Here is a 269,689-nt window from a genome sequence, read left to right as displayed (position 1 = left end):
TGGTGCTCAGGTAGTTAAGATAATGTGGGACTGAGACTGGGTAAAAGGGGATCATACAACTAGTGGGATTGGGACTGGGTAAAAGGGGAAAGTTTATATTCAGAAAGAAGCATTAGAAGAAGATTTACAAGGAGAAACCATGGAAAGAGAGAGAGAGAGACAGACAGACAAAGAGAGATTAAAGAGAGTGTCTGTCTTGGTCTCTGGTAAGTTTCTTAATTTTTATTCCCTGGTCCCATGAGGCCTAGCTGTATTTAATATAGATATAATGCCCCTGAATCATTTCAATACCACCTACTCTCTCTTTATTTTAATTATCTTGAATGAGTTTCCAAGAGTTTTCACCAAGAACTATTATTAGAGCAAAGATCATCAACACCTCTTTGTTTCCCCTACAGAGAAGTGACATTCTCGCGGTCGCTCTGCCAATCAGTAGCAGAACAGAACAGAGATTAGAGATCAGTTTGACTGTCTCTCAGATGCCCGTTTGGTCTGATAAACAAAAGTAACCCCTTATAATCCCTCACGACATTAGGGTTATTGGCTCTAACTTGAGCAAAAGAGGCTAAATTAACCACTCTCCAAGCAGGAAACCATTCTACCATCTGTCAAAGTCAGGTAGGCCAAGCTCTCCAAGTTATCAGATTTCTAAAGCATATTGTACCAGTTTTACATTTTCTAAATCAGTAGTACCTTGAAAATTATTTTGCCCATAAACCACTTACCAAGTTCATTACCTTTTCAGATGGCTTCCCAATGCCTCCACTGCATTCTGCTGTTGAATTAGTCTCATCTGGCAAGTTCCTAGAACACTTTCCACGCCTTTCCACTTTTTGGTCAAATCTTGCCCTCTTTTAACAGTTTAACTTGTTAAAGCAATAAAAGATATCCATGAAAATTTTATTTAAAAGCAAACCTTTTTGTTCGATCTTTGGCAGCCAGTCTTCATGGCCAGGTTAGCCTGGTCTCTGTTAATGAGGTCACATTTTCAAGTCACTTTCACCATAGAAAAATGCTGTTGATGACAGGGGTACAGGGGTGGGTATGCCCATAGGCAGTTTTGAAGGTCAGTTATGCTTTGAAAAAGTGATGCCTTGTGACTGCCCCTAGATGGAACTGTCTGTGACAAGTGAGAAATAGATGCCTGCCTCAGATTTTGCTGCTAAATGCCCTAAGCCTCTTTGCTTCCAAGCAGAATTCTTGGAAAACAGAAGAGACACTTAAACAAAAATTGGAGCCTAGACGCTTTCATGAAGAAGTATGAAGATTAATGTTCCCTTATTTCTTTTAACTGAACATTTATTTTGACTATTTTAATTTCACTAAACAAAAGCCTTAACGTCTATACTATTCGAGTTTCTCAAGCAATTCAACTAACAATGAGCAAGGAAGGTGATAAAGAAAAAGTCTAGGCTGGGTGCAGTGGATCACGCCTGTAATCCTAGCACTTTGGGAGGCCGAGGCGGGCAGATCATGAGGTCAGGAGATTGAGACCATCCTGGCCAACATAGTGAAATCCCATCTCTACTAACAATACAGAAATTAGCTGGGAGTGGTGGTACGTGCCTGTAATCCCAGCTACTTGGGAGGCTGAGGCAGGAGAATTGCTTGAACCAGGGAGTCGGAGGTTGCAGTGAGCTGACTTCGCACCACTGCACTCCAGCCTGGGCAACAGAGCGAGCGAGACTCCATCTCAAAAAAAAAAAAAAAAAGGAAAGAAAAGAAAAGAAAAAGTCCAGTCCAGATACAGAAAATGTCAGAGTTGGAATAGACATTACAAATGCTCTCATTTGCCCAGGATGAAAGTTCACTCCTCCTCTCTGTGCAGATTCTTTTCAGCTTAGATGCCAGCAGCTTGGCAGGCACAGACACTTAGAGTCCAGGGAACAAAGGAGGAACCTACTCGCCTGCACAGTCATATTAGCCAAATTACTAATAGTGATCAGTCAGGAAATGGTCATCACACATGAAAAACCACTCTGCCCTCCTACAATGGCACCGTACCCAGTCCAATCTCCATTTTATATATGAGGAAATTGAGGCCCATAGAAGTGAAACGTTTGTCCAGATTTACACATCTGTATAATGCCATAATATTTACAATATGATCTGATTCCTACTGTGGGTGGTTTTTTTTCTCTGGAATAAAATTCATTTTATGTCACATTTACATATCTATAACCATAATAATGGACATTCTTAAAGTTGATATCAAAGAACTATAAGACACTAGAGAAATGATAGGATAGAGTTGACCCCAAAACACTCTGCTTCTCAAAATAGACTCCTCTCCTATATCTCTGTAATAATTTTCCCAACTAACTATCCTTTTGGGTTAGCAAACTACTCCTTTAAGTGTAAAATGTTCTATTAGGAAGTTAACAGCCATTCATTCTTTAATGTAAATAATTCCAACAGGATGACACATATTGCTTGCTTCTTAAAATCTTTCTGAAGACAGCCCAGAAACAAAGCGTGTTCTGATTGAGAAGACTGGTTTGATTGAGGAAGAGAGAGGTCTGTCTATCGTAGTGTTACTTTATGAAAATTGGTAATTCATATACATTATATACATCCCCATTCTCTGACACCACCAGGTCATAAATAAAGATTTATGCACACATAAGTCTTTTATCCTAAATATTACTCTAGCAACGATCATGTATTTGCTTTATTCTTTACTGAGATTCGACGAACTGGCAGAGTTCTCATACTAAATTTCCCAACTACCCATTGCAAATTGTCATCTGCAATTTATTCCACTTTGTTAAGCATTGTCCATCACTTAAGAATTCTCCCTTAAATGAAAATCCTTATAAAAAGGTAACATTAATTTTATATATCTAATTTTATATATAATCTTATATATATAATTTTATATATAATATATAATTATATATATAAAATCTAATTTTATATATAATCTTTAACTGCTTTTTGTGACAAGGGAGGAAATAAGTTAGAGCATTTATCTGATTATATTATTCTTCTGTTTCAAACCTTTCAATAGTTTTCCATGCTTTACAGCCTCCTGTAGTCTTCAGACACAGAGGACAGAGAAAGACTTGTCTAGTCTATAAATCCCTGTGGGTACTCTTCACTATCCATTGATTGAATAACACCTCACGTATCTATATGTTATTATTATTGTTGTTATTATTATTAAGACAGAGTCTCACTGTGTCACCCAGGGTGTAGTACAGTGGTGCAATCTTGGCTCACAGCAACCTCTGCCTCCCAGGTTCAAGTGATTCTCCTGCCTCAGTCTCCCAAGTAGCTGGAACTATAGGCATGCACCACCACATCTGACTAATTTTTGTATTTTTAGTAGAGATGGGTTTCATCATGTTGGCTAAGCTGGTCTTGAACTCCTGATCTCAGGTGATCCTCTCACCTTGGCCTCCCAAAGTGCTGGGATTACAGGCGTGAGCCACCATGCCCAGCCCATATATTATTTTAAACTCACTCAGGTTCAATTGTTGATAGTAAAATACAAATTCACTTTAGAAACTTCTGAATTTCTGTCAGCTTGCATTTTGAATATTTTAAGTGAACAGATAATGATATTATAGCCAATCATATATGGATGCCCTCAAAAACCACTCTTAGTCTTAAAATGTTGTTATAATTCTAAAATTTTGATTACCATTGCTGTGGAGAATGGTGTCTTGAATCCTCAGCCTGAGAGATAAAGTTCTCTAAACCAGCCAGTTGTCAGCAACTTCTTGCAGCTCTCCAAATGCACCAAGCTTTCTCACGCTGTAGGCTATACACAGGCCAGTACTATTCACTATATTCCCTCTATTTCACCTAGCCAACACCTACATATTTTTTAAGACTTAGCACACAGATGTCATTTTCCCCAGGAAGACTTCCTTCACACCCATCAGACCCCAACTAGCCAAAATGGGTGATATTCCTCTAGTTTGGCATACCTTCACTAAAGATATGTCTCTATGAATTAGATAAGATAAATGTTTGAGATGGTTAGAGAATTCTCTTTGAAGTGTGTATTGAAAGAGTCAATGTCTAGTATTTTAACTTCTGAAAAAAAAATCTGGACATGTAAACTTTCAGTAACCCATCTCCTCCTAAGTTCCTAGGAAGATAAGCCAAGAAAAGAAATTAAAATTACTATGTCTTTTAACTGCCCTCAGGAAACAACATCCCTCCCACATCCCAGTGTTATCCAATGTGATGAATACCAAGTCAGAGAGGAGGGAAGGCTGGTACCAAGACACACAGGAAGCTGTTGGGACCATTGATAACCCCAAACCACTCCAGGCAGATAGTTACCTACTCTGTCTCCTTCAAAGTAGCTGTGTATCAAATTTCCTTGACTCTGTGGCTTTGCTCCTTTTCTGGATAAGTAGATTAGATACCTATTGGATTCTTTATCCCTGCACATCCCCAGCCAATTTGCTAACCATTAAAAAAATAGAGAAAATAAATGAGCTATTTATTATTACTTTATAGCAGGTAGCTATTGTGACTTTCCATTTTAATATCATTCTGTTGCACTTAAGGGGGTGAGCAGTTATAGGGGGATCATCTTACTCCTTTGAAACTGCACTTTATTTCTCTAAAAAGGTTTAATGATATTTAGGAATTGTGTCTCTCATTTTGCCACATTTTCCCAGTCCAGTCTTTCTAGAATGACTAAATATAGGTAGAGGAAACAAAATAACATGTATTTTTAGCTTGTGTGAAGGGCCTTGTGTTTTATTAATTAGCAGCCTGTAGGCTTGTGAAGTGTTTGCTTGTGAAGATAAAGGCAATTGAAATCCAAATGAATGAATTTACTCAGAACCTACTTCCTCAAGATAGGCAACAGACTTAAAAGAGATTCCAAAGATATAGATGGCATATTTTAGTAAAAACTAAATCAGTGACTCTTTGAACTGTAGGTACAGACATCAGAAAATGGTGTATATGCTATGCAACTTCAAATTATACTACAAGGCTACAGTAACCAAAACAGCATGGTACTGGTACAAAAACAGACACACAGACCAATGGAACAGAATAGAGAACTCAGAAATAAGACCACAGATTTACAATTATCTGATCTTCAAACCTGACAAGAACAAGCATTGGGGAAAGGATTCCCTATTTAATAAATGGTGCTGGGAGAACTGGCTAGCCATATGCAGAAAATTGAAAGTGGACCCCTTCCTTATGCCTTATACAAAAATTAACTCAAGATGAATTAAACACTTAAATGTAAAACCCCAAACTATAAAAACGTTAGAAGAAAATCTAGGCAATATAATTCAAGACATAGGCATGGACAAAGATTGCAATAACAAAATCACCAAAAGCAATTGTAACAAAAGCAAAAATTGACAAATGGGGTCTAATTAAACTAAAGAGTTTCTGCACAGCAAAACAAACTCTCATCAGAGCAAACAGGCAACCTACAGACTGGGAGAAGAATTTTGCAATCTATCCATCTGACAAAGTTCTAATATCCAGATTCTATAAGGAACTTAAACATATTGACAAGAAGAAAAACAATCAACCCCATTAGAAAGTAGGCAAATGACATGAACAGATACTTCTCAAAAGAAGACATTTGTGCAGCCAACAAACACATGAAAAAAAGCTCAACATCACTGATCATTAGATAAATACAAATCAAAACCACAATGAAATACCATCTCATGCTAGTCAGAATGATGATTATTAAAAAGTCAAGAAACAACAGATGCTGGTGACGTTATAGAGAAATAGGAATGCTTTTATGCTGTTGGTGGGAATGTAAATTAGTTCAACCATTGTGGAAGATGGTGTGGTGATTCCTTAAAGATCTAGAACCAGAAATACCTTTTGACCTAGCAATCCCATTACTAGGTATGCACCCAAAGGAATATAAATCATTCTATTACAAAGATGCTTGCACATATATGTTCATTGCAGTGCTATTCACAATAGCAAAGACATAGAATCAACCCAAATGCCCACTAATAATAGACTGGATAAAGAAAATGAGGTACATATACACCGTGGAATATGCAGCCTTAAAAAGGAATGAGATCATATCCTTTGCGGGGACATGGATAGAGCTGGAAGCCATTATCCTCAGCAAACCAAGGCAGGAACAGAAAACCAAACTCTGGGTGTTCTCACTTATAAATGGGAGCTGAACAATGAGAACACATGGACACAGGGAGGGGAACAACACACTGGGGGCCTGTCAGGGGTTGGGGTTGGGGGAAGGGAGTTCATTAGGAAAAATAACGAATGCATGCTGGGCTTGATACCTAGGTGATGGGTTAATAGGTTCAGCAAACCATCATGGGACACGTTTACCTATGTAACAAACCTGCACAACCTGCACATGTACCCCAGATCTTAAAATAAAACTAAAAAAAAATTTTTTTTTAAATGGCGTATAGGTAATATGAGGCTTTAAGGATGAAAGAATGGCTTTTCTAATTACCACCATCATCTCCCTCTAGTTGGATTAGTATTATGTGGCTCAGAGTCACAAAATTTTAGTTGTAGGGTAGATTCTTTCTCTATGTGATCTTGGGCAGCACAAGTAACTTAACTCCCGAACCTCTTTTTTTTCTTGCAAAAATGAAACTACCTAGATTTCTATAACACAGTGAGGTGATGAGGAGTAAATGAGATACAACAGATAAAAAGGTTTTATAACCTATAGAATAAGGCTATTTTCTCAGATCCTCGTCCAGGCCAATTTGCTTCCTTTTTTATCTTCCTGGTGTAAATCATTAGGACATGATCAGAGAAAGTAAGCAGCAGGTATCACCAGGAGAGACAGCAGTAATATGTCCTTATTTCCATGCCACCACCCCCTTCCCTCCGCCATTTCCTAAGTGTGAGCTAGAAAAAGACATAGAACCATGCCTTATTCCTGGTGTTCTTGTGCTCTGAAAGCCTAGAACATAACTTAGCCAGTTGACACATAATTATGGACAGTTAGCTGGTCTACCGGACATCTACTGCAGATGCTTTGGCCTCCTCAGTGCCACAGTCTACTCGATGACCTAATAATAACTACTATTTGTGTAACTTTTCCCTATGGTATTTCACTTGATCGTCATCACAACACTGTGATGTGGTTAAATTAGGTAGGATTCAAGTGTTCATCTCACATGTAAGAAGTCTGAAGCTCAGAAAATTTAAGGGACTTGGCAAAGTCACACGGATAGTACTGGCAGAGCTGAGCCTAGAGCATGGGTCTCCACCTCCAGCTCTGGAGTTCCTTCCTTATACCAGGTTCTGTAGCATGCTGCTAACAAACTCAGCATTATAGCATCTTTTCAGGGCTGGGAATAGAGACACAAAAAATCTTGGATGACATCTGTGTGCTCTGTATTGGAGATCTGTGGTATAAATGTGTGTGTATGTATACTATACATACAGTATCTCATTGTGGTTTTGATTTGCATTTCTCTAATATGCATATATTAGATAATATATATTTTATATATGATATATATATACACACACATATATACATATATATAATCTTTTAGAGTTATTCTCGCTGGGCACAGTTTCTCATTCCTGTAATCCCAGCATTCTGGGAGGCTGAGGTGGGAGGGATGCTTGAGGCCAGGAGTTTGAAACCAGCCTGGGAAACATAGCAAGACCCTATCTCTATAAAAAATAAAAATTAACTGGGTGTGGTGGTGTGTGCCTGTAGTCCTAGCTGTTCAAGAGGCTGAGGCAGGAGGACTACTTGAGCCCAGATGTTCAAGGCTGCAGTAAGCTATTATTGTACCACCGCATTCCAGTGTGGGTGACAGAGCAAAACTCCAGCTCTAAAAACAATAATAATAGTAATAACAATAATAAATCCTTCTCATTAGAGATTAACACTAACAGGTTCAAAGTTTATCTAAGTGGTCAAGAAAAAAGAGAAAGATATAGTAGCACATAAGTGAAGGACTGTCCTTTAGTCTGCCATTCAGGCTTGCATACAAAGCCTTTGCCTAGCTTTCTTTGTTTAAAAAAGGTGTTTGATCTCAGATTACAGCCAGCTGGACCATCTGTCACTCTTGTTTCCCCAAAGTCTGGAACTTTTTACTAACATTTGAGGTTATGCTTTAATGTCCACTTATGGAAGCCTAATATTGGCTCATTTTGTTCATGGTTGTCTCGCTTTAGTATTTAATGACTTCATACATCTGGATGTTTCCTTTACATTTCCAAGTCATTTCTACATTTTTTATTACATTGGCTTCCAAAGTCCAGTTTCTCTTCCTTCAGAGTCTTTGTAGCTACTCTGTCTCTGATGATCCACAATTCTATGTTTTTGATATGTTTATATCATTTATTCTTGGGCTTAATCTTTCCCATCTTTTTCTGAACTTCCTCTTTTTACTACTTGAGTCCTTTCTACTACTTATTTTTAATTTCTATGGTAGAAATTCCTTCTTACTTCAAATTTAATTTGCTTATATTCTTGTTGGATACTATGCCAGATATCTTGCACATGTGATTTTATGAGACTAGAATTTTTACTCCATTTTTCTTATGAGAAACTGTATTAGTCCATTTTTGCATTACTGTAAATTAATACCTGAGACTGAGTAATTTATAAAGAAAAGAGCTTTAATTGGCTCATGGTTCTGCAGGCTGTACAAGCATGGCACCAACATCTGCTCAGTTTCTGGTGAGAGCCTCAGGAAGCTTCCAACCATGGCTGAAGTTGAAGTATGAGCAGGCACATAACATGGCAAGATCAGGAGCAAGAAGAGGAGAAGGGAGGAAGTGCTACGCTCTTTAAACAACCAGCTATCGTGTGAACTAATGGAATAAGAACTCATTCATTACCATGAGGAGGGCAGCACACCATTCATGAAGTATTCCCTGACCCAAACACCACTCACCACACCTCACCTTCCACACTACGGATTACATTTCATCATGAGGTTTGGAGAAGACAGACATCCAAACCATATCATCCTGCCCTTGGCCCTCCAAATCTCACATCTGCCTCCCATTGCAAAATATAGTAATATCTTCCCAACAGTCCCCTAAAGTCTTAATTCAGGCCAACATCAAGTCCAAAGTCTCATCTGAAACTCAAGGCAAGCTCAAGCTCCTTCCACATATGAACCTGCAAAATAAAATCCAAGTTATTTACTTCCAAGATACAATGGTGGTACAGGCATTGAATATACATTCTCTTCCAAAAGAGAGAAATTCACCAAAAGAAGGTGTAGTAGGCCCCATACAAGTCTGGAACTCTGCAGGGTAGTCATTACATCTTTAAGCTCCAAAATCATTTCCTTTGACTCTATGTCCACATCCAGGGCACATTGGTGCAAGAAGTGGACACCCAAACACTTGGGTAGCTCTGCCCCTTTAGTTTTGCAGGGTGCAGGCCCCATATCTGCTCTCTCAGGTTGTAATTGAATGTCTAAGGCTTTTGTAGATTCCGGATGCAAGATGCTGATGGCTCTATCATTCTGAAGCGTTGTTGCCCACTTCCCACAGCTCAAATAGGGAGTGTTCTTGTGGGAACTCTATTTAGGGACTACCCCACAGGTCCTCTTAGTGCTGTCCTAGTAGAGTCTCTCCATGGGGACTCTGCTTCTGTGGCAGGGTTTCTGATACAGACTCTGAAATTTAGATGGAAGCTGCTAAGCCTCCTTCACTCTTGGCATTCTGCAAACCAGCAGATATAACACCATGCGAAAGATGCCAAGGCTTATGGTGGCTTTCAATCTGTAAAGCTGCAGCCCAAGCTGTATCAGTGCCCCTTTGACCCATAGTGGGAGCTGGAGTAGCCAGGATGAGGGAACAGCATCCTGTAGCTGAGCAGTGAAGTGGCCCCCTATGCCTGGCCGGCAAAACCATTCTTTTCTCCAAGGCTTCTAGGCCTGTGATGGGAGGGCATTTCCTGTAGACTTCTAAATTGGCTTCAAGGCCTTTTTTCCATTGTCTTGGATATTAGAAACGGCTCTCTTTTAGTCATGCTAATCTTTCTAGCAAGTGGGTGCTTTGAAACCAACTTTTATTTTCCTCCTGAAAATGCTTTTTCTTTCTCTTCCATGTGATCAGGCTTCAAATTTTCCAAAGTTTTATGGTCGGCTTCACTTTAAATATAAATCTTAACTTTAAGTTACTTCCTCACTCCCATATATGATTGTAGGCTGTTAGAAGCAGCCAGGTCACTTCTTGAATGATTTACTACTTATAAATTTCTTTTGCCAGATATCCTAGGTCATCACTCTTAAGTTTGAACTTCCACAAATCCCTAAGATGTGGACAGAATTCAGTTAAGTTCTTTGCTAGGGCATAACAAGGGAGACCTTTGCTCTGGTTACCAATAACTTCTTCATTGCTATCTGAGACCTCCTCAGCCTGTCCGTACTTCACTGTCCATACTTCTATCAGCATTTTGGTCACAATCATTGAAAAAGTCTCTAAGAAATCCCAAACTTTCCTTGGTTTTTCCGTCTTCTTCTGAGCCCTCCAAACTCTTCCAATTTCTGCCTGTTACCCAGTTCCACAGCTGCTTCCACATTTTTAGGTATCTTTATAGCAATGCCCCACTTCTCAGTACCAATTTTCTGTATTAGTCTGCTTTTTGCACTACTGTAAATACCTGAGATTGGGTAATTTATAAGGGAAAGAGGTTTAATTGGCTCACAGTTCTGCAGGCTACACAGCATGGCACCAACATCTGCTCAGTTTCTGATGAGAGCCTCAGGAAGCTTTCAATCATGGCAGAAGATGAAGCAGGAGCAGACACATAACACGGCAAAATCAGGAGAAAGAGAGAGAGAAGGGAGGAGATGCCAGGCTCTTTAAACAACCTTCTCTCACATGAACTAATAGAATGAGAACTCACTCATTACCCTAAGGAGGGCAACATGCCATTCATGAGATGTCTTTCCCCTGACCCAAACACCTCCCACCAGGTCTTATCCCCAATATCAATGATTAAATTTCAACATGAGAGTTGGAGGAGACAAACATCAAGACCTATATCAGGAACTAAACCTCAGAGAGAGTCAGTGATAATTCCATGTTCATGCAGCTAGAAAACAGCCAAACTGGATACATGGGAGCTATCAACACTGAGTTTATTGTTTTCCATTCTTTCCTCTCTTAATTTTATTACTCCTTTTTTTGATCTTCAAACAAGATTATTTTACACTGAAGAAGCCCTATATTTTCTCCTTTACTTATTTCAGAAACATGTAATTTTTATGAGCAGAGTACCTGTTCTTTTTTCCCTTCCTATCCACTTTTTGTTGATCTTCCTCATTTATTCACATTCCACTGAATCCTATCCAGCTCCAATTTCACTCTTATCAACCGCAGACTATATCCTATAGGAATCGAAGGGATTCACACATTCTTAGGCACAAGCAAGTAACAGGCTATGCTAATAGCAACTGGAGGTTACAGAGATTTTCCAAGACAGTTGCCATTTTAAATATCTTACTCTGTTTTTTTTCTAGAAATACACATGTCAGACTATGTATTCTAATTTTGAGTTTTGAAAATATATTTCTTCCAGCCCAGCTGTAACTCAACCCAGAGAGACCAAGTTCATACGACCCTAATAATGTTAACAAGTCAGCAGCTGTAGAAACATGCATTCCTAAGCTTCAAGAGACAAGCAGCTGAATTTTCTAGATCCTGAGGCATCAATGCAATAAGTCACATTATGCCTAAAATGTTTTATTTTAGAAAGTTGCAGTCTAGTAGGATAAACAAAAAGATTTTGATCTGATCATTATGGATATTACTGCTTAGGAAACCTTTGCTAACACTCAGCAAAGCCAGTAACTTCCTGCTTTTCAGCACCTTAAGACTTTGTTCTGAACTCAAGTATAGAATTCATCACAGTTGTTTAATATACATGCCTTTATTGAATGCCAACCATGTGCCAAGTCCTATGCAAGTTAGGAATACAAATATGAAGTAAATCCAATCCCTGATTACCAAGGAGCTTGGAATTTATTTGGAAAGATATATGTATAAACAGTTCCAACATAATGTGATAAGTGACATGCTAGAGCTCATGATTGTGGAATCCTCAAGGAGGGGGCCCCAAATGGCACTCCCTGTATAGTGCAGCACAGCAGACGAATTTGATTGTATATCCATACCACATTGTCACTACCATTTACCTCCTACTTGAATGAGTTAAACAGGTGCTGCACTGCACACAATCACTCTTACTCTCCTCATTCTTCATGCAATGCATTCTCCTTACCTGCATGAACTTTCTCCATCCTCTCCCAGATGAGCCATTCTTTAAAGGCTCAACTGAAGGGTCACTGATTAATGGAGATATTCTGACAATACCCTTCCAAATTAAGATTGATTCCTTTTATCTAGTGCATTATCTGTAAAATAATAACATATATTTTTCCATTTCAACGGTTGCCTTTTAATTTTGTTGACTGAGTCCTTTGCTGTGCAGGAACTTTTTAGTTTGATGTGGTCTCATTTGTTTATTTTTGCTTTTGTTGCCTGTGCTTTTGGTGTCACGTCCAATAAGTCATTGTCAAGACCAAAGTCCTGGAGCTTTTTTCTTAGTTTTCTTTTAGGAGTTTTACAATTTAAGTTCTTATATTTAAATCTTTAATTCATTGCAAGTAAAGTTTTGTTTATGGTATAAGGTAAAGGCCAATTTTATTCTATTACCTATGGATATCCAGTTTTTCTGACATCATTTATTGAAAATACTACCCTTTCTTTGTTATCTATCCTTGGTGCCTCCTTGCAGGTCACTGTGCAGGTTCTTGGAAAATAGGATTGTGGCTAAAAGGAACTCGAACCAAGTCGCAGGGCTGCCTCAGAGTCCACAGCTGGGACAAAGGTCTACAGGTCGGCCTCTGGGGGTACAAATGGGTGTGCCTTCTGTCAGTTCCTGGGAAGGCAAAAATGCCCCAAAACTGCAACTGAGAGGGGCCAGAGCCTGGTCACAGGCTGCTTCAGGATCTGTCACTAAGACTGAGGTTGGCAGGCCTGCTATACATAGTATAGGTGGGCATGACTTCCCCTGAGTACCTAGTCAGATGCTACTGGTGACAGGAGCAAAACCAAACAGAACTATAGCTGAGTCCACAGAGGGACAGGGGTATTTCTGGGTCTGTACCTGGGATCACAATCTGTTACTTGGGAGTAGATCTGCTTTCTCAGAATTACTGTCCTTGGTCTTGGGGTCCACAAGGGTTTTGCAACTTTCTAACCTGATCTCAATGTTCCAACAGTGGCACTTTGTTCATGGCCTGCTAAATTATTGCTGTGGGGGAATTTGAGCAGGGAGCCTCCTATTCTTCCATCTTGCTGATAGACCTTTTTTTTTATTTTCTGAAAATATTTTTACAAAATTAGTATTATTTCTTCCCTAAATGTTTGATAGAACATAATATTGAAGTCACCTGGGCCTGAAGATTTCTTGACAGATATGGGCTATTTGAGTTTTCTATTTCATCTTATGCCAGTTTTATTAAGTTTCGATTTTTAAGGACTTTTCCTCCTTCATCTAAGCTATTGATTTTGCTGACATAGGTATTATATGCTATATAAGATATTTCCTCTTTTATTTCTGATTAATAATTTGTGTTTTCTTTCTCTTTTTCTTGATTTGTCTAGTGAGATGTTTATTGCTTAAGAAAACATCTTAAGAACCAGCTTTTGGTTTCATTGATTTCTCTACTGTTCAATAAAGTTTACATTTTATATTTTTTCCTGCTTTCACTTTTATAGTTGCCCACATATTTATCATTTTCAGCATTCTTTATTCCTTTATTTAGGTATGAGTTGCCTAAATAACTGCCATTAGCATTTCTTGTAGTGTATATTTGCTAGTAATACGTCTGCCACTTTGGTCTTAAAACGTCTCATTTTGTCTTCTTTTTTGGTGTATATTTTCTTTGGAAAGAGAATTATACATTAGAAAATGCTTTTTTTGTTTTGTTTTACTTCTTGTTTGTTGTTGTTTTGGATTGTCTTGTAATTTGAATTATTTCTTATAAGAAGCCAGTAGTCAATCTTAGCTTTGTGCATCAATTGTCTTTTCTTTCTTTTTGTCATTAATTTATAGCTATTTTCCTGTCGTATTTGCCTGGCATTATGAGTGCCCCATTTTTGAGAGTCTGATTGATGTTGTCTTCTTTTAGACAGTGTTGAGATTTTACTGGTAAGCAGATAATTTGTTGGCAGATTGGCATTTTTGTGTGTGTGGAGGCTTGCTTTAGGCTTTGTTAGGATCAGGCAAATAATACCCCTTACTTCTGAGCTGTACTCAGCATTGTGGCCCTTCTGCAGTTTCAGCTATATATCCCACATGTTATACCAGGATTGTTTAAGTGTTCAAAACTCTAATAACCCTAGAACTGTGTGAACTCCACAATATCTGTTTGGCTCACACCCCGCCAGTGGTTTTCCTCTCAGTCTTGTGTAGTATCCCCTTGTGCATGCTCAGTTTTAAATTTGACTGGAGACTCAATGAGACTAATTTTCAGATTTCTGGAACTCTTTTTTTTGGCAATTCTTACTCTTGAGTACTACAATCTGTAATTTACAGCCTCTGTAGAAGTTTCGAACTCAGTTTTTTTCTTCTACTTGGAAAAACCATTGCATTCTATTTTGATTTCAGTTTCCTCAACTGTAGTTTAGAAAATGTTCTTCAGGGCCGGGCGCGGTGGCTCACGCCTGTAATTCCAGCACTTTGGGAGGCCGAGGCGGGCGGATCACGAGGTCAGGAGATCGAGACCTCGGTGAAACCCCGTCTCTACTAAAAATACAAAAAATTAGCCGGGCACGGTGGCCGGCGCCTGTAGTCCCAGCTACTCGTGATGCTGAGGCAGGAGAATGGTGTGAACCCGGGAAGCGGAGCTTGCAGTGAGCCGAGATGGCGCCACTGCCCTCCAGCCTGGGCGACAGAGGGAGAGTCCGCCTCAAAAAAAAAAAAAAAAAAAAAAGAAAAAGAAAAAGAAAAAGAAAAAAAAAAAAGAAAATGTTCTTCAGCAGAAAGCTGGGGTGAAAGAAGAGCTCAGTTTGTACGTTTCCATTCTCTCCATGATCACAGAACCACTGTCTGTGTCCAATGTCTGCAACTAGTTGCTTTATACATTTTCTCCAGTTTTATACTTGCTTAAGACAGGGAGGTAAATCTGATACCTGCTATTCCAGAATGGTGTAAATAGGAAGCCTCCGTTATTATTATTTAAAAACTTCTGGTTGAAGTTTTCTTAAACTTGCATACAATAAAGTTCATTTTTTGAGTTGCATTATTCCATAACCTTTGACAAATGCATAGACTTGTGTGTCTATCATCACAGTACTATACAGAACAGTTCTATCACCCGAACATTTCTCTTATGGGGCTTCTTTGCAATAAACTCTGTCCACCCTCTTCCAACATCTGACAACCATTGATCTGTTTTCCATCTGTATAATTTTGCCTTTTCCTGAATATCAAGCACATAGAAGCATCCAATATGTAGTCTTTTGGATCTTGCTCCTTTCCCTCTGCAAAATGAATTTACAATTTATCCATGTTACATGAATCTATAGTTCATTTATTTGTATAGTTTATAGTATCTCACTGTATGCATTGCTACACAGATTCTTTATCTATTTACCTATTAAAAATCATCTTAGTTGGTTCCAATTTTGACTATTATGAAAAAAATTGCTATAATACTCATATATAGATTTTTGTATGATTATAAGTTCTCAATTCACTTGGGTAAATACACAGTTAATGGATTCTTGGGTCATATGTAAGTGTATGTTTAACTTTATAAGAAACAAACTGTTTTCCAAAATTACTGTGCCATTTTGTATTTCTCACCAGCAGTAAATATGAGTTCCTGTTCTCCACATCCTTAAGAGCATTTGATATTGTAATTTTGGTTTCTTGCTTTTTAATGTAAGCCATTCTGATAAGTATGTAATAGTACCTTGTTGTTGTCTTTATTTGCAGTTTCCACATCTTTACATATGCTTATTTGCCATAAATATGTATTGAATAAACTCGACTTAGTTATCCTATATAAACCATATGCCACTAAAATGAAGTGTATTTTTTTCCAAGTGGACATGGATTATTTAGCACAAATGACCATAAACTGGCAGATGCATCAAGCCTCAAAACTTTTCAAGATATTAAAATCATGCAGTTATCAGAATTAAGTAATGATAACTAAAAAATTCTCAGATTTTAGGAAACTGAGCAATATACCTCTAAATAATCCATGAGTCAAATAAAACTAGAGAAAATTGGAGAATATTTTAGCTGAATAATTACAAAACTATGACGTAAAATTTGTGAGATGCAGCCAAGTCTACGTTTAAAGAATAATTTACAGCTTAAGATGCTTATACTAGAGCGAAACAGTATCTAAATATAACAATGGTATAAGCAGATATCTGAAAAAGAAAGCAATAGAAAAAAATATAAACTTAAAGATAGTAGTTGGAGTAAGTAAGGTGAAAATTAGAATAAAAAATAACTAGGTAGAATTTAAAAGTAAAATCAAATGAATCAAGAATGTTAAAAGTTTGTTATTCATAAAGGCTAATGAAACTGAACAAGAAAAACAGAGAAAACCGAAATTGGAAAGGGGTAATTAGGAATGAACAAGATCATAAAAAAGAACATAAGAGAATAAAATGACAATTCACTGGGAGAAAATATTTTCAAATTATATATCTGATAGAGGAGTGCATCCAGAATACATAAAGAACACTGAAAAACAGCAGTAAGAGAACAAATGGGAAAAATATTTAAACTTTGTTTTCACATATCTAGTTATAACATATTTATAATTCTGTAAATGCTGAAAGCTTTAATTGTTAAACATTCATACATGTACAAAACACATGGATACTGTTTTTAAACATAACTAACCAAAATATACCTACTGTGATTCTGTGATTTTTTAATCCTACTTTTCCTTTTAAAAACATGTTTAGAAAGTCGATGCACTCATTCTTTCACATGACATCTATTTGAAGGTTACTTTTTCATTTTCTCCCTAGTTCTCATTCCTCCAGGCTCAACTGGTCTCCATACAATATACAATTTTATTTTTAGATCATTTTCCATCCAGCTTTAACCTTCTTTTTTTTTTTTTTTTTTTTTTTTTTTTTTTGCAGCACGTTTTTGTGCTCTGGTCATCCACAGAAAATAGGAATAAGTGGTATCCATGGCCTAATTCTCCAGATGGGAATTATAGGGCTAAGTGTAGAAGTATTGATAGTTCCCCAATTTTGAATCCTATTTCTTTTAATTTTGCCTAGTTTGTCCTAAGAAAAACATTAGGCTGGGGTGGGGGGCAGTCAAATGTCACTTTGCTTCTACAAATTGTACCCCAGTTCTCCTGCACTATCAATTTTTACCTTCTGTCTGGATCATTTCCACCAGCATTCAAACATGATGCCATATCTCCCTTTTTTCAAAACAGCAACTCGAAAAAGTAAAACAATTATCCTCCTTTAGATATGATCTACTATATTGAAAGGGTTTTCAGTCTCCACAAACTTATTTTTATTCTCTCTTGAAACTGTTCTGGTCAAGCTTTCATCTTAATAATTCCACTAAAATCATTCTTGTCAGCATCACCCCCTAACTCCCACATTGCCAAATCTAACAGTGAACCCATAGATACTGCCTTATTCAAAGTCAGCAGCATCTGACAGTCAATCACTTTGTTAACTTGATTTAGGCTGTATTACCTTCTTTGTTTTCTACTGTCCACTTCTTAGTGTCCTTACTTTGATCTTTCTGACTTTCAAATGAAGAAGCACTCGAGGGCTCAGTTTTTGGACTTCTTCCTCCTCTTCCTTACTGAATTACATACAGTCATACAGTTTTAAATATAATCCATACATAGATAACACCAAAATATGTTATCTCCAACCTTCACTTATGTAATAGAATAAGGATCTCAAGCTTTAAAATACTTTAAAAATGTAAGTATCTATGGACCTGAACATTTTACCTTGTATCATGCATTTGTTGAACAAATAACTAGATTTACATTGCTTTAAGTTGAAAAATTTTGTCTTCTTTCTATCCACCAGCCTTTCAGTCTTTCAGAGATAGATTATTCATGTATAAGCAAATACATACATCTTCCCCTCCTCATTATACAAATGATAGCTTGCTAGTTTGTACATTTTTGTCCATAACTATATATCATCTTGGACATTACAGCATGTAAACATAGATCCTTCTCATCCATCTCTTTTTTACTGCATATTTTATTATATAGCTGTATCTTAATTTGCTTAATCAATTGTTTACTGATTAGCACTTAGATTGTCTCCATCTTTTGCTATTACAAACAATACCACAATGAATAACTTTATACACATGCTATTTCTCACCTATGCAGGTGTATCTCTAGGATAGATTCCAAAAGTGGAATTTCTAAGTCAAAGGAGAGAAGCAACTCTAATTGTGATCGATTTCTGACAAATTGTCCTTCATATGGATTTCAAAAATTTATATTCCCATTAGCAATGTATGAAATATCTTGTTTTCCCACACCCTTGCTAACATTGCCTATAATGTTGTATTAAACTGTTTTATCATCAATCTGATAAGTAAAAATATTATATCTTTCAGAAATTGTAATTAGCACTTTTCTTATTTTGAGTGAAGTTGGACATCTTTTCCTATGTTTAATTAATGCATGTACAGTATATTCTTTTCTGTGAACTTTTCATATTCATTCCATTAGATTGTTGGTAATTTTCTTATTGATTCATATAAACTCTTTATAGATGAGGAAAATTCATCCATTGTAATATGATCCAAACTTTTCTTTCATTCATCTTTTGTCTTTGAATTTGCTTGTGGCTTTTAGAAACATATTTAGGAATAGAAAATACAAACTATAGGCACCATTTAAAGAATAATACACAAATAATGTATCTCTGCATAGTTCCCTATATGCTAATCTTAAATGATGTATTACCCTCTCCAACTGTTATCCTAGATTTTGTTAATTACACTTTGGTTTTCTTTTTAAGTTATGTTCATATATCCTTATTTTATGTTCATGTATCCTTAAACAAAATATTGTTTAATTTTGTCTGTTGTTGAAATTTACATAAATGGAATTATATATATTTTGCCTGAGGCATGTGAAGACCGTGGATAGAGTGGGAGACAGTGTGTGGGTGAGCTGCCTACAGCCTGGTTGGGCATGTAGGTGAGTTATTAATTCTTGCCAGCCTTTAGGGTAAAAAATGCTATTTTATTATGGTTTAAATTTACATTCCCTGATTATTATTGAGTTTGAGCATTTTAAAAATACGCTTTCATTTATCTATACACTATTCTTGTTTCTCCTGTGGGATGCCTAGTCATGTCTTTTGTGCCTTTCTTTTTTGTCGCTTTCTTATAATTATAGAACTGCTTTTTTATTTTTTAAAACTTCATCATAAAATAAACATGAAATAGTGTTTATTATCAAAAACTTTTTTCAATTTTAATTTTAATTGACAAACAATTTATGGGATACAATATAATGTTTATTTTTTAAGAGATTCAAATGTTTTGTTTCTAAGCAGTTAAAATATACAGAGAAAGGCCAGGCGTGGTGGCTCACGCCTGTAATCCCAGCACTTTGGGAGGCTGAGGTGGGCGGATCACGAGGTCAGGAGTTTGAGACCAGCCTGACCAATATGGTGAAACCTTGTCTCTACTAAAAAGAAAATACAAAAATTAGCCGGGCGTTGTGGCACACACCTGTAGTCCCATCTACTTGAGAGGCTGAGGCAGAAGAATCGGTTGAACCTGGGAGGCGGAGGTTGCAGTGAGCTGAGATAATGCCATTGCACTCCAGCCTGGGTGTCAGAGCAAGACTCCATCTAAAAAAAAAAGAAAAAGAAAAAAAATTGTTTTCAAACACTAAACAAAACAGTAGGTCTTTTTCATAAATACCAAATGCCTTATGTTGAAGACAAATAAATGGGAATATTTGTCTGTTATCATTTAATCCATCCATAGATGGATATCATTTCTGGCATTCAAAAACATACAGTAATTGGCAAAGCAATGCAACTTTTAGAATATAATAGAAAAGATTATTTCAGTGTCCTAAGGGGAGAGAATAAATTTTCTTTTTTATCATTTTGAAATATCATTTTAATTTTTTTCATCTTTCATTTTAGATTCAGTTACCTGGGCATATTGTGTGATGCTGAGGTTTGGGATACAATTGATCCTGTCACTCAGGTACTGAGCAGAGTACCTGAAAGGTAGTTTTTCAACCCTTGCCTTTTTATTTCTTTTTGAGACAGTGTCACACTCTGTCACCCATGCTGGTGTGTATTGGTGCAATCATGGCTCACTGCAACATCCCAAGCTCAAGCAATCCTACCTCAGCCTCTCCAGTAGCTGGGACCATAGGTACATGCCACCACACTCAGCTAATTTTTGTATTTTTTGAAGAGATAGGGTTTTGCCATTATGCCCAGGTGGGTCTCAAACTCCTGAGCTCAAGCAACCTGCCTGCCTCAGCCTTCAAAGGGCTGGGATTACAGGCATGAGCTATCGTGCCTGGCCTAGAGTTTGCCTTTTGATAAATAGAATTTTTTTTTAAAAGATATTGTTTAATATGCCCATCTATTCCTTAATAGCCCTGTACTTTTTGTTTTTAATATCTTTCCTATCTAAAATTCATATTTTCTATTGTTTTCTCTTAATTACGTTTAAGTATTGCTTTCACATTTAAATATTTGAGGTATGTCAAGAATGGATTTTGTAAATGTTATGACTGGTTTCCGTTCCCATCCTCATTTTGACACTTGATTACCCCAGCACAATTTATTGATTAGTCTTTTTTTCCACTGAGATTAATTACCTAATCTGTTATTTATCATACTTTTGGTATGTGAGTAGGTCTGTTTCAGTACTCCTTTTGTCTATATTTCTCTCCTGTGCTAGTACCATATTATCTTAATTGTTTGAGTTTTATACTACATTTAATAAATTATAAGATGCATGTTTAGTTTACGTTTAGCCCATCTGATGATGGAATATCACTTGGCCAGAGGGCAGTCATAATGTAGATTTTTTTTTCCTAAGCAACTGAAAATTTAATTATACATGATCATACTGTAGTCACATTAAGTTATATGCATTATGACTTATACATGTGATGTCTGCAATTTCTACTTGAATTTCTTTAAAAAATTTGCACTATGATTTCTCATTGAAAGGAGGATTCATTTTGTATTCATAACATCTCCCAAACATAGCAGTTGGGCATAAAGTTGCAAAAAAAAATTCTTGTTGGGGAAATAACCATAGTTTTATATTTTTAAAGACAATATCAAATGCTTAATAGAACCTAATAAATTAAGATAATCATAAGTAGATGACACTATTTTATTTTTATTAAGATACATGCAACAATTTTTCTATCACAAAGTAATTAATCAAAAGACAGGAGAAATGGTCTAATCTCAAATAGATAAAAGAAATTTCAAAGCATTGAAAGGCTAGTGTGACTCATTCATGCATTATGCAGCCTATCATCAAGTCTATCATGCTTCATCTCATAGTGATAGTGTTTTTCTTTCTTAATGGTACATAAATAGTAATATATCTCACAAATTATGCCACCTTAGATTTGAGGAAATAAGATAATTAAAATCGATACTAGCAGAGCAAGTTCTGAGTCTCAGTTTTCTCCTAAGAAATGCATAGATTATTTTTTGTTTCACTTTTTCATACAGACTTTGGGAACAGTTTATCAAGTTTCACTAAGAAAACACCAAACAAAACCATTGATTTATTGAAATTGTATTGAATCACTGACTTGAGATTGAATTCCATTATTTTGATAATGCAAGTTTTTATCCATGAATATGACATATCTCTCCACTTTGGAATATCTTCCTTATTATATTTCAACAGATCATTATAATTGTCTTCATAAAGTCCACGTGCATTTGTTATGGGTTGAAATGCACCCCTCCAAAACATATGTTAAAGTCTTGAACCTCAGTATCAGTGAATGTGATCTTACTAGGAAATAGATTATCTGCACATATAATCACGTTAAAATGAAGTTACACTCAATTAGAGTACAACCTAATCCGATGTAAATGGTGTCCTTATAAGGAGGGGAGAGAGACATACAAAGAGAAAACAGCTATGTGAAGCACAGAAATTAGAGTTAAGCTGCCACAAGACAAGAAATGCCTAGGGCTACCAGAAGCCTAAAAAATCAAGAGAGATCCTTTCCTAAAGTTTAAGAAGAAGCATGGCTCTGCCAACACCTTGGTTTCAGACATCTAGCCTCCAGAACTGTGAGAAAATAAATTTCTATTGTGTTAAGCCACACAGTTTGTGATAATTTGCTACGGTAATTCTAGAAAACTAATATTTTGTTGCATTTTAACTATTTGTGTATAGCATACAGAAAATCCATTGAGTTTTGGTATTGATATATTTTTATTAGTTTAACAATTTGTATGTTCTTTTGAGTTTCTCTGTACAGATAATTATATCAACTAAAAAAATTGTAGATTTTGTTCTTTCCAATTCAAAATTAGAAAATATCTTATTTTTCTAATTTTATTGTGATGGCTAGGATTTTTAGTACAATGTTGAATTTAAGAAGTGCCCTTTTCTGATTTAAGACAATAGTTTTTAACAGTTCATATTTAGATATAACATTCACTGTAGTTTTTACGTAAATGTCACTTATCAGATAAAGAAAATGCTTTTCAGTTTTTAATTTGCCAGATTTCACTATAAACGAAGAGAATTATTCTTTTTTAATGTGATTAAGATACTGGTTTATTTTTAATTTTTATTTTTATTTTAAGTTCCAGGGTACATATGCAGGGTGTGCAGGTTTGTTACTTAGGTAAACGTGTGCCACGGTGCTTTGTTGCCCCTATCAACCCATCAGCTAGGCATTAAGCCCAACATGGCATTAACTGTTTTCCCTAATGCTCTCCCTCCCTCAACCCCACCCTCCAACAGGCCCCAGTGTGTGTTGTTCCCCTCCCTATGTCCATGTGTTCTCATTGTTCAGCTCCCACTTTTAAGTGAGAACTTGTGGTGTTTGGTTTTCTCTCCCTGCTGTTTCTCTCCCTGGTGTTTAGTTTGCTGAGGATAATAGCTTCCAGCTCCATCCATGTCCCTGCAAAGGACATGATCTTGTTCCTTTTAATGGAAGAGAATTCTTAATCAAATATGTTTCTATGCGTAACAGACACTTATATACTTCCCCCCTTTCATTGCGTAATGTGGTAAAAACATGCTGATTTTAGTGTTAAATCACTTCAAATTTCTAGAATAAATTTAAGTCATAATGTATTCCTCTATTTTCTTGTGAAGTGTATTGTGTAAATATGTATTTTTAAATTTTTGTTTCCATTTGCATGAGTGAGATCTGCCTTTAATTTTGATACTGGTATCAAAATTATGATAACCTTGTTAAATATGTTGAGAAAAATTCTTTCTTTTTCTGTTTTCCAGAAGAAATTATATGTAATGGAGGTTACCTGTTCCTTGAATATTTGGTAGAATTTATCAGTAAAAGCCATTTGAGACTGATTCAGTTTTGTTAGTGGTTATTGGATTCCTTGGGTTCTTAATTTTTCACAAGTTAGTCTCTTTTGTGTTTAACATTTTTTTAAAAACTTATTTGTATATGTTTTTACATATTACATGCTATTTTAAAATATCCTTCATTGTTTTTAATCTCTAGGATCCATAGTTATCACACACACATGCACACAACTTTTTCTAAATATTATTTGATTGTGAATTCTTCTGATAATTATCTGAAAGTTTGGTTTATTTTATTGGCTTCTTTTAAAAAAAATTTTGGCTTTACAAATCTTTTTTATGTAATTTTTCTTTATTTGGTTAGTTTCTGCTTATGTCTTTATGACTCCCTTCTTTATTTTTGTGGTCTATCTGGCTCTCCTTATTTTAATGTCTGAAGTTGGATGTTTAGCTCATTATTTTTTAGACTGTCTTGATGTTTACTGCATGCTATATAATAAATCTAAGTACTGCTTTAACTCTGTTATACAAGTTTTGATACATAGTGTTTTCATAATTATTTAATTCTAAGAAAATTTTGTTTTCTATTATAATTTTGCCTTTAATTATTTACAAGTATGTTTCTAAATCTTCAAATGTATTTTTCCAGTCATTCTTGGTTTTGATTCATAACCTACCTATATTGTTTAATTATAGGTATTCTTTATGAAAATAATTCATTGAAATTTGTTTGGGTTCATTTTATATCTCAGCACATGGTAAATTTTTGAAGATTTTTCAAGATAACTTCAAAAGAATGTACATTCTCCAGTTGTTGGTTTGCATGTTAAGTTTATAAATGCTCAAATGTATAGATTGTACCTTTTAAGTCATCTAAATTCTTACTGATGTATTGTTTGTGTGATCAATTAATTACTAAGAGAAGGAACAGTAGTCCATGACAGAGGAGTAACTTGTGTCATGCAAACCCTCCTAATGAGAACAACTATAATATGTGGAAGAAATAAAAAATAGCCATATGAGGTCATCAAAATGCACCCAAAACAGTCAGTAATTGAATGATAAGATCCTAGAGTGAAGAAAAATGTACTGAGATAAGTCCTACATTTATCTATTGCTTTTTTCCCCCAGAGAATTTGTTGACTCTTGGCATGGAGTGTAAATTCTGAAAAGAGAGTAGTAGAACCCTACAGTTTGCAGTGGTATCAGTGGGCTGAGGGACAAACATTGGGAGCAGCCAGGACTGAGGAGCCAATATCATTGAGAGGGAAGAAATGGTAGAGAAATTAGCCAAAATTCTGAATTCAGTTCCTCCTATGTCAGTGATAGATTCCTAAGCTGCACATGCCTGGTATGGAGGCTATGAAACCAAGCAGAATGCATCTTGCATTTGCTAAAGCAGAGATTTTGACAGTGTTGAGGGTTTAAAAATAACATTGCGTCATAGGAAGACTTTGTCTAAATTAAGATTATCTAATTTTCCAATTTTTTTTTTCCTCACAATCTTATAGTTTCATTTACCATTAAAACTGATTCATTTGGAACTTATTCCAGTGTAAAGTCCAAGATAGACTTTATTTTTTGCCATATGGCTATCCATTTGTCCTCGAACCACTTATTTAATAATCAACTTTTTTCTTCTGATTTGAGATGTTATCTTCATCACAGAGAAAATTGGCATCTTAAAATAAATATAGCCAAAATTAGAGTCAGACATTTTGTTCTCAAACTCACCCTCCTCTGTCCCTTCTCCAAAGTTTCCTGTTTCAATGAATGATACCACTAGTCATCCATTTGTTAAACCAAAACCTTAAACTCATCCTTTACTCCTCTTTTCTTTAAACCAATTGCCCATTCCTTCTACAAATTTTATTGTGTCACCTTCAAAAATATATACAGGATGTGACCACTTTTCACCACCTCCACAGTTATCGTCTTGTGTCCAAGCTATCAATATGTTCTTCTGGGCTCCTGAAATAGCCTCTTAACTGTCTCTTTGCTTCCATTCTTGCCTTCGCTTTCTTAATTCACTATATTCGATTCTTCACACTGCAGCCAACGTGATTTTTTTAAAAACCTAAATCAGTTAAGAGCCATATGATGGTTTCCCATAAGACTCAGGATAAAATCTAAAATGTTTACCATGATCTTATATGATCTAATGCTCATCTTCCAAACGCCTTCTCTACCACTCTTGCCCTAGTCATTTTTTATTATCCACCTCAACGTTCTTCAAACATTCAACACATTCTCTAGGACCTTGTGCTTGCTATTATTTTATTTAAAATGTTTGGATTTGGGGGGCTGGGTTTAGTGGTGCACACCTGTAGTTCCATCACTTTGGGAGGCAGGCGGATCACTTGAGGTCAGGAGTTCAAGCCCAGCCTGGCCAACATGGTGAACCCCTGTCTCTACTAAAAATACAAACAAATTAGCAAGGAGTGGTGGTGGGTGCCTGTAATCCCAGCTACTCAGGAGGCTGAGGTGAGAGAATCACTTGAACCCAAAAGGCAGAGGTTGCAGTGAGCCAAGACTGGTCTACTGCATTCCAGTCTGGGTGACAGAGCAACACTACATCTAAAAAAAAAAAAAATTAAAAAATAAAATAAAATAAAATAATAAAGTATTTGGATTTTTTTCTGCCAGATATACACAAGGCTCACATTCTTAGGTCAATTAAAGCTTTCATTCAAATGTCCCTTTCTCTGATCTTCTACTAATACCTACCTAAAATATTACATTGCCACTTTCTATTTTCTTACTCTGTTTATTTTTCTTTACACAATATTATATACACACATGTGCATGCATACACACACACATATGCATGTATATTTCCCATTTGATTAACTACACATTCACTTAACTAAACTGTTGGCTTTTTCCATATTTTTCAATCTGGTATCCAATAGTATTTTAAAATATATATTAAAATTCTGCTGGAATCTAAATATATTGCTTTGACATTCTCTGATATGCCAGTAAATCTACTCAAAAAAGAAGAATGAGACCCATTTGCAATACTTGTTTCCTATGAATCAATGCTTTTTTCCAGTAATAACTACTTCTTTCACTAAAATGTCTTACCAAGCCATCTGCATAATCAACTTCTTAAAATTTTTTAGAAGTTGTATTGAACTGATTAGTCTCTAGTACAGCTAAAACCTCTTTTTTCTTCATTAGTTTCTTTAAGAATATTCCATTTGAGTACCATTTTCATTCCATCAAATTTTCCAAAATTATTGGCTATCGTTCTGGTGTTTTTAGTACTCTGAAATAGAATTCCCTTGAACATGAAGACTTGAACTCATTTGAAAGCATAAAATTCATGCAGCAGAAGATTAGAATAAGAAGAATGATCCAGGCAGATATAAGCAGCACCCATAATCAATGGCCAAGTGAGAAGAGCTCTGTCATGTCATTGTCTATTTGTGTGTATCAGAGACAAAACCCCATAAACCCTTGAAAATATAAATAACCTTCTCATGTTTTGATTCCATGCTTACTATGAAATCTGATTATCACAAGCTTTAAAAACTATTCCTAGAGCTGGAAATAGAGTATCTCTTCAGGAAGAAACTATTATTGTTTGGAAAATAAGTTGATGAGGTTGAATTGGTAGGTGAGATCTTATAAGTATTGGTTCTCAAAAACAACAACAACAACAACAAGAAAACCAAAGAAATAAAGTTCTGTGCTCCAGAAATAAAGAGCAAATTATTTGAGGTTGGGAAGTATCTTTTTTTTTTTTTTTTTTTTCGAGACAGAGTCTCGCGCTGTCGCCCAGGCTGGAGTGCAGTGGCCGGATCTCAGCTCACTGCAAGCTCCGTCTCCCGGGTTTAGGCCATTCTCCTGCTTCAGCCTCCCGAGTAGTTGGGACTACAGGCGCCCGCCACCTCACTCGGCTAGTTTTTTTGTATTTTTTAGTAGAGACGGGGTTTCACCGTGTTAGCCAGGATGATCTCGATCTCCTGACCTCGTGATCCGCCCGTCTCGGCCTCCCAAAGTTCTGGGATTACAGGCTTGAGCCACCACTCCCGGCTGAGGTTGGGAAGTATCTTTATTGTCAATGTTCTGTGCTGTTTTTGAAGGTGGATGTATTAATGTGTGATATGGTTTGTCTGTTTCCCTATTCAAATCTCACCTTGAACCGTATCTCCCAGAATTCCCACGTGTTGCGGGAGGGACCAGGGGGGAGGTAATTTAATCATGGGGGCCGGTCTTTCCCGTGCTATTCTCATGATTGTAAGTCTCACAAGATCTAATGGGTTTATCAAGGGTTTCTACTTTTGCTTCTTTCTCATTTTCTCTTGCTGCTGCTATGTAAGAAGCGCCTTTTGCCTCCTGCCATGATTCTGAGGTCTCCCCAGCCATGTGAACTTTTTCTACCCAGTCTCATGTATGCCTTTGTCCATATCATGAAAATGGACTAATACAGTAAATTGGTAATAGGAGAGTGGGGCATTGCTGAAAAGATACTCAAAAATGTGGAAGTAATTTTAGAACAGGCAAAGGTTGGAACAGTTTGGAGGGTTCAGAAGAAGACAGGAAAATGTGGAAAAGTTTGAAACTTCCTAGAGACTTGTTGAATGACTTTGACCAAAAGCCTAATAGCAATATGGACAATAAGGTCCAGGCTGAGGTGGTCTCAGATGGAGATGAGGAAGTTTTGGAAAATGGAGCAAAGATGACTCATGTTATGTTTTAGATAAGACTGGTGGCATTTTGCCCCTGCCCTAGAGATTTGTGGAACTTTGAACTTGAGGAAGATGATTCTTCTGGCAGAAGAAATTTCTAAGGAGCAAAGCATTCAAAAGGTGACTTGGATGCTGTTAAAAGCTTCCATTTTTGAAACGGAAACAGCATGAAAGTTCAGAAAATTTGGAGCCTGATGATGCAGTAGAAAAGAAAAACCCATTTTTTGATGAGAAATTCAAGCTGGCTGCAGAAATTTGCATAAGCAGCAAGGAGCCTAATGTGAATCCCCAAGACCATGGGGGAAAATGTCTCTAGGCCATATCAGTGACCTTCATGGCAGCCCCTCCCGTCACAGACCTGGAGGCCCAGGAGGAAAAAGTGGTTTTGTGGACCAGGTCCAGGGTGCCCATGCTGTGTGCAGCCTAGGGACTTGGTGTCCTGTATCCTAGCTGCTCCAGCCGTGGCTGAAAGGGGCCAACATAGAGTTTGAGCTGTGGTCTCAGAGGGTGGAAGCCCCAAACCTTGGCATCTTCCATGTGTTGTTGAGCCTGCAGGCACACAGAAGTCAAGAATTGAGGTTTGGGAACCTCCGCCTAGATTTCAGAAGATGTATGGAAACACCTGGATACCTAGGCAGAAGTTTGCTGCAGGGGCGGGGCCCTCATGGAGAACCTCTGTTAGTCCAGTGCAGAAGGGAAATGTGGAGTCAGAACCCCCATACAGAGTCCCTACTGGGGCACTGCCTAGTGGAGCCGTGAGAAGAGGGCCACCGTCCTCCAGACCCTAGAATGAGAGATCCACCAACAGCTTGCACTATGCACCTGAAAAAGCTACAGACACTCAACACCAGCCCATGAAAGCAGTCAGGAGGGAGGCTGTATCCTGCAAAGACACAGCGGCAGTGCTGTCCAAGACCATGGGCATCCACCTCTTGCATCAGTGTGACCTGGATGTGAGACCTGGAATCAAAGAAAATCATTTTGTAGCTTTAAAATTTGACTGTCCTGCTGGATTTTGGACTTGCATGGGCCCTGTAACCCCTTTGTTTTGGCCAATTTCTCCCATTTGGAATGGCTGTAGTTACCCAATACCTGTATCCCTATTGTATCTAGGAAGTAGCTAGCTTGCTTTTGATATTACAAGCTCATAGGTGGAAGGGACTGGCCTTGTCTCAGCTGAGACTTTGGACTGTGGGCTTTTGGGTTAATGCTGAAATGAATTAAGATTTTGGGTGACTGTTGGGAAGGCATGATTGGTTTTAAAATGTGAGGACATGAGATTTGGAGGGTAAGGGGTGGAATTATATGGTTTGGCTCTGTCCCCACCCAAATCTCAACTTAAATTGTATCTCCCAGAATTCCCACATGTTGTGGGAGGGACCAAGGGGGAGGTAATCGAATCATGGGAGCTGTTCTTCCCTGCGCTATTCTCATAGTAGTGAATAAGTCTCACGAGATCTGATGGGTTTATCAGGAGTCTCCACTTTTCCTTCTTCCTCATTTTCTCTTGCTGCTGCCATGTAACAAGTGCCTTTCACCTCCCACTATGATTCTGAGGCCTCCCCGGCCATGTGGAACTGTAAGTCCAATTAAACCTATTTTTCTTCCTAGTCTCGGGTATGTCTTTGTCAGCAGCATAAACACAAACTAATACAATGTGTCACTTGTGTATAATTTAAAATTCATAAAAAATAGCATCAACAAAACAAAGAACTAAAATCTGGATACTGGGGAAATCAGGGAAGAGAGGTGAGTAGAGGAGAAAATATTATTGGGCATCTTGGTAGAGTGGCCAAAGTACTTTTAAGAACATGGTTACCTAACTTAGAATTACAAGTTTTATGTTTTCTTATGTTGAAAACCCTGTCAGCCTCCCAATACCTTCTGTAAAGTCTTATACACGAATCTTTGCCCTTTAGCCTTGTTCTGTGTGTGTATGATGGTAGAGGGGAATCTAAGAACAAGAGATTGTTTCCTATTCTGGATAGCTTGATCAGGGAGAAAGAAAGAGCTACAGGAATTCTAAGTAGGTAACCAGCGAAAGAATGAATCATGAGGCAGAACTGACTGTAAACTGTAAGCCCATTAGCACACATAAAAAAGTGGAGATGGAGATGGAGATAACTAAAGAGATTAGTGGAGATGATTTGAGCTGCTGAGTTTCATGATATTTTGATTTTTTTCCTTGTCTATGGGAGGATAATGCTCCAATCCAGTGAACATAAATACCTTGTTCCAATGAGCATTTTCATACATTAGTTGGCATGCTATTTATGAAGAGTGTAAGTCTCAGGTGAATTCTATTATTATGAGTCACCATTTTCGAATTGACCTGACTCAGATGGAATCAACCTAGGTGCCTGTCCGTGGTGAATTGGATGAAGAAAATGTGGTACACATACACCACAGACTACTACACAACCATAAAAAGTATAAAATTATGTTCTTTGTAGCAACATACAGGTGGAGGCCATTACCCTAAGCAAATTAACACAGAAACAGAAAACCAAATATCGCATGTTCTCACTTGTAAGTGGGAGCTAAACACTGAGTATACGTGGGCATAAAGTTGAGAACAATGGACATTGAGGACTACTAGTTGGGGGAGAGAGGAACGGGGGTCACACAGTATACCCACGTACCAAACCTGCACATGGATCCCCAAGTCTAAATAAAAGTTGAACTTTTTTAAGAAAAAGAACTAACTCAGATTATTGACCGGTCTTCTTTGAACCTATGAAGTGGAGGTTCATCTCCTAATTCATGTTAAATTTACCATGGGACTTTTTAGCATTCAGCTATTCTTTCCTGGAGAACCCTGTAACGTGCTTATATTATTCAACTTCTATACTGATAGCTTTCATTTGCTTCCCTTCTCTGTTTGTTGTTGTTGTTGTTGTTGTTATTGAGATGGAGTTAGACTCTTGTCACCCAGGCTGGAGTGCAATTGCACAATCTCTGCTCACTGCAACCTTCCTCCCGGGTTCAAATGATTCTCCTGCCTCAGCCTCCTGAGTAGCTGGGATTACAGGCACCTGTCACCATGCCCGGCTAAGTTTTGTATTTTTAGTAGAGAGGGGGTTTCACTGTGTTGGCCAGGCTGGTCTCAAACTCTGGACCTCAGTTGATCCGCTCACCTTGGCCTCCCAAAGTGCTGGGATTACAGACATGAGCTACTGCGCCTGTCCTTATCCCCTCTCTTTTGAGTCATTTTTCTATTTAAAAAATGTCTGGGACAGCAAATCATACCAACTTTTCTTTTGGATTCCATATAATCTTCTCTGTTCAAGCATAGGTCATAAATCTGACTGTGTCCATGCTTGCCCTCTTGCCTGGGACCTCAGTCAAGTTATTTAGTCTTTCTGAGCCTCAATTTTAATTTTTGTAAGGTGGAGATAATAATAACATCATTAAAACAGCAATAATTAAACAAGATACATACTTGCCAAAGTGCTTATTACCTTTCTAGCTACATAATAAGGGCTTAAATTAATCTCAGTTCATCTTATTATTTAAAGATTCTGCTGACTTTAATCACAAGTTCTTTCTTAACTTGAGGGTAGCATTTTTTTTCTCCGCAGTGGGATTGCTATCAAGGCCAAGTGAGAAATTACTAACTCTGTTGCTTCTGGCTGAATGACACTTCTCCGCTAATTTCTTCTCTGCTTTTGTAATTCTTGGCTCAAATGGCAGGTTGGTTCTCTACAAAAATTTCATAATCCATTAATTACATTAGTGGGGATTATAACTATTTTGGAGAGAAAAATTTAATCTTCTCTGTTTAGCATTTTGTAGAGGTTGAAGCTATGAAAACATTCACACTAGGCTATGAATGGCAGCAAGCCAGATGTGGAGATAGAAAATATAGCCACTGTTTTTTAATAGTATCTTACTGATTTCTAGGTGTTAGGCAGGGGTTAAGCTTGCTAAAATTATGTTGAATTCCCTAAAATAAATGCCACTGTATGCACTCTTTTAGAACTTAGTTATTATTTCCTAGAAAACTTTGTCATGTGTCTTATACTACTGAACTTTCACCTTGTTGGCACTCATGTTTTAGAACTTCTCATCTTTTTTGAATCATTTACGTTTTCAAAAATTTGAGTGATCTGACCATATCTACCTTTTTTTCACTCTTATACCATCTTTTCTCTTAAATATAGACCACAAACCTGATTATTACCAGGACTCTCCTTGCCCGCTTAAGCCCTGCCTAATATCCATAAATTGATAAAATGTGTTGTTAAGAATAATGTAGTTTTAAAATAAAGAGAGTGTAACTACAAAACTAACAATTAAAAGTAAGTGAAAATGTTAGGTGCAAAGTAACACTTCCCAAATGCTTAAATTCACTGTTCCAGTATAGAATTATACTATACAAGTCAGACTAATAGTGTAATTTCTGAATCTGTTTCCTCTTTTTCAAAAAAATGATTGGATAATATGATCTGATCCACTAACCTTCCAGAAAAAAGATTTACATCAATATGAGCTTTATTATTATCAACAATGTTCTGGCTCTTTTCAGATCTTTGATTCAGGTTTGTTGAAATAAAGCTCAGAACAGACAAAACAACTTGAAAAAAAGAAAACTGTCCTTCAGTGGAAATTGTCTTTATTGCATCTGCCAGAATACCAAGTGATGAGATAAATCAGGACTTAGCTTTTTATTAGGCAAGTCAGATTTCTCAGATCAATGTTTTGTTTGAATAAAGATAATTAGGAAATTTTTGCTCATCTTAAAGAAAATATGCAAATCTATTTTTTTTCTTTTTAGGGAACAGGAAGAAATTTAGCATAATTTCAGGCAGAGTGAATTAGGAATGTTAAGGTTTTTCAAAAGAAGTATTTCTTATAGAAAATGTGATCTCTCTAAAATTGTCTATCTCCAGCAAGAATCCTTGGTTGTCATCATCACCAAATGCCCACATATGTTTATAGTTTTCTAAGGGTTTTATGTTTCCTTGAATGTTTAAAATATTCTGTCTCTTTCAAAAAGTGTTTGAAAGGCATGCAACAAAGAATATAAATAACCAAACTTCCTTCCTTCCTTCCTTCCTTCCTTCCTTCCTTCCTTCCTTCCTTCCTTCCTTCCTTCCTTCCTCCCTTCCTTTTCTTCTTTTCAATCATCTGTCAACAAACATTTTTGCCAGCACTTAAAATAAATACGAATGATAATAATGAAAAGATGATGAGGAAACCAATATAAATGAGACATAATCATGTCTCGAGGAGCTCACAGCCTAGTGGGAGAGACAGGAAAGACTAAGTATAACAATAAAGATAAGAAAATGCTCTGAGAACAGAGAGCAGAGTTGACCAACACTACCCTGGGGAATCAAAGAAGGCTTTACAGAGAAGAAGGCACTGAAGCTAGGTCTTAATTATTGTTAAAAAAAAAAATCAAAAAGATTTTGTCAGGCAAAAAGAAGCAAGGTCAATCCAGAGAGAAGAAACATCACAAGCAGAAGAAGGGTTTCACATAAAGATCTGACAAGAGAGACAAGGCCAGGAGACAGCTGGTTCTGTTCTGTGTCAAAGATGCAATGCAGAGAAGTCTGTTGACTTTAGCAGAACAGCTGATAAATTACTTTTCTCACATGCTACAAATATTTGTCAAAGCTGTTCTCTTGTGAAGTGTCAGGATGTCAGTCCAGAGGATGACATCAACATTTTTCTTTAGTTTCTTACTTTTTTACTTTCTATACTTTTCTTTCCCTTTACACACCTCATATTCACTGGGTTATTAAAGACTGGTCTGTTCTAAGAAAAATAAATTGGTAGCCTGTGAAGATGAGTAAGATTTTTACAATTTTCTGGAGAGAGGAGAAGAATGCACAGGAAAAATAAGACTGCAGTGGTGCCTAAGAGTCCCACTTATATCATAGTATTAAACTACCTTTGTGGAGGAAGGAAAAGGGAACTCGGTTGTGCCAGGCTAGGAGGTGGACATTTTATATCTTACTTTTGAATTCCTGGCCTCAAGTGATCTTCTCACTTTGGCCTCCCAAAAAGCTGGGATTACAGGCATGAGCCATTGTGACCAACCCTATATCTTATTGTCAATCCCCATGAAATACGAAGGCCTTTCAGTGTTTTGAGAACCCCGATCTGGTTCATGGTTCTAACCTGCTAACACTCTAGCCTCATTGCCAACCATTCTTTCCATCACTTACTGGCCTTCCAGCTGGTCCTTAAATGTGAAAAGCATGCTTTCCATCTGCCTAGCACTCTTTTACTTCAGATATCCACGTCTCTTTTGCTCTGACATCCTTCAGGTCTCAACTCAAAGTAGCCTTCCCTGACCACACTACATGAAACAGGATCCACCTGCCCCACATTGTACTCCAGTCTCTTCCTCTAGCTTATTTTTCTTCTCAAAGTACTTATTGACAGAGTATGTATCGTTATTTCTATATTTCATTGTCTTTATCTTCCCACTGGAGTTTGAGCTCTATGAAAACAGGCATTAGTCTATTTGGTTCAAAAAAAGTTTTTTTAAAGAGTTGACATGTAGTTCCAATCAATGGTAGACTGGATTAAAAAATGTGGTGCATATATACCATGGAATATTTTGCAGCTAGAAAAGATAGTGAGATCATGTCCTTTGCAGCGACCTGGAAGGAGCTGGAGGTCATTATCCTAAGCAAACTAACGTAGAAACAGAAAACCAAAAACTGCATATTCACTTATAAGTAGAAGTTGAACATTGAGTACATAAGGAAACAAAGAAGGGAACAACAGACATGAGGACCTACTTGAGGGTAGAGTGTGGGAGAAGGGTGAGGATTGCAAAACTACCTATCATGTGCTATGCTTATTACCTGGGTAATGAAATAATCCATACACCAAGCCACCAGGACATGCAATTTACCTATATAACAAACCTGCATATGTACCCCTGAACCTAAAAGTTAAAAAAAGAGTTGACATTTAGTAAATAGTTAATAGATATTTTAATAATAAATCATTTATATTGATACTATTAACAACATTTTACGGATGAGAAGCCCGAACTTCAGACAAGGGTAATAATTTGCCTGGGGTTCCATGACTCACAAGGCATCTAGATCTGAATATATGATGTCCCCCAAAGCCATGAGTTTCCCACTAAACCAAAACTTATTCCCTAAAAGGATGCCTTCCATGAGACATATCTTTAGACGTAACTCATAAGCTTATTGCTTACAATATTAATCACGGTTCCTAATTGTAAAAACCCAATCCTCTATAGCTAGTTTAAGCAAAAATGGATTTATTAACAGTTACAGACCATTCACAGAATTATTGGCAGGGCTGAAGAAACAGACTCGGATTGAGCTTCCAGAAATGACTTTAACACCACACCAAAGAACTGGCCTGCCAAGGAGCTGCTGCTCTCTCCACTTTCAAGGAACTGCAGAATCAGGAAAGTAGTTGACATGGCTCCTGTCAACACCTCGGCCATGAACACAAAGCTGCTGAATCAGGGAAGTCACCACTAGAGGTGCCAGATCCAGAATTTTACCACCGTTGCCATGATCCTCGCCAGCAAAATAACCACGTCATATTCCGGCTCTCTTTCTATTTATCTCCCTTCTACACTAAAGATTCATACAATCGTATCCAATTGGTGAAGTTCAACTCACATTCAGAAATTTTGCTGCAGTGGATTATGAGGGATATAATTCTTTGGTTTCCCAGGCTAAGCAGGACTGGAAGGCAGCTTATAAGGGGTTCAGAACCTTGTTGGCAGAGCAAATCCACTGTCCTATGTTAGGCAATTGTTAGTGCACAATTTTATTCAATCTTCACAGAAACACTGTAAAGTAGGTACCATTTTGCTTACTGAATTGAAGAAGAGATGGAGAACTGAAGAAGAAGAACTCTGTATTAGTCAGGGTTCTCTTACAGGTACAGAACTAATAGGATGTATATATTATATACATAACACATATATATTCTATATGGGAGTATATTAAGTATTAACTTACATGATCACAAAGGTCTCACAATAGGCTGTCTGCAAGCTGAGGAGCAAGGAGAGCCAGTCCAAGTCCCAAAGCTGAAGAACTTAGATTCTGGTGTTTCAGGGCAGGAAGCATCCAGCACAGGAGAAAGATGTAGGCTAGGAGCCTAGGTCAATCTCTTCTTTTCACATTTTTTTCTGCCTGCTTTGTATCCATAAGCTGATTAGATTGTGCCCACCAAATTAAGGGTAGATCTGCCTTCCCCAGCCCACTGACTCAAATGTTAATCTCTTTTGGCAACACCCTCACAGGCACACCCAGAATTAATACTTCATATCCTTCAATCCAATCAAGTTGACACTCAGTGTTAACCATCACGAGTCAACCCCTTGTCAACCCGAACCCATACACATCTCCTGAGATCATACATAATCTTCAAATAAAGACAACAATGAGGTCATAATTATGCCTAACATAATACAACTATCCTTCGTACAACTGGAAATGCACCGATCCCCAACCCAAATATTATTACATGAAGTTAACATACTTAAATGCTGACATGAAGTCAATAAATCTCGTGTCACATGATAAAGGAAAGGGAAATAAAATGAAGATATTTTCTTAGTACAAATGTAAACATGCACAAACATGCTTTTAACAAAAGAAGGAGGAAATACTCATGACAGTTACGGTTCTTATTTCTGCAGCTGGTCACGTAGTCGTAGCTGGTATTGATGACTACCTTCTTCTACTACCCATTCTGTATTCCCTTTGTCTTCAGCAAGCACCTCAGCAGGTTGTGGTTTTTGTCTTGGCAGAGAAACCCAAACTTTCATTCCTGAAGGGTCTGGACCATTTGTAGTCCTGCCTGGATTGGGCTGTTGTAGTTTCCCATTATTGATCCTAATCACAGGGCATGGTAATACTAAGAAATGTCCTAATGGATCTCCTGTATTCCATGCATACTCTTCCTTACCTCCATTGTGGAGTAGTAGACTGATTTCATCTTGATAGTCCGGATCAATTGCCCCAGCCAACACTGTAACTCCCTTCTAAGCCTGCTGATTTAAAGGTAGGAGGAGTCCTGTGTCCAGGTGGCAATCTTAACTTCCAGTTTAATGGAATCATTCTTGTGTCTCCTGATAGTAGTGTTCCTTGCTCTGGAACTAAGACCTCTAGGCCAGCAGAACATAATGTCACAGGAACAGGAAGCAAACATTTCGCTAGTGGATCACTAGGGGTGATGGTGAGTGGTGCCACTTTCACTTCTGCCCCTTGATTCCTGGACCCATGAATCCTGGCTATGAGAGAAACAATACCATATATTGGATGCTGATTCAGAGAATACACAGCCTTGTGGAGAACTTTGCTCCAGCCCTGCAAAGTATTGTCACCTAGTTGGCATTGTAATTATGACTTCAAAAGATCATTCCATCATTCCATCAATTCAGCTGCTTCAGGATAATGGAGAACATGGTAAGACCGGTGAATTCCATAAGCATGAGCCCACTGTCCCACTCATTTAGCCGTAAAGTGAGGGCCTTGGTCAGAGGCAATGCTGTATGGAATACCATGACGGTGGATAAAGCATTTTATGAGTCTGCAGATGGTAGTCTTGGCAGAAGCATTGCATGCAGGATAGGCAAATCCATATCTGGAGTAAGTGTCTATTCCAGTGAGGACAAACCTCTGCCCTTTCCAATGATGGAAGAGGTCCAATATAATCAACCTGCCACCAGGTAGCTGGCTGATCACCCCAAAGAATGGTGTCATATCAAGGGCTCAGTGTTGGTCTTTGCTGCTGGCAAATTGGGCACTCAGCAGTGGCTGTAGCCAGGTCAGCCTTTGTGAGTGGAGGTCCATGTGCTAAGCCCATGCATAACCTCCATTCCTGCTACCATGGCCACTTTGTTCATGAGCCCATTGGGAGATGACAAGGGTGGCTGGGGAAGGAGGCTGAGTGGTGTCCACAGAACAGGTCATCCTATACACTTGATTATTAAAATCCTCCTTTGCTGAGGTAACCCATTGGTGAGCACTCACATGGGATACAAATATCTTTACAGTTTTTGACCACTCAGAGAGGTCCATCCACATGCCTCTTCTCCATATTTCTGTGTCACCAATTTTCCAATCATGCTTCTTCCAAGTCCCTGACCATCCAGCCAAACCATTGGCCAGAGCCCATGAATTCGTATATAATCACACATCTGGCCATTTCTCCTTCCATGCAAAGGGCACAACCAGGTGCACTACTCGAAGTTCTGCCCACTGGGGAGATTTCCCTTCACCCCTGTCCTTCAGGGAGGTCCTAGAAAGGGGCTGCAGTGCTACAGTTGTCTACTTTTGGGTGGTGCCTGCATATCGTGCAGAATCATCTGTGAACCAGCCCCTAGTCTTCTCTTCCTCTGTCAACTGATCATGGGGAACTCTCCATGAGGCCATCGGTGCAGGCTGGGGGAGAGAAGGCAGGAGTGGAGACCATGGGCATTTGAGCCACTTCCTCATGTAAGTTACTTGTTCCTTCAGGACCTGCTCGAGTCTGATCATGTATACTACTTCCATTTGGTGATGGAATACTGATGTGCACAACCCACTTTATGGCTAGATGGCCCAGAAAGCACCCAGTTCATGATAGGCAGTTCAGGTCACATGGTGACTTGATGACCCATAGTCAAATGTTCAGTTTCCACCAAAGCCCAGTAACAGGCCAAGAGCTGACTTTCAAAAGGAGAATAGTTATTTGCAGAAGATTGGAGGGCCTTGCTCCAAAATCCTAGGGCCCTCTGCTGTGATTCACCTGTGGAGGCCTGCCAAAAGCTCCAAACAGCATCCCTATCTGCCACTGACACCTCAAACACCATTGGATCTGCTGGGTCATATGGCCCAGGTGTCAGAGCAGCTTGCACAGCAGCCTGGACCCATTGCAGAGCCTTCTCTTGTTCTGGACCCCCCTTTTGGGTCATTTGATAAATGGGTCAGAGTAACACACCCAAATGAGGATTGTGTTGTCTCCAAAATCCAAATAGGCCCACTAGGCATTGTACCACTTTCCTGGTTGTAGGGGTGGCCAAATGCAGCAACTTTTTCCTTCACCTTAGAAGGACAAGCCCTACACCACTGGACCCCAAGAAATTTTACTGAGGTAGAAGGTCCCTGAATTTCCCATCCTCTGGCATGCAAATGTCTCACCGATAAATCCAGTGTGTTTGCTACTTCTTGTTCACTGGATCCAATTAGCATAATATCATCAATGTAATGGACCAGTGTGATATCTTGTGGAAGCAAAAAGTGATCAAGGTCTCTCCGAATAAGATTATGACACAAAGCCAGAGATGATACACCCTGAGGTAGGACAGCAAAGGTATGTTGCTGGCCTTGCCAGCTGAAGGCAAATTGCTTCTAGTGGGCCTTACAGACAGGAATGGAGAAAAAGGCATTTGCCAAGTCAATGACTGCATACGAGGTACCAGGAGATGTGTTAATTTGCTCAAGCAATGAAACCACACCTTGTATAGCAGCTGCAATTGGAGTCTCCACTTAGTTAAGCTCATGATAATCCACTGTCATTCTGCAAGATCCATCTTCTGCACAGGCCAAATGAGAGAGTTGAATGGGGATGTGGTGGGAATCACCGCCCCTGCATCTTTCAAGTCCTTGTTGGTGACACTGATATCCACAATCTCTGCAGGGATGAAATATTGTTTCTGACTTACTATTTTTCTAGAAAACTGTAGAAAATTTTTCTAGAAAATTTTCTAGTAATAGTAAATTTGGGTAGAGGCAGCACTAATGGCTTCCATTTGTCCTTTCCCACCATAGAAGCCTTCACCCTACCAGTCAGGGAGCCAATGTGGGGGTTCTACTAGCTGCTAAGTGTGTCTATGCCAATTATGCATTCCAGCACTGGGAAAATGAGGACAGGATGAGTCCGGGGATCCACTGGATCCACTGTACGTCAGATCCGAGCTAAAACTCCATTAATTACCTGACCTCCATAAGTCCCTACTTTAACTGGAGGACCACAATGACATTTTAGGTCCCCTGGAATCAACATCAGCTCAGAGCCAGTGTCCAGTAGTCCCTGAAATGTCTGATCATTTCCCTTTCCCCACTGCACAGTTACCCTGGTAAAAACCCGGACGTCTCCTTGGGGAAGGGTGTGAGAGAGATTCACTGCATAAATTGTCAGTGATGAAGTGAAATCCTTCCTCAGTGGGACCCAGCCTCCCCTTCATTCAAGGGATTCTGGGTCTGCAAACTGGCTTAAGTCTGGAAGCTGATTGGGGGGCCATGATTCTCTGTTTTTATAAATAAAATTTGTCTTTTGTCCATTCGACCTAGAACTTTTCTGTTTGTATAATTTAAGTAGGAATGCATGATTTCAGAATTGCTCTGGACTAGTGACTATGAGGGGCCTTCCATGCTTTCCCTTTCAAAATAGGAGCATATATTGCGGTTATTCTGTTTCCATCCCATTGTATAATCAGTGTGTGGAGGGCAGATTGTCTTGAAAGTTTTTAGGTCTGTAGAATATGAGCCTCATCCGAACGTGATGTAGACCAGAACGTGATTCTGGACTTTGATCTTGAGGCTGGGATTGAATGAGACTCTTGGGAATGCTCGTGGGGGACCCACATTTGTGTGTGGAAAGATATTAAAATATGCATGCAAGGTGGAATGTGATAATTTAGAATGCCTCACAGCAAATATTCACTCTCTTCTTCCTTCTACCATAGGTAAAAAGAACTTCCTAATATAGCTTCCCAGCATGGCTTTGATCATGTGACCTTTTGGCTAATGTGATGTCAGTAGAAGGGGTATTATTATAGGAAAGACTCGAAGGGTATTTGCACAGTGAGTGTTGCTATCTTGCACTTCTCCCTGAGAAGAACATAGCATGGATAGCCTGCTGGCCAAGGATAGAAGGTTTGTGGAGAAGAACTAGGCACAACATTGTAGCCTGAGGACGAGGCCAGCTTTGCCTGGCTTGGATCAGAGGACCCTCAGCAGTTCCCTAAGCATGAAAGTGAGATTAATTGTTTTAAGCCATTAAGTTTCAAGTTTTGGAGCAGTTTGTTGTGCAGCAAGAACTGATATAAAAATTTAATAAAAAATGATAGCATTCTGAAGAGCTGCCTCCAATGGTCAAGAAATAAGGAAACTAAAGTAGTAATCAGAAGGTTGCTTAGAGTAAATACAAGAAATCTAAATAAAGAGAGTTTAAGACTCTTATGAAATACCCACCTGCCAGAACACATTTCTGCAGGTGACAGTGTTATTAGCAATAGTGACCTCTGATTTTAAACATCAGAAATCAACTTTGGCAAACTCAAGAAGACTCAAAAAGAATGTACTGTAGTTGTATAGTATGTACTGTATTATATAGTTGACAAAATTAAAGGAATAACTGAGTTATCAGACTCTGAGAAGTTCAAAACTAGGGAACTGATTTAGCAGCATAAACTCAGAGACAGTTTTATTCTTAACATTTAGATCACCAGAGTCTGACAGCCTTGCTGATTTCATGAGATCAATCTCATGGAGAGAAGGAGGGGTCAGGCTATTAAGACTGATGGCATCACCAGGAACACATGAAGTGAAGGAAAGACAATTGATCATTAACCATTCTCTGGGCCAGGCGCAGGCTCACACCCGTAATCCCAGCCCTTTGGGAGGCTGAGGTGGGTAGATTGCTTAAGGTCAAAAGTTCGAGACCAACCTGGCCAACATAGTGAAACCCCATCTCTACCAAAAGAAAATACAAAAATTAGCTGGATATGTTGGCATGCGCCTGTAGTACCAGTCACTCGGGAGGCACGAAAACAAAAGAAAAAAAACAGTTCTCAGTTTTCTCACCTCTTGAATGGCCTAGATAATTTTTTATCCTCTTACTCTCAATATTTTCTATTAGCAAGTTACCCAAGGATCCCAATATTAAAATATTACGTCATGTTCCAATTTGCATCAAAGTTTTATTAAATCAGAAGATGCCTGATTTTCTTTTTAAGAAACTATTTCTAAACCATAATGACCTTAAGTACATTAATTCATTGATTATTGAATATTGTGAACACCTACTCTATAAATAAAATGTTTGAATTTTGTAATCAGACTTTGGAGTACCTTTACTTGGGGCCATCCAACACTCTCCCTTTCCTCACAGGCTTAACTATAGCACCTTACATAAGTAAATCACACAATGCTTTTTAAGGGCTTCACAGCCAATAGATAATTTAGTTCTCAGGATAGCCTGTTAAGTGTCAGCTTGTCTTCTTTGATTCTACTCTAGAAAAAAAATATTTTAAAAAAATCCTTGAAACTGGTTTCCTGCTAATTTCTGAATATTTTTCTTAATACATTGTTACCAGTCTCTGGAAAATATAGATTCTGTTGTCTATTTTTTTCTCTGGTTTTTTCAGGCTGCAGATAAAGGGTTCTTCATATTTCTGGGGAGGTGGGGCAGGCACAGATAAAAACATCACCCTTGAGCCTTTGCAACATTACTTTCACTTTAATTATTACTCTGTAGACATAAATTGCAAGAAGTTTCTGATCCTATTTAAAGAACTGAAGATAAAATTGAGAAATATTGCTAACAAGAAAGGATGATAATTTGGTCATGGCTAAATGACCCAGATAGCAGGTATTTTTGTATAAGCATGACTCATTGAAGATTAAACAAGGTCTACTTATCTTTAATCCATCACTGACCTCATCCCATTCTGAATTAAAACTGGTGAAGTATAAGCAATAAAAGAGATTTATTGAAATATAGTTCCAATTTCAGCTTATAAAGGTAGTAAATTCTCTTTCCTTCCTCCCTTTGTTTCTCTGGCTTTCATTTCATCTCAGATGCTAATAAACGGGGAGAAAGGGTCCCTTTTATTGCATCTTAAAGAGAAATCATCTTGGGAGATAGATATATCTGAGTCTTGTGGTAACAATACTGGCTTCATCATTGCCATATGATGAGAGATTTAAAAACTATCAGAGTGAATTCAGCAGCATTTTGCTGGGGAATGGGTTTCTTCCCAGTTTGGAGTCAGCAGTCTCTTGTTGAGAGAAAGAACTAATTAAAGGACAACGTGTCACATGCAAGAAACAATGTAACTGTCCAATGTGCCTAAAAATTATTTGGAATAGTCCATTTCCTGGAAGAAGCTAATCCAAGTACATCTGCTTGACTGGATCCATTGGGACTTCTTTTCTCCCAGTGATCTGTGAAGGGAAAATTCAGCTGACCAAAACACCTTTTCCAGTAAAACAGGCTATCCGACAACACCTCTTAATTGAACTGTGTCTAATGTGCATTTAGCTGACTGGGCAACAGTGCTTTCATTTGTGCACCAAATGGTTGCCAAGCACAATATGTTTCTGACTTAAATATGCTTTCTGATGTATTTTTGTTTTCCTATATTGGCTTTTAAAAATTTCGCCTTTCTTTTCCCTGAAACTCTATTGTTACAAATCAATCAGGGACTACATCAATCAACTTTTCTTTCCTTTCTCTCTCTCTCCCTTCCTCCCATCCGTCCTTCCTTTCTTCCTTCCTATATTTCTCTTTGTCTGACTCATTAAAAAAATTTTTTTGTATTAAGTTTTCTTTTATTCAATAAGCAAACATTTGTTGAATAGCTACTCCTATCCCCCGTTGGGTTTTCCAGAAAATAATATGACTCAGCTCCAAGAGCTTAGAGTCCTGCGGTGATGTGAAGAGGGAGATATGTCTCCGATGAGTTCTGGTGCTTGCATGGGAATCACCTTAAATAACATCACATCTTAAGTTTAACTGTTTGCACATCAATGTCACTACACCTGTAAACACTTGCTGAACACTAGTCTCTCTGCCTACCAACGTTCTAGAGCTATAGCATATACAGAAGAAATCTTCCACATGGGGTTTGCCTTCAAAGACCTATTTTTGTTTTTGAAAAAATAAACAGGAATTTAGGAAAGCATCACAGAATTGAAAGGGGAAAAGTTCCCTTGCCCCCCTCACAGGGCATGCAACAGGGCGAATGGCTCACTTCTTCAGTGCCCACTGCTCAGACCTCTAGGGGAGCATATAGATGGGCAGGTTGTGTAGCTCTGACCCCATGGCAGTGTCTAAGGGTGAATGTTTACAGTTGAAACCCCAGTGAGCATGTGTTACAGGGTGCTTTTTTAGTTTAGCCATCTGCTCAATTAGACCCCTGCCTTATCACAAGGACAGAAGGCTGTCTGTAACCCGGGGGTTCTTGCCCTGGTGTACCGGAAGACTCAGATCACATGTGGGCTTGCACAATGAATGCAAGGCTTTATTCAGCGGAAGTAGCTCTCAGCAGATGGGGGAGTCCGAAGGGAGATAGTTTTCTCCTGGAGTTGGGCTGCTCGGTGGCCCGGGCTCTCCTCCAACTGCCGCGATCAAACTCCACATGGTTCTGTTGCTGCTGGTCAGTGGCCTGCTGGTGTGAAGTCATGTCGGTGCGTTCCTTTCAACTTCCAGACTTTTGTATGTTCCTTCACTGATGTGCTCTTCTCGATGTCCAGCTGCCTGTGTGTCTGCCTGCTAGGGGCGCGGGGTGCGGGGTTTATAGGCATAGGATGGGGACATGGCAGTCCAGGGTGGCCTTGAGAAATCCAATATTTGGGCAGGAAAACAAAAATGCTGTCTTCACTTAGGTCTATGGGCATAGGCCCTGGGGTGGAACCCTAGCCAGGGATCACGCCCTCCTCTACCCAGCACTTCCCCTCCCACTTTCCATATCACTTAAAGGGACCATGTCCTTCCTTTCCCAGTGCTTCCCTTCTGTATCAGAATGACATAAAGTAGGTAGAACTGAGTTTGATTAAAGCTATGTGTTTTGGAAATACAGAAGTGAGTCATTAAAACCAATAGGGGTCATTAATATTTTCCTAGAAGAGTGAAACATCACTTGGATTAGAAAATACAGATAGAAATGTGAAAAAGGAAGATGAAAGAGGATGTAATATTTTCCTATTGAAACAAAATATACATTATATTAGTTGTTACTGATATGAATATAGCACATCATATTTGATATTGGTAGGACAAGTTCTGTCCTCACTGTTCTCGTTTTTCAGACTTTTTTCCTTGCTATTTTTTGAGCATTTTTTTCCCATTTGACAGGAACATTTTATGCAATTTCAAAATTATCTTATTGGGAATGTAATTGCAGTTGCATTACATTTATTAATTAATTTGGGGAAAATTGATTTTTGGATGTTGTTAAGAGTTCTTCTCCACTACTATGAATCTTTCTAGTTAGTTCTTACTTTATACATTTGATAATATTTTACAGTTTTTATATGTTTCTGATAACGTTTTTATTAGATAACTTATTATTAAATTTGTTCTTAAAGGTAATATACTAAGTAAAATACTTTCATTTCCATCTACCGACACATTTTGGTATAGAAAGGAAAAGTTATTCATACCGGATATATTAAGAAGGTACTTGACCAAATCTTATTCATTCTAATAGATTTTACTGCAACTTTGGGATTCTGGGTATCCAGGTTGATCATTACATACAAAGATTTTTTAATCTTATTTTCTGACTTTTTTCTCAGTACACTGTATATAAAAATAAATTATGTATGTTAAATGTAAATGCAAAAGTAGTAAAATAATAAAATAATTTTACAAGAAAAAACTCAAGAGATTGGCTTAAACAAATCATTAGACACTTGTAGAAGGAAAAACTAGTACACTGGAAAGCAGATCTGAAGAAATCATTCAGAATGCCAGAGAGTTGAGGCATAAAATATAGGATGTAAAGATCAACATGTGCAAGGAGTTCCAGAATAAAATAAGGGAGATAGTGGGAGGAGAATTAATTATCAAGCACATAATGATTATTTTCCAGAATTAATTAAAGACAGTTTAACAAGTCCTACTAACTTCTTATAGAATGAATAAATCTACAAGTAAAAAAAAATTTGGAGACAAGAGAATTGTAAAAGCTGATAGCAAAAAGGCAGATTATCAAACAAAGAAAAACTATTACGCTTATAGCTGACTTTCCATTAGCAGCAATGGGGGACATCAGAAGATCATGGAAGATTATATTTCATGTGTTAAGGAGAAAGAAACTTCAAACTAAAATTTTATATCCAGTGAAATTCTCTTTAAAGAATGAGAATAAATTTAAAAGACTTTTAGATCACAAATTTTGTTGAGAATTTACCACTCACAGATTTCCCCTAAGGAAAACCTAAGGGCTTTATATTGAGTACAAGGAAAATTATTTCAGCAGGAAGGAATGTTGAACAAAAAACTCAGTACACAGTATTGATTGTATAAGTATACAACAATATTCAGGTTGGAGTATTTGAAAAAAATAAAATTAAAGCAATGGACAGCCATGCCATATAAGTTGGGGTAAAGATAATCAGACTTGAAAATATTCCAAGGTCTTTGAAATACAGTTATTTGCTGCATAACAACATTTTGGTCAACAGGACTACATATATGATAGTGGCTCCATAATATTATAATGGAGCTGAAAAATTCCTATTGCCTAGTGACATTGTAGCTGTCATAATGTCGCAGTGCAGCACCATTATTCATGTGTTTGTGGTGATACTGGTATAAACAAACCTACCGTGCTGCTAATCATATAAAAGTATAGCACAAACAATTACTTGCAGTACATAATACTTGATAAGGATAATAAATGACTGTTACTGGCTTATATATCTACTGTATTATACTTTTAAACATTATTTTAAAGTGTACTCCATCTACTTACATATGTGAAAAATGTAGCCCCCTCAGCACTGTGAAACCGTGATCTAGAGGGAAAAAAAAAAAAAGGCAAACATAAAGAAGCCTCAGGCAGGTTCTTCAGGAGGTATTTCAGAAGAAGGCATTTTAATCACAGGGGATGACAGCTTCAAGCATGTTATTGCCACTGAAGACCTTCCAATGGGGCAAGATGTGGAGGTAGAAGACAGTGATGCTGATGATTCTGATCCTGTGGCCTAGGCTAAAGTGCATGTTTGTGTCTTAGTTTTTAACAAAAAAAGTTTAAAAAGTAAAATAAAAAATTAAAAATAGAAAACAGCTTATAGAATAAGGACATAAAGAAAATATTTTTGTACAGCTGTACAATGTGTTTGTTTTAAGCTGAGTGTTATTACAAGTCAAAGAGTTAAAAAATTTTAAAAGCTTATAAAATAAAAATGTTATAGTAAGCTATGGTTAATTTGTAATTAAAGAAAGAAAATTGTTTTCTTCATAAATGTAGTGTAGCTTAAGTGTACAGTGTTTCCAAACTCTAGAGTAGTGTATGGTAATATCCTAGGCTTTCACATTCACTCACTACTCACTGACTGACTCATCCAGAGCAACTTTCAGTCCTCCAAGCTCCCCTCACAGTAAGTGCCCTATAAAGTTGTACTGTTTTTAATGTTTTATACTGCATTTTTACTGTACCTTTTCTATGTTTAGATACACAAATAATTTCCATTGTGTTACAACAGCCTACAGTATCGGTATAGTAACATACTGCACAGATTTTTAGCTTAGCCACAACAGGCTATAGTGTATAGCCTAGGTGTCTTGTAGGCTTATACTATCTAGGTTTGTGTAAATACACTCTGATGTTCACACAATAATGAAATCACCTAAGGATGCATTTTTCAGAATGAATCCCTGTTAAGTGACACATGACTGTATCCAGTGAAAGGGCAAATACTAGTTAATACATTGCTTGGTTAAATGTATGTGTTAAAGTATACCGAGTAAATGTGAAAATAATTGGAGTAGAAATTTTAACTTGCAAAATAATAAAGAGAAAAACAATTAAAACGAGAATAAACAAGCAAGGAATAAACAGACCCCACCCCACCCCCAAAACAGTGGTAAAAATGAATTGAAATATATCAGCAACAGGAGTTAATGTATATTCTACTAAAATACTTGAAAGGAGAAAATATTATCAAATTAGATGTAATACCCTGTTTAAATTATATTTAAAAACACATTGACAATATATGGATATAAAATAGATAAAATTAAAATAATATAAATACACATGTATATATATGTGTATATATGTCTATATATAGACATATATATGTATATGTATATACGTGTATATATACACATAGAGAGAGAGACTAGATAAGTAATAACCAATACAGAGCTCATGTAACTATATTAATATCAGATAAAAAGACTTTACAGGAAAAAAAACAAATATCCAAGAGTTATTAATAGATAATATATTTAGATCTCAAGAAGATATAAATTATTCTAAAGTTGATAGTACCAAATAATATAGGCTCAAATATATAAAGCAAAAATAGGTGGAACTAAATAATCTCAATAAATTCAGAAAATTATTCACTGAAATTCAACATTCATTTATGGTTGTATTGGAAATCTTGAAATAGAAGGGAACTGCATCAACTTGATAAAGAGTACCCCCAAAAAGCCTAAAGCAGGCATTAAGTTGCATTCCCTTTAAGATTAGGAACATGGTGAGGATGACCACTATTACTACCTTCATTAAACCTGGAGTAAAGGGAGAAAAATAAATACAGTACATTAAAATCGTTAAAGATGAAATTTAATTATAAGTATTTGCAAATTACATGATTATCTTTGGAGAAAATCCAAATGAATCTCCAAATAAATTATTAGAATTAATGAAGCAATTTAGAAAGAACACTGAATATAAAATTAGTATTTACAATTCAAATGCACTTCTCATCAATAACAAAATGTAATTTAAAAGTGCTTTCAAACTAGCAGTAAAGGTATAAAACATCAAGAAATACACCTTTAGAAAGTATGGATTTGTTTTACAGACAAATTATAAACTTTTTGAAAGGTTTTAAGAAGATGCATGGCCCGGCGCGGCAGCTCTAGCCTGCAGTCCCAGCACTTTGGGAGGCCGAGACGGGCGGATCACGAGGTCAGCAGATCGAGACCATCCTGGCTAACATGGTGAAACCCCGTCTCTACTAAAAAAAAATACAAAAAACTAGCCAGGCGAGGTGGCGAGCGCCTATAGTCCCAGCAACTCGGGAGGCTGAGACAGGAGAATCGTGTAAACCCGGGAGGCGGAGCTTGCAGTGAGCTGAGATCCCGCCACTGAACTCCAGCCTGGGCGACAGAGCCAGACTCCGTCTCAAAAAAAAAAAAAAGAAGATGCAAAGAGAAGGAATACCATGTTCATAAAGAGGAATATTGAATATTAAATATGTCAATTAGCTTCAAATGAATTTGTAAGTATAACTCAATTCTAGTTAAAATTTTGGTCAAGGCATTAAGAATTGTTTCATCAAAATTTCTTGGGGAATCTGCCAAGCTAATTCCAAGGGTGATGGAAGAATAAGGACTCAAAAATAGCCAAGACACTCCTTAAAACAAAAAAAAAAAAAGCTTGAGGGAATGAGGTTAGGAAAGGTGGATAAATAAACGATCCAATGGAATAGAATATTCCAGACATAAATCCTTATTCATATGGCAATTTAATTTATGACACACCTAGCACTCACACCTAGTGTCGAGTGAATTGATTTTTCAGTAAATGTTTACCTGGATACATGCAAAACAAAATATTAATCAACTACTTAATAAAAAAATCAATTTCCTATGGATTAGAGGTGTTATACATGAAATGCATAGCTACATAATTTTGAAAACATATAGGAAAAAATATATATGCTCTTAGCATTATAGATAAACCATAAAGGGAAAACTGATATATTCAGCTACCTTAAAATAAAAATTTCTGCTCTTTAAAAGACATCATAAATATTGGGGAAAAAACAAGAAACAAAAACTGGAAGAAAATGTGTGTTATATGTACAACTGACAATGAATTAGCATCTACAATATATAGAAATTTTTAAAAATCATTATTTAATAAAACAAAATAGAAAAAAATGGACAAAAACTGAAACAGCTACTTTGCAGAAGAAAAATCACAAAGCAAGGAAACAAAAAGATGTGCAATGTTTGTTATCAGGGAAGTGCAACTTGAAATCATGACCCATCAATCCCTGTTTTGCAGATTGGCAAACACTGAAATGTCTAATCATATTAAATGTTGTCAAAAATGTGAATCAAAGGAAATTCTTGCACACTGCTGTCGGGAATACGACTCAAAGCCAAACTCTAGCCTCTTAGAGCATGCATTTGCTTGTTGCCATCCTCTGGGCCATTTTCCTAGCACTTCTGAAGAACAGGTGGATCCTGGCCACACATTCTCATCGCTAATAATTTTTTTCCCCAAATTTTGGAAAACACACACAAAAGCAGCTTTAATGACAGGGTGGATTATGCTATGGAAATAGGTGAGAGAAAATGCATTAATTAGGAGACATAAAGAATAGCCATTATGGAATAGCAAAAAGATCTGCAGGGTAATAATTTGTCATTTGATCTCTAAAGTTTAAACTTCACAAAGGAAGTGGTCTCCAGGTAAAATAACAATAACAATAATAATAATTGACAACATTTATTAAACAATTATTATATATAACAGGTATTATCCTAAAGTCTCATAATGACCTCCAAGCAGATACATTTCTATGAGCATGGTTAGCCAACTCAAGGAAATACTGTCTTCAACTAACTTCCTTTCACTTTTGTTCAACATTCAGTAAGGGACTTTATTATTATTCATGAATGGTTCTAGAGTGACCTTACTGGAAAGAATAGGCATTCTGAGTAGCTTTCCCACATTATATTCTTGATTTTCAAAACTTGTCTCTCAAAGGTGCATGACATAAGCCAGTAATTTTTGGATTTGTTTACTCCTAAAGATTAATGACTTTTGAAGTTCTTCAACAACCTTATCATCTCAATTTACTGTCACGTAATTGCCCTATCAAGTTTTCCTTTATGTTATTATTATTAATTTATCCAGGAAACAACAATTATAATTTAGAAAGTGGTGTCGTGTCATAAGAAAAACATACAATTAGGTGACTGAAGACTTTACCACTTATTAGCTAAGTAAATTTGTTTTTTCATCTGAAAAATGGACATCATAAAATAATATTGACTACACAGGTTGTTGTGAATGTTGAATGAGCCAATATGCTTTGTGAATTCTAATATGCTATGCTTGAGAGTAATTATCAATGTAAATTACTGGACAGATGCCCTTTACCATGATCCCTCAAGTACTTCATGCAAACTGCTCTCGTCTGCAGAGTTCCTGTGTGTAGGTGATGTGGTGGGTTATTTTTAAGCTTATTTTGCCAGTGGGGAAACTAACACACAAAGAGTGGTAGAAACTTACCTAATATGAATGAATATAGAACCTCTGTCCCCTGGTTCTTGGCTTTGTCCTCTAGATCAATGGTTTCCAAACTCAACAGAGATATTGTTACATTGTTTTGTTTTGTTTTAGGTACCTGTCCCTAAAACTCCAAATCTCTGGAGTTGGGGCCTAGGAATCTATCATTTATATAAAGCTTCCCCAGTTTCTACTTCAGACAAACATTTTCTCTGGCCCCAGATTAGTTTTCTAGAACTAGATGAGTAACTAGATGAGTTACCCTCAAATGCTGGTACCTCTTATTTGAGAAAGCCATTTGGTATTGATTATTGAAAAAAGTATAATTTATCCAACAAGCTGTGAATTTAAACTGACCTTTAATCTCCAATCTGTTGCTCACTGATTGTGAGATCTTGAGCTAATGACTCAACCTCACTCAACTCTGAATAGTTTTATTAATATGCAAGGTAAAAATATTGGGGGAATTGAGTGGAATAACATATGTAAAGCACAATTCCAGAGATAGATTTAATGGCAGTCCCCAGTAAACAAAATCTACTATTATTACCTTAAAATATAGACTTAAACATTTACCTGTAATTATTCCCTCATTTCCTTTTGCTTTGCATGGAGCTTTCTATTTATACATTAAGTTATTCATCTGACTCAAACTTCCCAAAATATTTCATCCTGAAAAGTAAACAGTGCCAGGAGCCTATTTTCAGGACTCATTTTTAGTGCTGAGGTCACAGAATAACCAACTTATTTTCTCAATTATCCATTTGCTAAAGAGTCATAAATCAGTGAACAGAATTGGAGGCAGGTATGGAGGCTGCCCCACCTGCAATCTATAATTATTCCATGGGCCGAATTCAGATGTCAATGGGATGTAGAAATTAAGGAGACAGCTTAATGAGCCAGCTGTCTTGGGGATGCCAGTATATCACCGCTGCAGATTTAGTTTGGTTTTAGAAGTCCTAACTATCACTCCAATGATAAGAATATACTGTGGAGATCACAAAAGGAGGGTTAGAAGGCAGCATGGAGTGGAGTATTCGATGATAATCTTAAGCCAGCTATTTAAAAATTTACGAGAAATAGAGGATAAAAACAGAAATAGGAGTATACCCAGAAATGAGTGTGGTACAAGATTAACAGAAGAAACTTTCAGAGAAATAATTTTTTAGGAAAGAGTGGTCAATTAATCCACACTCTTTGAGTAATCACCATGTGGACAAAATTCCAGGCTTGTGTGAGATGCAGTCTAGCAAGGAGTGTGAGTTCTGGGGCCACATGGCCTTGGGGCCAAGTCCTAGCTCCTTTGCTTATGAGTCATGAGGTCTTGGAGTAAACTTGCCCCTCTGTGCCTCAGTTTCTCATTTGTAAAAGGAAGATAATACATTTTAGTGGCTCATCATCAAAGAGTTGTCCTGTGTATTAAATCGGTTCAAGTGGTATTAGTAGAGACTAAATAATAAATTGTAGTGATTTTATGCTGTGGGTATAAATGAGAAGGTTGCACATATAAAGAATCATATTATTGTAAAATATATATAAATAATTGTATAAAATATATGTAAACTTTTATAATATGTATAAAATAACTACATGAAGACCCTGTTCTCTGGTAAAGTCTTTAAAATCTTTTCTCTGTAAAGTGGCTTCAACCGGATCTTCCTTATTCTGATTATTCTACCCCATCCCCCAGCACAAGGCTAGGAAAAATATCCTTGTATTCTTCAAGAGGGAAATGGCAGGAATATGGTAGACTGTAACAGGACTGTGTCACGTAAACTTCAGTACACAGTAAGCACTCAGGAAGTGGGAGGATGCAAACTTCCTGTTTGCATCTAGGAGTACGTAAACTGGTGTCAGTCACTCTGTCAACAAATAGTCATTTTCTGTGTACTAGGCTCACGTCTTGATGCAAATCAAATGAGACACGTTTCATAACTTTGAGGAACTGGCGGTGTCTCTTGAGATACAATTATACGTTAATGGTCACAGGACAATGTGCTAGTAATAATAAAAGCATGCCAGAGTATTAAAGGAATCCCACAAGGGAACATTTAAATCATGCCAGAAAGTGGGGGAAGGCTTCTCAATGTGAGTAGTCTTGAGTTGAGTTTAAAATAAAGAGCAGGGGTTAGCTAGATAAAGGAAAAGATCAGAAGACCGAGCTGGACAATGACAGCAGCAATGAAGAACATGCTATTTCAGGAGCAGCAAATCTTCATGACTAAATCAAAGGAGGAGTTGTAGAAGATGAGGCCAAAAAGAGAGATTCAAAATCATAAAGAGTATTGAATATTAGCCTAGAGTTGAGAGTTTTGCAAATTTTAAGCAGGTAATAGACCAAATGTGCATCTCAGAGCAGACTAGTAGTTATTTGGAGTACATTAGTGGGTATCAGATGGGAGATTGAGAGGCCAGGAGAAAGGATAAGGCAGTAACCCAGGCCATGCACCATAAGAGCCTGGATGAAACTACATCTATGCAGTTGGAGAGGAGGGAATAGGTTTTCATAGGGTTTTTCTAGAGAAATTCTGCAGAGTCTGGTGACTTTTGAGTGCATGAAGTGAATCAGAAGTAGGAACTAGGGATGATTCTGTGGTTTGTAATTGGAGTGACTCCATGTAACATCATGCCATCATCAAGGTAGGAAAGAGAGAAGGAGAAACAACATCTGACCTGGAATTTACAAACAGTCCTTACAGTTGTGCTTTTTAACACCCCCAAAGGCATTAAAAATATGAATATTTCCTATTTGTTATACCTTCTCCTAGAAGGCAATGGGTAGTAAAAATACCATGGCCTGATAGGGGAGAAAGAAGAAGAACAGAAGGCAGGCAGATCTCAAACGTATGGTGGTGAGAGAAAAAGATAAGCAAATCTTGTCTTATGTGACTTCACTAGAATGTGTTCCCCATAATTTGTTGATATTGAGGAGATGTCTCAGGGATATCCTGTCCTGGAAGAAGATAGCTACACAAAGACCAAATAGATTCGTGGAATAGTCTAGGAGTTTTACAAATAATACTTGAAAAAATCAACAAAAATTTTCTTTTACTTTTTTTCAGAAGCAACGACTTCAAAGTTAACCCTACAAAGTCACTCTCAAGAGGTCACTACTCACGAATTATCACGGTCTAACTTACCACTGATTTGCACATGCTGTTGCCTTTATGGGACTTGTGTGTGTGTGTGTGTGTGTGTGTGTGTGTGTGTGTTTGGGGTCAATTCCCTTTGACTCAAACCCTCTGGTCACCATTGGCTCCCCTCCAAGAAGGGGAACAGGAACAATGTGACCAGAACCATGTGCCGAGTGCCTATTTCCTGCCAGGATGCTGTCTGAGTGTAATTCCTGGAGTGACTGACTGACTCAGATTCCCTGTAAAATACCTCCCCAAACAGTGGTAAAATAAAATCAAGGAGAGTTGAGGTATTCCTTTATCCTTTTTTCTTTTTCCTTCAGGTGTTAAACAACAGCAACAGCAAAAGAGTCACTCTGTGTATTGTTCAATATCTAGCAAACTTAGAGAAAGAAAAGGATACAGAAAAGTGATTCTGAGAGGAATCTGGCCTTGGTGTCTATTTCTTGCTTCCAAAACTTACTTTTCACTAGTCCTTGGGAACCTTCTTACCTGCCCCAGCTCAGGTAGGACATGGAGACCAGCCAGGAGTAGCATGGTGCTCTAGGGTAGGCACAGCTGACTTATGACATGAGGACCTGGGCATATTTGGCATTTGTCCTTCCCTACCACTTGTATCTTCATTTCCTTTCCTTCTTCTCTTTCATGTCCTTTTCTTCCACATTTTCTTTGCTGTCTTTTCCTTCTTTCCTTCCCTTCTTTTCTCCAGTCTTTTCATCTGTTTACCTCTTCTCTCCATTTCCATTTCTTCCTGTTATTCTTCCTTTACTTTCTTTTGTTCCTTCTTTCTATTTGTCCCTATTTTTCTGGCTTCTTTGACTAGAGTACTCAAATGTGTGCCGTGTGGAGGTGAATTTCTGGGTTTAACCTTGGCTCTACCACTTCTTTTGTATATGATCTTGGGTAAATTTTTAAATTCTCCTATATCAAAATTTCCCCATCTACAATGAAACTATATTAATACCATATGCTTTAGAGTTTTGTTATAAGGATTTAATAAGATAATGTAAAGCTGCAAAGCACTCAGCATAGGCAGGACATAGTATAAGATACTACTGTTAAATATATATATATATATTTGAGAGGGAGTCTCACTCTGTCCCCTAGGCTGGAGTGCAGTGGGGTGATCTTGGCTCACTGCAATCTCTGCCTCCCAGGCTCAAGAGATTCTGGCTCAGCCACCCGAGTTGCTGGGATTACAGGCGTGCCCCACCACCACCCAGCTGATTTTTGTATTTTTAGTAGAGATGGGGTTTCACCATGTTGGCCAGCTGGTCTCAAACTCCTGACCTCAAGTGATCCACCTGCCTAGGCCTCCCAAGTAGGATGGGATTACAGGTGTGAGCCACTGCACCAAGCCCTACTGTTAAATTTTAAGTCTCCTTTGGAAACCTAGCTCTCTCTCTAGGCATTGTTTGCCTCCATTTGGGTGCCTTAGAAATAGAATAATTCCTGATCTCAAATCTCCCAATAATCTCTTTGCATGCAAGATTTTAAGAGTCTCATGCTCTACTGACTGAGTTAGCTGGGCAGCAAAATTTTTGAAAACTGTATTCTAATTCTAAATGGATTCTAAGTCATCTCATCAGTTTTTTTGCAATTTATATAATAAACAGAAGAAAACCCAGTATTTTCCTTCCTCATGTCATATTTCCATGTGACATCTGGATTAGCAAAACAATGCATATTAAAACATCAGATAATTTAGTTGGTCATCTTGTGGTTTAATGGCCTAAGCAGATTCATGTTTTGAACTCAGCCTCTGAATTAAATAAATGGTGCAGTTTAGTTTTATGATGTGTTTTTGAGTCTGGCTCATTACATGAGCCGCTTTATCTGACTGGCTTTGCTCTGATGCTTTTCTTTTTGTCCACATGTTTGGCATGGGCTGATAAGTAGTTGATTTTATCATCAAGATACTTCTTTTTTATTTATTTTCCTTCCCCTTTCCTCTTTCATACTTCTGTAATCACATTTCCAACTTTAAAAATCTATGCATTATTAACGTGGAGTGCCAGAATATAGCCTGAGGCACCTTGGCAAGTTATGTCTCTGTGCCTCAGTTTCCCCATCTATAAAAATTTTCAGGGGAAATGCTCGTGATTGGCATAGATATCTTAAGTTTGTTGTGAGAATTAAGTGTGTTATTCATATAAAGACCATTCACAGAACAAGCAATAACAAGTGTTTTTCAAAAGGTGGTCCTTGATATACATTATCTTCAGAAAAAGGGTCAGCCAATTTTTTTTTTATTTCTTTAACAGACAACTGTAAAGAAGAAAGAAAGAATGAGGGAGGTGCTCACACCAACACTGCTCACACTTGCTGCTAATAGCAGTGACTTTGAATTACCCTGCAGTTCTTGATAGATATTATCAAATACAGGGAGCAGCAACTATACAGACTCAGTGAGAGTCTGACACACCTATAGTATAAGAGAAGAATGATAGTTTTGTGTGTTTTGAGGGGAGATTCTGAGAGTTTCCCCTCAAAACACACAAAATTTAGATTTAGATTCCTCTCTCAATTTTTTCTTAAAAGACAGTTCGGTCCATAGTTTTTACCAGATCCTTAAAAGGATCTATTACTCAAAAGTGTTGAAGATCATCTAACCTTAACACTTTGTAACTACTACTCTTCCAATGGGAAAGAAAGGTCAGGAAATGGGAGTCTCATGACATAACAGACACAGCGCAAGGCCTATTACTGAGGATGTGAACGTTCTATGACCTCTTTTCCAGGAAAGAGAATTAACAAAAGGGAGGGAAGGATTTTGAAGTTTGGGTAAGAATCTACAGCTCCTTTCAACTCTCTCGATTTCCCACTGCTAACCATCTCTCAAACAGACAGTTAACTGGAAATAAAAGAATGGCTCTAGAAGGTGAACTCTATCCATTGAAAATCGATAGAGAATCTGCAAGCAAATCACTTAGTCTGTTTAGCAGTCTCTGAAGGTAAGATTGCCTTGGTTCCATGAGTTGAGTCAAGCAGAGCAGTGGCATGAACTAAAGAATAAACAATATTCAGTTTGTCCTTTCTTTCCCAGAGTTCACTGGCATAGGAGAGATTAAAGACTCAGTATGAGTATTTTTCTAAAGTCACCCTACACCCTGATGTTTCTCATAGCGTGTCTCTGTGGATCATTAATGTGTTTCCAAGCAAATCATTTTGTATGGAGCGTTTATTTACCCTTATTATTAAGATGCATGTGTTTCACTGGAAGCATCAGCTTTGAGGCCTGTCAAGCACATGATAGAAACAGGCATGCAAAAGGAAGGAGTATTCTGTCCAGGGAGCATGAGCAGGCAAGCTCACCATCGGAAATGGTGATGAAATAACAGGGAAATACAACTGAAAAACACACTCAAAAATGTATTACATAAAATAATTTACTTCTCATTCAGAATGACCTTCCAGACCTATTAGTAAGACAGCAGTCTGTGAGTTCAGATACAATCTGAAAGTCATGACAATTATAGTAGGGCAAGACCAATAAAGTTAAACATTTGAAGTCAACTAGAGACAAAACTGTGAAACTGTGTATAACAGAAAATGACACTGATGAGGAACTCCAGGGATATTAAGGGCAAGATTGCCGAAGAGACAAGAAGGGTACAATTAGAAAACCTACATCTTTAATACAGTGAGATTTGTATGCACACACTCTGGTGTCTTCATTTTGCAGCCCATTATATTGGCTTAAAAGTCAGAAAGGTGCTCATGCATGTAATTTATACTGGAGCAACGAATGCAGTATATGTGGATGTGTGTGTGTGCACTTTCAAAGGCAGTCGTTTTAGAAGAATGAGAAGAAAATTACTTCCTGGGCATTCATTAATAATTCAGGTGATATCCTGCACCTCCATTTATAAAACAATATAATAATAATAACACATACAAAATAACATCATAAATAACACAAATGAGAAGTTTTCAAGTATTTCAATGTGCCTTGAAAAGTTTCAAACAGTAATTCTAACAATTGGTTAGACAATCATTTTTTTCTTTCCTTTTCCTCTCATTTAGTCTCAGAGCCTAAAAAGAAATGCCTCCAGTCTCTGTTAGACCTGATGTTTGGAATGAAATTAACAAGATTCTACCTTAAAAGAGCACACTTATGTGGGCTTTTCAAATTGTGAAAACTTGTTTCCCTCTTATAAACTGTGATCTTTCCCCTGCTGCTGGTTTATAAATACAGGCATATAGCCCAGAGCCATTATAAAGAAAAACAACCAACCACAATAAACTAAGGAGCCTTATCTGATGGTTAAGGTTCTCAGGAAAAAATGAGAAGAGCACCTTGATCAGGAGAGGAAAAGAGGATAGAGGATAAAAACAGTAACCTTTAACTTCTGTGCCCTCGCTCAGCCAGTAACTTATGGCAGGTGTTGCTGGCAAGGCCTTAACTGCATTTCTTCATTCAGTTGAACATCCTGTCTGCCAACTCCATACCAACCCAGCTGCTAATAAGCATGCCCTGGGCACCCAGGAAAAGAAGGGAAGGCTGGCAGCTTAGGAGCTCAAATGTGCCATCAGTGAAAACCAGCTCAAAGGAGCTAAGCTATTCGCTCCTTAGAATAGTGCTCAAGGTGGAGGCTGTCAGTGGTCAAACCAAGCATGAAGTTCCTTGGATGCTTCTCCAGCAAGATCCATGGAATTTTACAAAACCAGTTTTCCACAGGTTAGCATTTCTTTCTTAGCCTACATGGCAGTTAATTCATTTTGCCCTGTTCAAATGTAGTATGAAAGAACAGAGATGAAAACATGCATGTAAGTACATACACATACTCTAGTTATGAGCACCTAGGGTCTTTCCCATCACTCTTGCAAAAGTGTGTGTGTGTGTATACATACACTCACACATACATATGTATACACAGACATCTATGTACAGAAATAATGTATATGTGTGTATGTCTATGTCTATATATAATATATACATAATATATATTATATTCCAACTTGAGTAATATATATAATATAATATATATATATAATATATATAAACATAGACATACACACAAGCGCATACCATAGATCAACCTCATTTAAATATCTAGGGTCTGGAGAACGTGCTGACCAACAGAATACATGTGCATGTGGATGTCACGTGACATGCACTAACCAACCATCCCAAGGTAAAACTGTTGGGAGGAGGAAACTGCCAACAATCTTTGAAAATCCAGACCTACCAGGCCTTTATTTAGAGATTTGTTCCCATGGAACCCTCAAAGAAACTTAGGAAAATTGGACTGGAATGGGGTCCCACCCTGATGAACACTCAAACACTAACAGCTATATCTAGTTTATGCGTGGAAGTGACTCACACATGGCAGGCAGCATGAATATTAGGCTACAATGTGGATAAAGCACTGGAGCTTAATATAGATCAATATTTGGCCTCAGGTTTTCCAGAGCATAGAGTCTTGGCATTTGATCCCTCTGCCTTCAGGTGAGAATTAGGCACACTGAGGGACCAGGGAAGCACAGTCTGCAGAACTCTTGGCTCCTTTCTGCTTCTCTGCCCCACAGCTGGAAGGGTTGACCAAATCAAGATAGAATCGAGACTTGAGGAAGCGGCGGTAGGAATCCTTCTCCATCAGGTTGAAAATCTTCTTCTGAGCCTCATCAAAGCAGGTTATTGTAGGCTCTAGCATGTTCCGGCTTGTCTCTTCCCTGGTGCAAGAATCCAGGTTCACCTGAGGGGCAAAGGCCAAGGCTTCATTAGACCTATATCCCTGTTGAGAATGCAAGGCTCTATGCTTTGTAGTGACCTGTAAGTGACTGTGCACCCTCCGTATTTCAGAAGCAAAAAAAAGTGACATTAGGCTCCTCCTCAGCACATGTGCGAGAGTATAAAAGGTTCATTCTGCTCTAGAGTGGGCAGGGCAAGATCCGTTCTGTCTAACAAATTGGGGAGATTCATCAGAAAATTTCACGAAGGGAGGTTATGGTAAGTCACCTGGATAGAAGAGATTTTTTTAAAAACTGATTTATTTGGAGTTGTCAAGGTTATGATAGTCAACTCCAATATTCTAGGAACCTTCACTAGAGATTTCTCTGCCATAAAAGCTTACCTTTTTGGTCAGGTTGGCTAATGGGTAGAAGGAATAGATAGAAAGTTGGGTAGAAGAAATAGGTTCTAGTGTTTGATAGCACATTAGGGTGATTATAGTTATCAATAGTTTATTGTATATTTTAAAATAGCTAGAAGAGGAGATATGGAATGTTCTCAACACATAGAAATAATAAATGTTTGAGATATGTGTATACCAATTGCCCTGATTTGATCATTACACATTGTATGCATGTATCAAAATATCACACATACTCCACAAATATGTACAATTTTTATGTATCCATAAAAAACCTACCTCTTTGGTTGCCTGGACTGAGATGAATTCATTATAGATCTTTTTGGCCTTGGGACTTAGTTTAGATGGTGATTTGATTTTCTTATACTCTTCACAGCTGATCCAGAAGTCAATATTCTCCTCACTATATTCAGACTTCAAGAAAGCTTTGAAAGCTGCCAGCCCACCTATGATACAGGAGAAAGGACCACACTTGTCATCACACTGGCTAGCCTCTTGGATATGATATTTCACATAAAGCTGAGGTACTTGGGGGATAAAGCGTAGGTTCAAGCAATTCCTTTTTCCCCCACTTTTTTCAAGTCACTTAGGAGTCAGGTAAACCTAATCTGTGTTTGATATCTAGTGGATCCCAGTTCTACCTAATGATTCTTACCCAAGTTGGAAGCCTCTTTCAAGAAAGTATTTTGTTTCTGAAATACCTATGCAGCTATCAATTACCAAGGTTGATTTGGGAAAGAGAAACTTTGCAAGAAGGCATCGATATTTATCATTTTTTTTCTCTCTCTTCCCTTTTCCCTTGTGATGAGAGAGATGGTTTTCCACATGGTTCCTGCTTAAACTTTTCATTGTATATCACAAGGCTCTAGGGCATATTAAAATTATAAACAGACTGAATTTAAGACCTAAAGAGTCTCCTGAGTCTGAACATCAGAAAGAAGCCAGGCCTTGCTGCAGTTTCTATTAGACCGGCATAATGTAACTTGTCTTATCCAGAGTATCTCATCCCAGGTTGCTGTCAGACTTACATTCATGACTAATCAGGTTTTCCAGTGATTCAGCCCATTTCTTGACTTCCTCTTGGCTTACCCTAGAAAAAATAGAGAGAAACAGAATAATTGGAATGTCATGATAAAAAAATTGGGGTAAGAAATCTAAGATCCCGAATAAAGGCAGAGATTTTATTTTCCATCATTATGACAAAATATGTTATTGATGAGGGCAGTTTTTCACTAAATGTATAGACATTTCAAATGTAGTTAAGATCTCCATGAAAATGGAGGCTATCTTGATCCAAATCTGGCTTAACTAGGAGCACAACTTCCCTCTTACAGAACATCTCTATCATCAGATAGTTAATACTCAGTAGATCTTCACCAAGGCCTTTTCTCTTACCTCTGGCAAATAACCACTTTGTCCTTCTTGTTGTGGGAAGAATTATGTTCACAGGAATCAGATTTTTGCAGCAGGAAACCTAGCCGATGTTTCATATCTTTTGCACTGCACAGAAGAGAAAAATAATGACTAAATAGTGATAACCAGCTTTCTTTAAAAGATACCTAATGATAGAGCTTGAAGAGTCCATTACTAGTCTATGGCTCAGAGACAGTTTAGGGAATGGGAGTTGGAGTTGGCATGAACTCTCAGGAAAACAAGATTCCTCTTTTGGTTCCCTACGACTTGCTACAAAACCTTGAGGCAGAGTCCTAACACTAGTTCCTTCATTCACAACTGGAATTCTGACCCTTCAGTTTACCTCAGAAACCTCAGAAGCCTTTATATGCCTGTCATTTTGACCAACAGAATACCTTTGGTATCTTCAGTAGAACCTGAATCACTGAAAACATGAGTGATCTCTGAGTAATTTTTAGGAGTTGGAAAGCAGTAGCGGCAAAAGATGCACATCCTTGCTGCACGCCACCTTCTGGCAGGTGATTGCTATTTCCATCTGTTCCCCTGCAGGCAGAGGGAACTGTAAAAGTCTATTCAGTTCCAGTCATGTACGTGGGGGCCACGCAGTTCCTGCTATGAGGTATAGAGGAAGAATACACTGAGGTGCGCAGCCCCAGCAGAGGGAAATGGAACATGGGACGGTGAAAGCAAATGCCCAAGCTGAAACCTCAGCCCCTTGGGGCTTCTTTCCAGACAGTATCTGCTGCTGCTGCTTTCCTTTTTAATGCTACTTTAAAGGACATACACACTCTAAAGGGCATTTGAAGCTTAAAAGCTATTAGGAGAAGCAGGCTAGAGTCATCACTGAGCTTCCACCATTTATTGCCACCATTTATTGCCACCATTTAATAGGTAGCCTGGCACAATAGGGCTCCTGACTAACTAGAAAAAGGGGGTCTTTTAATAAGCCTTAAGCTCAACTCTCTTACTTTTTATTAAATATCCTCTTGCTTGCATCTCTTTTATTAAAAAGGCCAAGAAATAATTTAAAAATAGAAATACCATTTTAAGAGAAATGAATAACTAAATGTGTCTATTTGGAGTGGGGAAAATAAAGCCTCAAAGATAGAAAGACATTTAACATAACCCCTAATACATTTATGTATGTAGGTTTTCCCAGAAAGTTTGAATTCCATTATGTTCTCTGACTGCCCCTTAAATAGTATTTTCTCTTCCTTGCAAGATTACTTTCCTTCCTCTGCTTCCCTGACTGATGACTGCTCAGGGGATGCAACATCCTTTTTGATGATAACAGGATATAATCCTGAATGTTAGGGTGATTCCAAGGTGATAATATAAGTATATCATGAAGTCCAAATAGAAATGAATTCATATTTCTATGTGCTGGATCCACCTGAGATCTGAGAGTTGTTGATCAATGCAGGGGCTAAGTGTGCTTAGCAAGTATTCTTATTAAAAAAAAAAAACATAAAAATAAAAACCAAAATGACTTCAGAAGTTATTGGAGTCAGGAAATCTAGATTTGGTCCTAATTCACCCACCAACCTATGTGACCTTGAGCAGGCGATGGCTCCTGTGGAGCCTCAGGCACTGGTGGCAAAGATGTTGGACTAGACAATTTGCAATTTACTGGTGAGGAAAGGGAAGAGCAGTTCATTCTGCTGACATAGAGTTTACCTCCTTAGATTAGCTGCTTAACTCTTTGAGGACAGAGCTCTAGTATTAACTTTTATCTGTTTTGCAAAATATTTACCAGGGCATAACTTTCTCCTGACACTCTTGTATTTTTGTATAGTTCATTTCATATGTAAGTTAACTGAAGCTTGAAGTAATTTGCTCCACTCCATTCAGAAAATTAAGCGTGAAGGTCAGAGGAACTTATTTCATAGATACTCTCTGCCAGACCCTCCTGCTTCATTTTAAAGAAGCCATAGATACTTCCATACTCCTGAATGACAGAATATTTGAAAAGTAAATGTTTTAATAGTACATAAAAAATTATGTTTTCTGAGACTATTTCCAAAATAAAATTTGGGGTAATTTCTATTTGCAGCGCGATAAGAAAGCAGGTAGTATACCTTTAGATTGACTTTTTACCTTTAACTGCAAGATTAAGTAATGTAATATGCACTCATTTTGTGTTTAATTTTCAACTGACTACTATACGATCATTCTCTGAATGCATTTGTTTATACCTTTTTTGAACAAACGAAAAACAAATGAATAGCTGTATGTCTGTAAAGTCTTTTTAAAAAATCAAGAGAGTATATTAACAAAACAATATCTTTAAGGTGAGATCTACAAAACTGTTAACTGATTTGTAATGATCAATACTTCTCAACCACACTCATATAAGACACTTTAAGAACTAGAGATGGGGCAGAGAGATAAGGAAGATCTGGCTTTGGAACTCATATCTCATTGTAACATTTGCTTATAAGAACATAGAGAGTGAAAGATACTGCAGCACTACACAGAAAGCATAGTGCCTTTCTGATGATGGAGCCAAACCTCATTCTGGGGTACCTTTCCTGAAACAAGATGTAGCATACAATCAGAAAACCCAGACCCAGGCTTCTATGTACTCCAGGGATGCTTAAATAACAGCAGTAATCACAGATGGAGATATTGCAGACCACTATACATAGCCTCAAGCCTCATCTCACTTCTTAATTAAAACTAGCTTGCTTAGACCTGGCTTAAAGAACAGTTCTCAAAACTGAGGTCACATGAAACAATACATAAGGACTGAAATTTGGGGAGTACATGTCTTAAGTCACAGTATCTAGCTAGTCTTGGAGGAAAGTTAGAAAGTCGTGCTCTCCTGACCACACTGTTTCTAATTGCACAGAACTAGGTTAGTAAGTACAACATGTAAATAACTGAGAAAGTCTATCCAAAAGTTTAATACGGTTAATGACTGAAAGCAATCTTACCTCCTTAAGCAAGAAGCCGGCAGACCTGCAAGCCCTTTGCACATCTTATTTAACAGCTTGGGATTCGCAAGCAGGAAAGAAATGCGGCAGGAGGAGCTGTGGCTTCGGCTTTGAGCGTACTTTGCCTCTTCTCCGGTAAAAATATTTTCAGAATCCTCTGAGCGTCTTCCTCCTAAGCCTGTAGGGGTCTCTTTTATAGCCCAGCTACGACGGTCCAGCCAATCAGATGACAGCTCTGCAGTACCAGCTCCTCTGTCTCCCTCTGCCTCTCCAGCCCCTGAAAGAGATGAGGAGGAAAAGACTGACGCATCAGCAATGCTAAGTGAACGAGCAGAGAAAATCCTTCAGCAAAGTAGGGATATGGAAAAAAATGTACTCAATGTCTCTACCAGTGTCAGAGGTTTAGAATTTCTAGAAAAGGAAAAAAGTGTACAATGCTGCAAAATATAGTATTCATTCATATTTCTGTAAAAAACAATATCAAGGAAAGTTGCTTCCTGGAAGGAAAAGTACCAGCAGGAATTCTGAAGCTTACTTAGGAGCTGACTCCCAGTGCCCTTCCTCTTTTGGATTAGAAGCATCATATGATACATGGTCCAAGATCTGATCCTCACGATTTCCAAAAGGGAGCTGGCAGGATCATCGTTTCCACGCAGTGATTTGCAGAAGTTGCCTTGGTTGTTATGCAAACAAGAAGGTGGAGAGAAATAGCTGGATGACAGACAGTTATAAGCCCGGCTGCATAGAGAAACTACCCTAGGAAAAATAGATTTGCTATATCCGTAATCAACCTGACTGAGGAATACTTTTCTAGAAATCTTGGTAACAACAGAATTCAGCCTAGCACTGACAGTTTCTCCTTTACATGCCTGTGTCCTGTAAAAAGTCTAAACCAGCAGCTTGAGGACCAAAGGAGGGAGTAGGTGAGCAAATATACACAGCAATTCTTATATCAAATGGGTTTATGTCTTATGTAATTCTAAGTCTCCAAACTGATATTTCAAAAGATAAAGAAAGAGGGATGTAGAGAGAAAGAGACAGAGCAGGCAGAAAAATACGTAGTTTGCTTTGCGTATCACCAGCCTTAAAACGAATCGTTAAGAATATTAAGCCCTATAGGTGTTTCTGAACACCTGAACAATTAGTATCTTTTACATACAATATCATAAACTGAAACGCCTGCATGGAGAGAATCATTCAGGTGTTTCACATCTTATAGCCATATATCAAATACCTACACCAGAGTTACAGAGGAAAGCTATAAGTGGAAGAAGAGAATTAATTGCTAGATCTGACCAAAACAGCTTTCATTTTGAAAGCAGATAGGTTCCTGATCATAGGCTACAGTGAGCTGTACTTTATATTTAAGAAACAGAGGCATCAAATGGTTTAGGTGGAAGAGATGAAAAATAGTTAGGTTCCAGTGAAATGCAAAATACCAACAATATAGAAAGAATGTCACAAAGCAATGCCCATACATGGCCCGACCCAATACGTGCCCTTGAACATCCCACACTGCTCCCACTACCAACACCTTCCATGACTAGCAGAGCAAGGAGACAGCAGACAAATGTAAGGTGGTGGAGGGACCATAATCTACAGAAGATGCATTTAAATTATAGGAAAAAGCCTCTAGCCGCCCATAAAGATAGAAAGACATTTATTAGAGTAGATACTAGGCAACTCTTCCTTGAATTATAACATAGAACAAGTGAATGTTGACAGCCATTCTTGATGGTGGTGTGGAAGGAACTGCAGTGCAATGTGAAATTAGGGAGGCCCTTAGACCAAGGAAGATGGACCAGGGAGAGGAATCAGTTGGAACTGACATTAAAGAGGACAGACTAATTAAAAGGGAAAGAAGGTCACTCAAAGAAAGACCACAGCCTTCTTTGTTTACATGGACACCTAAAAGAGTGATCACTCAAACAGATTGATTTTAGGAACATAAGTGAGGACCCGAAAAGGTTTACTGATGCCTGAAATTCCACAATAAGAGCTTTATCTCTTGGACTTAGAATAAGAGAAGCCTGATTTGTCATGAGTTAAATATAAATCACTGCAATAGATGGGACTTTAAAGACAAAATGGGACTTTAAAGGCAATGTAGCCTAACGCCCTTATTTCATCAAAAAGGAAATAGAGACCCAGAAAGAAAAAGTGGCTTGCTGAGGTTACAGCTTCTCACTAACAGAGCTGGGTCCACATACAGGTGTCTCGATACTCAGTTATGTGGATTGTCCACCATGCTACCCTATCACTCAACCGTCTTTTCAAATGAGATAAACTGTGTAAATAGAGATATTTCTAAACTACAAAGTGAAGTGCTAATCAAATAATTTTTATCATTCTATTATACACAGTATAGAACATAAGCCAAAATTAATTTTACATATTTTATTCAAGGAGTGTTCACTTGCCCAATTTCTTGCTCCGTGAAAGCAGGAGTTGCTGCAGACCTCAATGTGGTGGTTCCCTATTAAAACCAGGTCTCTAACTTTGTGCTTAGCTCATTACTCTGTTCAGGCATTTCATATTTACTCACTTCTTTGACTATTAAATCTTGCTTTCCTAGGAGTTTTAAAACTTTTTTAAAAGTGTTTGTAAAATGCTTCACATGAGTTAACTTATTTTTTCACTGTGGGACTTGCAGATTGTGTTTGAGGAGGCGAGGACTGGTACATCATGATACCTTGACAACCTTCCACTTTCTTTCTCTGATATGCACAAAGCATCAAATTCTGTTATTCTGTGATTTGTCATTCCTGAATGACTCTGGTAGTGTGGAAGAGATTTACTCTCAAAAGATCTACTTTTTATTTATGCATTTGTTTAAGAAATATCTTTTGACTACCTAGTTTGTGTCAGGTACTCTTTGAAGAACTGTATTTAGCATGGTGAACAAGCAGACAAAATCTCCACTGTAGTAGAGTTTCATCCCAGTAGAAGGAGTCAGAAAACAAACAAATCAGGTGATTCCAGATTTTGACCTGTACCATGAATAAAATGGGCAGGTGATGTGCTAGAGAGTAATCAGATGGTGAAGGGCTAATTTAGCCAAGGTGGTCAGGAAAGGCCTCTTTGAAGAGGTGGTATCTCAAATGAGATTTGATGGGTGAGAAGGAGAAAGCAACGCAAGAAGCCTAGGAATTAGTATTCCAAATAGAAGTAAGAGCAAGTGCCAGTGTTCTTTATCTAAATTGGGAAAGAACATAGCCATAAAAAAGAATGAAATCATACCTTTTGCAGCAACTTAGATAGAACTGGGGGCCATTATCGTAAGTAAAACAAATCAGACACAGAAAGACAAATATTGCATGTTATCACTTATAAGTAGGAGCTAAATAATGTGTACACATAGACATAGAGTGTGGAATGATAAACAATGGAGCCCCAGAAGGATGAGGGGCAAGAAGTCAGCAGATGGTGAGAAACTACTTAAGGGGTACAATGTACATCATTCAGGTGATGAATACCCTAAAAACCCTGATTTTGCCACTATACAATCTATGCATGTAAAAAAATTTCACTTATAACCCATAAATATACACAAATCTAAAAATTAAAAAAAATTGGGAAAGAACAAGAGGGGGCCAGCGGGAGAATTGAGAACAAGATGAAAGTAGCATAAAAGGAGATGGAAAGGTAGACGATAGATCCTGCAAGGATTTGTAGGCTGTGGTCAAGAGGCTGGACTTTATCAGAGTGCAGTGGAAATCCACGGAAGAAACAGAAGCAGAGAAGGGGCATCATCTGATCATTCTGACTCTTGTGAAAGAAAGACTGAGATGAGTGGGCAGAGTGTGGAAGCAGGGAGACCAGTTAGCAGAGTTAGCAGTTTGAATCCTGTTTCGTCAATTATATATATATTTATTATTATATAGTAAGTCCTCAATGTCCTCAGTAGGTTATTGAAAACTGTGACTTTAAGTGAAACAATGTACAGCAGGTCCTTGAATGCCATCATGTCATTTCATTATCATCAATGTCATTTCATTATAACGTTGATGGGAAAAAAATTGGTTTAGTTATGTCGTTTCATTTGAAGTTGTAGTTTCCAAGAACCTATCCATGATGTCAAGTGAAGATTTACTTTACAAAACTCCAGGAAAGCACAGAAGATAGAGATTAAACTCAACCTTTTGAATCTGGAGTGGTTTTTCACAAGGAGACCCTAAAATGGAAACTAGAGATGCAGTCGTTGTACAAAGAAGAGAAGAGCATCACAATAGTGGGTAGAGTAATAGCAGATTATTTTATTGGTCACTAACTGAGCAAGGCACTGGTTTAAGCACTTTATGCCAATTAATTCACTTATTCCTCATGATCCATCCCGAGAGAACATTCTTCAATGATTCTCATTTTGCAGATGAAGCATAGAGGACTTTAGTACTTACCTGAGCTTACACATTGATTAAATGGTGGTAATGTGATGCCAGCTCAGTTTGACTCCAGGGTCTTTGCTATTGACCTCTAGGTCATCAGAACCATAAAGAATAAAAGCAAGTGCAATGTTTGAAGGCCATAGAGGAGTTTAGCATGATTGCAGTGTTAGAGCTCAGGAAACTGTATGCCAAAGTATGGTGCTTTGGCATGCTAAGTACTTGGAACTAAAGGAGAATGGAAGCCCTCAGAAGCAGCCAAGTCTCTTCCTGACCATCTCCTGCCCTCTGCCTCTTACTACTCTTTCTTCACGAAAACAAGTCACAGAAACCAGAATTCCTCTTCCCCAAGATGGGTCATAGAAACTAGAACTCCTCTTCCCCAAAGTAAGCCATAAAACCTAGAAAGGCCACTCTCTCCCTTCTCCCTTGAAGACCCTCATTGTGAAAGAGTCCTGCCCCATACTCAGGAGGAAGGAATGCTACACAGAGAGAGAGATCAAGAAGAATCTGGACAGGCCTTGCTGTGTTTCCCCCTGAGTCCATTACCACTAACTCATATCTTTTTGTCTAATCTACATGGCTACAGGCTATCCATTCTTCATCGAACTTCGGCATAAAAACAGACAGTTTCCCCTGGGTCTTTGGGTCTTCATTTCTGAAGACTCCCATTTCATGTAAAACTTGGATTAAATAAATTTGTTATGTTTTTCTCTTATTAACCTTTTATTATAGGAGTGTTGGTTGTGACCCTTATGATGGAAGAGAAAATGTATCACACATCTTCACCCCTACTGCAGCTTTGAGAGAGAAGGAGAGATAAATGAAAGTGCATGGATACGCTGAGAACTAAAGTGTGTTTCTTGTTACTCTGAAGACCAGAATTTACTCTGTAGTTGATGGGGGAGAAGAGGTAGTTCAGGTACTTAAGCCGATCAGGTTGCTATTCTAGAAAGAAAGCTTGGGAGGCAGAGTAAAAGAATAGATTGGATATGAGAGAAACTGGCAAAAAGTTTGAAGGCTATTTTAAGTTCCTTAAACTGTAAAATGCTAACATCTGGAAGGTATTGTTGACAACAGGCTTTAGAAGAACTGTTTCCTACTGGGGGACAGATATTCAACCACACAGCAGGATGTGAACTATGTGTGGTCTCCAGGTAAATTTGGAATTTTTCCAGCCTTTGCTCAGGGAGAACAAAAGAAAACATTTCTCAAGGATTGACAGTATCAAATACAAGGAAATAAGTCATTGTGGCAGGAGTTGTGTCCTTTACTTCTACCAGATGTTAAATGGGGCACTGCTCCTCCACTTGGGCAGGATGTAGGCCAAGGCTCAGCCCCAGGCTGTGCTTGCACCACTTCAAATGACAATTTCCTCTCAGCTCTCAGAAGCCTCCCTCCTTCTTTATTTACTACAATGGCCTAGACATCAATGAGAGTTCAGTTATTGATTTTCAGGACTAAAAAGCAAACATATGGGGCTGTATACCAGGAAGGTAAACGGGGACTTCCCAATATGTCTCACTTTTGGGAAATGTGTCTGATTCTCTGCACCAAGCTTTGCGGGCACATGCAATAAATCAGGAACTCTAACCCTGACATTTGATAGCAGCAGGCGATGCATCACTGATTTCCCTGGAAGAACAATACCACACTTAATTAGCTAGGGGAAAAAAAACCCTTTTTTCCCAAGAAGTAGGAGAAAACCCAAAATAGCATTATCCCAAAGATTAAATCTTTTTTCTGAAGCATTTAGCCCTGAATAGAAATAGCAGTTTCATAAGAATTCATTTGCATTGTGCGGGTGGAAAGAAACAGTATGGTGTCATGGAAAGTGCTTGAACTTTACAGAGAGGCAGATCTGGATTCCAATTCTAGATCCTCTAGGAAATCTTGGTAAATTAGGTAAACTTTATGACCTCTAGTTTTCTAACATGCCCTGGACTTCAATTTGCCCTCACATTTTAAAATCTAGATTCCTTAGCATAACATTCTGGCACTTTCATAATTCAATCCCAGTCCAACTTTCCATCTTTCCCTTCCACTCTTTTCTTCATTATATTCTACTCTGTAGTCATCCCAGACCACTGAATATTCCCGCACGTTTATGTATTTCCCCTACTCTGTGCTGTCAACCTGAAATGTCCTTCTCACCATACCCTGCTGTCAAGCTCTCTTTTCTTCTGTCCCCAATGGTAATCAACTGCTACCTGTTATGCACTCTGGAAGTATGGTGTTTGAGCCAGACCTCTGTTTTGCTCCTCTTTACATCTGATCATGTTACATTTGCCAGTAACGTTCAGTTCAACATTTATATTGAGCGTCTTCTATGTGTCTGAGAAAGGTGCTTGTTCTTGAGATATTAATCTAACAAATACATATTGACATCCACTAGTGTAGTGGGAACTACACTGGATAGAACCCATTCCTGCATCCTTTGATCTTACACTACATTCTCATGGGCAGATGCACAAAAATATCAAGTATATAGGAAAATACAGTCATGGGTCACTTCACAACAGTGAAACATTCTGAGAAATGTGTAGTTAGGTGATTTCATCATTGTGGGAATATCATAGAATGTACTTACACAAACCTAGATGGTTATAGCCTACTACACACCCAGGCTATATGGTATAGCCTGTTGCTCCTAGGACACAAACCTGTACAGCATGTTACTCTACTGAATACTGTAGGAAATTACAACACAATGAAATATATTTGTGTATCTAACATATCTAAACATAGAAAAGGTAATGTCCTGCATTACAAGTTATGATGGCTGTGATATCACTAGTTAATAGAAATGTTTCAGCTCTTTTATAATATTATGGGGCCAGATACATTTGTGCTCTGTCCGTGACTGAAACATTGTGATGTGACACATGACTGTAAATAAAATAATGATAAATTGTGATAAGTACTTTAACAGAATAAAACACGGATTACTCAAAAAATAACAGGGTAAGGAATTTTACTTTTTTATAGGATGAAGAAGCAGAGCTTCTCTAAGAAGGTAGTCATTATACTAAGACCTAAATGATGAAGAAGGTGCTAATTATACAAATCAAGGGGCATTCTACCCAGAAGAAAGGATGTGCACAGTCCTGGGACCGAAAAAAATTTGATGCATAGAAACCACAATGGCTAGAATGCAGTGAGTATACAGAAGAATAGCATGTGTTAAGGCTGAAGAATTTTTGACGGGACCAGATCATTGCAGGGCCTTGTCAACCCTGGTAAGGGGGTTGAACTTTATTTCAAAAACAATGGGAAGGAGCGACATGTTCTATTTTGTGACTTACATCTCAAAGTTCTCTAGCTGTTTTATGAAAAATAGACTGCAAGAGGTTAGGAGAGTGTGTAGGAAACTGTAGCAATTGTCTAGATAAGGGATGGTGGGGACTAGGACAAGACAGGTGAATATGATCCCATCCCTAACCTTAAAGAGCTTTTGTTCTGATGGAGAAAGTTATTGAACCATTCACTTCACCAAAAATGCCAGACATTTCCAAATAGAGATAATCACGTGTGCTAGGGGAGCAGGAGGCAGAAGCATGAGATCCTCATGGATGTGAACTGAGTCTTGCAAATATGTTGAGTTTCGTGTAGTTTATGTAGTATGTTACAAGACCCCCATTCCCATCCCTACCACTGTCCTGGTGTGGCCCCTCAGCCTTTAAGTTTTAGGAGTAAAGCTGGAATCAAGGCATCAGAAAAGTGCCAGTGAAAGATCCCAAGCACAGGAGCTAGCCAGAGAAGATTCCATAGTGAGGTGGAGAAGTAGGTAAAAGACAACCAGGAGGTGGCATATTGATCCTGGATAAAGGGAAGCCCATAGTGAAATAATGGGACATGGCATTGAAAAGAGGGAGAGGAAACAAAATGGAGACTTGAGCAGAGCACACCAACATGACTTTTTATGCCCGCTCCAACCCTCCCACCCCACCAGCTTCCAAAGCATTGACAAATCCACTGGAACCCAATTTAAGAGTTTCTTCTGTAAACCTACTCTGAACTGTAGTTAAAAGTCAACTTTTTCTTTCAGACAATTGTAATCTCTATCAATTTAGACAATACACTGTTTGGTTTATATTTCCAGGCCTTCCCATTCCAACACAACTGTGACTTGTTTAAGTGTTTTATGCTGCTTTTGCAAAATGCTAAGCTCCTAGGAGGTTCTCAGTTTTGATTGCCTTGGGGAATTTTTAGTAGTGGTGACACCACCTAAGTTGGCATGCCGCCTCCCTGGGTAGCTAATCTGGGGCATATCACCCTTTTACGTGTAGCTGTCTCTGGAATCTCTGTAATAAAACCAGGTTAGTTAAAAAAAAAAAAAAATTTAGAGACAGGGTTTTGCCCTGTCACCCAGGCTGGAGTGCAGTGGCACAATCATAGCTCTTCACAACCTTGATCCCCTGGGCTCACGTGATCCTCCCTCCTCAGACTCCCCGGTAGCTGGGACAAGTGTGCGCCACTTAAGTTTTATAATAGTCAGACACCATGGGTTTTATAATGCTTGTGAATTGTGTTTTTGTTATATTAAAAGAATACAGGAAGCTTCTTATGGCAAATAATAATAATAACAACAACAATAATAAATTTTATAGCAATTAGGAAATGATGGTGCCTGACTGAAAAACAGGTAACCTGCATTCTATTTAGCTTTGGCTGGTAAAATGAAAAGGTTAGATTGAGTGTCTACATTTTTTCCTCTTCAAGGTTCTTTTATTTTTAAACTTCCTCTTTAAGAATAGACGGTGCTCTAAAATGTTCTATCCAGCTCAAACAAGAGAACCAGGCTGACTTCAAATGTTGGCCCTTAAAAGCTGTGGACTCTATGACAGATGAAGGAGCCCCTGAGAGAGAAGAGAGCTGGGCCTTCAAAAGACGTACTGGAGTGAAAAGCTTCACTCTAGGCCCACACTCTCCTCTCAATATCTTCATTATTGTGTCTCGTTTCCTCCATCACTTCCGGCTTTTGCATTTTCTTGGTTCATAGTCCAGGGTTTCTCACATTTAATGCAATATATGAACCTGGGCACACCCTCCACCATGCCTCTGCCACATGCACTGAGCTTTGAAATCTTAGCCACTCTTCTGTAACATTTAAACCCTTGGCCCATCCTTTAGGTTTACACTGTTCTGTTGCTCTCAGCAACTCATAATAATAGCTAGTCCTTATAGGGCACAATAATAAATCTCCTATATATTATTTACAGGATAGGTAATATTACACATTTATGTATTTCCCCTACTATTTGCCATCAACCTGAAATATTCTTCTCACAATACCCTGCTGTCAAGCTCTCTTTTCCTCTGTCCCCAGTGGTAATGAACTGCTACCTCTTATGCACTCTGGAGCATATATATATATACACATATATATACACACACACACATATATACATATATATATACACACACATATATATATGCTTTTCTTTCCCTTTTTTTTTTTTTTTTTTTTTGAGATGGAGTTTTGCTCTTGTTGCCTGGGCTGGAGTGTAATGGCATGATCTTGCTCACTGCAACCTCTGCACCCCCGGGTTCAAGTGATTCTCCTGCTTCAGCCTCCGAAGTAGCTGGGATTACAGGCGTGCACCACCATGTCTGGCTAATTTTGTATTTTTAGTAGAGATGGGGTTTCACCATGTTGCTCAGGCTGATCTTGAACTCCTGACCTCAAGTGGTTCACCCGCCCCGACCTCCCAAAGTGCTGGGATTACAGGCGTGAGCTACTGCACCTGACCAGGTATTATTTTCTTATTTAACAAATGATGAACCTGAGGCACAAAGAAGTTAAGTGATTTGCTCAACAGTTACATAGCTAAGAAATAACAGGGCAAGCTCAACCTGCTTGGCTCCAGAAGCCAGGCTCTTAACCACCATGTAATGCTACCTGTTGCTGGTTTTGCTTCTCTGCCTAGCCATAATAAGTTATTAGAAGTTTCCTATCTCATGAGCTTGCTCGTTCTAAAAATAGTTAGCATGTGTACATTGCTTCCTTCCTTTCAGGGAAGCAAGATGATGGAGTCAACGTCTCTGGTGTCAGTGAATTATCTAATGACTTTAATCTTCAGTCTTCAACTGGCATTAATATAACTAAAAAGTAAAAGTAAGGCAAGATGAAAAGGAAAAGACAATTCTTTAAGTTTGACAAATTCATACAGTAGTTCCTCCCAGTAAATGAATTCCTATGAGAACAAATCTTTAAAAGCTGCATTTTTTAAACTTATCATTTGACTTGATAATTAAGGTATGAAGAAATAATCTTATCTGTTTCTATAAAGGTCAAGTTTTAAAGAAACACTAAAAAAAACCTAATAAGGAGAAACAAGCTGAGGAGGGTTTATCAAATTTTATCCCTCACTCCTGAACTAAAAATCTCACCCACTAAAGATTTGCAGACAAATAGCTTTGCAACTCTTTTAGCAGTTCTATCTAGGCTCATGTGTAAACAGGTAAATGTATTCACCTACATCAGTCTATAGGAACAGCTGCCCTTCATTTCAAAGGAAATAGTAGTGATAAAAATAATATCATAATGCCATGATGCTGACCTAGAAATTTAATAGGACTGTCCCACAATCTGTATAGCTGATGCGCTTTGATTGTTTTTGCAGGAGTGTTGATTGGGTTTGGGTTGAGTCATAAAATTGTTTCAGTCATTTCCTTTTAAAACAACCCTTCCATTTCACTTCTCAGTTTGTGAAGCACCTTTTACTACATTATCTCATTTGCCTTTCACATCAAACTCAATATGTTCAAAATTGAAATGATTTCCCCCTCTCAAAGCTACTCTGCCTTTAGTGTTCTTTATTCCCGTAAATCCACCCTCTATCAGTGTTTCTCACTCTGTTCCTCCTCTCCATCCTTCACTGCCCTACTTTAGACTCTCTGTACTTTTTAGACTTTCTCCCCTGGAACAGATGTCATCATTTCTCTTTTAAGCAGAAATGACCGTGTTTTAAAGGAAGTCTTCATGCAGAACGTTAGTGCATAGTACAGAGTGACATGAAGCCACTGGAGGGAAGGAAGTCAAGGGGAGTTTTCCATTCCCTCAGGACATTCTCTGAAAGTCCTAAAGTTTTATTGGAACATAGTTATGCCAATTTATTTAATTTTTTGTCTATGTCTGCTTTCATGTTATGATGGCAGAGTAGAGAAGTTGCAACACAGGCCATATGACTCACAAAGTCTAAAATATTTACTTTCTGGCCTTTTACAAACAAAAAATGATGACTGCTAGTCTACAAAACAGCAATAATATTCTAAATGGACTTCCATGTTGACTTCCCTCTTTCTAATTAAACAAACTATTGTCATACTCTGCCTCAAAAAGCTAATACTACTAAGTTTCTCCAAAATAAAGTTCAAATTTCTTAGCTAAGACTATCCAAAACATGACATCCAAGTACTATTCTACATTAATTTCTACTCCCTTCACAAACACTCTAAAATATTTTTCTCTTTAAATTATCTGTGCTTCCTGATACCCAAGTCATTTCTACTAGAAGGAAAAACCTCCTCCACTTTATCTTCCCAAGTTTGGTGCTATCCAACCTTCAAACTCAATACCCCTATAGGAAGAGTTTTTGAAGCTATCAGTTAAAAAGGGACCTCTTTCTTTTAATTTCCCAAAGCATTTTTATCAATTCCTATCTGGTGGGATTGAGCAATTTCTGACATATATTTAATTATGTATATACTACTATTCTTTTTGTTATTTTATAAACTTATTGATAACAAGAGGCTGACACCATTTCAATCTTGTGGAACCTACTGGTTTCTAGCGTGTGTCTTGCATTTAGTAAGATCAAGCTAAAGAGTTGCTGAATGAACAAATTTGAAGATTAATAATTATTTTAACATGTTTTACAGAGGAGAAAACTAAGAAATGAGATGTGTATCAATCAGGACAAACTGGCTTAAACTGCAGTAACAAACAACCCCCAAATCACAGTACACTTAAAAGAACAAAGGCTCATTTCTTGTTCACTGCATGTCCTTTTATATCAAATATGACTGTGTTGTTCATTGTCGTCTTTGCTGCAGAGTCCAGGCTACCAGAACAGCCTCTGTCTGAAACAGGACTGATACTCATAGCAGACACAAAGAGAAGGCATAGCGCAATATGCATTGTCTCTGAAAGCTTCTGTTTAGAAGGAACAGACATTAGTTCTGCTTATATTTCATTATATATTTCACTGGACAAACTTGATGTCAAAAAGGCAGGTAAACAGAATCTTTCCCCTATGATATGGTTTGGATCTGTGTCCCCACCGAATCCCATGTTGAAATGTAATCCCCAGTGTTGAAGGTGGGGCCTGGTGGGAGGTGTTTGGATCAAGTGGGTGGATCTCTCATGAATGACTTAGCACCATCCCTTTGTTGATGAGTGAGTTCACATGAGATCTGATTGTTTAAAAACATGTGGAACCCCCCACTCTCTGTCTCTCTCTTGCTCCCCCTCTGCCATGTGAGACACCTGCTCTCACTTAGCCTGCTGTCATAAGTAAAAGCTTTCTGAGGCCTCACCAGAAGTGAGTAGATGCTGGTGCGATGCTTCCTGTGCAACCTGCAGAACTATGAGCCAATTCAACCTCTACTCTATATAAATTACCCAGACTTGGGTATTTCTATACAGCAATGCAAGAATGACCTAATATATCCTAAGAGGGGCAACAAATATTTTTGAACAACAAGAAAATATACCACAAGGAGTTTATCTTTTTATTTATTGATTGATTGATTGATTTTTTTGAGACGGAGTCTCACTCTGTCACCCAGGCTGGAGTGCAGTGGCTGGATCTCAGCTCACTGCAAGCTCCGCCTCCCGGGTTCACGCCATTCTCCTGCCTCAGCCTCCCGAGTAGCTGGGACTACAGGCGCCCGCCACCTTGCTCGGCTAGTTTTTTATATTTTTTAGTAGAGACGGGGTTTCACCGTGTTAGCCAGGATGGTCTCGATCTCCGACCTCATGATCCGCCTGTCTCGGCCTCCCAAAGTGCTGGGATTATAGGCTTGAGCCACCGCGCCCGGCCTATTATTTAATTTTTTTTACAGCCTTCCTCCTCTCCCTCTACAAGGAGTTAAATGATTTGTCCCAAATCACACAACTAGCAAGTGACAGGATGAAAACTTGAAAGGAGATTATTTGACTTATAAATCCAGTTTCTCTTCATTTCATCATAAAGCAGACTATCAGAGGGAATAATGGAGTGACTATGAAGCAACCGAACTCTGATGCCCTTACCCAGCAGCCAAGAACATCTGAAGAGGCGGAGAACAAACGAGATAAGTGATTTCTTAAGGTCAGTTCTTTTAGTATATCAGTATTGGAGAGTCAACTGTTGTGGCCATAGATGGAAATACAGGAAGTGACAGCTTCTTTGACTGTTGATTGCCTTAAGGGGATGCTAGAAGCAGTGAGAATGCAGTAAATGGAATAAAGCTCCAACTGCATTAACTGGACTCCAAATATTATTACCAGCATTCAAGAGTGAAAAGGCCTGGGGATGCCTGATAGCACAAGGATTAGACAGACATAATAAGGCTGAGGGTGCCTTTGCTCATATATCTTTTTAAATTTATTAATTTTCCAATCAATGGCAAATTACTTCAATTTAGTCAGTATAATCAGAGCAGGTTTCTGGCTAGTTCTATGAAGAATTCAACAGCTATTGAGTTTCTACTGTTTCAGGTATTATGTTAGGCCCAGAGAACAAGATAGATATAATCCCTAATCTCATGGAGATTATAATGTAGCACAAAATACAGACATTAAGTAACACATCATTTCAAGGGTGTTGAAAACAAAAGAGGAGGACCAGAGTTGTACTGGACACTATTGGTGCTCTGACAAGATTCTTCTGAAACCCTGGAATTGTTTCTGTGAACTTCTCTCCCAGCTTCTGAGGGCCTTTGCTTCTAATTGCCTGCACCTGATCGTTTTCTGGACAGCTGCCTTCAGAACACTGGAGCGGATTGCCTGCAGGCATAGAAAGTGGGAGTTGCCTAGGAGTTTAAGTGCCCTTATCCAGTGATTGGTAGGAGAGTCTAAAATCCCAGCCTTCTTGCCTTCTGGGAAAACAAAGTTAGGGGCAACAATTACACTACAGAGTTCTCTTGATCAGGCTGAGCATGAGCCTTTGATGACTGAACCCTTGCTGGATGTTGTGGCCATTAAGAATGCACCTCACCGACCTCCAGCTATAAAGAGCATAATTGACTGATGGCCCCAGCTGCTGCTTCTGAACTCCATCATTGAGTTTGTCCCAGGGCTGCACTTCCCCCAGGCTGTTCCCAGCCAACGACTGAGTGTGGCAGGGACACTAAGACAGGTCCATTCCCAGGAGGCCCAGGATTCCTATGACAGGTAACTTTGGCTCAAGAATTACTTGAGAGCCTCAGTCAATTTTTCTTACACTGAAGAGGAGTCTAGGATGCTCCCACCACCCTTCATTGCCTTCTTCCTTCACATGGACTCAGACCTGTATCACAACCTTATGGCTTTTTCCAGCCCATTCTGATGACCCCCTGCCAATTTACTCTTATAAGCATTTCCCTGATAAAATCCTCAGATGCTTAATTCCATCTTGGCATCTGCTCCTCAGAGGATCCAGACTAACACATTGGGCTTCCCTACCCTTACTTTTCACACGCACTTCTTTATGGTTTCTCCTGCGGGCACTTGCACATGAATCCTCATCTCAGGGTCTGCTTCTCTGGAATCCAATGTAATGACAAGGGCTCCACGGGAATACATAATAAATGAATCTAATCAATTACCGTTAACAGTTGTGTTGAAGTTTGAAAGAATAGTAAACATTAATAGGCAAAAGGATGGAAGAGGCAGGATGTTCCAGGTAGAAGAAATATCATATTAAAAAGTTAGGAGGCAAGAGTGAGAATGTCAGAGTCAAAGAAAGGAGCAATTAATAATGAATGTAGTGATAGATGAAGAAAGAAGCCAACTATGAAGAGCCCGGTTGACTGTGCTAAGGAGTTTCAGCTTTCCTTAAGAGTAAAGAGCCATTGTAAGACTTTAAACAGAGAGACAAAAGGATCAGATTTGCATGTTTAAAACGTCATTCTGGAACATGAATTGCAGGGTAGCATAGAAGAGGGGAGAGCAGATAGAAAGTAATGCATTGGTCTGGTGTGGGACTAGGGTGGCTCAGACTAAAGCAGGGGTCAGCAAACCATAGCCTACAGCCTGTTTCTGTATGGCCCAAGGACAAAGAAAAATTTTTCATTTTTAAAGGGCTGTTGCAATGTACTGAATAATTGTGACCTGCCTCTTCTAAATTCATATGTTGAAGCCCTAGCCCCCAGTGTGATGCTATTAGGAGGAGGGGCCTTTTGGAGGTAATGGGTCATGATGATGGGACCCTCATTAATGGGATTAGTGCCCTTACAGAAGAAACTCCAGAAGGGATTTTCACCCTCTTTCCACCATATAAGGACACAAAGAGAAGTTGGAAACCTGCAACCCAGAAGAAGGTCCTCATCAGAACTGCCCATGCTGGCACCCTGATCTTGAACTATCAGCTTCCAGAACTGTACAAAATAAATTGTGGTTGTTTATAAGCCACCCACTCTCTGGTACTTTGTTGTAGCAGCCCAAATTGACTAAGACAATTGGGAAAACAATAACAGCAAAAATGAAGAAGAATATGTAACAGAGCCCATAGGTGGTTCTGAACCCCTAAAATATTCCCTGTCTGATCCTTTGAAGGAAAATATGTGTGGATCATGGACTAGAATAATGACAATGGGAATGGGGAAAACTGGTTAGATCAAAGAAATAGTTTGGAGGTAAAATCAATCTGTATTTTTAATCTATTGTGTTTGGGAACTGAGAGAAAATGAGGCATCAAAAAATTATCCTACATTGAAAACTTGGGCAGTTGAATGGATAGAAGTACTATTTACTGAGGGAATACGAGATGAGAAGCTAGTTTGAGAGAGCCTGCAACACACCCACACTGTATCAGAATTTACCTTTGCCCATTTTAACTAAATTCAATTCAATAGTTTTATAGTGCAGACTACACAGATGAGCAGTTGCAATCTGTCCTCCAAAGCACTTTACAGTCTTATGACAGGAAGAAGTAGCAAGTAAAGTTAAACATAACACAATACAGGCTGGGCGCGGTGGCTCACGCCTGTAATCCCAGCACTTTGGGAGGCCAAGGCAGATGGATTACCTGAAGTCAGGAGTCCGAGAGCATCCTGGCCAACCTGATGAAACCCAATTTCTACTAAAACAATACAAAAATTAGCCAGGCATAATGATGCATGCCTGTAATCCCAGCTACTCGGGAGACTGAGGCAGGAGAAGTGCTTGAACCTGGGTGGTGAAGGTTGCAGTGAGTCGAGATCGCACTACCACACTCCAGCCTGGGTGACAGAATGAGAGTCCATCTCAAATAAATAAATAAATAAATAAAATAACACAATACAGAACAGTATCAGGTGAGTGTCATAAGATAGGTACAAAATGCTAAGGGAGTTCAATGGAGCAAGAGAAAGAGAGAGATTGAGATAATATCCATTTAGAAAACAACAGAAAGGACTTCATCGATGTGTCATTTTAAGTAGTCCTTGAAGTATGACTAGGATTTCAAGAAATAGAGCATATATATATATATACACACACACACACACACATACACATATATATACACACACACACACATAAAGATAGATCTCTAACCATATATATATTCACACATATAGATAGATACCTACCTAAATAACTATATGTATATAATGATAACTATATATACATAAAACTTTAATCCCAGGGCCCCTCTTGGTGCCACTTTTAAATATCCACAGAAAATCAAGGAAAAAATTTTTGAAAATTCCGATCTTGAACATTATCCAGTTTATAACCAACAGCTGCATTTATTAGAGTCCTCCTTTCTCTGCTATCCACTTATCTTACATCCTCAGCAACTTTGAACTCTTCATCTATTCCACTTACATCCTCTCCAGAAACCTAGCTGTCTCAAAAACCTTGATATTTTCTTTCCCATGCTCCTTCTTCTTCTTTGACCAGTTGAAGCACTTGTCATCTGGTTTTGCTTCACAAAAGCCTGAGAAGTACAACGGCTGGGGCAGAATTCTTTTCAAAGGACTAAGTTTGGGGTAGGGGCAGATGGGGGGACTCACCTGTTAAGAAATACCTTTTCTGTCCTAAGAAAATAGAGGGGGCATCACTGAGGTCTGTGTTAGGAAGTTTAATTGGAAGCTGAGAAGAATAAGTAAAGACTGACAGTATGTGTAAGGATACTCTGTGTAGGTTTGTCCTACCAGGTTTCAGTAGGTGTTACAGTATGTGGTGTAGGGACTGCACTATTTGGATACAAGAGAGAAACAGAAATGACTGCACTTCATGAGCTGGAATAAGAAAGGGGGCAGGTAAAACCGGTATTTACTGAACTCTATATACCTTATTTTTGTTGTTGTACTGTTGAAGCAGTATTCAACTTTTGGAAGAAAAAGGCAGGTCATGGGGGAAAATATTTCCATCAGAGACTTATTTTTTAAAACCCAGAGAGGGATCTAAAATCAGCATATAGTTGGCCCAAGCTCTATCTCTGGGCCCTTCACCCTACCTCTGAGGACCCTACTGCACTGATAAATGAGAATTCACATTCATGCTAATGTTCCTTCAAGCCACTGAGTCACCAGAGATTCAATTATGCTTTCCACATTTTCCATCTTAAGGCAGAAATGGACTAATGCATTTTAGAAAGATATTTGGTAATAAGTCTTGAAGCTAGGATGTTTTTCATTTTAAATGTCAGGTAATTGAAAAATGTGACCATGATTATTATTAACTATATTTCCTGGTCTAATTCTATCTAAAAAGTTCAGTGCTAAGTTTCATGGCTGTTTGGAAGGCAAAGGAGATAGGGCTCCTAATCTCAAAAATAGACATTTATATAAATAGTGACATGAAAAGAAAGGGAGGGAAAGAAGGAACATTGAGAATGTGAGCAGAATGTGATACAGATAACCTCAAATGTCTCATCTAGACATCGATGCTATCATGAGTTCCAATTTTAAATCCTTTCATGATTCCAGAAGCAAAGTTAGTATCTTACTCAAACCCAGAGGTAGAGAAGTTATTAATTCCAGTATTATTTTATTTATTCCTTTTCTTTCTGTTGTGTCATTCTGGGTAAAAGGTGCGATGAAAGGAGAAAGTGTTAACAATGGGAGAAATTTGTTGCCTCTCTCTTTTTTTTTTTTTTTTTTTTCCAAACTCTACTTTTATTCAAGCACTCCATTCCCCTCGGCTAATCTAGACACCTATTTTTCTTTCTCTGACCCTAATCACTGCTATTTCTCCAAAGAATAGGCATTTATTGAGCATCTAGTATGTTCCAGGTCCTTCCAACTTACGAAGAGAAAGACTGCTTGTCTCAAGAGACCAGTAACAATAGCCCCTTGCCATTTTCAGTGTTTATTCCATTTCCAAGATGGTTCCGCACTTTGATTAAGGAAATGTGTCTACTTTTCCTCCTTTGGAGGAAATGGAGATGAGTTTGCTGTTGGAGATATTTGAAGAGGAAGTGCATTAGTCTTTGATTATTCATCCAAAAAAGCAAACTGGGGATTTTTCTTATTCTGTATGAAGTCTTTCATCTGCTTTTAATAGTCAGAGAAAGAATGAATGGCTTCGACAGAAACTTATAAACAAAATGGAGTGAGGTATCTTTAGAGATCCCCAAAAAAGAAAAAATATACATGGGCCATGTCTTATAGGTTCAGAAAACTGGCATAAATGTCAGGAAAGCTACCTCCTCTGCCCTGACCCAGGCCCTAGCACAGTGCTCACGTGCTTCTGCACACATATTCTCATGAAGCTTTCACAGCAAGCTGTGGGCTAGGAGTGCGGTGAGAGGATGTAAAACAATCTTGAGACTGTTTTTCAGCTGAGGAATCTGAGATTCAAGGAGGTTAAGTTGGGGATTACTGAAAACCGCTGAGCTAGTAAAACTGAGGTCCAGATCATCTGACTCCAGCTCCAGTGCTCCTCCCAGTAAATTATAGCTGCTACCCGAAATGAGGCCTCTTGGAAGCCCTGCTAGAGACAAACATAGAAATGACAGGGACATTTTGACAATGACCATCCAGTTTCCGCTCTACTTTACAGAAAGATCAAGTGGGAAAATGCACTAGGCTATTAGAAATTATGCCACTAGAGCATTGTTGATGAGAATTGTGAGTGATTTAATCTGCTCGGAGACTACTGAACAACATCCAACGTAAGGTTGCTATGACAATGCCACTCTTATCTTAGTGATTTTAAACAAAAATATCTCAAGGGCAGAGTAATTAGGTAAGTAGAGCAGTGAGTCTGCGTTGTTTCATGCAGTCATTTTCCAATGATTACCATTTTATTGTTGTGCCTTGTACTCTCAGGTTCTGCCTAATATAGCAAATCTCCCTAGAGCAATGAGCGTGTGCGTGTTTGTGTCTGTGTCTCTGTGTGTATGCATGTGTATGTGATATGTGGGTATCATGGGGGTAGTATTTTTAATTAGTTCCTGCCCCCCAATACCCTTTAGCAAGTGGCACCATATGGCAAACTCCCACTCAAGTGCAGATATGACAAAAGAAGATGTGGGACTGTAAGATACACGCACAAACTCAAACTACGCTTCTCGGGGGTTATGAGTACATGTATGGGAACAATATTTGCTTGTGCCTTGTTTTTTCTTTTTAAATTAAATTCAAATGCATCTCGATATTGCTTGTTCCAATTCCCTCTGACTCAGATTGTCATTTCCCAAGGCTTCTGAAAGGTTTTTTGCTTCTATTTCTAATGCCTGGCATTCCGACCCACCCAATCAGGCGCCACTGCTAACCTTCCCATCCTCTGGGCCCCGGAAATCTAGAACTCTCTCCTTGAATTGCTTATTCATCCCAGGAGAATGCTGCCAAAGAGACTATCTAATTCCCTGGGCTTTATCCTCCATCCCCGCCCAACACAATTTTAAAACCACTGGTATTTATCGAACACTCGCTAAAGACCTGTGCCAGGTCTTTAGTCGGGCACTTCAGGTATTTTATCAGTTAGTCCATCCTCGTGATAACAAATATGAGAAACTGAGACTCACAGAAGTTAAAGTCTCAGAATCACATGGCTATTAAATCACAGAGCTGGAGTATAAACTCTGGGCTGGCTAAGCCCATTCTTTCTGTTACACCATGCCGCCTTACTTAAGGAGGGCTTGTATGTTTAAGATATGAAAGGGCCAATAGCTCATTCCCCCTGCCTTGCTTTGGTATACTCTATAGCTCTTTAACAATTGTATCTATTCATTTCAACCGGTGAGTCTCACTGCTGCTTTCCTGGAGACATTTGGCAATGTCTGGAGCCATTTTTGGTTGTCACAACAGGGGAGTGCTACTGGCATCTAGTGGGTTAAGGCCAGGAATGCTGCTAGTCATCTTGCAATGCACACCACAGCCCCCACAACGCAGAATTCTCCTGTCCAAAATATCAACATGGTTTAGGTTGAGAACAAACCTGCAGATTTAGACAAATCCTGTGGATTCTCAGACCCTGGATAGTATTGCATGTACCCTCTACTTATGGAATTCAGTTCACTGAAGTCTTCCTGGTCTTCAGTCAGGTAGAACACAAGGCTATGCCTGGGAGGGATCTGAACATTTTTGTTTCATTAGAGCCCTTTGTGGGTGTCAACACACAAGAAACACTACATAGTGGACAGAAAAATAAGAAGTATCATAAAATGATGTAATAACTTTCCAGTGGACACATAGGAAACACAATATTTGTCTAGGGAATCAGAGGAAGTTGCCTTCATAAAAGTTGTGATGCTCAACCTGAGACATGAAACGTAGGCAGACACTCTTCAGGTGCACAAGTGAAGGGTCAGGTGTTCCAAGAAGAGTGCAGAATGAGTGTTATATCTTGGGGGTGTGAAAGGGCATAGCTCGTATGGGAAGAAGTATGCTCCAAGGGCCTAGAGCATGGGGGAGTGGTAAGACACGAAGCAGAGCAGGTAGATAGGAATTTCATCTTAGAGGGCCTTGTGTGGAGCTTCAATGTTGTCTTCTAGGTGTCGGGGAGCTTGCTCTACTGGCTCTCAGTTTCCTTTTAGTAAAGGCATGATTATGCCAGCCTAAGGATCAGCTATATATCACCACCCAATAACTGCTCATAAGAATATACTGATGTATTCATTTCTTAAGGCTGCCATAACAAAATACGGGGTGACTTACAATAACAGAAATTGACTCTCTCAAAGTTAGAAATGCTAGAAATCTGAAATCAAAGTGTCAACTGGACCAGGCTGTCTCCGAAGCCTGTAAAGGAAGATCCTTCCTTATTTTTCTAGATTCTGATCTTTGCCCGCAATCCTTGACATTCCTTGGCTTGTAGATGCATTGCTCCAATCTCTGCCTCCATTGTCACATGGCATTCTCCTTCTGCGTCTGTGTCCACATTTCTCTCTTCTTATGAGGACACCAGTCATATTAACTAAGGGACCACCCTAACCTGATATGACCTCATCTAACTTGATTACACCTGCAAAGATGCTATTTCCAAATAAGGTCACATTCAAGATGCTGGGATTTAGGACTTAAACGTATCTTTTTTGAAGGCAGAATTCCACCCACAACAACTGACTAGGTCATCATAATTTCCTGCTTATAGAGGTCAAGCCTCTCTGACCTGGGATTAACAGCTTTTTGCTGGGACCACTGATCAAAGGACACTCTACGTCCAATTTTATACTTGTGTTACAGTCTGTGAAATGAGACAAACAGAACCTGTGCAAGTTCAGAGAAATCAAAGGAAATCATGTTAGAGACAGACCAACTACAGTGATACTTTACAAAGTTGAATCTGATAGAATAAATTGTGGTCCTATATTTGCAGGACTATCATCCCGGCTTTTTTAGCCATGTAAGATGTGCTACAAAGTGTTTTTATTCCTAAAGAAGTGGTCCTACAGGGGAGATTAAAAGCAGAAGTTATGATCAGCATTATCTGAAACAATGCAGCCACAATTGTCACTAGGTACTGCCTTTAGAATGTCATTGTTGTTTTGTTCTGTTGGTTTTCTGTTTGGTTTCCAAAGCTGTCATCCAAACACAAACATTGCCCTCAGGAACATCCTGTAGTTTGTTTCATGCCTCGTGGGACTCTAGCTTGTCAGAAAGCACAGTGCAGTGACTAAGGGAATAGTAAAGCACATTGGAATGGACTCCAGTCTAAGAATTTGGACTGTGTTGGAACTGTCATGAACTGCCATGACCTTTAACAAGTCTCCTTCCTCTTCTAAGCCTGTTTATCTATCTAAAAATTAGGACTATCACTTAACAGCATTATGCAAAACTGATTTCTCTAATGTTCAACTTCGGCTCTAACCCAGAACTTGATTATAGTTAGCAACGTGGTATTTATCTTTCATTATTGCCCTAAATATAATCTCACCTCATTTATTCCATGTAATTAATCACTAATTCTTCTTTGTACAATTTATTAACTTTCTTAAGGGGAAGTTGACATCTTGCTTTAAAAAAATCAACCCGGATCATCAGGCATATCCCCCCATATATCTCAATATCTATTATCCCTGCCCAGTCCTCAAATTTGACCCCATCCGTATAAGAATGCCTCAATACCAAGTGTTCTCTGAGCAAAGTGAACTATGCTCTAAAAAATGAAGTTATAATACATTCTTAATCCATTCAGTTTACTGTTATGTGTCAAAAGGCTCAAGGCAGTGCTTCTCAATGTTTATATGGCTCCAGGACTGAAACCTCTATCTTCCCACTTAAAATAAAGGGCACACACATGGGAAACTTGGCAACATTAAGAAGTCTCCCAACTTTGTTTTCCATCCTCTCCTCCATGCCCTTTAGATATTCTGATGCCCCTTTAGCCCCATGAAAATCAGAAAAGAACTTGATACTATTTATTTATTTTTAAAAATGTTGCTGAGTACTTACCCTAGTACTGGGATTACAAAGACCAATCAGATATCATATTCAAATCAAGAAGACCACAGTCTAGTTGGGGCAAGAAGTCAAGAAAATTAATAAGATGCCACAGGAGTGGGACAGTTGAGGGCTCAGATAATGGTCAGTAATTTGCCTCTAAGGATGTGACTCTCGCATTGAGTTCTAAAACACAGTCAGATGTTTCCAAATATGTAACCTAAATAAAAAAAAAATTTCAGACAGGAAGCATTCCACGGAAAGGCAAAAGGCATTGAACTGCATGTGTATTCAGAGAATGGTGAACTGTTTAGATCATGAGGCAAGAGTAGAGCAGCAGGTTAGTCTACATGGTTTGTCTATCAGACACAGCAGGCTAAGAAACATGGGCTGGGCACGGTGGCTCACGCCTGTAATCCCAACACTTTTGGAAACTGAGATGGGCTGATCACCTGAGATCAGGACTTTGAGACCAGCCTAGCCAACATGGCAAAACCCTGTCTCTACTAAAAATAAAAAATTAACTGGGCGTGGTGGTGTGCACCTGTAATCCCAGCTACCTGGGAGGCTGAGTCAGGAGAATTGCTTGAACCTGGGCTGCAGAGGTTGCAGCGAGTCAAGATCACGCCATTTCTCTCCAGCCTGGGCAACAGAGTGAGTCTCCATCAGAAGAAAAAAAAGAAAGAAAGAAAAGAAAAAAGGGAAGGAAGGAAGGAAGGAAAGAAGGAAGGAAGGAAGGAAGGAAGGAAGGAAGGAAGGAAGGAAGGAAGGAAGGAAGGAAGGAAGGAAGGAAGGACAGACTTGTTCCTCGTTCACCTTCAGGTTTTATGCTTTAGAATGATATCTCTGGTAGAACTGCAGTAAGAGAATAAGAGTCGAAGCCAGAAAACAAGAAAATGACATACATCTGATCCTTATTTGGAAATAGCATCTTATTAGTGAGGAGGGTAAGGAGAGAAAATAGAGGGAAGGGGAAGTAAGATCCAATCAAAAAGCTTTGAGTGAAAGGGAGGGATCTTAGATAGGCACACAGGGGAAGCATTCTAGGAACTGTCCTGGATGCTGATTTTACTTCTGGACAAATTGAGATTGAGTTGTCTGAATATTGAGTGGAAATACTCATGGGGTGTTGGAATTTGGGAGAGAAAACAGGATGGGAAATCTTAATATATGTACTATAAAAGTTATTTCCCTCCTCTCATTTCCTTTGCTCTTTCACTTTTCTAAATCCTGTTTATCTTTACGAAGATCCAGATAAAGTTTCATTTATTCTTGAACTTTCTCTCAAATACTCCAGTCCATGCTGATCTTGCTATTCTTTAAATTCGGTTCTGCTTATAACCAACACTATGGCAAAGTACATCCTTATTATTTAATTATATTGTATATGTTCATACAATATATGTGTACACATATAATTTATTAATGCATACAGTACATACGTTAGTAAAAATATGTACATTTAATTATATTGTATGTGTTGATTTTGACTTTCTGTAAGCCACCTTTGGCAACAGGCTCAAACCCTAACATTTCTTTTCATGGCTCAGGGCAAAAATACAAACGGCAGCACACATATTATGTGTCTAAATCAGCCTCTGGTCCACAGACTCCTAGGGGTCCCTGAGTCCTTTTTAACTCTGTTGACATTTAAACTGCTGCTTGCAAAGAAATATTGTATAAAGGTGCTGATATCTTTGCATGAATCGAGGCACCAAATTGTTCTTGTAGTCATATTCTTTACTCACAGAAAAGAAATAAAAAGCAGGTTTCTCTAAAAATTTTCCTTGGTAAAAACAGTAAATAGTAAAATTAATTTTATTAAATCTTAATCTTTGAGTGCTTGTCTTTAAAATGTTCTGTAAGATCTTTTAAACATACTGTAAGATGAAATGGAAACTTCTCATAAAGCACTTTGCTGCAGCCTAAAATAAATGTTACCTGCAGGAAAAGCACTTGTGCAATTGCTTGAGTGGTGGGGTGACTTACTCCTCATCCCCCATTTTTAAGAAATATTTTCACCTGAAAAAATGACCAATAGACAAACTATAGCAATTTAGACTTGCGTATTTGTTGGAAATTGTCTCAAATATGAACTAAATGAACCTGTCACTTCAAAGAAAATAACTGGCAGTATTTGTTTCCTAAGATAAAATTGGACCCTTAGTAAAAATAAAATTATAGAAAACTTGTATCGTTACCATGAGCTTGTCAGCTTCCCTATAGTGAATGACTTTTCTGATGAGATGAGTGGTTATATTAGTGTTTTCTTTTCTTTCAGGGTTGGTACTTAACAATTAATGGATTTTTAAAATATTGTACAGCCTAACAATGAATTAATCCAAAAAGGATATTAAGAAAACAACTTCATTTATAATAGCATCATCAAGAATAAATACTTAACAAATAAAATTAATACACACATGAAAGACTTATACACTAAAAACTAAAAAACACTGATGAAAGACATTAAGGCAGACACAAATACATGCAAAGATATCCTGTGTTCATGGATTGGATAAATTAATATTATTAAAATATCCATACTACCTAAAGAGATCTACAGATTTAATGCAATCCCTATCAAAATCTCAATGCTAGTTTTTACAGAAATAGAAAAAACAATCCCAAAATTCATAGGATTTTAGGAACTACCAAAGGAACTACCAAAGACCCTATATAGCCAAAGCCATTTTGAGCAAGAAGAACAAAGCTCAAGGCATCATACTTCCTTATTTCAATATAGATTACAAAGCAACAGTAATCAAAACAGTATGATACAGACATAAAAACAGGCAAATATACCAGTGGAACAGAATAAAAAGCCCAGAAATAAACTAACCTACACATATACAGTCACGAATTGTGACAAGAGTGCCAAGAACACATAATGGAAAAAGAGTAGTCTCTTCAATAAATGGTGTTGGGAAAATTGTATCCACATGGAAAAATTAAATTAAATTAACCTCTTATTTTATAACCTTACAATACAAACAAAAATCAGTTCAAAATGGATTAAAGACTTAAACATAAAACCTGAAACTATAAAATTCCTAAGAGAAAGCACAGGGAAAACCTTCCTGACATTGGTCTTGGCAATGATTTATTGGATATGACACTGAAAGCACAAGCAACAAAAGCAAAAATAGACAAGTTACATCAAACTAAAAAGCTCCTACATAGCAAAGGAAAAAAATCAACAATATAAAAAGGCAAGTTATGGAATGAGAGAAAATATTTGCAAAGCACATATCTGATAAAGGGTTAATACCAAAATATACAAGAAACTCATGCAACTCAATAGCAAAATAATATTAATAATAACCCAATTTTAAAAATGGACAAAACAAACTGAATAGACATTCTCCACAGAGGACATACAAATGGTTAACAGGTACATGAAAAGGTGTCAAACAGCACTAGTCATCAGGGAAATGCAATTGGAAACCACAATGAGGTACCCCCTCACACTTTGTAGAACGACTATTACCAAAAAACAAAAGATAACAAATGTTTATGAGGATGTGGAGAAAAGGAATCCTTGTAAACTGTTGATGGGAATGTAAATTAGTACAGCCATTATGGAAAGCAATATGGAGGTTTCTTAAAAAGATTAAACATAGAACTACTATATGATCCAGCAATCCCACTTCTGGGTATATATCAAAAGGAATTGAAATCAGAAGCTTAAAGATGTATCCTCATTGCCGTGTTCACTGCAGCATTATTCACAACAGCCAAGATATGGAATCAACTGATTGTTCATTGACAGAATAATGGATAAAGAAAATACAGTGTATACATGCAATATTTAACCTTAAAAAAAAAAGAAGAAAATTCTGCCACCTGTGGCAACTTGGATGAACCTGAAGGATATTATGTTAAGTGAAATAAGCCAGATACAGAAGAACAAATATTACATGATGCCACTTACACGAAGAATCTAAAATAATCAAACCCACAGAAGCAGAAAGTGAAATGGTGGTTGCCAGGAGACAGAGGAAGGGGAAAATAGGGAGGTATTAGTCAAAAGGTACAAAGTTCCTGATGTACAAATTGAATAAGTCCTAGAGATCTACTGTACCATATACTCCCTATAGTTAACAATATTATATTTTATACTTAAAAGATGCTGAGGGTGGATCTTATGTTGTGTTCTTATCACATACATACAAATAGTAATAATAAATAAAAAGGTGGGAGAAACTTTAGAGGTGATGGATAGGTTTATGTCGTAGATTGTGGTGATAGTTTCATGGGAGCATACTTATCAAGTTGTACACTTTAAATATGTACCACTTTTTACATGTCAATCATACCTCAATAAAGTGGCTGAAGAAATATCGTATAAGGAAATATATCAATGTTTGAGAGATCTGTGTAACTCGGTGAACCAATATTTACCAAAAGACTAATTAATGCATAATGTAACAAGTATTAAAATTTATTTGACATGGTTTCAGAATTTACACTGGGAAATATCTTTAAGAAATTACTCTTTGTCAATTTTGGTATGGAAGCAAAAAAGAATATACACAATTATGTAAAAAGGCTATAAAAATATTTCTTCTTTTTCTAACTATGTATCTGCGTGAAGCCATATTTTCTTCAAATATGTCAATTAAGACTACCTACCACAACAGACTGACTGCTGAAGTGGACAGGAAAATCCACTGTCCTTCTTTAAAGCAGGTGATAAAGTTGCAAAAATGTAAAACAATACCACTCTTCTTTCTAACTTTTTGTATTGAAAAATACAGTATCTTTCTTAAGAATATGTTATTTATATCAACTATAAGTTCTGAATTGCTTTTTACATAAATACATTATAAATATTTAAAATTTTTAATTTTGCTTTTTAATGTGATAAATATAAATAGATATTACCCACATATAAACAAGCACTTTGGAGGTCTTCAATAATGTTTAAGAGTATAAAGGGGGCCTAAGCCCGAAAACTTTCAAAAACTCCAGCCAACACACTATTAAATAGAATATGGTCTATTATCCTATCTTGACAATTCAGAATTAAATTTAAAATGCTTCGACTCCTCAGAAAACTACCTTGGAATATGAGAATATGGGGTGAGCCAGCCATTACCCCCCAGCCTGAAGCCTGTCCCCCTTTTCTTCTCCATGGACTACAAGGGGTCTTGAGGGTATGCAGGTGAATACCCAGATCACAAGTCCAAGCAGATATCCACCTGCTGCAAACAGCTACCTATTGGCCACCTTTCGGGCCTAGGGGTATGCATATCTACAGCAACATCCACTCTCAGAAAGACAGACACTTTGAAGAAACCTATGTAGGCCCTGGAGGCAGGATTTGGACCATTTGGGCAAGAAATCCAAGGTACTCACAGCTTAGTCTAGATAGAAGGCAAAGGGGCACAGGTACCAGCTGGGCCCTTCTCCTCTACCCTTGTAGATTCTCCACTCCCAGAGGAACATAAGTCAGAAAAAGGCCATAGCAGAGCCCTTTGAATCAACAAAAGACCTCTTCCCTCTTTTTCTTGGGTCTAAAGGCAGTACTCTGTCAAATCCTTTATTGCTTCTGACCCACAGTTTTCTCTCTATAAACTCAGATGGTCAGACTAAATTCAATGTTGTACCAGTCCTTCAAGACTCTGTCTTGTTCCTAACCCAAGGAAGGTAGCATTAAGTTCTTGCTGAGTAATCAAAACTAATCTGTAAAGCATAAAACACTCTAAAAATTGGATACATTAAGTGAGCTTGATAGAAGGGAACCCTTTCTTTCCCACCAGTAAACTAAAATGGGGAACTCTAAAGCAACTCTAACTCTTCCTTTTTACTAATCTTAAATTCCAAATGTTAATGAGAGATAATCTGTCCTTCCCATAATGTTTTCTCTGTGAGTCCTGCCTGTCAATGGAGTCTTAGTAAAAGCAAGTATAGGAGTAAAAATGTGTCATCTGAAGGGTAATAAAAAAAAACTAACCTCATTCAGCCTTTATATATTCTACTTTAACAGTCTGTTATGGCTTCAGCTGCTGGCCTGGAGTGAGCAAAATAATTCAGTTGCATATAAAAGCAATTTAGGGCAATGATCAGTTGCATCTATCTCCGCCTCCTCCTCTGAATTCTTCCCCTAACTCATTCTCATAAATCAAAGTTAAACTATTTCCTCGGTGCTTCCATAACACCTTAAACTTCTATTAATAGCATACATAGTTTTTTCCTGCTTGTTAGAGTTATTTTTATATGCCTTTCTCATCATTACATTATTAATTTCTTTAGGATGATGACTGTGTTTCCATGATTCCTTTTCTTCCCAATGAGTTGGAATGCAATAATGTTTATTGGCTTGAAGTAGTCACATAATTTCCACTGACTGCAACTGTGAAATATCTGGAAGAAAGTGATGATGATGTTGTTGCACATTAAATTATGTCAAATAATTACTCTTGGAGATGGTCCCAATTTGTCTACTTGGCAAATATGTATTCATCCTTTAAGACTTGGCTCAAGGATCTCATCTTGACCCAGTACAATCAACCACATATATACATATATATACACACACATACATACATGTATTTGTATATTCCTGCCTATGTTCACATAAAATTTTGGCAGATTCCACCAAATTGCCCTTCAAAAAGGATTGCACAAAATCGATTGTGACTTTTCCCCCACACCCTGGTAGTACTGTTTATTATATACTTTATTTTTTTTCCATTTTGATGGGCAAAAATGACATCCCATTAAGGGTTCTTTAGTTTATATTTCCTGAATCATGAGGTTTAGTAACTTTTTAATACATATACTGGACACTTTAGAGTCTTTTCTTTTTAACTAACATGTTATATGCTTTCCTTTGGGGTTCTTTTTCTTTGGCTATTTGTCAAAGACAACTTGACTCTATTAAGTATTTGGCAAATATTTTTGCGAATTTAAAACAAACTGAAAACAATCTAGGTCTCTATCAATGGAAAATGAATTCATAATTTATGGTATAGGTATATCCATACAATGAGATACTGCTATGGTTGAATGTGTCCCCCAAAGGTCATGTGTTGGAAACTTAATCCCCAAGACAACAGCCTTGAGAGGTGGGATTTTTAAGAGGTGACTAGGGATGAGGGCTCTGCCTTCATAGGTAGATTAATATCACTGTGGTAGAAATGGGTGAGTTATCACAGGAGTGGATTTCTGATAAAAGAATGAGTTCAGCCCCTTTCCCCTCTTTCTTGTGTGCACTCCCTCACTCCTCTGCCACCCACCACGGAATGACAAAGCAAGAAAACTCTATCTGGATATGGGTCTTTAACCTTTGACTTTCCGGTTTCAAGCGCTGTAAGAAATAAATTTATGTTCTTTATAAGTTACCCAGTCTGTGATACTCTAGTTCACAACTGTTATAGAAGTTATTGAAAAAGGCAATGGACTGATTTGGAAAGATGCTCAAAATATATTGTTAAGTGAACTAGAAAATGGCAGGATTATATATATAGTAGACTCCCCACTAAAGCACTTATGCACATACTTATATCCACTCGTGAATTTATGGACAATAATAGGATGCGGATGTGGATGTTTCTAGTAGACAGAAATGGCTTTGAGGGCAAGGTTAACTTTTACTTTTTATTTTTTACTTTTTACTTTTATTTTTGTATAATAGCATGTATTACTTTTGTAATAAAAATAATTAATAGTAACTTTGTAACATTGGCTTTAAAAAGTAATTTGCTTTTTAGGAGACACAGTAACAGATGAGTCAGGTTCTTTCTTCTATACCATGCTGCCTCTGAGCAGAATCAAGGCTTCTCTGCAGCACATTGACGTTCCCAAGGGCAGGCTTTAATGGCCCCCCTGCTTTCCATCAAACAAAGGGAAACCTCTGTGAGAGGTGGCAGAGAGCCATGGAAGGGAAGGCAGAAGGCTGAGACAGTATCTGAGGATGAAGCATCATCAACCATGAGGGTGCACATTGCTTTCTCTTACTAATGATGATAACATCAGCTCTCATTGTCTGACAAAACTGAGGCTTTTCAGAAACTGCATTTCCCACACTGAGGTCAAGATACTTCTATTGCCAAGGAAGAGTAAATGGATAGGAGGAGGCAAATTCTCCAGAGATGAGGAGAGTGCCGGAAGTGGAGGTAAGTGAATTATGGGCTGATGATTCAGCAGCAAATCACCCATGGAAATGTCCCACCCACCACCAGAGGCTGATTATTTTTCAAGGAACTTTGAGGTGGTTCAAGGAACCACCTATGTTCCTCAGGAGGTGGCAGAATAATGTGTGTCTCAAACTTTACTTCCTAAGAATTCCTAACATCAGATGTGTCTTCCTACAAATTGAACTTGGTGTCTCGTGTTTTCTTAAAATCCACGATTTTTGTTTTTTATTTTTTTATTTTTTTATTTTGTCTTTTGATTTTTAAATCCTATTCTATGACTCATCTGTGTTGGTTATAGTAGAAAAATTTGTATTCCCTGTATTTTCAGTGATATCTGTTGATTAGGAAAATGAGCTGTGTGTATTCCCTAAAGCATATTCAATTATTATTGGATAGAAAGGAGGTTTTGAATTAGGCATACCTGGCTTTGATCTGCTTGTCACATATTTTTGCTCATGTCATTTAATCCCTGAACTGCAACTTTCCTAACATCTGTAAAAGAAAATTGCAATTTCATCTCTCTCTAGAATCTTATGAAAACTAAACAGAAAAATATATATATATCTCAGTACCTTTCACATAATGGGTATTAATTTAAATGCTACATTTTTCACTTTAAAATTGTCTTAAAATCTGAAAAAAAAACAATATGTATGAGTTCTACGTTACTTTGAATTTGTTCCAGCAGTGTACTTAATAAGATAGCAGCGGCTTAAACAGGATGGAGTTTAATTTTTCTCTCATGTAAGAGAAATTTGAAGGATTATAGTCCAGGGCTGGTTTCCATAGAAGAGACTCAAAATTGCTTCTGTATTTCTGATCCGCCATTTTTAGCACATTGCTTTCATGCTGAAGAGTGCCTAATGGCCCATGATGGCAGCTTCAGCCACAGCTATCATACGCAAATTCCAGGCAGAATAAAGAAAGGTAGAAGGAAAGGGCAACACACAATTTTCCTGATTTGATCATGACCCATTATATGCTCATATCAAAACATCACATGTACCCCACAAATATGTACAACTAGTATGTATCTATAATAATTAAAAATAAAAACACTTTAAACGAAGACTGAGAAATATAATATTTTAATTAGGTACAATGCTGCCCCAAATATGTTAGTAAGGATGAAGGAGAGAACTGATATTAAGCAAGCAATCAGTAGTCTCTGCTACAACTAGCTATTATGATACACTAATAGCTAACACTTATTGAGTGGTTACTATTAACATAAGCATTTGGGGCTTATGATGTAGGTACTCTCTTCTTCCTTTTAGAGATGATATAACAGAGACTTAAAGAGGACAAGTTAATAAGCAGCAAAGCAAGGATTTGCACCAAGGCAGGGTGTCAAGAAAGCCAACTTTCTTAAGTGGGCTGACTTCCAGTGCTATGGCTGGGGATTCTCACATACGGTTTTAATAGATTTTCCAAATACCAGTAGGAAAGTTGAAATTCTAAAGCATAAAATGGTCAGTTATCTGATGGAATTGCTGCTGCCAATCAGTCATGTGTTTGAAGATACTGGTTTTGCTAAAGGGATTGGATCTCTAGCTGGCATTTCATTCTATAACTATGACTAAAGCATAGCCAAATATAGTCTCCAGTCTTGGTGTTTCGATCTTAAGGAAGAAACTTTCTCTGGCTTGAAGGCAAGTTATATATATATTCATTCAGTCTTGAGTTCATTCTTTCATTGTACCATTAAGAATTTTTGGATTGGTTCTATTTAAGACCCTAGGAATACAAAGATAATAAGGCAGCATCCCTATCCTAAAGGCTCATAGATAGAGCAGTTGATTTTAAGTAATTCAATCACAACCCAAAGGAAGAAGGTGAATATAGTTAACAATAATGTGTTGTATATTTCAAAACAGCCGAAAGGGAGAATTTTAAATGTTCTCACCACCAAAAAATGATAAATATTTGAGATTATTCATATGCTAATTATCCTGATTTGATTATTCCACAATGTACACATGTATTGTAATATCACCTTGTACCCCATAAATATATACAACTATTATTTGTCAATTAAAAATAAAACTCAAAAAATACATTTTATATTGCAGCCCCATACACTTCCTACTCACACAACACACTCAAAATTTTATGAAATATTTATTCTTACTCTATGGAATGTACTCTGATATTTTCTATGTATTCTACTCTGTTCTCCCTTTTAATGTGGAATGCCATAACTAAAATTAATTCCAGGTACTGATGAGTTGTGACCTATAATTTTAAGAACACACATCTATGGAAAAAGAAAGGCCATTAAACTGATAAATTCAATATGATATGGAAATACTTCAAAAGCTGTATGAACAATGAGCCCTTGAACTGCAAAGAAAAAGACTAACTCTTCCTGGGGGATGTTGGGGTGGGCAACATTAGGGTGCACTCTGAATTGAGTCTTAAGGGATAAAGGGGAAATTGTCATGTGGGAAATGGAAGGAAGGACATTCCGAGCAAAGGAAACAGCATGTGATTGGTGTGTAGGTGTGAGAGAGAATGGTAGAAAGCCAAGCAAGTGAGTTCAAGTATTGCAGGAAGGCTAGGGAGAATGCTGGTTTGGACTTACAGGAAAAGTACAACTGTGCTGTGAAATGGCCTTAAGTAGACTGGATACTTCTCAGAGTTCAGAAGTAGCTGATTCACACTCATCAGATCAGTTTCTATGTCTAACAACAATGTGCACTGAAGACCTGACCAGTTCCAGTCAGCACTTATGTTCTGTGCTAAGGTCACAGAGGAGAGAAAGACTTGACATTGACCTTGACCTTGACCTTGAGAGATTTGTTTTAAAGAAGCTAGATGTACAAATAATTTTGATACCACATGATTAGTTCTATCACAAGTTGTGTACTCAGAGCAGTGGGTGCACAAAGGAAAAATATGTGAGTCCTGCTTGTGAGAATTGCGAATACTTTCAGAGGGCTAAGTGTGGAAACAAGTAGTGGGAGTTTCAGCTTATTTTAAGAGTCAGTGGCTGTTAGATGGACAATCTCAGTGCTAGTGGGAGTCTAAATTAATATAACACTTATGGAAAGGAACTCGGCAATATGTTTCCATAGACATAAAAATATTCATAGCTGGCTGGGCTCAGTGGCTCATGCCCGTAATCCCAGCACTTTGGGAGGCCAAGGTGGGTGGATCACCTGAGGTCAGAAGTTCAAGACCAGCCTGGGCAACATGGTGGCATCCCATCTCTACTAAAAAAAAAAATAAATAAATAAAATAAAATAAAATTAGCTGGGCATGGTGGCAGGGGCCTGTAATCCCAGCTACTTGGGGGACTGAGGCAGGAGAATCACTTGAACCCGGGAGGCAGAGGTTGTAGCGAGCCAAGATCACACCATTGCATTCCAACCTGGGCAACAAGAGTGAAACTCCATTTCAAAAAAAAAAAGAAATCGTAGCCTTTTGCCAAACAATTTTATTTATACAAGGCTATCTCAAATGTAATTTAAAGAGAGACCCGGGCCTCATGGGGCCTCTTCATTTCACCATGGTGTCGCATTCAAAGACATATAATCCAGCAAACAAATGTATTTGAAATTGGTGCCAGTTTTAACTACATCTCTGGAAGAACACTAAAGAAGTTCCAGCATAGCTTCAGCTAGATCTGCTATCACACATTGGAACAGAAGGGGTGTACCATGTCTGTGTGTACATCCCAGAAGAGGCCTAAGCTCCTTGCCAGAGTTAAAGGCATGAAGAGGGGGAGGCGTGAAAAGAGGGGAGAGAATAAAGTTACCCAGAAATTAAGCTAGCTTGGTATCTGTAACAGCAGAGAGCCAAAGCTGGCCATGAGAATGTGATCTCCATAGAAATTTGTCCAACACTATAGAGAAACAGCTTGTAACTTCCACAAGATGTGAAAATGGAGAGAGGAAGTCAAGAAAGTCTTATGTAAATTATCCTGAGTAACATCTGGAATTTATTCGTAAAAATGGAAAGTTGCTCCAAAGTATGCCGAGTAGGAGAACAATCAATTAAATGATTGATTAAATCATATTCTTAGGACATAATATTTGCATGCATTGACTGTTACATTGTAGAAAAATTGTTAAGGAATGGGGAAAGCAGGGTATACAAATGAATGTTTGTAAAAATATACTTATATGTAGGAATATAAAAAAGAATAATAAAAAGTAAATCTAAATGTTAACAGTGGATATACGATATTTAAATTTTATTCTTTTTATTTTTCTACATTTTGTACATTGCATATAAGGAACTTGTATTCCTGTCTGTATTCAAAAAAAGTTTTAGTCATTGGCTGAACAAGAGAAATGACTAAAATATGGAATAAGAAATAATTACAAGGCCAAGTTTTAACATTCTAGAAGCCTGCTAGGCTTTCTCTTTTCACTTCACTGTTATAAAAACCGGGGCTCAGGAAGCTAGCAAGGTAATAATTGTATTATGTAAAAATGGAGCATTAAACTTTAGTTATGCAAAGTATAAAAAGGTGTTATTTTAAAAGAATCCTGTAGTCAAATACTTACTTGCATAGGTTACTTAAAAGCAGAATTTCATGGAGCCTTTATCAGTAATAGTCACAATTATGGCAACCAGATCATGTTATTTTATTTTATTTTTGTCCTTACAGCAATCTTATGAATTGAGTAGTGTCTACATGCTTCAGATGAGAAAACTTAATCTTGCCATGATTAAGACATTTATGCAGGTTCACAGATAATCAATGAAACCAAGACACAAGGCTACCCTTGTCCTTTCAGCCAAGCTAAGTAACTACATCAGGGGAACTTCAGGTCATTTCCAAGAAGAGAAAGGCAAAAAGCCTCAAAATAAGCAGATGTGATACAGGCAACAAATTCACAGAAAAGTAAATCTCTTATTTGTTACTTTCTCTGGACAATGGTGCCAACAGAGCTGAGATATCTATTCTGTAGAGCAGTATGGATTAAGAAGTGGAAAAAATCTGCTAAATGTGAATTAAGAAGTGGAAAATTCTGTCTAAATTTTAACACAATCCTTAGTACTTCCTACTTTTTTAACGGAAAATTTTCTATCATCACCATAGCTGTTGCATGGAGGTTTTAGAATACAATTTAAAACCTGATCGATTGACATTTAAGTTTATAATTCACCTTGGAAGAAGTCAGAGCTGAGCACTGCCACCAGTCCCTACCTTCCTCAGATTTGCTAGCTCCAATCACTGAAGCCTATTACATTATGCTCTGTCCCACTAAGTAATTCAAGCATATCTTTGCCTGGAAAATAATACAATCGCAACCTCAACTCACTGGCCAGAGACACCATCCAGTGTGATAAAGATAGGTCTTGAGTATGACCACCCCGTTGGCCCTCTCTGTCTCCCACCTTCAAATGGTATGGGCCGAGTCTTGTTTGTAAGGTTGACCTCTGACTTGCTTTTCCTTCCTAAATGCAGCTTGTTTTCTACGACTTTCATCCCCTGCAATTTACTTAGTTTAGGCTCGACTTTTTCCCCAACCTCTTCCCTGACACCATACTCAGCATATATTCTCTGTCACCTCTTGACTGCCAAGGTTCACTGCATAGTTAGTATTCCTGTTAGGACACCCACACATTACCAACACTACTTAAAATCCCTCTCTCAACCTTGGAATGTCATGATGCTTAATCAACACTTGCCTTTTAATCTCTCTGACTTTGAGACCTCCTGTCAGGACCACTGTTGATTTGCCCTAGTGTCTTCTCTTTAGTGCTCCTCTCCAGAAATCTTCCCTGTTTGTTTCCTAAATCCACCCAAGAGAGACCCTGCTAATCTCCGTTTGTTATTGCTTCTCTTTCTCCTGTTTTCTTAATGAGTGCAATGAGATGAGGAAGTGGGTTGGAATTAAGGAATAGCTTTAAATTTCAATCAATATTTTTTGAGCTTCCACTATGTTTCAGACATTGCGCTAAGTCCCATGGGACGTGGAAATGATTGTGGCATACTCGTACCCTTATTGTGTGGAGTTTACTGACTTCCAAGTAAGGAAAAAAATGAATAAAAGCAATTCTAAGACAAGTTGGAATGAAATATGTGCTAAACAGCAGTGTGGTTTGGAAATAAATAACGAGAAACAATTGTTTTATCTGTGGCCATCAAGAAAGCTTTCTGGAAAATAAAGCATTTGAGCTAAGCTTTGAAGAAGAGGCGAACTATATGCAAGTGAAAAAAAAAGCATTCTGGGCTCTGGGAATGGAAAAGATTAGTATATGAGATAGTGTATGATAGATTTGGGGTTTAAGAATTCTCTATGCAGCAGGGAGTGAAGGCTTTTAGAGAAAAATTTGAAAAGCACCTGGAAAGCTAGCTTCAGCTCCATGCTGAATCTTGTAGAATCCTAAACATTGTGGTAAGGACTCAGTTGTTTTTTGTAGATTCACTGCCAGGTTTTGGGAAAAAGATGTATGTGATTTTTGCGTGATCATTTTCTAAGGCCTTTACACTCAGTGACAGGAGTCTACAGATTTAGGTAGGTGACGTGTGAGCAAAAGAGTGTGTGCCTGGGAGCAAGGGAGACTAGAGGCAGGGCAACCAGCAAGAAGACTGTTCTGGTAATCAAAGTGGGAGGATGAGAGTCTAATCAGAGCAGAGGCAGTGGGAGGGTAACAGCTATGACTACACTGGGCAAAGGAGTCTCTATAACCTGCAGCCTAATTTAGCAGATGCTGCAATTAAGGTTGCAAAACATTTTCTATTTTGGCTGCTCGTACTTATTTATCCTGGTCCCAGTTTTTGAAGGGTAATCTCAGATCTGAGGCAGATTTTTGAAAATATTTTGGAAAAAATTCCGCTTGCATGATGTCAACAAAAATAAAAAACACATTTTAATTGGGAGAAAAAAAAGAAGAGAGAAAAGTTTTTTATTTGTTTAAATATTGAATATCTGAAAGGCATATTTTAATATGTAAGAACCACTGCCTTAAACTGGGTACAAAATAAGGAGTAAGATTCGGTGGATTTCATTCCAAACAATAGCTTAAAATAAACAAAAATTTAATTATTGGGGTTTAAAAAAAATTTTTTTTTAAGACCACTGAAGATTGACCAAATAAGCTTATGAAATAGCCATTTGGTATAGACAGAACTCTTTCATTCCCAGAGAAAGAGTCGGGAACCAGTTTTGGGGTATAGGGCTCTAGATGAGAAATACCCTCCATTAAGTTGGAAATGCCACAAATCCTAAATCTAGAAGATAATGTGAGTAGGTGGATAAGAGAAATACATTAGAAACAAAGACTCACAAATCTGGAGGAAACGTTAGAGGTCATGGACTCCAATCTCTTCATCCCCAAGATGAAGAAATTGGATCCAAAGAGATTAAATAACTTGCCCAAAGTCTAATGTTAGTTTTTTGCAAAACCAGGGTATAGATTTTCTTTATTTCCCAATTATATCCCTCTTCTGTTTAAACCATTCATTGCTCTGCCTGAAGCTTCTCAGTGCCCAGACAAGCAAGCTATTGGGAGAAGCACTTTCCACACCCAGTGATCAGCAGCTGTCGTAGGCTGGGAGTAGAGATGTGGGTCCTTAAGATGACATGAAAAATGCTAGGACTCCACTCAGTGTACAGTCTACATAATCCCTCTCACAATGTTCCCCTTCCTCCACAGTCAGATCCCCTTTCCTGAGCTGTATCTCTGTGACCTCCTATGCTTTTCAGAGTTACCCTTACTGCTCATTTCTATTTTAACTCGATTTCACCTTTCTCTTACTATTTTTCCTTCCACCACCCTCATGTCCAAATCCCACCAAAACTAAGTCAGTGTCTGCTTCCATTTCAAGAGCGACTGCTTCTCTGGAAATTTCTAGAGCCTTCTCCACACTGATGGAAAGCTAGAGTTGTAAGCACTGGGGAAGTATCTAATCATCTGCTTTTTTAATAGTTTGGAGACTAATTTCCTAGACAACGTAGGCAAAAACAAGAACATAATGAATAAACTTAAATTATTTTTTCTTATGGCTCCCTTGTGAATTCCCCTGCCACAAATTGTTAATTACAGAAGGGCCTCCGTGAATATAGGTAAAAATTATAATGTCACATTTACTTCTCCCTGTTGAGGTAGGAAAATAATGTATCTATCAATGCATGCATGAAAACTAATACATTGCTATAAGTAGACAAGACAAGGAAATCAATTGCTGCAATTTTAGATGTCAGTGTTCCTAAATATCAGAATGGAATGGTGGATAAGTGACGGAACAATGATATGTCTTAGGAAAATGAAGCATTATAATGTGCCAAGTCTATTACACATTTTTACACACCTTATTTTATTTAATATTCATATCAAACCTTAGTGGTAGCTTATTAATTACTATCCCCCACACTTTTACAATTATTAGGAAAATATTAAGGAGGCCAAAAATTGCTCCTAAACTAGTAACTGTCAAACCGGAGATTCAACACTAAGTTTATTTGATTAAAAATTCCATGTTCTTCCTACATGCTCTGCTGCTTCCTGGACTAAATCTTTAAGAACAGATTATAATAGTCAAAAGTTATTGAGTGTGTATTATAGTCTAGGCACTATTTTAAGTGCTTTATATGTTCAATTCCTTTAATCCTCATAACTACCCTATGAGGTACATACTATTATTTTTCTCATTTCAGAGATGAAAGAGGATAATAAATAACTTTCCCCCAACCACATAGCTATCGCATGGCAGCCACACTATGATTTAACACCAGATACTCTGGCTCTAGAGTACAAATTCTTGACCATCAGATTATAATATATCATTTAATTTTATTCAATTTTGTTCTTTTCATTCCATTCTATTCCACTTATCCTTCTTTCTTTCTCTCTCTTTCCTTCTACTGGCTTTCTGTCTCTCTCCCTTACTTTTTTTCCCCAAACATTCACTGAACCACTACAATTTCCAAGGGATTGTAGATAAGATGAATGATCTAAGGTTAAGGAACTCAGAGGGAAAGTGACACGCAAATACATCATTTCAATGGATGCCATAAAAATGAATACAGAGTATGTATTTATAGATATACATTATGTGAATATATATGGAATATATAAGTATATACATGCAAGCACACATGCATACATACACACACACACACACACAGACACATGATTGGGGTTAATCTTGTGTGGGTGGTCCATACTTAGGAAAATGCTAACTTAGACAAAACTGAAATAACTAATAATGACTCAAATCTGAACAGTCACAAGACACTCTCTGACTCCCTCCCCATCAATCTATATTCAGCTTTACTTATCAAGCCTTTGTGGTGCACTTCTAATATTACCTCCTCAAGCTTAATTACCATCTGTTAATTATACTTTACAATTGTCACATTTAATTCTCACAGCCTTGACAAGTAACTATGATTTGTTGCATTTTGAAATTGAAGAAACTGAGCTCAGAGAATTTAAATAACTTGCCCAAGATCCTCGATCTAATCGGTGATAGTGGAAAATCATATCTACACCATTGCAATTCCAAGGCCTGCACCCTTTCTTCTGTGGCATACCTCACCCATAAAGCTTTCTTTACTAGCCAGTTCTCAGCACTATTTAACACATTGTGCCACAGTAAATTATTATCTAGCTGATTTCCACTTACAAGAATTGTATCCTTAACTCTGTAGTCTACAGCCACGGACTATCTTTTATTTTTCTGTCTACCACAAATTGCTTGGCACTCATAAAGGTATTTAGCAGGAGCTCAAGAAATGCTGTACTCAATTTCCTGGAGGTGCCAGATGCTCCAAGAAATTTCCTCTATGCTCTTGGGTGACTCAGTGTCATTAACCTCTCCTCTTTAACAGGAGGAAATTCACACATTTTTTTGGTGTTTGAGTCACAGGAATTTCAGAAACAGCAATTATGTACTGTGACCAACTCACAATGAATCAAGGTATGGATATTAATTAGCAAATAGAATATTAACTAGGAGAAGTATGTTCTTTTCAGAAAACAGATTTCTAAAGTCTCTGTGCCAGAAGATTAATAGATATGCCAAGCCTCCAGAGAATCTATTTACTTCCCCCAGAACCAGGATGGGTATAGTGTGCTAAAATCCTTTCATGAACTACATATGGTGCAGGAGCAAATGGTGACGCTGCAGGGTGGTCATGGAAACCAAACACTGGGACCCTGCAGTTTCAGAGGCTGGCCTCTCACTCCTTGTCAGTCATCCCAGGACAGAATCAAAAGCAAGATGCACCATGAGAGATGGGTTCACCGCCACCATTGATATGACCATGACCTGCCACAGAGCTTCCACCTGGCTCAGCAGGGGCTTGCTCCTTGAAAAGATAAAAGAAACAAGAACCAAATTTTATTGAACCAGGACCAGAGAGAATGACTAGATGATCTAAAACTAAGGATCATTAAAGCAAGGCCAAGAGATTAGAGAGCTACAAAGTTGTTTTATATATAAAGAAACAAAACCCAAGGAAGCCTTTTCATCCTTATCGATCTGTAGATCATTTCTCTCAAAGCAAAAGAAGTTAAAGAGAAAGAAAGAACAAGTCGTATGTGGCAAAATAGAGAGGTAGCAGTCCTGTCATATTTAGAGGAAAATAGCAAGTTCGGGTTTCAGGTTTATGTAAATGAAGAGAGAAACCATCCCAAAACAATAATTAATTGGAGACCTACATTTTATAAAATGTAAGAAGCAAAACTTCCTCAGAAATCAAGTTGATGGGCCATTTTATTTAAAATCTTAGAACTTGAGCTACTTCAAAGTGCAGAAATAGTTATCTGCAATGGACAGTATATAGATTTATTAAAAGAAATAGGCAATTCAGGGCCGTAAGTAATGAAAAACAACAATATAGGAAGAAAGCATAGGCTTTTCCTTATCCACAACTGGCTAAGGGTTTTCATTAATAATTTTAAAGCAGAACCTCGTTGTTTACTATTTAGAGATTGTTAGATTATAGTTATACTTTAGTAAAATATCTTTTGTTGTCATTTCATGGTTTGGGTTTGTCCTTCTCCATTCTTTCATCTTTTCATTGCCATTGCAAAATCATAAGTCCACAAGCACTGCATGCATAATCATTATTCTATACTGGGTACCAGTTGAACCCTGCTTGGAAATTTTAGGTAACATTCTGATGTTATGAATGAGCAAACAAGGCATACAATATCCTCAGCAGCCCACGTTTTTGGCTAAGCTTATTACTATCTAAATGTGACCACAGAATGCAACACATTGAACTTATGTTCAAAGTAAAAACATGTTTTCTACATGACCAGAATACTAATTGTATTAGTTCATTTTCACACTGCTATAAAGAACTGCCTGAGGCTAGGTAATTCATAAAGGAAAGAGGTTTAATTGATTCACAGTTCTGCATGGCTAGGGAGGTCACAAGAAATGCACAATCATGGCAGGAGACACCTCTTCACAGGGCAGCAGGAGAGAGAAGAAGCAAGGAACGAAGGGGAAAGAGCTCCTTATAAAACCATCAGATCTCATGAGAACTTACTCACTATCATGAGAACAGCATGGAGGAAACTGCCCCCATGGTCTAATCACCTCCTACCAGGTCTCTTCCTAGACACATGGGAATTATGGAGATTACAATTCAAGATGAGATTTGGGTGGGGACAGAGCCAAACCATATCACTAATTCAAAGGAATTGAGGAATTCAAGATGCTGTAAAGATTTAAGAATTCAAGATAGTGGAAATATTAAAAGCAAAAAAGAATCTAAATACCCAACAGGAGGGTTTAAAGACAAACCTCAGAGAAAACAGAGTTTGAAGAGAAATGCAAATAAAATGAAACTATTGCAAAACTCAAACTTTACTAAAAGATGGCCCAGACTTGCTCTTCTCTAGCCTCACTGACTATAGTTAATTTGATAATTATTAATATGTGTTAAGTTTTAAGAATTATTGTGGAAATGTGTATGTTTTGTGCTGTGTGGATGTGTGTCTGTGTGAATGCGCTTTTCTGTAAAAAAAGAGATACAAAAGTGACTCGAGAAAGATGTCAGCAAGATGGCAGAATAAGACTTTCCAATGCTCAGTCCCCTACGAAACATCAATTTGAAAACTATCCACACACAAAAAAAATCGCATTCATAAGAGCTAAAGGAAATAGGTGAGAGACTACTGTACCTAGATGTAGCACAGAAATAAAGTGATACATTGAAGATGGTAGAAAGGACAGTTTTACAATGTTTGAATGACTCTTTCCTCAATTTCAGGTAGCACACATAGAAAGAGACACCCTCTGTGTGGGAAAATGAGAAGGAAGTGAGCACCAGATGTTGCCTCAGACCCTAGTACCAGACCCATCTTAGTAAATCCGGTGCCATGCAGGCCGCCACTGGCCCCAGACTCTAGGCCAGTACCAGAAGATTAAGCTTCCAGGCCTTCCCTGGTGCCAGACAGGATTTTGCAGCCTCAGGCTCCAGAACCCAAAGAAATTAAATAATTCAAGATGCTGCAAAGATTTAAGAATTCAAGACAATGGAAGTATTAAAAGCAAATAAGAGTCTAAATACCTGACAGGAGGGTTTAAAGACAAGCCTCAGAGAAACAGATTTTTAAGATAATTGCAAATAAAATTAAACTGTTGCAAAGGTCTCAGGCTCCAGGCTTTGCCTGGTAGACTTGGTCTCTGGGCCTTCCCCACTGCTGAGTAGAGCCAACAGTCTCAGGCTTCAGATTAGCCCTAGTCCAAGCTTCAAACCCACCCCAGTACCAGGCTATCTCCCAAAGCCCTAGTCGTCAGGCCAGCACTCATAGACCCAGACTCCAGGACAATCCCTGTGGATATAGGATACAGGTCCACCCACTGTCAAGCCTGCCCCTACGGCCCCTGGCTCTAAGCCTGCTCCAGGTTTCAGACCAGCCCAGGGCCATGTTGGCACACATAGACCCAGGCTTTGGGCCCACCCTAGTGGCAGGTTGGGATCCCTGGCCTCAGGCACTAGGCCAGAATGCATAGACAGAGGGTCCAAGTCTTTCTAGTGCCAGGCTGGTCCCTGTTGCTCTACCTTCCAGGCCAGCCCCTGCCATTCAATGATCTAGTAGACTTAAGAGTACACGTATTCTGTAGCAAACCCAAGGTCTAAGTCCCTCCCAGCAGACCCTAGTGTCAGGTCAGTCCCTACAGACTGAGGCCCCAGGGCCACCCTTGCAAACCTTGGACTCAGGCCCACCTTTGTGAACTCAGTCCCCAGACTCATCCCAGCATCAGGATAGCCCCCATGAATTCAGGCTCCAGCTCATCCCAGTAAACCCAGGTGCCAAGCCCATCTCACCATGTCACCATCTGGCTGCACTCTGCCAACTAAGCTTCAGGGGCTACCCCAGGGCCAGATTAGCCCTCAAAAACCCAGGCTTCAGGCTGGCCCCTACAGATATAGGCTTCAGGCCCATCCATGTGGACCGAATTAACAGATCTAGCCTAGTATATCCAGGTGCTAGTCTCATTCACCCACTGAGCCAAGCACCAGGCCAGCCTGTCTGAAGACTCCAGCAGCAAGTTTGCCCATGAACCATGCCAGACAGCCTTCTCAGAATCTCTGAACAACATGACTGGTAAAGAGATTTCCCAGACAAATCCAGCCTGCAAAGACTGAAGTAAATCTCTACTTCTTTAAATGTGTAGAAGTCAACATAAGACTAGAAACATGAAAAATCAGAGAGATGCAAACACCACTAAAATAATACAATAATCTCCCAGTAGCTGACCTTTAAAATTGGGATAAATGAACTGCCTGACAAAGAATTCAAAACAAATATTTTAAAGAAGCTCAGTAAACTTCAAGAAAATACAGAACATTTCAATGAAATCAGGAAAACAATGAACAACGAAAATCAAAAATTTGTCAGTGACATTAAAATAATAGCTTTAAAAAAAGAAATCAAAAAATTCTGGAGCTGAAAAATATAATAAATGAAATGAAAAATGGAATAGAGAGATCAACAACAGAAATGATCAAGCAGAAAAATCTGTGAACTCAAAGACAGGTTATTTGAAAATATACAGTCAGAGGAGAAAAAAGAATAAAAAATAAAGAAATATTATTGATTTAAGGGACAACATCAAAAGAGCAAATATTTCAGTTATAGGAATTCAAGAGGGAGAAAGAAGAGTGAAAGAGGTAAAAAGATTATTTAAAGAAATTATAGCAGCAAACTTACTAATTGGAAGATATAAATATCCAGGTATAGGAAGGTCAAAGGTCTCTAATCAGATTCAAAGACATATTATAATCAAACTATCAGAAAACAAACAGAGAGGATCCTGAAAGCAGCAAGAGAAAAGGAGCAAATCACATGTACCAGAGCTCCAATAAGGCTAGCAGCCAATTTATCAGCAGACGCTTTACAGGCCAGGAGAGAATAGGATGTTATACTCAATGGGTTGAAGGGTAAAACAAAACAAAACAAAAGCCAAAAAGCCTGCCAACCCAGAATACTGTACCTAGCAAAATTATCCTTCAGAAAGGAGAGTTAAAGACATTTCCAGACAAACAAAAGCTGAGAGAGTTCATCACCACCAAACCTATCTCACAAGAAATGCTAAATGGAATTCTCCAAGCTGAAAGAAAAGGACACTAGTAGGTAGTGAATGAATGAATGAATGAATGAACGAATGAATGAAAAAATGAACATAAAAAACACTGGGAAAATTAATTTCAAAGTCAAACTCAGAATACTCTAACAGTGTAATGGTTGTGGGTAAATCACTTTAGTATAAAGGTTAAAAGACATAACTATTAAAAATAATACCTAGTAATATGTTAAGGGATACATATAAAAATATCTAAATCATGACATTGAAAAAATAAAATGTAGAGGAGAGTAAAAGTGTAAAGTTTTAAAAACATGATCAAAGTTAAGGTGTTATAAGTTTAAAACAGCATATTTTATTTTTATTTATGTTTTAATTTTTTAAATTTGTGTGGGTACATAATAGATGTATATATTTATGGGTTACATGAGATGTTGTGATATAAGCATGAAATGTGTAATAATTACATCAGGGTAAATGGTGTTTCCATCTCCTCAAGCATTTATCCTTTGTGTTACAAACAATCCAATTATACCCTTTTAGTTATTTTAAAATGTACAATTAAATTATTTTTGATGATAGTAACCCAGTTGCACTACCAAATACTAGGTTTTATTCATGCTTTCTAACTATTTTTGAACCTATTAACCATCTCCACTTCCCACTCCCACCCCCTACTATCCTTCCAAGGCTCCTTTGACTCTCTATCTCCCTCAGTTCAATTATTTAATTTTTAGCTCCCACAAATAAATGAGAACAAAAAATAGCATATTTTAACTGTAAGACATTTTATGGAAGCCTCATGGTAACCACAAAACAAAAACCTATCATAGTTACAGAAAAGATGAAAGAAAGGAATAAAAACATACCACCAGAGAAGATCACCCAGTTACAAAGGAAGACAGCAAGAGGGGAAGAAAGGAACAAAGAGCTGTAAAACAACCAGAAAACAATTAACAGAATGCCAGTATTAAGTTTTTATCTAACAATAATTACCTTGAATGTAAATGAATTAATGTCTCCAATCAAAAGACCTAGAGTGTCTGAATAAATTTACAGAAAACCTAACTGTATGCTGCCTATAAGAGACTAATTTCTCCTTTAAGGACACACATAGACTAAAAGTGATGAGATGGAAAATGATAGTCCATTCAAATGGAGACCAGAAAAGAGCAGGGGGAGGGGTAGCCATACTGATATTAGATAAAATAGACTTTAGGTCAAAAACTGTCAAATGAGGCAAAGAAGATAATTATGTAGTAATAAAGAAGTCAATTCATTAAGAGGATATAACAATTATATCTATCTATCTAATCTATATATACACACAAACATCAACAATAAATATATAAAGCAAATATGAATAGCTATGAACAAAGAAGTAGACTATAATACAATAATAATACAGAACTTCAAAACCTCATGTTCAACAATGGACACATCATAAGAAACATTAAACATAAACTACACTTTAAACCAAAAAGTTCTAAAACACATATACAAAATATTTCCTCCAACAGCCACAGAATATATATTATTGTCAAGTATATTCTTCAAAATAGAGCATAAGTTAGGCAAAGAACATGCCTTAACCAATTTAAGATTGAGTGTTCTTTCTTTCCAGCAAAACCAAATCCCTCATATTTCAATTCCTGGAAACAATTAATCATGCCAGAGTAACATTTACTACCAATGCATGATATTCAAGACATTCATTTTTCCAATTCCCTCATCAGAGTGGTCAGTGCTGATAATCCTTCTAGAATATTCCTATCACCATACACTGAAATGAACCATGAACAAAATGATCCTAATTTTTAAGTAAAACAAAAGTTAAGAAACTCATACTGTGGATGAGGGTAACAGTGTTTTGAGTATATCATCATGTAAGTAGATTGGAATTCATAGAATTGTGTAGCTGAAGGGAGTTCACGAGTTTCTTTCTTTCATCACCATCACTTTTATTAACATCTATGTTGAAATCACCACTTCAACCAGTTGGTAGTGTACATGTGTACATATGTGTGTGTGTGCGTGTGTGTGTGTTGCTGAATATGCTAAGAAAAGAAGTCAAGCTTCTTCATATATATGGCAATGAATTTGGAGATTCTTGAATCTTCCAAAGGTTAGTATATTAATGTAGACTTTAATTACTTTTCTTTTTCAAGGAGTGAAAACTCTATTTTACTAACAAACAGGTACATGACTTGTTGAGTGGTTGGTGAAAAAAGTATTGAGCTAATGAGAACACACAGGCCTTTCCACTTACCAGGTGTGCTACCCTAGGCAAATTACAATATCTCTCTGGAGTTCATATTTGGATAATTGCTAAGAATATTTCTCAATTTAAAATTCCTCTATACTATAATTTTTTATGATGCAAAAATATTTTTATTTTTATTTTTAACTTGTAAGTTCAGGGGTACATGTGCAGGTTTCTTACATAGGTAAACTTGTATCATGAGAGTTTATTGTACAGATTATTTTATCACCCAGTTATTAAGCCTGGTATCCATTAATATTTTTCCTAATCCTCTCCTTCATCCCATCCTCCACCCTCCAGTCTCCAGTAGGCCCCAGTGTCTGTTGCTCCCCCTCATTTTTCCATGTGTCCTCATAATTTAGCTCCCACTTATAAGTGACAACATGTGGTATTTGGTTTTCTGTTCCTGCATTTATTTGCTAAGGATAATGGCCTCCAGCTCCATCCATGTTGCTGCAGAGGACATGATCTCCTTTTTTATGACTGCAAAGTATCCCATGGTGTATAATATAGCACATTTTCATTATCCAGTCTAGTGTTGATGGGCATTTAAGTTGATTCCATGCCTTTACTATTGTGAATATGCAGCATACTTGAGAAGGGTGTGGGGAATGAAATAGCAGACAAGTTAGTGGGACATTTCCCAGGACCAGCAAAATGAGATATTCTATTATTATCTTTCTAGCTCTTGGTGGGCCTTTTAATTTTATCTTTATTGAATTTAGCAACTGTTCATACCTGCAAAGAGAATCTATATGGATCAATAAAGCAAAAAACAATAATCAGATGATCCAATGACATGTGGGAAAGCAATCTCCCCAAATGCCTTCTCTGCTCTCTCTCAGCATAATGTCTAAAATAATGAGTGTTCACAGCATAACAGAGTCCTCCATTCTAGGAGAAAATCTGATAGTGAGTAAGTATTCTCAGGCAATGAGCTTGATAACCAGTATAAGCAAGAGTCAACTAAGAAAATGACAACTACTTGGCCTTTATTAATTTAAGTTGGTTTCCAGGATTCAAAAATAGTAATAGTAATAGTATGCTAGCAATAATGAAAGAACACGAACAGTCTCTTTTTAAATAACTCATTAAGTGCAAGTCTCTGTTGGCTAGTGTGAATTTTCACACCTAAACACATACAACACTTTCATTAAAGAAACAAATCATGGCTTCTTAGGAGAAAAATGATATCCATGGGGTATTACATTAGGGAAAAAAGAAAACAGGTCAACAACCATTAACCTGTAAGTTTCTTGTGGAAAAGACCTCAGCTAAATTGATAAATAGTACACAGATGGGGTTGATTTTGGGTTTTCATTAAAAGAAAGGCTATTTTAAGAACATTATTCAGCTGCTCAGGAGGCTGAGGTGGGAGGATCACTTGAGCCCAAGATTTTGAGGCCAGCTTGGAGACAACATAACAAGATCCTGTCTTTAATTTTTTAAAAGAGTATATCGTGCACTATAAGTGGAATGTTTTTACAACCTCTTCCTTGGGAGGGGAAGCAAGTGTCCTGAAAATACAGAAATACATCAATTGAGCATTTATTATGTAAAGGACTTTACACAAATTTATTTTATCCAACCTTTATATCTAATCTATGAGATAGATACTCTTAATAATAAGATATAATGTGTATTTAATATTTATTTTAAAAAGACTGAAATCATATTGAGAATCTTTTCTGACAACACTAATATAAAAGTAAAAATAATAACAGGAGGAATTTTGGAAAATTCACAAGTACAAGGAAATTAAACAGCATGCTCCTGAACAACAAATGAATCAAAGAAGTTAAAAGGAAAATTAAATATATCTTGAAACAATTAAAAATGGAAACACAACATATTGAAACTTATGGGATGTAAGAAAGCAGGTTGAAGAAGAAAGTTTATAGCAATAAATGCCTACACCAAAAAGAATAAAGATCTCAAATAAACAACCCAATGTTACACCTCAAGGGACTAGAAAAAGAATAAACTAAGTCCAAAGTTAGTAGAAGGAAATAAATGATAAGGATCAAGCAGAATTAAAGTAAGACTAGAAAAACAATAGAAAAGGTGAATGAAACTAAGAGTTGGTTTTTTGAAAAGGTAAACAAATTTGGCAAGCTTTTAGTAAAAACATTTTACTATGAAAAAAGAGAGAAAACTCAGATAAATAAAATCAGAAATCAAAGAGAAACATTATAATTGATACCACAAAGATACAATGAATCCTAAGAGACTACTATAAACAACTATATGATAACAAATTGAATAACCTAGAAGAAATGGATAAATTTCTAGACACATAGTGAAGAAATAAAAGACTGAATCATGAAGAATAAAAAAATCTGGACAGGCTTATAATATGTAAGGAGATTAAATCAGTAATAAAAAGTTTCTCATCGAAGAAAATCCCAGGAACTGATGGCTTCACTGTTGAGTTCTACAAAACATTTAAAGAATAACTAACAACAATCCTTTAAAAACTCCTCCAAAAATTGAAGAGGAGGGAATACTTCCAAAACCATTTTATGAGGCCAGCAATACCTTGATTAAAAAGCTAAACAAAGACACTACAAGAAAAGAAAATTATAGGCCAACATCCCTCATGAATGTAGATGCAAAAATCCTCAACAAAATACTAGCAAACCAAATTCAATAGCACTTTCAAAGAATCATACAGCATGATCAAGTAGGATTTTTTGAGGGATGCAAAGATGGCTCAGCACACAAAATTCTATAAATGCAATAAACCATATTAACAGAATCAAAGCCTAAAACCATATGATCACCTCAGAAAAAAATTTGACAAAATTCAATATCAACCCTTAACAAATTAGACATAAGAAGAAATATTTCTTAATCCAATAAAGGCCTTCTATGAAATAACTGCAGTTAACATCAACTTTTCATAATGGTGAAAAGTTGAAAGTTTTTTAAGATCAGAAATATGACAAGGATGTTCACTCTCACTACTTCTATTCAACATAGTACTAGAAGTCTTAGAGCAATTAGAAAAGAGAAAGAAATAAAACGCTTCCAAATTGGAAGGAAAGAAGTTAAATTGTTAGTGTTTGCAGATGACATGATCTTACATATAGAAAAACCTAAAGATGCCACCAAAAAGCTGTTATAACTAATAAATAAATTCAAAAAAGTTGCAGGTTACAAAATCCATATATAAAAATTAGTGGTATTTCTGTACACTAACAGCAATCTATTTGAAAATGAAATTAAGACACAATCCCATTCACAATAGCTACAAAAATAAAATAGGAATATTTTTTCAGAGTCCATTTTTTCAATGCAATTAGGAATACATTTAACCAAGGAGGTGAAAGACAGAAAACTGTAAGACATTGATGAAAAGTATTGAGAAGGACATAAATAAATGAAAAGATATATCACTATTGTTAAAAATGTTCATACTGACCAAAGCAATCTACAGATTCAATGCAAACCCTATCAAAATTCCAATGTCATTTTTCCCAGAAATAGGAAAACAACTGTAAACTTTGTATAGAATCACAAAGGACCCCCAAATAGTCAAAACAATTTTGAGCAAAAGAAGAAATCTGGAGGCATCACACCCCCAATTTCAAAATATATTATAAAGCTATTGTAATGAAAACAGCATAACACTGGCATAAAAACAGACACATTGATCAATGGAGCAAAATAGAAAACAGAAATAAATATACACATTAATTTAGTCAATTAATTTGCAACAAAGGTACCAAGAACACACAATGGAGACAGGACAGTGTTTTTAATCATTGGTTTTGGTAAAACAGGATATCTTCATGAAGAAGAGTAAAATTAGATCCTTATCTCACACTATATAAAAAACTAACTCAAAATGGATTACACACTGAAATATAAGACCTGAAGCTGTAAAACTCCTAGAAGAAAACATAGAAAAAATGTTTTATGATATCAGTCTGGAGAATAATTTCTTTGGTTATGACCTCAAAAGCATAGACAACAAAATCTAAAATAGACAAATGGAATTACATCAAACTAAAAAGTTTCTACACAGTAAAGGAAACAAACAACTGAGTGAAGAAACAACCTATAGAATGGGAGAAAGTGTTTGCAAATCATACTGCTGATGATGAAAAGTGAATATTCAAAATATATAAGAAACTCAAACAACTAAACAACACAAAAAAAACTCTGATAACAAATTAAGCAAAGGACCCAAATAGACATTTCTCTAAAAAAGACTAGCAAATGACCAACAGCTGTATGAAAAAATGCTCAACATCATTCATCATCAGGGAAATGCATATTAAAACCATAATGAGACATCACCTCACACCTGTTAGAATGGCTACTATAAAAAAGATGAAAGATAGCAAGTATTAACAAGGATGTGAAAAGAAGAGGACTTCTTGAATACTCTTGGTGTGACTGCAAATTAGTACAGGTATTATATAAGACAGTATGGAGGTTCCTCAGAAAACTAAAAATAGAACTACCATGTGATCCAGAAATCCTACTACTAGGCATATATCCAAAAGACATCAGCATGTTGAAGAGATACCTGCATCCCCATATTCACTGCAGCATTATTCACAATAGCGAAGATACAGAATCAATCCAACTGTCCATGAAGAGATGAATGGATATATATATATATGAAATGTGTGTACGCACACACACAAAAAATAGAATACTACCCAGGCTTAAAAACAAGGACAACTTCATATTTGCAACACGGATGAACCTAAAAGATATTATGTTTAAATGAAATAAGCCAATGGGGAGAAATTGGGGAAAATGGTGGATAGGAGGCAGGACTAAATTGCAGTTACCACTCAAACAGACAGAGCAGCCTATAGAGACTCACATCGTGAACTTTTGCTCCAAGAACTAGCACAGGAACATACCAGGAAAACCAAGAGAATTCATAAACCCTTTTAAAGAAGTGAACCATGCAGGCCCTGGAAGACAGCCAAAAAACTGTGAGTGCCCAAAGTGTGAAATTGTGAAAAAAGAATCATCTGCCCTCCAAAACACACCCTCACTGGGGAACCTGAAGGTCCAGATCATGGGAAAAGCATTTGACCTTACCTGGAGCTGAGACAAATTTTGAGAGCCAAGCCAAATTCAGGGGTAGAGGAAGGAGCGGGAAGAGCCCTGTGGGCTCTCTGTGTCCCTAAGGAAGCCATTTCTGACTTTGTCTTGCAGAAGTACTTGGGGAGGGTTGCCAGAAAAACTGGGAAAGACCACAGGGAAAAGGAAACTTCCAACTGAACTTTGTAATAATTTTGACCAAACACGGAGTTTCCTGGACAGAACTCGGGGGAGGGGGTGAATCAGGAGTGCAGACATAGCACAGAAGCTACAGCAGGCAGGGAGGTGCAAAATCTGAAAGCTCCCTACTTGATTTCTCAGCCAAGAGGCTGGTGGCCTCAGGCAAGTTTTCAGCCCTGCTCACCCACTGCCTGGAAATAATCTCGGTGTTGTTGGGGTCGGGGGCATAGTGGGAGTGAAACCAGCCTTTTGGGCTATGTGGGAGCTGGGTGAGGTCTGTTAACAGTTGACTTTCCCCTACTTCCCTGGCCACCTGCATGACACAGCAAAGGCAGCCATAATCCCACTGGGAACATAACTTCACTGGCCTCCTAACCACAACCCCATCCCCCTCAGCGGCTGCAGCAAACCCCACCCAAAAAGAGTCTGAGCTCAGACATGCCTAACCCTGCCCCCCTAACCTGATGGTCTTTCTCTACCTACCTGGCACCCGAAGACAAAGTACATAATCTCTTGGGAGCTCTAGGCCCCCACCCATGACCTGATCCTCCCTATACTACCATAGCTGATGCTCTCCTGAAAGCGCTACCTCCTGGTAGGAGGCCAAACCACATGAAACTAGTGCAATAAACAAAACCACAACTAAGGGCCCTCACAGAGTCCATTTCACTCCCCTGCCACCTCTACTGGAGCAGGTGCTGCTATCCATGGCTGAGAGACCTGAACGAGAGACCTGTCACATCACAGAACTGTGCAGACAGCCCCCAGTACCAGCCCGAAAACCAATAGCTCTGCTGGGTGGCTAGATCCAGAAGAGAAATAAAATCACTACAATTTAGCTCTCAGGAAGCCACATCGCTAGGAGAAGGGGGAGAACACTACATCAAGGGAGAACCCTGTGGGAGAAAAGAATCTGAACAGCAGCCCTCGGGTCCCAGATCTTCTCTCTGACATAGTCTACCCAAATGAGAAGGAACCAGAATAACAATTCTGGTGATATGACAAAACAAAGGTTTTTGACACCCCATGGCCAAAAAGCTCCTAGAACTGATACATGAATTCAACAAAGTTTCAGGATACAAAATTAATATACACAAATCAAAAGCTGTGCTATACACCAACAGTGACCAAATCGAGAATCAAATCAGGAATTTAGTCCCTTTTACAAATAGCTGCAAAAATAAAATATTTAGGAATATACCTAACCATGGAGGTGAAAGACCTCTGCAAAGAAAACTACAAAACACTGCTGAAAGAAATCATAGACAACACAAACAAATCAAAACACATCCCACGCTCATGGATGGGTAGAATGACCATACTGCCAAAAGCAATCTAAAAATTCAATGCAATTCTCATCAAAATACCACCATCATTCTTCATAGAAATAGAAAAAACAATTCTAAAACCATATGGAACCAAAAAAGAGCACTCAGAGCCAAAGCAAGACTAAGCAGAAAGAACAAATCTGGAGGCATCACATTACCTGACTTCAAACTATGTGATAAGGCCATAGTCACCAAAACAGCATGGTACTGGTATAAAAATAGGCACACAGACCAATGGAATAGAATAGAGAACCCAGAAACAAACCCAAATACTTACAGCCCACTGATCTTTGGCAAAACAAACAAAAACATAAAGTGGGGAAAAGACACCCTAGTCAACAAATGGTGCTGGGATAGTTGGCAAGTCACATGTAGAAGAATGAAGCTGGATCCTCATCTCTCACCTTATACAAAAATCAACTCAAGATGAATCAAGGACCTAAATCTAAAACCCAAAACCATAAAAATTCTAGAAGATGACATCAGAAAAAACCCTTCTAGACATTGGTTTAGGCAAAGGTTTCATACCAAGAACGCAAAAGCAAATGCAACAAAAACAAAAATAAATAGATGGGACTTAACTAAACGAAAAAGCTTCTGCAAACCAAAAGAAACAATCAGTAGAATAAATAGACAACTCACAGAATGGATTAAAATCTTCACAATCTATACATCTGACAAAAGGACTAATATCCAGAATCTACAAGGAATGCCAACAAATCAGCAAGAAAAAAAAAGTCCCATCAAAAAGCGGGCTAAGGACATGAATAGACAGTTTTCAAAAGAAGATATACAATTGGCCAAGAAACATGAAAAAATACTCGACATCTAATGATCAGTGAAATGTAAATCAAAACCACAATGCAATACCACCTTACCCCTGCAAGAATGGTCATAATAAAAAAAAAATAGATATTGGCATGGATATGGTGAAAAGGGAACGCTTTCACACTGCTGGTGGATGTGTAAACTAGTACAACCACTATGGAAAACAGTGTGGAGATTCCTTAAAAGAACTAAAAACAGAACTACCATGTAATCCAGCAATCTCCCTACTTGGTATCTATCTACCCAGAGGAAAAGAAAGTCATTATATGAAAAAGATACTTGCAAATGCATGTCTGTGGCAGCACAATTCACAATTGCAAAAATATGGACCAGCCTAAATGCCTATCAATTGATGAATGGATAAAGAAATTGTTTTATATATATATATATATATATATATATATATATATATATGTATGTATGTATATACACACACACACTCACTTATACACACACACACACACACACCATGGAATACTACTCAGTCACAAAAAGGAATGAAATAATGGCATTGAAGCAACCTGAATGGAATCAGAGATCATTATTCTAAGTGAAGTAACTCAGGAATGGCAAACCAAACACCATATGTTCTCACTTATAAGTGGGAGCTTAGCTGTGAGGCTATAAAGGCGTAAGAATGATGCAATGAACTTTGAGGACTCAGAGGAAAGGGTGGGAGTGAGAGGTAAAAGATTGCACATTGGATACAGTGTACACTGCTCAGGTGATGGGTGCGCCAAAATCTCAGAGATCATCACTAAATAATTTATTCATGTAACCAAACACCACCTGTTCCCCAAAAATCTATTGAAATTTTGAAAAGAAAAAAAAAAAGAAATAAGCCAGGCACAGAAAGACAAATATTATATGACCCCACTTGTATGTGGAATCTAAAAAAGTTGATCTCATAGAAGTAGAACGGTGAATATCAAGGGCTGCAGGTAGAAGAGTGCAAGTCTGGGAGATGTTGGTTAAAGGATACAAAATTTCAGTTAGGTAAGAAAAATAGATTCAAGAGATTTATTGTACAGCATCGTGACTGTAGTAAATAACAAAGTATTTTGAAAATTACTGAGAGTAGATTTTAAGTGTTCTCACCACAAAAAGTGGCAAATATATGTTAATGCATATGTTAATTTGCTTGATTAAGTCTACCATACATAGTTCCAAACATCATCCTTCACATGATAAAAATATACAGTTTTATTTGTCAATAAATATATACACAAATTTTTTTGAACTCAAGAGAAACTAATAGAAGAGCCACATTAATTGAGGTATGGAGGATATGGTCAACATCTATTGAAGGAAACTTATAGTGACTATTATCTTAACTTTTTGTTTTCTTTTTAAATAGAGACAGAGTCTTGCTATGTTGCCCAGGCTGGTCTCGAACTCCTGGGCTCAAGCGATCTACCTGCCTTGGCCTCCCAAAGTGCTGCGATTATAGGCGTGAGCCACCATGCCTGACTCTTTTTTTATTTTCTTAATGTGAAAGAAAGTTTATTAAGAAAGTAACGGAATAAAGAATGGCTACTCTATGGGCAGAACAGCTTCACTGTTATTCAAAGCAAACTGAATAAAAAGGATATTGCTCAGAAAAAAAAACGGCAACCAGAAAGGAAAAAAGAAATGAGAGGCAGAAAATTTTTAACATTTAATAAACCTTCAAACAGGTAAACTATATCTGATCATCCAATCTCCCAATTTTGCTCGTTTGATGACATAACCAGTATCACTTGTTCTTAAGTCATCAAAGTCACACTTCATCAGTTTGTCAGGGTAGAGTGTTAGCATACATATGTAGCAGGGTGAAAAAAATTGTCTTTTCAGCTGGCACCAATATTTTTGTTAGGAAGTAACAATCAGTTTAAGAAAATACTCTGATAAATATTTGGGGAAAGAAGCTAAAACTCTTTGGGCATGGCTTGGTAACAGATAGGATTAAAGTATATAACGAAGCTGCTTTTAAGGATAAATGAACAAGGAGAACAGAAAGTACAAGGACAAACTAAATAAAAAATTTTCAGGTGAAAAGTCTGCAACTAAGTTGGTAGAAATGGGCAGTAGATTATTACCAAATACTAATAGATATTTTAGTAGAGTTTCAGAATTACAGGATAACTGAGTAGATAGAATGGAGACTTCCATACATCCATCCCCTCCATCTCCCACCTCTGCAGTTTCTCCTATTTTCAAGACTTTGACCAAGAATAATGACTGACATTTGTAACGTTTGTTATAATCAGTAAATCAATATTGAAGATTATTAACTATACTCCATACTTTACATTAAAGTTCTATTCTGTGTTGTATATTGTATGGGTTTAGAGAAATGCATAGTGATATATATCCACCATTATGGTTTCACATGAAATCGTTTCCCTGTCCTAAAATCACTTGTGCTCTACCTATTCCTTTCTCCCCTCCCTCTCACATCCCCTCACACCTGATCTTTTCACCATCTCTATTGTTTTATCTTTTCCAAAATGTCATATAGTTGGAATCATACAGTATATATCCTTTTCAGACTGGCTTCTTTCACTTACCAATATGTGAGTAAGTTTCCACCATGATTTTTGTGTGAGTGTGCGTGTGTGTGTGTGTGTGTCAGAGTCTCCTTCTGTCACCCAGGCTGGAGTGCAGTGGCGCGATCTTGGTTCACTGCAACCTCCACCTTCCAGATTTAAGAGATTCTCCTGCCTCAGCTTCTCAAGTAGCTGGGATTACTGGCGTGCGCCACCATACCCAATTAATTTTTGTATTTTTAGTAGAGACAGGGTTTTGCCATATTGGCCAGACTGGTCTCGAACTCCTGACCTCAGGTGATCCTCCTGCCTCAGCTTCCCAAAGTGCTGGGATTACAGGCTTGAGCCACCACGCCTGGCCACCTCCATGTCTTTTCATGGCTTGACAACTCATTTCTTTTTAGCATTGAATAATATCCCATTGTATGATGTACCAAGTTTGTTTATCCATTCACCTACTGAAAGATATCTTGATTGCTTCCAGTTTTGTGTGATTATTAAAGAAAGCTGCTATAAACATTCATGTGCACGTTTTTGTGCAGACAGAAGTTTGTCACTCAGTTGGGTAAACAGGCATGTGATTGCTGGATCAAATGGTAAGAGTATTTTACCTTCATAAGAAACTGTCAATCAGGGGATTTTTTAAAAGAAGCTTTTTTTTTTTCTTTTGCTCAAAGAAAGTAGCTCCACTTCCAGATGAACAGTGAGAACACATGGACACAGAGAGGGGAACATCACACACTGGGGCCCGTCAGGGAGTGGGGGGCTAGGGGAGGGATAGCATTAGGAGAAATACCTAATGTACGTGATGAGTTGAGGGATGCAGCAAACCACCATGGCACATGTATATCTATGTAACAAAACTGCACGTTCTGCACACGTACCCCAGAACTTAAAGTATATAATTTAAAAAAGAGAGAAAGTAGCTCCACTTCAAATCCCTCCCCTCCACTTTTCTAAAAAAATATTTAAGCAAAATTTTCTATATGTCCAAAAGCCATGTTTGCATGGATGTGTTGAAAGGTAAGAATGTGGAGTGGTCTTTGGGAATGGAGGTGGCAGGAAGTGAACTGGAAACTGAATGCCTGTCTGGTTGGATACAACGTGGAATGAAGAAAGCAGAGTGTGGACAGGAGGACAGTTGATGAACTAAACTCATCTAATCAAAGCAGAAGTTTAGAATCTGAGGTGACTGTGAAAATACAGGCCTTCCACCATAAGCTCAGGAATTTGCAGAAATCATGGGAGAAAATTACAGTTTTCTCAGGATATGGAAGAATGTTTGAGCTAACCTGTTTTTATTTGTATTTTTATTTTTATTTTTGGAGATGGAGTCTTGCTTTGTTGCCCAGGCTGGAGTGCAGTGGTGCAATCTCAACTCACTGCAACCTCCGCCTCCCAGTTTCAAGTGATTCTTCTGCCTCAGCATCCAGAGTAGCTGGGACTACAGGTGCATGCCACCATGCCTGGCTAATTTCTTTTTTAAAGTAGAGATGGGGTTTTTCCACGTTGGTCAAGCTGGTTTTGAACGCCTGACCTCAAGTGATCCCCCCGCCACAGCCTCCCAAAGTGTTGGGATTACAGGTGTGAGCCACCACGCCCAGCCGAGCTAACCTGTTTTCACTGGTTCTGATCAGGCCCCTCTGCGAATCCTTTTGCCACACTATGGCCAGAGTAATTTACCTAAAATTCCAATCTGATCATATAATTTTAGGGTACAGTCTGCCTGAAAATGGAAGTGCATGCATCTATTTGGTCAATAACTCTCAGTGACTCCCTGTGACCTAGAGACAAAGTACTATTTTCTTGGTCAGGTACATGGTGCTCCCATCCCTTTCCCATGGCATCTAGTTCACCATCCATCTCCTACCACTCTCACACTTGGCACTGAACAGTTCCTGCTGCTCAGCACTGAACATGCTTAGCACCGAACATACTTAGTATTGGGCATGCTTAGCCCTGAACATGTTTGACCCTGAACATACTTAGCCCTGAACACTCTACGCTTCATGCTCCTCATACTCCCTGCTGCTCCAGGACATTGCAATTTTGCTCATGTTTTGCCTGGAATGTCCTTCTCACTTTTCTTTACCTGCTTAACACTTGCTTATCTTTGGGATTTAGCTTTGGCATCTTCTCTCCTAGGATATTCTAAGTGTTTTCTGCATTTTCAAAGCCCCTTTTGGATACCTTTATTTTAACTGGTTTTTTTTTTAATATGTTTGCTGTCCCCAATTATATAGACTTCTTAAAAGTAATATCGTGTCATACCATCTTAGTATTTCTTTTTTTGTTTGTTTAAACAATACTTTTTTTTACAAATAAGTAAGACATCCTACGGCATGTGATATGCAATAAACACTACTACAGAGCAAGTCAATGATAAGCACCATCTTAGTATTTCTATCATGCCTAGCACAGTGCCTTATTTATGTTTGTCACTTACATGTCTTGAAAGCCTGTACTCAACTAAATACAGGCTTTAAGGCAGGGCTCCAGCAGTGACAGTGAATTACACAGGAGGGAATTCACACACCAAAGAAATCAGGGATTGTGCGGGTTAGGTCCTCTAGGAAGCAGATGCCAAGAAGAAGATAAAAGTCCAGTAGATCACTGGGGACAATCCTTGTGAAAGATAAGAAAGGGGAAGCAAGGAACTTTCCAGACTTTCAATACCTATGAAAATAGAGAGGGTAGGAAGGAAGATTGGGCAGAAAGATGCTCAAACAGCTTTGAGGTCTCAGCCAGCCCAAAATGAAGCTCCAGAGCAAATTATCCTTTAGAGGATTTCCACATGGCACAGAAATGAGCAATCCCTAATACACTCACTATGCGCAGGCACTGGTTAGCACTGCTTAAGCAGACTGTGTCTTAGGCTTGAATTCTGCAATGGATCCTGAAGGTTCTGCAGGCTGTAAACTGACTGCCCTCCGTTTGGCACATTCTCTCTAGAAGGGAGATCTGAGAGGAACTCCATCATGGCTGCCACAGAGACTCGGAGAACGGAGAAGAGCTAGGCAGCTTCCTTTTTATCCAAAGGCAAGTATTCACATTGTACTTCCACTACGTTGTTGGAAATACTGTTGATTTCCAAAATCTCAAAATAATAAAATCTGAAAGTCACATATATAAATACGTACCGTAGTCAAATGTGAACATTTTTTATCTTATCTGTTGTTTTTAATTATGACTTCCAAAGCATTTAAAATAGAACATTAGGAGCTAGCTGCCTGCCACTCCATTGCCAGTCAGTTTCCCCTCCCACACGAAACTGAGATCTACCTATTTATCTATTCCTTCTTTAATTTTTATGTGTAGGAACTTCTCTTGGGTGTTCGCTTCCTATAAATGGAAATGCACGAATTTTTTCAAAATTTTCAAAGTTGAATATTTATGAAAATATGTCAGTGCAAAACATGTATTAATAGCAAGATTTGAACTAAAAATAGTGATGCTATTTCTATTGACTAGCTAACATCTCTTAAAGTTCCTAAACAAAGAGAAAAGAAATCATGTAACTTGCGGGAAATTTATTTTTCAGGCAAAGCGTATGGATAGTATGTGCAATCAGAGATTATCAGAAAACACAGTGATGTTCTATTTCTTCTTTTAGCACTTTTTACATTTTTGTTTTGCTATCAGTCTTATTAATAATGGATATACTCAATGACACCTGCCTACCTTAAAGCATTTGTGTTGTAAATATTTTAATGGCTGTTATGGAAACAGCTGTGAATAACTCATTATAAAGATCTGGAGTTAATGACCATACTGAAGTCCATTGCCCTGGAGCCTCGCAAAGGTATTTTTCAATTGTGCTACCATCTTTTATTAATTGCCTTTAAATAGGATCACTTTGTTGAAACAGTTATATAACATAAGATTCTAGTTCATTATGCATACCAACAAATTATTAAATTAGCTTAGGCTCACTTATATTAACTGATATCAAATTGCACATTAAAAGTAATTTTCCAGACTCAATTTCATTAAGTAATGAGAAAAATAGGCTTGAGATTTTATTCAAGCTAGTAGTGTGCTAGTATCCCCTCTTTTTTAACACTTATAAATAAATGATATTCTTGATTAAAATGAAACCTATCTCTTAAGTAATTATTACTAATTAAATGAAAGTTTCACTTATCAGTCTCTCCAAATATGTTTCTCCTCTAATGTTTTCTGTCTCAGAAAGTGACATCTTCCAGAAGTTACCAATTTCTATTAATTTTTTTCTACAACATGTATCTCATATTTTCATTTTCTCCTTCACTACTACTAAACCAGTCTAAAAAAAGTGTCTCTTGCCTGAACTATTGCAATAACTTTAAAGATAATTTTAATATAATGATCTCCTGCTATACAATTTCCATATAGCAGCTAGAGTAATAATTTTCAAAAAGCAAATTTATCATATCAGTATTGTACTTAAAACATTTTTATGGTTTCTATTTATAGTTAGAATAAATTCTGAAATTTTTCATCTGATACCATGCTCTGTGGCATCTGGTACCTTTCTCTCTCTCCAGCATCATTTCCCACCTTTCCTTAGAATCACTAGTCTCTTGACATACACTCTTTCCCTCCTCGAGCCTTTCCTGCATTCTATCACATGTTTTCTGCCTGGAATTTTCTTCTCCCTTTCTTCTCTGCACTGACTGCTACTTATCTTTTAGGCCTCAAATTCAGTGTGGCTTCTTTAGAAAGAAAATCTTCCCTAGCATGACAGAGTGCATTATTGACCTAAATTATTTTCTCCCTCCTACATCCATCCCTTGTCTATGTCCTCATCATGGGCAGAGAATGTTCCCTGCCTTTGACTTTAGGCTTAGTTATGTGACTTACTTTGTCTAATAGTGACAATTTTTTAGGTCAAGCCCAGGTCTTAAGAGATTTCAATGGGTATGTCAGTCAGGGTTTTCCAGAGAAACAGAACCAGTATCGTGTGTGTGTGTGTGTGTGTGTGTGTGTGTGTGTGTGTGTGTGTATGCGTGCACACACATATACATCTATATAGAAAGAGTCAGAGATTGTAAGAATTTAATTGTGGAAGCTTTTGATTCTTGAAATGTTCTGAGCAGGCCAGCAGGCTGAAAATTCAGGTAAGAGTTGATGGGTGCAGTCTTAGTCTGAAATCTGTAGGGCAAGACAGCAAGTTGGAAACTCCAGCAGGATTTCTATATTAGTCTCGAGGCAAAATTCCTTCTTTTCCATGAAACATCAATCTTTGCTCTTAGACCCCACCCACACAGGGTAATCAGCTTTACTTAAAGTCAACAGATTGTAAATGTTAATCTACAAAATATCTTTACAGCAACAGTTGTACTAGTTTTTGATCAAACAACTGGATATCATGGCTAGCCAAGTTGACACCTAAAATTAACCATCACAATGAGTTTGTGCTTGACTCTGATACCTGTAACAACTCTATGAGAAGAAGATGCCTTGGCTAGCACACTGGTCCACGGAGCAGGAAGAACATGTGGAGCACAGCCACAGCAGTGGAGCCCAGCTTGGGCCACCCAACCCTTAGTTGACCAGCAGACACCAGAGAAAGTTCTGCTAAAATTAGTCATGGCAACCAGCAGAGCTCAGCCAAGATCAGTGGACTCCAGCTGACCTGCAGCATGTAAGAGGTAATAAATGATTGTTCTTACAAGACACTGAGGTTCGCACAATGCAGAAAGGGCAATCTCTTCAATAAAAGGTGTCAGAAAACTGGGCATTCACATGCAGAAGAATGAAATTAGACACTTACTCTCACGATATACTAAAATCAATTCAAAATGGATTAAAGACTAAAATGTAAAGCCTGAAATTATAAAACTCCTAGAAGAAAACATAGGGGGAAAGCCCCATGACATTAGCCTGGGCAATGATTTTTTTTTTTTTTTGATATTTCCTCAAAACACAGGCAACAAAAGCAAAAATAGAAAAAGAGGATTATATCAAACTAAAAAGTTTCTGCATAGCCAAGGAAAAAAATCAACAAAGTAAAGAAACAACCTACAAAATGAGAAAAAAACATTTGCAAACTCTACATCTGATGAGGGGTTAATATTCAAAATATATAAGAAATTCAAACAACTCAATAGCAAGAAAACAAATAACACAATTAAAAAATGGGTAAAGGACCCGAATAAACATTTTTCAGAAGAAGGCATACAAGTGGCCAACAGAAAATGGAAAAGTGTTCAACATCACTAATCATCGGGGAAATGTAAATCAAAACCACAATGAGATATCACCTCACTCAAGCTAGAATGGTTATTATTGAAAAGACCAAAAGTAACAAGTGTTGGCAAGGATGTGGAGAAAGGGAACCCTAGTGTATTGGTGGGAATGTAAATTAGTACAGCCATTGTGGAAAACAGTGTGAGATTCCTCAATAAACTAAAAATAGTACTACCATATGATCCAGCAATTCCGCTACTGGTTGTATACCCAAGGGAAATGAAATCAGTATATCAAAGAAATATCTGCACTCGCATGTTTATTGCAGTATAGGCAAGATATGGAATCAACTTAAGTGTCCATCAGTGGATAAATGAATAAATACAATGTGGTGTATATGTACAAGGAAATACTATTCATCCAGAAGAAAGAAGTAAATTCTGTCACTTGTGACTATGTGGATAAACTTGGAGGACATTATGTTAGGTGAAATAACCCAGGCACAGAAAGACAAACACTACATGATTTTAATCATATGTGTAATCTAAAAAAGTAAAGAGTAGAATGATGCTTACTAGAGGCTGGGATGGTTGGGGGTGGGGTATGAGTATGGGGAGATGAGGAGATATGATCAACGGATACAAAATTTCTGATAGATAAGAGGAATACATTCAAGAGATCTATTTCCCAGCAAGGTGACTATAGTTAAAGATAAATATATTGTATCCTTGAAAAATGCAAAGAGAGTGATGTCACCACAAACTGACAACAATGCTAGGTAATATATATGTTAATTAGATTTAACCATTCTACGATGTTTATATACTTCAAAATGTCATGTTGTACGTGATAAATACATACAATGTTATCTGGCAATTTAAAAAAATATTGAGTGAAGAAAATGGCACTGAGGTTAGGAATGAAGTGTTCCATAACCATAGTTAATTGATACATCCAGTTTTATAATTTAAAATAGGTCCCCAGCTATATACTCTTGTAACACCTTGTGTCTTTCCATCACAGCATCTAGCACACTTGCCCACTCATACATTTACTCATGTGAGTGATGACTGAATTCATGTCTGTCTCTCCATTATGCTCTAAATTCTGAAGGATGGAGGACAGGAACTGTGTCTGTCCTGTTCCACTCTCAGAGCCTAATGCTTGCTATACGATAAATATTGATAACACTTGACTGATACTGAAATGCTTTATATTGAATGCTTTCTATCTAAGATTCATAAAAGTGAAAAATATTGGCCAAGATATTATGGCTTTTAAGTGGAGGAACCAATATGTACACTCAAGGTTGTCTTTCCTTTTAAACAAAGACAAATTCTAGAGGAAGAAATTATGTTGTTAGTGCTAGCATAGCTTCCTTTTAATGCCCTAATTAAAATAAAACTTCAAACATTCCAAGGTAATACAGTATAGTTCCTATTTACAACATGGTCTCGAATGACCACACTCAGAAGATATTAAACCTGGGACATGAAGAATGAGAAGATGCCACCCAGCACAGAGTGGAGGTAAGACAAACATCCGAGACAGAGGGACTAGCAAGGGCACAGACCCAAAGCAGGAAAATGTCAGCTTGTTTGAGGAACTGAACAGAAGGGCAGTGTGGCTGCAAGAGGTAAGCAATGGGACAGTGTCCTGAGGCTGGAGAGGAAGTCAGGAGCCAGGGCCTGTAGGACCTTGCAGGTAATAAGATGTTTGGATGTTAAGTACCACAGGAGCCTGTGGAAGAGTTTAAATGCTGAAGTGACATGATGGTTTTGAAAACATCACTCTTTCATGTGAAGAACTGATAAGGAGGCTTGAGGGAAAGCGAGGAAGGAAGGGTCTTCAGTGCATGATTATGGCTGAGGCAATGATATCACAACAAGGAGAAGGAATAAAATGAAAAGAAAGCAGGGCCAAGAGGAAAATCAGCTTCACCTGGGCTGGGTGATTGTATAGGTGGCTGAACTGGAGGTCCTAAACCTAGAGTGTGGTTAGGATATAGGAGGATGTATCTGGCGGTCAGTTCAGGGTTCTCGTCTTAGCCATTGTATCAAAATGAGTCCCAGAAAGAAATGAATGGCATAATCAACTGGGTAATTCAAGGAGAGTTTAATAAAGGGATATTTACAAATATGTCGCAAGTTTTTTTGTAAACCAATAGAGAACAGAGCACTACCCCAGGGGCTAAAAAGAGCTGGTTCTGTCACTACCCCAGGCCTGAAAGGGTAAGGGGAGGGGATGGTTACCCAAACCTAAAGCAGGACTGCTGGCAGGAGCTATAGTCGTTGGCCTTGGAAATAAGGCAGGGACAGAGCCAGAGGGATAAACACTCTGACCTCAGGTCTCTAACAAGTGCCCCCAATGGGAGGCAATGAGCAGAACCCTCTGGAAGTCAGAGCGCAAGGGAGTCTGTTGATGCCGCCCAAATGAACCAGCCTCCCAGGGCACAGAGCAAGGGGAAGGAGGAGAGTGTGGGGGCAAACAGATCACATTCGGTATAGTCATATCTTATTTAACAATTTTATTCTCAAGTTTAATGAGAATAATTAATATTATCTTATTACATTAAGTTGATGACATGCTTATAAAATAATAATTACAAGGCAAGAAAATAGGTGAATACATTATCTGACAGTTTTCTAATACTTTAGGCTGGAGTGATATCCAACATAGCAAATTGTTAATCATAGGCCAATACAACAAGAGAAAATATACCATACATACAGGTAACCTCCCCGTCCGGTTTGGTTGAAAATCTAGTTGTACAATTTCAGAATGCTAAAGAAAAAATAGCTCAATAGCTACACACAAAACAAAAAGGTATCAAGTTTAATTGACTATAGCCTTAGGTAAAAATGTAACATGGGTTTAGAATAAAAGAACTTTTATTTTAGAATTATTTCTTTTAGGGACACCTGACATTGAGATTTTGGTTACATGTCTGAGAACTCAGCCGTGCTGCACAATGAAGGGTGTAATAATATTTCTTGATCAATGCAACTGGTCTACTGATGTATAAACATGCACCCAACTTGCAGAACACAGAGAGCTAGTAGCCACAGGAAACGGTATCCCTGGTTAGTTCAAAATTTATTTTATACAAAGAGCCAAAAGTTAGACCACTTTGGTCATTAGGATTAAAGGATGGCATTTTACAGTAAAAATGGACCAAATGGAAAGAGCCAGTTATAGCTAGGATGACTATCATTATTGTCCAAACCAAGGACATTTACAGGTAGAAGAACATGCTATTAACGATGCTCCAGGACAACAAATATAAAACTGGGACTCCCCCAAACAAGCCGCGATGTATGGTCACCCTAGGCCAAGCATGGTAATTAAGAGTATAGCCTCTGAAGACGGACTGTGCTGGATTCAAAATCGTGAGCCGTTATTGGCTGTGTGGCCTTGGGCCATTACCTCACATCTCTTTATTCCAGTTCCCTTACCTGTAAGGCTGAGATTTTTATAATAGTACCTTCCTTATAATATTGCTTAGGTTTAAATTAGTTGACACATGCATAGCATTTATAGTGCCTGATACATAATAAGACCTATGAAAACTTTTGCAATTATTGTACATATTGAATGAGTAAGTATACACCTAGGTTCTAATATTGGTTCTACCATGTGTAATCTCGCTGTGTGAACTTGGTCAAGTAACAAGGACTCTTGTTCTCATTTTCCTCACCTGTAAAATAAGGCTAATGAGTTGGTATATAGAAAGATCTACACATACAGCAGAGCAGATATTGGACATTACATGGATTTTAATTTTCTTTTTTAAAAATGTTTTTTCTCCTTTCTGCCTGCCTTTCTTTCTCTTTTTAAAAATATTTTTGTTTTCCTACAGTAGAAAAATACAATAAAACTAGACAGTTAAACTAGTAGGCAAAGGACAGAGAAAGGGATGCTTTTATATTTACTTATTCTTCCATTCAAAAATATTTATCATTCCTACTATTTGCCAAACACCATACTGGGGCCTATGACTCCTCTGCCAACAGAAGTATTCATTTGTAGTAATCTTACCTCCTTCTAGCTAAAATTAATGCTTGCCGTCTTACAGCCACCACATTCGGAATGAAGCACAATACAGGGCTGTGAACTAGTAACTTCTGCCTTTGGTTGCACTTGCATTGGAATCTCCTTCGAGTTGCTACTCTGAAATTCAAACATCTGTACTTCTGCTTGCCCAAATCTATGAGGTCTATCTCTTCCTTCTATTTCCTTTTATTTTTCTCTGAGACCCCTCCAGATAACTGAACACTGCATCCTGGCCCATTCTGGCCAGCCCTTGGTTATCACCCTACCCTGACAGGTTGTAACTGAACAAGTCTATTTATTGGACAAAGCTTTCTTCCCTTCTCATCTACCTCTCCCTGGCTGCCCTTCTCATCTTTCACCCTCCATTCTGAAAACCTTGTCTTCACCAAATGGCTATTGACCATCTACTCTGTCAGGGAATGTGCTAGAGATACAAAGATGAATAAATTATAATTCTTGACTTCAAAGTGTTCATAGTCCAAAGCAGCTTTTTTTTTTTTTTTTTTTTTTTTTACTTGAGGAATATGGGAGTCTATGGATGGACTTCCAGGGCCGTGTAGACCCCTTCATGTATACAAAATATGGTGATATACATACATTCTGTTTTTCTCCCTATAAAGAGAATATAAAGATTTCATTGAATTTTCAAAGGTGCCTGTTAGCTAACAACAACAAAACAAAACAAACACTGCACTCCAGCCTGGGCGACAGAGCGAGACTCCATCTCAAAAAACAAACAAACAAACAAACAAACAACACTCAAGAATCACCTGGGTCTTGGGATCTTCTGCTGCAGCAAAACTGATTTTAGTGCAGTTGTTCTCAACCATGGCTGCACACGAGAATCACCTACAGAGCTTAAAAAACACTGGTGCCTGAATCTCAACACCAGAAATTCAGATTTTATTGGTCTAGGGTATAGCCTGAGTTTTGAGATTTTTTTAAATTAATACACTTTATTTTTAAAAAAATGTTTAATAAACTTTATTTTTAGAGTTATTTAGATTTACCAAAAATATTAAAAATATTAAGCTACTGGCCGGGCGCGGTGGCTCAAGCCTGTAATCCCAGCACTTTGGGAGGCCGAGACGGGTGGATCACGAGGTCAGGAGATCGAGACCATCCTAGTTAACACGGTGAAACCCCGTCTCTACTAAAAAATACAAAAAATTAGCCGGGCGCGGTGGTGGGCACCTGTAGTCCCAGCTACTCGGGAGGCTGAGGCAGGAGAATGGCGTGAACCCCGGAGGCGGAGCTTGCAGTGAGCTGAGATCCGGCCACTGCACTCCAGCCCGGGCGACAGAGCGAGACTCTGTCTCAAAACAAAAACAAAAACAAAAACAAAAACAAAAATATTAAGCTACTAGTACAGAGTTATACATGGTACAGATGGTACAGATATACCATCACCCCCTTCAGACAGTTTACCCTGTTATGAGTATATTATAAGATCCATTTGTTGCAACTAACAAACCAATGGTGACACCGTTTTTAACAACTAAAGTTATACTTAATTCAAATTTTCTTAGTTTTTACTTAATTTTCTTGGTACTTAATTTTCTTTTTTGTTCCAAGATCTCACCCAGGTTACCACATTGCATTTAGTCATCGTGCATTCTTAGGCTACTATTGGCTCAGACAGTTTCTCAGACCTTCTTTATCTTTGACGACTTATACAGTTTTGAGAAGTATTTGTCTTGTATATTGTAGGATGCCCTTCTACTAGAATTTGTCTGATGTTTTCCTCATGGTGAGACTGGAGTTATGGTTTTGAGGAGGAAGATCACAGAGGTAAATTGCCATTTTCATCACATTCTATTAAGGGTATATAATATCAACATGATAAATGTCTGTTGATGTTGATATTGATGACCTGTCTAAAGTAGTGTTTGTCAGGTTCCTCCATTGTAAAATGTGTTCCCTCTGGCCATACTGTCTTTGGAAGAATGTTAATATGATCATCCCAAACCTAAGGAACAGGGAGTTATGCTTACCCTCCTCACTGGTGGAGCAATTTATTTGGAATTCAACACATAATTTATTTGGAATTCTGCACAGATTTGTCTCTTTTCCTCTATTCACTAGCTTTTTTTTCAAATATTTATTTATGTCAATATGGATTAATGGATATTTACTTCATACTTAGAGTTTTAATCCAACAGTACTTTCTTGCTCAAATTACTCCATATTTGGACATTGGGAGTTCTTTTACACCTCTAGCCTCCCCACTTTGCTTGTCTTTAACCTCCAATTCCAACAGTGAGAAACCTGGCTCCCACCATAGGCCATTTACTTAATTGTTCAATTCAAAGTATACATGTACATGGTATCAAAATTTTTAACCTGTACCTTCAATAGGAAACAATTTTATCAACAAGGATAAAGTGCTTATCTGTAGTTTTGCCTTTAGTCTTACAAACTCCATTTATTCCTAAAGTCACTTAGGTTAGCACCTTTTCCACAGCCTCTTTAGTGAGGTTGCTTCATATATTTGTAATACAGTTAGATTCTCTTGTCACAGTCTATTAGGTGATCCTAGACCACTTAAATATATTTGTAAAATTTTTCTTACTTTAAAGTTCACTGTTTATGTTGTATAGTATTACGTATTTTGACAAATGCGTAATGTCGTGTATCCATATTACAGTATCATACAGAATAGTTTTATTGCCCTAAAAAAATCCCCTGTGCTTCACTTATTCATTGCCACCATCTGCCACCCACCTCCCAAATCCCTGGCAACCACTGATCTTTTTTCTATCTCTATAGATTCACCATTTTCCAGCGTGTAATATAATTAGAATAATAGAGTATATTGCCTTTTAAGACTGGCTTTTTTCACTTAGCTATGTGCCTTTAAGTTCTTCCGTATATTTTCATGTCTTGATAGCTCACATCTTTTTATTGTTGAACAATATTCCATTGTATGAATTTACCACAGTTTGTTTATCTGTTCACATATTAAAAGGCATATTCATTACTTCCAGTTTGGGATGATTATACATAAAGCTTCCATAAACATTTATGCCCAGGAATTTGCATGGACCTAAGTTTTAAACTCAACTGGGTCAGTATTTAGGAGCACAATCACTTGATTGCATAAGACTATGCTTAACTTTGTGAAAAACTGCCAAACTGTCTTCTTAATGGCTGACTTATTTTGCATTCTCTTCAGTAACGAATAAGGGTTCCTGTTCCTCTGCATCCTTCCCAGTATTTAATATTGCCAGGTTTGGGGATTTTTAAACATTCTAATAGGTGTGTAGTGGTATCTCCTTGTTGTTTGATTTTGCAATTCCCTAGTGATGTCTAACGATGAAACTTTTTTATGTTAATTTCCCATCTGTATATTCTCTTTGGTGAAATATTTGTTCAGATCTTTTGCCCATTTTTTAATAGGGTGGTTTGCTTTTCTATTGTTGAGCTTTAAAAGTCTGTATATTTGGGATTCAAGTCCTCTGTCAGATATGTGTTTTGCAAATATTTTATCTCAGTCTGTTTCTTGTCTTTTCATTCTCTTAATTGTGTCTCAAACAATAAAATATTTTAATTTTAATGAAGTCCAGCTTCTCAATTTTTTCTTTCATGGGTCATGTATTTACTGTTGTACATAAAAATTTATCACTAAGCCTAAGGTCACCTAGATTTTCTCCTGTGCTATCTTCTAGAAATGTTATAGTTTTGCATTTTACATTTAGGTCTGTGATCCATTTTGAGTTAATTTTTGTGAATGGTATAAGGTTTGAGTCTACATTCTTTTTTGGGAGAATATGGATTTTCAGTTGTTCCAGCACCATTTGTTGAAAAGATAGATTATCCTTTTTCCACTGAATTGCCTTTGCTCACTTGGGGAAGATCAGTTGACTATATTTGGTGGGCCTATTTCTGGATTCTTCAGTCTGTTCCACTGGTCTATGTGTTTATTCTTTTGCCACTATAAAGCTTTTTGGAATTATTTTCAACTTTTTATGTTAATGTAATACACATCAAAAGTGAATAAAGCACAAGCGTACAGCTCAATGAATTATCACAAAGTGAACACATCTGCAAAATCCGCTCCCAAATCAGAAAATAGCATTAGCAGCACCTCAGAAGCTCCCTTTCTCCCTTCAGTTTCTACATTTTCCAAGGATAATCACAATCCTGACATCCAATAGCATTGGTTAGTTATACCTTTTAAATTTTTTATTTAAATATCACAGAATATGCATTTTTTGTGTGTCTGGCTTCTTTCACTCAACATTATGTTTTTAAGAGTCATCCATATTCACGTATATAGTTTTAGTTCCTTCTCATTACTGTTTAGTATTACAGCAATGGGCATTTGATTGTGCTTAGTTTTGACCTATATAACAGTGCTGCTGTGAACGTTCCAGTATGTGTCTTTTGGCAAAACAGATTGTGGCATTTATTCTGAGTAGATGCCTAGGAATGATATTGCTGAATTATCGGAGATGCACAGGTATAGCCTTGGTAGATACTGCCAAACTTTTTTTCAAAAGTGTCTGCACCAGTGTTCACTTGGCATTCTCAGTATATGGTTGGGCATAGGGCTTTATTAAAGTTCCTCCAATGATTTTAATGTTCAGACAAGTTTGAGACTCACTGTTTGAGAAACCTCCTAAAATAGATATTTTTTTCATCTTTTTTTTAAACTTTTAAGTTCAGAGGTATAAGGGCAGGTTTGGTACCTAGGTAAATTTGTGTCATGGGGGTTTGTTGTATACATTAATTTCATCACTCATGTATTAAGCCGAGTTCCCATTAGTTATGTTTCCTGATCCTTTCCCTCCTCCCACCTTCTACCTTCTGAAAGACCCCAATGTGTGTTATTCCCCTCTATGTGTCCATGTGTTCTCATTATTTAGCTCCCACTTACAAGTGAGAACATATGGTATTTGGTTTTCTTTTCCTGTATTAATTTGCTAAGGATAATGGCCTCCTGCTCCATCCATTTCCCGGCAAAGGACATGATCTCATTCTTAAAATAGAATTTTCTATGTCTGTTTACTATACCACCATTCATTGACACACACACACCTCCACCACCACCACCACCAAGTAATGATATATATTTTTTTAGAAATAGGACAACACCATGTCTTTTCTGATCTTAACACCTTTAAGGATCTCTACTTCCATTCATATTTCATTATACCCACCCTGTCTCATGGGCTTCCCTCAAATTTATATAGACTTGGGTCCACACACAATGTATATTCTCTAGTAAGTTCAAAAGACTCCTCACTCTGCCATGTAAAGTTGCTCTCAACTTTAATGTTACTCTGGGTGTGTCAGCAGGGACAGATTGTCCCTCATACAGATCCTGGTAGAGAAGGATCTGTTTGTATTATATTTTAGAAGGACACAGATACAAGAGTGGATAAACAATAATTGATCTTTCGAAAACAGCATTAGGTTGTACTTGCTCTGTGGCTTAGCAACCAGATCTCATACACGTGGAAGGAGTGTCACATGGAGACTATGAATCCCTAAGGTTGGAGACGCAGCTCACAGAAATGAGAAGGAAGGTCAGATACTGCTCAAACTCCACATAATAAAATTTTTGTTATAACGGCTGCATTTCTGAGGATCACATTCTTGTTTTGCAACAGCTGGAGACCAATTTGTTTCTCCAAAGTGAATTAGGAAGCAAAAAGAAGTATTTTTCCTGTAGTAAGAGGCATAGGAAAATGATACAGAAGCCCCCATTCCTAAGCTGTTTCTCCCCTAAGCTCTTTGAGGGGGAGATCAGATACCTTTTATTACGGAAAGAAACTGGGATGTTTGGGCTGGAATGGGATCCATAGACTAAATGGAATTTTATAGGACCAAAGAGTACTGTACTAAAGCTCAAATTCTTCATTTCAGTTCAAAAACATAAAACATGATTTACATTCTCAGGAGCAAATAGTAAGAAAAAGACTCTCTGTTGTTCCCAGTTTAGTAACAACCCATTGTATTCAAGATCTTCCTCAATCAAAATCCAACTGCTATTCCGTGCCTCATCTCTCTCTTTATACTTCCACCTACTATGTTATCTTGTCATACTACTACACTTTAACTACACATACATAGATTTGCATGATTTTGTGACTTTTCCGTATTCTCTCCAATTGGAATGCCTTTCTCCTTTCTTATCCCCCATTTAAATTTTCTCTATCTCTTCAAAGCCAGCTCAAATGCTACCTCCTCCAGGAAGTCTTCTTCAGATTTTCCCAGCATTAGAAGGCATTTCTTTCTTTTTCTCTAATAGTAGTCCTTTATACTTATGTTTACTAATTATTTCATTTGGCCTCAGTTTATGGTTAGTCTGTTTATAAGCCCCTACATTTAATGTATGGTAAGCTTCTTAGTAACAAGGTTCTGTTTTGTTTACTTAGAGTCTGTATTTTCCACAGCATCTGGACAATGTCTCGGACATAGTAAATGCTATGCTAACTAACTTGAACAAGTTTTGTCCAAGAAAAAAGAGAAGGATTTTTGGTACTAGGTTAACCATTGCAGAGAACTCCTTGAAAAAAAAATGAGGAGAAAATGAGTCATCTACTGGAGTATGAGAATGACTTTCTTTTATTGTTACTCTCACAATCACCTATTTGTGGCTGTGAGATTTCACCTATGCAACACTTTCCTTCACTCGTCTTCACTAGTCTCACCAAGAGTAACTAGTAACTGCATGCCAACCCCTGACTCTATGAGAATAAGCTTCCGCTATGGCTGAATATAACAGAGGTAAGGCATTGGCATGGCTGCAGGGGGCTGATAAAGAAGAATTGGGGCAATTCACTTCCCTATAATCAGGGAAAACAGAGGGAAAGATTGATCATTAAATAGTCTTAATAGGATTTAGATTACTTTTGTCTTGATTAATCCCTGGAGGAAATAGGTTTGCAGTTCAAGAAAATAATTATTTTCTTTGCAGCAGCTGCTGCTAACCAGCAACACACACGTGCAAGGACTGTCACATGGAGAATGGCTTGAGCCTCCTCCACCACCGCCCCCCATCCCCCCCACGACTCCTGGGTGAAAGAACAGGCAGCCGAAGATTCTGTGGCCTAAATTAGTTCTATTTTATCCCCAAGAATAATGAAGGCAATAGCCAGAAAATTTCCATTGCATCTGGATAAATAATCACAAGAGAGAATTATAGGAGTCTCAATAATTGTTCACGGGTTTATTTCCTTGAAGGCATGTCTCATTCTATGCTTCTCTTGCTCCTGAGATAGAGGGTTGCTCGAGATAGGGGTTCCATCAACTTTTGTTAAACGCGTTGATTTATTTGTTTGTTGAATATCTAATTATCTATTGGCCTGTGACTTTATCTACTAAATATTCCCTGTCTACTTTGTCTTTCTAAATTGCACCCATTGTTCAAATAATGTTTCCTCATAAAGCCTTCTTGCTTTATTCTTAAAGCACTTACTGGCAGAATTCTGTAACTTGGTCCGAAATTGAACAAATAGAATGAGGTCTTTGTTCTAGTTAACCTTTCCAATGCCTTGCTTATTTGCCTTTCCCATCTAAACTTTTTAAAAGAGCTGACTGATTTAGACCAATGCCTCTCCAATCTAAGCATGCACTGAAGTCACCTGAAGGGTGCCAGCACAGGCGTTTCTGATTCAGCAAGTCTGCTACGAGGTGGTATGTCTAAAAGTCCTAGATGATGCTAATGCCTCTGGTCCAGTGGCTACCCTTTGAGAACTCTTATTTGGGGGAACCTTGTGACAGCATCAAAGTGTGTCAGCACCACTCTTCTTTCTACATCTGTCTCTCACCTGCTTAATGAGACCCCTAATACTCCGCAGAGATTCCAGTGTTCTTGCCACAGCACGCCCATGGGGCAGGTCATCGCCTGTCGCCCTAACCCATGTCACACCAAACGGCCCCTCCAGCTCTGCTGGGCCTTTTGTGGTTTCCTGAAGATCTGCAATGCTGTTTCACTTGCTTGCAGTACCTATACCTCTTGTTTGCAGCACCAGTATCTCCCCAGCTAGAGAGCTCTAGCTGGAGTACTCTTCAAGTTGTTGTTTAACCTTCAAGATTCAATTCCCACTGCCGCCTCTCCTATCTGCTTTCTCTAACTCCCATTTCTGCCTGCTTTGCCTCCCCCCACTCTCCTTCTTGAACCTCTCCACATTTGCACACATGAAGTTAACTAATTTGTCTTCTAGCCTTCACATAACAGAGTATCTGCCTCCATTTCCACTCACCACATTACTTCAGATTTTTTTCAACTCTTGTTGAGTTAATCCCCTAAACAGTGATTTCTTCTCCTCAACCTATATTCTCTTCTTTGCCCTGCTCCATCTAAAATCTACTCTCAGGCCCTTCCCTGCACAAATTCTTCCTTCCAACTAAAGTATATGCATTAAAATTTTACTCTACACTGAGGGCTCTGGAATTTAACCTCATTTCATGCCTAGGGAACACATTATAGGGGCAGATCCATATTTGAGCATGGGGTTCTCCACAGAAATCCTCCCTGCTCCAGCCAAATCCTCCCCACTCCAGTCTTGCTGTGGATAGCACAGACAAACCCTGTGTCCAATGTGGGATCCCAGTGAAAAGACAAAAGGATTCGATGTTGCTTTTTTGGACCCATGTTTTTAGGACAAGGGCAATGTGTCTCTTTAGAAATGTGAATTATTGGGGCTCTTCAAATACATGTTTAGTGAGATCAAAAAGAACATCTAAAATGTAGAACCTTGAAGTCAGCATTTTTACTCTCAGTGTGGAAGGCGCCAAAACAATAACAACATTTAACAAAAGTCCAGAAATGTCCCCTCAGCTTAAGAGAACGAGTCCAAAAAAGCAACATCGAATCCTTTTGTCTTTTCACTGGGATCCCACATTGGACACAGGGTTTGTCTGTGCTATCCACAGCAAGACTGGAGTGGGGAGGATTTGGCTGGAGCAGGGAGAATATAGGTTGGGGAGAAGAAATCACTATTTAGGGGAATAGCTCAACAAGAGACTGTGGTTGACAGAGGAAAACGCCATGACCTGTCCTAGGGGTACGAAGGCACCTGTGCTTTCTTCTAAAGTCCTCCAATTCCTGATGTGAAAACTGGCAATGATGACCGGCTCTTGCCTCTTTGATCTGGAGATACCCATTTTCTTCACACAGCGAGGGAGATATCCACTGCACAGCTACTGCCATTTTCTTCCTGGGACCCATTTCAACTCTCAAGTTCTATAACTTCACAATTCTTCAAGAGAAAAAAAAAAACAGGAGGAATAAATATTAAGTATGTGCTAATTCTTTTTGATGAGCTGAATTTGGGGTGGTGATGAGGGTTTGTAGGGGGTTGCATGGGAATGATCATTTACACTTGTAGGATATTAGAAGTGGTAAGGATTTTATCTCTGTTTTAATCCTGCAAGCTTGACATTGTATAAAATCGCTGCAAAAAAGTATGTGACTTCTCCAAGATCACTAAGTAGTGACTGTGTTTATTCTAGTTAGAAAACCTCCTGAACTCACTACCCTATGAGATTTCCATTAGAACTTTAACTGCAATTGGCTTAGAGCATTCTAAAGCTGAATGATGAAGTGGGGAGAGATAAGCAGGAATTCTAAACTACTTGGAAACTATCTGATCTTTAAACAACCAGGACCCCAATGCCCCGGGGATGGGAAAGGATATTGAGATCAATCGTTTTCTCTACTTTCATGGGACACATGTTGGGGGCAGCAGTGTCCCCGATCTAAAATCCACCAGGTGCCTCAGAGGGTTCTGCAGGTCTTTTTCCAAGATAGACCATCCCCTGGAGGTGGGAAACTTGTAATGACACCTTCTTTTACCTCACTCCCCGTTAGTATCACCTGGGGAATCCAGTCTAAGGGTGGAGGAACAGGGTCTGATGAAGGAATTGCAAAGTCTGGCTTTGAAAACAATTACCCTAATGTGACAGACAGATTCCCTCACCCCATTCCACAAAACCATCCTGCTTTAGAATGCTCTAAGCCAATTGCAATTAAAATTCTAATAGAAATCTCATAGGATAGTGAGTTCAGGAGGTTTTCTAACTAGAATAAACACAGCCACTACTTAGTGACCTTGGATAAGTTACATATACACACAGGTATAACTGGTGGCTATTTTGTCATGAGGCACTTCTATACCTGACTCTCCAAAGCCTACTGTCATAGCTGGGTGTTCTGCTGAGTCCACTACCCTGTGCTGCCTACTAGCAAACGGCAACCTGGCTTTTCAGATAGCATAGTTCAGAGTACCCACACATCTTGCCACCATACATGGGTGCCCCACCTTGCTTGACCTTCTCCTAGGGTCCCTTTAAGGCATTCAGAAACAGGAACATAGTTGTCCAGAGCTAATCATGAAGATGGCTGTATGGCTGTAATTGAAAGCTGTGGCGGGGGACCCTGAGTGGGCTCTCCGAAGTACCCTAGGCTCTGTGCTCAAAGGGCAGAAGGAGCCAGGGAGAAGGGCCAGGCGGGTAAGACACTTTGGCCCTCCTTTTCCTTCTTCACCCTTATTAGTCAAAGAAGTTCTCCAAAATAGCAAACTTTTCTTAAACCAGGACTCTGCATATGGGCCAGGGTACTGAGATATATCCAAAATATCAAGTGTTACCAGGTGCTTAATTTGCAATATGAGGAGAAGCTCCTTGGAATCTCATTTTCATGAGATGAGAATCATGCTGGTATAGGTAAAAATTCCTAAGAGGGAGAGGAGCTGGAGAAGCCCTTCTCACCGCACAGCTGCTGAAGAGATCCCTTTGCCTGAGACAGGCCACAAGCACCTGGATCACTCCCAGGGCTGCAAGCTTATTCACCTCTGACTCACAGGATGACTGTGATTAAACTTCATTATCCATTCAGTCTCCAGGTCTAGAGGTTTCTGCCTTTAGGTAGGCCATAAGCTTCAGCTCCTCTAAAGGGTTTTTGACTAATGTGCACTGTCATTGAATCACAGTAGATTTTCACACATTCATAATTACTCCTCTGAAGCAGCACATATTCACTGTTATCTCCGGATAAGAGGAGCAGAGAGAACAACAATGTCATTTCACTACTTTCTTCTAAGAGATGGATGCAATTTGTGACCTAGTTTTTTAAGTACCCTGAATTCCCTTGAGGCTGAAGAAAAGAACACAGCTTTGAAAGGCTGAAGTAAGGATCAAATGAGAAAATAAAATATGTTGCCATAGACCCCCCAGGACTCTCCCACACTAATGGGGGTGCTGCAGGGAAGTAGGGGGTTGCTTAATCACTGTGCTATGCCTAGTGATACACATAAAAACAGAAAAAAAATGTTGTGCATATAGGAGATAATGATGAATTCTGTTATTATACTGCCTAAATTTGTAATGGAATAGATCATTTTGATTTTCAATCTGCCCTGAGTTCCTTGTTAAGAGATGCCTAATTTATATGTCAGTTTTAAATTATGGATGCCAAGTACAGGGTAATAGCAAAATTGGGTTTTCAGAGGGTGCATATACCCATTTAAGATTTGAGGGGAAAAAGGTTAAATAGCTACTCCTATGTTTAGGCTGAGCCAGGAATAAAACAGACAGGAAAACTGGTGTTCTGATGAGTGATCAAAGAAGCCCACATGATTGCGTCTATACCCATACTCACACCATTCAATATCCCCAATCTACATTTGAGTAACTGATTTTCCAAACATCTAAATGCTACAGGGCATTTCAGTATGGGGTCTATATGCTCTCAGTAACCCCCTCTTCCCCATACATTCCCTCCCAAGCTAAGCTGCTTCTGTCAGTAGAACTGGAAATTTTGCTATGTAACTGGGAATGTAGAAGGAAATTCTGGTTAGAGAAAGAGTGGCAAGGTAAAGATGGAGAGAGACAGAGGGGATGGTACGGAATCTTTTTCTACATTTCTTCTTCCATGAGAATGCATACTTTGACCTCATCATCCCAAATGCTAATATTTGCTGTTTTACAGTCAGGAGATATTACTAGCAGAAAGGAGATACTCTAGCAAGACCTATTCCTATATTTCCGTTTTGCAGGAGGCTGAGAAGGAATTGATTCCAGAAAGATACCACCACTCCTCAGTTATGAAACCCAAGTGAGACCACAGTATCCTGACTTCCAGCCTAGAGCTATCTCTGATTCAGTAAATCTCTTCGCAGCAGCATATACACTGGGAACGGGAACTCTCACAGGTAAGAAAATCCTTCAAGCTCCAAGTAAATGAAATAGAAAATATGCAAGTTCAATAAGTGACAAGATAATGAAGAAACAGTTGTATTCTGTCTATGCTAACATAACTTAGCAGCTTTCCAAAGTGCTGGTGAAACGGCGGCAAGGTTCTGGAATAAACAATGAGTATTTTTACCAGACTAAAATATGTGTGGCCTGAACTAAAAAGCAGCATCCCAACTCCCATAAAAAAGAGGGAATTTCAAACAAGGTGAGTAGGGTCAAAGTGGGGGTGAAATGACAGATTGTGCGGTCAACTACTTATTTCTACTTGAGGATGGCCTTACTACTCCCTCTCCAAAACCAAACCTGTTCAGTGTATCAGTAAAGCTAAATTGATCTGAGTTGCTATGGGAACACAGAAAGGAGTTCCTGGTAATGTAATAATAATTGCTGTCATCTAAAAGGGCAGTAACTTTCTACTTCAATATCCTCCCATATGTCTGCATTAAGCTGACATTAGCAAATGAGTGTCAAAAGTCATTTGCATGCTAATTGCTAAGAGGATAACTTGCAGTGTTGGGTGCTGCTCTGCTGAGCTGATCTGCTAAAGGAAAAGTTTTTCATTGTCTTTCTGGATTCAAATTATTTTTGCGTGGTATGGTTTGGCTGCCTGGGAAAGAATCCAAATGTTACCTCTCATGAGACACACATCTCAGGGCCCATGTAGGTCAGGGTAAGAGCTACACATTTGCATGTGATCAAAGTATAGAGCTTGGTTTCTTAAGCTTGACAAACATTGGAAACTTCATAAGCATCTTTACTTGGTGAAATGTTTGTGTTTTATAGGAGGTAGTAGGGAAATTGAGTGCTCATGATTTCAAGAGTCGAAGAATCAATGGAATCAGAATCACCAACCTGAAAGACGGCCTAAGGGAATCTGCTGGTTGGTCCCTTTCTACTCAAAGTGTGATCCTCTCATCAGCAGCACTGGCATAATCTGGAAGCTTTTCAGTGATGCAGAATCTCAGACCCTGCCCCAGACTTAATATATCAGAATCTACACTTTAGCAAGATCCCTAGGTGATTTGTTTGCACATTGAAGTTTGAGAAGCATTAGTGTGGTCTAACGCTTCTACAAGTAAGATGACTGAAGCCTGGAGAAGAGAAGTGACTTGCTAATGGTCTTGTTGAAGATTAATAATAGCACCAGAACAAAACTCCAGTGTCTCTGAGAGTAAGACTTCTGCCGTTACTCCATGTAGCTTCTCAGAAGCTGTGGTTGGGGCAGGATGTTAGAAGTGGAATCCAAGAATTTCTGACTTTGTCCCTAGTTTTATGCCATCCCAAGCACTGTCCCTTTTCCGATTTCAAATTTGCATATAATGCTGGCCCTGGTAATGTGCTTAGTTTGGCCAATTTCAGTGCTAGTTTTGGGAGTGCCCCATTGTCCTGTGAAAGTAATTGATGATAGAGTTCCATTCCAAATGAAAGAATAGATCTCTAGTCTTTGCCTTTCCTGTCTCCTCTTTCAAGGCCTCCAACATAGGCAATCAATAAGTCTTTGTGAATTACTCCAAAGAGGAATGTTTCTTCCATTTTCCAAAAGCTAGAAGCAAGGTCTTTTTCTGATAATTACAGGAATAAACAAGTGAGAACCAATAGGGAACCCAAAGAGGTATCAGATACTTCCTGCCTCCCCAGGGCTCACAAAGCAAAGCTCTCCCTAGGCTAGGGCAAGCCTGGGTCAGTGTTCCATGTTTCACATATGAATCAGTGTAGACTGTGATTGTTTTTGCCTCTCACTTAATACCCTCTACTCCACCTCACCCAAAAGATAAGAATGTTAGAAAGGGACATACATCCTGCTTCCAGATACAAGAGATGCCTGAGAACACAGTAATTTCCTGTAACTCTTAAAGCCTAGGATGAACTTGGCATGCCTCATTTCTACTATCCTACTTCTCACATAAATTTCTGTGTTGACTGTTCTAGGCCCATTAATCTTCACATTATTTTCTGAACACAATTCATTTAATTCCCAGTTTCTTATTTTTGTTCTAGCCATTTGTTTCTGATATCTACTGCTGCATGACAAATCACCCCCAAAACTTAGTGGCTTAACACAAGAATAGTTTTTATTATCTCTCATGATTTTATGAATTGACTGGGTGTCCAGCTGGACATTTCTTCTCCACATGGAGTCTGCTGGGCTGTAGTTATCTGGTGACGTCACTGTTGGGAACATTTAAGATGGCTCATTCACATGCTTTGGTGGAGATGATGAAGAGCTGGGTTCATCTGGGATGTTGATAGGGCTGAGTCTCTCTCTTTCTCTCTTAACTTGGCCTCTCTAGATGTTCTCTCTAGCAAGGTAGACTTCTTATATGGCAGCTTAGGGCTCCCAAAACCACAAAAGCATAGTTTCCACACCTTATTATGGCTTAAGTCCTGAAGAGGCACCATATTAACTCCACCATTATTGTTGGTTAAAGTGAGTCACAAGAGAAGCCCAGAGACTATCAACCACAGGATTCTCAAAAAGCCTGCAGAGAATTTCCTTCTTTTTGCTAATCATTGTCTCTTATCGGTTTCAAAACCAGGGGGGTTCTTAATCTAGAGGTCTGTAAGTACATTTCAAGAGAGTCTATCAATATCTAAAAATTGTCTTTTTACACATATTTTGAGTCATGATGCATATGTGCACTTTTCTAGGTAAAGGATCCCTAGAATTATTGTGCTAAACAATTCTAAAAATCAGATTCTCAAAGGGTGGGTCTATGATCCAAAGAAGGCTGCAACATTGGAATGAATGAATCATACCTGATTCTACATCCCATCTGCACAATAATTATGTGTTGTTGTGGGTCTTTTGAAGATACATGGTATGTGCTTATAGTGTCTCCCACCAACTAGTTTTGAAATTCTGCTAAGGCAAGAGTCATATGTCTTCTTTATCTCTAGACTCCCTAGTTTTTAGCACTGTCTTTTAAATAATATTAATATATGCTGCATAATACATGTAGACTGATTTCCTATGAAGGGTTTATCTGGGTCTTTGTGTAAGAAGAACGTAGACACAATAACCATGACTGGCATCATTCTTACCATATATTGTCTCACCCCTTTCTGTTTAAAATGCTTTCATGTGTCTTATTTGATACTTATCTAATATGAGTCTATAAGGTCAGTAGAACAGATGTTATCATGATATTATTTTGTGCTAAGGAAACTGAAGTTTGCATAATCTCTCTCAAAGATTTAGAGCTAGTTTGAGAAGGAACTAGGGCTCCAATATTCCTGATTTCCACTGACCCTGGCTGTGTAGCATGAGCCACTGTGATGAGGAGGAGTGAGGACAGTGAGATAGATGTGAAAAACTAGAAGAGCAAAAAGAGTAAGACTTCAAGCTTTAGCATGCATCAGGATTACTTGGAGGGCCTGTTAAGCTACAGATTGTCGGCCCCACCAACAGAGTATCTGACTCACTAGGCGGGGACAGATAATTTGCATTTTCAATAAATTCCTAGGTAATGCTGATGCTGCTGGTCTGGTCTAGGGACCACACTTTGAGAGCCACTGGTCTAATCTATAGTCACACATGATAAGAGAAACTTCCCTGAGCCTTGTGCTTCCATTAATATGCATTCATTGATGATCCGAATATGGTTGTCACTCATTTCTGATCTGTATTTTTTACACTCAAAAGTGAGTAGTTAGAAACTCTCCCTCATCCAAAATGAACACATACCAGCACCCTTACATACCACCCTCTGCTCTGAAATGAAGGAGATCATACTAGTAGTCAGATGCCACAAAAGTCCTCCACTTTTCATTGCCCTTAGAAATCTGCATAGGAGAGTCAAGAGGAAAGGTCCATAAAGGAAAAGTTAATAACATGGATCTTCTAGAATGGGGAAATGAGTGTATGCGTCATCCACTTACCTCTGACAGGGAATAGTTAACTGCATCAGAATTTGAGAATTATGCTCATTGGGTTATTCGGATCTTAATAATAATATAACATAATATATCAAGAGCTAATTTTTTAAAAATACATATTTACATGAAACTATTTTATTACCAGTTTTGCAGAAGTGGGTCCTCTATTTCTTAATAAGCATATTTAGTTGCTCTCTTACAATCCTTCCAGAATCAGGTCTTGCACAATCCCCATCTTTGAATTCAAAAAAATTCCTGAAAGACTTATTGATACTGGTGAACTGATAAACTCTTCATTAATGAAAAGGAGAAATGAAATTGGCCCAGTGACATGGCATTATGGAAACCTTCCTTTTTAGCCTTAAGGTCATCTTGCAGAGCACAGAGCATACTTTGAGGGCAATTACTGTCCCTTGCCCCTTTAAGGGCTCAGACTGTTACAAGATTGTGGAAAGCATTTATCATTTGCATTGGGAAAGGTTAATGTATTCTTCCCAAATATAAGCTCCTGTTTATGCAAAAGCATGTCTCTCCTATTTGCCCTGCCAAAGCTCTGATCCAAGCTTGTATTTGAAAATTGATGGTCTCAGGTAGATATTAAAGGATTTCTAGGGCAGAACACGCTCTTGTTAATGCAATAGGGAGGAGTCTTATGTAGTCAAAATCATCTGGAATTGAAATGATTTTTATCAAATAGAACACTTAGATTCCTGTTAAATGTTCCTGTGTGGTTAGGGAAATGGCAGTTCTTCCAGATAATTATGCAGGCAAGAACTCTTTACTCTTTTACGTAGAGCATCTAGGAGTGGCGAGGACTGCCAGACCTGTATGATTGCTTGTTAACAGAACTGTCAGCCAGGTCAGGACGACTTATGGGCCTTTCCCTACGTAGGTCTACCACTAAGAGTCCAGGAATAGAAAGAAGGAATTTTTATTTTATTTTATTTTATTTTTAAATTTATTTATTATTATTATACTTTAAGTTGTAGGGTACATGTGCATAACGTGCAGGTTTGTTACATATGTATACTTGTGCCATGTTGGTGTGCTGCACCCATCAACTCGTCATTTACATCAGGTATAACTCCCAATGCAATCCCTCCCCCCTCCCCCCTCCCCATGATAGGCCCCTGTGTGTGATGTTCCCCTTCCTGAGTCCAAATGATCTCATTGTTCAGTTCCCACCTATGAGTGAGAACATGCGGTGTTTGGTTTTCTGTTCTTGTGATAGTTTGCTAAGAATGATGGTTTCCAGCTGCATCCATGTCCCTACAAAGGACAGGAATTTTTAAAAAGTCATCCTTTCCAGATGAGAAAACTGAGGCATGGTAAAAAGAGATGGTTTCAAATTGTCACAGTTACAATTTAAGATAGAGCCAGATACCCACAATTTCCATTAGTTGCTTCTGACAACAAAAATTTGAGAATGTGCTCATTTTAGAGCATGCAGTCAAATATACTCACTTAACAAAGTGGAAAACTAAGGTTTCACAGCACCTAAGACATACAGCTAGTTAGAAGCAGAGTCTGGACAAGACATAGGTGTTTCGACTCTGAGTTCTTTGCTTAATCCATGCCTCTCTTTCTCTGGGCTTAAAATATTAGTTATGAGAATGGTGATTTTGTAATCAAACAGATAATTTCATGGTGTGACTTAAAGAAGTGCTGGGTAAATCCTTTGTTCCAAATATCTATCCTAATTAGTTCATTATTGGAGTTTTACTCTTTGGGTCTCAAAGCCTTTTGTTCTCAGTTTTTCTATACCAAACCTCTGGGAGACCTAAGTCTTACCAACTTTCACCTTATATCATCGCTAATCATCAGTAAACAGCAAGACCCAAAAGGAACCACAATGGCACCTCTAAAGGGGCCCAACGACAGTCAAAATGAAAAAGAAAACAAATAGGTAGAGCCAAAACAGACCTCTCACGTTCTGTACTTTTCTTCTCTTTATGTTCTGCTTGGTGCTAAAACCTAAGCCTCTGAAAAGCCTAGACTCCCTCAACAAATAATCTTGACTTCTGTTGGTTTAATCTGCTTATTGTTCTGAGCTGCTTGACCACAGAGCAGGGTTTCTGTGGAGGCTGAATTACGAGTCTCTCTGGGTCAGGCCCAGGAACTTGATAGAATGTGAGATTCCCTGAACAGACCATACTGTAGCTGTCTCTCTGCTCCCACAGATTTACACTTATCCAAACATGTAAACTGCTTTCAATTATTATCAGGGAAATCAAAAAGAAAACGCTTATCACTAAAGGGTAGTATGAGAGGTGGGTATGGAAGAAGGGAAGTCTTTTGCTAAGGGAGTCGGAGAAGGTGTTTATAGACTGACAGCGTATTTCTATTCTGTTCTCTTTTACTACAAATTAACTAAATCATCTTTTCCACAGCTGGATGCCCCTTGGACTCTAGTTAACCTACAGCAAAAGAATCCCACTAAGTTACTGCTCAAAGTGTCACCTCAATTGGCTGTGTGGTGACTCTGCTGGTCATGAGTACTCACACGTTTCTATAGGATGGAATTTTAGGGACATTTTCCCCTTTTTGTTTAAGTCCTCATCTATCCTGAGCATTCAGATGATGGAGTAAGAAACAATGGCAGGTCATAAAACAAGCACGGGAAGGTAGAACCAGATTCAAGTTCAGAGTCTTGGCTCACTTGCTAGGTGACTTACCCATGCATGTCCTTCAACTAAGATATAAGCACTTACTATATTAGAGCCAATGTTCTTAGTACTGTTGCCCAAATCTACCAATAATTGTCTCCTCATGTGTAAAATGGGAATCATTTATCATTTTACCAATACTTTGTAGGACTGTCTGGGGATTAACTGAGACAACATGTGAGTTCCTTATCTACTGTAGGCACACAATAAGTAACAAGTACTATTTTGGTGGTGCATGTTATTCCTTAAAAGTAAAGTTTGAAGGCAGGGTGCAGTGGCTCACGCTTGTAATCCCAGCAGTTTGGGAGGCCAAGGCGGACAGATCACTTGAGGTCAGGAGTTCTAAACCACTCTGGCCAACATGGTGAAACGCTGTCTCTACTAAAAATACAAAAAATTAGCTGGGCGTGGTGGTGGGTGCCTCTAATCCCAGCTGCTTGGAAGGCTGAGGCAGGAGAATCGCTTGAACCCGGGAGGTGGATATTGCAGTGAGCTGAGATCACGCCACTGCACTCCAGCCTGGGTGACAGAGGAAGACTCAGTCCCAAAAAAAAAAAAAAAAAAGTAAAGTGTGAGTGGCTTTTGTGTTTCAGCACTCTTCAAAGGTACCTGAAGTGAATTTGCACCAAAGCAGCAGCTGCATTGCCTCAGTTCTATCTTCACCTTCACAATGTTTCCCTTGGTCAAAACTTCACTGAGTCATCTCCATGTTCCAAGCATTCAGCAAATAATGGCAAGGCAGAGCCACCAGAAACGTACGTCTGATTTTCATGACAAAGGCGGTAATGCTGTATTAGCTAATGGAGACACTTTCTGTATTGCTGTATGGACATATGTAGCAACACAAATTGGAATAATAGGGAACCTGTCCCCTGTTGGCAGAGTCACCCTAAAGGAATGGAGAGATCAGTAATCATCCCAGCTGGTATACTACTGAATTGTTTAAAAATATATCATAATTGATGCCAAGTGAAAGCACTATATACCCTTAAGATATGGCATTATTGAAGAAATAAATTTGAAACCTTCAAAAGCAAACAAAAAAATGGTAAAGTATAAGTTCTGCCTAGATGATGAGCTTGTTAAAAATCAGAGTCAATGTCTCATTCATCTTTGTTTCCCAACCTCTGTCAGAATAACTTGCACATATCAAGCTCTCTATCCATGTTTGTGGAAATAAATGAGTAGTTAGAAATTAATAGATTGGTAATAGATAAATACATAATTTCTCAATTCAAAGAAGTCACTGAGAACCTGGGAAAAAAGTAAATGTGTGTGTGTGTATGTGTGTGTGTGTGTGATGAGGGATAAGGAGACAGTAGGGGAGGCCAGGTGCTGTGGCTCACGCCTGTAATCCCAGCACTTTGGGAGGCTGAGGCAGGCAGATCACAAGGTCAGGAGACCGAGACCATCCTGGCTAACAGGGTGAAACGCCATCTCTACTTAAAAAAAAAAAAAAAATACAAAAACTCAGCCGGGCGTTGTGGCAGGCACTTGTAGTCCCAGCTACTCGGGAGGCTGAGGCAGGAGAATGGTGTGAACCCGGGAGGTGGAGCTTGCAGTGAGCCAAGATCGCGCCGCTGCACTCCAGCCTGGGCAACAGAGCTAGACTTCATCTCAAAAAGAAGAAGAAGAAGAAGAAGAAGAAGAAGAAGAAGACAATAGGGGATACTGTGAAATCTCTATCAAATTCCCTCCCATCCACAAGTTAAACATTTAGTTTACAGAGACAGTAAGTCATTAAATAATTCTTTCTAGGTCACTGCAGACTATTTACTGTTCCATTTTTTTCACATGTGATTAATCTGAATGTGCAAATTAGCGATTTCAATGGGATTTGACTCACTTCCAGAGTCCTTGAGTTCTTGATGACATTTTTTCTTAAAGTGAGGACCCTGCCTCCTTGTTTCCCACCCTCTCACTCTCTGGTTACCTTAAGTAATGAAGCCACATGGGAACACATCAGAGATTCTGATTCGAAATGCATCTGATTCCTTCCTGTTTGGATCAGTTTCTCAGCACTCAGTTGATTTCTGAAAGCACATCAGTTCCAGGATGTGCAAGACCCTGGGACAGAGTATTCTCTCTCACCGTCTGCTAATGAGATAAGTGCCGCAAGTTAACAGGCAGCCACGGGAATAACAACGAGCACTCCAGTATGCATTTCCTCTAATTACCCATGTTTATGTTCTTGCTGATTTGAGAGGGATTTCTGTGATGAGACAAGGCCTCATTCTTTTTCCTCCCTCCCCTAACGCTGGCCTTCTAAGGAATATCTATAAAATTTCCTCCTCTACTGGTAGGATTGTACCACTAATTAAAGCACTGTGGACTAACATGGCCATCTGGATCCCATCTGTTGTTCTTCCAGAGACTGAGAGGGCGGCGTGGAGGGCCAGAGCTGATCACTAGCTGATCAACTAACCTTCGTCTCTGGTACTTTGCATCTTAGTGAGAATGTCAGAGATCAAGAGGCCACAATTGAATGTCACTTATGGGGCAGTAGAAGCACTTCCTCTGTTATATTGGTGTATTTACGTGGACTCAATTATACCAAGTCTTTACAATAGATTTAGTGTCATGTGGATCCTACAGATGGCATAAAAACAATATATGATATGGAGGTTGGCAGAGAGAGAAAGAAAGAGCAAGGAGAGAATCTTCAAGAAGAACAAGATCCATGTGGGCTTATTTCTATACCTCCAATAGCACCCTGTAGGAAGTAACAAGAGTGACCCACCATTAAGACCTATCATATACCAGGTGTTTTTCATAGATTCTTCTAAGCCTTGTGTAACCTAAATGTCAGCCCCTGACTGTCCCTAAGTTCTCCAGCTTTTTGAAGTCGTCTTGTCTTTTAACATTTAAGTAAAAATGGACTTGAATGTCCATCTTAGGTTCATTAGGAAACTTGGGGTCCTTCTCAATATCTCCAAGGGTTCTTAGGGTGCTCATATTCCTTGTAACTTCTCCTGTTTCTGAGTTCCTTCTCCCAAATAATGTATTTGATATTGCCTTGCATTTTATTATGAAAAGTAGCAAACAGATGCAAAAGAAAAGAGTGCAATCCGGTATTTAACTTCAACAAGGGCCAATGTGTGATTAAAATTTTAAATCAATGCCATTTCTTACCATAACTGAATCATTTGAAAGAAAACCTTAGACACATTATTATTCCCAGGAATAATAATACTTCATTCATTAAAAATTCAGTGTGTATGGTGAACAGACTGCAAGGTGATTCTCACTATTCTTATTTTCTGGTGTTTGTACTTTTGTGTAGTTCCCTCCTTATGAGTGTGGGCAGAATGTGTGACTTCTCCCTAACCAATTGTGTGTACATAAGACTGTAATATCCATCCTTCTAGCAGATTCTCTCCCTTGTTGATTGGAAAAATCCAGCTGCCACATTGTGAGTGTCCAGTGAAAAGGGCTATATGGCAAGGAACTGAGGGCGACCTCAGCTGACAGCCAGCAAGAAACCGAGATCCTCAGTCTGTTAGCTTGTAAGGCACTGAATTCTGCCAACAACTGCATGAGCTTGGAAGTGGATCCTTCCTCAGTTAAGCCTCGGACAAGACCCGAGCCCTGTTGGACACTTTAATTACAGCCTTGTAGAGAACCCAGCTAAGGTATGTTCAGACCTGATCCACAGAAACTGTGAGATAATCAATGTGTGTTGTTCTAAGCCTCTAAGTGTGTGGTAATTTGTTACACAGCACTGGTTAGCTAACACAGATACCTAAATGGCTGGTAAAGCTTTATTTCTGGATGTGTCTGTCAGGGTGTTCCTGGAGGAGACTGGCATGCGAGTCAGTGAACTCTGTGGGGAAGAGCTGTCCTCAGTGTGGATGGGCACCATCCAATGTAGTTTCGTTGTATCTAGGGGCCCAGATACAATAAAAGGCAGAGGAAAGGTGAATTCACTCTCTCTCTCCTGAAGCAGGGGTACTTTTATCTCTTGCCCTTGGACATCAGAATCCAGGTTCTCTGGCCTTTGGACTCTGGGACTTGCACCAGCTACCGGCTTCTCAGGCCTTCAGCCTCAGATTGAGAGTTACACCATTAACTTGCCTGGTTTAAAGGCCTTTGTACTTGTACTGAGAAACACCACCAGCTTCCCTGGGCTTTCAACTTGCAGATGACCTATCGAGGGACTTCTCATCCTCCATAATTGCATGAGCCAATTCTCCTAATAAGCTCCCTTTCACATATCTATTTATCTACATACATATATCCTATTGGTTCTTTTTCAGGAACACTGACTAATACAGAATGTATCTCCAAAAGATAGGGACATCAAAAAAAATTAGCACATCTAAAAATAAAATAATTTCTTAACGTCATGAAACATCCAATTGCTCTCCAAATTTTCAGAATTATAAAAGTCCACACGTTGCATTTAATTTTAATGTGTCTTAATTCTCCTTTTGAGATTACCTTTTAAGTAAGGCAGTTTAGCTATCTAGTTTCACTCTAGCCAATCCAAGTTATGTCCAAAAACTTCACCTTCCCACTAACCACATCCATAATAAGCTGCTTCTTAAACAATGAGAGCTCTCACTCTCTAAAAGAAATTCTAAGCATACTTCTTAAAGTAAAAACCTATTATATCTCTACTAAGTTTATAATCATAAAGAATGTGGGTATTTGCATTCCCATTTTACAGATGGGAAAATTAATGTAGGTAACACATATAGAGAAATGATAAATAGCAGTGGTTTCCAAGAATGATGACTATTTCAGTGTGAAATGGAGAGAGTGGTGGTGGCAAAAGATAGAGTTAAGTAAAAACGTGGATGGTGAAGGGCCCATTCCGCCTTGTTAAAAGGTTTGAACGCACCCTATAGACAATGAATCACTAGTGAATCACTGAGCAATTTTAATTATGGAAGCAACATGATCAGATTTATATTTAAGGCAAGAGGATTGGTGGCAATGTAGAAGGCAAGCACAAGTCAGAAAGAGTTAGAAGAAAAGTGAGTAGTCTGAAGAAATTGGCCACATATGAGACGAGGGGGCTGGAATGACTATGCATCTTATTCTTAAACATGTCTCTTAGGTAATTGATTATTGACACCCCACATCCAAAGAATGTGACAATTAACTGAGATGTCAGAGTCAGCCTTTTCAACACTTCTAGAGAGAAATTTTCCAAAGATAACTCTCTTGTACTTCCATGGACTTTTAATAGGTATGTTTATCATAAGATAACCTTCTAAAGAGCTCATGATAGCATATGATCAAACTCCTTATTGTACAGTCAGGAGGAATCAGCCTTGTTGAAGGAAGGGGCTTACCCAAAGTTACAAGTTGGGACAAAATTTTTGCTTCCAATTCACTGCTGTTCTTACTAGAACTGTTTTCTGCAGCATCATAGAAGTTCTGAGAAACAATTAGGCCCACACTACCATCAATAGGCAAATATGTGTGCCTGACCAGACAGACAGAGAGGTATTTTGAAAGACACCAGGAATGAAGCTGGTGAAGAGGCCCAGAGTTTCAATCCTATTCCTACTCAAGATTCATCACCCTCGTCATCTTTACCATAAGGAAGAGGGCATTTAGAAGCACAAATGAGATTGTTAGTGACAAAAAGGTACTTATACACCAGCGAATTTCATCCTCCATTTTGCTGAGGTTCAAAGAGGTACAGTGACTTATCCTTGGTTATGTATGCAACTATTGCAGAGCTGGGTATTGGACTTAGTAGGCCTCCTGAAGCCCAGCACTGTGCCTGCAAGAGCATTCCCAACTCCTGTCTTTCTGCTCAATACGTGGGGAAGAGATGAACAATTTGGGCTACTCAAAATGTGGTGGGCATTTGGGCTCTGGGGAGAGCTTCAGCATCTCTTCTCTCTTTTCATGTTCTCCAACTCCTCAAGCAACATACACACATACCATAAAGATCACTAGCCAGCTATTTTCTGTCTTGAAAAATATTTATGATAAGAGTTTTCTAATTAGGGAAAGCCATAGTTCATACACAAAACACAAATTCCTAGGCTCTTTGCTTTTTCAGAAGATGCATTAATCCATAAGTAAATATACTCTGTTGCCAAGTCACTACCATGCTATATCGCATGGCAAAAGGATGCCAAAAGGTATGAGCTCTTGGTGAATCGCAGCTGTTGACAGCCACGTGCTGGACTTTTACCGGAGGCATTGCTGTAGGTGGTTAAGTTTATGGGCTCTGGTCAGTGATGACAAAGTTCCTGGGTTCAAATCCCAACACCCCCAGTTACTAGTTATGTGACCTTGGACAAGTAAATTAAAATCTCTGTACTTCAGCTACTTTATTTGTAATATCGAAATGATTTTTTTTAATTACGTGTCTTCTGGGCCTATTGCAGAATTAAATAAGATAATCCGTATGAGGCACTGTATGTGAATTTTTGCACGTAGTGAACACTCGAACCAAGAGAGTATATTTCCATTTGAATGTAAGAAATTCACAGAGACAGCTTCTCTATAATAAAGGTAAGAATCAAAACTGAGTTTCTATAAATTACTTTATATTGCCTAGAGAAAGAAGTCATAGCAACAGATTGAATATATTTTAATTTAAAGTAGAAAATTATATAGGAAAAATAGATATATCTTCCAGAGCTCAGTCTCAAAGCCCACATTTTCTTTTGAGTATTTTAATCTCCAAAACATACTTGGTATATGGTGAAATTGCCTCCTTCTGGGTTGAGTAATGTGAGCTATCATTACCATGGTAACAACAAGGCCAATAACTTGAACTCCAGTCATAGTAGCTACAATAAAGTGGAATCAGTTTGGAAATAATTAGAATCCATACTTTTTGAGACTGAAATTCATTGCCTTTAAGACTCAATCAAGATTCCTGGTGGTAGTCTGGAATCAGCTTAAATCAAGATACATCTATCTTCAACAAGAGTATAGGACAAAAATCCAAAATAGGAAAAAAAAAATCAAATCATCTTATCTTTCTGGTGCATTTACTAGTCTGATAAGTCATAAGGAAGTAATAACCCAGAGGTTAGAAACAACGACATAAGCAGAATTCCTTTCATTCCATGGGTAAAATTGAATTTTAGTGAGTTCCAAACCTTTTTTTCATAAAAAGAAGGCAAATAGATCCATTTTTAAGTTGAAAATATTGACCCATTGTGTTTTTCCTTCTATAGTTTTGTCAATTTCAAAATTATAGAATGTAGAAATTATGAGAAATCTTTCAACATGATTTTATGGATTTAACAAAAGTCCAGAGGGATATGTGCGACTACAGTCCTAGTACTTACAAAGGATCCAGGTGAGATTAGAACTCAAGTCATAATTTTCTGTCTTGTCTACTGTATTAGACTATCCTTATGGAGAATCTAATATTTCATGTTATGCTTCAATAAAACTTTTCTATCTAGTAAGGAAGTAGAGATAATTATTAAATCACTTTCCAACTGCCCTACAACATGGGAAAAACAAATAGTGATGAGTGGGTGTTGACAGCATCTCAGAAATGCCTGAAGATGCCTATGATTTGAGAGAGGCTAAAATCCTGTAACTTAACACTCCAAGGCATATTTATATTCTGCAATTATTCTTCTCCACCCTCTAACTTCTGCTGAAAAGGATCCCTTCCGGGTAGCTAATTTTCTCTCATTAACATCCTTCCAAACTTTCTCCCCTCTCCCACTGCATTTTCAAACATCTTGTCAAAGGGAGATTCCAGTTAAGAGAGTCCTGGCTGTTTGAAAGAGGTTGAAGGGTTCACACTCCATTCAGGTGTCTTTGCTCCTCAGCTGCAGGAATGTGGGCTCTTTGGGAGGTAAGAGACTCTAAAAGGGACAAAGAACCCTCTGGAGCCTCCATTCATGATGATGTTTCCTTCCTAGTTCTGCAAACCAAAAGTTCTGTTTTGTTGGTAGATCCAAAGGAGACCTCTCTGGAAGCCTCTGTTCTGCACAAGATTAATTGAATGGAATAAGTACCTGACCAAGCAAAGAAAGGGTCTTGAACTAACTCTCAGAGACCTGTCCTGCTCCAACTCTGGCCTAGGTTCTGAATGTTTTACTTTTCACACTTGTATCTAGAACTGATCACAACCTCCCTGATCTCCCCAGTTGCAGTCCTTTAGTTTTTTTGTTTTTTGTTTTTTTTTTTGTTTTTTCCTTGTCTCTACACTTGTAATCCAACTATCTCACAGCCAATAACCTAGTCTTCATCAAGCCAGGTTTTTCATTGTCTCTCCCTTCTTCTTTATTCAACCCCTATACTGTTCCTTTGACCAATTTGATAAAATCCAAACTCCTCCACCTTAGGACACACCCTCCTTTCCAACCATGCCTATGGATTTGTTCTTCCTTGCTACTAACTCACTGATGCACACCTCTCTGCTCTTGCCATTCCTGCCAGCAATGTCTTCCTATCAGCCCCTCTCTGTTCAGCTGGGCCTCCTTCTCTCCACACCAGCAAGGAAGTGCCATGCTTCTTCAGCCCCCGGCCCATTCAGTGTGAGGCCAACAGCATGGCAACAGCCCTGACCCCTCTCCATCTGCCGCTAAATCACAGCAGCTGACTTTCAGACCTTGGGTGTTGGGCCTGCCCAATCCTCATGTCATCTCACCTGTTATATCGGTCCTGTCCCTAGAACTGATCTTTGGCCTTGGTCCTTGCTCTTAGGTCCTGGCTGAGTTATCTTCCTGACCAGATTGTCCTCTCTATCATTCTTCTCTCTTCTGAACTTTAGCCAATATATGGGCTCTACTGTCTGTGGACTGATCTCCAAAACACTGTTCAGCCTGCAGACTCCCACCCACCTCTGTGCACCTAAAATAATAATAATATCGAACAAAATAAAGTTGTTTGATGCTCATAATAATGGCTCCCATCAATTGTCTATGTATTTAACTTTTGTTATTTTCTAAAGTTTTATTTTGTATTTTGTATTTTTATTTATTTAATTTGGTGGTATTGGTTGTTCATTTATATGTTTTATTATATTCTCTTTATGAAGCATTTTATCAACATTATCTTATTTAAACCCCATAATAACCCTAATCAGAATATATTCATATTTGAATTTTTATATGAAGAAATTAATGTTCAGAGAGATTAGGTAACTTCCCCAAGGTCACATAACTTATGAGTTGCAATGATCTTTTGTCAAACCTGACTTAAATTCTCTCTCTTATAAAAAGGCTTTCCAATTAATACTTAACTCCTTGGCTCATGCTGTCAGTTTGTGGCACAAATTTGTGGACTGCCTATTCTGTGTGCTTCAACTATTTGTATCTCAACCCTTAAAGATTCTCAAGGACAAGAATCTTTTCAAAAGCAAAATAATATTGATTCTTCCAAATGACAGAGAATAGAGTCATAGAAAATGGTATTGGCTGAATCAGTCTACCTTCACGTACCCTCAGAGTGAATTGGGGGGCATAGTAATATGGTGTTTAGAAGTATGGATTAACCCCTCAAGTGACCTCTTTGATGTATGACTCAAGCTTCATTATTAAATGGGCACAGTAATGGCCAAGCCCTTGCTGCCTCATAGAGACAGAGGATACTCCACCAGAAAAAGACCCACAGCTTCTTACTCATGATGGCTTAGATGAGAACAACACTTTACAGCTCACAAACAGAGCAGCATCAGAAACCTCATCCCAAACCTTTGCAGTAGGCAGTCATCCCTATCACTATTTTAAAAAGAGGTGATGGAGGTTCACAGCAAATAAATAATTTGTTCATAGTCATTCAGTAAGAAAGAGACAAAATTAGTACTCAAACCCAAATCCCCTGACTCAAGCCCAATACTCTCTCAGTCATGCCACATGGCTACCTCTTCTTGCATGAAACAATTCAGTGATGCAGGCTCCAGATAAAGAGAAAAATCAGCATAAGAAATTTCTATTTCTAAAGATAAATAGATGCCAATAACTTTCACATTCCCCAGCTAAAAATCCTTCTTAAAAAGCCGCGGCTGGACCCCATCCTAATGCGACCTTGATGAAAAGATCATGTTATGCTGCAGCCTCTTAAACCCTTTTGTCCTACCAAATGTACGTCTCCCTTTGCCTTATTTCCCTTGGTCACAGAAATCACATATACACTGGCTAAATGACCGAGGCTACCAGGGATCTATAATAATTCAAATACACAAACATGAGGCCTAATTTTAGACTGTTCCAGGATAGTAGACATTCTGGGAGTCTGCAGTGCTTCTGGTTTGGTTGCCGTGTGTTGTGGCTCCTTGCTAATTAGCAGGGATGGCTTAAAGGTCACTCAGAGCAGTCAGCCCCATCATGTGAAATAGAAGGAGGACTGGGGCAGTGAAAATAACTCAAGCTATGAATTGCATTTGGAACCTGCGTTTTTACTAACAGACAAAAGCTTTGTGTCTTGCTGGCTGAGTTCTAACACAGAAATTTCATTTGCTGACCCCGTCAGGGACAAAGAGAACCTGTTTCTTAAATGCAGAAAGGGTAAATGAGTCTCTGCTCATCTGCAAAGGAGCAGACAAGCTATTCACACCAAAAATATACTCTTTACCTTCACATTAGTCACGGGCACTCTGTCTCTGGTCTTCATGACCTTCGAGAAATATTTCTTCACTGACCCAAGGACAGTAGTGACCTTCATGTGGTTTTCACAGCATTGCTACAACATGAGAAGCCAGGACAATAGTGGCAGGGACATCTTTATTAGAAGAGAAGGACCCTATATATACTGATCTTTACCTCCAGGTAAATAGAATCTCCAGAAAAGGAGCATATGGTGAAGAGGAAGGGAAGTCCCCACAACAACGCCCACCAACCCTGGGGAGCACAGTCAGCTAATGAGAAGGATCCATTTAACAAATTTTGTGAAACTCTTTGTATTAGTCTGTTCTTACACTGCTAATAAAGACATACCCAAGACTGGGTAGTTTATAAAGGAAAGAAGTTTAATAGACTCACAGTTCCACATGGCTGGGGAGGCCTCACAATCATGGCAGAAGGCAAATGAGCAACTTAGGTGGTGGCAGGCAAGAGAGCTTGTGCAGGAGAATTCCCATTTATAAAACCATCAGATCTCATGACACTTATTCACTACCATGAGAACAGTATGGGGGAAACTGCTCTCATGATTCAATTATCTTCACCTGGCCCCATCCTTGACACGTGGGGATTTCTACAATTCAAGGTGAGATTTGGGTGGGGACACAGCCAAACCATACCACCCCTGTTGTGTGCCAGGAATAATACCAGGTAGTGTGAAAGCAGAAAGGAATTGGTCAGAGTCTGCACCTTCACAGATGGCATAGTGTAACAGAAAAAAATAGATACGCACTTTAAAAACTACTATAGATATTTATTTATAAAACCATTTAGGCAGATAGAGACATGAGCAATCAGTTCTACCTGGGGCTGGGTGGAGGATTCAGAAAAGTCTTCATGAATAAGAGGTCACTTGAACTTGGCAATGAAGGATAAATATAAACACATTTTAGGCACAGAATAACACAAGGAAAGGGCAGTCCAAACGAAGAAAAAGTATGAAAGAAGATAAAGAGATGCCAAGTACATGTGTGGAGGATAATGACCATTTTGTGATAGCCTCAGCCAACAAAAGATTTTAAGCAGAAGGTATAGGGTCAGCTTTGCATGTTAGAAAGGGGATTCTGATGGTGGTGTGAAATGTGGAAGAGAAAAAGCAAGCATCTGAGCCAGGAGTGACTATATAGGAAACTACTTAAATAGACAAGGGGAGAAGAGATGAAGACCTGACCAAGACTAAGACCATGAGGGTGAGAGGAAAAATCTTCTGTCTCATAAAGACACTGAATGCTGTTGATAGATTTTTAAAATCTTATTTTTACAGTGAACTCAATGTGTGGATGGTTCTAGAGTCAGCAGAGCACTTTCATCTTCATGATCTGATGCCCATCATTCCCTAAACCCAGTGACATAAGCAGAGAAATTATCTAATGATGCCATTTTAGCATCATTAGAAGTGGAAACAATGCAGTTTTATAAATTGGAACTTTTAGGAACTGAAACAAAAAACAATTGAAGACGAGGGGTGGAGGTCAGGGTGTGGGGAGGGTAGCCCAGAGCATGGAAGAGCCAGGATAGCCAGCCTCAGAGACACAGGCAGGAGCAAGGGTGCCTGAGGGTCAGGGGACAAGGAGCATCGGGAGAACAGAACGACAACCAGAAAAGGGGGTGGGGTGGCAATCTCCTTTCCGACACTTGAAAAAAGAGAAGAAAACCTTGCTTGACTCCACTTTTCTTACATGCTACCGTTCCATTCCTCGAAAACATTTTTTTTACTTGCTGTTCCCAAATCCTCTTTTCCCATTCACTCTTGAACCCATGCTAAAAATGCTTTCTCCACCACCACCCCATAGCAAGTCTTGTCAAAATCATACAAATGCCTCTGTTTCTAACTTAATCATCAATTATCAGTCTCCATGTCACCCATGCTATCTGCAGCCTTTAATACAGTTGATCACTTCCCCCTTTTTTATTACACTCTTCCCTTGGCTCCAGGACCCCTCACTCTCTGGGTTTTTCTCTTACCTCACCGGTTTCTCCTTTATGGGTTCCTCCTCTCCTATGACCTCTTCATGCTGGAGTGGCCCGGGGCTCAGACCTTGGTCATCTTTTCTATTTGTACTCCCTTCCTTGGTGATCTCAGTTACTTGGCTTTGAGTTTCCTCTATATGCTAAAGACTTACAAATTTAAACCTTTATAGCTTCAACCCAGACCTCTCTCCCAAATTCTAGACTTGTATATCTAACTTCCCATTCAACACTTCTGTTTTTCTAAATAAATATTTCAAACTCAACATTAAAAGAAACTAAACTTCTAATCCTCCTATCTCTCCAAAAACTTGTTTTACCTTCCGGTATCACTATCCTTCCAGTTGTTAGGTAAAATATCTTGGAGTCCTCTTTAGCTTTCTCACTCTTTACATCCAATCTAGCAGCAATTTCCGCTGCTTCTAGCTTCAAAATGCATCCAGAATCTAGTCACTCATCATAATCCCTCTGCTACCATCCTATTCTAAGCCTCCACTATTTCTCATCTAGATTACTGCCTGTTATAGCTTAAACTGTGTTCCTCTCTCCTCCTTCCCTCTCTGCTTTCTCCAAATGTGTTAAAATCCTAACCCTCAGGACATCAGAATGTGATCTTATTTGGAAACAGTGTCATTGCAGATGGAATCAAGTTGAGATGAGGTCACATGGGTGGGACCTTCTTTCAATATGACTGGTATCCTCAAAGGAGGGGAAAGTTTTGATACAGAGAGACACACAGAGAGGGGAAATGATGTGGATACACCTAGGAAGAGGACAGCCATTAGAAGGCAGAGGCAGAAATTGGAGTTATGCTGCCACAAGCCAAGGATTACCTGGAGCTACCAGAGGCTAAAAGATGCAAGGAAGGGCCTCACCTAAACGCCGCAGAGAGAGCACGGCCTGACTGATACCTTAATTTCAGACATTTCACCTCCAGAACCCTGAGATAATACATTTCTATTGTTTTAAGTCACCAAGTTTGTGTTACTTTATTACAGCAGCTCCAGGAAACTAATACACTGCAATAGCCTCCTAACTCTTCTCTGCTTCTACTCTTTCCTCCTGGCCCTTAAATTTATTTTCAGCGGAGCAGCCCAAATAATCCTTTCGCTGTAAATAATGCCCTGTCACTTCAAAACAACTCAACATTCTCAAATGTCACTACTCAAAACTCTCCCATGGCTCTCCATCTCATTCAGAAGAACAGCAAAGTCCTCCTAATATACAGGTCTATGTGGCCCTGCATGTTCTCTCTTCTATGGCCTCTAATCACATTTTTCTCCTCTCCCTCATGTCCTCTGATCTAGCCTCTTTGATTTCTTTATGCCTGTCACATCTTTTCACATTTTAGCAGTCTTCCTGGAAAAATATTTCTCCAGGTATTCACAGCCTTCAAGCTTTTGCCTAAATTTCTCCTTCTGGAAGTGCCTTACTCTGACCATCCTACTTAATGCTGTAAATTGCCCTGCTCTTCTCCAAATCCTAATGCTAAATTTCTCAACCTTGATCTTTCTCTCTCTCTTTTATTTATTAATTTTTAATTTTTTTTTGAGACAGAGTCTCGCTGTCATCCAGGCTGGAGTTCAGTGGTGCAGTCTTGGCTCACTAAGGTTCAACCTTCAAGGCTCAAGTGATCCTTCCATGTCAGCCTCCCAAGTAGCTGGGACTACAGGTGCATGGCAGCATGCTCTGCTAATTTTTTTTTTTAATTTTTTGTAGTGAAAGGGTCTCACCATATTGCCCAGGCTGGTCTTAAACTCCTGGGCTCAAATGATCCACCCACCTCGGCCTCCCAAAATGCTGGGAATACAGGTGTGAACCACCATGCCCACCCCATCTCTTCTTTAATTCCATATCACTTATTATTTATTAGAATACCTTATTATTTTCTTATCTATTACATATATATTTTTTGCCTATCTCTACCCACCAAAACATAAGTTGCAGGAGGCAGGGGTTTTTGTTTGTTTTTATTTGTTCATTGCTTTATCTTAAGCATATAGGACAGTATATAGCACATAGTGGGAGCTACATAAATATTGGCTGAAGTGTTTAAATAATTTTTTTGCCTTATTATTTTGCTTAGAGACAGTGCTACATTAAACATCGACAGAAACAGTGATGTGTATGTGTGCACCTGAGCATCCATGAGCACTGGTGTGGAGGAGAAGTTAAAATTTGGAATTGAGTTTAATTCTCAATTCTGGACATTTCTAGCTGGACAACCTAATATGAGTTACATCAAATACCTTGATTTCATAATTGTAGAATGCACAGAATAATTTCTTTTTTTTTTTTTTTTTTTTTTTTTTTGAGACGGAGTCTCGCTCTGTCGCCCAGCCCAGGCTGGAGTGCAGTGGCGCGATCTCGGCTCACTGCAAGCTCCGCCTCCCGGGTTCACGCCATTCTCCTGCCTCAGCCTCCCGAGTAGCTGGGACTACAGGCGCCCACAACCGCGCCCGGCTAATTTTTTGTATTTTTTTTTTTTAGTAGAGACGGGGTTTCACCGTGGTCTCGATCTCCTGACCTTGTGATCCGCCCGCCTCAGCCTCCCAAAGTGCTGGGATTACAGGCGTGAGCCACCGCGCCCGGCCGCACAGAATAATTTCTACAACACACAGTTGTGAAGAACAAATTAGAGAATACATATAAAAGTGCTTTGGCAAACTGGAAAGCACTCTAATACTGTAATTAGTAACATTTTGTGTTTGTTGAGACTTGTTTTTTCTTTATGGTTCTACTCGTTGTCAACACTTTCTGATTAACCTGGAAATTTAGTTAGCAAGGAGAACATGATGTAAAAGAAACAGAATCTAGTTTGGCATTAGACCTATGTTTCGGCTTACAGACTTGAAGTTGTGGGCAGCAGTTTTTGAAGTCCCTTTCCATAGAGGAGAGCCATGAGGTGTCTGCTGATTGAAGCAAACTAGACAGTACAATATTGGCTTGTACTTTCCACTGTTTTACCTCTGAAGTCTATAACATAATTATTTTTATCCTTTATATCGCTTTTAAATCACTAGGAATAAACCTAAGCAAACCATTTTGACTTGTGCTTTTAACTTATCTCCAAATTCAGAGGTTCAGTCTAAAGAAATCTCTGAATGAAGTGAAAGATTCATTTAAAATCATGTTTTCTGAACAGTATCTTGCTCAATTATATTCTTGCCAGACGAAGAAGAAAGTTGTCCTGATAAGAAGGAGCAGTGTCAATAGCTCTGGAGCAGTATACCAGAATAAATATTATCATACTAGTCTTTTTCCAACATGTTCTGAAAAGGTTAATGACTTTGCCTGCTTGATTTAGATACCTTTGATCTTAGCAAATCCTGAGGTTACCATGCCTCTTTGGATTTGGAGTCTTGGCAGACTCTGCAAGTATGTGGCTCAAGGACATGAGTTGAGTGGAGGGAAGTGCAGGAGTATGGGAGAGCAGCCAGCATTGAGAGACCATCCAGATTTGGGGAGAGGGGTCTCTGAACTGGATGATCTCCTGCTCCAAAATTTAGTTCCTTCTTCTATAACATAGGAAAATAACATTCATCCCATTAAATAAGAATTAAATGATATAGTATACAGGACATATCCACTACAGGGCTTAGCATGTATTAGGAGCCCCCAGAGTCATAGCAATTATTGCAATTGAAATGAACTTGAAGTCACATTTCTAATCAGCATTAAGCAAAAAAGACACATTAATTAAAAGAGCTAAAGTACTTAGGAATTTTTTTTAATGGGGTGAGTCTTGTATTGAGCCTGAAGATTACACAGGATTTTGGCAAGTAGAGAGAAGGAAAAATGGCCTGTTAGGCAGGACAATCATCATGATCAATGCTGTGAAGGTAGAAAGAAGCACAGGGTGTCATGCGCGTCCATGTGAAGAGACCACCAAACAGACTTTGTGTGAGCAATAAAGCTTTTTAATCACCTGGGAACAGGCGGCTGAGTCCAAAAGGAAAGTCAGCGAAGGGAGATAAGGGTGGGGCCGTTTTATAGGATTTTGGTAGGTAAAGGAAAATTACAGTCAAAGAAGGGTTGTTCACTGGCGGGCCGGAGTGGGGGTCACAAGGTGCTCAGTGGGGGAGATTTTTGAGCAAGGATGAGCCAGGAAAAGGACTTTCACAAGGTAATGTCATCACTTAAGGCAAGGACTGGCCATTTTCAGTTCTTTTGTGGTGAAATGTCATTGGTTAAGGTGGGGCAGGGCATTTTCACTTCTTTTGTGATTTTTCAGTTACTTCAGGCCATCTGGGCGTATATGTGCAAGTCACAGGGGATGCGATGGCTTGGCTTGGGCTCAGAGGCCTGACACAGGGTGCATTGAAAAAAAAAAGTGAAAAATCAAATGAGTTTGGGGATTAAGTAGTACAATCATTAGAAGACAATATCAGATAGCATGTTGGATATTTATTGTTATTGTCCATCTTGTACCTATCTCCCACCCCTTAAACAGGTAAAGAACCTCCCTTGTTATAAAAGAAAAAATCCATCTCATGCTATTCAGACACCTCCCTCAAATCAAACAAGGATTATCAAAAACATAACTGAGCAACCAACTATCATAAGACACTTGAAGAACTAAAACAGCTAAAAAGAGGCAAAACAAAGTTCCCCAAGCTGAAGAACTAAATACTTGAGGAGGTAGATTAAAGTAATGCAGTCACTTGAATATAAATATCTTTGGAAATACATAAAATAATGTTATATTCATAACAAATCAACTTTAGAGAGACTACAGATCAATAGTTAAAAAGTGGGCCCGGAGTGGTGGCTCATGCCTGTAATCCCAGCACTTTGGGAGGTGGAGGCGGGCAGACCACGAGATCAGGGATTGAGACCATCCTGGCTAACACAATGAAACACCGTTTCCACTAAAAATACAAAAAAAAAAATTAGCCAGGCATGGTGGCAGGCGCCTGTAGTCCCAGCTACTCAGGAGGCTGAGGCAGGAGAATGGCGTGAACCCAGGAGGTGGAGCTTTCAGTGAGCCAATCGTGTCTCTGCACTCCAGCCTGGGTGACAGAGTGAGACACTGTCAAAAAAAAAAAAAAAAAGAAAGAAAAGAAAAATCTCAATAGACAGATAAGCAGCGAATTAGAGGACTAGAACATCAAGTAAGGATAATTTCTTAAAACACAACACAATAGAGATGGGGGGAAAAAAGCCAAAACGCAAACATGAACCAAACCAAGCAAATTAGAATTCTTACTGAGACTTTTCTAGTGGACCATGTAAGGAAAGAAATTATCTGGGGTTTGGATATTCAGGAGGGTGAAATAGCTGCCCACTGTTGTTTGGCCCACCACGTAGAAGATGAAGTCAGCAAGTAAAAGGAGGACTGAGCAATAAAGAGAGGCAACACTGTAACCATCCAACAGGTTCATTTTTCAAGCTACCTGGATAGAGTCATTTTATCCAGACAGCAGAAATGCAATAGAGAAAGAGTTTAATTCATGCAGGACCAGGTGAATGGGTGGCCAGAGTTTTATGACTCAAATTAGTCTCTATGAAAATTCAGAGGCTAGGTTTTTCACAAATAGTTTGGCAGGCCAGGGAATGGGTACTGCTGATTGGTTGGGGGTGCAATCATAGGGGTGTGGAAAATGGTCCTTATGGATGCCTGAGTCCACTTCTGGGTGGGGCCACAGGACTAGTTGATGGGTCCAGGTAGAGGCATTGGTCATCAGAAATGCAAAAACCTGAAAAGGACACCTCAAAAGGCCAATAGTAATATTATCTGCAGGAGTAATTGGGGAAGTTGCAAATCTTGTGACCTCCAGAATAAAGACTGATAGTCATTTATACCTACACCTTAGCAGAATTCAGGCTCTTCTCATCCTCCTAACCTGGTGGTCTGTCATTAGCTTTTCAAAGTTGGTATAGTTTTATCATTTAAACTATAAACTAAATGTCTCCCAAAGTTAGCTTGGCCAAAGTCCAGGAATGATTAAGAGCAGTTTGGAGCTTAAAAGCATGAGAGGTGGGTGTTTGTTACATCAGATCTCTTTCACTGTCATAATTTTCTCACAGTTATCATTTTTGCAAAGGTAGTTTCAATGCTACAATTCCATTTCTTACAATAATGCAGTAGCAGAGACTGAGTTTATCCTCCACATACAACAATACAAAATGAAGCAGACTATATGAAATAATGATTCTAAAATGCTGAAACATAAGCAGGAAAGGTCCCTTATCTCTAAGAAAGAGGAAAACAACTGGAAGCATTTTCCAGGTGGCCATACAGAAAGGAAAAACTCAAAGTCCAGCACTACTACTGACTTAAGGAGACACAGATGGGAGTTCAAGGAGACCAAGTCAGCTAGATTTAATGAAAAAGAATATCAGAAATAAGGGAGATGCACAGAAAGAAAGCTTCAGAGATCTGTAGAAAAGTCTCCTTGGCACTTTGGTTGAGTACTTATCTCTGCGTGAGTGAGAGGAAACTTCCCAAGGTTAGGGAAACAGCAATGGAAAAAACAGTCCACTAGATAATTTCCATATGTCACACAGGGCCGGGATTGGTTTATGTTCCCAAAAGCTTGAGTGAAACGACCTCATAAGACAAGTGACATCCGGTAGTCTTTAGAAGGTTGTGGCTTTATTAATAGTGTTAGATTTTCCCTAGAATGATAACCAAAGTGAGGGACTGAGGGAAAGATCTCAATCAGTTGAGGTTTATTGAGCCAGCTTTAGGGCATGTCTGGGAAAAATATGAGATGCATCTGTGGTTTTTTTTCCTGAAGAGATTTGTCAGGAGATTTAGTATTTGTACATTTCCTTAAAGGGTGAGGAGGGGCAAGTAGAAAGACGGGCAGGTAGGCAAGAAGGTGAATAGTTACATTGTTGTGGGACTTTAGCTAGTGCTCAGTAGATCTACATTTTACATAAGATAAGGTAAATGTTTTAAGATTTTAAAAAAAAGGAGTAAAGGAAGAATCAATTATGTAGATATCTCCAGGTGGGTGGAGAAATTATTGACCTTGGCTTGCCTTTGTTCTACACCTGGGAAGACATCATCAGTGTGTAATGGAACAGACTTTTGTTTCCAAAGCTAGGCTTAGTTTATAGACCTAAAGTTACAATGTCCTTGGCATGTCCTTTTTTATGCGGGGCCAGCAAAGAATTTCCTTATGAATGATCTGTGGTGGCAGTCATTTGTAGATGCCTGAAGCCTTTTGTATTTCCATGGGGATCTGGCTGATACATAATGCTAGTAACAGCTATTGATTTGGAAGAGGGTGTTGCATGACTCAAAACTCCAGACTTAATCTTTCCTTTGGCCTAAGGAGTTTGGGGAGCCTGAGATTTTCGAATTTTTCTTTGCAAGACCAAAGGCAACTCTGGAAATGCTCTAACAAAGGTGAGAAGTAACTTTGAAAAAAATTTACTGACTCCAGGTAATGTAATCAAATGCCATTACACATTCCAACTCTATTTAAAATAATACAACAAAATTCAGCACATAGTGACATAAAATTCACAATGACCAGAATCCAGTAAAAACTTGCCAGGCATATAAAGAAAAGGAAAATGTGACCCATAAACAAAGAAAAAATAATCAATTAGAAGAAACTTATAAATGACAGAATGATGGAATTAACAATCAAAGGCATATATAAATATACTCTGCAAAAAGGGGTGGCAAACTTTCTGCAAAAGTGACATTATTGAATAAAGGACGGGTATTATTAGATTTGAAAGCTAGGTGGTGTCTGTCAGAACTGCCCAATTTTGCCACTGTAATGCAAAAGCAGCCATTGACCAGGCATGAATGTCCACACCAAAAACTGGAAACAACCCAGTCATCAATGTGTGAATGGATAAACAATTGTGGTATATCCATGCAGTGGAATACTCCTCAACAATAAAATAAAGAAACCACTTAAATACATAACAAAAGTCATGAATCTCAAAGCATTATGTGACTGAGATATATGTGATAAAAAGCTAGTTTCAAAATGTTACATATTATATAATTGCCTTTATGCAGAATTTTAGAAAAGGCAAAACTCTAGTAAGAGAAAGTATACCTGTGGCTGTCAGGGATTAGGGATGAGAGGAGAGGATTGACTACAAAGAGGCATGAGGGAACATTTTGGAATGATGGAAATGTTCTATATCATGACTGGCGATAATTACAAAATTGTTGAAATTTTTTGAAATTCCTTAAACTGCATATTTAAAAGGTATATATTTATAAAGTAGATTTTAAAGGAATTAACTATAAAAATTGTGGAAATTAACCATTTGAGAATTGAAGTACAAAGTTGGGCTTTATAGTTGAATTAAAAAAACACAATGGACACAGTTGAGGAGTGAATCAATAAGCTAGAAGATAATATAATGAAACTCTCCCCCAAAAACTGAATAACACTCAAAGACTAGAAAGTATGGTAGAATTAGGAAATGTTCAGTATAGACCTAAAAATTCCACCTTATTTCAGAAGGTGACAACAGAGAAAAGAGAAAACAGGAAATGATACTGTAATTCTGATCATGTATCTTATTACTTTGATTAGCTTCTTCCTTTAAATAACAAAAGGCTCCATAAGAAAACTTAAAAGACTCTAGGTTGACCCAGGCCTACAGAAAAAACAAAAGGAAAAAGGAAAACTTAAAAGACAAGACATATACCCTTGGGAACATTTGCAAAGTATGTGACAATGGATCTGCATTTAGAATAAAGAGCAAACTAAAATACATGAGAAAAAGATATATAATTCTATTAAAAAAGAGAAAAGGAAATGAGCAATTTACTGAATAAGTAATATAGATGACAAATATATGAGAAGGTGCTGACTTCCAAAAGTGATGAGAAAAAGGCTAATTAAGATATAATTTTGCCACTGTATTTACAAATATTTAAAAAATAAAATCAAATGACATCAAAAGTCAAGAGTTGATATTTTGAGAAAATGGCATAGCTAGAAATTGCTTATGCAATATTGTTTTATTCAAGCTACAACTTAGTAGTATTTACCAAAGATTAAGATGAAAATCTTATGATCCATCAAGTTTACTTCTAGGAACTTGTTCTAAAGAATTTTTTTATCTATAGACATACAAGTACAATGATGATTGCATATAATAGCAAAGAGCTGTAAACAACATAAATGTCTAACAGGGAACAATTCAACCCCATTCTACAGAATCCTATTCAGATAGAAAAAATAACTGGGGTAGATCATCATGTAGTGACATGAAAGATCTTCAAGATGTATTATTAAATATAAAAATCACATATATGGATATTATGCAAACATACATATATGGTCATATTTTTCAATTGTATTTTCAAATGGGTATGTAAATGTATATATTTGAACATTAATGTACAGGGAGTCTGGAAGAATGTATGCCAGAATATTCTACTAGTAATGAGAAATAGAGGGGAGATGAAGGAGAGTTTCCCCATTTTGTTTCATTTGCTAAGAAGTAATTCTTCTACCTATGAGGTTCTGGATGAGCATGAACAGTGGCAAAGGAAATTATTAGCAGGGATTATAGTTGGAACTCCTAATCAGAACTATGATAGTTATGATAGTTTCGATAAATAATACGGATCTAATCGACTTAAGCCCAAGGCCTAAAAATGAATTTGTGAGGCTCCTTTATCTTCTTAAGCCCAAACCCCAGATTTCCAGTTAGTCACAAGGGATAGGGTGTCAAAGAGATAAGTGTCTGGGAATATTGATAGAATAAAAGAGGGAGATCTCTCAATGTCAGACTCTTCCTCCTTCTCCTATAGTCTGGACCCTATTACTTCAAAAGGCCACTTGGAAGGGGAAAACAGAGAGAGAAAGCCTGCAGGCGAAGAGCAGCTGGAACAACAAGAAGCAAAGAAAGCCATGGTATCTATTCCTGGGAGTAAATGCGACGCAGGAACAACCTTAAAATAAAATTAGTATTTCGTCTTTTGGGGAGAAGAATGAGAGAAATATGGAAGAACTTTCGCTTAGAAAAAGAGAGCAGCTAAGTGTTAGGCAGGAATCTAGACCCAACATGGCGGCGTTACCCGGCGTAGCAGGCCTTTTGTTAAAGACTCCCTTCACCCTTGTACACACCCACAGACTTACATGCGTCAGAGTTCCGGCTGGGCAACCACACTCCCCCATGACCTGCAGCTCACCTGCATTCCACAAGTTCATAAACAGCAGTTTCAGTTAAGTTTCCAAAGACCCTTTCCTCATGACCCTTACTCAACTCCTGCCCTAGTAGTTTCAAGACCCGCCCCCAGGCCCTGTTTGCACAACCCCGCGAGTCCTAATAAAAGGCTATTCTCACTGCCATTTGCCTCGTGTCTTCATTCCCAGTTCGGCTCCAGCCTCAGTTTACCTTTACACTAAGAACCTGTCCTCTCCTTCTATTCTATGTTTGCTCATAGGTCTGGCTGCCTTATTTGCAGAGCCCTGTGCAAATTGAAAAGGCAGGATTTCTTGCTCAAAAACTATTAAGAATTTCAAGATAGCAGCAGCAGAGCATTTAACCAAGCCCAGAGTCCTATTGAGTGCTAGGTCTTTGAAACTACACAGCTTGCATACCTGTGAAGAAAACTTGTATTTTCTTTTAAAAACTGCATTTTACAGGCAAGACTGATCAACAGGGATATGGCTGGAGGAAAGAAATGGAGACCATCATGGAAGTCTCTGCCCACAACTCTGCACCCAACACCTACTTCTGCTGCTATGTATTTGTATTTGTCAGGGTTTCAGCAACAACAAACAAAATCCTCAAAAAGGGGTTGTTTAAAAACTATTTATTAAGAGACTTTATACAAAAGTTTGGCAGAGTTAAGAGAAAGTGGGAAGCCACTGCCATCCTTAGGCCTGAAAGAGCAAAGGGAAGTTTGGTTACTAGAACTCAGGGACGCTTGCAAGGAAATTAGCACCTCCTTAAGTAAAAGAAAAAGCCCCTGTCAAGCAGACACCCTGGAGAGGGGAGCCGGGAGAAAAACATCTCTCTCTTTCTCCCTCATGGGCCTATGCTTCCCACTGGTGGGATTGAAAGCCAGTGGGCAGAGGAGGGAGCTGGTCAATGCTGCCCACAAAGATCTGCCTTCAGGGAGCAACCAGGTTAGAAAGGGGAGCTGGACAAATGGGAAGCACCATTGATGGTGCTCCTAGAACTGACGAGACAAACAGGGAAAAGGTAGCCCTCGGAAGCTTCTGGAAAGAGCTAGAAAGGAACATCAAAATAACTTCCAGGCCACACTAGTCACAAATAAACAACATATTCATTTTCCTACCTTAAATTACACTGAGATAGATTGCCCACCTCAGCTCACCACAGGGTTATACAGAGAGCACCAAATGGCACCAGAGACCAAATAGCCAGTAATGTAAAGATGCCTCAGAATTAGATAGTACAAGCCCTTTCCCAGAAAAACAAGAAGTCAGAACCTAGAATACTAAACATGCGATGAGAGGGAATAGTGATCTAGGAACATTCACCTGAGAAAATGTGAATTCAGTGGATTTCTTGGTGAGCACGACCTCTTTAAGAGTATTCAAGAAGAAAGGATGGCAGAGATTCTCAGTAGCTGATTTCAGAGAAGAACAGCCAATTAAGCAATTCCAGGGGCATGAGATCATTCTGCATCCCATAAACACGGTCAATGTTCCCCTATGTTGGTAACAGCCTGTGCTGAAAAATCTAAAGCAATTAGTTTTGTCCTCCCAGGCTTTTGAGCACCTACTTCAATCAGATGAAAAGGTTAAAACAAGAGCTAAATACGCCCTGTTGTCACCATGAGGGCAGCTTTGTGCTGGATGGAAGCATTCACTGGGGTCAATTCATTCAAGATTTGGGAGCCCAGGTAACAAAAGTGGTCACCTGGGACACTCAAAAACAGCAATTGCCCAAAGAACTGGGGACAGGAACATTTAAAATCAATATCACTCAAAAAATAAAACGCAACTCATTGCGTTCCTATTATAATTTTACTTTGCCTCTGCTTTAGTCAGGAAATAGTTGGTAATGACAGCTGAAAAACATTTATTTACTCAATCTTTCCTTCATGGTATTTTGTTTTGTTGCACTTATTTTACTGCCTTTTCATCTCTGGTTATATGTGCGACATTTTTATAATAAAAATCAAGAGAAAATACTTCACTGTAATGTCACCCTCTAGCTGTGTGATCTCAGGGAAGCCAATTCATGGAAAAATAACCTTTAATAACTGAAATAAATTTCAACATCATCTTCAAACTCTCACTGCACAGATGAGACATAGAGGGAGGGGATATCAAAGTCCCCAAGTAAGCAAGGGTAACAGTTTTTCTAGACCTATCTACCACACTTCAGTGATTGCTCAGTTCAGTTCAGTCCAGTTCAACTCAATGTTGTAATTTAATTAACATCAAAGGAGTGCCAGGCACATGGAGGGCATGCTGTTCATTGGTATCAGAAGTTTAATGATGAGTTTAACAGTCTCTATGATAACACAATAGAAAAGGTATAGATTTTGGCATCAGAATCATTTCAAGTCCTAACTCAGCACCTTACAAGCTACGAGATGTTTGGAAAGTTGCTGGGTCATTCTTACTTTCCACATTTGTAAAATGGGAATCATACCACCTAAACTCACAGAGTTGTAAGAATTTAATAAACGAATGGATGTAAAATCCCAGCACAATGCTAAAATGGTTGTTTTTTCTAGTCTAAGAATAACTTAAAGGCCTCCAAGTTATTCTTTCTCCATATTCCCATAGCACTTTGCAATATCTCTATTATAACATCTCTAACACTGTTCTATAATTACATGTTTCTGTCTTCCAATACAAGGTACTACATGTTTCTGTAGTACCTTGAGGGGAGGACCGTGTATTATTTATTATTGGTAACCCAAAGTGATAAGATATGTGAAAGCACTTCATTAACTATAAAGCACCTGTGATGGTGAGTTTCATGTGTAAATGTGACACATGAAATACAAGCTATTTCATTAAACACTAATCTAGGCACTGCTGTGAAGCTATTTCGCAGAAGTAAGTTGACTTTGAGTTAGGATGATTATCCTCCATAATCTGGGTGAGCTTCATCCAATCAGTTGAAAGGTCTTAAGTGGAAAACTGAAGTTTCCCAAAAGTAGAAGAAATTCTCCCTGTGACCTACAGTGTTGATCTACAGCCAGTGGGCCGCCCCACAGAATTAAAACTTTCCAGCTCGATGACCACATAAGCCAATTCCTTGAAATGAATCTCTTTTGACATAGATATAGATAATATAGATAGACATGGATGTAGACATAGATACAGATACAGATAGATACCCTACTGCTTCTATTTCCCTGGTTGAAGCCCAACTGATACAGATTTACCCTAATATAGTATCACAAATACTTGTTGTTACCTATTGTCTTAGCCATTAGGGCTGCTATAACAAAATACCATAGACTGGATAGCTTATAGACTACAGAAATTTATTTCTTACAGTTCTGAAGGCTAAGTCCAAGATTAAAGTGCTGGCATATTTGGTGTCTTCGTGAGGGCCCACTTCCTTAGACAGCAGTCTTCTCACTGTGCCCTCCCTTGGTGGAAGAGGTGAGGTGTCTCTCTGGGGCATCTTTTATAAGTGGTCTAATCCCATTCATGAGCAGTTCACTTTCATGACATAATCACCCCTAAAAGCCCCACCTCCTCAAACAACCACTTTGTGTGGGGCAGGGGTGGTTAGGATTTCAACATGTTTTTAGGAAGGCATGCATATGTGTATATGAACATACATATTCAGACCATAGCGGCTACAATCCTTCTAACTTTAAAATTCCATGGCCTTACCTTGAGTCATTACTCAAGATAATGACTCATTATCATTACTGCTCCATAACTCTTGTTAAGACATTCATTTCATGTTTTTACCCTCGATTCTGCCATGAACTGTTGCAGAATTGTTTAAACTTTCGAAGTCTTGTTTCTTTATATCTCAAATGAAATATAAATGAAATAATGTAATCGTGGAATAATGTAATCATTCTTTATAGCAGAGTAAAAATGAACTAGTACAATAATAATGAAAAAATAATAAAATAATGCCTGGAACATAATGAGTATTCAATAAATGTTAGCTGATTTATTATTATTTTTTTCATTATTATTGTATTAGTCTATTTTTACACTGCTATGAAGAACTGCCTGAGTCTGGGTAATTTTAAAGGAAAAAGGTTTAATTGACTCACAGTTTTGCAGGGCTGAGGAGGCCTCAGGAAACTTACAATCACAGCAAAAGGGGAAGCAAACACTTACTTCTTCACATGGCAGCAAGAAGGAGAAGTGCTGAGGAAAGGGGGAAAAGCCCCTTACAAAACCGTCAGATCTCGTGAGAACACATTCATTATCACAAGAACAGCATGAAGGTATCTGCTCCTATGATTAAATTACCTCCCACCGGGTCCCTCCCACCACACATGGGGATTATGAGAACTATAACTCAAGATGAGATTTGGGTGGGGACACAGCCAAACCATATCAATTACTATTGTTGTTAATCTGAGACCCTGGAGGGAGTCCATAGTGATAACTTTCTGACTCACATTTTAGGTTGCAGACCTCATCTCCTGAAAAGGACGCTAGGAAAGGAGGCTTGGGAAGTGAGTTTTGACATTATCTCCAATAGCTATCTCTGTGAACCTTGGGTAGTCACTTCATGTCACCCAGCTCAGTTACTCAATGGGTCAGTTACTAGCCCCATCTTTTTCATTATTCTGAAGTTCAAATACGTCAGTGTGAGAATACACCACAAATGCACATACACATACGAAAACAGTAGATACTCAAGACATACTTGTTGAAGGAATGAATAGTCTATGGAATGACTGTTGATGGGGAAAAAAAGCTTTTAAAAGTAAAATGATACATCAATTCATCATACGAAATAAGGCATCCATTCTGAGCAAGTTATCCTCTAAAGCAAAGCATGAAGTCTGAAGTTAAGAGTTCATAGGCAGATGCAAAAGCAGATAGATAAACCACACGATAATACAATGTCATGTTTATTTATATCACTGATGTTTTTGGTAAACACCCAAGGGGGAAATCAGAAATAACATGATTGAAAATAAGAGACTGAAGAGAAAATGATGCATTTTACCACAAGAAAAAAAAAAAAAAAAAAAAAAACACCAAAAAACATTCTCTGTGATAGGTTTTTCATACAGACGCCTGTACTTAGAGGTGGGAGAATGACACAAAAAATACAATAATATATAGAGAAAATGAAAATCCACTATAGTTGGCCAGGCATGGTGGCTCACGCCTGTAAATAGTCGTACTTTGGGAGGCCAAAGCAAGTCGACCACCTGAGGTCAGGAGATCGAGACCAGCCTGACCAACATTGTGAAACCCCATCTCTACTAACAATAAAAAATTAGCTGGTGGTGGTGGGTGCCTGTAATTCCAGCTACTAGAGAGGCTGAGGCAGGAGAATCACTTGAACTCGGGAGGTGGAGGTTGCAGTGAACCGAGATCGTGCCACTGCACTCCAGCCTGGACAACAAGAGCAAAATTTCATTTCAAAAAAAAAAAAAAAAATATTCCACTGTAGTCATATTCAGTCTCTGCTATTTTAAATAAAATGTACATGTGCACACACACATACACATGCACATATGCACACTATGCCACCCAAACTAAAATGGCAATCAGTAGAGCTGTAGATTAGGCAGCTCCAAGTTCTATAGTGAGTGTCACAGGCCAGATGCAGAGAAAGCAGGATTAGAAACAAGGTAAGCCCAGAGAGCAAGGTTGGTGAAAAAACTCTGGGGCAGGCAGTTCAGCCAGTGGATATCCTGAGTGAATGAGGCAAGTGCAAGCAGATAAAGGCAAACAGCATCTGGAAAGTATAGCAAGAGATGCATGTAACGTGGAGGGGGATATAGAGGGCGTTAGAGAAGGAGATATGGGAGTGGGAAGATGAGGTAGGGGGTTGAGGGTGGGAGGGTGGAAGGGGAGGATGGGGAGAAGTCAGTATATGTTTAGATATCTCCTAGGGGCCGGGCGCGGTGGCTCAAGCCTGTAATCCCAGCACTTTGGGAGGCCGAGGCGGGCGGATCACGAGGTCAGGAGATCGAGACCATCCTGGCTAACACGGTGAAACCCCGTCTCTACTAAAAATACAAAAAAAAAACTAGCCGGGCGCGGTGGCAGGCGCCTGTAGTCCCAGCTACTCGGGAGGCTGAGGCAGGAGAATGGCGTAAACCCGGGAGGCGGAGCTTGCAGTGAGCTGAGATCCGGCCACTGCACTCCAGCCTGGGTGACAGAGCAAGACTCCGTCTCAAAAAAAAAAAAAAAAAAAAAAAAAAGATATCTCCTAGGATTCCTTGGACAGGACCCCAGCTTCTTTCCTGGGTTGAGAGGACAGATTTTTCTGTTTTGTTTTGAAACAAAACAGAAAATGCTCCTTGTTTTGAACACTCCTTCACTGGAGGCTGGAATGCAGTGGCAGGATCTCGGCTCACTGCAACTTCAGCCTCCTGGGTTCAAGCAATTCTTATGCCTCAGCCTCCTGAGTAGCTGGGATTATGGGCATGCATCACCACACCTGGCTAATTTCTGCATTTTTAATAGAGACAGGGTTTCACCCTGTGGGGCAGGCTGATCTCGAACCCCTGACCTCTGGTGATCTACTGGCCTTGGCCACCCAAACTGTTGGGATTACAGGTGTGAGCCACAGCGCCCGGCCAAGAAAGCAGACTTTTCTTTAGCTCCCTGCTCCTATTCCTCTGTTTCTTCCAAATATTCATTCTCAGCCATTTACTACCCTCACTTTACTCTCTCTGAAAATCTCACCTCCTTCCATAGCTTCAACTAACTCCTATATGTCTATTGCTCACAAATCTCCAGTTTTAGTCCAGATCTACATCTGAGTAACAGATCCACCTATCAGCCTACTAAACATTTCCATTGATATGCCCTACAGCTTTGTTAACCACACCATTCTTAGTGCTGAGTAAGTCCTGCTTCTTCTCTTACTTCTTGCCTTTTCTGTCTCCATTTGGGCAATACCATCCACCCAGATACTGAAGTATGAGTCATTTCTATTCGTTTCATTTCCTTTACTACTCTGGTTCTTCCACATGGCCACTTCAGCCACTGGGACATTTCTATTGCATGTATTGACCTACAATTAGTTATTTGTATGTTTCTCTCCATCCCTCACAATGAGATTTTCAAAAATAAAGAGTTAATATAGCAAGAACTGAATGGATTAAGGTGGAGCCATTAGGGTTGCAGGATACCATTTCTGCCATCATTTCTTTCATCTAGTTGACAACAGATAGTAAAGTTGTGAAACCTGCCTGTTTGAGCTCAGTCATCCACCAGAATCAGACACCTGTGTGCTACTAGACCAGCAGCAGCACCTGTTGAGTGTTGAGTGCCCCAGGCAGTTTGGCCTATGGGAGACCCCGGTATTTTGCTAATCCAGAGATACTTGAGTTATACTGTTTATTTGTGCGATGGTATTTTCCTTTAAAATATATTTAACTAAGTAATCATTCTGAATGGCAGTTGATTTGTATTCCTATTGAGATGCAAATTTGCTATTTGAGCCAAGAAATGTAATCGCACTTTCTTTTGCCTCAATATCACCATCTAATAAAAAGAATAAGCTATGCACACATAATCTGCTATTTCCTGTTACTTGGTTTACTTCTCTTCTACAGGTGCAGGACCCCGATCAGCAACAACTTTGAAATAAACTACAGCTCTCCTGTGCGCTAAAGGCAGAAATGTGGAAATATTGAGAAAATTCTTGTCTGCATCACAGTATGTATATCCTAGGAGGGCTTTCTTTTAAAAGAAAGAAACATATATTGCAAATAGGAGAGATTTGACTGGGTCTAAGATAAACCTCTCAACTTTGAGAACCAAGGTTTCTCAGAGATTGAGAGGGGCTCACCCGAGCCATCTTCAGTTTTTGAGACTCACAGTATGTTAAAAATTAAATATAACAAAATAGGGTTACAAACATTGTGATACACTTATATTCAACATTTCAAAATTTTTAACGTAAAACATGTAATATCTATATGCAGAGCTGCGTTTGATAATATGCTTGGAGGACATAAGGCCTGACCAAATAGCCCTTCTTTCTCTTCTTCCTCAGCTCACTCCAAGAGGCTCTGCCAAAGATCACTGCATCTTTTTAAAGAGCAAGAGTCTGATCTTTTTCTTCTTTATTTATCTACCTATTAAAACCAATTCATGGTTTTTTTTAAAGAAACTAAATCAAATGGCATTCATTTGTTGTGTAAATCTTTTTGTTAATAACGATTAAAACGATCATCTGGTAGACACTGAAACCTAGTTACCTCCAGAAAGTTTTAAAAGCATTTTTTAGTGAGCCAGTATTCCTTCTGTGTTTCACATCCTTGAGTGCAAGAATGCATTCGAAACTTCCTCTCCTGGCTTAACAAAAATCTAACGCTCCCAATGAGAACAATAAGAAAAGCCACACATAATATTTGTAAAATTCAAAACAAAAAAATCACCTTTTTAAAAGCATCAGAGAACCGTCACATTAGCTACAACCACTGAGGACAATATCCTGGAGAGAAGGAAAGCTCATTGAGATAAGCTCAACTTTCTGCCTGCCACTTTTTCTCTTGGAATATTTGCCACATTTTGACTCAAGTTTGAAAGCTGAGGAGCTAGCCAAAAGACAGCTGGTTAAGAGGCAGAGAGGCAGCGGAGCTTGCAGCAACTGTATGAGATTGAGAAGACAAAAATGTGAGCTCTTGGTTGGCAAGCCATCCACACTTGAGGGCCCCAAATCTCCAAGAGAAAGGAGATGCAGAAAACTTCCACCACTGATCACCAGTTCTTTCCTGGGGAATTTGGTGGTTCTTAAGCTACCTAGAACAGAAGGTCAAGAAGTCAAACAGAAAGTGACTAAAAATCATGGCAGTGTTTGGGGGAGCCTCATGATACTCTGGAAATGAAAATCGGAGTTCGGGGCCTACTCCTGACTGGAGACACTGCTGACTAGCAAATAGCATAGGTTCACACTTAGAGTCCCTGGAATGCTACATGCAAGGAGTGGGAGTGAAGTAGACTTGACTATACATGAAAACATTGAAATTCAGGATTTCTACTTCCACCTTGGATGTAAAAATTTAACATAATGCTGCTTTCACCCTAACAGTGAGAAAAAGCCAAAGAAACTATGAAATCATAACTTTTCCAAGCCCACTAAGGAGCTAAGGTAACAGAGCAATCAAGTTGCCTAATTGCAAGGAACAATAGACTCCTTCTAAGGTAATGGGATGTACGGACTGAGTCACCTATGGCAGAGCATGAAAGAACCAGGTGGCTGAATTGTTGGAGGTCAAGTGTGAACAGCATGTCAGTTTGATGGCCTCAGACACTGAGAGTTTATACTCACTCACAGGCTCTTCTTTATGGGCCTCTACTGGTTCTCATGAGAGAGATCCCTAGTCTCTAAGTGGAACAAGTCTGCAGGAGTCAATTGGCTGTTACTTCACAGCCACCCCATGCCGAATCCTTCTCTCACAGGAAGAATAATACTTAAGCTACTGAGAGAGAGAGAGCAAACAGCCAATATGCACATGAGAAGGCGGTCCATAGTATTACTCATTAAGAAAATGCAAACTAAAACTACAATGAAAAATTACTACATACTCACCGGAATAGCCAATATCAAAAAGGTTGACCATAGCAGGTGTTAACAAAGGTGCTAGGCCAACGAAAACTCTTATAGGTTATAGACATATTCCACTCTATTACATACTGTTAAGTGATGTAACTCTTTGAAAAACTGATAGAATTGCATATATGCCTTTTACTCTGACCCAAAGAAGCATTCTACTTCTAGATACTCAATAAAATGAATACATATATCCATCAAGAGCTATATATAGAAATGTTCAAAGCTGACCAATTCATAATGCCCAAAAACTAGAATGTACTCAAATACCCATCAGCAGTAAAACAGTATATTCCATAACACATTCCCACAATAGAATGCTACAGAGCAATGAAAATAAACAAATCACTACTACATGGTATCACGTGAGTGAATATAATAAGCATGATGCTGATTAAAGAAGTTAGTCATGAAGGAGCACATATTATATTATTCCGTTTACATGAAGTTCAAAAACAAGCAAAACTAATCAAGAGTTATAGACATCATGGTAATTTTGGGATGGACATAGCAACATGGAATAAATAGGAGGATGGCCTCTGGGATGCTAGTAATGTTCAATTTCCTGATCTGAGAGGTATTTACAATGGAATTTACTTTGTGAAAATATATTGAGCTATAACTTGATAATTTGTTCACTCCTCTGTTATGTATCTTACTTCAATACAAATTGACATTAAAAGTATTTTCAAGTAGAAGATAACATTTGCAGTACTGAAATATAGATGTACATTATTCTTTAGCTTTAACAAATTTAAATTAAGCTTACAATTTAGCAAACCCTATTCTAATTACTTTATAAATAATAATGCATTTAGCCTTCATAGCAACCTTATAATTACCCCCATTTTACAGATGAAAAGACTGAGGCTTAGAGAGGTTAAGTAAGTTTTCTAAGTATAGCTAACTAGTGTCAAACCATGAATTTGAAGCCTGGCAATTTGTGTTTTACCAGTGCCTAACACTATAAGGAGTTGTATCCTCTTATCTCCTTCCTGCTCTAAATAAACTTGCTAATTTATACTTTTTTTTTTTTTTAAACAGGGTCTCACTCTGTCACCCAGACTGGAGTGTAGTGGCACAATTTCGGTTCACTGCAACCTTCAGCACCCAGGCTCAAGCAATTCTCCTGCCAAGTAGCTGGGATTACAGGCACCCGCCACCACACCCGGCTAATTTTTGTGATTTTAGTAGAGACGGGGTTTCACTATGTTGGCCAGGCTGGTCTCAAACTCCTGGCCTCAGATGATCTACCTGTCTCAGCCTCCCAAAGTGCTGGGATTATAAACATGAGCCATTGCACCTGGCCATTCTTTAAAGTTCTCTTAAGTATGCATGTATTTAGATTATAAGATCATCAACATTAATAAAAGCTTCGATTTGTTTTTTATTCTCCTTAATATTTTCAGTGTTCTGAAATAATAAGCAATGGGTTCATGAGCAATGAATGAGTGACATTTATAATTTCAGACAATTCCATCCATCTAAAGGCAGGGAGGTAGAAGTTCATTTCTCAACTCTTTTCTAGTTCTATGATTTTACAAATTATGCCTCAGAGTTACTCCCAGGGCAAATGAGATTGGTCTAGTCCGAAGTCATTCACTCACTCATTCATGCATTCATTTACCAAATAGTGTTTGAATACCTGCTACATTGCAGGCACTGTTTTAGGTGTGGGGGAATTTTTTATAGGATGACCAGGGAAGGCCTCTGTAAGGAAGCACCTGTTGAATGGAGGACTGAATAGAGTGAGAGATTAAAGCACAGAGATATAGATGATAGATAGATAGATAGATAGATAGATAGATAGATAGATAGATAGATAGATAGAGATAGATAATCTGGGTGAAGAGTGGTCCTGTCAGAGAGGCCAGAAAGTGCAAAGATTCTGAAGTAGGAGGCATTTGGAAATTTGAGGAAACGACAAATAGTCCTACATGCCTGGAGTGCAGCGAGCTAGGATGAGAGAGGAAGAATGAAGTGGGAGGATTCACCAAAGATCAAATCCTGTAGGGCGATGGAAACTCTCTTAAACTTAGAATTCTGTTTCTAGTGTGACATGAAGCCACTGCAGGCTATTGAGCAGAAATGAGGGATAATCAGATTTTCATTTCCAAAATATCACTCTGGCAACCATACAGAAAATATATCACAGGAGAGAGGCGAGGGGGTAATAATGCTGGCTCACATGATAAATATTGTCAGGCAGCATGCGTTTGTGAATGTGTGAATAGCTGAGGTTTAGTTCAACTACCCTAAATACTGTATTTATTGGTCTAGTCTCACTCTGTGATCTGGAATTCAATTCTGTTTTAAGTGAGTGAATAGGTGCTCTTGTTATAAAACAATGAAATAATGTTGAGACTTTTCTGCAAATTGCCACTAAGACAGCCTTATTGTAGTAGCTTGCTAGGGCTGTGGTAAAAAATACCCACAAACTGGATGGCTTAAACCACAGTAATTCATTGACTCGCAGTTGTGGAGGCTAAAAGTGAAAAATCAAGGTCTTGGCAGGGTGGTTTTCTTCTGAGGGCTGTGAGGGAAGAATCTGTGCCAGGCCCTCTCTTTGGCTTGTAGGTGAATGCCTTGTTCCTGTGTCTTCACATCATCTTCCCTATATGCTTCTCTGTTCACATGGTATTTGTTTTGTAAAGACACCGGTCAAATTGGATGAGGGCCACCCTAATGGCCTCATCTTAACTTCACTAATTACATATGTAATGACCTATTTCTAAATAAGGCCACATTTTGAGTTAATGGGGGTTAGAACTTCAACTTCAACAATCAGGGTGAGGGGCAAAATTCAACCCATAACATTTACAATAGGCAAAGAATAGAGACTTAGGAAAATAAAGACTTCAAAAATAGCTGTTGCATACATAGGAGCCTTGTGTTATTACTGCCTTTTGTGGATCGTGGTGGTGAAATCTACCTTTAACATAATTATAGTAATATCCATGACTTGAACACCTACTGTCAGCCAGACCCTGTATAGTCTTTCACATGTGTTATCTCGTTTAGTCTATACACACTCTCTATAGACAGATCTTATTATCTATATTCTACAGATGAAGAAACTAAAATTCGGAGAATATCAGTAACTTGACCAAAGTAAATTCTTACTTTGTAAATTACAAAGTAAATTCCATTTCCTTACAAATTACTTACAAAGTAAACTCTTTACTTACAAAGTAAATTCCATCATAAATTCTTAGCCACACTATTGTTTTAATTCCTCATTAATTCAGATTATATGGTATTGGGTTGGTGCAAAATAATTGCAGTTTTTGTTATTGAAAGTAATGGCAGAAACTTCACTTACTTTTGCACCAACCTAAATAGAATCAGAGAACAGCTTATCTCAAACAATATTAAGTAAAATACAGCCCCAAAGTTGTGTATGTGCTATAATGATATCTATACAAAAAGCATCTGTATGTCTAAGTATACATTGAATGATGTCAAAGAGGAAGATATATTTTGGGAGTTTGAGTAGTGGGATTATAGTATAATTTTTTTCTTAATGTCATAAATGTATAAATGTTAACATGAACATTTAAAACCAAAAGTATAATTAGAAATTGCTAATATCTTAATCTACTTTTCATACTACTTAGAACGATGATTCAAATGCCAACATGCATCTCCTGGATGAAATCATTGTAGGCCTTCAAGGATAAATAAAACTACACTTAATCTCAGCATCAAAACAATTCATAATGTTATGTTTTTCCCTTCACCCTGACTTCAAGGGCTACACAGGAACATCTGAAGGGCTTCAAGGGCTTCCTGCTCTATGAACTCTAAATATTAGAGATCAAGCATCATGAATGAAGTAAGCATAAATCCACATCTAATTAGATGTGTCAGAGAGGACAGCCAGCCATCTGGCTTGGATTATACTCCTGCAAATTCAGCTAAGATGGCGCATCAACTCAGAGGGTTGCACAGAAAGCTTGTTTTATCTTTCTTTATCTACCTCCACCACTTCCCCTTATCTGTCCCTTACTGAGATGGAGCTTGCAGAGAACTCCACGAGCACTATCTGGAGATCTTTTTGCCATTCACTGAATATACATGGAAATTCCCTAAATATTAATATTTATGACAATTCCCTAAATATGTGTCCGGTGTGTGACTATGAAAGAATCATAGAAATTAATTACTTTCTTTGAGTTGCTACCCATTAGATCAAATTTGCATACTGCAGGGAGAGCTTCTGGAAGTGGGTCTCTGGTAGGAAGCCTAGTGGAGCCCTCTGGGTCTGATTCATCTCCCTTAAGGGCAGATACCTGTTTTAGTTGATAATAATGCCTCTAAAAATTGGGTCACCAAACAACTCTTGCAGTTCTTCTGGCCACATCTTGGGGAGAGAGGATCTAGTAAGTGCTAGTTTCTCTTTTTCTCACCAACCTACATTAATCCAGTCAAGAAATATGTGTCTGTAGCTGCAGGAGTCTCTAATCAACATATTTTTTTTTATTCTGAACTGCCTCTGGATATCTCTATTTCAGAGTATCTCTGAAATAAATTTATCAGAAGGGGAAGGGTGTTCTGAAGTGATATCTTTGCAGCATCATAGTTGTCCAATTAGCAAGGGCTGGAGACCTAACAAAAGAAATCATAGATCTAATAAGTAAGGAATCGGAAGAAACTTGGAGGATCAGACTACTGTGTTTCCATCAAGAGAAAGGAAAAACACTGCCACAGTCTTTCATGGCAGGTTCCTTGAGAATGCACTCTGACACATTCTAGTCCGGAGTGTAACAAAACATCTAGATCAATAAATCCATAAATTTTTGTAGATTGAAAAATTAAAGATTCCACACTCCTCACCAGCCCAAGAACAGAATACTGGGTCTAAAGGACTTCATTATATTTTCTATTATTCAATTATTATAATAAATATTCATTCGATTGGCATTCCTTGATTATTCAGTTTTCAGATTTTGCCTCTACTATTTTCTAGTCTCATTAAGTATTCATATATTCATTTTTTCTGTAAACTTTATACTGTTTCTCAAGTATTGGGCATCCAGACTAGTGTATAAGAATAATTTGATACTTTCCTAAGAGATGGAAAATCGCTTTAGTTCATTGATTGCTTTTTCATAACTTTTCTGTATGACTTTCTGCATCACAATTTTTCTTTCCATATCCTAGAGGGCAGGGATCATGTAAGTGTACATTTTTAAAAATTTAACCTAGAATTTTGTTTCAGGTTTCCAGACCTAACAGATAATCAAATATTTTCTGTGTGTAAAGGTTATTTTTCTCTTAAGAAACAATAATAATTTGTAATACTTTTATATATTTTACATTTTACATTCAAACAATAAATCTCATGATCTTATAATTATTAACTATAATTAAAGCTATCATTTATTGAGCATTTAAAATATGCCATGCATTTTTCTAAACACTATAATGCATATTCATGGACTTAACCTTTCTGAGTGCCTAAATAACTAACTCAAGGTACTACAGCTGTTACCAGCCAAGTTGGGATTTGAACACTGTTTCTTTAAGTGTAAAGCTCTGTCCTTAACCACTATGCTATACTAACCTTCAGGTATTTTGGGAGCCCTTATGGTATATTTGGTTACAAACTTAATCTCTGCCTGGTGCAGCTGTCCTGTGCATGACATTTATGTGAGTTATGACCTTCTGACTATGTTTGCCAGCAGAGCAGACACAGGATTGGAAGAATCTATTCCCATGGCCACAGAGATCTAGTTGCAAATTGTTATGTTTGGGTGTCTCATATGGATTTCATTGACTTTGGGATTAAGAGATGCTATGTTGGGGAGGACATGAAACTCCTGGATTATCATGGTGCCTCTCTCTAATTCTAAAAACATTTTAATTTTATTTTGCAAACCCACAGTTTTAGGAAAACATTTTAATTTTAAAACACAGATGTCTTTTGTGGGAATGGAAACTTCACACAAATTCTTAAGATGAAACATGAAACTTCAAAGAAATGTCTTGTTCTTAACCTACTCTTTTCCAACCCCTCACCCCACCCCCAGCTCCCACAGAGTTTCCATTTAGTTCCCCTGCAGTTAGGAGAGTGGAAAAGTTTGACACACTCTTTGATGTATTTTAAAGTCTCTGCCGTTACACAATGAAATTTGGCTCTTAGAAGTTAGTCAGTTTCCTTGAAGGAAAAAATATTTATGAAAGGGAAACCTCTGCAGGTAAATTGTACACAATTAGCACCTTTACTGAAGATTTTACTAAGCTACAGTTGTGTCAAAGAAAGTCTCCATCCGTTGCACCCAGAACAGCCTGTCTAAATCTCAAACTCAGCCTGAAACATCTCATGCCAAGAACTTCTTAGCCCAGGCAGAGACATTAACATCTGAGCTAGTGCTCACGTGTACAGGACAGTCAAACATCTGGGACAAGAGAAGTGTTAGCAGTCACTGCTGCTGCTGCCTCTTTTCAGCTGCACTTAAATGGTTTTATGTAGGAAGCTGCGCTGATGAGGATACTGTTGCTACTGAGTGACAGGGAGAGCAGTGAGAAGCAGCATGGTATGAGAGAAAGCTTAAGTTCTGAGCAGTCACACAGACCGCCTTATATTCTAGCCCTACCACTTAATTGTTATGTGTTCCTTAGTTCTTGGAACCTCACTTTCTTTATCTATAACATAGGAATGATGATAATGGTACTTCATAAACTAATTGAGAATATTAAGGAGGTAAATGCACGTAAAGTGCATAGATCAAAGCTGAGTGCATAGACACTTTCCAAGAAAGACAGCCATCACCATCATCATTAATTTGGGGACACTGGGGAAAATCTCCCAGGCAGTCACCCAGTTTCTAGTCACTCTCCTCTTTTCCATCTGGCACACAGAGAGTAAAACCATCTTTCAGCCCACTACCTTACCATCTCCCAACCTGCCCAAGACCATGCAGTAGATTCCCTGGGCCAGGAATATCAAACCCCAATTCCTCTACTTTGGCTTTAAGACCTATCCGTGACTTCCTCTCCCAATGCTTCACTCTCTTTCCTTACTTCTCCCTTTTTGATAACAGTGTTTCACTTTTATCAAATTTTTCTTTCTGTCTTTGTATATTTGACTTATTTCTCTACCCTAGTACTAATGCTCCTGATGGTTTTCTCAGCTGAAATTCCCTCTCTGTCACCTCTGTGAAAGTCACACACTTGGGAGGAGACTGCGTTGGAATCCACACTGATCTTTAGCTGCAGGACCATCCCTGCTTAATTTTCTTTTTCAATCTTCAGTTTCTTAATCAATAAGGTGAAAATTGAAATATTTGGTTACATGAGATTGTTAGAACTAAATAAGATACTATATGCAAAGCAGCCAGTAGACACATAGTGGGTGCTAGGAGAAAGTTTCACAACCATCAGAGCTTAGTGCTCACTTCTTTTCTTCCAGGACACACATACTCATGATTGCCAATAATATCTGTGGTCCTTAGCTATAACGTACTCAACTTGAGGGTGGTGGAAGATCTCCATGAATACTGAAGTTTGAATTTTAGCTCCAGAACTTATTTGCTGTGTGTGAACTTGGGTAAGTTTCTCTATTTCTTTTAACCTCGATTTCCACATCTATTAAGAAATTACAAATCACATACAAAGATTATAAAAACAAAATGAGACAGTGCATATAAGCACAGCATTCCATTTTAGAAATGTATTCTAAAAATAGCACCTACCAGATATTATATTAGTTTGTACCCAGGATACTTTTGATTGCAAGTAAATATTTTGTCCCTGTAGCTTGACCTTTGTAAGGGCATGAATTTTTGTATTATAAATTTTTTGTACAACTTTAAGCTTCTTGCCAGTGAGAATTCTATACTTTATGGTAATTTTAAATGAATAAAGAGGATTTATCCCATTGGAATGGCTTGTTTCCAATTTAGAACTAAGTAAGAGATCAAAGGGTGATAGAAGGGAAAGGTAATAGAACAACCTAGACGGTGAATAGAAGAAAAAGCAGGATAAGGAAGGAGAAAGCTATCACAGTCCATCCTCCTCTGTAGAAGACATGGGCTGAGACTCCCTATATCCAGGAGACACTGCTCCCAAGTCCCTCCTGTCAGTACCCCACTGAGGTGTTGCTGCTGCGGGTCCAGACTTCCTCCTCCAATGCCATCCTTCTTCAAAGCCCAGGACTTCCAGCTCCCACAGCTTGAGCTAAGATTAAAAGTAATGGCAAAACCGCAATTACTTTTGCACCAACTTAAATAGGTGTTTCTGTTGTAGCCTAATTGTGTTCACCAGAGACCTAGGCATGCCTGCTTCTCTTGAGAGGCTTGGTAGCGGGAGCTGGGCTACAGAACTCCCTGGGAAAGAGCTAGCCTAAGTCAAAATCCAAGAACATAATTCAAGACCTGGGTTGGATGAGAGGCATGACTATGTGGGACTGTGAGACTTGTCCATCCTACCCCAAGTATGGAAGGTTTGTTTGGTTTTTTTTCTTTTCTAACCAGCATTTCTTCGGTACCCCTTTGTGCACAAAGAATCTGAATAACACATCTGAAAATGAAGCTCTTGTCATAAAGACTTACGTTTAATAAGATAACTATTTAGTGTTCAGTATCAAGCACCAGACTAAGAATCAGAAGACCTACATTTGGGGTCTAATTTCTCCCTCTGACTTGGAGCATACCTTTAACTTTTCAAAGGTCTTTGATTCCTCCTCTATCAAATGAAAGGACTAGGCTGGATGGCTTTAAGTGCCTCAGAAGTCCAGCTATCTAGCCATAGGCTCTAATTCAGAGATCCCGAGGCTAACTTCAGACCTACAGACCCACTCTATTTTGGAAACCGTGGCCCAAGGGCATGTCTCACATTTGCTTGTGAATTAATTGCCCTGGTTACTTTGGTCTTCCATGATTTTCCTCTCCTGCTGGGGGCTCAGAGGTGATACCTCTGTACTTACCAATGCTGATGCCAAATGTGACTGCTATATATGCCAAGACCCACTAATATGCTGAACACCTAAGGCTGCTAGTGACTGAGTTCATAAGCAATGAAATGGTTTCTGCTAAAGTCACTAGCAACATCTTTGGTTGCCACTACAGGTCTAGAGAATGCTGCTGCTATACCTTGGGCTCGCAATGTACCACAGAGATTTTTAGGGAGACAGCTTCTTTACCCATACTTTAACTATATCTAATTCATTCTAAGACTCAGGCATAGTTCTTTGTGGATTGGGCTGGTTTGCAGCCTGTACCTCTCAAAATTACTTCTCTTCTTCAACCTTGGCCTTCTGGCCTTGAACAAGGGGTGGATAACACTATTTTCTTTAGCGTTCATTTTTTCTTACCTACGCTTTATGGAGGCTCCTGAGCCCCTCATATATAGGACCTCTTCTTCTCAGGCCCATTTCATCACCACAACATATCTAAATCTTAGGGTTATTAAAGTTTAAATTCAAACTGAGACCCCTGATATGATTATATGAGATAAAGGCTGGATGATCTAAGGATGAGGAGCAAAAATTGAATCTGTTTGGAGGAAACACAGTTTCCTAAAATACTGACAGAAGGGAGCATATTTTTATGCTTTGGAAACGCTAGAGGTCATAGCCCACCTCTGCAAAGTGAGACAGAAGGAGGAGTAGAAACGAAGGAAAGAAGAAAAAGAAGCCAGTCTTTTTCTTCTCTCTCTCTTTAGACATCCTATTGTACTTCTCTACTTTTGTCCCTCTCTAGGGAATCCTAGCCTGCCTATTAATAAATATTCCCTTCTGGAATTCTAGAATATCATAATCTACTCTCTTAAGTATTTCTATGTAGGAAAACAAGCAAATCAATTAATATTTCATCACTGTTGTTACTACATGTAATTCAAGGTCTCTACATATTTGTCCTGAGCTTCTAATCTCATTGAGATTTACCTTAGCGCTGAACAAGTATTCACTGAGATCAAAGAGCAGTTTGTCTGATTACTCTTTCCTAATTAGCATTTCTTGCAGTATAAATTATTGATGCCATCATCCCAGGAGTGTTTGATAATGCCTCTGTGTCTTAGGTTAACGTGTTTCTTAACAAGATCCTCACATACTGGTCCTTCCTAGTTATCCACATTCACTTCCACTCACTCCCAACATACCCACAAAACAGCCTTCCCAAACCCCCAACACATACGCACTTCATGCACACATATGCACATGCACGTAAGTTATCACCTGTGAAACTGCATAGCGCAACCTCTACTGGTTGTTAGAGTTCAGAGAAGAGATATGTCTCTATAGTCTGGAAAGACTGGGAAAAGAGGGAAGCAACATGTGTTAAAGAGAATTAAGACTGGGAAGTAGAGGTCAAAAGTGGGAGGGTCCTTATTGGTAGGATAGGGGTCTGTTTTAAGACAAGGGTTTGGGCAAGGGAGTGAAGCAAGGAGAATTATACTAGGGAGACTGATAGGAACTGACTGTAATAATATAGTGCTGGCATAAGGAAGGAATTTGAGTTCTGGCAGGTGCATGGAGGAGAAATGTTATAAAGAATCAAGAAAACACAGATAAAGTTTTCACAGGCATTCCCACTGTTCTCAGGTACTCCTGACGCCAAGTCCCCTCTGAGGCAGATATTCCTAATTGTTCCACTGCAGCCATCCTCCTCTTCATCCAATGAAGAAGGATTTTGAGTTTTAGCTACACATACAATGAGTCTGAATATAGATTACATTCTCCACCACCCATTACCCCTAGTTCTGGCCAATGACTAAGTTCTGGCCAATGGGATTGGAGTGGAAGTAATGGAGAATTTCCAGGTCTTACCTTTAAAAGCAAGGGCCAAGAAAAAAATTTTTTTAAATAAACAAATAGACTAAAAGTAAGGGCCACGCCTTTCACTTTCTTTCCCCCTTCCTCCAGTGGAATGAGGATGTGGTAGAGGACCATTGTGAACTATGCTGAGAAGGGCTACCCTGAGGCCCCTGCTTTTCCCAGAATGGAGCTGCCATACTAGTTTAGGTGTTTAAGAGTGTAAGAACTAAACTGTCTCGTTTAAGTCCCTGTAATTACACATCTCTGTTTTGGGCAACTGAATCTATATCCTAATTAATATACTTTTTAATCTCACCAGTAAAAAGCATTTTGAAAACAATAAGGTTTAAATTAATTTAAAATCGCACATTTTAAAACAAAGAGATTTTACACATCAGAAACTAACTTAGGAATACCACTATCTTATTTGGAAAACTGTGTGGATAAGTGTTAGTGTTAGTAGTAGTCAACACCACCACCCCCAACCAGGTCTTCAGGGATCAGTGGATGCCAAAGTTTCAGATAAGGAAGTTGCTTTTCCACTAGACAGAGAATAATCTAGAGGTTTTTTTTTTTTTTTTTTTTCAGGTAACCCAAGAGGAACCAGATGGGAACAGAGATGAGAAAGATAAAGAGAAAAGCTGCATTGTGCAATTGGATTCTCTATGATTCTTCAGACATTTTCAGTGAAATACAATAAACCCAAGAATGTCTGATGTAAGTGCATTTTATTGGGTAAACCTGTTCAGAGACTGAGTTTTCTGTCTAGATGAACAAAGCAGACAGCAGCTGCAGAAAAAAGAGAGAGAAAGCAGACAGAAATATGAGAGTGTAAGCCCATAGGTATTTACAGAAATGGAGTAGATTTTTCCACTTTAAAACTACGGACATTTGGGACTGAATAATTCTTTGTTGTGAGGACCATTCTATGCATTGTACGGTATTTAGCAGCATTCCCGGCCTCTACCCACTAGCTGTCAATAGCCTCATATCTCCTCCCAAGTCTTGACAATCAAGTCTCTAGATGTTGTCAAATGTTCCCAGTGGGCAAAATTGCCCTAGGCTGTTCCTGGTGGAACTTATTGCCCTAATCCCCCAATTTATGTGTTATTGGGGGACACAAATTTATGGGTCACCAATATGAAAATCATTGTTAAAGATGGGAGTCAGATTGACTCATTGAAGGAGAGAAGAGGAAAGGGCAACAGAATTGACCTTGGTGAATTCCTACCATTTGAGGCAGGAGGAGAAAGCAGCTCAAAAAGCTAAATTGTATAATACTTAGAAACTATTTTATGAGATTGGCCTAATTGCCAATGATTTTTCTCTCTGGAGAAGAAAGAATGATGAAGGAAGTATTAGGAAGAGAGAAGCAACAGGGCATGGGTGATTAAATACAAGGAGTAAAAGACAGGGAGATGGTCTGCCTGCATCTCTGTTCCTTATCTGGCCAACTCAGTCTTTTATATCTCTAGGTGGTCTTTCCAGAGCCCCATCCTCCAAGGCTATGTAAGGTCTTCCTGTCGTGTACTTGAATATCCCTTTCCTCTAATTGGCAAATGATTCCACTTTATGGCAACTGCTTATGTAGTGACCTGCCATCTGGATCCATGGAAGGAAAAAGCATGTCCACCTTACTCACTGTTGTATCTCTAGCACCTAACACATAGCTGATTCCTAGTAGATGCTCAAAAAACATTTGTTGAATGAATGAATGAATGAGTAAATCAACAAACAAACTAATCTAATGAGACAGTTTTTATTACCTTCATTTTATTGGTAAGAAAACTAAAACACATATAGGTTAAGTGATTTTCTTGCATAGGTTAAGACTAGTAAGTAGCAAAGCGTGACTGAGATCTAGACTTACATGATGTTAAATTTCAAGTCCTTTCCATAGTACTTCATCTATGTCTTGTTTGTATAATGGCATTTTGGGAATCTCCAGGGCCTTTCTGTTGCACAACTTTGAGTTCCAGCTACTCAGGAAGCGGAGGCAGGAAAATGGTGTGAACCCAGGAGGCGGAATTTGCAGTGAGCCAAGATCATGCCACTGCACTCCAGCCTGGGCGACAGAGCAAGACTCTGTCTCAAAAAAGAAAAGAAAAGAAAAGAAATGTAATTCTCACTGTGAGTGGTGCTTTGGGGGATGTGCAGTGCAGGAGTCCTGAGCCTCTCACTTCTAAAATTTCCAACACAGGTGTTTCGGTTTCTGAGAACCTGACTTATATCAGGTTCTCTCTATCTAAATATGATTCACACTCCAATTAAAATGCTGGCTAGATACACAGCTGAGTCCTTTCCACATATTCTCCTCCCTTCAAGTTCTTCCTAACTGAAAATTGGATTGAAAAGTAACAAAAAGGAAGTACAGGCAGTCTCTCTTTTACTAGCAGGCTATGTTCCCAAATCTTATTTAAATGGATTGTTTGGAATTTATAACATACTTTTTCATTTAAAAAATAAAATAAAAACTGTTCTAAGGAATAAATCGGTTTCCAGGTTAGACCATGGAGGTCATTTCACAAGTAGGTAAAATGAAATTCAATACAAAAAGTCTTTGTTCAGGTTCCTAGAAGTTGAAATAAAAGTTGCCTAAGTGAGGTGACAGATCCAGAAAAAGCCTTAAACAAGATGTTTGAAAACCTCTTGTCTTGTCAAACGTACTAGAATAAAGGCTCAATAGACAATATACCCTGTTACAAAACTACTGGCAGAAAGAATGGTTTACCACAAACTTCTCTAAGACTCAAATCATACTGTCTTCAAGACATTCTCCAAAATGTAATTGCCTTACCCCAAAAGTTCTATACTGCATAATCAATCTTTGATTATTGAGAATTACATTTTGAAACAAACTTGACTTGGTAGTTTCATAAGAATATTACATTGATTCATGATTACCTTTCTGCCATCTTGCCATCTCACATGTACGTCTAATATGCCTCTAAAAACATAAGGCCAAAACAAAATTCTCTTTAAATTTCCTCCTTAAATTCCTGTCTGCCCTGCCCAAATCTTTTTTTCCCCTAAAACCATTCCCCTCTTCACAAAATGCTACATCATCCACTTTGGTTGCTCAAGTCAAAAATCTAAAATTCAGAGTTAATTGCTCTTTTTTTCTTTATTACCCACCCTTCACATCCAAACCACAATAAAATTTTGTTTGTTCTACCTTTAATATCTGTTCTTAATCTGTCTACCTCTCTGCAACTTCACTGCTCCTGACATAGATACTGTTATCTCTCATCTGGACCATTGAAAAAGCCTCTAAACTCCTTTCCCTGACCCCATTTTTCCTCTCACATTTATCCTCCCTCCATTCCCTAGTATGGAAGAGCATGAGCTTTGGAGTAGAGGTACCAGGCATAGGCTATGACCCTTTGCTATTAATGTAGCCTTCCCCAAGTCATCTTGGCATTTCCTGTTGTTTCCGTTTAGCTCAGAGAGATGATCATTTGGACTGTCCATTTCATAAATCCAGTTCAGTGTTGTCCTGACTCTCATTGAGAGTGACCAGCCTTCAGGTCCTAGGCTATTCAAGTGCAAGAAATCTACCAATCCTTTGAAAATATATAACTTAGAGTCAAGCAGACCATTGCATTCCAAACACAGAATCATCTTCTAAGTTCTAACTGCTCTATTATAACCAACTTGCATAGGTCAGCATTTGAGGATAACCTGATGAGCAAAGTGTTGCTGTGAAACAGCATCCAATTGGAAAGTCCCAGTCTCCACAAAGCAAACTGTCCTGGTGAGTCCTTACCAAGGCAGCTTTCTAGGTTCTTTCTATGGCTCCTCAAAAACATAGCTCACATTGTCCATTCTGCTTTTTTCACTCTGATCTCTTCAGACAGGACACTTCAGACTTCAGGATACCATACTCCACATGGTCCCCAGGGCCCCAGCCCTGTTCTGGCTTACCCCCTTGCTCACTTGTCCAGCCCAGCATGGGGAGGAAGAGGTAAAACACTTAAGTAACATTAATTTCCACCAAACCACTTTCACTAAATTTCATTGAATGAATAAGTACTGATGGCCCTTTAACTTTTCCAGATATGTTTATATTTTTAAAGATGATGTGATCTTTAGAGTCAATGAGATCTCAGAAAATATAACTGCTTTTCTAGCAATTTATACAAAGTTATTTGGGGAAAGAAGACCTTCAGCTAAGCAACTTAACCCTTAACCCTATTTAGAAGTCTGGTCCCAAAATTAGCTCTGTTAAGTTTTTGTTTGTTTGTTTGTTTGCTATATCTTCTAAACCCAGAGTACTATATTGTCTGTAATCTACTTTATCATAAGATTTTAGATGTAGATTAGTTTAAATTATACTGTAGAGACAATCAGTTGCTGTAGTCAGTTCTATATTTACAAGACAGGGGCCAGCTAATATTTAGTTTAAAAAGCCAAACTTCATAGGAAATTACTACCAACAATTATAGCTATCATTATTGCCCATTAACTCCAGAGGCTTTTTAGCATGATGAATGCTAGAAATGAATATTTCGTTGGTGAAAGTATGAGCATTTTAGTTAGCTTAACATATGCTAGATCTGGGTTGCTACTGTTGAAAGCTGGTTCTCAAAACATCTGAATTGTCTATAATATTCTAGAGATACCTTTTTTATATATAAAATTAGATATAAGAATTTAGAAAGATCTATAGCCTGTGCACTTAGAAATCATGGCTGATGCCTGCTCCATAAAAGCTATGTTGAGCCATTTTGTAGGAAATTCTGGTTGCCTAATGCCCACAATAATTTTGCATCTAGAATAGTACACAGATGATCTGTAACCACATTTGAAGTTCCTATTGATTATCAAGAAATTTCTATATCATATATTCCTCTTATCTGTGGAAGCCTGGATAATACACTATGGCCAGGTAGTAAAAATGGGTCCTGCCTTGATTTGACATGGCCAAATCATCTAAAAGAACAGAGTCTGGATCTTGAATCAGCTTACAGCATAAATTTTGTAAACTGTTGTGCCTGCTTGCTAATACATGTTTATTTAACATAATAAATGTGGAAATTTAGGGAGAATTTGGTCTACTCTTTTCTTTATTCTTTTTTTATTTCTTTTTTTTTTTTTTTTCATTAAGCAGCAAGATTATTGGGACATACTGAATTTCAACTCCTTCTAACCAATAGTGCCTACCATTCATGACCATGAAAATGAATTCATAACAAGTCCCACAAATGATTCAATACAATACAATTAGAACCAGAGGCTTCTGTGCATGCCTGAGGTCTCGCATTTGATTTTCTTCTGAAAGACATGGAGCTGAGTTAATCAATCTTCAATCTCTTATGTCCCTCTCCCCACAGAGAGAAAAATCCGTATATGTGCTGCCATGTTCACAAGAGCCTTTGCAGATGGTCTGTCCGTATGCTACAGTAGAGCAAGAGCAGCACCACTGAGCTCCTAGTGCCAGACAGAGGAAAAGAGACAAGTTGGGAAAGAGAGAGGAAGAAAGGTATGAGTAAAGTTTGGCATTGGAAAGAAAACAGCATCTGTAGAAAAGCTGTAGACAGTTCTGCTTCCTTAAAGTGGAGAGTTAAACTCACCTTTTGACAGAATACTTTCTTTGCATAGAAGAATAACCCACAGTGGCCTTTAGACACATGAGTTTTACTAGAAATGTGACTGCATAGTATGGAGAAAGTCGGAAAACACTGTTTATCACAAATGGCTTGGTTTTTGAATGGACTTTTAAAGTATTTTATTCAAACACAAATATTTGACATCAAATGTTTCGACAAATGAAGTTTTAAAATGCAAAAATTAGCTTTACATTTGATAATTCCAAGATCATCATCAGTAACAAAAACACCTAAAACTTTCACCACCAGTGAGATGGAAAAGGAGATTTCGACACTGGGGGACAAGGGAGGGGCATATGAGATTTTGCACTAGGACCCATTTTACTTACTGGCCACAGTACATTATCCAGGTTTCCACAGATAAGGGGAGTACATGAAATAGAAATTTCTTGATAGTCAATAGGAACTTCAAATGTGATTACAGATCATTTGTGTACTTCAAAACAATCCCTAATGCAAGCAGAAGATGAAACAAATCCTAGGCAAAAGTTTAACTGGGGACCAAAAAGGGAAGAAGGACAGGAGGCAGAAAGGGAGAAGAAAGAGGCCATCTCAGTCTCTTGGATTATGAAAATACAAAGCACCTTTTAAAGGTTGTGGCAGATTAAACTAAGAAGTAAGAAGGAGACCTGTCTACAGAGACTTACTGGCCACATATTGAGGTTTGGATATTGGTAGGTAAAGAGAAGGCACTGAAAGGATTTAAGTGAGAAAATGACAAATCAGATTTATATTTTTGGTTAAACAGTTGGGTTGCAGTGTGGAAGACATCTATTCTCAAATCATGAGAAACACATTTAGGTCATAAAAGTTAGTATAGTCTATTTACAGTCTAATGAACTATATAATCATGTGCACATACACATGTGTGGGTGTCTATAAAATCTATTAAGTTATATAGCATTTGGTAGTTTGTTGACAACGATTTTAAAAAGGAGTCTGTGATGTAGGCAGGCGTAATTATCTCCACTTAACAGATAAGAAAACTAAGCCTTAAAAGATAAATGACTTGCCGAAGGTCACATAAATAATAAGGGCTGAAATCAGGCCTATGAAACACCTCTCTTTACTTCTAGTCATATTTTTCTGTGACTCTGTATGCTTAATAGTGTAGTCTTCTAATAAATTTACTATTTTTTTCAATTTACTCAATTGGGAAAGGAGTAGGGAATCACTTTGTTTTATCACAGGGAAAAACAGATGGGAAACACTTTGGGTTTTCCTAGCTATACAGGCAGAATGAGCAGGGACCTCCCTGCTCCCTGACTTTGCACATGCTGTTTCTCTGCCTGGAACACCTTCCTCCCTCAAATCTTTTTCTGTCCTCCCTTCATCTCCATATCACCAAGTCATCATTTCCAGAAGCCTTCCCAGATTTCCAATGCTGGAAACACGCTCTTCCTCTGCATTCTAATACTCAGAGGTCAAGTTTATCATGACACTTATTCTATATCATGAATGCATGTTTACCTCTGTGTTTCCTCACTAGACTGTGAACTCCTAAACATAGAAAATGTACCTCTTTTCTTCCTATATCCCCAATCCTGGTACAAGGCTTGGCACACTTTAAGTGCCTAAGAATGCTTGTTAGTCTGAATTGTTGAATAACATTTGCTGAAGGAGCTGCATGCAACCTACCAAGGTTAAAAATAAGATCTATTCCTTATGAAAAGAATCCCTGTACCTTGTACCAATCGGATCTCTATTTAAGCTCTAATCTCCTGTGCATGATTTATCACCAGAGCAACTGTCTGAAAATGCTTTTTCCTTATCTCACAGAGCCATAGTAAAAGCTAGTTGACTTTAAGCAAATGGTATTTTTGTCCTTCTATTTTTTCTCTTGCTATTTTTTCCCTTCTATTTACTTATCTACTGGCAGAAAGAAAAGAAAAATGACTTGGATCTCTATTTAGATATTTGATAGACAATGTTTACATAGGAATGGCTATAAATTGCTGGCTAGGCACAGTTTGAATATCTAAAACATGTTTGTTCTATTTTGGATGCCATTATGGCAGAGAAAAGAAGGGAAAAAACACACACCACATATATAGATGGACTTAAAGATTTAGATTTTTATTATTTCCAAGGCAATAGTTTATGATCAGCATTAATCACTGAAAGAAATGTGTCTGACACCAAGAAAACTGGAGTTAGCAGCAATCTTCAGAGTTCAACGCAACCAGCCTTAGTCCTGCCCCGGTTCTGACCCGACTACAAACTGACTGTCTTGGCCAGGTGCATGCTGCAGGTGTCTCAGTTTTGTCCCTTCTAAAAGAAGGAATTAGGTACAGAAAAGACTTTGAAAAAAGTCCAATTCCATTTATTTCTCCCTGGATTCACCTCAACATATCTACATAGTTTGCTTTTTCATTGAGCGATCTGATGGAATCACATGTTGAATGACCAGTCTGATCTCTTTCTGTCAGAAACACAGGTTCTCCTTACCTGGAAATGTGCTGACACTATTTCCAATATGAATATGAATATGTTTTTATGGCAATCCATATGAATTCCAAACATATGAATATGTTTTATGGCAATATTTATGTTTTTTCTTTATGAAACTGAACATTCATGTTTCACAGACTTAATACAATTTATTCTGTGTTCAACTACTTCCTAATCAGGGATGAGCCACAATTTTTAAAAATGCCTTCCCAAAGTTGTAAATAAAATTGATTATTGGTTCAAAAAAAGGATATATTGAAATAGTTGTCTCTCTTAGTGCTTTCAAAATATCAATTGTTAAAATAGGTTCGTGACATTTTATTTTCACACAATTCTGGAGAAACACATGAAATACAATCTAACAGTGACTTCATAGAACCTTAGGAAATTTCCTTTCCCAAATGATAAACAGGTTTCCCATATACTCTTCCAGAGCTGAAGAGATATTAAGTAGCTCCAAAACTTTCCTCATGCCCAGACCTTATTACTCAAAAATGTTCCTTGGCCTCCATTATCATCAGCACAAAGTTCAACTTTTCACCTCTCCCTCTGCAATCTGGTCTCAACCTACTTTCCAGACTCATCATTCACTAATGCCTTCTCTTGCTGTTAAATTGAACTAAACCATGTGCCCCACTTTCCTCACATATCCTATATTTTCTCACCTCCCATCTTTGCTCACATAATCCTCCTTCCCCTGGTGCTACCTGTCCCTAAGTCTGCAGACATTTAGATGACACGATGTACATGACCACTGTTAACCTAGTTTCTGAGACAACATAATAGGCTCTCAATAGATGATGGATGCTATTCACTCAATCCTTCATATTTTGTTCATTCATTTGTGGATCTCTTACTCTGTTCTAAGCAAGGTTCTGGTTAACTTTAGGGTCAATAAGAACAGAATGACTACATAATTTGTAGGTATTGTACAAAATGAAAATTCAGACTGTGTTATAAAATAAGAATTTCAAAACAGTGATAACAGTGCTTTAGAAGCACAGGGCTCTTCTAACTACATATCCCTATGTGACTACACAGACTGCATACCCATAAGACTAGCCCTGAATAAGACACAGACTTTATGAGCTCCCCGACCCAAGGAAGCTTGGGTTGGGGCTAGACAGGCAAGCAAAAACAATCACTATATAAGTGCTGTGAAATGTGTAAGCACGGATGCTGTGGGAACATGGTGATGGAGTACTCAACCCACACTAGGGTAAAGATGGTGAGTGGGAGGGAGTTGAGAAAATCTTATGGAAAAAGGCCATGCCTAAACTCAGTTTTGCAGTTCATACTGGAGTTGGAAAGGCAAGAAAGAGGGAGTAGCAACAGAAGGGTCCCTCAAGAAATGAAATAATCCAGTGCAAGGGACAGGAAATCAGAAATGTGTCCAAATCTTACTAATCCTTTAAGGCAATGATTTTCAAACTTTTTGAACATGAATTACAATAAGAACTGTATATTTTGACCTAGGACACAAACTGAATCAAAAATTCCAAAAAGCAATACTCATCCTTGCAATGTGCAGTCTCTCATCTCTTTCTTAATAAATTTATGACCCGCAATCTGAAGAGCCCTGCTTTAAGGGCTGCCTCAAATGTCACCTCCTTGGCAAACCTCCTGATCTCTTTAGGCCCTAGCCATTTGAACTCCTGCAGGGGTCCTCTCTTGACACTTTGCTTTCTAATGTCTGTGATATGCCATGTGTCTCCTGTTAGATTATAGCTTGAAGGCCCCTTCAGATGCTCTGCAAATATTAGGGTCTGATAAATGTTTACTGAGTGACAGGGCAAGCAATCCATTACCTTCCTCAATCCTCAGATCTGCCATCTTTCTTATGACTACCAGTGCTTTGTATTGTTCTCATTTTCCACCATTTTAAGAAACTGGGCTCTATTTTATTAATCTAATAACAAATTGTGGTTCTAGCATCCTAAGACTTTCTACTGCCAAAGCAGTCTCTCTAACAGGTCTTTTTTACTTAAAGAGAAATTACTCTTGCCTTTGCAGGTTTTAAAGCATTTCAATGATAGTAACCTTAGTTTTTTATAACCCCCAAGGTCCAGGAATTTTTACATGCATTTTATTATAACATTATTAAATCAACCTGTGAATCAAGTAACATTGTTATGACCATTAGTTCCCATAAGTTCAAACAGACTTAAATGTGTCTGATCCAAAGGCCATACTCTCTCCATGATGTTAGTTAAATTAAAATAGTGACAAATTTTATCTACTGATGCACATTTGGCCGATAAAGGGCCAGATGGGCCCAGCAGCCAGCAAGTGATTCTAGGCATGGCAGTAACTTTGTTAGAAGTCTTGTGGTAAATCACAGCTCCTTACTTTCTGGGCTTTGTGTGAGGCCCAACTTCCTGCCTCCCTCACTGGCTTGGCATTGATGTCCTTCCCTGATATCTTCTCATGAGCACTGAGCTATTTCCAAACCTACACTGGATATGTCACATCAGATTCTAAAGGTTAGCCATTCTTTTTCTGTCACTTATTTGTTGTTATGTGGAAGTGGTCTGTTTCATTGTCCCTTCGGGGACAGGAGCAAGAAAGTATTTCCTTGTTTTCCTGGGAGTCATGTAAAGGATTTAATATAAGTTAGAATTAAGTCCAAATGTTTTCAGAGATTTTCCCTTGGCACATTGGCTTACACTTACTGTTAGGTTCCAGCACCAGCCAAGGTCTGAGGGGAGTTTGTGGGGTGGCAGGTAGCTGAAAGAATACTCACAAGACCATAGGTAGTGGGACATGGCTTATTCAGCAGCTCCCTCACACTGTCGGTGCTGCTCTTATACACCTTACAGACAATAGTGGCTCAGAGGCAGGCAATGAGCACCCCCCATGTGATGGCTATAAAGCTGTGATTGTATAATGCACAGGATTATGCGCCTGTGCTCCAATACCGCTGTGTCACGCTATGCCGGATGTGTACCTCCGCCTGTACTTGACTGCAGTGCAGCCATTGTTCTTAGTCTTACTTAGACCTCTTCCATCACAGAGGCCATGTATGCACACTACCTAGGTCTGCCAAGGCAGAGACAGCTCTTCAATGTCTCTACCTCACCTGTACACTTGAGACAGGAAGTCTCTTGTAGAGTAAACCCAGAGTATGAGAACATTATGAACAGGAAATACTATGAAGGCTCATTTCTAACCTATAAGAAGAAAATGTTTGCCAGAAGACAGTGTGGTGAAGTGGGAGGAGCCTGAATTGGGAGCAGAAGGCCTAAACAATTGCAAAATGAAATGTTGTATATGGAAGTGCTTTGTGAGCTTTTTATAGCAACACCAACAGAAAGAATCAAGACTTATTTTTGACTCCTGATACTGAAAGGTAACTTTCAGCTGGGTCGACTCCCTCATTTGAGGAAGGTGAAACTCAGAGAAGTCACGGCTGCCTAGAGCTAAGCCCAGGCTGTAGCCCAGACCTTCTATTTATAGAATGGGACCAGGTGTCCCATCATGCAATCATGCACATTTTTCCTGGGGATTAGTTATGTGTACCTCTTATTTCTCAGGCCACACTTTTTTTCTATTACCCAAGATCTCATGTTAAAATAAACCTTTCACTGGATTCAGGATACTTTAGATACTTGGGGCTCCGATTCTAAGAGAACTTGGAGTAAGCAAGGCCACTCCCAAGCTCCCAGGTGAGGGTCCATGTCTATGTCCTCTGTAGATCAAGACCTACATGGATCCATGTCTAGGCATTCTCTGGTTCTGGTGGGGCCTCAGGGTCCTCCCTGCCAGTGCTTTAATAATGCCAACAGTTCTATTCTGATGAGGTCTCAGGGTCCTCCCTGCCAATCCTTTAATAATGCCAACAATTCTATCTCTTCCCGGAAGCCAGTGACCTGCCTTAGCAGATACCAGCTCCTCTGTGAAATAATTCGTTTAGATCCATGAGTACTTCCAGTGTTAAAATCCACAGAGACCAAAAATATCCTCTGTCTTGCACAGTTACTGTTTCCTACATGGATTAATTTAAACCAACCCCACAGGATCTATAGTGACAGATCTTAACATGGAGCCCAGCCTTGCTTCATGGACCTGTGAGCTGTGACCCCATCAGAAGGGTGCTGAGCTTGATTTAATTTTCTGCTGCTGCCATCTTAAAATTCTTGACAATTTTTTTTAACAAGGGGCCCTGCATTTTTACTTTGCACTGAACTCCACATATTATATAGGTGGTTCTGCATGGAGTTGAAGCTATCATGTATTCTGAAAATGCCACACATAACCTCTGGCTTTCCTCTGCTCTCCCATGCTGAAAACAACTTGATATGTGTGGGTTGGGGTGGGGGGGATAACTATACAAAGTTCTCACAGTATCATTCTTCCATGACTTATGAATCTTCAGAGAAATGGGTTTCCATAGTGGAAAATATTCAGAAAGGCACCAAATTTTTCATTGTGGACTAAATATGAATTATTAATGTTGCATTTTCTAAATAATTTATCATAAAGTATCTCATGGATTCTAATTCAGAGTGTGTGAGTGTCTACTACCTGTCTGGCCTTTTATATGAATGTTTTATTCATTACAACTTCTTTACTAAAGTTCCAGTTACCAACACCATCAACTTGTTCATCCAAAAAATATTTGTGCCAGGCATTTTTCTAGGTTTTTGGAGATAAAACAATAAACAAAAAAGACAAAGACATTAACAAATGTTTGCTGTGTAAGTGCTTTTCTAGACATAGAAGAATACAAAATGAAAAATAAATGGCTTCTGTTCTCAAGAGGCATGTACTCTAATAGGAAGAAAGATGAAAATAATACAAGATATATAGATCCGTAAGTACTGAATGAGATATTCAAATTAGAGATGAAAAGGAGGGCTTTCAGAGGAAGGAGAGAGGAAGAAAGTGACTAACCTGTTTTATAACTGGATAGAAAAATTATCAGATTTGTACATAAAGTGTGACATTTGACATTGAAAATCTTCACACTTTATGCAGAAAAATGTTGATTAAAATGGAAGCTGATCAAAACTTCAGATATTGAATTTGCTATAAACAATGATCATGAAAATACAGCCTTGTAGAAACTTAAGTTGGAAATGCTGCTTTACAAAGACTATCTATGGGGTCAATTAAGTAGCGAGACAATTCAGTAGATGTCAGTCCTTAGATCAAGCAAGAAGAAAATGCTGAATTATAAACAAATTACTAGCCCTCTTTTCGGAAAACAACTGATTCATCCATATAAGAAAAGTGAGAGGTTGGAGATTTGATACTAGAAAGTACATGGAACTCAGATTTAATTGGGAAACTGTCATGAGACTGTGAATGATTTGATGGAAGGTGAATGAGATGCAGAACTGCTGGGTTGCACAAATCCAGAGAACATCATTCATATGAATTTCCTTTGTGAATGGTGAGTGCAATACAAATGATACCTCTAGGATAGTGCAACACAGCATCGGTGACCATAAATGAGCAAACCTGAGACTGCCATGTTTAATTCTGAGAAACAGTCAGGTTGGAATGGCCAAGATAGAAAGGTAAATCAGATGGCCACACTACTGTCGAACAGTGATCTGAAAGCAGGGAAGATCTTCAGATGACACAGTGTAAGTGCAAATGTGATGTGGGTCACCCACAGAGAGGAGGAGCATTCATTCCAGCCTTGTTTTATAAGGGAAACATGTCTCTGGTCCATTCATTCTGGGAACCCAAATCTTGAGGGTTATTACCTATTGGTGTCTACCTGCTGCAGATACATTTTAAGAATAATAACTTACGGGAGGTTTTGATTTGGCCTTCAAAAAAAAAAAACTGCATCAAAGCAGTTTAATGAGAATGACTTATGTAATATCATAATATGAGTTCTAATGCAGAGCCCATGCCAGTCCTAGGTTGGACATTCACTTTGTTTGGACAGGATTCAAACTTTGTAAACAAAAAAAAAACTTACTTTTCTCAGCTGATAACATGGAGAAGAAGGTTAAGAGACTTTATTTACTAGAGTTTTTGGGAAAATTAAATTAGGTAATGCATATAAAGTGCCAAACAGAGATCCTGCCAAATTGTTATTCAATAAATGTTAGCTGTTTTTATTATCTTCATTTGCTAACAACTAAAGTACTTGAATATAAACACACATATGCAAAAGAGTGTGTATGTCTATATATATATGCACATGCATACATACACATTTATCACAATGCACACACCCAGGACACTCCAAAACCTTCTCTCAGGGAGTAAGCAGGAAATCAAACAATTGGATTGACTAAGACAAGTAACTGTCATCATCCTGTATTTGATCACTCTCTACTCTTCATCAGTACACCTGCCTATACTGAATTGATGTTTCTTTGAATGAGAAAAGAAAATTATTTATAATAATAAAAGAGAGCTCTTAGTTTTCCCATATGTAGTTGTTGAAAATTTCTAAGTAAAGTCATCATTAATTATTTGTTCTCAGCACTAGCTGGTATTTCTGTCTTAAAGCTCAGAAATATGCAAATCAAGAATTTATTGAGTCCACACTTCCCACAAAGTACAACATCAAAAAGTGCCTAATGCAATGTTTTGGTTTGTCAATGGGTTAGTTGGTTGGTTTCTGTTTTTCTTACTTGAGAAATATTAAGACAACTGTGGCTATTGATGAAAGAAAAACAACCTTGAAGTGAGTACTACCTGAGTAAATCTCTCCTGGACAGGAATGCTAAACCTAACTACCACTTACTATATAGTAGCCTGGTTCTGCTATTTAGACCCCTTAAGCTTCATTTCTAGTATTAGAAAAGTGCTTTGTAATCTCTTAAGTGTTTTATTACTATTACTACTCTTATTATTAACTAGAATCCAATCAAAAATAGTTCTAGAATGTCTTGAAGGCATATTAGCAGATGAGAAAAAAAATATATATATATATACACACACACACACACACCAGAAGGTAATCAGAGAGTAGAGGCAGTTTTCAAAGAGAGCAAATTAAAAAACTATATATCCAGGATTTATTTCCAGAGGATGAAATTTGTGCTTCTAGAGGGTGATGTTGCAGCTGGAGTCTCAGAGGTGATCATCAGAAATGTCAAAAAAGGGCAACAATACAGAGAGGTCACAGAGGGATCACAGAAAGAGGGCTCAAGGTCTACCTGGGGACCTTCTGTTAGGATGGTGCAAAGACTTAGAAGCATCATCATATTGCAAGTGACAAAGACTTTTCACAGAAATCAATTTAGTGTGAAAGAAAAGCTCCATCTGGCAGCCAGAAAATTCAGCACTATGAAAGGTGTTGCTTGCAGACACAAGGGACATCCTGTGTGTCCTAGACCTGCAGGGAGGGTCAGAACATTAAATAGGAGGTTACTAAAAGCAATGATTGGAACCAAATAAAACCATATATTAAACGCTGAAGTCTTACTTATTTGTGAGGTCTAAAGAAAAACATTCATGTATTTTTGAACCATAAACCAAGGCAAAGTTTTTTTGTGTAGTTTTATTTTTTTAATTGCTTTGTAAGTGCACATACAGCAACAATCCAATTTAGTGAAACAGTCCTTGAAGCAGGTGCTACAGAATTATAGGTGTTTCTTTTCTTTATTCCTCCCATTCACTTGTTGAGATAGTTTGGCCTATTCAGGCAACTTAAATGCCCATTAACAGTGCTTTTTGAAGTAAAGGGGGCTATATCCATCCCTTGTCCTGGAGTTGGTGAAATGAACTAACAGCCAGCAGCTACTTCCCCACCTTCCATAAGCTCTTCAATAGCCACCACAAGTAAACAAACCCCAAATAATTCTATCAGCTTTGGCAGTAAGTTTGTCCTTAATTGTACCGGGAATAGGGACCCTTGCTTTTGGTCCTCCTAGGTGCTGTTTCTGCTAATCATAGATGTACAAAGAAGCCTGCTATAAAGAGCCAACCCTAAGGACAGTATTTGCAAATTTGCTAAGACTGTGCCCTGTGATTAACCCATCAATATACAGCCAAGAGTAAACAGCCTTTTCTTTAGACATAATTTCAGTCATTGTGTGTCCACCAGAGCCAAAAAGAGGATTTAACTCAAGGGGAACAGAATTTAATTGCCTCTTGTCACAAGACACATTTTGATTCTTTTAAAGCCACTTCCTTCCTCCTTGTGAGTGAATCACAGTTATTTCAAAGAGATTTTGGCAACTGGCAAATTCTGGGTTGGCACCCTTTAATTGGTTGCTTTCATTTTCTGCCTACCCCACCTTTCCATGGCAGCCATATCCTTCAAAGCTGTGTGGTTTCTAGAAAGAACAGAGACTTTATCAGCAAAATGACAAATTCCCCTCGTTCCATTTGCCGATTATGTGCCTTTGGGCAAGTTACATAATTTCTTGGTCACAATTTCTCATCTGTGATGTGGGGATGAAAGAAATCCAGCAGGATCTTTGGGAAGATTCTAAATAATTTAGTTAAAGGTATTAACCTTGTTCGGTATAGCAAATAAGAATTTTAATCCGCAAACTGAAAAGTGTTTAAATGCAAGCTTATTTTTCTATGACTCAATTCAAACTTATTTTTCTATAACTCAAATCAAAATCTACTTGTGTATCTTTAATCTGCCGACAGGCAGAGACTTAATCAATTTGGTTATCAGTCCCATCCCCCAACTTCCTCAGGGTTTACCTGATTTCTGAGGACAGATTATGCTAAGCTAAACAACAGGTTCAGGGACAGGTCAGTGGGGCCTAGGGGAGGCGAAGAGGGCTGTTACCCACCTGAACAGGTACATGTTTGTTGGTTTTGTGCCTAACCAGTCTTTGGTTCAGTGTAGGTCCCTGCTGAATCACCCCTCCTTCTCCATCCACGATCCTTGGTGACCAGGGCCCTCTCAGATAATCCCAGTGTCCTGCTCTGGAGTGAATGTGCTGTTGCCCTCATGGCCCATGAGCTATAGAAACCATGTGGGATTACCATAGTCCTGCATCAAATTCAAGCTTCTCTCTGGCTCAATTTTCTGCTCCCATATCATCATGAGCAGTAGCAGTTTTCAGAGCCTCTCAGGCCTCTCACACTAGACATTCTACACATCTTTCCATGTGAGAGTCTTGTTTCACTGGCCTCCATTCAAGAATGGAGCTCTGGGTCCTGCCTGCAGTTGAGGGCTCCAATTCACCAACATAGTGACCTTTCGAGCTTCCTCTGTGACTGTCACCTCCTTCATGCAGCCCACTGCCTTCTTTATTCCAATAAGCTGTAAATAGTTTGGGGGCATGAAAAATAGATCTGATTCATCTCACATTTTCTGTGCTATGTATCTTCTCAGAGCCTAGGCTTCTGAAATTCAAGGCTTTTCTCTGCTTCTAGTGTAATATGTGTTAATGTCTATTATCTAGCCACCTAAATAAGGGAGGGATTATAAAATAACTGCAAATATTGGGAGGAAAAAATCCCATAATATTTCAGAATACTATTTCACTATATGACCTTTAAATATAATGATAATGTTAATAATGATGGGACATTGTTATTGACTACTTTATGAATTCCTAATAAGAAATAATGTGTGGATTACTTCAGGCCTTGATAAGAAGGTCATAAGAAATTTTTTTTAATTTATAGAATGTTAAAATTGGAAAGATCTTAGAGATCATTAGTGCATACTTTGGTTCCAAATCTGTTATCACCAGTAATCCCTTAAAAGTCTTTTCTCTCTATAAAGTGGACACTGTCTTGAAAAATCATATCTGAAGACAATTTGTGCTATCAGTTGCTTTATTTCCTTGTTATTGATCAAAATACCTATATCGCCTATTGGTCTTTTAATTCAGCATGAGAGAGCCTTTTAGAGTTGGGCCTAGGCCACATATGCAAAGGATTACTGGTCAAAGCTGAAGTCCAAGAGAGACATACAAAAGCTGCTCTCATGCCCTCTGACACCTTATGTGGCCCCTGTTTACATACTGACCACTCTGCACAACTCCTCTAGAAACACCATTGAATGTTTTCTGCTCTTGTTTTACAGCTTGTGACCTTTCCCCTGGCATAAGATGCCGACCTTCCTATAACCATCTCCTTGGCTGGGTCCCTAAGCCCTCTCTTCCCTGACTTGCTTAGAAGTGGTTGAGCAAAAATTTGAACATGGTAACTCTGACTCCACAGCTCTTGAGTTTATACAATTTTTCAAGAGGATGCTATACAGCATCCCAAATAACGTAATATAATTCCCGTCCTGTTATTAAGTTCCTAGACAGAATTTAGAACTTGAAATCTTAATTTAAAGTTAAATTCTCTTTCTTGGTTAAAAGAAACAATGATAGCAGGGGAGGGGCCAAGATAGCTGACTAGAAGCTAATTGTGTGTGCTGCTCTCACAGAGAGAAAAAAGAGTGGCGAGTAAATACTGGATCTTCAACTGGAACATCCAGTGGACACATTGGGATTCATGAAGGAATCACTTCAACCTACAGAGGTCAAGAGGAGCAACACAGGACTATTGTCCACCAAGGAGTGGCATGAGCCAGGGGAGTCTCCTGCACTGTGGGAAAACAGTGAGTGAGAGCCCCCAGGGACCCATACTCCTGCCCTGGACCTTTGCAACCCTGGGATCAGGAGATCCTTTTATGAGCTCACCCACCAGGCCCTTCAGATGACATGGAGAGCTATGCGGATTCTGGGCAGATCCACTACTTAGGCACATGCAGAGTCCCAGGAGCCTCGGATCCCCAGGCATGCTGGCATTAGTGGCTGCAGCTCTGGCAACAGGAGTTTAGTCTGCCTTGCACACTCCCAGGAAAGGGGAATCCAGGGGGCTAAAGCAGTACTGGACTGCAAGCCTTGCCTCCACTGTACCCGATACGATAAGGCCCACTGGCCTGGGACTCCAGCCACCCTCCAAACAGGCTCTTGGGCCAGTAGCAGCTCTGCACTTCCCTGGGAGAGAGCTTCCAGTGGGAGAGACAGGCCATCATTTTTGTTGTCTTGCAACCCTCATCTCATCACTGTTGCCTTCAGGCTCTGGAGGATACGGCTGAATAGGGACTGGCGCAGATCCCTCATGGAACAGTGTAGATGCCTCATGGAAAAGTGGCCAGATTGTTTTATACATGGGGTTCCAATCTTGCTTCTCCTCACTGGACAGGACCTCCCGACTTTGGACCCCAAACATGCCTTCCTGGGCTGTGAGCTGATAGCAGTTCCTTGGAGAGGGCTCCCAGAGGCAGAGGCAGAGGCAGGCTGCCATCTTTGCTGCCCTGCAGCCCTCGCTGTTACCCTCAGGCTCTGGAGTTTGTGTGGTGATTGCAGACTGGCACAGATTCCCAGTACAGTGCAGCCGCCCTGTAGAAAAGTGGCCTGACTGTTCTCCATGCAGCTGTCCATTTTCACTTCTCCTCCCTGGACAGGGCCTCCCAACCAGGAACTGCAGCACACCTACCCTTCTCCTGCCTGAACACTTCAGTCAGAGGTGGCTCTGCAGTTCTCTGAGGAGGAAATCCCAGAGCCACCCACAGCCCCCTTGCAGGTGCAGCTGCAGTGACACCACCCTAATCACTCTGGACTGGGGAAGCAACAAAGGGCCTAGTTGCTATTCTGGCACCTCTAGCACACTACAGCCACCATACCACAGTTTCTCTTTCCTGTGAGCCTCCATCCTGCCACTCTTCACCACGAAGGGCCCCCAGTTCAGGATCACAGATCAGCCACCCTGTGGCAGGCCAATTCTCCCTGACAATAACACAGACAGGCCTGCATAGCACCCCAGCTACACAAACAAATTTCCACAGCACTGCCTTAACATTGAGCAAATATTTAACCTAGGGAAATTGGTGCCCAAACATCAAAGCTAGAAATGAAACGTATGGTCAGTAGGATCCTTGCATGGGTTTCTCCCTTGTGGAGCCAGCCAAAATAATAGAGACAGCCTTACATTCCTAGTGCCAGGACCCATCTCAGGTTGACAAAATCTGAGATAAGTCAAGGTAACAGAGGCAGCTGTCTGAATAGATTCATTGGAGAGCCTAAGGCAGCTCTCCAGACCAAGCTGTAAAGGAGATAAGATAGAAATAATCACTCTGGTACCATAGTAGACAGGCCTTGAAGGTAATGGGGCCCTTTTAATTGGATTTAGCAAGGATTTTTTCTTGTTGCCTCTGTACTTCTAGTTGAAACAAAATTAGTTACCAATAGACTTAGGCAAATGCTATACTGCACGTAGGCACAAACCCCAACCTATATAAGCACTAAGAAAATTGTAACGCTTTGGGTTGGTCTGGTGGAATTATCTCCGGCCTTCTCCCTGTGTCTGGTTACAGTAATACATTTCCTTCTTTCCTAGTTTGTCTGCTTCTCGTTATTGGGCCTCGAGAAAATGCAGCCGGACCCAGTTTGGTTCAGGGAACAACCCCACCCATGGCTGAGCAGACCCACTGGTCGTAGCTCTGAGTTTCCCTGGGAAGGGGCTCCAGGGGGTCACTGACAGCCCCTCTTCCACTGCCACTGCCACAGCAGTGAGTCTGTCCCTGGGGAAGGAACAAAGAGCCTGAGAGGCTCACCTGTGCTTCCAGCATACCACAGTCACCATCCGAACAGGAGTGCAGTCTCTCTTCCCTGTGAGCCCTCAACCTCCTTCTCCTCAACAAGCAGAGCCCCAGGCCCAGGCCAGCGGCACAGCCATCCCACTCCCTGGCTGAACATTCCCAGTAGCATCAGCTCTTCCTTTCTCTGAGGTGGAACTCCCAGAGGCAACTGAAAGCCCCTCTGCCACTGCCACTGCCACTGCAGTGGTCCTACCCTTGCTGCCCTTGGGCTAGGGAAGGAGCAAAGACCCTGAGTGCTTTAACCACACTTTTAGCAAGCTGCAGTTGCCCTAAGGAGAAAAGGATAGTCTGTCTCCCACGTGATACCTCCACCACCACGCTCACCCCCACCACCCCACTTGTCAGGGCCCCCATCCCTCACCACTTGGGCCCACAGGGCAGCTGCCCCATCCTAGGCCAATTCCACTGATTGACAGCAGATCCACATCTCTCTGGGGTGGAGCCCCAAGAGACGAGTGAAAGGTCCTCTGCCACAATCACTCTCAAGGCTCCTTTCTTAGCAGGGGAGCTGCTGCCTCCAAACTGCAGAGGGAATATAAAGCCTGAGCTCTCCCCGGAGCTGCAGTGGGCAGCCCAGGAGTGCCAAGCCACGATCTTCAGCCAGCACTCGAGTGGGAGAGGAACCCACACATTCACAGCACTGAGAGGGAGCGTGGTTGCAATCGTGAGGAAATACAGAGGAGCCACATGGCTGAACAACAGCCTACCTACTGGATCACAGCCGAAACTTTAACACCAAAAACACTTCCCTAATAAACACACCCTGTGAAACCATGAACAAGAATTCAGCTACACATAAAGGCCCTGCATAAAGCCATGGCCCTCTAAAAACATCCAGAATAGAAGTCTACTGACTGTACTCAATTTATACCACAGTTAAGGGAACACCAGCCCACACAGATGAGAAAGAACCTGCTCAAGAATTCTGCCAGCTCAAAACCCAGTGTTTTCTTTCCTCCAAACAACCACACTAGTTCCCCAGGCATAGTTCTTAACTGGGCTGAAATGGCTGAAATTACAGAAATACAATCCAGAACATAGATAGGAATAAAGAGCATCAAGATTCAGGAGAAAGTCAAAACCCAATCCAAATAATCTAAGGATTATAATAAAATGATACAGGAGCTGATAGATGAAATGGCCATTATAAAAAGAACCAAACTGATCTGACCGAGCTGAAAAACACTGCGAAAATTTCATTATGCAATAACAATTATTAACAGCAGAACAGACCAAGCTAAGGAAAGAATCTCAGTGCTCAAAAACTGGCTGTCTGAAATACTTTTGTCAGTCCGACAAAAATAAAGAAAAAAGAATAAAAAAGAATGAATAAAACCTCTGAGAAATGTGGGATTACGTAAAGAGACCAAATATATGACTCACTGACATCCCTGAAAGAGATAGGGAGAAAGCAAGTAACTTAGAAAACATTTTTCAGGATGTCATTCATAAAAACTTCCTCACCCTTACTAGAAAGACCAACATTCAAACTCAGGAAATGCAGAGAACCCCTGTGAGATACTGCACAAAGAAACCAGCCCCAAGACACATAATTATAAGACTATCCAAGATCAAAATGAAAGAAAAAACATTAAAGGCAGCTGGAGAGAAGGGGGACAGGACACCAACAAAGGGAAGTCCATCAGGCTAACAGCAAACCTTTCAGCAGAAACCCTAAGCCAGAAGAGACCAAGAACCTATATTCAGCATACTTAAAGAAAAGAATTTCCAACCAAGAATTTCATACCTAGCCAAACTAAACTTCTTAACTGATGGAGAAATAAGATCCCTTTCAGACAAGCAATTGCTAAGGGAATTTGTTACCACCAGACCTGCCTTATAAGAGGTTCTGAAAGGAGTGGTAAATATGAAAAGGAAAGCCCATTACCAGCCACTCCAAAAGCACACTTACATAGATCAGTGACACTATAAAGCAACACACATATAGGTCTGCATAATAACCAACTAACAACAAGATGACAAGATCAAATCCACACATATCAATACTAACCTTGAATGTAAATGGGCTAAACGTCCCAATTAAAAGGCACAGAGTGGAAACGTGGGTAAAGGAGCAAGACTCAAGATTATACTGTCTACAAGAGATCCATCTCACATGCAATGACATAAAACACATGCATGTGTATGTTCATGGCAGCACTATTCACAATAGAAAAGACATGGAACCAACCTAAATCCCCATCAATAGCATACTGAATAAAGAAACTGTGGCACATATACACCATCGAATACTACACAGCCATGAAAAAGAATGAGATCATGTCCTTTGCAGTAACATGGATGGAGATGGAGGCCATCATCCTAAGAAAAGTAACACAGGAACAGAAAACCAAATATTGCATGTTCTCACTTACAAATGGGAGCTAAACAAAAAGAACACATGGACACAAAGAGTGGATCAACAGACACTGGGGCCTACTTGAAGGTGGATGCTAAGAGGAGGGAGAGAATCAGAAAAAATACCTATTGGGTAGTATGCTTATTACCTGGGTAATGCAATAATTTATACATCAAACCTCCATGACATGCAGTTTACCTATATAACAAAGATAATGTTTGTTTGGATGCTAGCTTTTTAGGGTAACTTTTATTTTAGGTTCCGGGGTACATATATAGGTAGGTACCATGTAAAAAAAAGTTACCCTAAAAAGCTAGCATCCAAAAAGAATGAAGTCTAAAGTTTTTCCCCTCCTTCATTCCTTATTCTGCTGGGTCTCAGCCATAACTCTGTTAATTTCTCCTCTAACCTCTCTTTTCATCCCCTTTAAAGTTTCCTTGCATTTCATTTTTATCACCTCTGTGGCAGCTTCTCCAATTCTAATTCCTTTCTCTATTTCTGCACTCCACTAATATTCTTGTTGTAAACAAGTGAACAATATCATGTCTTCTGCACGAGACTTCAACTGAATGTATCTCAAATGTCCTTGAGGAAAGAAGGGCTGCTTCTATTCTCTGAATTCCCCTTAGCTATTTCCCTTCTCCCATTACAAAGCTGTGGATTAGATATTTCTGGACTTCAGAAGCTCATCCACTGCCCCTCAGGTCATAACACATAGGCCATCCTACTCCAACATCTTCTATGGGAGAATGGCCCTTAATGAGGTATTTAGCTGCTGGAAAACTAGTTACATGCACATCATCAGAGAGATATTATGAAAAAGGAGAGAGGATGAGCTATGATATGAGAACCCCTGGATATGGACTTTGACTCAACCATTTCATAATAGCTGTTTATCCTTGAGAATGTCAGTTAATACTTCTCAGCTTTAATTTCTTCACATTAAGAAAAATAAAGCACAATAACAAATCTGCCTTATCTACTTCACTAGTGCATTATTAGGATTTGGGTTGTGCAGTGTGACAGAAAACCTAACACAACAGTGGCTTAAATGGCAAACACTCCTAATTCTCATGTAGAAGTTCAGGTAGGTGGTCCAGGGATGGTGTGATGGCTCAGCGATCATCAGACTTGAGCTCTTTCTAACATGTTATCTTACCATCCCCAGTGTGCAGTTTTCATCTCATGATGTAAGATGGTTGCACCTGCTCCCAGTGATATCTGCCTTCTGGTTACAGCTGGGAAGAAAGAGCAGAGGAAATAGATGACCCTGCCTATAAGGACACTATTTTGAAAGCTAAAAACAGGAGAGGACCATCAGAGAAAATGGTAACATAAGCACCTTCACAAATTCTCTTCTACAAAACAGCTATGTGATAACTTGCGAAATTGTCAGAATCACCTTTTTCAGAACTCTGGAAACTAACCAAAGGCTTTCAGCAATCCAGGAAGCATTTATTTAAGAAAAGCAACAAAATCTCCATAAGAACCATAAGCTTTGTGACATTTTTAACTTTCCCTAGTCTCATTCCCCTATCTCCAGCTTCACAGTAGCCATGAAAACTAGCAGCCTGCATTTACAGTGAAAACTGGCAGCCTGGAACCCACTGGAGGAAGCAGCATAGAGCTGGAGTGACCGCAACGTCTCATTCCCAGAGAATTGCCATTATTTAACCTATCCAGTGCTTCCCTGGAGGACCCCACTTGTAAAGCTGTCTGTATTTGACATCACTCAGAGCTGTTCTGTATAAAAAGCCTTTTCCCTGTGCTCCTTGGTTAGAAACAATTATAGGTAATTATTTAACTTGCAGCTCCCTAAGGCAGTGGATTATAATTGGAGCAAACAATAGACTAACTGAGAATCTCCAAAGGAAAAGTTGGGAAATAAGATGTCCATGGAAGCTTTGAAAGTCTCTGATGACATGTTCTGGGGAATATAGAAGGGCACGTGCATGTGTAGGACCATGCACATACCCAGGGTTGTGGGCATGCTCATGAAAGACTTGATAAGGCCCTAAGCTCTCATTTTAGCTCTGAGCAAGCAGGAAATGAAGGCTAAGCTGAGTTGCCAGCTACCTACCTAAGTGTTGAAAGCATGATCCAACATGCAAACAGAGCCCTTTCGTAGAAACTAGAAGATTGGTTTTGCCTGTTTAAGAAAATTCCTGCCTAGTCATCAGGTGACCACTAAACCAAGCAGAGATTCAGTGGCCACACAGTGAAGAATACAGACTTTACAGAATTCATTGTGAAAAGTTAGTAAACAAACAACAACTTCTAGAACAAACAGCACCAATTTTTTAAAATCCTGTGTATGCCAGGAGGCAGGGATCTGATTTCCACAGTTTTACCACATCATATTATGTAAGACACCTAGTTTTCAACAAAAAGGGGTATAAGGCATACAAAGAAACATGAATATATTACCAATAAATAAGAAAAAAGCAATCAATAGAAATTATCTCTGAGGAAATCCAGACATTGCACTTACTAGACAAAGACTTTAAATCAGCTATTTTAAATATTTTCAAGAAACTAAAGGAACCCATGTCTAAAGAACTAATGAAAAGCAAGAGAATGGTGCCTCATCAAGTAGACAATGTCAAAAGAGATAGAAATTATTAAAAAGAACCAATAGTACTTCTGAGGTTGAGAAGTATAAAAACTGAAATGAAAAATTGGCAGGGCACAACGAGTTCATACCTGTAATCCCAGCACTTTGGGAAGCTGAGGCGAGTGAATCACTTAGGGTCAGGAGTTCCAGACCAGCCTGGTCAACATGGTGAAACCCCGTCTCTACTAAAAATACAAACATTAGCCCGGTGTGGTAGCAGGCGGCTGTAATCTCAGCTACTCAGGAAGCTTAGGCAGAAGAATTGCTTGAATCTGGAAGGCGGAGATTGCAGTGGGCCAAGATCACACCTGCCACTGTACTCCAGCCTGTGTGACAGCAAGACTCTGTCAAAAAAAAAAAAAAAAAGAGAGAAAGAAACATCTATTAGGTGGGCTCAACAGCAAATTTGAGCAGCCAGAAGGAAAAAAAAACAAAAACAAAAAACCATTAACTTGAATATGGGTCAATTGAGATTATCTAGTCTGAAGAATAGGAAAAAAAAGAATAAGGAAAATGAACAGTCTAAAAAACCCGTGGGATAGCATCAAGTTCACTGACATACACAAAAGAGAGTAGAACAAAAAAAGGAAAGAAAGGATATCTGAAGAAATAATGGCTGAAAACTTCCCAGATTTTGATGAAAACCATTAATCTACACATCCAAGAAACTCAACATACTCCACATAAGATAAACATCAAAAAACCCATACGTCATAATCAAACCATCAAATGACTGAAAGAATTCTGAAAGCAGCGACAGAAGTGACTTTTCACATACACAAGAGATTCTCAATAAGATTAACAACTGATTTCTCATCAGAAACAATGGAGGATAGAAGGCAGTGAGGTGACATATTCAAAGTGCTGACAAACTTAAGAAAAAAAAAAAGGCAAAACTATTAAACAAGAAGTCCATATCCAGCAGACCAGTAAAGGTGTTTTTCAAAAATGAAGGAGAAATTAAAACATTTGCAAGTAAATAAAAACTGAGATAATTTATTATTAGCACACCTGCCCTACCAAAAAACACTGCAGTGTTTCCTTTAGGCTGAAATGAGAGGATGCTAGACAGTAGCTTGTTTGTTTGTTTGTTTGTTTTTCCCCAAGACTGAGTCTTGCTCTCTTGCCCAGGCTGGAGTGCAGTGGCATGATGTCTGCTCACTGCAACCTCCGCCTCCCAGGTTCAAGCAATTCTCCTGCCTCAGCCTCCCAAGTAGCTAGAATTACAGACACCTGCCACCACACTGGGCTAATTATTGTATTTTTAGTAGAGAGGGGTTTCACCATGTTGGCCAGGCTAGTCTCGAGCCCCTGACATCATGATCTGCCCACCTCAGGCTTCCAAAGTGTTGGGATTACAGGCACGAACCACTGCTCCTGGCTAACAGTAATTTTAATACACATGCAGAAATAAAGTACTAGTAAGGTAACTACATAAGCAAATATAAAACACAATATAAGTCTATGTTTTGTTTGTAGCTCTTTTTCTTCCATTTGACTTAAAAGTCAGTTGCATAAAGAAATAATTATAAATTGTACTGACGGGCAAATAACACATAAAAATATAAATGGTAGAACAATAATATCACAAAGGAACAAGAAAAGATCAGAGCTATATATATTACAGACCGTCTCAACTAAATTGGTATTAATCCAAACTAAATTATTTTTTTAAAAATTATGTTCATTGTAATCCCCAGGACAACCACTAACAGAATAACTAAAAAAAATAGTAAACATTGATAAGGGAATTAAAATGGTACACTAGAAAGTATCTATTTAACAGAAAAGAAGACAGTAATGGAGTAACAAAAAGAGACAGGTAGAAAGTGAAGAATGTCAGATATAAATCCTTTACCAGTAACTATATATATTATAATGCATTAATCATAATTAGTAAGTATAATAATTATATAAAATGTAAATGCATTAAGCACCTCAATTAAAAGAAATTGACAGAACAAATTTTTAAATTATTCAATATTTGTTGTCTAGAGAAAAACACTTCCGATTCAGAGACACAAATAGGTTGAAAGTAAAAGACTAGAAAAAGATGTATCATACAACCAGGAATCAAAAGAGAGTAGAGTGACTGAGCAAATCCAAACAAAACCAACTTTAAGAAAAAATTGTTACTGAAGCCAAAAATTATTGTTAGATTTTCTTCCTCCTGACACCAGATGTGTAGTCTTTTGCAATAACACTTCTTCAACTCTCAAACAACTAAGTGTCCTATAATTCAATTTAGTTCTGACACCAACTACATAGAATTAGCATTAGACTTCACGGGTTTAAGAGCTCAGTCCCACAAAACTGCCCTCACTTTAGACACTAGTCATAGATCCTCAGGTTACCGAGACTTCTTTCTGACATGGCTACAAATTTGGGGTTCCTCATGACCTCCCCCATGACCTCACATTCGGCTCAGTTTTGATAATTAGCCAGAACAACTCTTAGAACTCAGTAAAGTGTTTTTACTTGCTATTCACCAATTATTACAAAGGAGACACATCGGAACAAAAAAATACAACTCTTTGAGGCATGAAAGAGAAACACAGGACAGGGTATGGACAGGGTATGGAGAGGGGAGGCACAGAGTGTCCATGCCACACTGGGCATGCAAATTTGTCAGCTTCTTGATGTGTTCACTAATCTGGAAACTCTCTGAACCTCATCATTTAGACTATTTTATGGAGGTTTCATTACATAGGCACGACTGATTAAATCATAGTCTGTGTTACATTGCTATTGGTGATTAAGTCGGTCTCTAGTCCTTCTTTTCTCCCTGGAGTTTGGAGCGTGGGGCTGAAACTTCTAAAGCTTGGCTGTTCTGAAGTCCAGCTCCCTTCCTGAAGCTATCTAGTGACCTTCCAAGAAGAGTCACCTCATTAGAACAAAAGACAGTTCAATATCTGTATCACTTAAAGAATTCCAAGAGTCTTAGAAGCTCTGTGCCAGAAACTGGGGGCAAAGGCCAAACATCTTTCTTATTATGCCACGGGGACCCTTTATAATCATAAAAATCAACTCATCAAGCAGAGATAACAATCATAAACACCAATACACAACTACTGAAGCAAAAACTCTAGAATGAAAGAGCAAAACAGACACAATTCAATGATAATAGTTAGATATTTGACTACCCAACTTTCAATCATGGATAGAACAAGCAGAAAGAAGATCAACAAGGAAACAGAATACTTGAACACTTATATAAACCAACAAGACCTAATAGACATCTACTGAGCACTCCACCCATCAACAGCAGAGCATACAATCTCCTCAAGTGCACCAGAGCATTATCCAGGAGAAACCATACGTTAGACCATAAAATAAGTCTCAATACATTTAAAAAAAAAAAACTGAAATCATACAAAGTATATTCTCAGACCACAATAGAATGAAATTATAAATCAGTAACAGAAGGAAATGTTGGAAATCCACAATATGAAAAAATTAAACAACACACCCCTAACCAAAAGGTTATAGAAGAAATCACAAAGGAATTACAAAAACTGCACATATCATTTTTTCTCACATTACATTGGCAAGAATTTAGACACATGGCAACACCATGGTCATGTATGGCTTGGAGGCATCTTTATTCTGAAAAGTCATATAAAAAATGTAGCTTATGTTATAGTGGAAGAATAAGGGGATAGATACTGGGGGCTATGTACCAATCTCTGCCACATAGGGTTGCTGTGGGAACCAAATAGAATAATATGTGAGCAAGACCTTTGCCATTCATAAACCATTATACAAATGTGAGTCATTATTATTCCTCATTTGGTCAGGTTGATAGGGACTCGGGCCATCTACAAGGCTGACTCAATCACTAACTGAACAAATGTTTTAGAAAATCATCTGTGGATTTGAATTCAGCATTTACTGGCCAAGGTTTCAAGTTCTCAGTGCAAACACAGAAGAATATTTCTCCACAAAACTGCTTAGAGAATAAAGAATAGCCTCTTGCTTCCAACAAGTTGCCCTAAAACCTAGATCCTCTGGTCACTGGCTCCCTGGGAGCTGGGAGTCTCTCTACAGCAGTTGCAACTGTGGGCATAGACAAGCACTGGGGGATTTGAATAATCCATGTTCTTTCTCTCTGATAACCTTGTTTTTATTGAACATGGTCATGCTTCCTAATTCTTCTAGAAGCTTTTAGGCAATTTCACTTTGTGCAAAAGAGAAGCAAGGAATATAGGTGACGTATAATTGAATTTTTAAAACGTCCTAGCCTATTGATTTATAATTCGGGCAGAGACTGGAGCACCTATGAAGTCTAATCACGGACCCATGACATCAGATTGAAGTAAACAAGCCATAAAACACCCTCTTTCTAAATCTGGTGTCCATATAGCTCTGCTGACAGAGGGGTTAAGAAACAACCTGAATTACAATATCAGAGTTCAAAACAGTTTCTATATATTAGAGAAAAAACAAAAAAATAAATAATGTGCTTCTCCCTAGAATTTCCCACTAAGGTATCCTTATAAAAATAAAGCACAATACATAATCTTTCTGCCATGTGACCTGTTACGCTCACCACAACTAAGAAATTTCTTTGGAGTCGATGTTATGTTATAAAACTCTATGTGAATTTTGCATTTAGCTTTAAAATATTTCTGTGTTGGTCTTCATGTTAAAATAGTATTTTAAATTACTTACCTTAAAATAAAAATGATCTTCCAAGGAGAATCACCACGTGTAAATACGGCTACAGTAACCCATACAACATTGCACTCCCCTTGTAGAACTCATGGGGTAGGGCAGGGCCAGCGCTTGTGCAGTATTTCCTTACAGGTACCACACACAGGCCAAAAGGATCTCTGCTCTTGCTGCATCTCTAGCACTGTTTCTCTTCTGATGTGAGATTCATATTGAAAATGCTAGTTTTGCCTGAAGATTGTGTTAGGAGGTACTCACATCAGAGCCTTGTGTTGATTGTCTGGGACAGCACATCCTCCTGGTCTATTTTGTTCACTGATATGTCCTAAGTGCCTGGAACAGTGTTGGGCACATAGTAGGTACTCTATTAATATTTGTTGGATTGCATATCATCTAGGGATCTCATTTGTCAGCAAATGACCTTTTATTCAAGTAAATAAAGAATGTATCTGAGAGTACAAAATAAAATATTTGATGAAAGCTATTATTTATTGGGTGCCTTTTTTGGTGCCAGGCATGTAAATACATTTCAACTCTACAAGAGATTTTTTGGGTCCATCTTTTACAGAGGAGGAAAATGGGTTCAGAAGGATTCAGTAACTTGTTCCAAGCCACAAAATTAGTAAGAGACTTTTCTAAAATTAATTCCTTTTCCGTTAGGCCTCACTGACTCCTACCTTCAGAAGGGTACCCACTTTTAAGGCCAGTGATATAAAGAGACCCTTTGCTCCTATGAGAGGTCTCAAGGGCTTGATCCAAAGTGGTTTTGGAATTTGAATATCTAACACCTAAAAGGCATGCATCCACACCTCTTTCATCTCATGAATGTTGTTCTGTGCTGTTCAGTGCTGTAGTCTCTGACCACATATGTGGCTAATGAGCAACTGAAATGTGGCTAGTCCTAGCTGAGATGCGGAATAAGTGTAGATTACACACCAGATTTCAAAAACTTAGTATGAAAAGAATAATATAAAATATCTCAATAATTTTCATATTGATTAATGTTGAAATTACAGTATATTATTAAAATTAATTTTCATTGTTTCTTACTTCTTTGTCATGTGGCTACTAGAAATTTTAAAATTAGATATATGCCTTGCTTGATATTCCTGTTGGATAGTGCTACTACAGCTTTTTAGTCCAATTCAATGTTCATTGTCTAGGCACCAAGCTACAAATAGAAGGGACACACACAAAATGCACAAATCACAATTCTTACTCCTCAATGAGCTTACAGCTGTGAGGAAAAAAAAAATGGATACACACACTAACAATTGTAGTACCAGGGCACATGTGCAATCTATTACAGCATATAGATAAGTAATGTTACAAGAGCCCTCTCTAACCTCAGAGGTCAGTATTCTCTCTTCAAAGTGCTCTTTAATCAACCCATCAACGCATGAAACAGTGTTGTTGTGACTAAGGGTGTGTGATTTAGAACCACAGAGACCCAGATCCTGGTCTCACTATTTACTAGCTCTGTGGCTTTGGCCACTGATGAAATTTTAGAATGCAGATAAAAATATCTGTTTCACCTGCCTCAGAAGGTTGCTATAAAAGTAGGTTGATAGAGTAGTACCTTAATCTCATAAAGATTAAGTGAATTAACAAGAGTTTCTTATTAAGTTTGGGCTGCTATGACAAAATACCGTAAACTGGGTGGCTTATAAACAACAGAAACTTATTTCTCACTGTTCTGGAGGCTGGGAAGTCATTTCCTCATAGACGACACCTTCTACTTGTGTCCTTTTATGGTGGAAAGGGTGAGGCAGCTCTCTAGGGCCTCTTCTAAAATGGCATTTATCCTATGGATGAGGGCTCCACTCCCCCCCAAAACGACCTAATCATCTCCCAAAGGCCCTATCTCATAATATTATCACATTGGCAGTTAGGCTTTAACATATGAACTTTGAGGGAAGCACATTCAGATCATAGAAATGGGCAAAGCACTTAGCATGGGGCCTGGCACACAGTAACTGGTACTCAGTTAAGTATTTCAATATTGATTTCTAAGTGAGGCTTACCATCATCCCTAATTACCTCACTCATTTACTTGTTACATGTTTATTGTTTATCTCCCCCACTAGAAGGTCAGTTTCATAAAGATAAAAACTTTACTTAACACCCCTACAGGTTCCACACCTAATCAAGAGCTTGACACACAGTGACACACAGGCTTTCAATAAATATTGCTTGAATGAGTCATTGGCCTTAAAAGCTATAAGCTCACAGCATGGAGAGTCTCCTGAGGACAGAAAGCAGCAAGTTAAATACCAGGCTAAATCTGGGATTTTTTTTTCATCATATTTTCTTAGTAGCAAATTATTCATTTACCCCTAAACAGAGAACTGTTTGGGGGGATAAATATCTTGGAAAATTGATAGAGTTGAGCATGAGACCTCCAAGATGTATTCCTAAACAGTGCCATGGGCTAGCTGGGCTGGATTCTGCTGTGCTCTGTGTGTCTGCAAGCAGATGTTTGCTTATAAGCAGAATAGATTAGAGGCTATAGAGGAAGAAAAAATTAGAATGAGACAGCTGCCATCCAGAAATAAATTTGGAACCAAAATTAATGTCTGAGAGGAATGTTTAAGAAACCTTGTCGTGTGGTGCACAATGCAAATGCTCTTTACAGCATCCACAGCATCCCCATTAGGCCCATCGTTAAAGACCATTTCTTGTTAATGCACTGTGGGGCTGGAGCTGTGTGAAAGCAAGTGATGCAATGTTGGGTCTGGCCTCAGGATGAAAATACAACATGCCATGGTCTCACTAGGCAATGGGGCTGCAGCTGAAAGTGGAATTGTCCTCTTTCCACTTTCAGTGAGAGGACAGGGAAAAGGTATCCCAGAAATAAGAGAAAAGGGAATGAAGCAGAGGCACTAATGTCTATCACGTGAGATGGAGGGCACGTGGGTGTCCTGCTACAGTGAAGAAGCAGTGTCCCTTATTGGGAGCAGAACAATGACCCCCTAGGGATCTATCCAGAGCAGAGAGACACTCTCACCTCTGAGCAGCAGAGTCTAGCTTAAGTGGCTCAAAAAGCACAGGGCAACAAAGCAGTGGTACCTGGCTCAGGCTGGATGAAAGATTGCTCATCTCCAGACAGTACAGCCTGACAGCTCTAGTGCTTATCACCAAGGTACTAGGCTATGGCTTGGCTAGAACCATGTGAGTTGACAGTGAGGCTGTTTTACCAACTAAAGATAGATACAAAGACTGTGCCCTTCCCTAGGCCTGTGGGAAGTTAAATGAGCTGAGGAAGCTGGTTTTACCATGACATCGTTAAGCACCAAGCCAGAGATCACAGGACGCATTACCCATCCAGCTATCATTAACTGGATGAAGCTTTTTGGCAATGTAGGTTAAAATTTGGCCAAAATGTGATAAGCCTGAGCATCCCCCTGGAGTAAGCCCTTTCTTCTGGGCTGAAGCTCGCCACAAGCTGCAACCTCAGACCAGAGCTGGAACATGTCGTTTCAGTACCTGCTTGCTGAGATGATGAATCCAAGCTGAAAAAAGGGAGTGACAATCCCCTTGTTATTACCAGCCAGAAAGAAATATCTGGAGTTTCCCAAACACACCAGGCTGTGTCTGCCGTGCTTTTGAACTTGCACAGAATGAGCTCTTTGGATTTGACCACCTGCTTGTCCCCTACTCATCTCCTCTGTGGCAACAACCCTGGACTCCAGGGAGGTCTAACTTCTCTGACCTTTTGGTCCTCATGGTGTTTTGTGAGTTCTCTCCATTATAGCCCCAATTCACTGTCTGGCTGTGTATTTGTAAGTTTGCCTCTCCAAGACAGTGAGCTTCTTGAGGATAGGGATATGTCTTGCTATATTAATAGCTCCTGGCCTAAGGCCTGACGCATATTTGTTAAACTGAGTGAAACTAAAGTGAGAATTGATGTAGCTTTTCTGGGTCTGAGATGCCCAATTCTTTCTTCTTATCCTTCCTTTCCCCCAACTCAGTTTCCATATTTTACTTTACACAGATTTCTTACATTTTGCAAACCCCCAAAGGACAAGAAATTCTTTGAAAAGTCCAAAGATGTAAGGTTTTCAAGGGGCAGTAGAGAGACTCAGATATAATTTAGATTCAGAAACCTGGGTTCCTGTTCTAGTTCTGCCTTCACGGGCTGTGACACTGACCCAGTTCCTTCACTTTCTTCTGAAAAATCAAGTGGGGTTATTGAAACCTAGAATGTCTGAATTTGGTAGACAATAAAAAGCCATTTTAGGTTAATGAGTCAAAGAATAACTTCTAAGAGGGAAGTTAAGAGAATCTCAAGCAAAATACTCTTCATAAATTAAATATATGTAAATACATAAAAGTCCAACAATACAGCAAACACATCAGAGAGTGATTGACTCAGGGGAGAGCAAGGGTAAAGGGGAATTCATGTAAAAAAAATAAGTAAACAAAGCAAGTGTGGAACCTTGCCTGGATTAATGATGAGTATTTTCCTTAAATGAAGGTAGGCCCAATCCTCTGCATGTGAGGTCCCAAAAATGAGAGGGATGTAATTTATAAAAATTCAGTTGGTCTGGATGGATTAAAGAGAGGAAGGAACAGAGAGCTGCGATGTGTGGGCAAGAGCAGGGAGCAGGAGGGATTAGAAAGATGGGAGGAGCACATGTACACCCAGCAAGGCTGCAGAATGAGGAGCTTGAAGCATGTTTGTCTGGCCTAGGCCCATGGGCTCTAGACTTTCAGGCCAGATCCCTTTTCACTAGGCCCTGCTAAAAGGTAGAGAGACTTAACTAAAAAGCTTTCTCCGACTTTATGTGATGAGACATTATGTAAAGCATGAACTTAATTTAGATGATGGCATTGACCAGAAGAAACAGCAATAAAGCTGAAATGATTAAAAACATGTCAATCACATTTATCCCTTAGGGCATGTGATGTGTACACAGCCTCTCAATCAGCTGTGTGACTCCAGGCACTAGACCCACTAGCCTGGCCTCTTGGTGTTGAAAAAGTCAAAAGGAAGAAGCCTGAGCAGACCCTGAGTTTCTGGAGGCACAAAGAGGCACTTCTGTCAACACCACCACCATCTGCTGAAAATCTGCTCATTTTGCAAGTAACAGAAGAAAAGCAGCAACAAAAGACTACCCTGAAATTTTTCACCTAAGCCCTGTTATGGGTCAATTTGCTACCCTCTAAAATTCACATGTTGAGTTTGAACTCCTAGTATCTTAGAATATGACTTTATTTAGCAATAGGGTCACTGCAAATGTGATTAGTTAAGATGAAGTTATACTGCAGTAGAGTGCACTCCTAATCCAATGATTGGTGTCTTATTAACAGGGGAAATTTGGACACAGACACCCATATAGGGAGAGCACTCTGTGAAGATATAAGCACAAATTCGGGTGATGCTTTTATAAAACAAGGAACAATGATTGCCAGCCAAGCACCAGGAGCTAGGAGAGGGGCAGGGAACAGATTTTTCCTCGTGGTCCTGAGAGAACCAACCTTGCTGATGCCTTGATCTTGACTCATAGCTTCCAGAACTATGAGACAAATTTCTGTTGTTTTAGCCACCCTCATTTTCATTACTTAATTATAGCAGTCCTCACAAACTAATACAAGCTCGCAATTTAAATTAATAAAGAATAAGGTCTTACTTTGGCAGTGAGGTATCTTGGCCAGAAGCTCAGGCTCTCTGTTTATGAACAAAATTGTTTAAGTATAAATCCTAGTGTCATCACCTAGAAGCTGGGAAGCCACAAGAACGTTGCTTCACCTTTCAGCACTTCAGTGCTCTCAACTGTAAAATGGGTTTAACAGAAGTCTTACTTCATAGGATGAAATGAGCTAATACTGCTCTTAGAACAGTGCCTCACATGTAATATGCACTCAATAAATAGTTAGTGATTATTGACAGAGTGCATTGTAAATTACAAAACACTTTCATGTATTTCATTTCATCTTTATTCAAATTCCAGGAGGGTACTGTTGTTATTCACATTTTCGAGCTGGAGATTGTGAGGCTCACAGGTTTTAACCGTGGCAACCTGGGGTATGTTTGAAATAGATGCAGATCTAGATTGAAATCCCAACTCTATCACTTCCTAGCTGTGTCTCTTTAAGCATGTTTTATAAACCCCTCCAAATCTCAGTTCTTCTAGCTTTCAAATGAATAATTGTGAGAAAGATAAATGTGTGTTCAGTGTTTGGCTCATACTAAAAGATAAATTATTTTGATAAATTGTTTTCGTGACTATTAAAACTTGTCCAAAATCAAACCAATTAGTAGTAGAGTCAAAGAAGCCTGTAATGTTTTCAGCGGCACTTCACTGCCTTCTTGAGTGCAGATGGTCAACATTCAAGCTGGGGAAAGGTTGCAAGATATGGAAAAACTGGGCCAGGTATTGGAGAGAAGGACAAGAAACAGTACAGGCAATAAAGTGTAACATTCAGATGCAGGCAGGGAGAGGGCAGGAGTCCATTGTAATTGATTTGCAACAAAATGACTGATGGGTTTCCTCAAGAAATGGTGTTGTAAATCAACGGCTCAGCTTTGATCTCTGTGGCTCAAAGTTTGGACATTAAACAGCAGTAGTACACAGATGCTACTGGCATGGCCAGCCTCCATCTGTGCTGTGACTACTCAGTTCATGAGCCTATTTTGCCAGAATTAATTAGCTTGCTGACATCAACTCACCAAGTCATCTGTTTATTTGGTTGTTTAGTCTATCTTCTGTTGCAGATACTCTCTAGTTGGTAGTATCATTCAACATAAAGATCTTCAAACTTTATGTCTTTGGGTAGGCATAAAGTTTGCCTCCATCCAAAGTTGTTTAAATGCATAGTCCTGGAATCTATGAATATATTAGGTTACACAGCAAAAAGGAATTAAAGTTGTGGGTGGAATTAAGGGTGCCTATCCGCTGACCTTAAAATAGAGAGAGTATCCTGGATTAACCAGGTGGATCTAGCGTAATCACAGGGTCTTTAAATACAGAAGGGTCTTTAAATACAGAAGATGGATGCCTCTATCTGAATGTTACACTTTATTGCCTGTACTGTTTCTTGCCCTTCTCTCCAATACCTGACCCAGTTTTTCCGTATCTTGCAACCTTTCCCCAGCTTGAATGTTGACCATCTGCACTCAAGAAGGCAGTGAAGTGCTGCTGAAAACATGACAGTCTTCTTTGGCTCTACCACTAATTGGTTTGATTTTGGACAAGTTAGTTAATAGTAATGAAGATAATTTATCATAATAATTTATCGTTTAGTATAGGCCAAACACTGAACACACGTTTATGAAGAAGGGAGCAAAAGTGTCAGTCTTAGAGTGATGCAATATGAGAAAGACTGGACTGGCCATTGCTGGCTTTGGAGATAGAGAAAGGCAGCAATGAGCCAATGAATGCAGGCAACCTCTAGAAGTTGGAAAAGACAAGCAAAGTGATTCAGGATTCTAAAGCCTCCAGAAGGACTGTAACCCTGCCAGCCCCTTGATTTTAGCCCTCTACTAAGACACTTTTTCCAAGTTAAGTCACATTCACATATTCCAGGTGACGTATATACATTCATACACATACACACACACATGCATACAGTCACGTGTTGCATAACAAAGTTTCAGTTAATTATTGACCATATATACAATGGTGGTTCCATTAAACTATAAGGATGTATTTTTACTGTATCTTTTCTATGTTTAGACACACAAATACCATTGTGTTACAATTGCATAAAGTATTCTGTATGGTAACATGCTGTACAGGTTTATAGCCTAGGAACAGTGAGTTGTACCATAGAGCCTCGGTGTGTAGCTGGCTGCATGGCTTTACCATGTAGTTCTGTGTAAGTACACTCTGTGATGTTCATGTGACAAAATTGCCTAATAATGCATTTCTCAGAATGTATCCCCCTTGTTAATGTTAAATGACACATGATTTTGTCTTTCCCTCTATGTGTGTGTATATATGTTAAATGACGCATGACTTTGTCTCTCCCTCTATGTGTGTGTATATGTTAAATGACACAACTTTGTTATATACATATACATATATACACATATACATGTATACACACATATATGTATATACACATATACACATACACACATATACGTATATGGATATATACATATATACACATGTATATACACACATATATGTATATACACATATACACACATATACATATATTGATATATACGTATATACACACGTATATATGCACGTATATGTATATGATATATACGTATATACACACATGTATATACACACATATGCATATGTATATACATGTATGTATATATGTATGTGTACATGCATATATGTATATGTGTATATATGTGTATATGTATGTATATAGGTATATATACACACATAGATACAGTCATGTGTCATTTAACATGTCACATATATACACATATATATACACACAAGACACATACTACACACATACACACACACCCCATTCATAAACTAAGTTCATGCTTTATCTTCCTCTGTCAGTGGGTTATGTGTCAGTCTACTTTCTCAAGCAGCCAACTTGTGCCCTCTGGCCCTATTCATGCCCAATTGCAGATGTATCCCTCCCATTTTAAAATAACTTGCTGTTGAATTCATCCAACTTTATGATTGAACAGTTCTGATAAAAACCTCAGATCATTATGAATAGCTCCGGCTGCACAGTCACTTGATGTCTCATGGTCAGATGTTGCATCTCTACCAGGACCCAGTAGCCTGCCAGGAGTTATTTTTAAAGTGGTGTCTAATTCTTTGCTGCAAATGGCTTGGCCGTGTGCTGAAACCCTAGGGGTCTATGTTGTGATTCTCCTGTTGGAGCTTAATATAAACTTCACACACAATGTATTTTCCTACCACAGATACCTCAAGTACCACAGAGTCTGTCAGATCATATGGCCCAAATCTAGGACTGTTTGCTCATGCAGCCTGGATTTTCTGAAGAGCCTTTTCCTGCTCAGGGCTCCACTGAAAGCTGGTAATCTTTCATGTCACTTGGCAAATGGATCACAGCACTATTCTCAAGTATGAAATACGATTCTCTAAATGTGAAAAGGCGTGCCAGGTATAGTGCTCCCTTCTTACTGGTGGAAGATGTAAGATGCAACAATTTGTCCTTTTTTTGGAGAAGCTATTTTACCACACCCAGACTCCTGGACCCCTAAAAACTTTATTATTAGGGCAGACGTGAATCTGTTCAGGGTTTACATCCCACACCCTGGAGCACACCGTTTTACCAAGGCCCTCATCATAATTTCCACTTCTTGCTAATCTGACTTGATTAACAAAATGTCCTTAATAGAGATGTGTACTGAGATGTGCTGCACAATGTTCACATCTCTTTGGACTATACTATAACTGAGAGCAGTAGCGTTAAATGACCCCAAGACAAGATCATAAATGTATACTATTGTCTGTTCCATGTAAACATGAACTGCTTCTGCTTTGCATTTCTAATGGGGATTAAAAGGAGTGCATCTGTCAGATCAATTGTCACATATTATGTACCTGATATTGTGTTAATATGCTCCAGCACAGCAGATATAATATGGCTGAGTTGTGATCTGTTAAGATCCATCTGACTTCTGTAGGGAACAGGCTGATGAATTAAATGGTGATCTGATGGAAACCACTATCCATGCATCCTTTATGTCTTTAGACTCTCTCTGCCAATCCTCCTGGAATACGAATGATTTTTTTTTTTGGTGGGGGGGGGTCTTTTCTTCTGTGTGTGTGTGTGTGTGTGAGAGAGAGAGAGAGAGAGAGATGGAGTCTCACTCTGTCGCCCAGGCTGGAGTACAGTGGCTTGATTTCGACTCACTGCAACTTCTGCTCCTGGGTTCAAGTGATTCTCAGGCCTCAACCTCCCAAGTAGCTGGGATTACAGGCACCCACCACCAGGCCCAGCTAATTTTTGTATTTTTAGTAGAGACAGGGTTTCACCACATTGGCCAGGCTGGTCTCAAACTCCTAACCTCAGGTGAACCACCTGCCTTGGGCTCCCAAAGTGCTGGGATTACAGGCGTGAGCCAACGCACCCAGCCACCACATAGTTTTATTATTCTGTCTTGGCCAGGAGTGGTTGACACAGGGGAAGGTTCAGAAACTTTTACGTAACCTTTCTTCACCCTTACCATGTTAGCTCTTATCCCATACATTAAGGAACAAATGTGAGAGTTCTCTGAGCTACAAATATGTCCGTTCCAGACATATATGAGATATATATATAGATACAGATATAGATATAGATATAGATATAGATATAGATAGATATGTATATATGACAGAAACTACTATTAGGGGAGTCCATGGACCCAAAGGTCTCACTATTTAACAGACTTAGGCCTGGCATCTATTTACTACATGGTTCTCACATGTCTTCACTCTGATAGGGATAGGAGCTTGAAGCCACTTTATTTTCCCATGTATCAATGTCAATTCAGACCCTGTGCACAAACTCCTCTAGATTTCTTGTTATTTCCCTTTCCCTAGTATATGACTACGCAAGTAAATTGTCAGAGGTCCCTTGGGGGGGAATATCTGGGGAAATCATTACTATATACCTTTGCCACCCTTGCAAGATGCTTCTTCAGGAATAAGCATTGACTCATTGACTCTCCTTGAGTCAATGAGTTCTAAGTTTGGAAACAGCTGTGGAAACTGGAAAGGAATCCTCTGAGCACATATCTTTAATTTGTTTAGTTATATAAACTAAGCAGTCCTCTTACAGGCTTGCCAAATATCTTGTCCTAGGAATATTGAACTCTATTAATCTATTAATCTGGCCACACCATGAAGGGCAATAAGTGGGCTCACATTGCCCCTGACATTATGGTACTGCCACCCTGGACTCTAGTACTTTCAGAATAACATCATTCTCATTGCTATCAGGGAGCCCCATTCTGTAACAACAGCTCTTACACCTGCTCTGGCCTAACAGAGGAGAAGCCATCACTAAACTTCTCAGTGATGCTGGTGCCTCCGTATTTTTTGTCACTTTGGCAAATAAATTGTCCTCTGGCCTGGGCCCTCCTACAGAACATAGCTTGTGGGTTATCCAACCTTGTGTAGCATATCAACTCTAGCATGCTCATTTCTCTGAGCCTTTTATTCCTTCCTCCACCATCTTCCAGAACAGTTCTTGCTAAGTTACTTCACTTGGCGTGGGCTACCACTTTTTCCAAGCTTCCAAAAGCATTATAACAGTGTAGATCTGTCTCCTAGTCTTTTCCGAGGTGTTGAATTCTGTAACACAGAAGAGTATTCTCTTATTTAAAACAGCAACAACAACAAAAAAACCTCTCTCTCATCCAACTTTATGTTCTATGCCCCATGATCCTTCATTCTAGAACCCAGTCCTATCTATTCTCTCACAGCTCCTGCTGGACATGCTGACTAGGTCCTGCAGCTCCTTCAGTGTGTATTTCCCTCTAACAGGTGCAGCATTTTCCAGGACAGTTGATGTGGGGACTTATTATAGCTATTGAGCTTGTCCCCGGAAAGGGATATAGGAGTAGGCTCTGAGCGTGCAGTTGTCTCTCAAGGCAGAGGTTTCTGAGCTGTCTTCAAAGAAAGCAAAGGTGCTAACTTTCAACAGGGAGGAATGGGCCACTTCTATAGGTCTCGAGGATCAAGAACCATCTGGACATTCAAGATTAGTGAGTGTATATAACCAGATGTTGCCATCCTGAGGCTCAGGGTCCCGTCTCTTTCTGACCAGGAATCTAAGCTTCTTAGAGTGGATACCTCAGGGTTGGGAATTCTGTTTTTTCTGGACTTCTGCCACCTTTATCATTAAATCCTGGGCCTTATCTCCAGCCTTTTCTGTTACAAGGGAAACTCTCTGTCTCTCACAACTTACCTTCAATTGGTGATCAGTTATCCTCAGCCTTCTTTCTCCAATGTATTAGACATTCAGCGGCAGTCCTCTGATTCCACAGTCTATAAAGTCTTGTCAAATGCCTGAAATAAGGCTCCTTTCAGGGAAATCCCTGTCAGATGTTCTGATCAGAAACTCAGCCTCTCAGCTGCCCTTTCCAGATCAGCAGGTCCCCCTAAGGGAAAAGGGGCTCCAAATATGGGCTCATCCCTCCACAATTCCATATTATCCCAGATCTTGCCCTTAATTATGCAATACTTTGCAAGTTTTCTTATTACTTTTAGGTAGATTTTCTACCTAAAGCACAATAGTTGGTCTGAAGTACCTAGTCAGCTGTTACCAAAAGAAGTCCTATTTGTCCATGTTTTCTTTTCTTTTCTTTTTTTTTTTTTTTTTTTTCAGACGGAGTCTCGCTCTATCGCCCAGGCTGGAGTGCAGTGGCACGAGCTCAGTTCACTGCAACGTCTGCCTCCTTTGTTCAAGTGATTCTCCTGCCTCAGCCTCCTGAGTAGCCAGGATTACAGAAGTGTGCCACCACGCCCAGTTAATTTTTTTTTTTTTTTTTTTTTTTTAGTAGAGATGGGGTTTCACCATGTTGATCAGGCTGGTCTCTAATGCCTGACTTCATATTCCATATGCCTCCACCTCCCAAAGTGCTGGGATTACAGGTGTGGGTCACCACGCCTGGCCTTGCCCATGTTTTCTAATGGGTAAGTCATCTCCTCTTTTTTTCTCAATGATTTAGATGTTCTCTCTATAAATTAAGAATATTCATTGGCAGTGCTCATGTGATGGATGCACCAAAATCTCATAAATCACCACTAAAGAACTTATTCATGTAACCAAACACCACCTGTTCCCCAAAAACTCACTGAAATAAAAAATAAAATAGGTTTTTTTTTTTTTTTTTTTAGAAAAAAGAATAGTCGTTGGCTGTCATGTTGGCAACAGACATTTTCTCCTAAGTTTGTAGTTTGGCTTTTGACATAATTAAAGTCATAATTTTTTTTTAGATTTCTTTATGTCGTCAAATTTATCCAACTTTGTCTATGTAAGTTTCTTGTTTAAAGGCCTTGCTCATTCCAAGACTAGCAACATATTACCCAATTCTTTCTTTTGGAAATTTTATGAGTCATTTTTTATGTTTAAATCTCTAAACCATCTGTAATTCCAATTTTATTTTCCACAGGAAGGATAAGGGAAAATTTTGAAAAAGCTTCCTAAAATATTTTGCATTTCATTAAATCAGAAAGAAAAGTACCACATCTTCCTTCTAATTCTCCATTTTTTACATAACGTTCTCTAAGTAAGCTACAAATGCATCTTTTACAATAAAAATTTGAAAAATAGAGAAATGTATATGGAAGAAAAAATCAATAGTAAGTCTACCAGTTAAAGATAATTCCTATTATTTTTGGTGTATTTATTTAGCTACAAGTATAGTTTTTATAAAGTGAGGGTCATACACTATATAGAAATTTGATTCCTGATTTTATTTAATATTAAGCCATGAAATTTTAGCTCTACATCATTAAATAGTCTTTAAAAACACAATCTTAAAGGGCTACATAGTGAATGTAGTATTATGTAAATGTTGGAATAATAACCATTTCAACAATTCAGAAATGGACCAATAAAAGAAAAATTAATAAATTAAAATGTACACAACTAGGAAGTAAATGCAGAGCCAGGATTTCAATGTAGTTGTCTAATTCCAAAGTTCATGTGCAGTCTACAAGATTCTGATGCTATCTTGAGCAAGGCATTTAACTTCTGAAGACTTGATTGTCCTATTTTTAACATAAAACAGGCAAAAGTAATTATGCAGAGTTATCAAAGGTACGGACATCCTTTAGTTCCCTGAAACATAGGAGGTTATTTGTAAATTTGATTATGGTGATGCTTTTGTACTTGTCGAGTTGTAACATGAGAGAGTCTGTGGCTCAACATTTAATTTAGTCCTATATAATTACCTATTTATAGCACAGGAAACCAGCATGGTCTATAAATAGTGGGCATTAAAATCTTACTGTAGAAATTCATAAATTGAAATTTAACTAAATACTTAAATGTGCTTGTGTTTCCATCAGTGATTATTCAGTTAAAACAATGCAAGTCTGATGTGACAACTGGAGTCAGAGCTACTGTGAAATGCAGGAAGGGAAAGGAAGCCCACAGTGGGTCCAGCCTTTGATCTCTGTGACCTTTTGCCCCTTCCATTTATCAACTGCAGTTCTCTGTCTCTTTTCCTCCTCCCATTGAAACCCACTCTCAAGAGATCTAGCATCAGGTATTTACAACCAAGGGTACATTTTAAACAGCATGCTACTGGGTATTTAAATTATTGGTTCCTTAGCTTAGCGATCTCTGGGTATTTAAATTATTTGTTCCTTAGCTTAGTTATAGGAGGTACAGGAGCAGAGGAGAGAAATGGATGAAGGAATGAGAGAAAGGGAAAGGGACAAGATGGGCTTTGTTTTTTATGTTGACAATGATGTTACAGTTAAATTAACCCCCAACACCTGAGATCAGGAGAGAAGGTGGTTAGGAGGTAGGGAGCAATTTCTGTTCTTTTCTCCCACTGGAAAGATTGCAGACATTGTGCAAGAATGTGGGTTGGAGACAATGTGATGTAATGGGGTAAACACTGGCTTTACATTCTAAGACCTGGGATTTGATTCTTACTCTGCCACTCTCTAGCTTCAAACGTTAGGCAAATTACCCTTCCTATGGGGGCTTTTATTTATTCAACTGCAAATTTAGGAGGTTGAGGTCACGACTTCTGAGGACTTTCATACTTAGATTTTCTATGACTCTAGTACTCGAGCACTTTTGGAATGACAGGATGTAGATTAATTATTATTTTGCTTAAAATTTGTAAATAAACAGGTTTATACAACAAGAATACTTTCAAGCCAAATTCCAAAAGTATACTTCCTCTTTTCTGGTCCATGGAATAAATTCTTGCATGCTGAGATTAAATTATTGTTTTTTTCACCAGTACTCCTACCTATCAGTACCTGTCATTTCCACCTCAACCTGGGGACACCTCCTTTTCTCCACACAGCTCCCTTCACCCCCATCACCGGCTACCTTGCAAGTAGCCTCCTCTCTTTACTGGGCAGTAAAATGAGACTGGACTCTGCCTCTTGAGTTGCTTGTCACAAAGCAGAGTGTGAAGGGGATGGGGATGGTCGTGCCTCACACCTCACAGGATTCCTGGGGATTTAGCGGGGTCTTGCGCATGCAAACTGCAAAGCCTACACAAGGGAATGATATAAGAGTTAAAAAATATATATTTAGGCAGTTAGTGAGGGTACGGGAGTCTTCGGTAATGTTTTTCTTTTTATAAAAAAGCAGCCCCCAAATCATTTCTTTTCTAACAAAAAGCAGCCTGGGCTGGGCACAGTGGCTCATGCCCATAATCCCAGAACTTTGGGAGGCTGAGGTGGGGGGGGGTCACCTGAGCTCAGGAGTTCAAGGCCAGCCTTGCCATCATAGTGAAACACTGTCTCCACAAAAAATACAAAAAATTAGCCAGGTGTAGTGGCAGGTGCCTGTAATTCCAGCTATTCGGGAGGCTGAGGCAGGAGTATCGCTCGAACCCAGGAGGCAGAGGTTGCAGTGAGCTGAGATTGCACCACGGCACTCCAGCCCGGGCGACAAGAGTGAAGCTCCAGCTCAAAAAAACCAAAAACCAAAAAACAAAGAAGCCTAAAATATCAAGCTGCAAGCATAGATAAGCAAGCTAGAAGCTTGCAGCTGTGGATAGCTGGAAGCCAGGTATGTTTAACATAGAGGTTTTCTCTCCCCTTTTCTTTGTAGCCATGTGTGCAGGTGTCATGGTGCCAGTCAGGTAAAGACCCTAATTGCATAATAAAAGATTAGGGTGGGATGGCCATCCCCTTCTCTGGCTATGTAAATGGCACACCTGGTCCAACCAATCCACTATGCCCTATGTAAATCAAACACCACCTCCTCAAGTTTCTCTATAAAACCAATCACATCTTGCCCCAAACCCTGAAACCCAGTTGGGCCCCCTTCACCTGCACAAGGAAGCTCTCTCTTCTTTCTCCAGCCTGTTAAACTTTCTGCTCTTAAGCCTACTCCTCGTGTATCTGTCTTCCACCTTCTTAGTACAAGACAATGAACCTCAAATATTTCCCCAGAAAAATGATGCTGCTTCAGGAAAACTAGAAGGAATGATGGTAACAAGGAGAAGACACGCCATAGAGTTTTTTACTCTCTGTTTCAATAAACACCCCCTATTATTTAACGTTGAATATGTATGTAACAGAGGATTCTGTACCTGCCTGTCCTGTTCCTTTTGTGTCCTTTTATCCCCTTTCCCTCCAGCTAAGATTAGAGTATTACGTTTGTGTGGAAATTTGTTGGTGGCCATGTGGCTTCCCTGCTTGAAATAAAAAGCCACTGTTTGCTTTCTTTATCTTACTAAGCAAAGATAAACATCTCACCGTTTTAGATAAAAAGACCCGTGACTCTCTCAATCACTCAGGCATTGTGCTAGTGTGAACTCATCATGGTCCTAAATCTCATGGAGCTGCAGTCGGTGTTGCATTCCATTCCCACTCTTTCCAAAAGTGTTCAACCTCTCTGTGCCTCAGTTACTTCTGTAAAATAGAAATAAAGGCCGGCGCGGTGGCTCATGCCTATAATCCCAGCACTTTGGGAGGCCAAGGTGGGCAGATCACAAGGTCAAGAGATCAAGACCATCCTGTCCAACATGGTGAAATCCTCTCGCTACTAAAAATGCAAAAATTAGTTGGGCATGGTGGCATGGGCCTGTAATCCTAGCTACTCAGGAGGCTGAGGCAGGAGAATCACTTGAACCCAGGAGGCAGAGGTGGCAGTGAGCCAAGATTACGCCATTGCATTCCAGCCTGGCGACAGAGCGAGACTCCATCTCAAAAAAAAAAAAAAAGAAAGAAAGAAAGAAAGAAAAATATTATCTACTATATAATATTGTAACAATTATAAGATATAATTCAGCTAAAGTACTTATAACAGTACCTATCACATAGTAAATACATACTAATTAAGGAAAATCCCCAGTTGCCTTCCTCAGGTTGCAATATTTTGAGAATTATAAAACAGTAATCTGAATGGCGCCAACAGCCCCCAGGTCTCTCGGTTGACCTGCAGCATATGCTAATACCAGGCAAATCACCTACAAAACCACCTAAGCATCCTCCAGGTACTGACCCGACAAACTTAAACTATCACCATCTTCATGAGACATAGTCATAAGCTGAGTCTCTGCCAGCTCTCAAACCACAGCCACTCTAAATTCTTCTGATAGTCCATTCCTCTGGCTCCCTTCCTCTCTTGATAGCACCCCGGATCTCCCCTCTCCTTATGCTTATTCTCTTCCCTTCCCAGCCAACAGCTCTTATCATAGTTGTGTAAGTGCAGGCTGCTGAGGCAAGGAGAGAAGTTGGCTTCTCTCCCAAGGAAAACAATTAGCGAAGCATTAACTTCTCTTAATGGGCAAAGCAACATTAAGCAGATGGAAGCCCAGACCCAGGTCACTTTGCAGAGAGCCAAAGCTGTGATGGGGCTGCCAGTGTTCATATATGACCTCTAAATTGAAACTTAATTGGCCACTAATGGAATTCATCTAATTAAAAACACTTGTAATTAAGCATGAAGAAGAAAAAGAGCCTGAATTTTGGACTTGGAGAAAGCAAAACTACATTTGATATGGTCAATAAACCCATACTTGAGAGCATATTCCATTACCTCCTGTCCTCCATCATACATTGCTCATACCACATCAGAAAGCCCTCTGTGGTGCCCTCCCCTCCCTGGTTCCACCATTGACAGTGGGGGCAGTAACTCCAGGGTGTCCCCTGAGAGGTAAGAAAGTAGCAATAGGCCAGGCGCGGTGGCTCAAGCCTGTAATCCCAGCACTTTGGGAGGCCAAAACGGGCAGATCACGAAGTCAGGAGATCGAGACTATCCTGGCTAACACAGTGAAAGCCCATCTCTACTAAAAAAAAAAATACAAAAAACTAGCCGGGCGAGGTGGCGGTCGCCTGTAGTCCCAGCTACTTGGGAGGCTGAGGCAGGAGAATGGCGTAAACCCGGGAGGCGGAGCTTGCAGTGAGCTGAGATCCGGCCACTGCACTCCAGCCTGGGCGACAGAGCGAGACTCCGTCTCAACAAAAAAAAAAAAAAAGAAAGTAGCAATAAGGAAAACCTTTGGAAGTATAATGGAATTGATGCTATATTGGAACAGGGAAATTTTCCCCATTCTGGAACTCCAAGACATAAGGGGTCTTCCCAGATAAGAATGCAGGTTTATAAACTCATTTTTTCCTATATTTCAACAGATAGCATAGTGACCTGTAAAGCAAAGGCAAAATTAAGAAAATAGATGATCAGAGATGTCAAGTCACTTGCCCAATGCCACAGGGCAGTAAACGGCAGAGCCAAGGCTTTACTGTAATCCTGCCTTACTGCTCTCATAGTTAACAGGAAGAATGAAGTGAGATCAGGTATGTGAAAATACCTTGTAAACTATCAAGAATATAACAAGTAGATGCAATTTTACCTTCTTGGGTAAAATGTATACATCCCAAATTTATACACCACAATACAACTCCTACTCCCGCTGTGTACGTAAAGCACTAGCCCAGTGCCTAGCAGTTACAGGGCAGTATAGAAGAGTGGTTAAGAGTACAGGCTTTGGAGCCAGGATGTCTGAGCCAGATCCTGACTCCATCACTTATGAACTATGTGACCTCTGGGCAAGTTACCTTTCTATAGCTCAGTTTGTCCATCTGTAAAATGAGGAAAACAATGGTCCTATCCTATAGGATTGGGTGAATGCATAAAATACTCTTTGAATGCATAAAATACTCTGGAACATAATGAGCCCTCCTGAGTGTTAGCTATCATTACTGATCTGCCAAGACAAACAAGAAGTCCAGATTTTACCCACAGCTTCCCTTCCCTGAGGTCTCCAAATCTCTCTATGTGCTTACTGTCAGGTGTAACGAGATCATTCCTAGCTACTCTCCCAGTGCAAGCATGGAGCCAAGATGCAGATGTAATCTCTGGGGTCTGCAGGAGGCTGCAATAGCTGCGCTAGGTACATCTCTGCATTGCTGATGCTGCAAGTACAACTGCCAAAAAGTGGAGACCTTACACTACCCTTGCTGGGAGCCTACTTAAACCAGCACCACGCAGACCCTATTTTGTCAGGGAGAGAACACTGCTTCCCTCTGGGTCGTGCCATTACAAGCACAGCCTAGGTCTGCCTAACTATAGCAAAAGCTTAGATGTGTGTAAAGGTCTCTTAACAATGTCAGCCTGCCTCCCTCCTTGCCCTCCACCATACAATGAAAGTCATTACAGGCTTCCCAATACCCTAGAGTCTAGATCTGACCTAATTCTGGCCCAGAAAGAAGAGGGAGTCCAGCCTACCTATTTCTGTTCCAAGATTAACTCCTTTTAGGGCTGGTGTCATTGGTATGTGATCAGTGAAGTCACACGGGGTCCTATGCTCAGAAAGATCCCACACTTGGGACTTAGTGTTCTGTGGTCACCATTTTGAAATTCTTAATAATTTTACCTTTCAATTTGTGTTTTGTAAGTAAAGTCCCACAGGACAGGGGAACATGTGCCAGGGGTTTGAAGCCCTGAGGTCCTGCTCCCTGTCACCTCCCCACCTCCCTGGGACAGGTTCTGGGCCTCCCTGTCCTCATACCAGTCCCCTGACCAATGCTGTCCTCAGCCTAGGATGACTGCATTACTTAGGCAGGGGATCAGCATTCATTCTGTCATTGCCCTTTGTCCCCAGGGCTCCTGAGCATGGAAAAGAAGAGAGCTGAGTGAATGTCTTGGCTGGAGCAGGCAGCAGTCATCCATCCATATCTGGACGGGCTGCACCAAAGAGCACTTGGAAATTGACTGGGGATGCGTGGCAGGGGTTGGGGGTTGGGAAGAGGGGCTCTCACCACATCCCATGGTGTCTGACTGCCCACCAGAATTTAGGGCCATGGGCTATAGCAAGGAGAGATTGATTCCCCCATTCCTTGTCAGGGCCCACCTTTCCATTTTGCACTGGGTCTGCAAATTACATAGTAAGCCCTGACACTTTCTCAGGATGATTGGCCTTGGTAACACCAACTATTTTTAGAGAAAGCCCCATTTTTACCACAGGAGCATGGTCAGACTCCCTGACCCCAATTAGTCTGGGTGTTTGTAGTTTATCTGTGATTACCTTATTACATTACAGACATCATGCAAATATGCAATCATGATTATACCATAGGATTTCATATATTATTAAATTCCTAAAAGTATACCCTCAGGATTCCATTGTTCTCAGGCTCCACCGTGATAATGATAATAAGAGTAAGTAGACCTGAGAATCATAAAAAGTCTAATTTTGTTATACAACCAGAAACAAAGAGAGAAAATACTGTTCAGGAAAATTTTCATGAAAGGGGAAGGTCAAGAATACTAGGCCTAACTGGGCATGGGGGCTCACACCTGTAATCCTAACACTTTGGGAGGCCAAGGGGGGCAGATCATCTGAGGTCAAGAGTTCAAGACCAGCCTGGTCAACACGGAGAAACCACGTCTCTACTAAAAATTAGTCGGGTATGGTAGCGGGTGCCTATAATCCCAGGTACTAGTGAGGCTGAGGCAGGAGAACCGCTTGAACACAGGAGGTGGAGGTTGCAATGAGCTGAGATCGTGCCACTTCACTCCTTTACTCCAGCACCTCAGTGAAAGATCAAAACTCCATCTCAAAAAAATAAAATAAAATAAAAAAATAAAAGAATACCAGGTTAAGACTCCTATTAATTTAATAAGTTACACAGAGGTTTACAAATTTTTGAACAGGGAAATAGTTTTCTGAACACAAACAAGTAAGTACAATCAAAGCCAACCTTCAGGTGCCATCTTTGGCCATGATGTCTAGGAGACAGGCTGAGTAGCCATCTAAGCACCACATCATTTTCCAGAAAATAAATATGACTCAAGACAGTATCTCATTGCACCTGATTCCCCAGTATGTTTAGGTTCCTGTTGTATCTATTCACACACAGCATCTCTATCTAAAACTGTCACTGAACAGTCAGTCATCCCTGACAGGGTGGGACACAGAGAGCTTTCTAAGAAATTGTATGCTTTTCTAAAAGAACTGTGACTCAAACTAAACTATTCCATTTCACTTATCCCCACCCACTCCAAGAACTAAACATTATTATTGATTATCCAGAGATAAAAACAATTATTCATGATGCTTCAAGTGGTCTTTAATGTCACAATTTCAGTGTCTACGTGTTATTCCTTTTGCATAGTTGTATTGGGGGTTTGAAGTACAGTGGCTGCCTGCACTGCCTAATTTTTCTGTAGCTTTTGGTCCCCTTTCTGTTTTCTAATGAACCAGCTGTGTGGCTCAAGCAGAAAAGTATTGGCTAAACGAGTGGGGATGTTGCTAGTAGAAACAGAAGAGTTAACCCTGGTTAAAATAGACCTAAATGCTTCCTCTTCCCTTTAGACAGTGGCCCTACTCCAAAAAGAAAGGTCCCAAATTCCACCTACAAAACGGTAAAGTCCTAATAGTCCTAAAGGGCTTGTGGTTGTAAGTTTCACCTATGGGTCAAATGGTATACCCCTCAATAGCAGGAAATGCATCTGGTTCATCTCTAGGACCTAGCACAGTGTTGAAATGTATTCGATACAGAATAAATGTTCATGGAAGGAAAGAAGGAATAGACCAGCCATGACAATGTGGTAAATAATGTGAAATAATGTGGGCTTTTTTTCCCAAACACAAATCTCCTCTACTAGTTTTAGAGAATTTTTCTGAGAGGTTTTTGAGCACAGAGCAAAATGCGGCAAATAATTGAAGGCTATGAGCCTCACAAGGTGAGGCACCACACAGAGCTTATGTTGGTAATTGTGTGGTTGAGCATGGTGCCAGACACAGAGTAGGTGGTCAGTAATTATTTATGGAATGAAAATGTGCCACTTCCTGTGACTGCACTGAGTCAGGTCAGGCCACCAGCCCCTCTAGCATAATTGGACTTCGTTGTTTGTCCATGATTTTGAATGCTGGGCGAAGCTCTTACCACAGAGCCCTCATGAATCTCCAAGTAAAATCTACACTAGTGAGCCCCCTTTCCTACTTTATCAAGAACCCCCATATGGTTCCCCATATTGGTAACTCTTATAGACCCCTGCTTTCCTTCTAGCTGGATAAGAGCAAGAACACGCTGACAAACCTATCAGGGTGAACCAAGGCAGAGCAGGAACCAGAGAACTCAGCATTCTCCCTCAACCACTTACTTTCCTACTCTCTTTTCCCTGGGGCCTGAATAATAGGGTTAGAGAAGGTTAAACAAAATAATGATGCACCGTTTAAAACATGAAAGAGACCCACCAGCCCCTAATCTCTACAAATCCCTATCAGTAGAGACTGCATTGATCCAAATGGTCAGCTTGGCCAAGCTGCTGCTTGGTTTCAGAAACTCTCCTGGTTTGAACCCTTGATGGGCAACAGCCCAAAAGGATGTAGCTCTGATCTGTCAAAGAAAAAACACAGACCTGCTCTATAAATTCCAGGCTGTATTGTTCTTATCACCCACGGGCTGTGATTGGAGGATGGATATCGTCAATCTGATCTAGTCTGTTTACAAGTAATACCAAAATAGAAAAAGAAAAAGATCAAAGTCCAGTTAAGCTGGAATCCTTCCCTGCATCACCAGGGCTCAGATTGCAATTGCTGTGGATAAACTTTCCCTGGATCTGATGGATGTCTCCCTCCCCAAAGCCCACAACTCTGGGAAGAGGAAAACAATTCCCAGCAAGGGATAACCCTGACATAAACTCTCCAAAACATGAGCTCTATCAAGATACTTGAAAACACAGACATTAGTTTTAGAAAATACGAGCATTTTTCCTCAGCACAAATGCATCATTGTTACCTAAGGAGCAATAAACTGGTTGTTAAAACACCAGTCTGTGATACCAGCGCATGACAGATCTCTTGCCTGTAGGGGAAAATGCACACAAGACAAGAAAGCTCAAGTCTAAGTTTTCCTTTATATTCATTACTGCCTCACAGCAACAAAATAGGTAAGACGTATGACCACTCCTTTTTTATACAAAAAGAGATTCGGCATCAAAATATTATAAAGATAGATGTAAATTCCGTTCAGAGTTCATTCATTAACTTTCTGATAACTATAATGTTATACATAATAAGGGCCATTGCTTTGGATATATAGGGTGCCCAGTGGTCTTCAAAGTAGAGCCCCTAGACCAGCGTCAGTATCACCTGAGAGCTTGTTAGAAATGCAATTTTCTGGGCCCCACTCCAGACCTTCTGAATTAGAAACTCTGGAGATGAGACCCAGTGATCTGTGCCTAAACAGCCCCTACAGGTGATTATGCTGTATGTTAAGGTGTTTTTTAAAATACTGATGCCTTGCCCCCACCCTAGGGACATTCTGCTTTAGTTAGTATGGAGTGTGACCTTGGCATCAGGATTTTAATAAGATCTCTAGGTGATTCTGATATGCAGCCAAGATTGGGAACCACTGGGCTGAGTTCAGAATAGATTCCCTCACAGGCCTCTCATCACTCCTTGTATCTAGCATTTGCAGCCACTTCCATTTTGAAGAGCAAATTTTCAAGGAGTTATTCACCTGTCAAAAGTGGGCAAAAAATTTAGATGGATAGACTGCTACAGGTAGGAGCCACATGTTAAACAACCTATTCTCATGTACTGAATATGTGGAGGACCCTGTGCTCAAGCCCAGCAGATATTTTACCATGAATTTGCTACCCTTTTTAAAAAAAATAAAACATCTTTATCGAACCAAGTAAACATCAGCAAATACTACTAGTTTTTAACCATGAGTTTTAAAAGTGATATTTGGAGTAATATTTGGTATGACGCGGTAACTTTCTCTCGAATATTCAATTCTCCTCTTAAATCAACCTATATCATTGTTTTGAAATCAAAACCTTTCTCAGCCATTTAATTTCAGCTTCCAAGTAGGTCAGCCTCAAAATGATTTTTGGTTGCCTATTTCTAAGCACAACTCTATGTTCTGTTTTAGTCAGAGACAATCCAGGTCATGGTTTATATTCCTTGAGCTCAAGAAAAGGATGTACTATTTTGCCTTGGGTGGCAACAAAATGGAAAACTCTGAGATGTCAGGCCTGAGAGTTAGGTGAGCCCAGAAAAACATGGCAGGTACGTATCTGTGAAGTAAAAGGTCATGGGAGGAACAGGTAGTTAACTGGTGTTGGGTTGGATGGGAAGCAGGATGCCTATCCAGGAAATGAAAGACAGAAAGGAAATGGCAGAGCAAGCAAGCAGCATCCAAGAATGCAGGAAACAGGGAGGCAACCATCAGGAATACCAACCAGGGTTCTAGAGTAAGTGTTAAATTATAGAAAATCTATGTAATAAATAGAAGGATAGGCATCGATAGACAATAACAGGGGTCAGAAACGTAGATGGGGGCCAAATCCAAACACTGTATGACAACAAGACGTAGATGTCTGCAGTACAATGTCTCTGGTACTGATTCTGTTTGAAACCAGACTTGGCTTTCTCCAGGACAAGAGAGACCACAGAGAACCAAGTTGCAAAGCCCAGGCATACCGGGCGGCCATGGATTGCATGTAGTAAGTATTCAATACTGGTTTGTTGAATGCATGTATGTTCAAAAGTATTCCTGGTTTTAATAGCATATTATTCTCTCCCAGTGACTGTAGTCTGTCTGCCATAGCCTGCCTATCATAGCAGCTGGAGGAGAAAGTATAAGTTTAGGTGTGCTTTGGGTAAAAACAAAAAATACCAAGTGATGAGCTGGAAATCTGGATTTTGATCCTAGCTCTGGTTTCAGCTAGGTCACTGTGCGCAGGTCATTTTATACGTCTGCATCTCAGTTCCAGTCACAGAAAATGAGGTAAACAGGACAGGAATGCTAAAGTATCTCACTACTCTGAAAATCTGTGGCTCCTCACAATAGGTACATTCCTGAAAATACATTCCAAACCTGATTTCCACATGTCAGATTATACAGGATACCTGCATGTCACTGACTGCATGTGGCTTGATAACATCCAAGATATTCTCAATATCTCCATGGTCAATGGGAAGTAGATCTGGTGTTTTAGATTGTTTGTTGGACCAAAGGCCATCACTGTGAGTACAATGATTGTCAGCACATATGTTGACTAAGTTTAATTGGAAGTTTTGCGAGTTTTCTCTAAGGAAAGCCCTGTATCCTGCCATCACAGACAGGGAAACAAAAATCAGAGGCACTGGAGTTGGATATTTGGTTTGAGCTTTGGTCTTTGTGCACTGGGGTCAGGGGGAAGAGGGGAGGAGGAAGGCAGGGTGCCAGGAGTGGAGATGAGTATCTCAGACACATGCAGAATGTGGCATAAACACTCCCTTAAATTCCTGTCATTGTCACTTTCCCCAGAGGGACATCTCCTGCACCCCAGCCAGCTACGTGCCTCCCTGCACTCTCAGCCAGATGTAGGTTGGCCAAAGGGGCCGCCATCTGGTCTCTGAAAGCCCATTATAGCTATAACAGGCAGCTGAATCTAGTTATAAATGCCAGCCTCTCTCAGCCTGGCTGTCTCAAGCTTGAAATCACACACTTAGGAAGCATCTGTGTGGTGCAGAAACACCTCTCCCATGGGAACTAAGGGAGGAGAAATCTCCAGGGACATGGACACAGGCACACAGGCTGCGGGCAGAATGAGGTTCTGAACAAGGTGTAGCAGCTCTCTCCTTTCACCCCACATCCTGCTCTGTTATCTTCCCTTGCTTACCTGTGAGGAGCACGTACACACAGATACACCCCTGGAATGATTCTCTCATGAATACTGTAAGAAACGGGGCTTTGTTTGAAGCAAGAGCAGGTGAGGGACCTCTGAACATCTAACACTGTCAAGCAAAGAGCTGCCTGCACTAGCAGTAGTCAGGTCCACAGAGAGCCCAGGCCTTAGATCACAGGAATAGGAGGCTGATGTGGAGGCCCCTGGGGCCCTCGGGACTAGGGCCAGGAGTGGGTAAGTGCTGTGAGAAAACACCATTCTCACTCCCACTGTTCTTCTATGATCCTGTGAAAGGCCAGATGCAGCCACATAGGAGCTGCTGGGCACTCAGAGGATGGAATGCATAGGAGCAAATCTCACCCTCCGCTGCTCCGGATGGCACAGAGCCCACATGCACATCCCTTTCCAATGAGGAGTCAGGGTCTCCCTTCAGTGTGCCAGCTCTAATGTTCAAAATAAAGGCTTAAGGCAACAAAAGCCCTAAGAAGTCCAGAATGTCCCCTCATTCCTGTCCTGACGGGCTGAGTGGTGCCCTGCTGCCCTTCACCAGGCTTTGTTGAAGCCTTCACATGTTTTTTGCTTCCATGACTAGCACAGCCCATCCCCCTGCCTGGAATGTGCTTCCTGCTTTATCCCTCCTCATCAACTCTGCTGGAAGCAGAAGAGTGGTCAAGAACACAACCTCTGAATGCCGGACTGCCTGGGTTCAAATCCTAACCAGCCTACGTGCCTTTCCTTTAGCATGCGGAGGAGGATTACAGAGTACTTACTTTGTAAAGTTGTTTTAAGAGATAATATATGTAAAGGGTTTAAAACAGTGTCTAGTCCACATTAAACACAGAAGGGACACCCGTCATTATTCCACAAAGACCTTTTTGAGTCTTCTCTCATCTTGATATCACCATTCTTCCTAAAAATTCCTAATTAGAAGGATCACATTGCTTTTCAGTTGTTTAGATGCCTGTCTCCTTTCCTCATCTTTGAAATTCTCAAGGAACAAGATCATAGCTTATTAATTTTTGCCACCTTCGGTACAGAGTTTGGCATTAAACAGGTGTATTTGAAAGTGTATTGAATTAAATTTATTGAAAAACTTCAACTAATAATAATACTTTTCATTTCACGAATGGTAACTGTGCTAGGAGCTTTACTTGAATTAGTAAGTCTTTAAATTTAAAATCATATATTTTTCTCGTGGCTCACAAGTTTAGCTCTCAGAAATATGAAGGAAAATTGCTACTATAAACTAACAGTTGAGGACTTAACAAAGAAAAAGAACTAATTAGAGAAATAGAATTAAATACAAATATTGATGCTCGAGAAAGAGAAATGTAGGAAAAAAATTGTGGTCTAGGAGTTTATTAACACAAAAGAAGGTGATTCTGTGTGGTCAGTTGGGTCTTTAGGAAGGCTGATTTAAGTTCAGAAAAGAGCAATATATAACTTAGAGACATGTCTAAAGAGAGTGAGAAGTTCTTCAAAATAATAGAAAATTAGGGAAGAAAACAGATCAACACAAAACAAACCAAAGTGGATGCATGTGCTGCTCCGAAGTGTGCTTCAATTACAAGTAGCAAAAAACAAAAGAAGTTCAGTCACATCCAATGCAGCCTAGGCTGTGAGGACAGGTATTAGTAAGGCCAAAGTCTGGAGCCAGATGAGGCAGAGGGAAAACACTAAAGAAAGCCATGGAGGCTCTTTCTCTCAGTGGGAATAGGCTATTGTCCAATATTCAGACAGACAGAAAGGATAGTTCCACGGCTTAGGAAGGGACGTCATCTTGACAGATAACAGAGAGAAGGAAGAACAACTCAGCTCTTGTTCACCTTCATTCTCGCCGTTAAGGATAAGCATCAGCAAATTAGGAAGTGGAAAACAAGCATTTTCAAGAGGGAATCGATGACCAAAATAAGTGAAACGATAGTAAGAAAACCCTTAGCAATTTAAAAGAACTTAAATCCCATGCCCAGGTAAATTGTATAATGATGGTCATCACAAGTCACATTTCTTTGGCATTCTATGGCTTTAAAAAAGTCCTTTCCCTCTATTATCACATTTTATGAATTTAACGTCAAAATGGTTTCTAGGGTTCAGAATGAAGAGTTGACAGGAACCTTCAGGCAGAACCCTCTAGAAACGATTTTTTGACCGACATAGAAAAGTAGTCTTTATTTCATTTTAGCAACCAAGAAGAGAGAGTTCAATCACGTGGCATGGTTTTTAATGTTTCTTAACTTCTAGCATGCAAAAAATAACTTCAGCCAAGTCATCTTAAGAAAAATGAAAACCCCCTTTAATGAAACAGCATGTTGTGGGCATTAGGAGAAGCAAATGTTACATGTAAAAGAAAGATGAAGGAAAGGAGAGAGGTCCTACTTGTTGGGCCAAACAGGAGCTCAGGCTCTCCTCTGACTTACCCCATTGAGGTTCATGCCCAGGGCCCAGACATTTACAATGTTCTGAGTTTCTGTGCAAAGGTTTTAGCACACAGAGAGTGATTTAGGAGCGCCACCCCATGTCAGACTCAGAAACTACAACAAGTTTTCCCAAGGCCTGAAGAATCACTTTAACTACAAGTACTCAACTGAAATTCTGGCCATAGCCTAGTTTCAAGCCTATGGTTATTTCCCTAGTCCATGCAACTGAATTCCAACACAGGTTTAATTGTCTATATTGAATGACTTTAAAAACTGTCTCTAGGCAAAATAGAATCATGAGACTGGATGGTATCATTACCATGATGTTAAGTGACAGTGAGTTCTCCTTTGACTATACAAGTGGCCTAAAGATTCAGGTGTTTCAAAGTGGAAGCCCTCTCATTCCCTAATTGTCTTCCTGTCCTTGATTGTCCTCTCTGCAGTTCTTCATCCTCTCTTGGACCCTCCCCATCTTTACCGCCCATGCTTCAGGGAATAACAAAACCTGGTCCCAAAACCCTTGTTCAGTCTCAACAATTCTGCCATCTCAAGCGTCTGTTGAATTTCCAAAGAATTTTCCTTGGCCCAGCATTTTCTGAATTTAGAGTCAGGGAATGATGTGCATTGGTCCTAGGTATGAGGAGAGGAAGTGGACGATGGCTGAGGGTGTGTAGGTGTTGTAAAGGGGAGTGTAATGATGTGGGATGGGCTGTAGGTGTTTCCACTTTAACACACTCTTTCCATCATATTGCTTCCTAATTTACTGAAAATGGTAACACATTTCGCTTAATCAGAAATTTTCTCCCATTGACCATACCGACTAACTTGCATATTCCTTGTAAAAACAAAACCTGCCTTTAATTCTGCTTGCAAAAATAACAATTCTGACTTTATTGTGTTTAAAGTAAATTTGGCTTCTTCTTTTCTCTGTTTTAATTACAAATGATCCCAACCATGGCAGTGCCAGAATTCCAGAATGGATGACCAAGGGCTGGAGCAGAATCCCTGGCTCTAGGACTTCTTTAGAAATTAACAGATGTGAGAAGGCATACAATCTTAAAGGGCTCAGGTTTCTTCTCAGCAACATCTTTGAGAAATAACCCAGTAGGTGTAGTTTCTTGCCTTAGTCCATCAAGGCTGCTATAACAAGATACCATAAACTAGGCAGTTTATAAACAAAAGAAACTTATTCCTCACAATTCTGTAGGCTGGAAAGTCTAATGCCAAGGTGCCAACAGTGTTTGGTGTCTGATGAAAGTGTTTCCTGGTTCACAGATGGCCATTTTCCTGCGTGTCCTCACATGACAAACGGGAGGAGGGAGCTCTCTGGGGCTCTCCTCTAAGGCACTAATCTCAGTCATGAGAGAGAGCTCCACCCTCATGACCTATATCACCTTCCAAAGGCCCCACCTCTAAATACCATCACATTGGGGATTGGGTTTCAACCTATGAATTTTGGGAAGACACAAACATTTAGTCCATAGCCCCTGAAATGCTGCCCCCATGCCAAAGATGGAGCAAATGAGAATTGGATGGAAGTAAGGGGAGAGACACAACAGTGACGAGCACAAAAACCAGTAAATTCACCTCCAGGATGTGGCGTCGGGGAACACTCACAGGTGCTCTGCCCTGGTTGCTTCTATCCTTTAAGAGCTTCAGATTCAGCTGTTTGCATTTCCAAACCATTCCCAGGCTTCTCTTCTTTAATGGAGGGAAGACTAAATGAAGTTTGAAGCTAAGGGAATCTTTAGTTTGCCAATTTCAGGGACTGCATCAGATAAGATGATAAAACATTGGGTGGTGACATCAGATTCTCTACTCAGGGTAGTTGGTCTTGGCTCCCTTGAAGCAAGAAAGAAGGTCAGGCTTTCTGGGGAGACCTGTGGGTTTTGCTGGGGAGTGGGCATGGCCCTCCTCTCTGATACTGTTGCACCCCACACCTGGAAGATCTCTTCTATAAGGTTCACAGGTGCTGCTGGTTGGTATCCTCCCCACTTCCTTTCTCTTCATCGGGTACCGCAGTAAAACTTGGGATGCTTTGGAAATTTTCTAAGACCCCAATTCTTCTAAAGATGGGTTTGGGAAGAGGAATCCTCTAAAACCCAGCTCCCAGGCATAAGAAGAGGATTTGTAAAAAAATATTGGGCATAGAATGACCATGGGCTGGCTGAGTTAAAAAAAAAAAAAAAAGGCTGAGACAAATGGGTTAGGGATAATAAAAAAGGGAGGTACCCAGTGGCCAAAATAGAAGCATTTCATTAGCAAGTTTTTCTCCTTGAAGAGCAGACAGGAGTATTTCAAAATGATAATAGGTTGATGAGATTACAATGATTTTTTGGACTATTTTTCCAGAACTTTATTTTCCAGATTTCTTGCAATAAGCAAATCTCAATTTCATACTCAGTAAATATTAGACATGATTATGAATAAGAAATCTTTTATATCAGTGTTTATTCAATTTATTTCTAAGTTATAATGATTTCTGTTTTCTACCTTTGATAGTAGATGGTGACAAAATTTAATTTTTCTTTGATGATGGGGACATTGGAGGTCACGGTGTTCACCGATGTCAATATAATTTTTCATTACACAATACTTATAAAAAATCTGCAGTCTGAATCCTTTTGTCACCCCTGCCACAACTAGAGGTGCATTTCCATATCAAACATCGAATTCTAAGGCTAAAGAATTTTATTTCTCAAGCAAAGACACACTATTGGAAGGTTTTAATCAATGGAATGACACAAAGATTAATCTGGTACTGTGAGAAGGGACCAAAGTAGAGAAATCAATTAGGAGTCCATTATCATGGTTTAGACATAAGGAATCAAAAGGAGGATGGCATTGATATTAAGGAAGAAATGGAAGCGGAGGATACTGTAATGAGGCAGTTAAGAGGGCTTAGTAATGGATACATGTATCAAGGGAAACAGAGGGATCAGTGATGATGACAAGCCCAAGGATCTGGAATAATTAGGGTACCGGCAACAGAAATAAGTTAATCAAATGGCGAAGATGGTACATTAAGACACATGTCATCTTACTGGAAATTTTGTAACAATACATTAATAAGACATGTTTCGTAATTAAAATAGTGTGACTCCTAGTAGTGAATACAGTAAAGATTAAGATAACAGCAATTTTTAATGTAAAAATCTACAAATTATGTATTTGTGAATATTGGAAATAAAAAGTGGGTGACACTGACCTAAAAGTGAAGGGCTTCACAGGACTTCTTTCAAAGTTGCTGTTATGGGTTGAATTGAAGACCTCAAAAAGATATGTTAAAGTCCTAATCTCTGGTGCCCGTGAATGTGACCTTATTTAGAAATATGGTTTTTGCAGATGTAATCAAGTTAAGATGAGTTCATACTGAATTAGGGTAAACCCTAATCCAATGTGATTGGTGTCCCTGTAAGAGGAGAAAAAACACAGCAACAGACACAGAGAGAAGATGGTCACGAGAAGATGGAGGCAGAAATTGGAATTATGCTGCCACAGCCAAGGAATATCTGGAGCTACCAGAAGCTGGAAGAGGCAAGGAGAGATCTTCCTCTAGAGCCTCCAGAGGGAGCACAGCCCTGCCAACATCTTGATTTCAGATTCCTGGCCTCCAGAACTGTAAGAGAATAAATTTATATTGTTTTAAGCCACCTAGTTTGTGGTACTTTGTTATGGAAGCCATAGCAAATTAATGCAGTCCCTGTTCAGCCTTCAGAGTAGGGGAAAAGAAGTAGATGTTTAGTTTGCCAGGTGGCGTGAATATTGCAGGACTATGTCTCTATGGAGATCCACTATTGTATAAAGTTACCCATTAAACAGATGGAGAGATTAGGAGTGTATTAGTTCACACGATAACTCTGTGTACTTTTTCCTCGGTAAGTACACAAAATAACTCTGTGTACTTTTTCCTCCATAAGGGTGGCCACTGTTGTTATCTGATCACTGTGTGACTGAAGGCTGAAGCCTTATAACCAGAAATAAAGAGGCCCGTCCAACCTTCTTTCCTGGCACAAACCATCCCTGCTAGAAACGAAGCATCCTTAGCATCTCATTGCCCTTCTCTTGTGAAGGCTGCTGGTTTTCAGGAAACTGACAAGCTCACAAAGTGTTTATTTCAATACAAATGGGAAGACAAAGGGCAAAAAGCTCAGATTTAAATAAAAAATGAGCCAGTTGAGGGAGTATAAAAGGATGGAAATGAATCAACCTACAGTGAATGTGAGATGACCACAACAAGCATGGTACACTGTGTCAACTATGGTTTTCCCAACTCAAAATATTAGTAAGGCATTTGGCATTATTTTTAAAATGCTCTCATCTTTTCAGTTTGATAAGAGAAGCACTAAAGAGTACTTTAGTGTTTACTTAGGAAAATTAAAACATTGAGTGACCTAAGTTCCTAAGGAAGCTTATTTAACTTGCTGACTTTTTTTTTTCTAATTAATACTTCATGTGACATACATGTATTGAACACTTCTTGTGAGCCAGGCATTGTGCTATATGCTGAAGATACCAAGAATGGTAATAAAATAAGTCCCTCCAATCAAGCAGTGTGCACACCATTCAGGGAAATAGACAAACAGTGTAAAGGTACTGAGATTTTTTAAATGGCAACATAATAATGGTTACAGTTCAAAGACTTAATGATGATGATACTAGTAATGTCAAGTGTACTATATGTTTTACATGTGTGAATTAGGGGGAAGAGAGAAAAGTATGCCTAATTACCTCTGGAAAAATAAGGTTGCCTACCTACCCTCTTGGCACACTCCTGCTTCTCCAATGGGAACAAAAGGCCAATGTAAGGAAAAGGAGCCAGGAAGAGAAAAACATACAAGACGTAGAGCTTTGAGAATTCATACTGTCTATGGAGAAATGCAACAGTGCAGGAAAAAGGTGTGGAAAAGTGTGAGAGATGAGGCAGGGGCCAGATCCTGAAAAACCTTTTGTTGGTATCATTCTCTGAGCCAGTTTTCTTCAAACTGGTCTTCATAAATAGATGAGGCAGGGAGGAGCATTTTGAATTCCTCTACAAGAATGTATGAATGCAAGTGCATTTAATTCATTTCAAATATAATCTTTAAAAAAATAGCATTGGCATATTCTGACTGTTTGTAGAATCATCTTTTAAGGTAGTACTGCCACATGATTTTAAACTTTGCATTTTCACTTATATTTATAATACTGTTTGTACCAATTAATTTTTATTTAAGTGTAGTCTGTCACGTATTAAGGGTACTGAGCATCACACTAATCTTAGCTCTCTATCTTCATAGTAGTATCTGTGCCAGAGAGTCCTGGTTGACTCCTAATATAAATTTCTTCTTCTTTCAAAGTAGTGGAGTCCCAAATATTTAGAGGGGTACATGGCTACCCAGACTCCCTTGCAGCTAGATGTGGCCATGTGAGTAAGTTCAAGTCAATAAATTTTAAACAACAAGTTTCTTGTAACAGCTTTTCTGGGAACCTTCCTTAAACACATGGTGATTTTTTATATACACAGGTGATTTTAAACATACATCAGATGTATTGTTTAAACACTCCATGTACTTACTGATTTCTAATTGAATCTATCAATTATTAATAAAAGTAAATAAGTAAAGAAACATTTTCCAATGCAATTCTGGATGTCACTTTTTTCTTAGAGTTATTTTAATTTTCACTTTATATATTTCAAGTCCATGTTTTGGGAGTAATATTGAAATATTTTAGATCATCTCAGTAACTGTGATTTAACTGAGAAATGCCTTATGATTTCATTATTTGCATTTGCATTTATATTCATAACCATTTTGGTATAAAGTAGAACTTCTTTTTTTAAATTTCAGTCTGACAATTATTGACTTTTAATTGGTATATTTAGTCATTTATATACATAATTACTGATACATTTGGACTTAAATTTCTGTCTTATTTTGTACCTTCTGTTTTATCTTTCTCCATTTTCAGATTTTTTTATCATTTCAATGTTTGTCTCCTGCTAGTTTGTAAGTCATATCCTTTTATTTAATCCTTTTAGCTGTTACCCCAGAAATGACATGCGGGGTTTTTTTCCATAAGTTATTGAAGTACAAGTGGTATTTGTTTACATGAGTAAGTTCTTTAGTGGTGATTTGTGAGATTTTGGTGCACTCATCACCCCAGCAGTACACACAGCACCATATTTGTAGTCTTTTATCCCTCAGCCCTTTCTCACTCTTCCCCACAAGTCCCCAAAGTCCATTGTATCATTCTTATGCCTTTGCATCCTCATACCTTAGCTCCCACATATCAGTGAGAACATATGATGTTTGGTTTTCCATTCCTGAGTTACTTCACTTAGAATAGTAGTCTCCAGTCTCATTCAGGTCGCTGCAAATGCTGTTAATTCATTCCTTTTTATGACTGTGTAGTATTCCATTATATATACATACCACAATTTTTTTTTCCACTCATTGATTGATGGGCATTTGGGTTGGTTCCACAATTTTGCTATTGTAAATTGTGCTGCTACAAACATGAGTGTGTAAGTATCTTTTTTGAATAATGACTTCTTCTCCTCTGAGTAGATACCCAGTAGTGGGATTGCTGGATCAAATGGTAGTTCTACATTTAGTTCTTTAAGGAATCTCCACACTGTTTTCCATAGTGGCTGTTAGTGGCTGTACTTGTTTACAATCCCACTAGCAGTGTAGAAGTGTTCCCACATCCATGCCAACATCTACCTTTTTTTTTTTTTTATGGCCATTCTTGCATAAGTAAGGTGGTATCGCATTGTGGTTTTAATTTGCATTTCCCTAATCATTAGTGACATTGAGCATCTTTTCATATGTTTGTTGGCCATTTGTATATCTTCTTTTGAGAATTGTCTATTCGTGTCCTCATCCCAATTTTTGATGGGATTGTTTGGTTTTTTTCCTACTGACTTGAGTTTGTTGTAGATTCTGGATATTAGTCCTTTGTCAGATGTGTAGATTGCAAAGATGTTCTCCCATTCCGTGGGTTGTCTGTTTGCTGACTGTTCCTTTTGCCATGCAAAAGCTCTTTAGTTAATTGGGTCCCAGATATTTATTTTTGTTTTTATTGCATTTGCTTTTGGGTTCTTGGTCATGAAATCCTTGCCTAAACCAATGTGTAGAAGAGTTTTTCCAATGTTATCTTCTAGAATTTTTAGAATTTCAGGCCTTAGGTTTGAGTCCTTAATCCATCTAGAGTTGATTTTTGTGTAAGGTGAGAGATGAGGATCCAGTTTCATACTCCTACATGTGGTTAGCCAATTATCCTAGCACCATTCGTTGAAAAGGGTGTCCTTTTCCCACCTTGTGTTTTTGTTTGCTTTGTCCAAGATCAGTTGGCTGTAAGTATTTGGGTTTATTTCTGGATTCTTTATTCTGTTCCATTGGTCTATGTGCCTATTTTTATACCAGTACTACACTGTTTTGGTGACTATGGCTTTATAGTATAGTTTGAAATCAGGTAGTGTGATGCCTCCAGATTTGTTCTTTTTGCTTAGTCTTGCTTTGGCTATGCAGGTTTTTGTTGTTCTATATGAATTTTAGAATTTTTTTTTCTAATTCTGTGAAGAATGATGATGTTTCTCTCTCATAGCTCTTAAGATTCTTTCCTTCATCTTAACTTTGGATAACCTGATGACAATGTGCCTAGGCAAAGATCTTTTTGTGATGGATTTTCCAGGTGTTCTTTGTGCTTCTAATATTTGGGTGTCTAGGTCTCTAGAAAGGCCGGGGGAGTTTTCCTCAATTATTCTCCCGAATATGTTTTCCAAGCTTTTAGAATTCTCTTCTTCCTCAAGAACACTGATTATTCTGAAGTTTGGTCATTTAACATAATCCCAGATTTCTTGGAGGCTTTGTTTATATTTTCTTATTCTTTTTTTCTTTGTTTTTGTTGGATTGGGTTAATTCAAAGAACTTGTCTTCAAGCTCTGAATTTCTTCTACTTGTTCAATTCTATGGCTGAAACTCTGCCGAGCATTTCACATTTCTAAAAGTTTGTCCAAAGTTTCCTGAATTTTTTATTGTTTTTTCTTTAAGCTAGCTATTTCCTTGAATATTTCTTCCTTCAATTCTGGTATCATTTTTTGGATTTCCTTGCATTGGGCTTAGCCTTTCTCTGGTACCTCCCTGATTAGCTTAATAACTAACCTCCTGGATTCTTTTTCAGGTAATCAGGGATTTCTTCTTGGTTTGGATGCATTGCTGGTGAACTAGTGTGACTTTGGGGAAGTGCTGAAGAGCCTTGTTTTGTCATATTACCAGGGTTGGTTTTCTGATTCCTTCTCATTTGGGTAGCCTCTGTCAGAGGGAAGGTCTAGGGTTGAAGCCTGTTGTTCAGATTCTTTTTTCTCACGGGGTGTTCCCTTGATGTAGTACTCTCCCCCTTTTCCTATGAATGTGACTTCCTGTGAGCCAAACTGCACTGATTGTTGTTTCTCTTCTGGGTCTAGCCACCCAGCAAGTCTACGCAGCTCCAGGCTAATACTGGGGGTTGTCTACACAGAGTTCTGTGATGTGAACTGTCTATGGGTCTCTCAGCCATGAATATCAGTGCCTGTTCCAGTGGAGTGGCAGGGTGCACTGGACCGAGTGAGGGTTCTTAGCTTTGGTTGTTTAATGCTCTATTTTTGTGCTGCTGGCCTCCTGCCAGGAGGTGGTCCATTCCAGAAAGCATCAGTTGTGGTAGTATTGGGAGGAACTGGTAGTGGGTGGGGCCCTAGAACTTCCAAGATTATATGCCCTCTGTCTTCTGCTACCAGGGTGGGTAGGGAAGGACCATCAGCGGGGAGTGGCGCTAGGCATGTCTGAGCTCAGACTCTGCTTAGGTGGGTCTTGCAGTGGCTGCTGTGGGGGATGAGAGCGAGATTCCCAGGTCAATAGAGTTGTGTACCTAGGATTATGGCTGCCTCTGCTGAGTCACGCAGGTTGTCAGGGAAGTGGGGGAAACCCAGCAATCACAGGCCTCACTCAGCTCCCACACAAACTGAAGGGCTGATCTCCCGCCCACCGTGCCCCTGCAATAGTCCCAAGTCTGTTTCCAGGTGGAGGCTGTAACAGGGTTGAAAACTTGCCCCAGGCTACCGTCTGCAAAAGAAAAGGGCTTGGTTCATACCCCACCTGTGGAGTCTGCACAACAGATTTGCGTCTTTCCCTGAGTTCTGACCAGGAGGCATCTCACCCCAACCAAATTGTTAAAAAGTTCAGTTACACATTTCCCTCTCCCCATGGAGTTCCACCCCCTGCTCCTCTGGTCACCCTCCTGATGGATCCCCATGGTGCCAGGCAGGAATGGCCTGCGAGGAGATGCAGTAAGCCCCCAGGACCTCTCCACCACCTCCTCCACCCCTGTATTTCGCTCGGCTCTCCAAATTGACTCAACTCCAGGTAACCTCTCCCACAAAGAGGCCTTCAGTTTCTCCAGGGTGGGTGTGCGTTTGGGAGAGGAGGGTCTCCCTTTCCGAAGTCCACAGTTGGGACACTCACAGTATTTGGGGTATCTACCGGGTCCTGCAGGAGCAGTCCACTTCCTCCAAAGGGTCTGTGGGTCCTCTTGGGATTGCTGGTTTGTTCTTGCAGTTGATCTGGAGCTAAAATTCACAATTGACAACATGAATCTTAATCTATGAAAGCATAATGTTAATGTCTTTACCTTTCTCAGAGCAACAAAAGAACCTCAGAACAATGAACTGTTCTTCTTTTTTGAAAGCTCTGTGCTGTGTTACTTTGAATTAATCATTTTCCAAATCCCAGTTTTATACATTCAATCTTCATTTAGATGTACCCACATGTTTACCACTTTCTTTGCCCTTCATTCCTTCTTGTATCTTAGTCCAAATCTAGAAACATTTCCTTCTGCTTCAAATACATCCTGCAGAATTTTATTTAGTGGAGAAAAACTCTATTTTTTGTTTACTTGTCTGAAAATGACTTTCTTTTACTATGAAATTAAGTTTTTTAAAAATCAACTTTACTGAGATATAATTTATATTCATTAAAATTCACAGTTTAAGTCCTTAGGTTGTTGGCCTCGACAAATGCATGCAACAAGTAATCATCACCTCCGTCTCCCAGGAAAGTTCTTTCGTTCCTTTATGCAGTCAGTCTTTATCTATACCTCTCAACCCGGGCAACCACCGATCTGATCTCTGCCATCATAGATTAATTGTGTATGTTATAATATTTCAAATATACGAATCAACTTCTCTTTTCTATCCAGTCTCTTGTCACCAGCATGTTATCTATAAGATTCACTCATGCTTTTGCCCATATCAATGTATTGTTCTTTTTATTGCTGAGTGGTATTCCATTGTATGGATGAACCACAATTTGTTTACCAGTTCACTTATTGATGGTCATTTGGGTTGTTTCCAGTTTGAGATTATTATGAATAAGGCTGCTATACAATATTTCTATACAAGTCTTTTTATGAGCACATGATTTCATTTCTCTTGCTTAAGTATCCAGCAGTGGAAGTGCTGGGTCATATGTAAGTATATGTTGAATTTTGTAAGAAATTGCCAAACGGTTTTCCAAAATGATCGTACCATTTTACATTCACAGAACCAATGTATAAAAGTCCAATTGCTCCATATTCTCACCAATGCTTGATTTTACCACTTTTCTTATATTTACATTGTGCTAATGAGTAAAAATGGATACCTCATTGTTTTTATTTTAAATTTCTAATGACTAATTACATTAAACATATATTCATTTGTTTATTGGCCATTTGTATATTCTTCTGGATTGTCTATTCAAGTACTTTTGCATTTTTAAATAGAATTATTTGTGTCCTTAATGTTAAGTTGTTGGTGTTATTTAGATATAGATACAGTTTTTTGGTTAGGTTTTTTTGTGTTGTCAATATATTCCAACCAGTTCTTGCTTGCCTTTTGTTTTCCCTGTAGTGTTTTTTTAAGAACAGAAGGTTTTAATTTTTATTAAGTCCATTTTATCAAATTTTTTATTTTATAGTTTGGTCTTTTTGTCTGTTATATAAGAAATCTTTGCCAAACTCAGGTTTACAAAAATTTTCTTTTCTTATATTTCTTCTGGAAGTTTTGTAGTTTTTGCCTACATTTAAGGTATATAATCAATTTTTAAATAATTTTTGTGTAGGAGGTAACATAAAAATTGAAATTCGATTTCTTTTCCACATAGATACCCAATTGTTCCAATACTACTTGTAAAAAGAATATTCTTTCCCCCCATTAAATTATATTGGTGTTTTTTTCTAAAATAAACTGACTAAATTGTGGGTTTACTTCTAAAGTCTCTTCTCTGTGGTAGTGATCCTACATGTTCACCTTTATACCAACACTACACAATCTTATTGACTATAGCTTTAGAATAAGTCTTGAAATCAGATAATATTAAGTCCAACATAATTTGTTCATTCTTTTCAAAATTATTTTGACTACTCTAAGTCATTTGTATTACCATTTGAATTATAGAGTCACCTTTATTTGCCAGAAAAAAAAAAAAAGTCTGCTAGGGTTTTGATTATGATTAAATCTACAGATAATTTTTAGAAGAATTGGCAGTCTAAAATACTTAGGATTCTAGCCCATAAACATGATCTACCTCCTAATTTATTTACTTTTTTTTTTTTTTTTTTTGAGGCGGAGTCTCACTCTTGTCACCCAGGCTGGAATGCAATGGTGTGATCTTGGCTCACTGCAACCTCTGCCTCCCAGGTTTGAGCGATTCTCCTGCCTCAGCCTCCCAAGTAGCTGAGAATACAGGTGCCCACCACCACGCCCAGCTAATTTTTGTATTTTTAGTGGAGACAGGGTTTCACCATGTTGGCCAGGCTGGTCTCGAACTCTTAACTCAGGTGATCTACCTGCCTCGACTTCCCAAAGTGCTGGGATTACAGGCGTAAGCCACCGTGCCCGGTCTATTTAGGTCTTCTTTAATCTCTCTATAAAACATTTTGTAGTTCTATATTTTATTAAATGTATTTCTAAATGTTTTCGATTCATTATGATATTTTTAATTTACATTATTTTTGTTAATATATGTAAACATATTTTGTATACTGATATATGCTAAAATCACACAAGATGTAAATGCCTTACTATTTTCTCCACAGAAAATTATGTCATCTGTGAGTAAAGACAGTTGTACTTTCCTTTCCAGTCTGTATGTCTTTTTCTTGCCTCACTGAAGTAGCTAAGTCCTCTAGTACAATAGTAAATAGAAGTGGTAAGAGCAAACATCTATGCCTTGTTCTCATTCTTTGGGGGTGTTTTCCCATTAAGTATAATGTTTACTGTGGGTTTATTATAGATGCTAATTATCAGGTTGAAGATATTTCCTTCTCTTCCTGGTTTGATGAAATTGATATTGGATCTTGTGAAATGATTTTTAATTAAATGATTTTATGGTTCTTGCCTATATTCTGTTAATATGGTTAAATCATGTTGATTTTTAAACATCAAATCAACTCTGTGTTACTGACAAAATAAATTTCTGTTCTTATAAATTACTTAGCCTTAGGTATTTCATTGTAGCAACACAAAACAGAATACACTGTTATTTTAATTTTTCACATGTATTAAAACTTGTTTCATGGCCCACCTGTGGTCTATCTTGATAAATGTTCATTGTGCACTGGAAAAGAATGAGTATTTTGTTGTTGGGTATAATTAACATTCTATAAATGTTAAGTAGATCAAGTTGGTTGACAGTGTTGTTTCAATTTCCTTTAGCCTTACTAATTTTCTCTATACTTTTTCAATAACTTATTGAGAAAAGGATGTTGGAGCCACTGACAATAGCTGTGGGTTTGTTGATTCCGCCATGTAATTCTATTCGTTTTTGCTTCCCATATTAGGTGCAAAATATTATGGATTTTATTATGGATGAATTAATCCCTTTATTATTAAGAAATTACCCTCTTTATCCCTATTAAATTATTGACTCTGAATACTATTTTATTTGGGATAAATATAGCTGTCTCTAATTTATTTAGTGTGATCATGGTATATCTTTTTCTATTCATTTACTCTTAACCTACTCATTTCTTCATATTTTACAAAAGTGTTTTCGATTTGTTTCTTTGTCAGCATGATATAGTGTGGCCTTGTTATTTTATTTGATCTGAAAATTTCTGCCTTTTAATGGGGCATTGAGACCATTTACATTTATTATGGTTCTTAATATATTTGGGTTTAAAATCTATCATCTTGCCATTTATTTCTTGTTTATTCATAGTTCTTTTATTTCCTCTTTCCTATTTTTCTGCTTTATTTCAAGTTTAGTATTTTTTATAATTCAATGTTATCTTAGTTGTTGATTTATGATAATTCTTTGCTATATCATTTTAGTGGTTGCTTTAGAGTGTAGAATATACAGCTTTAACTCATTGCAGTCTACCTTCAAGTCATAATGCTGCAAATATAAGAACCTTATAACAGTAAACTTCCATTTATTCTCACATGAATTTTGTACTGCTGTTCCCATGCTGTTTACATGTTTACATGCTATACATCTCACACTACATTTTTTGTTTTTCTTTGAACAGTTAATTACATTTTAAAGAGATTTATATAACAAGAAAAATAGTCTTTATACTTCCTCATGGATTTACTATTTCTGGTGCTCTTTATTTCTTGGTGTCGATTTGGATTTCCATCAGGTATAATTTTTCTTTTGCTTGAAAAATTGCCTTTAACGTTTCTTGAACTGTAGGTCTGTTGTTGAAGAATTATTTAAGCTTCTGTGTGACTGAAAAATTATTCAATTTTCCTTTGCTCTTGAAGATATTTTTGTTGAGTATAAAATTCTAGGTTGATTTTTTCTTTCAGAACTTTAAAAGTTTTGCTCCACTGTCTTCTGGTTTTCATCATTTTTGGTAGGAAGTCTGTGTAATTCTTATTTGTGTTCCTCTGGATATAACGTATCTTTTTAAATTTGGCTGTTTTTAAGAGTATCTCTTTATTACTTTTTAAAATAATTTTATTATATATACCTTGCAGTAGTTTAATTCATATATCTTTTGCTTGAGATTCATTGAGCTTTTTTTTTTTTTTTTTTTTTTTTTTTTGAGATGGAGTCTCACCCAGTCACCCAAGAGTGCAATGGTGTGATCTCGGCTCCCTGCAACCTCCATCTCCCAGGTTCAAACAATTATCCTGCCTCAGCCTCCCATGTAGCTGGGATTACAGGTGCCCACCACTACAACCAGCTAATTTTTGTCTTTTTAATAGAGATGGGGTTTCACCATGTTGGCCAGGCTGGTCTTGAACTCCTGACCTTGTGATCCACCTGCCTTGGCCTCCCAAAGTGCTGGGATTACAGGTGTCAGCCACTGCGCCTGGCCTCATTGAGCTTCTTGGATCTACTACTCTACCCTGCTAATTCTGGATACCTGGGTCTCTCTGAACTTATACCTCTGTCTCCTCAAGTCAGAAACCCCTGCCTGGTTGCTCAATTCTTGTGCTGTGGTCTGGAAACCCTTTCTAGTCAGTAAGCTGTAGCAATAATAAGGATTCCCTGGTTTGTTTCCACTCTCTCAGGGATCACCATCTTATCTGACTGATGTCCAATTTTTTTTAATTTCATGATTTTTTTCTGCTTTTTAAATTGTTTCATGTAGAAAAGTAAATCTAGTTCCCATTACTCCATCTTTGCTGAAAATCAGGAGCTAACTTTTATTGGACATCTACTATACACAAATTACTTTAAATTCATCATTTCATTCAATTCTATCAGAAAACCTATGAACAGATACTTTTAACCAATTTTACAAATAAAGAAACCAAGGGATAGGACACGATTAATGACTAAAGTCATATATTCTATAAATGGCAGATTATTTGATTCCAGATGTGTTTTGACTACAAAAGGATGTGACTCCACGTAAAACAGAGAGAATTATAGAAAACTACATGAATGTGCATTAAAAATCTATTCTGTAAAATTTTGTTTTAATCAAAACCACTTTACTGAGCAGTTTGAACTACTTCTTTCTCTGGTGGTGGAAGCAAGGACATAATCTGAGAATGATAGTTTTACACTTCCAATCACTATCTTTGCTGATTTTCTTTCTTGTTCCTTAATGATATCCTGGGCAGATTCTACACATTCCTTGACATTTTGTTTAAAAAAAAAATCCATTCTGCTTTGAAGCTCCAATTTCACACTAATTTAAACCCCTCTTCACTGGACTCCAGGAGGTTTGGAGATGGGAAAGGAGGGTTATCTGCTGTATCATTCTTCCTTCTCCAACCCTTGGAGTGGAAAAGGCATGATCTTTTTGTATACTTCCTCTCCCTTGTCTTTTCAACACTAACCATTTTAAGGTCATGGGCTAGGAGAGAATAGAGGAGGCAGAGATCTTCCTATGTAACTGCCACATTTGTGATGCTAAGGCACGACTGGCATTTTCCTATCTATTCTTGTGTTCCCATGTTCCCATAGATAGATTTTCCTGTCTATTCTTCATGTTCTCATGTCCTCTGCTTTTGAGATGTGTGGTTTTATGAGGGAGTTCATCTTCACTCAGATCCCTTCTGTCTCTGCCTCCTTCTGGCCCTGCCTGTGATTCCATTTCCCCTCCGGATGAAGCACTGCCTTCCAAGAAGAGCAAAGTGATGACTATACCATGGTTTCCGCCTCCTCGTATAATCCCTCTGCTCCCTCCCATGGAGCCAGGTCCTCTCTGACATTCTCAGAGGGCTGAGAGTAACTAGGATGGCTTTGACCACCATTCTTTTCCTAGGCACTCCACACTAAGGCTTCTTCTTGCCCTTCAGTCATAGATTATTTCTGCAAGGCTTTCCTCTTCAGTTCCCTCTCAAAATGACACGCAGGAACCAAGCTTTTCTAAGAAATCCCTCACTATCATCAGCTATAGTGGCAACAAAGGGATGGAATGGGGACTGCTCTATCGTTCTGCAGTCAACAAGCCTCTAGCTGGGGGTATGATCCCAATCCCGGTCTCACCTTGTGTAGCATCTCATTCTCCTAGATAATTTTCTTGGAATCCCACCTCATTCATTTAAATTCTGGAGGTGAGGGAATTACCTCATGAGAAAGGATGGGAAAGGAACTACCTCCCACTGCGAGAGTAGCATGTTCTTCCTCCCTGCTATCCCCCGTAATCTCCTTATAATTACTTATTTGCTGGGCAATGATTGTGGTTAGTAGGTC

At 38.8% G+C, this 269,689-nt stretch overlaps 1 protein-coding gene, 1 long non-coding RNA gene and 1 pseudogene across 2 annotated transcripts; 2 read left to right on the top strand and 1 right to left on the bottom strand.

The window, feature by feature from the left end:
• Positions 1-57,709: 57,709 nt before the first annotated feature.
• On the bottom strand, positions 57,710-65,668 carry LOC105492939 (regulator of G protein signaling 4). Its single transcript, XM_011760333.2, has 6 exons — positions 65,526-65,668; positions 64,991-65,267; positions 62,037-62,141; positions 61,670-61,731; positions 60,921-61,087; positions 57,710-60,245 (listed from the first exon to the last, which is right to left on the bottom strand). Exons 1-6 carry the CDS (start codon positions 65,581-65,583, stop codon positions 60,006-60,008), a joined length of 909 nt encoding a protein of 302 aa, XP_011758635.1. The 5' UTR covers positions 65,584-65,668; the 3' UTR covers positions 57,710-60,005.
• A 12,819-nt stretch (positions 65,669-78,487) lies between these two features.
• On the top strand, positions 78,488-195,862 carry LOC105492938 (uncharacterized). The gene is made up of 6 exons (XR_011610589.1): positions 78,488-78,689; positions 135,162-135,242; positions 145,460-145,615; positions 182,390-182,492; positions 191,807-191,944; positions 195,740-195,862. It is a non-coding gene; the product is annotated as an uncharacterized lncRNA (long non-coding RNA).
• Positions 151,203-153,457, top strand: LOC139356470 (cytochrome c oxidase subunit 7B, mitochondrial pseudogene; annotated as a pseudogene).
• Positions 195,863-269,689: the final 73,827 nt, after the last annotated feature.

The sequence above is a fragment of the Macaca nemestrina genome, chromosome 1 (assembly GCF_043159975.1).
Source record: "Macaca nemestrina isolate mMacNem1 chromosome 1, mMacNem.hap1, whole genome shotgun sequence".
Taxonomy (NCBI): domain Eukaryota; kingdom Metazoa; phylum Chordata; class Mammalia; order Primates; family Cercopithecidae; genus Macaca; species Macaca nemestrina.
This window is presented reverse-complemented; position numbering and strand designations above follow the sequence as displayed.

Excerpts from the sequence above, each read along its gene's own strand:
- LOC105492939 (XM_011760333.2), bottom strand. The coding sequence starts at position 65,583 with ATGTATCATATGATGCTTCTAATCCAAAAGAGGAAGGGCACTGGGAGT. Across the intron at positions 65,268-65,525 it reads CACTGGGAGTCAGCTCCTAA|GGGCTGGAGAGGCAGAGGGA; the intron begins GTAAGCTTCAGA and ends CATCTCTTTCAG. Across the intron at positions 61,088-61,669 it reads AAACCTGATTAGTCATGAAT|GTGGGCTGGCAGCTTTCAAA; the intron begins GTAAGTCTGACA and ends CCTGTATCATAG.